The 285,340-nt window shown below is 45.9% G+C and overlaps 9 protein-coding genes, 1 long non-coding RNA gene, 1 other non-coding gene and 1 pseudogene across 22 annotated transcripts; 5 read left to right on the top strand and 7 right to left on the bottom strand.

The window, feature by feature from the left end:
- Positions 1-71,842: 71,842 nt before the first annotated feature.
- LOC144332196 (large ribosomal subunit protein P1 pseudogene) lies at positions 71,843-72,386 on the top strand (annotated as a pseudogene). Its single transcript, XR_013400059.1, has one exon. The product of XR_013400059.1 is annotated as a large ribosomal subunit protein P1 pseudogene (transcript).
- A 1,037-nt stretch (positions 72,387-73,423) lies between these two features.
- Positions 73,424-77,420, bottom strand: LOC697423 (protein FAM209B). Its single transcript, XM_001089363.5, has 2 exons — positions 76,762-77,420; positions 73,424-74,175 (listed from the first exon to the last, which is right to left on the bottom strand). The coding sequence occupies exons 1-2, from the start codon at positions 77,248-77,250 to the stop codon at positions 73,909-73,911; spliced, it is 756 nt and encodes a 251-aa protein (XP_001089363.3). The 5' UTR covers positions 77,251-77,420; the 3' UTR covers positions 73,424-73,908.
- A 3,820-nt stretch (positions 77,421-81,240) lies between these two features.
- On the top strand, positions 81,241-92,525 carry LOC144331517 (uncharacterized). The gene is made up of 4 exons (XM_077949068.1): positions 81,241-81,315; positions 84,658-84,798; positions 84,882-85,391; positions 92,181-92,525. The coding sequence occupies exons 1-3, from the start codon at positions 81,241-81,243 to the stop codon at positions 85,356-85,358; spliced, it is 693 nt and encodes a 230-aa protein (XP_077805194.1). The 3' UTR covers positions 85,359-85,391; positions 92,181-92,525.
- Positions 92,063-94,410, bottom strand: FAM209A (family with sequence similarity 209 member A). Its single transcript, XM_001090289.5, has 2 exons — positions 93,159-94,410; positions 92,063-92,410 (listed from the first exon to the last, which is right to left on the bottom strand). The coding sequence occupies exons 1-2, from the start codon at positions 93,645-93,647 to the stop codon at positions 92,147-92,149; spliced, it is 753 nt and encodes a 250-aa protein (XP_001090289.4). The 5' UTR covers positions 93,648-94,410; the 3' UTR covers positions 92,063-92,146.
- A 3,793-nt stretch (positions 94,411-98,203) lies between these two features.
- LOC144332195 (uncharacterized) lies at positions 98,204-99,937 on the top strand. Its single transcript, XR_013400058.1, has 2 exons — positions 98,204-98,340; positions 99,719-99,937. It is a non-coding gene; the product is annotated as an uncharacterized LOC144332195 (long non-coding RNA).
- Positions 99,938-100,065: 128 nt separating this feature from the next.
- RTF2 (replication termination factor 2) lies at positions 100,066-165,367 on the bottom strand. 3 transcript variants are annotated; one of them, NM_001193871.2, is given in 10 exon segments: positions 100,066-100,854; positions 101,759-101,854; positions 101,971-102,025; positions 105,720-105,833; positions 136,199-136,277; positions 143,885-144,024; positions 146,566-146,659; positions 147,965-148,059; positions 152,610-152,735; positions 165,356-165,367. In NM_001193871.2, coding segments are annotated over 9 exon segments (921 nt in total). In that variant the 5' UTR covers positions 152,679-152,735; positions 165,356-165,367; the 3' UTR covers positions 100,066-100,675.
- On the top strand, positions 118,189-125,185 carry GCNT7 (glucosaminyl (N-acetyl) transferase family member 7). Its single transcript, XM_002798089.4, has 3 exons — positions 118,189-119,987; positions 121,289-121,384; positions 124,820-125,185. Exons 1-3 carry the CDS (start codon positions 119,081-119,083, stop codon positions 125,044-125,046), a joined length of 1,230 nt encoding a protein of 409 aa, XP_002798135.3. The 5' UTR covers positions 118,189-119,080; the 3' UTR covers positions 125,047-125,185.
- LOC114670703 (small nucleolar RNA U13) lies at positions 145,588-145,688 on the bottom strand. The gene has a single exon (XR_003720398.1). It is a non-coding gene; the product is annotated as a small nucleolar RNA U13 (small nucleolar RNA).
- Positions 161,070-209,872, bottom strand: CASS4 (Cas scaffold protein family member 4). 4 transcript variants are annotated; one of them, XM_015148735.3, is made up of 6 exons: positions 209,423-209,872; positions 184,183-184,605; positions 175,713-175,814; positions 171,437-171,517; positions 168,670-169,980; positions 161,070-163,133 (listed from the first exon to the last, which is right to left on the bottom strand). In XM_015148735.3, the coding sequence occupies exons 1-6, from the start codon at positions 209,456-209,458 to the stop codon at positions 162,726-162,728; spliced, it is 2,361 nt and encodes a 786-aa protein (XP_015004221.3). In that variant the 5' UTR covers positions 209,459-209,872; the 3' UTR covers positions 161,070-162,725. The 4 variants fall into 4 exon arrangements, with proteins under 4 accessions (XP_015004221.3, XP_077808135.1, XP_077808134.1 ...); XM_077952009.1 differs by having other exon boundaries at positions 184,345-184,605; positions 209,423-209,841; XM_077952008.1 differs by lacking the exon at positions 209,423-209,872 and adding an exon at positions 198,494-198,689.
- Positions 209,873-217,670: 7,798 nt separating this feature from the next.
- Positions 217,671-229,987, bottom strand: CSTF1 (cleavage stimulation factor subunit 1). Of its 3 annotated transcripts, none has more exons than XM_015148738.3 (6): positions 229,808-229,987; positions 226,571-226,771; positions 224,512-224,789; positions 224,155-224,352; positions 222,599-222,989; positions 217,671-218,456 (listed from the first exon to the last, which is right to left on the bottom strand). In XM_015148738.3, the coding sequence occupies exons 2-6, from the start codon at positions 226,737-226,739 to the stop codon at positions 218,197-218,199; spliced, it is 1,296 nt and encodes a 431-aa protein (XP_015004224.1). In that variant the 5' UTR covers positions 226,740-226,771; positions 229,808-229,987; the 3' UTR covers positions 217,671-218,196. The 3 variants fall into 3 exon arrangements, with proteins under 3 accessions (XP_015004224.1, XP_077808137.1, XP_015004223.1); XM_077952011.1 differs by lacking the exon at positions 229,808-229,987 and adding an exon at positions 229,633-229,689 and having other exon boundaries at positions 224,512-225,355; positions 225,662-226,771; XM_015148737.3 differs by lacking the exon at positions 229,808-229,987 and adding an exon at positions 229,633-229,689.
- On the top strand, positions 229,964-253,170 carry AURKA (aurora kinase A). Of its 4 annotated transcripts, none has more exons than XM_015148739.3 (9): positions 229,964-230,178; positions 234,127-234,173; positions 235,780-236,056; positions 237,987-238,041; positions 239,472-239,663; positions 241,085-241,223; positions 249,113-249,261; positions 251,907-252,081; positions 252,226-253,170. In XM_015148739.3, exons 2-9 carry the CDS (start codon positions 234,132-234,134, stop codon positions 252,406-252,408), a joined length of 1,212 nt encoding a protein of 403 aa, XP_015004225.2. In that variant the 5' UTR covers positions 229,964-230,178; positions 234,127-234,131; the 3' UTR covers positions 252,409-253,170. The 4 variants fall into 4 exon arrangements, with proteins under 4 accessions (XP_015004225.2, XP_015004226.2, XP_015004227.2 ...); XM_015148740.3 differs by having other exon boundaries at positions 230,018-230,192; XM_015148741.3 differs by having other exon boundaries at positions 230,131-230,368.
- A 1,010-nt stretch (positions 253,171-254,180) lies between these two features.
- On the bottom strand, positions 254,181-263,629 carry FAM210B (family with sequence similarity 210 member B). Its single transcript, XM_001090987.5, has 3 exons — positions 263,424-263,629; positions 257,302-257,477; positions 254,181-256,463 (listed from the first exon to the last, which is right to left on the bottom strand). Exons 1-3 carry the CDS (start codon positions 263,607-263,609, stop codon positions 256,247-256,249), a joined length of 579 nt encoding a protein of 192 aa, XP_001090987.2. The 5' UTR covers positions 263,610-263,629; the 3' UTR covers positions 254,181-256,246.
- Positions 263,630-285,340: the final 21,711 nt, after the last annotated feature.

Genomic DNA, 285,340 nt, shown 5'->3' with positions numbered 1-285,340 from the left:
TGTGATCCCTTTTGAGAGATCTGAGATCTTTATATAAATGAGACAGAGATTAGGTCCCTTTTAGGTATAGCCCAAACAACAACAAAAAAAGTCAGTTCTTTGATGCAGAGCCCTTGGGCTAAAAAAAATAAAATTCCAGACAGGTGACTGAAGGATGGCCACAAGGGCATAGAGTCCTCAGATGACTCACCTGCCGCTCTGGCCAAAGGCTTCTTCCGGATTCTTCTGCTCAGGGCAAGGGTGTGGCAGCACCAGGCTCCCAGCCCTGAGGCGAGGTTGGAGCAGTACCCAGGATAGGGTGCAATTTATTTCCAGTGAAAGAACTGTAGCCTCATTCCGCATAGGAACTCTTGCTGTGGGTAGGAATCAGATGTACTAAAAAAACAATCACTAATCAGGTATCGATCACTATTAGGCACTCTCATTGTTTGAAAAATTATAGTAACTTTCATTCAACAAGTATTTCTCCTACTCCTTCTGTGTCCTAAGGGTGGGCATATGACAGTGTGTGTGTGATGATTACATCCTGGCCTGGGAGAAAAGCAATGAGCAAATAAGTAGTAAGGTGCGTGGTCCAACATCTGGAGACAGGCCACGGGGCAAAGTAAAGCCAGAGGGGGAGGATGCCTTAGGCGCTGGAACGATTTTGTTTTTCTTGTTTTTTCTTTTTTTTTTTTTTTTTTGAGACTGAGTCTTACTTGCTGTATCACCCAGGCTAGAGCACAGTGGTGCGATCTGGGCTCACTGCAACCTCCACCTCCTGGGTTCAAGCGATTCCCATGCCTCAGTCTCCCTAGTAGCTGAGATTATAGGCAGGTGCTACCACTCCCAGCTAATATTTGTACTTTTAGTAGAGACGGAGTTTCACCATGTTGGCCAGCTGGTCTCCAACTCCTGACCTTAGGTGATCCGCCCACCTCAGCCTCCCAAAGTGCAGGGATTACAGGTGTGAGCCACCGCACCTGGCTCTGCTAGTGCAATTTCAGTAGGCTTGTTGGGGAGGCCTCATACAGCTCATAGGTAAACAATCACAACCTGAAATTGCTTTATTTCTTTATCAATTTATTAGCTTCTTGTCTGTATCTTGCGCTGGAATAGGAGCCTGTCAACGGCGGTGACCTCATCTGTCCCCATAGGCCTGGTTGACGTTTAACGCATGGTGGGCTCTCACTGCTGGTGGGAGGACTCAGTGAAGCTGCTACCAACCCGCAAGATCCAGGTCTCAAAAAAAGTAGATTAATTCAGAGCGGACCGGCCACTGCCTTCCACACAGTGTAGATAGCCAACCTCAAACTTTAATGATCCATTGGTTTTGGTCAAGTGGTCGTTCCGTTCCACTGGATCTCCACTGGCCCTGGGCCTGGGATTTTGCATTTCCAGCAAGCTCCAGGGTGGTTTGGTAGCCTCACCCAGGGATCACACTTTGAGCACAGCCCTTGAAGACATTCATTTAAGTGCTTTACAATGTTTGCCAAGTTTCCAAAGCTTTCAGCTCTTCCTCTGGTCTCCTTTAAAAGTACAGAATTGAAAAGGGGACCTGTTGTTAGATGGTAAGGAGTTATTATTCATTTATTATTTATTTTTTTGAGATGGAGTCCCACTCACTCAGTTGCCTGGGCTGGAGTGCAGCGGCATGATCTCTGCCCACTGCAACCTGCCCCTCTCAGGTTTGAGCAATTTTCCTGTCTCAGCCTCCCCAAGTGCTGTGATTACAAATGTGAATCACAAAATTAATAAATGCCTGGCTTATGTATTTATTTTGAGATAGGGTCTCACTCTATCACTCAGGCTGGAGGGCAGTGGCACAATCATGGCTCACTGCAGCCTCAACCTCCTGGGCTCAAGCAGTCCTCCCACCTCAGCCTCCCAAGTAACTGAGACCACAGCCTCCCACCACCACACCACACTAATTTGTGTGTGTGTATGTGGAGATGGGGGTCTCACTCTGTTGCCCAGGCTGGTCTCAAATTCCCTGCCTCAAGCCATCCTCCTGTCTTGGCCTCCCAAAGTGCTAGGATTGCAGGTGCAAGCCACCGCACCCAGCCCAGAAATTTTTATTAACTTGTACTGGGTGTGATCATCACATTGGGGGTTAGAAAAACAAACAAGCAGGAATGCCTTTATCTGCTTAGATGCACATTGATGTATTTCTGGGTAAAATGATATGAGGTCCGGGTATGTTTTACAATACTGAGAAAGGAGGGATGGGTGGAGGAGAGGGATGGGTAAAATCCAAGCGGCAGAAAATGTGGCAGTTGAGACCACGATGGGTAGGCCAGGCACAGTGGCTTACGCCTGTAATGCAAGCGCTTTGGGAGGCTGAGGCAGGAGGATTGATCGAGCCCAAGAATTCCTGACCAGCCTAGGCTGTTCTCTACAAGACCCTGTCTTTACAGGAAATTTAAAAATTAACCAGCCATGATGACGTGTGCCTGTGGTCCCAGGTACACGAGAGGCTGAGGCAGGAGGATTGCTCAAGCCTAGGAGGTTGAGACTGTAGCAAGCAGCGTTTGTGCCGCTGCACTCCAGCCCGGGTGACAGAGCAAGACCTGTCTCAATTAATAAAAAAGGAAAAGGGCCAGGCATGGTGGCTCATGCCTGTAATCTCAGCACTTTGGGAGGCCCAGGTAGGTGAATCACTTGAGGTCAGGGGTTTAAGACCAGCCTGGCAAACATGGTGAAACCCTGTCTCCACTAAAACTACAAAAATTAGACAGGCATGATGAGGCATGCCTGTAATCCCAGCTAATCCAGAGGCTGAGGCAGGAGAATAACTTGAACCCAGGAGGCGGAGGTTGCAGTGAGCAGAGATCCTGACACTGCACTCCAGCCTGGACAATAGAGGGAAACTCCATCTCAGAAAAAAAAAAAAAGAAAAGAAAAGAAAGAAAGAAAGAAAAAGAAACAGGGTCAAGCACAATAGCTGCTGCTCTTATTCTAATTAACATCATTATTATTCAAAAGGCAGGACTGGGTGCGGTAGCTCCCACTTGTAATCACAGCACTTTGGGAGGCCTAGGCAAGCAAGAAGAATGCTTGAACCCAGGAGTTCAACCCGGGCAACATAGTGAGACTCCATCTTTACATACAATTTTAAAATAATAAACATTGGCCAGGTGCAGTGGCTCACGCCTGTAATCCCAGCACTTTGGGAGGCCGAGGCAGGCAGATCACTTGAGGTCAGGAATTCCAGACCAGCCTGACCAACATGGAGAAACCCTGTCTCTATTAAAAATACAAAATTAGCCAGGCGTGGTGGCACATGCTTGAAATCCCAGCTACTCGGGAGGCTGAGGCAGGAGAATCGCTTGAACCTGGGAGGCAGAGATTGAGATGAGCCGAGATTGTGCCATTGTACTCCAGCCTGGGCAACAAGAGCGAAACTCTGCCTTTAAAATAATAGTAATAATAATAATAGTAATAATTAAGGCCTGGGGTCAACTGTTGTGCCTGTGCACTATGCGTAGAAGGGTTTCATATCAGACTCAGAGGTACTCATTTTGTGGGTCATTGTCTTCTTTTTCCTTTCTTCCTTTCTTTCCTTTTTTCTTCCCCCCATTGGAGGGATGGTTTAATTTCTTTCTCCTCCCATGACTCCGCCCAATGCATAGCCATCCAAATTTGCTGCAGAAAACCCTTGCTATTTGCATTTTCTCTTAACAACAACATTTACTTACAAAGGAACAATTCCAGATCTAAGGGAACATTGTTTATGGTGGCTACCTGGAAGTGGGAAGGCAGGTGAGTGGTGGGTGGGTAAAGGCAGAGACTTGCATTTTTTTCCACTTTATAACTTTGTTAGCTTTCAGTATTAATATATTTTTAAAATCCAGGAAGGCATATGTATATTTTGGTTATAAAATACTCTTAAAATATGTATAAGTGTATTTTATAAATATGTATTGCTATGGAACACATAAATGTCCATCTTCCTGACTTTTTCCCAGAATTGAGCATTATTCCTGAGGTTAATAGGATATTTCTCTCAGGCTCTGCCCTGGCAGGTGCTCTTCCCATACCAACAAATAGGAATTGCTTCGCTTCTCCCTAGAAGGAAACGTGCATTATTGGTAAATATCCTTGGAGTCCCTTTTCTATATATTTAAGTACATATCTCCGCATACAGCTTTTTTTTTTTTTTTTTTTTTTTTTGAGGTGGAGTCTCGCTCTGTCACCCTGGCTGGAGTGCAGTGGCACCATCTCGGCTCACTGCAATCTCCACTTCCCGGGTTCAAGTGATTCTCCTGCTTCAGCCCCCTCTAGTAGCTGGGATTACAGGCACCCGCCACCACACCCGGCTAATTTTTGTATTTTTTAGTAGAGATGGGGTTTCACCATGTTGGCCAGGCTGGTCTCAAACTCCTGACCTCAGGTGATCCACCCGCCTCAGCCTCCCAAAGTGCTGGGATTACAGGCGTGAGCCACTGCGCCTGGCCTTGCATGCAGCTTTTATAATGAGGATCTTATTCTTTACTATTTTGCATAAATCTACCACCTGGCAAGATTCTTGTCCATTCTTCTGCATTATTATCTTTGCCCATATCTCATTTTATTCTCTACTAGCCTTTTCCTCCAATTTTATTAAGCTGAAACTGACAAATGAAAGTTATGTATATTTACAGTGTACAACATGTTTTGATATATGTGTAATACAATTGTGGAGGCTGGTGGCTCACATCTTCTTTTCCATTTGGGAAAAAAATATATATATATACACACACATACATATATATAAATATATATATACACATACATATATAAATATATATATACCCACACACATATATAAAAATATATTTATATTTGAGGGATTCCTTTTGTGCCCACAAAGATTTTTCTCCATTTGCACAAACTTGTATTTGGCCTCCTCAGGTGTAACACGATGTACAGCAAAGCGACCCTTGGTGTCATAGATCAGACAGAAATTCTCTCCCCTCTTGTCAATGCTGCTGATATCCATGAATCCAGCAGGGTAGGTTATATCAATACAAACCCTGCCGTCGATCTTCATGAACCGCTGCATGCAAATCTTCTTTACTTCATTTCCTGTCAGGGCATACTTAAGTCTGTTCCTTAGGAAAATGATGAGGGGGAGACACTCTCTCAACTTGTGGGGACTGGTGGATGGACGAGGAGCAAACACACCGCTCAATTTATTCAGCATCCAAGCTTTGGAGCTGCTACCTGCTTCGGATGCTTCTTGGGACCGCGAGCCATGGCTGCATTAGGCAAGGAAAGACGACCTCCGTCTTCCGGTGTGCGTAGAAATTGGGGCCCTAATTTTTATATTTTGTAGACACAGGGTCTCCCTATGTTGCCCAGGCCGGTCTTGAACTCCTGGGCTCAAGCTATCCTCCTACCTCGGCCTCCCAAGGTGCTGGGATGAGCCAGCACAGGCATGAGCCACCGTGACCAGTCTTTTCTCTTTTTTTTGTAAATACAGACAAGGTCGTGCTCTGTTTCCCAGGCTGGAGTACAGTGGCACAATCGTAGTTTGTTGCAGCCTCCAACTACTGGGCTCGAAGGATCGTCCCACCTCAGTCTCCCAAGTAGCTGGAATTACAGGCTTGAGCCACCACGCCCAGCATGCATTTTTTAACATCTGGGGAAAAGTCCACCTTATGATGGAATGTAAGTTAGTTGATAGATAGAAACGATAATTTTCTCTTGTGGTAGGAGACCAAGATTCGTAGGATTTGTTATTCTAGTAACCAAGAAAATATTCCAGGATAATTTAGAATTTTCATTTTATCAGATGGCAGCAAATCTATGAGACACTCCACTCCCCAAGTGTGGTGAGTAAGGGAAAGTCTTGTGAGCCTGCATAGCCCATCCACGAGACAGGTAACAAAAGCACTGGCACATAAACTCTGACCAGGAGAACCCAGGGCATGGGCATGATTTCTGCTTCCTGGGTCTAGCTTATTTTTATTTTTTGACATGGAACCTCTTGTCACCCAGGCTGGAGTGCAGTGGCACGATCTCGCTCACTGTAACCTCCGCCTCCCAGGTTCAAGTGATTCTCCTGCCTCAGCCTCCCGCATAGCTGGGACTACAGGTGAGCACCCCTATGCCCGGCTAATTTTTTTGTATTTTTAGTAAAGATGGGGTTTCACCATATTGGCCAGGCTGGTCTTGAGCTCCTGACCTCGTGATCTGCCTGCCTCAACCTTCCAAAGTGCTGGGATTACAGGCGTGAGCCACCGCACTGGCCGGGTCTAGCTTATTGAAAGGTGACTTGGTACCAATGTTTAAATAAAAGCAACCAAAATGATGAATGCTCTGTTACTCACAGGTTCTGGGTTACTCAGGCACAGGGACATAGCACCTACGCAGATAAGTGGTGGAAGCAGAGGCTTCCCTTTTGTCATCCAGGCCGGAGTGCAGTGACGCAATCTCGGCTCATTGCAACCTCCGCCTCCCAGGTTCATGCAATTCTCCTGCCTCAGCCTCCCGAGCAGCTGGGATTACAGGGGCCCACCACCATGCCCAGCTAATTTTTGTATTTTTAGTAGAGAGGGGGTTTCGCCATGTTGGCCAGGCTTGTCTCGAACTCCTGATATCAAGTGATCCACCCACCTCAGCCTCCCAAAGAGCTGGGATTACAGGTATGAGCCACCAGGCCCGGCCTTGTTAGCATGTCTTAACCCTTTCCTAGGCATCTAGGATAAGGGTTTTCCTGTCAATCCACAAACATCCATTGAGCACCTACCATACACTCTCACAATTACAGGCATTGGGCATAGAGCAGTGAACAAAATAGACTTAGTGCCCAGCCCTGTGGAGTTTCTGGTCTACTGGGGTATTGCACGCCTTAGTCGTGGCTACTCAGGAAGCTGATGGGGGAGGATCACTTGAGCCCAGGAGGTTGAGGCTGCAGTGAGCCATGATTGTGCCACTGCACTCCAGCCTAGGTGACAAAGTGAGGCCCTGACTCAAATATATATATACACACACAGACACACACACACACACACGATATATATAATATAGAAAATTACATCCATATATTTATATTATATATACACACACCATATATATACATACATGTGCTACAACATGTGAAAGAGTGATGGAGGAGGGAAGATATTGCAAATAAAAGAATCAGCATGTGTCTTGCTGTGCAACTTTAACTTGAGGAATTTCACCTACTCCCTAGCAGTATGATTGTGGATTAGACAGCTGCTCATGACCGCATTTTTCCCATCAATAAAGTACTAACAATCACAGCGCGTTGCTAGCCCCAAAGGTGCATCATTTCTAGCTAATGAATAGGGACCACCCAGAACGCTGGAGAAATGACTGCGACCTCCCTTCGCTGGTCCTGAGGCCCCGCATGCTCCCCAGCACCCCGGCTGGGCTCTGGCTCCCTAATTCTGCTGCGAACCCTAACCCAGAGCTTTATCTCTGGGAAGTGTGGTTAGGAGAGGTGGGAAATTAAACTCTCTGGGTGTTGTCTCAACATTATTTACTAGAAGCACGTGTCCTCTTGATAATAATACCAATTTCAATTAAGTGATCTGGTACTGGTATAGGGTAATCAGAAAACTTAATAACATAGAATAAGGCATTTAGAATTCCATCCACATATATATGGGGGTTTGGTACATGGTAAAAGGTATTATTTCCCATTGGTGGAGAAATAACAAGTGATAAAATAAATGACATTAAGGAGAAGCATTTTAGGGAAATTTTAAGCTCCTTATTCCAAAAAAAGACTACAGTTGTCCCTCAGTATCCATGGGGCATTGGTTCCAGGACCCTTCTCAGGCACCAAAATCCATGGATGCTCAAGTCCCTTACATAAAAATGGTGTAGTATTTGCATGTAACCTGCCGCACATCCTTCTGTATACAGTTAACGTTCTTAGAAACTTTGACTTAAAGGGAAAGGATGTATAAACAAAACCATTTGTTTTCCCATCAATGATATAATGAAACAATGTTGAATGAAAGAATGTTGGCCAGGCACAGTGGCTCATGCCTGCAATTCCAGCACTTTAAGAGGCTGAGGCGGGCGGATCACCGGAGGTCAGGAGTTCCAGACCAGCCTGCCCAACATGGTGAAATCCCGTCTCTACTAAAAAATATAATAATTAGCCTGGCATGGTGGCGGATGCCTGTAATCTCAACTACTCAGGAGGCTGAGGCAGGAGAATTGCTTGAACCTGGCAGGCGGAGGTTGCAGTGAGCCAAGATAGCACCACAATGCACTCGAGCCTGGGTGACAGAGCAAGACTCTGTCTCAAAAAAGAAAAAAAAAAGAGTGTTATTTGAGGACCTGCTGTGCAGTCGTTAGCTTTAATACCTAATACAATGCAAATGCTATATAAATAATTGTTACACTGGGCCAGGCGCGGTGGCTCAAGCCTGTAATCCCAGCACTTTGGGAGGCCGAGACGGGCGGATCACGAGGTCAGGAGATCGAGACCATCCTGGCTAACACGGTGAAACCCCGTCTCTACTAAAAATTACAAAAAACTAGCCGGGGCCGGGCGCGGTGGCTCAAGCCTGTAATCCCAGCACTTTGGGAGGCCGAGATGGGCGGATCAAAAGGTCAGGAGATCGAGACCATCCTGGCTAACATGGTGAAACCCCGTCTCTACTAAAAATACAGAGCGAGACTCCGTCTCAAAAAAAAAAAAAAAAAAACTAGCCGGGCGAGGTGGCGGGCGCCTGTAGTCCCAGCTACTGGGGAGGCTGAGGCAGGAGAATGGTCTAAACCCGGGAGGCGGAGCTTGCAGTGAGCTGAGATCCGGCCACTGCACCCCAGCCTGGGCGACAGAGCAAGACTCTGTCTCAAAAAAAAAAAAATAATAATTGTTACACTGTATTGTTTAGAGAATAATAACAACAAAAAATGTCCATGTTCAGTACAAACACAACCATCCTTTTTTATTTCTAGTAACTTCCACCTGCAGTTGCTTGAATCCATGGATGAGGACCCCATGGATATGGAGGGCTCGCCGTTTAGATATAGCAAAGAGCTAAAGGTATAAAAATATGTTAGGAAGAAAAAGTGTTTAAGGCCAGGTGCAGTGGCTCACACCTGTAATCTCAGTGCTTTGGGTGGCCAACGGAGGAGGATTGCTTGAGCTCAGGAGATTGAGACCAGCCTGGGCAACATGGTGAGATCCTGTCTCTACAAGAAATAAAAATAATTAGCCAGGCATGGTGGCTCACACGTGTAGTCCCAGCTACTGGGGAGGCTGAGGTGGGAGAATTGCTTGAGCCCAAAATGTCGAAGCTGCACTGAGCTATGATCACACCACTGTACTCCAGCCTGGGTTACAGGGCGAGATCCTGCCTCTTAAATTTAAAAAAAAAAAAAAAAGGTTTAGTAATATACATGATTTTAACACCAAGACTTGAAGAAAGAGGTTGACAAAATTTATTATGTAAACATTTAAAATATAAAATATTTCAGATATGAAAACATAGGAGAAATAATAGAATAACCACATGTGTACACCCTCCCATTACAGAAGTAAAACATTATAGCAAGTTACCACCCAGGCAAGCAGAATTTAGAATATTTCCTTCTGTGCATGTTTTTATTCTGCTTTTTCTCTGGTAGGAATCTATGAATCATAGGTAGGCACAAAACTTGATAGAGATTTCTTTTTAAATTTTTTTTATTTTTATATTTATTTATTTATTTTTTTTAGACAAAGTCTTGCTCTGTCACCCAGGCTGGAGTGCAGTGGTGCAATCTTGGCTTACTGCAACCTCCACCTCCTGGGTTCAAGAGATTCTCCCAGGCCGGGCGCGGTGGCTCACGCCTGTAATCCCAGCACTTTGGGAGGCCGAGGCGGGCGGATCACAAGGTCAGGAGATCGAGACCACGGTGAAACCCCGTCTCTACTAAAAATTACAAAAAATTAGCCGGGCGCGGTTGTGGGCGCCTGTAGTCCCAGCTACTCGGGAGGCTGAGGCAGGAGAATGGCGTGAACCCGGGAGGCGGAGCTTGCAGTGAGCCGAGATCGCGCCACTGCACTCCAGCCTGGGCTGGGAGACAGAGCGAGACTCCGTCTCAAAAAAAAAAAAAAAAAAAAAGAGATTCTCCTGCCTCAGCCTCCCAAGTAATAGCTGGGATTACAGGCACCCACCACCACACCTGGCTAATTTTTTGTGTGTGTGTTGGAGGAGTCTCGCTGTGTCACCCAGGCTGGAGTGGAGGATGGTCTCAATTTCCTGACCTCGTGATCCTCCTACCTTGGCCTCCCAAAGTGCTGGGATTACAGGCGTGAGCTACCATGCCTGGCCTAGATTCTAGTACCTAAATTTTTCTACCCAAGGATACATCCTGGAGATCCTTCTAGGTTGAGACACATAGCTCTACAACACGCAAATGCAAAACTGCGAGAGGAGCAGGCAATGATGGGGTACGAAGCGCCCACCTTGCTAAATTCTCTGCAGTGTCACCCTCGGTTCTCACCTGGACCTGACCCTCTGGGGGGTTCAGGCTCTTCTCCCCATGACAGATGTGGTCATTGGGGCACAAGAGAATCCACTGGTGTGTCTAGACCATGGGCTCTGAAGAACCCACAGTGAGGGGGAAAAAAGCCGAGACTGGCCAGAATCTGGCGGCTCCCGAGGTGAGCGATTGAAAACCCAGATCCCCTATGGAAATAACAAAGGGTAACATCAGCCCAGGAAATTCAGATCATGCCTCAGAAAAGGTCCTTCCCCTTTCCTGCTGGGAATTGGCCCATTTACGCCAATTGATGGTCTTCCTAAAGTCTAGAACCCTGGTTCTCACAGAGAGGTTCTCTTTGATGCAACATCAGCATCTCCTGGAAAAATAGTAGAAATGCAAATTGGGCCTTCTCTCCTGGGTTCGTCCCCAGTCAGGAAAAGCTGGGTGTGGGGTTGGGCGGGGAGGAAAAGAACAACCAATAATTTAAAAAAGAAATGCAAATTACAGGGTCCCATTCTAGAACTCCTGAATTAGGAAGTCCTGGTGGGGGATAGGCACAACGGCTCATGCCTGTAATCCCAGCACTTTAGGAGGCGGAGGCAGGTGGATCACTTGAGGTCAGGAGTTCAAGATCAGCCTGGCCAACATGGTGAAACCTCATTTCTACTAAAAATACAAAAATTAGCTGGGCATGGTGGCAGGCATCTGTAGTCCCAGCTACTCAGGAGGCCAACGAAGGAGAATTGCTTGAACTCAGAAGGCGGAGGTTGCAGTGAGCCAAGATCATGCCACTGCACCCCAGCCTGGACAATAAATTGAGACTCGGTCTCAAAAAACAAAAACAAACAAACAAAAAAGAGGCCAGGCACAGTGGTTTATGCCTGTAATCCCACCACTTTGGGAGGCCGGGGGTTGGTGGATCATCTGAGGTCAGGAGTTCGAGACCAGCCTGGTCAACATGGCGAAACCCTGTCTCTACTAAAAATACAAAAATTATCCAGGTCTGGTGGCACATGCCTGTAGTCCCAGGTACTCTGGAGGCTGAGGCAGGAGAATTGCTTGAACCTGGGAGGTGGAGGTTGCCGTGAGCTGAGATCACACCATTGCACTCCAGACTGGGAGACAGAGCGAGACTCAAGTCAAAAGGAAAGAAAGAAATAAATAAAAAGAAGAAAGAAAGAAGAGCTGGGTGCGGTGGCTCATGCCTGTAATCCTAGCACTTTGGGAGGCCAAGGCGGGAGGATCACGAGGTGAGGAGTTCGAGACCAGCCTGGCCAACATGGTGAAACCCTGTCTCTACTAAAAATACAAAACTTAGCTGGGTGTGGTGGTGCATGCCTGTAATCCCAGCTACTCAGGAGGCTAAGGCAGGAGAACTGCTTGAACCATGACCCGGGAGGTGGAAGTTGCGGTGAGCTGAGATCATGCCACTGCACTCCACTCTGGGCAGTGAGAGTGAAACTCTGTCCTAGGGAAAAAAAAAAAAGAAAGGAGAGAGAGAAAGAAGGAAGGAAGGAAGGAAGGGAGGAAGGGAGGAAGGGAGGAAGGGAGGAAGGGAGGAAGGGAGGAAGGGGAGGAAGGGGAGGAAGGGGAGGAAGAGGAGGAAGAGGAGGAAGGGGAGGAAGGCAAGGAAGGGAAGGAAAGGAAGGAAGAAAAAGAAAGAGAAAGAAAAGAAAAGAAAAGAGAGGGAGGGGAGGGAGGGAGGGAGGAAGGAAGGAAAGAAGGAAAGAAGAAAGGAAGGAAGGAAGGAAGGAAGGAAGGAAGGAAGGAAGGAAGGAAGGAAGAAAGGAAGGAAGTTGCAATGGGGTCTCCAGGAAATTCAGACGGGAGCTCCAGCTGGCAACTGCCTCGAATTTAAGATGCTCAAGGTCTTCTCTTTCTGCCAGTGTTCAGCAGTGCGCAGCAGATCATAACTGACATGAACAAGCAGTAGGTGCTCAACAAATACTGTGAATAATTCTGTAAATATTTTCTAAATGCTCACGACGGGCTAGGTCTTTGCATGGTGTCCCAGGTCCTGGGCATCTGGAGGTAGAGTCCAGTGGGGGAAACCTGTAGGGAAAGGACACCTTTCGGAAGCCAGCTCTGTTGCTGAGAACCTGACTCTAGCTGACCTCAAAGGGGAACAAGGGGTGGGGTTGGATATGTTCCTGCGGAGAAGGAGATTTAGGTGCAATTTCTGCTGCTCTTCAGTGCCTGTGCTAATGTATTTGGACTTATGTATAATAAAATAACTAGTTTTGTTTTTCTTTCTGTTTTAAGACAGGGTCTCTGTTTGTCACATAGGCTAAAGGGCCGTGCTGGGATCACAGCTCACTGCAGCCTCGATCTCCCAGACTCAAGCAATCCTCCTGCCTCAGCCTCCCCAGTAGCTGGGACCACAGGTGTGCATTACCACACCTGGCTAATTTTTTAAATTTTTTGTAGAGATGGGATCTGGCTATGTTGCTCAGGCTGGTCTTGAATTCCTGTGCTCAAGCAATCCTCCTGCCTCAGCCTCCCTAAGTGCTGGGATTCCAGGTGTGAGCCACTGCACCCCACCTAGTTTTTTTAATTATAAAAACAAGACATCTGCATGGCCCAGAATGCAAACAAAAACAGGGCAGAAGGACCGAAAATAGAAATTGATTTCTCCATTCCCCCAGCAATTCAAACTAATTTTTATTTATTTTTTATTTTTAAAATTTCTTCAATTTTTAATTTTTTTGAGATGGAGACTCACTCTGTCGCCCAGGCTGGAGTGCAGTGGCACAGTCTCCGCTCACTGCAACCTCTGCTTCCCAGGTTCAAGCAATTCTCTTTTTGTATTTTTAATAGAAACAGTGTTTCACCATGTTGGCCAGGCTGGTCTTGAAGTCTTGACCTCAGGTGATCCATCCACCTCAGCCTCCCAAACAGCTGGGATTACAGGCATGAGCCACTGCGCCCGGTCCATCCTCATTTTTATACTATTATTTTTTAAATTTTGAAGTCTTGCTGATTTGCAAAATAAATGGCTCCACATTGTGTAACATGCCTGTGGCTAGAAGGCCTTCTTTAGAAACCAAGTTCATAGAGTTTCCTCACCCAAACATGCTTCAGTAGTGACTTAAGTACAGGAATGTTAAAATGTCCTTCTTTGGAACTTCACATAAAGGTAAGCCACAGAGCTTTGTGTGAGTAAAACAAATCTAAGACAAGAAGCCCGGGTGCGTTGGCTCTCACCTGTAATCCCAGCACTTTGGGAGGCCAAGGTGGGAGGACTGCTTGATCCCAGCAGTTCGAGACAAGCCTGGGCAACATGGCGAAACCCCGTCTCTACAAAATCTACAAAAATTAGCTGGGCGTGGTGGTGTGTGCCAGCAATCCCAGCTACTCAGGAGGCTGAGGCAGGAGAATCGTTTGAACGCAGGAGGCGGAGGTTGCAGTGAGCCAAAACTGTGCTAGTGCACTCCAGCCTGGGTGAGAGAGCGAGAGTCCATCTCCAAAAAAAAAAAAGAAAGAAAGAAAAAGAAAAAAGTTCTGGAAAAAGTTTCAAAAGGGTATATCATGCATCCACGAAGACAGCTACAACCAAAACTGCCAGGCCTCTGAGCCCAAGCTAAGCCATCTTCTCCCCTGTCACCTGCACGTATACAAGACTCAGCCCACTGCACCCAGGTGATTAAAAAGTTTTATTGCTCACACAAAGCCTGTTCAATGGTCTCTTCACACAGACACGCGTGACAAACACCACGAGAAGTGTTGATGAGAATGACAGATGTGGGGATTATGATGCCACAAGCATCGGTACATTTTTCTAGGGAAAAGGGGCCGGAGCCAGAGTAACCATATGGTTTATCACAGAAGGAAAGGAGCGGTTAGTTCATGAGACACCAACCAGGTGGATCCCAGGAAACCCTGATGTCGATCATCCTACTCCAGTGATTCTCAACCACTGGTGGGGATGGGGTGGGCAATTTGCACTTCAGGGGATGTCCGGGTCTGGAGACATTTTTGGTCGTCACAACAGGGAGGGAGTGATACAGGTATTTAATGGGTAGAGGCCAAGGAAGCTTCTGTAGCACACTCTGCAATGCACAGGACAGCCTCCCAGAACCAAGAATGACTCAGTCCCCAAAGTCAGCAGCGCAGAGGCTGAGAGATCTCCTGGGAGTCAGTCCTGTCACCGGCTTCAGACCAGAGCTGAGGCTGAATTTTCAGGCTATTTTTTGGCAGGGGGATGTCGGAATGAAATTTTAAATTACTTCTGTTGCCCAGCTCTGGCAAAACAATCTTAACGTGACCAAGGAAGCACTTGAGCTGTTAACACCAGCATTTACTTACAATGGAATTGTAACCTGCTTAACGTTATTACCTTTTTGTTCAACTTTTGCTTGTTTTAATGCAGTAAGTGTGTGTTTTCTAAAATGACCTCAATATTATCTAAATACAATCTTTTTTAAAGCCAAAGAGGTAACAGATTTAAGTACTTTGCATTTCTAGGCCCTTGTCTAGGCAGTCGTATGAATATCTCTGTGCAAGCATACATAATGTTAATGTTTGCTTTGTTCTCTAATGCCAGATCCTTGATACCATCTTCAGCTCGGCCTCCTTATTTTTGACACCTGAGAGGCATTCCATTGTATGGATAGACCCTGATGTGTAAGTCAGCAACCCCTCTCTCCTCCATAGACCCTTAGGTTATTCCAGTTTTTCCTGCTTTTACAAAGCGAGATAAAAGAAGTATCCTCTACACACCTGCTGGTTGCATGTTTTTAAAGATGAGGTTCCTGGAGTTCAAACTGCTGAGTCATGGGGTCTGTACAGATTTTAAATCTTGTTAAAAACTCTTCTATAGTGATTGAAGTTTTAATCCCAGGACCATATATTCCCTTCATCTAAATACATAAATATGTGTGGGTTAATTTCCTCCTGGAACTAGGAGACCCCCGGAGTGAAGACCAAGGCATAGCATTATAATATAGTAACTGTTAAGAGGAGGCACTATTTCATCATGTGCAAAAAAATCCTATCTAATTCAAGGGAGATAATCTTGTGAGGGCCAAGCCCAAAATATGCTAATTACAAAAAAAGAAAGAAAGAAAGAAAGAAAGAAAGAAAGAAAGGAAGGAAGGAAGGAAGGAAGGAAGGAAGGAAGGAAGGAAGGAAGGAAGGAAGAAAGAAAGAAAGAAAGAAAGAAAGAAAGAAAGAAAGAAAGAAAGAAAGAAAGAAAGAAAGAAAGAAAGAAAGAAAGAAAGAAAGAAAACCTGTTTGCTGGGGGACATTTGGAACCAGGACCTAGCCAGGCATATAAACCCTACCTGAGAGCGCCCAGTGCATGGCCAGAATTTCTCCCCCGTCTTGTGTCTGCCCAGCTGTGGGAGATGGATGCTTATCAAATACAGTGACAATGATGAATGATCTCTTCCTCACCAATTTTTTTTTTTTTTTTTTTGAGACAGAGTCTCACTCTGTCACCAGACTGGAGTGCAGTGGCGCGATGGCTCACTGCAACTTCTGCCTCCCAGGTTCAAGCAATTCTCCTGCCTCAGCCTCCTGAGTAGCTGGGACTACAGGTGCCCACCACCACGCCCAGCTAATTTTTGTATTTTTAGTAGAGATGGGGTTTCACCATGTTGGCCAGGATGGTCTCGATCTCTTGACCGCGTGATCCACCTGCCTCAGCCTCCCAAAGTGCTGGGATTACAGGCATGAGCCACCGCGTCCTTGCTCTCACCAATTCTTGAGTATTTACAGGGAGCGGAGTTCCTGCAGGCTGGTGATGATGAAGGCACAGTGGGAGCAGGCCTTTTGGTTACGGGGTAAGCTCCTGCTGGCTGGAGTGGGACAGCCTCTGAGGCCTCTAGGGCTGTGTCTCAGGAAAAGCAGCCATGGATATAGTTGCTCCCTTTCTAGAACACTTACCTGGGAGCCTGCCAGGCATTTCCACGTGGGTCACAAACCTCGGTGAGGATACACTACACGCTCCCCACTGTTGCTGGTACCACTGCACGGTCACGAAGGAAGCACACCTTTTGCGGATCCTGGTGGGGCTCCTGATCTAACACAAAAGACAAGTTTTTTGTTTGCTTGTTTGTTGGTTTTGCTTTTTGGTTTTTTTTTGTTTGTTTGTTTTTGGTTGTTTTTCTGAGACAGAGTCTTGCTCTGTCACCTAGGCTGGAGTGCAATGGCACAATCTCGGCTCACTGCAACCTCTGCCTCCCAGATTCAAGTAATTCTCCTGCCTCAGCCTCCCAAGTAGCTGGGATTACAGGCACGTGCCACCGTGCCCAGCTAATTTTTGTATTTTTAGTAGAGACGGGGTTTCAACATGTTGGCCAAGCTGGGCTTGAACTCCTAACCTCAAGTGATCCGCCCACCTCAGCTTCCCAAAGTGCTGAGATTACAGGTTGTGAGCCACGGTGCCTGGTGGAAGACAGGTTTAATTTAAAAATAACATAAATGGCCGGGCGCGGTGGCTCAGGCCTGTAATCCCAGCACTTTGGGAGGCCGAGATGGGTGGATCACGAGGTCAGGAGATCGAGACCATCCTGGCTAACACGGTGAAACCCCATCTCTACTAAAAAATACAAAAAAAACTAGCCGGGCGAGCTGGCGGGCGCCTGTAGTCCCAGCTACTCAGGAGGCTGAGGCAGGAGAATGGCGTGGACCCGGGAGGCGGAGCTTGCAGTGAGCTGAGATCCGGCCACTGCACTCCAGCCTGGGCTACAGAGCAAGACTCCGTCTCAAAAAATAAAAAAATTAAAAAAATAAAAATAACATAAATGGACCAGCCACAGTGGCTTAACCCTATGATCACAGCACTTTGGGAGGCTGAGGTGGGTGGACTGCTTGAGGCCAGGAGTTGAGACCAGCCTAAGCAACATGGTAAAACCCTGTCTCTACAAAAAATACAAAAATTAGCTGGGCATGGTGATGCATGCCTATAGTTCCAATTACTTGGGAAGCTTGAGGAGTAGGATTGTTTGAGCCTAGGAAGTTGAGGCTGCAGTGAACCGATCACACCACTGCACTCCAGCCTGGGCAACAGAACAAGATTCTGTCTCAATTAAAAACATCAAAGGCCGGGCGCGGTGGCTCACGCCTGTAATCCCAGCACTTTGGGAGGCCGAGGCGGGCGGATCACAAGATCAGGAGATTGAGACCATCCTGGCTAACACAGTGAAACCCCATCTCTACTAAAGATGGAAAAATTGGTGGGTACCTGTAGTCCCAGCTACTGGGTCGGCTAAGGCAAGAGAATGGCATGAACCCAGGAGGCGGAGCTTGCAGTGAGCCGAGATCATGCCACTGCACTCTAGCCTGGGCGACAGAGCCAGACTCCGTCTCAAAACAAACAAACAAAAACCAAAACATCAAAATAGAAACAAATCACACAAATATATAGTTACAAAGTCTGGCATTGTGCTGAGTTGTTCCAGGCAGAAGGGTAGCACCTGGTCTGCTATGCAGCTTTAACTTGGAGAATTCTTCCCAATTAGCCGCGCAGCCCTAAGCATGTCACCTAAGCTCTCTGATCCATCCCCTTTCACCTATTGAGTAAAAGTAATAAGCATAGCCTCACCTTATTGGAACTGTGCCCATGTAATTCATCATCCAAGGAAGGACTCTTTTGAGAATAATAAAAGGACATGGCTGGGCATGGTGGTTCCCACCTGTAATCCCAGCACTTTGGGAGGCCAAGCGGGTTGGATCACGAGGTCAGGAGTTCAAGACCAGCCTGGCCAAGATTCTGAAACCCCATCTCTACTAAAAATACAAAAATTAGCCAGGCGTGGTGGTAGGTGCTGGTACTCCCAGCTACTTGGGAGGCTAAGGCAGGAGAATCCCTTGAGCCCAGGAGGCAGAGGTTGCAGTGAGCAGAGATCGTGCCACTGCACTCCAACCTGGGCAACAGAGCAAGACTCCGTGTGGTGGCACACGTCTGTTATCCCAGCTACTCAGGAGGATGAGGCAGGAGAATCGCTTGAACCCCAGGCATCGGAGGTTGCAGTGAAACAAGATTGCACCACTGCACTCCAGCCTAAGTGACAAAGCAAGATTCCATCTCAAAAGAAAGGACACTACTAACAATAACAGGGGGCCAGGTGCACTGGCTCACACCTGTAATCCCAGCAATTTGGGAGGCTGAGGCAGGTGGGTCACTTGAGCCCGGGAGTTCAAGACCAGCCTGGCCAACATGATAAAACCCCATCTCTACTAAAAAGAAAAAAAATAAATAAATAAAAATGGCCAGGTGCAGTGGTTCATGCCTGTAATCTCAGCACTTTGGGAGGCTGAGGCAGGCAGATCATGAGGTCAAGAGATCGAGACCATCCTGGCCAACATGGTGAAACCCCATCTCTACTAAAAATACAAAAATTAGCTGGGCATGGTGGCATGTGCCTGTAGTCCCGATTACTCAGGAGGCTGAGGCAGGAGAATCGCTTGAACTCGGGAGGCCGAGGTTGCAGTGAGCCAAGTTCGCCCCACTGCCCTCCAACCTGGCAACAGAGTGAAACTCTGTCTCAAAAATAAATAAATAAATAAATAATTAACTGGGCATGGTGGCATGCACCTGTAATTCCAGCTACTAGACAGGCTGAGGCAGGAGAATCGCTTGAACCTGGGAGGCAGAGGTTGCAGCGAGCTGAGATTGCACCACTGCACTCCAGCCTGGCGATAGAGCAAGACTCTGTCTTAAACAAAGCAAACCAAAATGAAAACAATGACAGGGAAGCATGGTCCCCCTACTCATGTGGGCACACAGTGTGCACACTCCTACACACTTGAAATGGGAAACATTATCCTGATTTTACAGATGAAGATTCAGAGACTCACCCAGAGAACTAACCTGCCCATTCACCTGGCAAGTAGGTGGAGGAGCCAGGATTTTTATCCAAGACTTTTTGACTCCAAAATCCAAGAGGGGAGTTATTGTGCCATACTGAGATTAAGTTGAAATACCTGCCTTGCAGCATTGTTGTAATTGTCAAAATGTATTCAAAGTTGCCTGGCCTGTAGGAGGTGCTCTAAAAAACAGAAATTATGGCTGGGTACGGTGGCTTACGCTTGTAATTCCAGCATTTTGGTAGGCCGAAGCGAGTGCATCACAAGGTCAGGAGATCGAGACCATCCTGGCCAACATGGTGAAACCCTGTCTCTAATAAAAATACAAAAATTTAGCTGGGCATTGTGGTATGTGCCTGTAATCCCAGCTACTTGGGAGGCTGAGGCAGGAGAATCACTTGAACCAGGGAGTCGGAGGTTGCAGTGAGCCAAGATCGCACCACTGCACTCCAGCGTGGCAACAGAGTGAGACTGAGTCCCGAAAAAAATACTATTATTGTAATTAGCAAGGACTAAAACCAACATAATCCTTGGGTTAAGCAATATCAAGACAAGCAAAAGTCATTTCACTTCTTGCTCCAAAAAAATACCTGCCCTGGAAGATAAGATTATGCATCAGATGTGACTTCAAAACCCTGGGCCCACCATTCCAAAGCTGTCTGTCAGAAACTCCCCACTCCCAACCAGTTTCCTGCCTTGCAAGACTTGCTTTAAAATCATCCAGCCAGAGCTGCGATTTTAAACCCGTAAATACCATTCCCTAATTTCCCTAATTTGAATCTGTTGACGTGGTGTTCTCCTTTACTGCAGGAAGTCCAAATAACCTAGTTTTGCTTGATCGACAAGTTTTTCGGGTGGAATTAAGCTAATGGAATTAAAGTCTATGAAGGCACTCAAAAATGTTTTTTGTTATTAGTCTACAAAATAGAAACAGCCAAATGTGGTAGAACCAATAATAGCCCCCAAAAGCTGTCCATATCCAAATCCCTGCAATCTATAGATATATTACCTAACATGGCGAAGGGATCTTACAGATAGGAGTAAATTAAGGATCTTGAGATGGGAAGATTATCCCAGACTATCTGGGCAGGCCCAGTGTAATCACAGGGGGCCTTCCAGGACGGAGAGGCAGGAGGATCTGAGTCAGAGGAGGAGAGGTGAAGATGGAAGCAGAGGCTGGAGTGATGTCTGGAAAGATGGAGGTGACCACCAGGAGCCAAGGAATGCAGGCAGCTTTTAAAAGCTGGAAATGGCAAGGAAATGGATCCTCCTCTAAAGCCACCAGAAGGAATAGAAGGAATATAGTCCTACCAATCCTTTTTTTTTTTTTTTGAGATGGAGTCTTACTCTGTCACCAGGCTGGAGTGCAGTGGTGCCATCTCGGCTCACTGCAAACTCCGTCCCCGGGGTTCAAGAGATTCCCCTGCCTCAGCCTCCCAAGTAGCTGGGACTACAGGCGCCCGCCACCACGCCCAGCTAAGTTTTTGTATTTTAGTACATACTGAGTTTCGCCATGTTGGCCAGGATGGTCTCGATCTCCCGACTTCGTGATCCGCCCGCCTCTGCCTCCCAAAGTGCTGGGATTACAGACGTGAGCCACTGCACCCAGCCCCGCCAATCCATTTTAAACCTCTGCCTTCTAGAAATGTAAGCGAGTAACTCTGTGTTGTTTGTGCTTATTTGTTGAAGCAGCAATAGAAACAAATATACCAAATATTCAAGAGAAAGAAACTATCTGAAGGTTGCCAATAGAAAGCAGTGGTGAAGCCCACAGTCTCTGAAGCTAGGTTACCTGGGTTCAGATCCCTTCCCTGCCACTCCCAGGCTGGGTAACAGTGGTTGAGTTATTAATGTATCTCTCTGAGCTTTACTGTTTCCATTTATAGAATTAGGATGATACAGTAACTGCCTTGCAATTTGTTGCGGTGAAACAATGAGATCTAATTGGATAAAGAGCTCAGTGCAGTGCCTGGCACATAGTAGGTGCTCAGTACATCTCAGCACTGAGGTTAGGCATGGAGGAGCTGGGGCACATTCCTCACTCATTTTCTTGGGAAAGAGCAGGAGTGATTGGGATAACCAGGCTAATCTCAACTATGCCGTTGCTGTATGTCACTGGGCACATAATTCATCCTTCTGACATTTTATTCCTTAACTTACACAACAAATTGTGTATCCTGCAAGGATTATTTCCATGGATACATTGTATCTGCATCTAAGTAGCTGTAAATATGCTATAAAATGTTTCTCATGAACATGAAGCAAGGGGCAGGATACATGCCAGAGAACTGGGAGCAGTTCATTCTCCCTTCCTCCTCCTTCTCCTCCTCTTCCTCCTCCTAATCCTCCCCCAACCCCCCGCCACTTCTGCATTGTTCTATGGATTGCATAAAACTTCTAGGAGAAGGAGAAAGACAGGAATGGCACTCCAGATAGCAGCAAACACAACGAGAGAGTTAATGGGGTGGTGAGGAGGAGTGGACTTTGTGAGAGGCTTGAAAATAAGCTCCAAAGACCAACCGGACGCAATGGCTCATGCCTGTAATCCCTGCACTTTGGGAGGCCAAGGCGGACAGATGACCTGAAGTCAGGAGTTTGAGACCAGCCTGGCCAACGAGATGAAACCCCATCTCTACTAAAAACACAAAAAATTAGCTGGGTGTGGTGGTGCAGGCCTATAATCCCAGTTACTCAGTAGGCTGAGGCGGGAGAATCACTTGAACCCAGGAGGCAGAGGTTGCAGTGAGCTGAGATCCTGCCACAAGAACAAAACTCCTTCTCAAAAAAATAATGATAATAAAATAAAATAAAAAATAGGCCGGGCACAGTGGCTCACACCTGTAATCCCAGCACTTGGGAGGCTGAGGTGGGTGAATCACCTGAGGTCAGGAGATCGAGACCAGCTTGACCAACATGGTGAAACCCCATCTCTACAAAAATTACAAAAAAATTAGCCAGGCGTGATGGCGCATGTCTGTAATCCCAGCTACTCCAGAGGCTGAAGCAGGAGAATCACTTGAACCTGGGAGGTGGAGGTTGCAGTGAGCTGAGATCGTGTCACTGTACTCCAGCCTAGGCAACAAGAGCAAGACTCCATCTCAAAAATAAATAAATAAATAAATAAATAAATAAATGAAATAAAAAATGAGCTCCAAAAACCTAACAGAGAAAGGGGATTCTACAAAGTAGCCTGCCTCTCTCTCTCCCCAGCACCCCCACTCCTTTTTTTGTTTTGCTTTGTTTTGTTTTGAGACAGAGCCTTGCTCTGTCGCCCAGGCTGGAGTGCAATGGTCCCGTCTCAGCACACCGCAACCTCTTCTTCCCAGGTTCAAGCGATTCTCCTGCCCAGCCTCCCAAGTAGCTGGGATTACAGGCGCACTCTACCACACTCAGCTAATTTTTTAGTAAAGACAGGGTTTCACCATGTTGGCCAGGCTGATCTTGAACTCCTGACCTCAGGTAATCCGCCTGCCTTGGCCTCCCAAAGTGCTGGGATTATAGGCGTGAGCTATCGTGCCTGGCCCGTGTCCCTCCCTCCTTCTATCTCACACACACACACACATGCACACACACACGGATCCCTGTCTCTAGATTAGATATTTATTTATTTATTTATTTATTTATTTATTTATTTATTTTGAGATGGAGTCCCACTCTGTTGCCCAGACTGGAGTGCAACTGCGTGATCTCGGCTTACTGCGACCTTCACCTCCTGGGTCCAAGCGATTCTCCTGCCTCAGCTTCCCGAGTAGGTGGGACTACAGGTGTGCATTACCATGCCCAGCTAATTTTTGTATTATTAGTAGAGACGGGGTTTCACCATCTTGGCTAGGCTGATCGTGAACTCCTGACCACGTGATCCACTTGCCTCGGTCTCCCAAGTGCTGGGATTACAGGCGTGAGCCACCGTGCCCGGTCTCTCTCTCTTTTTTTAAAATTTACTTATTCATTTTTACTTTGTGTACAGACGAGGTCTCACTATGCTACCCAGGCTGGTCCTGAACTCTGGTCTCAAGCGATCCTCCATCTTGGCTTCCCAAAGTGCTGGGATTACAGGCGTGAGCCACCACGCAGCCCGGGACTAGAGAAGATTTCTGAACCCAGAACCTGGGAAAATGGGCCTCAGCAATCCGAGAAGGCCATGACACTGTGGGTAAAACCTCGGTTTCCTGTGTTCCTTTTTCTCCTGAGAAGGGACCAGCATTTTCCGGTCTTCCTTGGGAGAGTCTGGATCCCCAAAAGTTCTCAACCTCTGATCTGGGAACTCCCTAAAGGGCAGAAACCCCATGGGCCTGACTTTCCTCTCTGGTTTTCCCTGTTTCCTCTTAGGATTGGGACTAGCCTCTCCTTCAGGCTGGGCATCAACACTGCTGCTTTCTGTTTCTTTTCTTTTTTTTTTTTTTTTTTTTGAGACGGAGTCTCGCTCTGTCGCCCCGGCTGGAGTGCAGTGGTCGGATCTCAGCTCACTGCAAGCTCCACCTCCCAGGTTTATGCCATTCTCCTGCCTCAGCCTCCCGAGTAGCTGGGACTACAGGCGCCTGCCACCTCGCCGGGCTAGTTTTTTGTATTTTTTAGTAGAGACGGGGTTTCACCGTGTTAGCCAGGATGGTCTCGATCTCCTGACCTCGTGATCTGCCCGTTTCGGCCTCCCAAAGTGCTGGGATTACAGGCTTGAGCCACCGCGCCCGGCCTTCTGTTTCTTTTCTTTTCTTTTTGTTGAGACAGAGTTTCGCTCTTGTTGCCCAGGCTAGAGTGCAATGGCATGATCTCGGCTCACCGCAACCTCTGCCCCGCCAGGTTCAAGCAATTCTCCTGCCTCAGCCTCCCGAGTAGCTGGGATTACAGGCGTGCGCCACCACACCCGGTTAATTTTGTATTTTTAGTAGGGATGGGATTTCTCCATGTTGATCAGGCTGGTCTTGAACTCCTGACCTCAGGTGATCCACGCACCTCGGCCTCCCAAAGTGTTGGGATTACAGGCGTGAGCCACCGCGCCCGGCCTCAACACTGCTTTCTAAACAGGGGATTGTGGACCTCCCTGGGCACCTACAAGGCAGACGCTGCAATGTGGGTGTGAACCCCACTGAGAGCGTGCTCTTAGCTTGCAGTGAGCTGGTGAAGGAAAAAAGGTGCAGATGGCTTTCCCAAATGTCAGGAGGGCCCATCTTCTCAACTAAAGGGTCAAGACCACCCAGAAGCTTGGGGACAATCTGGAAACTTCCCCACTGTTGGTCCTCAGGCTGGGCCTAGCCTTTAAAATGCTGGCCCTGGGCTGCGCACTGGCTCCATAATTGTCCTAGGAAGAATCCTAACCCAGTCCTCTGCCTCAGGGGACCCAGGATTGGGTGAGAAGGGGTGAAATTACCGTGTGTTTTATATATTTATTTTATTATAATTTTTTTTTTTTTTTTTGAGATGGAGTCTTGCTCTTTTCACCCAGGCTGGAGTCCAGTGGCACAATCTCGGCTCACTGCAACCTCTGCCTCCCGGGTTCAAGTGATTCTCCTGCCCCAGCCTCCCAAGTAGCTGGGCTTACAGGTGCCTGCCACCATGCCCTGTTAATTTTTTTATTTTTAGTAGAGGCAGGGTTTCACCATGTTGGCCATGCTGGTCTCGATCTGTTGACCTCATGATCCACCCACCTCTGCCTCCCAAAGTGCTGGGATTACAAGCGTGAGCCACTGTGGCCGGCCATGTGTTGTTTTAATGTTGTCCAACTTCTTAATTTTTTTTTATAGAGACAGGGTCTCTCTCTGTTGCCCAGGCTGGAGTGCAGTGGTGCGATCATGGCTTGCTGCAGCCTCAAACTCCTGGGCTCAAGTGATTCTCCTGCCTCAGCCTGCAGAGTGGCTAGGACTACAGGCAGGCACCACCACACCCAGCTGTCTAACATTTTTGAAATAATGTTTCTCATTTCTAACATTATTCTGAAAACAAGATTTTTCTGAAAACCAATAATAGGGTCCTAGTTCAAAAATAAATTTAAAAATTCAGTAGACAAGGGAGTGAACAGCTAAACAGACATGCAGATTTGGTAGATGCTAGAAGCTATTATTTTCCTATCAGTGAAGGAAGAAATAGCTACCCAATAAGGGCCGGGCACGGTGGCTCACACCTGTAATCCCAGCACTTTGGGAGGCTGAGATGGGCAGATCATGAGGTCAGGAAATCGAGACCATCCTGGCTAACATGGTGAAACCCCGTCTCTACTAAAAATACCAAAAATTAGCCAGGTGTGGTGGCGGGTGCCTGTAGTCCCAGCTACTGGGGAGGCTGAGGCAGGAGAATGGCATGAACCCAAGAGGCGGAGGTTGCAGCAAGCCGAGATCGTGCCACTGCACTCCAGCTTGGGTGACAGAGCAAGACTCCGTCTCAAAAAAAAAAAAAAAAGAAATAGCTACCCAATAAGTCACATGAAGTCCCACTTGGAAAAACAAAAGTAAATAAAGTCAAAATTTAAAACAGGAAAAAAGCTGGGATTTGAGCCTGAAGCACATTCTGTGCTGCACCAGCTCCCCAGGTGGGCGACTGGAAATGTGGACCCACCCCGTGAAGGACAATGGTGACATCAGCCCAGGAAAGAGCTGGAATTCAGTGTGGGCCTCAGAAAAGATTCTTCTTTCTCTCTGCTGGGAATTGACCCATTTGCCCTAATTCATTGTCTTCTCAAACTCTAGAACGGTGGCTCTCAAATGTAAATGTGGACCGGAAGCACCCAGAGAAATTGTTAAGCCATGGATTGCTAGCATCGACCCTTAGAGTTTCTGATTCAGTAGGTCTGGGGTGAGGCCCAGGAATTTCGGGATACTGATGCTGCTCGGGTGGAGAGTGCACTTTGAGAACCCCTAGTCTAGAATTTAGGGTTTGCAGAATTCAGCACGGCGTCTGGCAGTCAGCATCAATCCAACCATCACTGGGTCCTCAATTATGATTGTGTGTAACTCCTCCCACTGGCAGTTCTAACTGCCCACGGTTTGCCAGGGTCTTTGCCCAACACTAGGGACCCTGCTGCTCCACATAAAAAGGAAAAGGAGGAAGAAGGTCTGTCTTGGGGAAAATCAGAGTCTCATGGGGAGAGCCGTCAGCAAGGGAACCCCGACAGTACAAACCCAGCTTAAACAGTGGAGCTTGAGTGGAGCTTGGTTGAGGGCAACTGGGGTGCAGATGGCCAAAGTCAGGGGATGATGGGGAAATGAGCAGTGGGAGAGATGAAGACCATAAAAAAAGCAATAAGCAATTCCTTGGTCACTTGTATTTCCACGCACATTAGTTTTCTATTGTGCAAACAAGTTACCCAAAACTTAGTGGCTTAAAACAATACATATGTATTGCCCACAGAGTTTCCATGGATCACAAATTCAGGAGCAGCTTAGGGCTGCAGTTACCTGAAGTCTCTGCCCAGCCTGAAGGATCAACTTTTGTTTAGGCAGTTTATTCTTTTTCGAGACAAGGTCTCACTGTGCTCAGACTGGAGTGCAGTGGCACAATTGTCGCTCACTGCAGCCTCAAACTCCAGGACTCAGGCAATCCTCCTCCATAAACCTCCTGAGTAGCTAGGACTACAGGCACACACCACCACACCCAGCTAACTAAAAAAAATTCTTGTAGAGATGGGGTCTTGCCGCGTTGCTCAGGCTGGTCTCAAATTTCTAGCTTCAAGGGATTATCCCGCCTTGACCTCCCAAAGGTCTGGTTTCTGGTGTTTAGAAACAAAGATCTGGCTACTAGGTGTGCTCATTACTACTGGGGTATGGGTGTGAGTGTGTGCACATTTACGTCTATTGTTTTATATATTTACATGGAAAAACACATTCATATTAATTCTTACCATTCCAAAAGCTCCCCAGGATTCATTCTAGCATTTCCTCCTTCCATAATTGGACTTTTTTTTTTTCTCTGAAAGTAAGAAATTGGATCCCAGAAATCCTCCATATGTTGACTTATTTTCTCCATCACCCTATGTGCAGCAAATCCCCTGAACTACTGGGCCACTGGATCTCCCAGGCACCCTGACGATATGAGCACCAGCTCCCAGCCAGGTTGCTGCCCCACTTGTCCCAGGGACTTCCCCAGAGGGAACGCAAAATATATGTTCTCCATATTTAGTTCCATTTCGCTTAATGATACTTTATGTAGGATTTTTGAACCGTGTTCCTGAGCAATATTGGTCATGGTGTTTGTTTCTGTCCTCTCTGGTATTGTACTAAGGATGAATCTACCCTCACTAAATTCGATGGGGGCTGGGTGAGGTAGCTCACACCTGTAATCCCAGCACCTTGGGAGGCTAAGGTGGGTGGGTCACATGAGCCCAGAAGTTGGAGACCAGCCTGACCAACATAGTGAAGCCCCATCTCTACTAAAAATACAAAAATTAGGCAGATGTGGTGGCATATGCCTGTAATCCCAGCTACTTGGGAGGCTGAAGCAGGAGAATTGCTTGACCCCAGGAGGCAGAGGTTGTAGTGAGCTGAGATCACGCCACTGCACTCCAGCCTGGGTGACGGAGTGACGTTCAGTCTCAAAATAAAAACAAATGAGATGGGGAGTGAAATGGTTTGACTTTGTGTCCCCACCCAAATCTCATCTTAAATTGTAATCCCCACATGTGAAGGGAGAGACCTGTAATCCCAACGTGTCAGGGGAGGAGGAAATTGGATGATGGCGGTGACTTCCCCCATGCTGTTCTCAGGAGATCTGATGGTTTTCTAAGTGTTTGGCAGTTCCTCCTTCACACACGCTCTCGCCTTCTACCATATCTCTTCACCTTATCTCTATGTATTTACTTCTCAGAGACAGGGTCCCCTTCTGTCACCCACACTGGAGTGCAGTGGCATGATCACAGCTCACTGCAGCCTCAAACTCCGAGTCTCACGTGATCTCCTGCCTCAGCCTCCCAAATAGCTGGGATTAGAGGCATGTGCCAGTGTGCTTGGCTTGTTCTTTTATTTTTTAATCTCTACCATGTCTGTAGTGACTCTGTTTTCATTCATAAAATGTATACATTTTCTTTTTTTTCCATAAATAATATCATCAGAGTCTCAGTTATTTGTCTTCATTTTCAAAGAGCCAGCTTCTGGTTTTGTTGATACTCTGAGTGCATTCTAATCAATTTGTACTATTTTTTTTTTTTTTTTTTTGAGATGGAGTCTCGCTGTGTCACCCAGGCTGGAGTGCAGTGGCGCGATCTCGGCTCACTGCAAGCTCCGCCTCCCGGATTTACGCCATTCTCCTGCCTCAGCCTCCGAGTAGCTGGGACTACAGGCGCCCGCCACCACGCCCGGCTAGTTTTTTGTATTTTTAGTAGAGACGGGGTTTCACCATGTTAGCCAGGATGGTCTCGATCTCCTGACTTCGTGATCCACCCGCCTCGGCCTCCCAAAGTACTGGGATTACAGGCTTGAGCCACCGCGCCCGGCCTTGTACTATTATTTTTATCATTCTCTTTCATTTTCTTTGGATTTACTCTGGTGTTCTTTTCTAATTTGTTGAGTTGAATCTTTAACTCATTATCTTTTAGTCTTTCCTCCTGATTATATGTGTGCTTTTATTTAAGGCCATATATTTTCTCTTAGGTACAAGCTTACCTGCCTGCCACACATTTAACTAGGTAGGGTTTTCATTGTCCTTCAGTTCTAAGTATTTTCCCATTTACATTGTGATTTCCTCTTTGATCCTGACTTATTTAGAGGCTTGTCTTTAAACTTCCAGATGTATAGGATGTTTTTGGATTCTTGCTATAGCTTTACATAAAAACATAATAAAGTTTGAATCACAAGAACACATTGAACTATATGCAGCTGGCAAAACTCAGTTATACATTTTAAAACATTTTACAGCAGAGAAAATGTTGGCCAGGCGCGGCGCTCACGCTTGTAATCCAAGCACTTTGGGAGGCCAAGGCAGGCAGATCACCTGAGGTCAGAAGTTCGAGACCAGACTGGCCAACATGGTGAAACCCCATCTCTACTAAAAATACAAAAATTAGTTGGACGTGGTGGTGCATGCCTGTAATCCCAGCTACCCGGGAGGCTGAGGCGGGAGAATCACTTGAACCCAGGAGGTAGAAGTTGCAATGAGCTGAGATCACACCACTGCACTCCAGCCTATGCAACAGAATGAGATTCTGTCTCAAACAAAACAAAACGAAACAAAACAAAGAAAACGTTTCAGATGTTTGCAGCAGGTGCATTTTGTTATGGTTTGTAGTTTGTGGGGTGTCAGTAACTAAAGTGTGAATGTACAGATCCTACAAAGATCTTCAACTGGACTTGAGGGGTTGGAAATAATTCTTTTTTTTTTTTTTTTTTTTTTTTTTTTTTGAGACGGAGTCTCGCTCTGTCGCCCAGGCTGGAGTGCAGTGGCCGGATCTCAGCTCACTGCAAGCCCCGCCTCCCGGGTTCACGCCATTCTCCGGCCTCAGCCTCCCGAGTAGCTGGGACTACAGGCGCCCGCCACCTCGCCCGGCTAGTTTTTTTTTTGTATTTCTTAATAGAGACGGGGTTTCACCGTGTTAGCCAGGATGGTTTCGATCTCCTGACCTCGTGATCCGCCCGTCTCGGCCTCCCAAAGTGCTGGGATTACAGGCTTGAGCCACCGCGCCCGGCCGGTTGGAAATAATTCTAAGGCAGACATGAGTTACTGTGGGAGGTAAAAGATGACCCCTGGTTCCAAAGAACCTAGAGACAATGTGAACAGGAAAGAAAACCGCTAAGTTCATCATCCTTTATCCCCTCACTTCTCCATCCATGGAGAACTTTTCTCCCAGGTCCAGCCTGCCTTCTGCAAAAGGATTCCTCTTGTTTCACACACCCAGGCCTAGTTAGAAATGCTCCCGAGAGAGTGTCCACAGGGGTTGGGGCGCAGGGAGTGATGCCCCAGGCTGGTCTCTTCGAGTGGATGCCAAGTAGTCCCACAGTCAGATACTCAGGAGGGCCGGCCGGTGGTCGGGGTGGGGCTGTGGACCTACATCTACTGGGGATCCAGGCCTCGGTAGCCCCTCGGCGATGTTTCCCCCCAACCCACCCACCTTGTTCTTTTTGACACTCTCATGGGCCCCTGGAGCGGACTTTTTTTTTTTTTTTTTTTTTTTTTTTTGAGACGGAGTCTGGCTCTGTCACCCAGGCTGGAGTGCTGTGGCCGGATCTCAGCTCACTGCAAGCTCCGCCCCCCGGGTGTACGCCATTCTCCTGCCTCAGCCTCCTGAGTAGCTGGGACTACAGGCGCCCGCCGCCTCGCCCGGCTATTTTTTTGTATTTTTTAGTAGAGACGGGGTTTCACCGTGTTCGCCAGGATGGTCTCGATCTCCTGACCTAGTGATCCGCCCGTCTCGGCCTCCCAAAGTGCTGGGATTACAGGCTTGAGCCACCGCGCCCGGCTGGAGCGGACTTTTTGTTCTGAATTAAATGGTGGGTGTTGCCAGCATCCTTCAGGGCTGGGGTATTTCCAGCAAGGGATGCCCCGACTCCTCTTCCCATGGGTGTACTGTGGACGGAGAAGACACAGCGCAGGTGCAGTCAGGTCTCTTCCCTCACACTGGAGCCGCTGGGCCTTCCCTCCTCTGTTTCTATGGCAGGGAGGGGTGGGAGCAGCTGTGAGATGGGGGTGGCCACCCCAAATAACTGTCGTGATAACAATAATATAAATGAAACAAAATTAGGCAAGGCTATGTTCAAAGAGAGAAGGAAAAGACCCTTATTTGGGCCCTAACCGTGCCAAGGTTCTGAGGCAGGAGCTTCGGCTGCTTGAATAAACTCTGTGGGTGCCCAGTGCCCACTGTCTTGAATTCTTCATTTCCTCTGCCAAAAAGCGACACGTGAGGGTCGTTGGTTATCTCTAGAACACAGAGAGGTAAACTCTGAAGATGACCCTCCTGGAGATCTGTCCTTTCTCACACCCTTTATTAACCCTCCTGAGAAGCTCAAAGATTCTTGCAGTACGGCACGGGAGCAGCTGTAAGCGCAGGGTCCGGAGACCAGTGGAGACAGGTCAAGTCCTCACCCACCTCTCCCAGCCTTGCGCAGGTCACGTCACCTCCCTGAGCCTCGGATTCCTCATTTGCAAAATGGAAATAAACCTCCCTGCAAGGCTGCTGGGATGATGAAATAAGGTTATAAAATACATTCCTCTGTGGTCCCACTAGGAAAATGAGCTCTTTGGTCAGAAGAAGCTCTTTGGACAGATGGCCACGACCTCAGACACACAGTTCCCCAGTAGGGAGCAGCTACTGAAAATTGCTGAGTGACCCCTGGCCGGGCCCCACCTCTTTCAGGATCTCAGCTTCCTCTCCTGTGAAGCAAAAAAGTATTGGGCAAGATCTTCACTAAATGCCTGAAATTCTGTACACCTGGAACATGGCCTGGAGCACACAGCCCCGCTCACAGGCTCTCTGGATGCCTGTTCATTAGCAGGAAGAAGGAGCTGGGCTTCCAAAGGGCCCTGGCTTCTGTCCTCACTGGCCCTGTTTCTGAATCTCATTCTGGAGTGCCTGCCTGGGACCTCCAGCCCCCAAAACCGTCCAGCCTGTCCAGTGAGCCTTGGGCTCACTGCTAACCTAGGGAGCGGAAGTCCTGCATTTTGAACAGAGCCTTGAGAAGTCTTGCTTTCTTTCTTTTATTATTATTATTATTATGATTTATTGAGACGGAGTTTCGCTCTTGTTGCCCAGGCTGGAGTACAATGGCACAATTTCAGCTCACCACAACCTCTGCCTCCCGAGTTCAAGTGATTCTTCTGCCTCAGCCTCCCAAGTAGCTGGGACGAGAGGCACGCACCACTATGCCCAGCTAATTTTGTGTTTTTAGTAGAGACGGGGTTTCTCCACCTTGGTCAGGCTGGTCTCGAACTCCCGACTGGTGATCCACCTGCCTTGGCCTCCCAGAGTGCTGGGATTACAGGTGTGAGCCACCGCACCCGGCCCGAGAAGTCTGGTTTTCTACCTTGTTTTCTCTGAGCCTCAGTTTCTTCCTCCCTAAGATAAAGTGGTTAGACATTTCCTTATTTATTATAATTTTTTTTTTTTTTTAATAGAGATGGGGGTCTACCATGGTTCCCAGACTGGTCTCAAATTCCTGGCCTCAAGCAGTCCTCTTCCAAAGTGCTGCGATTACAAGTGTGAGCCACTGTACCCAGCCCCTATTTTTTTTTTTTTTGAGATGGCGTCTCAGTCTGTCCCCCGGGCTGGAGTGCAGTGGTGCGATCTCGGCTCACTGCAACCTCTGCCTCCCGGGTTCAAGCAATTATCCTGCCTCAGCCTCCTGAGTAGCTGGGACCACAGGCACATGCCGCCACGCTCAGCTAATTTTTTTTTTTCTTTTTTTTTTTTTAAGAGATGGGGTTTCACCATATTGTCCAGGCTGGTGGCAAACTCCTGAGCTCAGGCAACCTTCCTGCCTCAGCCTCCCAAAGTGCTGGAATTACAGGCTTGAGCCACTGTGCCTGGCCTTTTTTTTTTTTTTTTTTTTTTTTTGAGTCTCGCTTTGTAGCCAGCCTGGAGTGCAATGGTGCAATCTGGCCTCACTGCAACCTCCGCCTCCTGGGTTCAGGGATTCCCCTCCCTCAGCCTCCCAAGTAGCTGGAACTACAGGCACACTGGGCTGTTTTTGTTTTGTTTTGTTTTGTTTGTATTTTAGTAGAGACAGGGTTTCACCATGTTGGCCAGGATGGGCTCAGTCTCCTGAGCTTGTGATCCACCTGCCTCGGCTTCCCAAAGTGCCAGGATTATAGGCATGAGCCACCACGCCTGGCCTATTTTTTTTTTATTTTAAATTTTTAATTTATTTTTGAGACAGAGTCTTGCTCTGTTGCCCAGGCTGGAGTGCAGCAGTGAGATCTCAGCTCCCTGCAACCTTCACCTCCTGGGTTCAAGCAATCCTCCTGCCTCAGCCTGTCAAGTAGCTGAGACTAAGGGAGGTCAGACTTAATGATCCCCCAAATCTAGGATTAGGCATCCAAACTACCTGGGCATCTTATTTTCTGGTTTTATGGTAACAGTGAAGAAAGATGTTCTTATTTATTCCTCAGAAAAATAATACCCACCAACCAAACAGGAGTTTTTACCAAATGCCGTGACAGCCGCCATTTCTTTTCTTTTTTTTTTTTTTTTTTTTTGAGACGGAGTCTCCCTCTGTCACCCAGGCTGGAGTGCAGTGGCGCAATCTCGGCTCACTGCAACCTCTGCCTCCAGGGTTCAAGAAATTCTCCTGCCTCAGCCTCCCAAGTAGCTGGGACTACAGGCTCCTGCCACCACGCCCGGCTAATTTTTTGTATTTTTTAGTAGAGACGGGATTTCACTGTGTTAGCCAGGATGGTCTCGATCTCCTGATCTCGTGATTCGCCTGCCTCGGCCTCCCAAAGTGCTGGGATTACAGGCGTGAGCCACCGCCCCCAGCTGACAGCTGCCATATCTTACTGGGTCTTCACTGTGAGAGATGAGTGTGTTGCTGTCCCCATGAGTTGGAGACAGAACCTGAATCCTCTTTGGTCATATGGCTGGGAGTGCAGGAACCGGGACTTGAACTCAGGCCTGTAGACCCTGGACTTCGGTGGGAGGAGAGACCTGGGTCCAAATCCTGTCTCCACAACTACATGGAGCCCTGGGGAAAGCAAGATGGAAGATGTGCAGTCCTTAGGTTTGGCCACACGATGGCAAGCTGACCCCAGGCATGTGCTCCTAGGCCTTGCCATTAAAGAGGCACAAATGCATGTCACAAATGTGTGTTGATCCCCCAGCCCATACCTTACTTTCTCTCTCCAGTCCTGGATCTGGTTTTGCAGGGATTGCAATGATCTTAAAAGAAAAGAAAAGAAAAGAAAAGAAAAGAAAAGAAAAGAAAAGAAAAGAAGATCAGGCATTATGTTAAAGTCTCCCGGGACTTCTCATCGTATTGAGAATAAAATCAACAAGTCAGGTAAGACCTGGCCCCTGCACACCTCTCCTCCTCCACATTCTTACATCCTACAGGCAGCCTGCCTGCTGTGGGTGAGCAATGGCTTAGCTGGCTCAACTGATAAATTTGGAGGTTGGGCCCTGCGTGGTCCAGGGATTCTCCCATCCTGCCATCCTATAGTTCCGCGATTTAGAGACTGAGAGTCTTGTGTGTGCTGATAAAATTAACCACTGGCCAATAACATGAAACTCAAGGCTCTGGTTTGAGAGTGATTTCATTCGTTCATTCATTTATTCATCAAATTCTTTTTTTTTTTTTTTTTGAGACTGAGTTTTGCTCTCATCACCCAGGCTGGAGTGAAAGGGCACAATTTTGGCTCACTGCAACCTCTGCCTCCTGGGTTCGAGCGATTCTCCTGCCTCAGCCTCCCGAGTAGCTGGGACTACAGGCATGCTCCACCATGCCCAGCTAATTTTTTTTTTTTTTTTCTTTTTTGAGACGGAGTTTTGCTCTTGTTGCCCAGGCTGGAGTGCCATGGCGCAATCTCAGCTTACTGCAACCTCCGCCTCCCAGGTTCAAGTGATTCTCCTGCCTCAGCCTCCCAAGTAGCTGGGATTACAGGCATGTGCCACTCCGCCTGGCCTAATTTTTGTATTTTTAGTAGAGATGGGGTTTCACTATGTTGGCCAGGCTGGTCTTGAACTCCTGACCTTAGGTGATTCACCTGCCTCGGCCTCCCTAAATTCTGGGATTACAGTCATGAGCCACCGCGCCCAGCCATTTATTCATCAAATATTGCTCTAGCTCCTTCTCTGTGCCCAGCACTTGGGATACCATTAATAGTAGTGCAGAGAGATGTCAAGAAGAGGTCACAGCCACACTCCAGCTCCAGCCGTGTCCTCAGGCCACCCCAAATAACTGTAGTGATAACAATAATATAAATGAAAGAAAACTAGGCAAGGCTGCGTTCAAACTTCCAGGACATGGGTTATGATTTAATTTGTGAAAGGCAGAAGCCAGTTTTGTAATCTATCATTGGAATAACTGACCACTCATAGAAGAAGGAGGAAGAAGGAGGAAGATGAGGAGGGGGAGGAGGAGAAGGAGGAGGAGGAAGAGGAGGAGGCGGCCAGGTATGAGCCACCACCCAGCACTTTGAGAGGCTGAGGTGGGTGGATCGCTTGAGGTCTGGGGGTGGCACTGGAGGTGGGAGAGGCAGGGAGGGGCTGGCTGGGAAGGGTTGTGAAAACCGAGTTAAGGAGGTTAGCTTCACCTGAAGAGCAATAGGGAGCGTGAAATGGTTTTAAGCAAGGAACTGGCTTGATTTGATTTTTATTCTAGAAAGATCTCAATGGCAGCAGCATGAAAAATGGGGGACGTTGATAACTTAGAAGGCTGTCACAGTGTCCAGGCAGGAGCTGATGGTGGCCTGGCCTAGGGTGACAATGCGAGGATGAAAAAAGTGAGGTCTGAGGAGGGGAGGGTTTTGGGAGGAGGAGGAGGGAATCCAGCTTGGCAGTCGGGCACCGGCTGGAAGGTTGGCACCAGTGCCTGCTCCAAGGGAGACTGGGAACAAACCAATGTGGAAGGCCCTGGACAGTCTGGTTTAGGAAACGCTAAGTGTGGAATGCCCAAGAGCCAGAACAGGGGTATCCAGCAGGCCACAGACATGTGAGTTGGCAGTGAGACCAGAGTTGCAATACGGGAGTCTCAGCTTCTAGATTGTGTTAAAAACCTTGGCCACGGATGAGATCATCCCGTGAGAGTCTAGCTAGAGGGGGACCCAGGGCCAAGCCATGCAGAAAGCCAACATTCAGAGAATAGAAATAAGAAAATTCAGAAATGAAGATTGAGAAGAGGTGGCCAGGGAGGAGGTGGGAAAGTCATGAGCGTGTTCCAGGAGAGGAGGGAGGAGAGCATCCTGGGTCAGAGGAAGGAGGCAGGAGGGTCAGAGGGAGGAGGCAGGAAAGCCATGCACGTGTCCCAGGAAGGGAGGGAGGAGAGTGCCCTGGGTCAGAGGGAGGAGGCAGGAGGGTCAGAGGGAGGAGGTGGGAAAACCACGAGCTTGCCCCAGGAGGGAAGGGAGGGGAGCACCCTGGATCAGCTGTGTCAAGTGCAGCTGGTAAGACCCATCCCGCGAGGACATGGAAGTGCCTGTTGTACTGTGCACGGGGTATTCCTGGTGACCTTGACAAGAGTGAATCTGAGAGGAGGGGAGGGGAGGGGAGGGGAGGGGAGGGGAGGGGAAGGGAGGGGAGAGGGGAGGGGAAGGGAGGGGAGGGGGGAGGGGAGGGGAGGGGAGGGGAGGGGGGGAGGGGAGGGGAGGGGAGGGGAGGGGGGAGGGGAGGGGAGGGGAGGGGGGGAGGGGAGGGAGGGGAGGGGAGGGGAGGGAGGGGAGGGAGGGGAGGGGAGGAGGGGAGGAGGGGAGGGACCGTAGGTGCCAAAGCCAGCTAGAAGTGGGCTGGAGAATGGACGGGAATTTAGGAAAGGAGGCAGGGGTTGCAGAGAAGTTTGTCTCTGAGGGAAAGCAGGAAAAAAGGGTGGAGGGGGTGGTCGGAGGGCTTTCTGTTTTTGTTTTAATCTGGAAGCAGGTCTGTAGGCTGCTGAGTTTCGAGGGAGAGGGAGAGATGGATGAGTCAGAAGAGGGAGAGGATCATTAGAGACTTGAAGTCCTTGAGAAGGTCAAAAGGGGTGGGATGAGGGCGCCCATGGAGGACTGGCCTTGTGTAAGAGCAGGTGTGCTGTTTCTTCACAAGGGAGGAGAAACCAAGGCGAGAAGGGAACACAAAGGGAAGAGAAGGCTGGGTTGGCTATGTGCCTGCAGCCTTGGGCCCTGGAACTGGGGGGAAAGCCTCTCGGCGTGATGTGGCTTGTCTCTGAAGTCTGAAGCAACTCGCCCAAGAGGTGAGTTGATTTGGCCCGAGAATGGAGACCCAGCCCAATGCAAATGCCATAGCTCACCTGCTTCAATGCTGGCAGCCTTCGGCCTACCTCCCTGCAAAGTCTGCACACAGCGGGTTCCACCCAGCCAGAGGGAAGCCAAACAAGGCCCTGGAGAAACAGTTGTTACCAAGGGCATTCTTTAGCAATCCTTCAGGTCTTGTCCCTGCAGACGGAAGATGAGAAATTGACAAAGGGCCTTAATCCTCCCTTAATCCTGCCCACTGCCAACCGTGAGCAAACTGCCTGTCTTGCTTATTGAGTTACTTAAGAAAAGGTATCAACTGACTTTGGGTATTTAAAGAAGAAAGGGAGGGAGGAAGGGGGGCAGGGAGGACAGAAAGAGGAGCAAAGGAAGAAGATTCCTTCATGTCAAGGTGTCTTAAGGGGAGAAGCTTCTGGAGTGATCCTTGTCCCATCCATCCACACACAGCCAAGCTCTGCAGCAGAGGGAGGCACTGGCAGCTGCTCGCTGGCATGGGACCACGGGCTTACCTGGGCTCAGCTTGGAGATGCATCAGTAATCAAACCCTGGCGCAGTGCCTGCCTGAGCGCTGCTCTAAGTCGGGAGTAACTATCACAAGTTCCCTGTATTGAGCACCAAGAATCAGGTGCTTCAAATGCTTCTCAACAACTCTGCAGTTACCCCCATTCTGCGGCAAGAAAACCAAGGCTCTAACAAGGCCAATGCCTAGGCTTGCCCAGCTAGTGAGAGGCAAACCCCGAATCTGAGCCCCTCTGAAGCAGAGGGAGGCAGCTTTGCAGAGCGGTTATGTGACTCTCTGCGACGAGACTGCCTGGGTTTGAAGCTCTCACACTTGCTAGTGTGTGATATTAGAAAGGCCACTGTGTCCTCACCTGTGAAATGGGGGTATTAAAAAGACCTGCCCCATAGGGTTGTTAGGAGGTTGAAATGAGTTCACACTAATAAAGTTCACAGAAAATATCACAAGTGCTATGTTGTGTTTGGCTATTATTATTGGGAGGATATTTCTCTGCCTCCCAATCTCCATCAGCACCCCCATATCAAGCCACACCAGATAAGCATACAATCTAAATAAAAAATGTATGCTTTCTGGCCAGGCGCGGTGGCTCACACCTGTAATCCTAGCACTTTGGGAGGCCGAGGGAGGCGGATCACTTGAGGTCTGGAGTTCACAACCAACCTGGCCAACATAGTGAAACCCCCGTCTCTACTAAAAATACAAAAATTAGCCAGGCATCGTGGTGGGTGCCTGCAAGTCCAGCTACTCAGGAGGCTGAGGCAGGAGAATCTCTTGAACGCAGGAGGCAGAGGTTGCAGTGAGCCGAGATTGCACCACTGCCCTCCAGCCTGGGTGAGAGTGAGACTCCGTCTCAATAAATACATACATAAATAAATGTATGCTTTCTAAGAAGACATGGTTTTAAGACAAATGCTCAATAGTACAAGTAGGTTGCCACCCTTAATCCCTTCTTCCTTTACCCATAGAATTTCTAGAAGTCAGTCTATTTGTATTTTCTTCGCTTTATTGGCTTCCAGCCTTCTATCCAGTCAATACTGCAAGATCCATTGAAATAATTTTTTTTCTTTTCTTTGTGTTTTTTTGAGACAAGGTCTCGCCCTGTTGCCCAGGCTGAAGTGCAGTGGTATGATCATCGCTCACTGCAGCCTCAACCAGGCTTAAGCAATCCTCCTGTCTTAACCTTCCAAATAGTTGGGACTACAGGCATGCCAATATGCTTGGCTATTTTTTGTATTTTGTGTAGAGATGGTTGTGGGGGGGGGCAGTCTTACTACATTGCCCAGGCTGGTCTTGAACTTCTGAGCTCAAGATATCTACCTGCCTTGGCCTCCCAAAGTGCTGGGATTATGGGCATGAGCCAATGCATCTGGCCCAGCTGTTCTTTTAATTGTCTCTCTCTTTTTTTTTCCCCCCGTAAGGGTCTGCCCTCTTTTCTCCACTTTTCAAATACATCGTAGAGATCATTTCAGTGCAGAGCCATCAGCCTCGTCCGCTCTTTCTTTTTTTTTTTTTTTTTGAGACGGAGTCTCGCTCTGCCGCCCAGGCTGGAGTGCAGTGGCCGGATCTCAGCTCACTGCAAGCTCCGCCTCCCGGGTTCACGCCATTCTCCTGCCTCAGCCTCCGGAGTAGCTGGGACTACAGGCGCCCGCCACCGTGCCCGGCTAGTTTTTTGTATTTTTTTTAGTAGAGACGGGGTTTCACCGTGTTAGCCAGGATGGTCTCGATCTCCTGACCTCGTGATCCGCCCGTCTCGGCCTCCCAAAGTGCTGGGATTACAGGCTTGAGCCACCGCGCCCGGCCTCTTTTTTTAATTTTTTTACAGAGTCTCACTGTGTCACCCTCAGGCTAGAGTGCAATGGTATGATCTTGGCTCACTGCACCCTCCACCTCCCAGGTTCAAGTGATTCTCATGCCTCAGCCTCCCGAGTAGCTGGGATTACAGACACGCATCACAACATCTGGCTCATTTTTGTTTTTAGTAGAGATGGGGTTTCACCATGTTGGCCCAGCTGAACTCAAATCCCTGAATCTCAGGTGATCTGCCCACCTCAGCCTCCCAAAGTGCTGGGATTATAGGTGTGAGCCACCACGCCCGGCCAGCCTTGTTCTTTCTTAAAGGGGCATCCTATCGCCCCATTGACTGGATGCTTTGCAGCTGGTGGAATTTAGGTGGTTTCCCGCCTTTGCTATTACAAATAGCATTGCAATTAATATTGTTGTAAGTAGAGCATCTCACGCTTTGGGGGAACTGTCTTTAGGACGAATTCCTGTGAGTAGAACTGTCTGGTAAAGAGCTTTTGTAATGGGAATTTCACTTTGGATTGGTGTTGCATTTGTATTTTGGTTTGTATTGCTTCGTATTGCATTTTGCTTTGTAATGGGAATAGAGTGGAAGCCAGCTGTGAGCACACCCATCTCTGCTAAGTCTGTGGTTTCAGTCACTCAGCAAAACTGCTACTAACAGACATAAAATGGGCACTTGCCATGTGCAAAGCATGGTCCCAGCTTCTGGGCAGAATATCAGGACAAAGGGAATGAGATATGAACAAGCAAAGTGGCTCAAGAAAGGTACCAAGCTCACTAAAAACTTCCATTTTGTTCAGCCACGCACACAGGTCACCTTCTTATTCTTAATTTCTCAGCAGCCTTTGGAATTGTGGAGTGGCGCCTCTTTGAAACAATAACTTCACTTGGTTTCTTAGCATCTTTCGATCGTTTACCTTTGTTAGTTCTTCGTCTGCCCAGCTCTCCTAAATGTTAGTACTCCTCGGAACTCCTTTGCACAAAGTTTTTATGAGCGTCAGGTGAGATAATGAAAGAAAGTAAGATTTCATATAGGTGTGAGCAAATTTCTAGAAATGTCAGAACATTTTCCTCTTCATCTCATTGCCCATAATTGCATTCTGTTAAAGTAAATTCAGGCTGGGTGCAGTGGCTCACACCTGTAATCCTAGCACTTTGGGAGGCTGAGGTCAGGAGTTCGAGACAAGCCTGACCAATATGGTGAAACCCCGTCTCTACTAAAAATACAAAAATTAGCAGGGCGTGGTGGCATGTGCCTGTAGTCCCAGCTACTCGGGAGGCTGATGCAGGAGAATCGCTTGAACCCGGGAGGTAGAGGTTGCAGTGAGCTGAGATCATGCCATTGTACTCTAGCCTGGACAAGAGTGAAACTCCGTCTCAAAAAACAAACAAACAAACAAAAAATAATAAAAGTGTGTGGTGGTTCCTCCTTCACTATCTCTTTCTACTGCCGCCATTGTGAAGAAGGTGCTTCCCCTTCACCTTCTGCTGATTGTCAGTTTCCTGAGGCCTCACAGTCATGCTTCCCATTAAGTTTGCAGAACTGTAAGTCAGTTAAATTAATTTTCTTCATAAATTACCCAGTCTCAGGTAGTTCTTTATAGCAGTGTGAGAACAAACTACACATAAAATTTATACCAGGAGTGGGGTTTTACCATGTTGGTCAGGCTGGTCTCGAACTGCCAACCTCAAGTTATCCACCCACCTTGGCCTTTCAAAGTGCTGGGATAACAGGTGTGAGCCACTACTCCCAGCCTCCATTAGAGACTTCAATGTAAAGCTAGCTGGGGAAAATTTCTCCCTAGAAGCAGATGGTGTTCTAGACCTGGATGGCTTTTCCAAGATCAAGGCTCCTCTGCCAGTCAGAAAAGCCTTATTCCCTCCCTCCCTTCCTTCCTTCCTCTCTCTCTTTTCTTTCTTTCCCTCCCTTCCTTCCTTCCTTCCTCTTTCTTTCTTTCTTTCTTTCTTTCTTTCTTTCTTTCTTTCTTTCTTTCTTTCTTTCTCTCTTTCTTTCTCTCTCTTTCTTTCTCTCTCTCCTTCCTTCCTTCCTTCCTTCCTTCCTTCCTTCCTTCCTTCCTTCCTTCCTTCCTTGCTCCTTCCTTTCTCTCTCTCTCTCTCTCTCTTTCTTCCTTTCTTCTTTTTTTTTTTTATTTGACGGAGTTTCACTCTTGGTTGCCCAGGCTGGAGCGCAATGGCATGATCTCAGTTCACCGCAACCTCTTCCTCCCGAGTTCAAGCAATTCTCCTGTCTCACCCTCAAGTAGCTGGAATTACAGGCATGCGCCACCATGCTCGGCTAATTTTTTTTAGTAGACATGGGATTTCTCCATGTTGGTCAGGCTGGTCTCGAACTCCCCCCAACCTCAGATGATCCAACCGCCTCGGCCTCCCAAAGTGCTGGGATTACAGGCATGAGCCACCACACCCAGCATTCTTATTCTTTTCTTCCTCATGTTTTGCTGTCTTAATCTTTTCCTTTACTCTCGAGGCAAATCCATGGGACCATAATTTATGAATGGCCCTAGCTAAGGTTTATGCTTTATGGAGCAATTATGGGGTTTACGAAGACAAGTTAGTTTCCTCGATGAAAGAGTCCAGTGAGGTTTCTGGAGGCTCACCCTTGGCACTTGTGGGGTACTAGTAGTATAGAATTTGAAACTGATCTGTAAATTGGGGAAACATCTTGGATCTTGCAGTCAGCCAGACCTCCCCACTGTTCAGAGGGGTAGAAACCACTTTCTAAAAGGTAAGTGATAATACATATGTTCAACAAAAACACCTAACAGAGCATCCTGCTTTAGATCTCCTTTAGATCTCCTCTCTCAAGTTGGAGCCTTGTATTTGGTTTTTAAGAAAATGGAATGTTGTATCTATTTTTCTTTTGATTTTCCTACTACAGAAAGCTTAATTAAAAAGGTGACTGAAGGCCGGGCACAGTGGCTCATGCCTGTAATCCCAGCACGCTGGGAGGCTGAGGTGGGCAGAACATGAGGTCAGGAGTTCGAGACCAGCCTGACCAACACGGTGAAACCCCATCTCTACTAAAAATACAAAAATTAGCCCAGCATGGTGGTGTGCACCTGTAATCCCAGCTACTCAGGAGGCTGAGGCAGGATAATTGCTTGAACCCCAGAGGCAGAGGTTGCAGTGAGCCGAGATCATGCACTCCAGCCTGGGCGACAGAATGAGACTCTGTCCACCCCCCTCCCCCCAAAAAAGGTGGCTGATACTGTTGTTTCTTTAGACACTGCTACCAAATACACCAAGAAAATTTCTCAAGGCATGACCGAGTGCAGTGACTCATGCCTGTAATCCCAGCACTTTGGGAGGCCAAGTTGGATCACTTAAGACCAGGAGTTCAAGACCAGCCTGGCCAACATGGGAAAAACCTCGTCTCTACTAAAAATACAACAATTAGCCAGGTATGGTGGTGTGCATCTGTAATCCCAGCTGCTCGGGCCGCTGAGGCATGGGAATCGGAAGGCAGAACTCGCAGTGAGCCAAGATGGCGTCACTGCACTCCAGCCTGGCGACAGAGTGAGACTCTACCTTAAAAAAAAATAAAAATTAAAAAAATAAAAATAAAAATAAATTGCCAATGTAACCACAACAATAAGAAAGAAAATTTCTCAAGGAAAAGGAACAGATGATGTGTTTATGGTCCCCGGGCCTCCTGGGCGGTGGATGGCCAGCTTGGCTCTTGCAAGGTTTTCTCATCTTCATGTTCTTTTGGTAAGTCTCTATATTATACAGCTTATATTATCAGGCTAACAACAAAAACAGATACCTCTTTAAATCAGGCCATTTTATACCAAACTATAGTCCTTCATTGCCATCAGATCCGGAATACAGACCATGGCCAACTGGACTCAAATACTAATGAGCTGTCTATGTTGCCTGAACTTTTACTTGGATTAGTTCAGTTCCTACAGGCTTTTGCTAAGGAGTGCACTTCAGTCTTTTTGGTGTAACCCTCCTGACAGCCATTATAATAGTCTTCTTGGTGCGCCGTATCCTCTCAGGTCTTAAATGTTTGTTTACAATCATTCATCAAATGTTGAACGGTCTCGTTTGAACTAGATCTGCAAGAAGAATTGTTCAACTGTTGTGACTTGTGGATTGTGTACGGAGACTAAATAAGTTCCGTATTTAGTCGGATGATGGTGACAGAGAGTCGTGTCAAGGTTTTGGTCAGTCTCTTAAAATTGAGACTGACCAAAAGGGAGGAAATGTTAAATTAAACTAAATTTGGCCTGAGGAGGCTTCCATACTTTGTCCTTTATGTAATGAACTGTAACCTAACTTAATACATAAATTAACTGACAGGCTAAATTAGGAGCATATTCTTTTAACGAATAGCAGGCTGAGCTTCAGTTAGTCGCAGGCAGCCAAATGTTTAAACTGTGTTCAAATAAGGCAAATGCTGAGGTGTTTCCAGCTGGGCTCTCCTTGTATACAGAAAATTTCCTTTTCCTGTATAATCATTCCTTGGTATCCCTGGGGCAGTGGTTCCAGGACCCACTCGTGGATACAAAAATCCTTGGATTTGGCCAGGTGCGGTGGCTCATGCCTGTAATCCCAGCACTTGTGGAGGCCTAAGCAGGAGGATCACTCGAGCCTAGGAGTTCAAGACCAGCATTGGCAACATGACAAAACCCTGTCTCTACAAAAAATACAAAAATTAGCTGGGTGTGGGGTTGTGTACTCCTGTAATCCCAGCTACTGGGGAGGCTGAGGTGGGAGGATTGCTTGAGCCCTGGAGGTCAAGGCTGCAGTGAGCCATGATGGAACCAATGCACTCCAACCTGGGTGACAGAGCAAGACGCTGTCTCAAAAAAAAAAAAAAAAAAAAGGGTGGGGGCAGGCACAGTAGCTCATGCCTATAATCCCAGAATCCAAGCACTTTGGAAGGCTGAGGCGAGTTGATCACTTGAGGTCAGGAGTTCAAGATCAGCCTGGCCAGCATAGTGATATCCTGCCTCCACTAAATTACAAAAATTAGCTGGGCTTGTTGCACGCCTGTAATCCTAGCTACTTGGGAGGCTGAGGCACGAGAATTGCTTGAACCCAGGAGGCAGAGGATGCAGTGAGCTGAGGTGACACCACTGCACTCCAGCCTGGGCAACAGAGGAAGACTCCATCTAAAAAAAAAAAAAAAAATGGAAGGGGAAAATTTGCCCTACAGTGTTATTTATTCTCTAATGATCATTTAATAATAAAAATTATAATATTATTTTAAAGGAGTTGTGGCTAAAACTCCAAAATTAAAGATTAAAAAGGGTAGTTCTGTACATTTAAACAATTAGCATAATGATAATCTTCTATCTCTTTCTGGCTTCACCAATGTGTCTGAAAGTTCGTCGGGAGGTGACAGCAGCATTTGACACGTCTGAGGCGATAAATGCAGGGGTGTAACTAGGTCTGAAACTCCTGAGACTCCTAGGAGAAGCGCTCTTCGGGGTCAGGAGCGGAAAGACTCATATTTATCAAGTGAAAATGCCACCAAGAAAACTTGGCAGTAGTCCAAGGTTACAGGGCGCAAAGACAGTAATCCTTCTTTTATAAAAATAGAAAAGCCTGAGAGGCAACACTTTCCAAACAATGACTGACCCATGGGCCCCAGGGGATTCTTGGGTGACAAAGAGCTCCGTGTCATTTGCAAATCTAGGTAGGGTTTCTACCTAAGAAAAGTAAACCCAGAGAAGAATCCGGAGAGTGCCTGGAAACTAGAAAAACTGGTTCGGAAACAGCCTCTGTCTTGAACCCTCCTCCCTGGATTCATCAAGGAGACCCCCTAACCCAGCTTGATCTTTAATGGCCCTGGGCAAGCAATAAATTCTTTGCTTTCAATAAGACCAGTTGTAAACTATAATTAAAGGGAGAAATAGATTTTAAGGAGCTTTTTGCAAATAGCTGAAAAATAGCATCATGTGAACGGGACCAGGTTACAGGAAAAGAAGAGCCTGCAGGAGTCGTCTTAGGACAGGGCCGGCAGGATTGCACAGCAGGTGGCCTCATTTACAAGTTTGCAAAGTTGCAAGATCTTGGATCAGGAGAAATGACTTAGAAAATGCCCATTTTTCAGCCTGTCAGAGCTTAGACGCCAGGGCAGGGCTGGTAGAGAAGTCAGGATTTGCAGACACTTCCTATTCTATACAAAAGGTGTCTTCTCTTGGCAAATTCTGTTTCAAATGTCGTTACTAAGACACCTTTGGAAGCATCGGTGGAAGGGAAGCAAAATGCAGCCGTTAAAATGGTGCTAACAGCCTGGCCAACATGGTGAAACTCTGTCTCTACTAAAAATACAAAAATTAGCCGGCGTCGTGGCGCACCCCTGTAATCCCAGTTACTCGGGAGGCTGAGGCAGGAGAATCGCTTCAACCTGGATGGCGGAGGTTGCAGTGAGCTGAGATCACACCATTGCCCTCCAGCCTGGGCGACAGAGTGAGACTCCATCTCAAAAAAAAAAAAAAAAAAAAAAATTGATGGTAAGCGGTGGGGCTTGGTGATGCGCCTACAGTCCCAGCTACTTGGGAGGCTGAATGGGGAGGATCTCTTGGTCCCAGGAGTTTGTTTCCAGCCTGGGCAACATAGCAAGACTTCATCTCAAAAAAAGATGGTGTTAAGAAAGATGTTCCTACTATATGACAGGGTTGGCAAACGTCTTCTGTAAAGAACCAGATAGCAAATTTTAGGCTTTGTACTCCATATGGTCTTAAAAGCTGCCACAAATAATATGTAAACAGTATGGCTGCTGTCACTACAACAAAGTCTAGCACTGTGGTAGAGAACAGATGGCCCACGGAGCCTAAAATATTTACTATTTCTGGCCAATTACAGAAAAAGTGTGGTGAGAAGCTCTCTGAGTACACTGGGTGGATCACAAACCAATGAAGCAGCCACCTTGAAGAAGCCCGACCCTTTTGTCATCATCAACGTGAGGGAATAAGCTCTCCACGAAGACGGAAACCGCAGAACGGTGAGCCACCCAGCCTTCACCAGCTGGACCAGGCATCCCCCGCAGGTGCTCTTTCTGGGAGAAAAGCCTAGATTTGGATCCAGGAGACCATGGTTCCTGATCCAGTGATTTGCTTTCTCTGGGGCTTGGACCTGGAAGATACGGGAAATGTCAGCCCATTTCCCTCAGTTGTGTCTAACTGCAAGTTGGTCTCCCTTAGAGCTGGAGGAGTTGGCTTGCTTTTGTGATCCTCCCTGATCCAGCCCCACCCTCCTCCTGAGCCTTACTTCTGCTGCTCCAGCTTTCACTTTGCATTCTCATAATCAGAGTATTTAGTGTGGTTTGTTTGTTCGTTTGTTTGTTTGAGATGGAGTCTCACTCTGTCACCCAGGCTGGACTGCACTGGCGCAATCTCAGCTCACTGCAACCTCCGCCTCCTGGGTTCAAGTGATTCTCCTGCCTCAGCCTGCCGAGTAGCTGGGATTGTAGGCGTGCACCACCACACCTGGCTAACTTTTTGTGTTTTTAGTAGACACAAGGTTTCACCATGTTAGCCAGGCTGGTCTCAAACTCCTGACCTCAGGTGATCCACCTGCCTCAGCTTCTCAAAGTGCTGGGATTGCAGGCGTGAGCACCGCGCCCGGCCTCCTGGTTTTAAGGAGCAAGACCAAGAGGCCTTTGTGTTGAGTGCTTGGGCTCAACTGTGTTTGGCCCTTCATTCCTGAGTCACATTTCCAGGGGAGCATCTGACTGGCTGCCCTGAACACTCAGCCACCTCTGATGGGACTGAGCATAGCGTTCTTTTTTATGAGACAGGGTTTTGCTCTTGTTGCCCAGACTGGAGTGCAATGGCGCGATCTCGGCTCACTGCAACCTCCGCCTCCCGGGTTCAAGCGATTCTCCTGCCTCAGCCTCCTGAGCAGCTGGGATTACAGGTGCCCGCCACCACGCCCAGCTAATTTTTGTATTTTTAGTAGAGATGGCGTTTCACCATGTTGGCCAGGCTGGTCATGAACTCCTGACCTCAAGTGATCTGCCCGCCTCGGCCTCCCAAAGTGCTGGGATTACAGGGGTGAGCCATCGCACCCAGCCTACTCATTGTTTTTCAAAACTGAGATTATATTAAGCATTCCTTCTTACATCTTACTTTCCTTAGTTAACACTACCTTGTGGAAAGCTGTTATGGTCAGCTGATAGATAACCCTAGGTTATTTTTCCTATCCTGCAAAATATTCTAAGATACAACATTCAATCATTTCTCTATTTATAGGATTGTGTGCTTAGAAAACTGAAAACATACTAGTTAATTTTTTTAAACCCTGGAATAAATAAGGAAGTTTGATTAGGTGGCTAGTCTCAAGATAAATATACATCAAACAAGGCTGGGTGTGGTGGCTCACTTCTGTAATCCCAGCACTTTGGGAAGCGGAGGTGGATGGATGGCCTGAGGTCAGGAATTCCAGACCAGCCTGGCCAACATGGCAAAATCACATCTCTACGAAAAACACAAAAATTAAACAGGCTTCTAGTGAGGCTGAAGCAGGAGAATCACTTGAACCCAGGAGGCAGAGGTTGCAGTGAGCCCAGAATAAGCCACTGCCCTCCCCTGGGCAATAGAGCAAGACTCCATCTTAAAAAAAAAAAAAAAACCAAAAAACACACACAATAGTTTTCCCATACTGTAGCGACAAACACCTAGAAATTTAAATTTAAAAAGTTGTTCATTCAGCATGCAGACAGAAACTATGAAACACTTAGAAATAAATTTGGCTGGGCGCGGTGGCTCACGCCTGTAATCCTAGCACTTTGGGAGTTGGAGTGGGTGAATCACCCGAGGTCAGGAGTTTGAGACCAGCCTGGCCAACATGGCAAAACCCCGTCTCTGCTAACAATACAAAAAATAGCTGGGCATGGTGGCGGCCGCCCATAATCCCAGCTACATGGAGGCTGAGGCAGGAGAATCACTTGAACCTGGGGGGTGGAGCTTGCAGTGAGCTGAGACTGTGCCACTGCACTCCGGCCTGGGCAACAGAGTGAGACTCTGTCTCAAAAAAAAAAAAAAAGTAATAAATTTAAGAAGAAAGTCATGGGCTTTATGAGGAAAATAATAAAATCTTACTGAACGACATGACATAAACTAGAAACAAAAAAAGAGACATAAGAGTTCTTGAGTAAGAAAAAGTCAGAGGCCAGGCACAGTGGCTCATGCCTGGAATCCCAGCACTTTGGCAGGCTGAGATAGGCGGATCACTTGGGGTCAAGAGTTTGAGACCAGCTTGACCATTCTGGTGAAACCCTGTCTCTACTGGAAATACAAAATTAGTCGGGTGTGGTAGCACATGCCTGTAATCCCAGCTACTTGGGAGGCTGAGGCAGGAGAATCACTTGAATCCAGGAGGCGGAGGTTGCAGTACACCAAGATCACGCCATTGCACTCCACATTGGGCAACAAGAGTGATACTCCGTCTTAAAAAAAAAAAGGAAGGAAGGAAAAAGTCAAAACCCCATCTCTACTAAAAATACAAAAATTAGCCAGGCATGGTGGCAGGCGCCTGTAGTCCCAGCTACATGGGAGGCAGAGGCAGGAGAATTGCTTGAACCTGGGAGGCGGAGGTTGCAGTAAGCTGAGATCGTGCCACTGCACTCCAGCGTGGGCAACACAGCAAGACTCTGTCTCAAAAAAAAAAGTCAAAGTCCCCAAATTATGATATAAATTGTTAAATTGAATACAATTCCAATTAAAATTTCAATAAGATTGTTTTTCTTGGAGAGGTTGTGTTAGGCATTGAATAGTTTCCCCCAAAAACCTATGCTGAAGTCCTAACCACCAGTACCTATGAGTGTGACCTTATGTCTTTGAAGATGTAATTAAGATATCATTTAAGTTGAGGTTATACTGGATGAGAGTGGACCCATAATCCAATATGACTGGTCTCCTTAGAAGAAAAGGACTATAGCACTATTCACAATAGCAAAGACAAGGAATCAATCTCAATGCCTATCAATGAGAGACTGGATAAAGAAAATGTGCTACATATAGACCATGGAATACTATGCAGCCATAAAAAGGAATGAGATCATGTGCTTTGCAGGGACAGGGATGGAGCTAGAAGTCATTAGCCTTAGCAAACTAATGCAGGAACAGAAAACCAAATACTGCATATTCTCACAAATGGGAGCTAAATGACGAGAACACATGGACACATAGATGGGAACAACACACACTGGGGCCTGTCAAAGGGTGAAGGGTGGGAGGAAGGAGAGTATCAGAAAAAATAACTAGGCTGGCTACGGTGGCTCACGCCTGTAATCCCAGTACTTTGGGAGGCCGAGATGGGCGGATCACCTGAGGTCAGGAGTTTGAGACCAGCCTGATTAATATGATTAAACCCCATCTCTACTAGAAATACAAAAATTAGCCGGGTGTGGTGGCACACACCTGTAACCCCAGCTACTTGGGAGGCTGAGACAGGAGAATTGCTTGAACCCGGGAGGCGGAGGTTACAGTGAGCTGAGATCACGCCATTGCACTCCAGCCTGGGCAACAAGAGTGAAACTCCATCTCAAAAAAAAAAAAAAAACAAACAACTAATGGATACTAGCTTAATACCTGGGTGATGGGTGATGAAATAATCTGTAAAACAAACCCCCATGACACAAGCTTACCTGTATAACAAAGCTGCACATGTACCCGTGAACTTAAAATAAATATTAAAAAACAAAAGCAAAAACAAAATAATAACAACAAAAACCGAACAAACCGGAAAAGAGAAGGAGGGCCCGGCCCAGTGGCTCATGCCTGTAATCTCAGGGCTGTGGGAGGCTGAGATGAGTAGATCACTTGAGCTCAGGCGTTCGAGACCAGCCTGGACAACATGGTAAACTGCTGTCTCTACTAAAAATACAAAAAATTAGCCGGGCGTGGTGGCGTGAGCCTGAAGTCCCAGCTACTCGGGAGGCTGACATAGGAGGATCACTGGAGCCTGGGGAGGAGGAGGTTGCAGTGAGCCGAGACTGCACCACTGCACTCCAGCCTGGGCCACAGAGTGGGACCCTGTCTCAAAAATAAAAAAAGAAAAGGAGAAGAGGCACAGTGAGGAGAGAGCCATCTGACCCCAGGGCAGGTGCTGCAGTGATAAGCCTACACCCAAAAAGTGCCAAGAGCTGCCAGCAACACCAGCAGCGAAGAGAAAGGCATAGAAACATCCTCCCCCAAGAGCATGTGGAGGGAGAACATGGCCCTGCTGATGGTTTGATTTCAGACCTCTGGCCTCCAGAACTGTGAGAGGATGCATGACTGTTGTTGTTGGTTGTTTTTTTTTTTTTTGAGATGGAGTCTCACTGTCACTGCAACCTCCACCTCCCAGGTTCAAGCAGTTCTCCTGCCTCAGCATCCCGAGTAGCTGGAATTGCAGCCATGCGCCAGCACCATGCCCAGCTAATTTTTTTTTTGTATTTTTAGCAGAGACGGGGTTTCACCGTTTTGGTTAGGCTGATCTTGAACTTCTGACCTCAGGTGATCTGCCTACCCACCTAGGCCTTCCAAAGTGCTGGGATTACAGGTGTGAGCCACCACCATGCCTGGCCACGTGTCTGTTGTTTTAAGCCACCCAGTTTGTGGTACTTTAGGGTTACAGAAGCCGTAGGAATCTAGTAGAGAATAGAATCAAATAACTGTTGAATGAAGTTAAATACCTGATTTCGTTGGGCGGATACAAATTTTCCTCGCCAGAAAAGAGAATACGGTTGGCAAATCTTCCCCAAACCACAAAAAATTAAAATTAAAATTAAAAAAGCTGATCGGAGGGGATTATCAGCATTCTGATAATCCTGGGCTCAGAGTGGGATCCTCCCTTCTTCCACAGGATAACTGTAAAAACTGCTGCAAAAGGCCAGGCGCGGTGGCTCAAGCCTGTAATCCCAGCACTTTGGGAGGCCGAGACGGGCGGATCACGAGGTCAGGAGATCAAGACCATCCTGGCTAACACGGTGAAACCCCGTCTCTACTAAAAAATACAAAAAACTAGCCGGGCGAGGTGGCGGGCGCCTGTAGTCCCAGCTGCTCTGGAGGCTGAGGCAGGAGAATGGCGTAAACCCGGGAGGCGGAGCTTGCAGTGAGCTGAGATCCGGCCACTGCACTCCAGCCGGGGCGACAGAGCGAGACTCTGTCTCAAAAAAAAAAAAAACCATAAAAAACAAACAAACAAAAAAACTGCTGCAAGATTTGCATCTTGGTGGGACCAGCAAGTTTCAGGAATTCATTCCCAGCAACAGTGGCTCCCCCTGACTTCCTCGGCCACCCCAACACACCCATTCCCACCTTGTGTTCCAACACCTCCCTTTTACGTGAACGATTCAGAGAAAGATAAAGTTGATTATATGATTATCAAAGCAGAGGGAGCTGTGACCAAGAAGAATGCAGCGTCTCACGGCCACACCAAAGGATTTTTCCTACCTGGAAATTACCAGTTCTTTCTTCTCCCTGAGATTACTCTGCCCTTGTTTCCCAGAGGCCTAAATCAAGGGAGCAGGTGTGTCTCCAATCACTCATTCACCAGCTGTGAGCCGGGCAGACAACCAGTGGTAAGTCAGACAAAACTCAGTGCCTGCATGGAGCGTCCAGTGTACTGAAGAGCCCAGTGGGCTGAAGAGGGACACGGATTTTCTGTAAATAAACAGTATAATATCCTAATGTGATCAATGTGGAGAAAGTCAGGTGGTGTGATTAAGAATGAGTGGGGGCAGCCGGACGCGGTGGCTCACGCCTGTAATCTCAGCACTTTTGGGAAGCGGAGGTGGGTGAATCACCTGAGGTCAGGATTTCGAGACCAGCCTGGCCAACATGGTGAAACGCCATTCTACTAAAAATACAAAAATTACCCGGGCATGGTGGCGGGCGCCTGTAATCCCAGCTGCTCGGGAGGCTGAGGCAGGAGAATTGCTTGAACTTGGGAGGCGGAGGTTGCAGTGAGGCAAGATCGTGCCACTGTACACCAGCCTAGGCGACAGAGCAAGACTCCATCTTTAAAAAAAAAAAAAAAAAAAGAAGGAGTAGGGGCTAGGCATGGTGGCTCACACCTTAGCGTGTTGGGAGGCTAAGGCAGGAGGATTGCTTGAGCCCAGGAGTTTGAGAGCAGCCTGGGCAACATAGTAAGACCTTGCCTCTACAAAAAATAGAAAAAATTAGCTGGGGATGATGGTTCAGGCCTGTGGTCCAAGCTGCCCGGGAGGCTGAGATGGGAGGAGCACTTGAGCCCAGGAGGTTGAGGCTGCAGTGAGCTGTGACCACACCACTGCAAAAAAAAAAAAAAAAAAAAAAAGGAAAGAAAAAGCCTGCACTCCAGCCTGGGCAACTGAACGAGACCCTGTCTCCAAAGAAACATGTTCATCACCTTAAAAAGAACCTCAGGGCCATTAGCCCTTCCTCTCCTGAGCTCTTGGCAATCACCATTCTACTTGGCTGCTCCATGGATTTGCCTCTTCTGGACATTTCACACACATGGAATCATCTAGTATGTGGCTTTTGTGTCTGTTGTAGGTACCAGTACTTCTTTTTTTTTTTTTTTTTTTGAGACGGAGTTTCATTGTTGCCCAGGCTGGAGTGCAGTGGCACCATCCCAGCTCACTGCAACCTCCACCGCTCTTTTTCAAGTGATTCTCCTGCCTCAGCCTCCCAAGTAGCTGGGACTGCAGGTGCCTGCCACCACGCCCGTCTAATTTTTGTATTTTTAGTAGAGATGGGTTTCACCATGTTGGCCAGGATGGTCTCGATCTCTTGATCTTGTGATCCACCCCCCCTTAGCCTCCTAAAGTGCTGGGATTACAGGTGTGAGCCACTGCGCCTGGCCCTCCCACTCATTCTTTTCTTTTCTTTTTTCTTTTTTTTTTTGAGACAGGGTCTTGCTCTGTCACCCAGGCTGGAGTACAGTGGTACGATCACAACTCACTGCAACCTCAATCTCCTGGGCTTAAGTGATCCTCCCGCCTTAGCCTCCTGAGTAGCTGGGACTCCAAGAGGGCACCACCACACTCGGCTAATTTATTTTTATTTTTATTTTTTTGTAGAGACAGGCTTTCACCATGTTGCCAGGCTGGTCTTGAGCTCCTGAGCTCAAGCAATCCTCTTGCCTCGGTTTCTCAAAGTGCTGGGATTACAGGCATAAGCCACTGCACCCGGCCTACACAGTGCTTGAATAATTATTCTGGCAGTGTCTCACACATCCCAAGAAATATGGAGTTCTAGGGATAGTTCATGTTTGACACATGAATGACTTTGGTTGCTGAATGAAGACTAATGTAGGGTTTCTAAATACTGGCAAGCTTTGCACTCTGAGGAAATTTTTGTCTTTCTTTTTTTGAGATGGAATCTTGTTCTGTCACCAGGCTGGAGAGCAGTGGCAACATCTTGGCTCACTGCAACCTCCGCCTCCCAGGCTCAAACCATCTTTCCACATCAGCCTCCTGAGTAGCTGGGACCACAGGTGCACACCAAAACACCTGGCTAATTTTTGTAGTTTTTTAGAGACAGGGTCTCACTTATGTTGCCCAGGCGAGTCTCAAACTCCTGGACTAAAGCGATCTGCCCACCTAGCATCCCAAACAGCTGGAATTACAGGCGTGAGCCACCATGCCTGGCCTGAATATTTATCTTATGAGACATGATCTTGCACCATCAAAAATGTTAAAGGATGTTCAGTCTATTCTGTTGAAAAGGCAGGATAATACACAGTACAGTTCATAGTGCAGTTATTGTTGTATTGGCTTTTTCTTTTTCCTTTTTTTTTTTAGAGACAGAGTGCTCTGTCACCTAGGCTGGAGTGCAATGGCGCGATCTCGGCTCACTGCAACCTCCGCCTCCAGGGTTCCAGCGATTCTCCTGCCTCAGCCTCCCAAATAGCTGGGATTACAGGCACCCGCCACCACGCCCAGCTAATTTTTGTATTTTTAGTGGAGACAGGGTTTCACTATGTGTTGGCCAGGCTGGTGTTGAATTCCTGACCTCAAGTGATCCTCCCACCTTGACCTCCCAAAGTGCTAGGATTACAGGCATGAGCCACCGCACTCGGCTGTATTGGCTTTTAAAAATATTTTTTCTTTGAGGTTGGTTGAAGTCGAAGGCCTGAAACCCGTGAATACGGAGGGCCAACTGAATATGTTGTTTAAGCCACCTGGTCACCTAAAATGATATTTTGTTACAGCAACCCAAACAGACTAAGACAACCTTCGTTAGATGATGATTTGAGAATATTTTCTTCCATTCCCTTAGTTGTTTTTTCACTTTCTTTCCATTTCCTTTGAAGCATAAACATTTTTCATTTTGATGAAGTCCAATGTATCTATTTTTTCCTTTTTGATTTCTTGTGCTTTTTGTTGCATTGCTTTGTAATAAGAAAAAAAAAAAGGAACATTTTATGGAAAAAAAAAAAAAAAAACAGGCCCAGACGTACTGCAGCCTTTTCATGCAGCGACATTCCTGTCCACGGGGAGCTAACACTCAGTCGGCATTCCCACGGGGTTGACTCCTCTGTTTGTCTTCCTCTCTGGCCTTTTTCCAGGTTGCGGGAGAAGGCTTTCCTGTTCTGGTGAGCCAGATGGCACAGCAAACAGCTTTGAATTTAAGTGGGATGAGTCATCACTTAAAAGTACTTAGAAATTCTAAAATTAGTCCAGTGTAAGCCGTTTCTGCTTTCTGTTTTCAGTTTCTCTGACTGGCTGTGCCAACAGTGTTTGCTGACTGTAGAATAAACCCCAACACTGGCAGATGGTGGTTGCGCTGCGTGAAGTGGAGATCAGCAAACCCTGCCCGATCTAGAAAGACGTGTACCATATGTGTTCGTAATAACAAAACAGGGAAACCTAGACATCCACCAGCAGGGAACTGGTTAAGTTAGGATACATGTAAACCAGAATAATAACAGCCAAATATATTGAGGGTAGAGAGTTGAATATGTTAAGCAGAAAAAACTTTTCTTCTACCCTCTTTAGTTCAGCACCTGGGATCTGCAAATTAAAGTAACAAAAGACAGATTAACAGGAGAAAAAACATATAATTTTTGTTAATATTTACATGCACGAGAGTTTGTAGAAAAGAAGTAAAACTCGGCCGGGCGCGGTGGCTCAAGCCTGTAATCCCAGCACTTTGGGAGGCCGAGATGGGCGGATCACGAGGTCAGGAGATCGAGATCATCCTGGCTAACACAGTGAAACCCTGCCTCTACTAAAAAATACAAAAAAAAAAAAAAAAAAGAAAAAAGTAAAACTCAAAGAAATGGTTAGATTCAGGCTTATATAACTTTTTTTTTTCTTGACACAGAGTCTTGCTCTGTTGCCCAGGCTACAGTACAGTGGTATGAGCTCGGCTCACTGCAACCTCTGCCTCCCGTGCTCAAGCCATTCTCCTACCTCAGCCTCCTGAGTAGCTGGGACTACAGGTGCCGCCAACATGCCCAGCTAATTTTTGTATTTTTAGTAGAGACAGCGTTTCACCATGTTGGCCAGGCTGGTCTCAAACTCCTGACCTCAGATGATCCACCCACCTCGGGCTCCCAAAGTGCTGGGATTACAGGTGTGAGCCACTGCGCCTGATCTTATATAACAAAGGAAATAAGGTTTGGGTTTCAAGCAATGATACATTGTAGGAAAATAACCAGGAAATGAGAGAACTAATGGAAGATAAGGGCTAATTTAGTAAGGTTGGCATATGCAAATTCATATCTTAGTTTAAAAAATGTATTGAGTGGCTAGGTGCAGTGGCTCATGCCTGTAATCCTAGCAGTTTGGGAGGCCAAGGCAGGAGGATTGCTTGAGTTCAGGAGTTTGAGACCAGCCTATGCAACAAAGTGAGACCCCTGTCTCTCCAAAAAATTTAAAAATTAACCGGGTGTGGTAGTATGCACCTGTAGCCCCAGCTACTCAGGGGACTGAAGTTGGAGGATCGCTTGAGCCTAGGAAATCGAGGCTGCAATGAGCCAAGACCGCATCATTGTACTCCAGTCTGGATAAGAGATTGAGACCGTGTCACCAAAAAAAAAAAGAAAAATTTGGTTAATGTTTTGAGGTCACATCGCCAAATTATTAGTTATATTTGTTATATTAGTTATGTAATATAAAAAACTAATATATAATATTAGTTATGTAATATAAAAAACTAATATATAATATTAGTTATATAATAAATGAGTTATTATAGTAATTCATTTTCATATTTTTGTATTATAGTAACTCATTTATTAAGCATTTACTGTGAGGCAGGTATTGCCTAGGCTTGGCAGTGGAGACCCAATGGTGGTGGATTCTGCCCTCCTGAAGCATCTCCTTTAATGCTGTGAGTCAGATAGAAACCCCGTTGCAATGGTAACAAATGTGTCATTAAGGGCAGCGTGTACCCTTGGTGGGAAGGAGCGGAGCTCTGGACCTTTGCACGTGCTGTGCATGCTTTGTTCCAAAGTGCCCTCTTAAAGGTCTTCCCTGACCGTGAAGCTCAGGAGCCCCCTCGTCCTGGTGCATCCTTCTTTCTAGGCCGATCCTCTGCTGATATGCTATTGTATAGTCATGTGTCATTGCTGTTGTCTGCTCCCCACTGTCTAACAGCCTCTAAGAGGCTGACAACTCATAGGATTCTATTACCTATGCATGCTCAGTGCTGAGAGCCTGCTTGGCTCATGGGAGTCAGTTAATATTTAGGGAATGGATGGATGTCTGGCAAGGTAGGTGGGCTGAGACCAGACTGGATGGGCAGGGTGGGGAACCCAAAGCTATCCCCACTGTCCAAGTCACACAGTTTCTTTTCTCTTTTTTTCTTTTCTTTTTTTTTGAGATAAAGTCTCACTCTGTGGCCCAGGCCAGAGGGCAGTGGCGTGATCTAAGCTCACTGCAGCCTCCAGCTCCCTGATGCAAGTGATTCTCCTGCCTCAGCCTCCCGAGTGGTTAGGACTGCAGGCGCCTGCCACCACACCTGGCTAATTTTTGTATTTTTAGTAGAGATGGGGTTTCACCATGTTGGCCAGGCTGGTCTTGAACTTCTGACCTCAGGTTATCTGCCCACCTCCGCCTCCCAAAGCGCTGGGATTACAGGTGTGAGCCACCACGCCCAGCCTACAGAACCACTAAGTAGCTCAAACACGATCGAAGGCTGAGGACCCCCTGAAGGGCACCCTGCACAGGCTAGTTTTCTGCCAATGGCCTCCACAGACCTTCCGGTCCATTTCAGAGCAGTGCACAGCCCTTCCTGACTGCACGCATGTCCTTTCTGGGAAGGAAGGCTTGTTGCCCACCACCCCCAGATTGTCTGAGCCCGCTGGGTCCAGAGTCCAAGGGTTACAGGAAAGGGGTCCCGATCGAGACCCCAAGAGAGGGTACTTGGATCTCGTGCAAGAAAGAATTCAGGGTGAGTCAGCAGTGCAAAGTGAAAGCAAGTTTGTTAAGAAAGTAAAGGAATAAAAGAAAGGCTACTCCGTAGACAGAGCAGTCCCGAGGGCTGCTGGTTGCACATTTTTATGGTTATTTCTTGATGATATGCTAAACAAGGGGTGGCTTATTCATGCCTCCCCCTTTTAGACCATATCGGGTAACTTCCTGATGTTGCCATGGCGTTTGTAAACTGTCATGGCACTGGTGGGAGTGTAGCAGTGAGAACTACCAGAGGTCACTCTTTTTGCTATTTTGGCTTTGGTGGGTTTTGGCCGGCTCCTTTACTGCAACCTGTTTTATCAGCAAGTCTTTATGACATGCATTTTGTGCTGACCTCCTATCTCATCCTGTGACCTAGAATGCCTTCACCATCTGGGAATGCAGCCCAGTAGGTGTCAGCCTCATTTTACCTGCTCCTGTTTAAGATGGAGTAGCTCTGCTTCACACCCTCTGACACAAGCTCCTCTCACGATCAAATCCTGGAATCAGGTCTGGCCCATGGTAGCCATCAGTAAGTACCTGGTGAATGGGGGGTGATCTGTGGTGAGGGGAGTGAGCTGAAGACAGCCACCTTCTGGGCTTCTGAGGGATTTGATTTACTCTCCCACGGCTCTCCTTTCACACGAGGACAAATCCAAAGTCCTTTCAGTAGCCTACAGGGCCTCTATGGTCCACACCCTGCTCCATTGCTGCTCGTGTCTTCTCTCCCTGCACTGGTGCCTCCATCATGCCAGGCTGCTCTGGCTGCAGGCTCTGCCATACACCCTTCCCTCCCAGTTTGTCCTTACAGTTTCCTCTCTCAGTCAGCTGCTTCTCAGTGAGTCCTTCCCTGATCACATTGTTTAAGGTTGTAAACTAACTGCCCTGCTCACCACATACACACACACGCACACACACGCACATATACGCACGCTTGCACACATATGCGCACACATGCGCACATACACATACACGCCCTATTCCCCTTCTATACACACACACACACGCATGCACGCTTGCATGCATATGCGCATACATGCACGCACACACCCCCTATTCCTCTTCTATACACACACACACACACGCACGCTTGCATGCATATGCGCACACATGCACGCACACACCCCCTATTCCCCTTCTACACACACACACACAGACATGCACGCTTGCATGCATATGCGCATACATGCACGCACACACCCCCTATTCCCCTTCTATACACACACACACACACACATGCACGCTTGCATGCATATGCGCACACATGCACGCACACACCCCCTATTCCCCTTCTATACACACACACGCACACTTGCACGCATATGCGCACACATGCGTGCACACACGCCCTATTCCCCTTCTCTACACACACACGCGCACACACGCACACACATGCATGCACACACGCCCTATTCCCCTTCTCCACAAACACACGCGCACACACGCACACACATGCATGCACACACGCCCTATTCCCCTTCTCCACACACACTCGCGCACACACGCACACACATGCATGCACACACGCCCTATTCCCCTTCTCCACACACACTCGCGCACACACGCACACACATGCATGCACACACGCCCTATTCCCCTTCTCCACACACACTCGCGCACACACGCACACACATGCATGCACACACCCCCATTCCCCTTCTCCACACACACACGCGCACACACGCACACACATGCATGCACACACGCCCTATTCCCCTTCTCTACACACACTCGCGCACATACATACACACATGCATGCACACATGCCCTATTCCCCTTCTCCACACACACACGCGCACACACGCACACACATGCATGCACACACGCCCTATTCCCCTTCTCCACACACACTCGCGCACACACGCACACACATACATGCACACACGCCCTATTCCCCTTCTCCACACACACACGCGCACACACGCACACACACGCACACACATGCATGCACACATGCCCTATTCCCCTTCTCCACACACACACGCGCACACACGCACACACATGCATGCACACACGCCCTATTCCCCTTCTCTACACACACACGCACACACACGCACACACATACATGCACACACGCCCTATTCCCCTTCTCCACACACACACGCGCACACACGCGCACACACGCACACACATGCATGCACACATGCCCTATTCCCCTTCTCCACACACACTCGCGCACACACACACACACATACATGCACACACGCCCTATTCCCCTTCTGTGCTCTTTCTCCATAGCACCTCCGCCCCCCGATAGACTACGTATTTGGCTTTTGTATTTCCTGTCTCTCTCTCCCAGGAGAATGAATGCTCTATGCAGGCTGATGGTTGTGTGTGTTTTTAAATCTCTCCATCCCAGTGTCTATAACAGCACATAGAACAAATATCCACTTATTGTATGAATAAATAATCAAATGAAAAATGTTACTTGCTAATGAAAATAATGTTACTATTACTACTAGTATTACAAATGCTAGTTGTGGCCAGAGCGGTGGCTCATGCCTGTAATCCCAGCACTTTGGGAGGCCGAGACAGGAGGATCACTTGAGGCCAGGAGTTTGAGACCAGCCTGGGCAACATAGTGAAACCCTGTCTCTACAAAAAATTAATAAAATTAGCTGGGCGTGGTGGAATGTGCCTGTAATCCAGCAACTCGGGAGACTGAGGCAGGAGAATCACTTGGACTCAGAGGTAGGTAGAGACTGCAGCGAGCCAAGATCACGCCACTGCACTCCAGCCTGCGCAAGACAGCGAGACTCTGTCTCAAGAAAACAAAAAACAAACTCCAAAACAGCTAGTTGTTGTGTTATTAGTCATTTAGAAACATTCTATTACTTCAACTTACACAACTGTTATCACAGGTCCGTCAAGCAAAATCTGGAAAAAGGTGTGCTCACTGTTCTCTGTGATGGGCTGTATCTGCCATCTAGTGGCTCTCTCTAGTAACTGCAAGCCGTGTAAGCACCGGTTCTAACATTGATGCTGCGAGGTGAGCTGTCTGCCAACTCTCCAGCCATCTAGCCACACGTCAGTCTCAACACTTGTACTAGCATCTCTTGTGAGAATGCAAATTGGCACAATCCTTTTAGAGGGAAATTTGGCAATACCTAACAAAACTGCATGTGCACTTACCTTTCTAACCTACAATCACTCTTCTAGGTATCTACCCTGAAATTACAGCTTCAGCAATACCAAAATACATAGGCACAAGGTTAGGCGCTGCACCATTGTTTGTAATTTCAAATGTTTGGACGCTCCCTGCGTGTTCATATCTGAGAGCACAGCTGTGTAAAGTGTGGCACGTTCACACAACGAAGTTCTGTAAAGCTGGAAGAAAAGAAGAGAAAGACCTCTGCGAGCTGACATGGAGTAACCTCTGGATATACTGCTAAGTGAAAAGAAGCAAAGTCCAAAAGAATAGCCATAGTGTCTACTCTTTTTTTTTTTTTTCTTAAGATGGAGTCTCACTCTGTTGCCCAGGCTGGAGTGCAATGGTAAGATCTTGGCTCACTGGAACCTCTGCCTCCCAGGTTCAAGCAATCCTTGTGCCTCAGCATCTCAAGTAGCTGGGATTACAGGCGTGTGCCACCATGCTCAGCGAATTTTTGTATTTTTAGTAGAAACAGAGTTTCACCGTGTTGGCCAGTCTGGTCTTGAACTCCTGACCTCAGGTGATCCACCCACCTCCGCCTCCCAAAGTGCTGGGATTACAGGCGTGAGCCACAGCAGCAGGCCCATAGTATCTACTCTTCATGCAAGAAAGAAGGAAACAGAAGAAAATATATTTGTATCTGCTTGTTTGTGAAACACAAAAAGTACAGGAAGAAGAAAGCAGAAACCAAAGAGACTGGTTACTTACACTGGGTGTATGGGAGAGAGGTGGGAAGGAGGAAATGGTACGGGGAGCAGGAATGAGGAAAGAGACACTTCTCTGAATATATCTCTCCCTGACTCTTAGGCTAATCACGATACTTCATGTAACTTCACATATCCAAAAGGAACCCAAAATGAAATACAAACACTAACAAATGAACCTAACAAATAACAAATGAAATGAGACCCCATCTCTACAAAAAAAAAAAAAAAAAAAAAAAAAGCCAGGCGTAGTGTTGCACGCCTGTAGTTCCAGCTACTCAGGAGGCTGAGGTGAGAGGATAGCTTGAGCCCGGGAGGTCAAGGCTGCAGTGAACTATAATCATACTGCTTCACCCCAGCATGGGCAACAGAGCAAGACACTGTCTCTAAAAAACACACAAAACTACAAACAATAACAAATAAGTAACACAACCACCAGAAGGGGCCAGAGAAGGAAAAACTCACTAACTAACTTTGTTTTTTTTTTGTTTTGAAACTGAATCTCGCTGTGTCATCCAGGCTGGAGTGTAGTGGCACGATCTCGGCCCACTGCAACCTCCACTTTTCAGGTTCAAGTGATTCTCCTGTCTCAGCCTCCTGAGTATCTGGGATTACAGGTGCGTGCCACCACGTCCAGCTAATTTTTGTATTTTTAGTAGAGATGGGGTTTCACCGTGTTGGTCAGGCTGGTCTCAAACGCTGACCTCAAGTGATCCGCCCCCCTCGGCCTCCCAACGTGCTAGGATTACAGGCGTGAGCCACCATACCCAGCCACACTGAGTAACTTTGGAAGACAACATCGTGACTGGATACTGTGAGGCTCAAGATGAAATGAGCTGTCCCCAAATATGCAATCTAGTTAATATATGTGTTCTTAATGGACTATGGGTCTGCAGTTCTTTATGTGTGTACTAGAATGGAACACTGTATTAGGATTGCTATAAAGAAATACCTGAGACTGGGTAATTTGTAAAGAAAAGAGGTTTAATTGGCTCACAGTTCTGCAGGCTGTACAGGAAGCATGGTGCTGGCATCTGCTGGGCTTCTAGGAAGGCCTCAGGAAACTTACAATCACAGTGGAAGGAAAAGGAGGGGCAGCTACATCACATGGCCAGAGGAGGAGAAAGGGGGTGAGGGGAGGTGCCACACACTTTTAAACAACCAGATCTCACAAGAACTAACCAACAAGAACAGCACCAAGGGGATGGTGCTAAACCATTCATGAGAAATCCACCCTCATGATCCAATCACCTCCCACCATGCCCTACCTCCAACACGGGGGATTACACTTCAACATGAGATTTCAGCGGGGACACAGATCCAAACTATATCAAACATATAAGTAAATATAGATCATTAAAGCCAGGTTTCCTGCTGTTGGAGAAAGAAGTTGTAAGGAAGGGGAAGGAGGATGGCTGGAATGAACCTGAAGTGTCTTTCTAGAATTGGAGAGGTCAGCATAGGATCACGGTATTTCACATTCATATACCCAGACAGGTGCAGAACCACAGTTGTGTTCGGGGAGAGGCTTCATGCACCCATTTATATTTCCTACAAGATGGCCCAAGAGCAATAGCAGCCCAACATCAACAAGCACTCCTAGTAACCAGGTCCTGGCTTCTAAACACCATTCTCCAAGAGAAGGAACCTGGCCCCTTGGGGAAGTGGCTGATTCCAGGATGAAGGCAGGCAATGAACCAGATGAGCATGGAGCATCTTGGGTTGCCAGAAAGTAAGGAATTGCTCAGAAGAGGAAGGGGCTTGCTCACAGAACACAAGTGCCAACCCAAAGGAGCTCCTAATGCCAAAGGTGGTAAGGTTGAAGTCAGAAAATAACAAAAATATCAGATTTTAATAGAATAAAATAAACACCCATAAGTCCATACTGAAATCCATCCATCAATCAACAGCAAAGGACCAGCTCTTCCTTACAGCAGAATTCCAATCAATAAAAAATGTAGAAGGAGAGGAAAATTGAAATCACCATTAGGCAAGCACCAAACCCTGCGGAAATAATTGTCGCAGCCACGGCCCACCGATGCATGCTCAGCTTAGTGGGTGGAAGGCTAAGGAGGCAGGATTGGTGCAACCTCAAAGTAGTTCCCCTAATGTATTTATTAACAACAAGGGGAAAAATACCCTTCCGGAGCAGACATCCATCATAGCCCGGTGAACACCAGGATCGTCCAATGAGCACAGCTAATGTCCACAGTGAGGGGCACGAACACAACACGAACCCCTGGTCCGAGGCACTGAGAAGGCCACCATAGCGCTTCTCCAGTATCACTTCCACACATGCACGACCACATTCCCATCATGAAAAAACACCCTTCAAACCCACGTTGAGGGACATTCTACCGAATAGCCGATCGCTGTTCTTCATTGTACAATTGGCTGTTGAACCACACATGTTTGAACTGCGGGCCCACCTCTGCTCAGATTTTCTTCTTTCTCCACCACACCTGAGACAGCAAGACCAACCCCTCCTCTTCCTCTCCCTCCTCAGCCAACTCAATGTGAAGATGACAAGGACGAAGACCTTTATGATGATCCACTTCCACTTTGTGAATAGTAAATGTATTTTATCTTCTTTGATTTATGAATAATTGTTTTCTCTAGCTTACTTTATTGTAAGAATACTGTATATAATCCATATAATATACAAAATATGTATTAATCAACTGTTTATGTTATCAGTAAGGCAGTCAGTAGTAGGCTATTAGTAGTCATGTTTTTGGGGAGTCCAATGTTAAACATGGGCCAAGCATAGTGGCTCACGCTTATAACCCCAACACTTTGGGATGCTGAGGTGGGAAGATCACTTGAGCCTAGGTGTTCAAAACTAGCTTAGGCAACATAGTGAGACCCTGTTTCTACAAAAAATTTTGAAAAAGTAGCTGGGCGTGGTGGTGCATGCCTGTAGTCCCAGCTACTCAGGAAACTGAGGTGGGAGGATCATTTGAGCCCAGGAGGTTGAGGCTGCCGTGAGCCGAGATCACACCACAGCACTCCAGTTTGGGTAACAGAGCAAGAGCAAGACCCTGTCTCAGAAACAACAGAAACCAAATGTTAAAACATGGTGGCCCGACGTGGTGGCTCACACCTGTAATCCTAGCACTTTGGGAAGCCAAGGAGGGTAGAATTCCGGAGCTCAGGAGTTTGAGGCCAACCTGTGCAACATGGTGAAACCCCATCTCTACCAAAAAATACAAAAATTAGCTGGGCGCGGTGGTGCATGCCTGTAATCCCAGCTACTTGGGAGACTGAGGTAAGAAAATTGCTTGAACCTGGGAGGCAGAGATTGCAGTGAGATGAGATTGCGCCACTGAACTCTAGCCTGAGTGACAGAGCAAGACTGTCTCCAAAACAAAAACAAAAGTTAAACATGGATTTTTGACGGCATGGGGGCTAGGGGTGCCCTTAACTTCTGTGTGTTGTTGTTGTTGTTTTTTTTTTTTTTTTTTTTGAGACGGAGTCTCGCTCTGTCGCCCAGACTGGAGTGCAGTGGCGCGATCTCGGCTCACTGCAAGCTCCGCCTCCCGGGTTCACGCCATTCTCCTGCCTCAGCCTCCCGAGTAGCTGGGACTACAGGCGCCCGCCACCTCGCCCGGCTAATTTTTTGTATTTTTAGTAGAGACGGGGTTTCACCGTGGTCTCGATCTCCTGACCTTGTGATCCGCCCGCCTCGGCCTCCCAAAGTGCTGGGATTACAGGCGTGAGCCACCGCGCCCGGCCAACTTCTGTGTTGTTCAAGGGTCCGCTGTACCAAAAAACTGATCACGATCAAGGTCATACAAGACGAGGGAAGACTGAGGACTGCTCCAGGCTGGAGGAGTCTAAGGAGGGATAAGTCAATACATTCTGGGTGCTGGTTCTGGAACAGAAAGAACATATTCATGGAGTGAATTCTATTCATGAAGGAAATTCAAATAAAATTGTTAACAGTGCTGTCCGAATATCACATGTCTTGGTTTTCACGACTGTACTGCGGTTGTGTAGCCTGTTAAGTTCAGAGACAGCTGGGTGAGAGGGGCACAGGAACTCTGCACTATTGCAACCTTTCCATACGTCTGACAGTTTTTAAAACTCGGCCGGGCTTCGTGGCTCACGCCTGCAATCCCAGCCCTTTGAGAGGCCAAGGCAGATGGATCACCTGAGGTTAGGAGTTCGAGACCAGCCTGACCAATATGGTGAAACCCTGTTTCTACTAAAAATACAAAAACTAGCTGGGCATGATGGCATGTGCCTGTAATCCCAGCTACTTGTGAGGCTGAGACAGGAGAATCCTTGAAGCTGGGAGGCACAGGTTGCAGTGAGCTGAGATTGAGCCACTGCACTCCAGCCTAGGAGACAGAGAGAGACTCTGACTCAAAAGCAAACAAACAAACAAAAAACAACAACAAAAAATAAAACTTTATATTGAGTACCTGTTATACGCCAAGCCCTGTCCCAGATGCTGAGAATATGGCAATAAACACAATAGACACCCTCCCTGTAACAGACAAGAGAGTCTTGGTACAGTGGCCCATGCCTGTAATCCCAGCACTTTAGGAGGCCGAAGTGGGCGGATCACTTGAGGTCAGGAGTTCAAGACCAGCCTGGTCAACACAAACCGCAAAACCTTGTCTCTACTACAAATACAAAAATTAGCTGGGCGTGGTGGTGCACACTTGTAATCCCAGCTACTCAGAAGGCTGAGACAGGAGAATCGCTTGAACCCAGGAGGCGGAGATTGCAGTGAGCCGAGATGGCGCCACTGCACTCCAGCCTGGGTGACAGAGTGAGATTCCGTCTAAAAAAAAAAAAAAGACAAGAGAAACAAAACCATTGCTCATGCTCTCACACTTACCACATTCTACCTCTGGTTACTATAATGTATATGTGTGTGTCAGTGGGGGTGTTTCCTACACATCAAGCAATTCCCCAGTGGACACCAGCTGGGGGTCTTCCAATTCAATTGTGACACTACTTACCTGGAGATAGCATCAGATCCCACAGGATGAAGACTCAGTCCCCAAGACTGCCTCCCACTTCAGGTGACACCCACAAGTCCCAGGCTGACCTGAATCTCTAACCAACCGGGTAGAGATTGAGAGTTTTCATGACCCGCTCCTCTGGCTTGATTCATTTGCTACTGTGGCTCACAGAACTCAGGGAGACACTTTTGTCATGTTTTTCTGTTTGTTTGTTTGTTTGTTTGTTTGTTTGAGATGGCGTCTTGCTCTGTTGCCCAGGCTGGAATGCAGTGGTGCAATCTCAGCTCACTGCAACCTTCACCTCTTGGGTTCAACCAATTCTCTTGCCTCAGCCTCTTGAGTAGCTGGGACTACAGGTGCCTGCCACCACACCTGGCTCTTTTTTTTTTTGAGACGGAGTCTTGCTCTGTCACCCAGGCTGGAGTGCAGTGGTGCAACCTCGGCTCACTGCAACCTCTGCCTCCCGGGTTCAAGTGATTCTCCTGCCTCAGTCTCCTGAGTAACTGGGACTACAGGCACCTGCCACCAAGCCCGGCTGATTTTTTGTATTTTTAGTAGAGACAGAGTTTCACCATGTTGGCTAGGATGGTCTTAATCTCCTGACCTCATGATCCGCCCGCCTTGGCCTCCCAAAGTGCTGAGATTTTTTGTATTTTTAGTAGAGATGGGGTTTCACCATGTTGGCCAGGATGTTCTCAATCTCTTGACCTCGTGATCTGCCCGCCTCAGCCTCCCGAAGTGCTGGGATTACAGGCATGGGCCACCGCACCCGGCCGTCATGGTTTTTTATTGTAAAGGATACTGCAAGGGATACAGATGATCTGCCAGCCAGAAGAGGTACACAGGGCAAGGCGAGGGGGAAGAGGTGCAGAGCCTCCATGTCCTCCCCAGGCGTGCCACCCTCCAGGAACCTCCAGATGCTCAGCTATCCAGAGGTTCCTCACACTCTGTCCCTTGGGTTTTTATGGAGGCTTTATTACATAGGCATTATTGATTACATCACTGGTCAACGGAGATCAACTCAACCTTGAGCATCTCTCTCCTCCCCAGAGGTTGAAGGGTGGGACTGAAAGGTCCAACCCTCCAATCACAGATTTTTAAACCTGTGATTAAAAAGTCACAGGTTATTCCATCCTGAGGCTGTCCAAGTGCCCTTAGCCACCAGACATCACTTTGGAAATTCTAAGGGGTTTAGGAGTTGGATGCCAGGACATGGGGAGGGATGAAGACCAAGTATTTATTTCTGATTATAAATTACAATATCACAGTCCCTGTCTATGGGGAGAAGGCAGAAACAAGAAACAGGTTAACAGAAAGCATAATGTCCCATAGTAATAGGTGCTACAAAAAGAAAAAGAAAAAAAGAAAGTCGGAGGATGTGATAGGAGAGATGGGAAGCAGCCCCATGATTCAATCACCTCCCACAAGGTCTGTCCCCCAACACATGGGGATTACAATTTGGATTACAATTCAAGATGAGATTTGGGTGGGGACACAGAGCCAGACTCTATCAGCCTCTAATTCAAACTTTCAAAAAAAATTGCTGCGGGCTGAAACGCACTTACTCCATCATCCAGAAATTGTACTTCTGGGCATTTATCTCAGAGTCATGAAGACTCGTGTCCACACGAGAGCCTGTGCGTGATTCTCTATAGCAGCTGTTTATAATACCAAAGCTTTTGGAAACAACCCACATGTCCCTCCATAAGGGGGTGGTTCAACAAGGTGGGGCACGTGGTACTCAGTGAGAGAAAGGCTTGAACTCATAGTGTGGGTAACAACCAGGCTGGACCTCAAGGAAGTTAGGCTAAATGAAAAGAGCCCCTCTCAAAAGATCGCAGACTGTATGATTCCACTTATAGAACACTCTCAAAACGAAATTCTAGAGATGGAGATTAGTGGCTGCCAGGGGTTAGGGATGCTGGGGGAAGGCAGCTTGGTGCACAGAAATCCCTGTGGTGACAGGACACTTCTGCATCTTTTCTTCCTTCTTTGTTTTTACGTAGCCCTAACATAAAGATCGTTTTTTAAAAAAAAATTTTGAGGCAGGGTCTCACTTTGTTGCCAAGGCTGGAGTGCAGTGGTGCAATCTCAGCTCACTGCAGCCTCGACCTCCCAGGCTCAAGCAATCCTCCTGCACAGCCTCCTGAGTAGCTAGGACTACAGGTGCACGCCACCACACCCAGCTAATTTTTGTATTTTTTGTAGAGACAGGGTCTCACTATGTTGCCCAGGCTGGTCTCAAACTCCTGGGCTCGAGTGATCTTCCCACCTAGGCCTCCCAAAGTGCTGGGAGGCGTGCACCACCTACAGTTGCAAGGGAATGCATTCTGCAGACAGTCTGAGCTGTCAGCCTGCTCTGATAAACACTTTAGGATTTAGGCAGCTGCAGTGATCAGCGGTTATCATTTACATATCAACTTCTCTTTTTACTTTTCATTTCTTTTATTTTATTTATTTATTTATTTATTTTTGAGATGGAGTCTCACGCTGTTGCTCAGGTTGGAGGACAGTGACATTATCTCGACTAGCTGCAACCTCCACCTCTCTGGTCAAGTGATTCTCCTGGCTCAGCCTCCTGAGAAGCTGGGACTACAGATGCACACCACCATGCTCAGCTAATTTTTGGATTTTTAGTAGAGACAGGGTTTCATCATGTTGGCCAGGCTGATCTTGAACTCCTGACCTCAGGTGATCCACCCACCTCTGCCTTCCAAAGTGTTGGGATTACAGGCATGAGCCACCGCACCTGGTCTTATTTATTTATTTATTTGAGACAGGGTCTCACTCTGTCACCCAGCCTGGACTGCAGTGGTGATATCACAGCTCACTGCAGCCTCGACTTCCTGGGCTCAAGTGATCCTCCTACCTCAGCCTCCCTAGTAGCTGAGACCACAGGCACGCACCCCCATGCTCAATCACTTTTTTTTTTGTTTGCTTGTTTTTTGTTTTGTTTTTTCTTTTTTTTTTTTTTTTTCTAAACTTTTTCTCCCAAGGCTCCATTATCCAGACTATTCTGTATATTTTTTGTAGAGTTACGGTATCACCATGTTGCCCAGGCGTGTCTTGAACTCCTAGACTCAAGGGATACTACTGCCTCGGTCTCCCAAAGTGCTGGGATTACAGGCTTGAGACACCCTGCCAGGCCTCAATTTCTCTTTTTAAACCACAGGCTGTGGTAATAAAATTTGAGTTTATGCTGTAACAGCAGAGTTGAGTAACTTTAAGTTAAGGCTCCAAAAATGACATCTAATGCATTTTAACATGAAAATATTGCATGAAATTGACTGGATCGAGAAAACACTATTTTCTAGACAAAACTATGGTCTGCAAAGTGTGTCGTAAGCTAGGTCAAAGATATGGGGGATACCATTTTTGAGGAATTGTGAAATCCAAATGTACAGCAGATTTTGTTCTAATTTACGTCCTTGGTGCACTTGCTCTAAGGAGTTTTGGCAATTTCCCCTTTTGGAGGATCCCCATCTTTAGCTGGTAGTGCCCTGGATGGAGCTATACACAAAAATACAGTTTATAGGCTGGGTGTGGGAGCTCACACCTGTAATCCCAGCACTTTGGGAGACTGAGCAGGAGGATCACTTGAGCTTGGGAGTTCAAGACCAGCCTGGGCAAGAGACTCTATAAAAAATATCTTAAAAATATTAGCCTGGTGTGGTGGTACATGCCTGTGGTCCCAGCAACTAGAAAGGATGAGGTGGGGCTGGGCGCGATGGCTCACCCCTGTAATCCCAGCACTTTAGGAGGCTGAGGCGGGTGGATCACCTGAGGTCAGGAGTTAGAGACCAGGCTGGGCAACATGGTAAAACCCCAACTCTCCTGAAAGTACAAAAATTAGCCAGGCGTGGTGGCGGGTGCTTGTAATCCCAGCTACTTAGGAGGCTGAGGCAGGAGAATCGCTTGAACTCAGGAGGCAGAGGTTGCAGTGAGCCGAGATCACACCACTGCACTCCAGCCCGGGCAACAAGAGCGAGACTTTGTCTCAAAAGAAAAAAGGAAAGGCTGAGGTGGGAGGATCGCTTGAGCCTGGGAGGATGAGGCTGCAGTGAGCCATTATCATGCCACTGCACTCCAAACTGAGTGGCAGAGGGAGACCCTGTCTCAAAAAATAAAAATACAAAAAAAAAAATTTATAAAATTACATTTTTGTCCTCCAGACAAATATGTTTGTGAAGATGAATCTATCTACTAATGAATACATTTCCTGGTTTTTGTTTTGTTTCGTTTTGAGATGGAGTCTCGCTCTCTTGCCCAGGCTGGAGTGCAATGGTGCAATCTTGGCTCACTGCAACCTCCACCTCCCGGGTTCAAGCGATTCTCTTGCCTCAACCTCCCAAGTAGCTGGGATTACAGGTACCCGCCACCAAGCCTGCCTAACTAATTGTGTAATTTTAGTAGAGACGGGGTTTCACCATGTTGGCTGGGCTGGTCTCGAACTCCTGACCTCAAGTGATCCACCCACCTCAGCCTCCCAAAGTGCTGGGATTCCAAATGTGAGCCGCCGCACCCAGCTTCTGCTTGTTAACATATGAGATTAGCGTAAACTAGGGGTTGGCCAACTTGTTCTGTAAAGGGCCAGTTAGTAAATATTTGTGGGCCATGTTGGTTTCTGTTGCAGTAATTCAAGCCTGCCATTGTAAGCACAAAAGCTAGAGCCATAGACAATGTGGAAATTTTGTGGCACGAAAGCAGCCATAGATAATATGTAAATGAATGAGTGTGGTTGTGTTCCAATAAAACTTCATAGGTGCTAAAATTTGGATTTTATGTAATTTTCATGTCATCATATATATATATATTTGTTGCCATATATACATATTTATAGCTACAGGGTCTCACTATGTTGCTCAGGCTGAACTCAGACTCCTGGGCTCAAGCAATCCTCCCGCCTCATCCTCCAGAGTAGCTGGTACTACAGGTGCACACCTCCACGCTCTGCCTGATATTTTTAACCGTGAAAAAATATAAAAATCATTATTAGTTCACAAGGCCGTGCAAATATAGGCAGGTGGCCGAATTTGGCCTGTGAGCTGTAGCTTGCTGACCGCAGATCTAAGTATCTACTGGTTAAATGAAGACAATCTAAAACCTGCCCCATCTTGAGATTACTGGTTACAACCAATTTTTTTTTTCTTATTTGGATTTCTTCAGAGTGGGCTGTGACAATAACTCACATACTCCAGTTTGCTTGAAAACACTCATAAATAATCTGGAAGGCAAAAGAAGTAATCTTGGCTCCTTCTATTTCTGCTATATCGAAAGCTGAGAGTTAAGACAAAAAGCAGTCTTTCCTCAGCTGTCGCGAAGGTGCTCGGTCCTTCCGAGAAAGCTAAGGCCGCGTTGGAGTGAGGGCCTCACTTCATCCGGCGACTAGCACCGCGTCCGGCAGCGCCAGCCCCACACTTGCCCGCGCTATGGCCTCCGTCTCCGAGCTCGCCTGCATCTACTCGGCCCTCATTCTGCATGACGATGAGGTGACCGTCACGGAGGATAAGATCAATGCCCTCATTAAAGCAGCCGGTGTAAATGTTGAACCTTTTTGGCCTGGCTTGTTTGCAAAGGCCCTGGCCAATGCCAACATTGGGAGCCTCATCTGCAATGTAGGGGCTGGTGGACCTGCTCCAGCAGCTGGTGCTGCACCAGCAGGAGGTCCTGCCCCCTCCACTGCTGCTGCTCCAGCTGAGGAGAAGAAAGTGGAAGCAAAGAAAGAAGAATTCGAGGAATCTGATGATGACATGGGCTTTGGTCTTTTTGACTAAATCTCTTTTATAACGTGTTCAATAAAAAGCTGAACTTTAAAAAAAAAAAAAAAAAAAAAAAAAGACAAAAAGCAAAATGTTCAAGGACCTTTTACAAGAGGTCCACCTCCTACACATGGAGAAAATCACCCGTGTAGGGAGGATCCTGAAAGCCTTGTGCAAATAATGGGAGTGGACTTTGTGGTTGGCAAGGAAGGTGGCAGAGATTCAGGACTTCTCTGTCAGGCACCAGAAGTTTGGACTCAAGTGAAACAAAGGAATTTCCATGGTGTCCCACAGCTAACTGTTCTCTCCAGACATGCACAGGTGTTTCTACGAAACCATCAGGTTGGCCATTTATTTATTTATTTATTTATTTATTTATTTATTTATTATTTTTGAGATGGAGTCTTACTCTGTTGCCAGGCTGGAGTGCAGTGGCGTAATCTCAGCTTACTGCAACCTCCGCCTCCGGGGTTCAAGCCATTCTCCTGCCTCAGCCTCCCAAGTAGCTGAGACTACAGGCACTCGCCACCACACCCAACTAATTTTTGTATTTTAAGTAAAGACGGGGTTTCACCACATTGGCCAGGATGGTCTCGATCTCTTGACCTTGTAATCTGCCCGCCTCAGCCTCCCAAAGTGCTGGGATTACAGGCGTGAGCCACCATGCCTGGCCATAGGTTGGCCTTTCAAATGAGGAAAGATGGGCTCAGGGGTCAGTAGGGGCCTTACAACCCTAAGTATGTGCAGAGTCAGCCACACTAACATGCAAAATATCCACATTTTAAATAAGTATGATAAAGTACCTATCAACTGATTGGGGAGCCCCTGGTTAGCACATCTGTATCTAAAACCCCAATGATATAGAAAGCATGACTTGTTTTTCCCTTCTTTTTCTAATTTAAAAATAATAGAGAAGGAATCTCACTATGTTGCCCAGGGTGGTTTCAAACTCCTGGACTCAAGCAATCCTCCGGCCTTGGCTTCCCAAAATGCTAAGATTACAGGTGTTAGCCACCGTACCCGGCCTCTCCCTTTTCCTTAATCCAACTATTGACAAATGTAACTGCTAGTTTGGAAGAAGGAAAAGTCAATACATGGAACCTTTGAAATGGAATGAGTGAAAGGACTCTTGTGAGAATCAGATGACTCTAGAATACACCCCTCCTAATTGAATCATTTTACCATTTAAAAACTATCATTAAAGCCGTCTTTTGTAATATATCAAAGATAAAAAGCAGTTCCGTATCTTGCACAAATAGATACTATAGAGAACAAGAGTTTGTATGGAAACGACATCAGCATCTTATCCCAGATTTCCCTAGCTCCGTCATCCACCTGCGGCCATTGCACGGAAGCACGAGCTCATCACATACTATTATGTAGCTTTTGGTGCTCTTCTCACCACCCACAGCTCTAGAGGACGTGAGAGGGGCAAAAACAAAACCATCACTGCTATGGCTGCTGGTCTCACATTCACTTTTTCTTCTAGTGAAAAAAGAAGCAAGATCTCAAACGTGGAAGTTCTTTTCTTCAGAATACTTTTATTGATTTGCATACAGTTTGTCAACACTCAACTTTTTTCTCTCCTACTTTGACGCACAAATCCATTCAGCTAGAGCTTTCTTCTCCCCATATGTCATAGATCGTGACACGGTATGGATCTGCAGGCATCTCTGACCTTTGAAGCTTGAGGTTACTGACATTGCCTGTTGCCATGGCACCTTTAAGACTCCGCACTTTGGACACAAATCTCACAAGCTCCACCTCGAGTTCGTGTAAGGTATTGAATGTACAGTCTTTGAAAAAAGAAGCATTTTGATTTTTCTTTAGTGGAGTGCGAAATGGGAAGCATCGAAGGCCAGGAGGACTCTGCTCCTGTCGAGAAAGATATTCAAGGTCAATAATATCATGTACTTTGCTGGTTTTGACACAGTTCCAAGAGAGTTGGGCTCATTTAAGAAAAGATGGTTCTAGCATTGCTCGAGTGCAGGCATTGGCAGACTATGGCCAAATTTGGCCCTCTGCCTGCTTTTGTAAATAAAGTTTTATTGGCATACGTTCATGCTCACTCATCTGTATATTGTTTAAGGCTGCTTCATGTTACAACAGCAGACTTGAGTAGTTGCAAGGAAGACCATACTGCCCATAAAGCTGTAAATATGCACTCTCTGGCCCTTTACAGAAAAAGTTTGCCAATCCCTCCTCTAACCAGTTTGGGCACAGGATCATGAAATGCTGGGTCTTTCTAGGGAAGAACATGCTTTCTTTCCCTTTCTCTTTCTACTTGAAAGAGTTGTTTATGGTCACTTTGAGGCCCAGCTGTTACTACTTTACACCTTTATCTCTTGTTTTTGTTTGTTTTTTTGAGACACAGTTTCACTCTGTCACCCAGGCTGGCATGATCTTGGCTCACCGCAACCTCCACTTCCTGGGTTCAAGCAATTCTTTTTTTTTTTTTTTTTTTTTTGTGAGACGGAGTCTTCCTCTGTCACCCAGGCTGGAGTGCAGTGGCATGATCTCAGTTCACTGCAACCTCTGCCTCCCAGGTTCCAGCGATTCTCCTGCCTCAGCCTCCCAAGTAGCTGGGATTACGGGCACCTGCCATTATGCCCAGCTAATTTTTGTATTTTTGTAGAGACGGGGTTTCATCATGTTGGCCAGGCTGGTCTTGAACTCCTGACCTCAAGTGATCCACCTGCCTCGGCCTCCCAAAGTACTGGGATTACAGGCATGAGCCACTACCCCTGGCCCAGGTTCAAGCAACTCTTATACCTCAGCCTCCCAAGTAGCTGGAACTACAGGTGCCCACTATCATACCGGCTAATTTCTTTTCTTTTTTGACACAGAGTCTCACTTACCCACGCTGGCGTGCAGTGGCACGATCTCAGCTCACTGCAACCTCTGCCTCCCAGATTCAAGTGATTCTCCTGCCTCAGTCTCCCGAGTAGCTGGGATTACAGGTGTGTGCCACCACGCCTGGCTAATTTCTGTATTTTTTTTTTTTTTTTGGAGACGGAGTTTTGCTCTTGTTGCCCAGGCTGGAGTGCAATAGCGCGATTTCGGCTCACCACAACCTCTGCCTCCCGGGTTCAGGCAATTCTCCTGCCTCAGCCTCCCAAATAGCTGGGATTACAGGCATGCGCCAACACACCCGACTAATTTTGTATTTTTAGTAGAGACGGGGTTTCTCCATGTTGGTCAGGCTGGTCTTAAACTCCTGACCTCAGGTGATCCACCTCGGCCTCCCAAAGTGCTGGGATTACAGGTGTGAGCCACCGTGCCCAGCCTTTTTTTTTTTTTTTTTGAGACGGAGTCTCACTCTGTCACCTGGGCTGGAGTGCAGTGGCTCCATCTCGGCTCGCTGCCACCTCTGCCTCCAGGGTTCAAGTGATTTTCCTGCCTCAGCCTCCCGAGTAGCTGGGATTACAGGCGCCCGCCACTACACCCAGCTAAGTTTTTGTATTTTTAGTAGAGACAGAGTTTCACCATGTTGCCCAGCTGGTCTTGAACTCCTGACCTCGTGATTCACCCGCCTCAGCCTCCCAAAGTGCTAGGATTACAGGTGTGAGCCACCGCACCTGGACTAATTTCTGTATTTTCAGTAAAGACGAGGTTTCAACATGTTGGCCAGGCTGGTCTCAAACTCCTGACCTCAAGTGATCCATCTGCCCCAGACCTTCCAAAGTTCTGGGATTATAGGCATGAGCCACTGTGCCTGGCCTACACCTTTATCTCCTTACAGAAGTCTCATATTTTGTTGGGATGATACCATTTCCATTTAGCTCAGGAATTTGCAGTAAGTCAAACACTAGGAAAAATGTAAAAAGCAAGGGGGAACAGTGAATCTGGCCCTGTGAATAATTTTGACCTTCTAAAACACACCATAAGTTCTTTTTTTTTTTTTGAGACAGTGTCTCACTTAGTTGCCTAGGCTGAAGTGCAGTAGTATGATCTCGGCTCACCACAACCTCTGCCTCTAGGGTTCAAGCCATTCTCCTGCCTTAGCCTCCCGAGTAGCAGGGATTACAGGCGCACGCCACCACGCCTGGCTAATTTTTGTACTTTTAGTACAGACGAGGTTTCACCATGTTGGCCAGGCTGGTCTCAAACTCCCGACCTCAGGCAATCCACCTGCCCTGGCCTCCCGAAGTGATGGGATTACAGGCATGAACCACCACGCCCAGCTGAGTTCTTTAATCTAGCCTACATTTGAAAAAATCCATCTAACAAGGAGAACTCTGAGCCAATAAGCTAGAGGTCATCTTCCACTGTTTGTCCCAGTATCTGTGGATCTGGGGACTATTGTCTTCATAAGGATACATCAGGATTGCCAACTTTGCCCAGGACCATGAGGTCGGTTCATTATACCCAGCGGTGCCACCTAGACTCACTAGAACATCCGTTTCCCTGAGACTCCTGCGATTGAATCAATATGGTGTAGAAACACGGAGCCATCCTTACCTTATTCTTCTCACTGTCTCTTTGATACTTCAGTATCACAAACAGCACAACAACAAACAAAAACCAGAGCCATTTGCTCCCAAGCCAGCCTTGGGCATACTCCGGTAGATTCTGCCGAATCCGAAAGTGCCCTCCGCACGGCACCTTCCCCTGGGGTTCGCTAGTTTTCTCTCTCCGAGAAGAGAACATAGAGGCATAGCTGCAGGTGAGGCACAGAAGCAGGACCAGGAACCATTTCAGCGTCCACATGGTGAGCAGAGATGGGGAAGGGAGATGCTCATGATGGGTTTGCTTGCCCTCGCAACTGGGAGACTGGGCACCTGGTGCCAGGCCCTTGGTGATGTCACAGAGGCCCTGAGCTGAGGCCACCCTGGCCATTGTGATGATTTCAGGACAGAGGTTAATGGGGCTCACAGGGGTCACCCAGGAGGAGGACTCAAAGGGAGATGGGGCATTTCCAGCAGGCAGTGAGAGAGAGAGGATGGGCATGACGGGGTGCCAATTCCCTGCCAGGGGGCTCTTTCCAACCCTGGAGCTTTGCTGGGAGAGCCCATCATGTTTTTGTTTTTCATTTGTTTGATGCAGACATTGTGATGAGCAGAGGGAGATGCCATGTGTCCTGTAGAGCTGAATTAAATGGGAGAGAAAGGTATTAAACCACAGGCCACCTACAAACTCAAAACACCTATGTGTTTTGTTTGGCCTACATTGTTTCTAAAAATTATTTGTCAGTACTTAAATGTTGCGGTGGGGGGCACTTCACTTTAAAAGTTCAGGTTTCTGGCTTCCTTTGAAAATATGAGAGTGTGGCCGGGCGCGGTGGCTCACGCCTGTAATCCCAGCACTTTGGGAGGCTGAGGCGGGCAGATTACGAGGTCAAGAGATCGATACTATCCTGTCCAACGTGGTGAAACCCTGTCTTTACTAAAAATACAAAAATTAGCTGGAAAATGGTGGCACACGCCTGTAGTCTCAGCTACTTGGGAGGCTGAAACAGGAGAATTGCTTGAATCCAGGAGGCAGAGGTTGCAATGAGCCGAGAGCGCGCCACTGCACTCCAGCCTGGCAATAGAGCAAGACTCTGTCTCAAAAAAAAAAAAAAAAAAAAAAAAAAAAAAAGAACGAAAGAAAACAAAAAACGTAAAGAAAAGAAAATATGAGAGTTCTGGAAGCACTGGGCCCACACTGTCATAGAACCAGTCTCCTGCTGGAGCCAAGTGAAATCATCCATTCTGTGGCCATATTGCCTCCACGGTCCCCACCACTCCCTATTACCTCACACCATCATTGACAGCAGCAGTATGTGCCTGCCTTGGGTTAAGAGTACACTTTGGAGCCGGGCCTGTTGGCTCACACCTGTAATCCCAGCCTTTTGGGAGGCCAAGGCAGGCGGATCACCCGAGGTCAGAAGTTCAAGACCAGCCTGGCCAACATGGTGAAACCCCATCTCTGCTAAAAATACACAGATTAGCGGGGCATAGTGGCATGTGCCTGTAATCCCAGCTACTTGGGAGGCTGAGATAGGAGAATCACTTGAACCTGGGAGGCAGAGGTTATAGTGAGCTGAGATCATACCACTGCACTCCAGCCTGGGCAACAGAGTAGGTCTCAGTCTCCAAAAAAAAAAAAAAGAAAAAAAGACTATACATTGGGCCAGGCGCATTGGCTCACACCTGTAATCCCAGCACTTTGGGAGGCCGAGGTGGAAGGATCACCTGAGGTCAGGAGTTTAAGACCAGCCTGACCAACATGGAGAAACCCTGTCTCTACTAAAAATACAAAATTAGTCGGGCGTGTTGGCGCATGCCTGTAATCCCAGCTACTCGGGAGGCTGAGGCAGGAGAATTGCTTGAACCTGGGAGGCAGAGGCTGCGGTGAGCTGAGATCGCGCCATTGCACTCCAGCCTGGGGAACAAGAGCGAAACTCCCATCTCAAAAAAAAAAAAAAAGAAAAGAAAAAAATTGTGATAAGAACAGGAAGCTTTAGAGACTAGCACCAGGGGACTGCTCCAAACTAGGTTATGCAGGAAGAGTGTCCAGAAAAAGATGGCTGAGTAGAGGAGAGTTGGTGGGTAAAATGGGAAGGGGCTGAATCCCCCAAGTGAGAAGGAACAGCTGGCTTGACAACTGAGGCCAAGGCTGGGAATAAACCTAGGACTCCACAGTATACCAGAACCCATGAGTTCTTTAAAACGACATGAAACAAGAAATCCTGGGTGCTGGAACGCACGGCTTGTACTTGTTCCCCTGGGTCATCTGTAGAGCTGTCTTCCTGAGGAAGGCTCTGATTCGCAGATTTACTCCCGAGGAGCAGAACTTTATGCTGCATAGGAAATAATCAAGGGTCTGCTGGGCACCCTCGCTGTGGCTTAAATTGTGCTGAGCTCTGTGGAGCGATAAAGAAGTTCTACAAGCTGTGGCCAGAGGCAGTGGCTCATGCCTGTAATCCCAGCAGTTTGGGAGGCCAAGGTGGGCAGATCATCTGAGGTCAGGAGTTCAAGACCAGCCTGGCCAACATGGCGAAACACTGTCTCCACTAAAAATACTAAAAAAAAAAAAAAATTAGCCAAGTGTGGTGTTGCATGCCTGTAATCTCAGCTACTCAGGAGGCTGAGGCAGGAGAATTGCTTGAGTCCAGGAGTTGCGGCTACAGTGAGCTCAGATGATGCCATTGCACTACAACCTGGGCAACAGAGCAAGACTCCGTCTCTAAAAAAAATAAATAAATTCTGCTGAGTAGTCTAGGGGAAAAGAAAAGAACACATGTGGTATAGACCCTAGTTGCTCAATGAATCCTTCTGTAAAATGATGTCTGATCCGGCCCTTATCAACCCAGCAAACCCAACTTCCTCCATTCCCACCTGCCCTGCCAGCGTCCTCTCTGCTCCTCCATATGACAAACTTGAGCAAACTCTTCCCTCTGTCCTGACATCTGCCTGGACCACTTTTCCACAATCCTTTTCCTGCCTACGACTTTGTCCTCCACTCCTGCTCCTTGCCAAAATGGCATGCAGTATATACTCAGTATGTTGTTGAATGGATGGATGAATGGGTGGGAGGGTGGATGGGTGGGTGGGTAGATGGATGGGTGGGCTAGTGGGTGGGTGGATGGATGAATAGGTGGATGGATGGGTGGATGGTTGGATGGATGGGTGCGTGGGTGGGTGGGTGGCTGAGTGGATTTTTGTTGTTGTTGTTTGAGACAAAGTCTTGCTGTATCACCCAGGCTGGAGTGCAGGGGCACTATGTCAGCTCACTGCAAGCTCCGCCTCCCAGGTTCAAGCGATTCTCACTCCTCAGCCTCCTGAGTAGCTGGGACTACAGGTGCATGCCATCACACCTGCTTAATTTTTGTATTTGTATTTATTATTTATTTATTTATTTATTCTTTTTTGAGATGGAGTCTCACTCTGTTGCCCAGGCTGGAGTGCAGTGGAGCAATCTTGGCTGACTGCAACCTCCATCTCCTGGGTTCAAGAGATTCTCCTGCCTCAGCCTCCTGAGTAGCTGGGATTACAGGCGTGTGCCACCACACCCAACTAATTTTTGTATTTTTGGTAAAGATGAGGTTTCACCATGTTGGCCAGGCTGGTCTCAAACTCCTGACCTCAGGTGATCTGCCTGCCTTGGCCTCCCAAAATGTTAGGATTACAGGAGTGAGTCACCGTGCCAGGCCTGTATTTTTATTTTTTAATTATTATTATTATTGTTAGTTTTGAGATGGAGTCTTGCTCTGTCACCCACTGGGGTGCAATGGCGCAATCTCAGCTCACTGCAGCCTCCGCCTCCAGGGTTCAAGCAATTCTCCTGCCTCAGCCTCCCAAGTAGCTGGGATTACAGGCACCCACCACCATGCTTTGCTAATTTTTGTATTTTTAGTAGAGAAAGGGTTTCACCATGTTGGCCAGGGTGGTCTTGAACTCCTGACCTCAGGTGATCCGCCTACCTTGGCCTCCCGAAGTGCTGGGATTACAGGTGTGAGCCACCACATCCAGCCTAAGAAGATTTTTTTTCTTTTTTTTTGAAACAGGGTCTCACTCTGTCACTCAGGCTATAGTGAAGTGGCACGATATCGGCTCACTGCAACCTCCACCTCGTGGGTTCAAGCGATTCTCCTGCCTCAGCCTCCCAAGTAGCTGGGATTACAGGTACGCACACTGCGCCCGGCTAATTTTGTATTTTTAGTAGAGACGGAGTTTCACCATGTTGGCCAGGTTGGTCTCAAACTCCTGACCTCAGGTGATTCGCCCACCTCGGCCTCCCAAAGTGCTGGGATGACAGGTGTGAGCCACTATGCCAGGCCTTCTTTTGGGTTTTAATGGCGGCTTCATTAAACAGGCATGATTCACAATCATGAAGAAATGTGATTGGGCCAAAAATTGATAAGATCTCATATTAACAGACTGGGGAACCCAGCAGGGCCTGTCCAGATTCCTCGTGGTCTCTCTATGCAGCTTTCCTTCCTCTGGGGTATGCGGCATGACCCTCTGGAATGACGTCTTTGTCTCCCAATCAGATCAGAGTCTGCCTTGGGCAGGGAAAGGAGGACAGAAAGTCAGAGGGAGAGATTCTGTTTCCCTAGGACTACTCGTAAGGACTAAAGCACTCCAACTTTTTTTTTTTTTTTTTTTTTTTTTTTTTTTTTTTTGGACACAGAGTCTGGCTCTGTCACCCAGGCTGGAATGCAGTGGTGCAATCATAGCTCACTGCAACCTCCACTTCCTGGGCTCAAGGAATCCTCCCACCTCAACCTCCTGAGTAGCTGGGACTACAGGTGCATGCAGCCATGCCCGGCTAATATATATATATTTTTTTTTTTGGTAGAGAGGGTTTGCGTGTTGTGCAGGGTGGTCTTGAACATCTGGGCTCAAGCGATCTGCCTTCCCCAATCTCCCATAGTGCTAAGATTACAGGTGAGAATCACTTTGCCCAGCCCCCAAACATTATTTTTATTTTGAAGACAGGGTCTCACGCCACCACCCAGGCTGTAGTGCCGTGGTGCAATCATGGCTCACTACAGCCTCGACCTCCCAGACCCAAAAGATGCTCCTACCTTAGTCTCCCAAGTAGCTGGGACCACAGGTGCACACCACCGCACTCGGGTAATCATTACTTTTATTTATTTATTTTTTTGAGACAGAGTCTAGCTCTGTTGCCCAGGCTGGAGTGCAGTGGTGCAATCTCGGCTCACTGCCACCTCCATCTTCTGGGTTCAAGTGATTCTCCTGTCTCAGCCTCCTGAGTAGCTGGGATTACAGGTGCCTTCCACCATGCCCAGCTAATTTTTGTATTTTTGATAGAGACAGGGGTTTCACCATGTTGGCCAGGCTGGTCTTGAACTCCTGACCTCAAGTGGACACACCTTGGCCTCCCAAAGTGCTGGGATTACACACATGAGCCACCATGCCCGGCCACCACATTCTTATTAAAGAGTTGATTGGGGCCGGGCACGGTGGCTCACGCCTGTAATCCCAGCACTTTGGGAGGCCGAGGCGGGCAGATCACCTGAAGTTGGGAGTTTGAGACCAGCCTGACCAACATGAAGAAACCGTGTCTCTACTAAAGATACAAAATTAGCCGGGCGTGATGGCGCATGCTTGTAATCCCAGCTACTCGGGAGGCTAAGGCAGGAGAATCGCTTGAACTCGGGAGGCGGAGGTTGCGGTGAGCCGAGATTGCACCACTGCACTCCAACCTGGACAACAAGAGCAAAACTCCATCTCAAAAATAAAAAAAAAAAAACAGAGTTGATTGGGAATCCATGTCATGGATACACTACAATTTGTTAATTTTCCAGTCTTCTCATAGGTTGCATGACCTGGAAGAAGTTCCTTAACTCCATGTCTTAGTCCATGTTGTGCTGCCATTACCCAAAACTGGGTAATTTACAAAATACAGAAATGTATTTGCTCTTGAGGCAGAAGGGCAAAAGGGGTGAACTCTGTGTCTTCCTATGGCAGAAGAGGAGAGTGCATCCAATCCCTTAAGCATTTTACAAGGGCTCTAATCCCATCTGTGACATCTTCACCTTTATGACTTAATCACCTCCTAAAAGGCCTCACTTCTTAATATTATTCTACTGGTAATTAAGTGTATTAGGCCGTTCTTGCTTTGTTATGAAGAGAAGTACAACCAGGCACAGTGGCTCACGCCTGTAATCCCAGCACTTTGGGAGGCACGTGCCTATAGTACTTGGGAGGCTGAGGCAGAAGGATCGCCTGTGCCCAGGAGATAGGGGCTACAGTGAGCTAAGATTGCGCCACTGCACTCCAGCCTGGGTGACAGACGGAGACCCTGTCTCAAAAAAAAAAAAAAAAAAAAAAAGGTTAAACTTACAAGGTTTGACAATATTGAGCATTGTGGGGATGTGGAGCAACTTGTATACATGCCAGGCATGAGACTAAAACATCACAAGTATGTCAGAAAACTGTGTGGCAGTTTTCCACCAATGCCAGCACACATACATTCTATTACCCAGCTAATCCTCTACTGTTCCCAACAGAAATGCATAAATACAGCCACCAAAGACATGCAGCCACCACGCCCAGCACTGCCTTTTTTTTTTTTTTAAGATGGGGGTCTCACTATATTGCCCAGGCTGGCCTTGAACTCCTGGGCTCAAGCAATCCTCCCTAAGTGCTGGGATTACAGGTGTCAGCCATGGTGCCCCACCAGGATATAAGGCATTTGTCAGATATATGTATTGTAAATATCGTACCCCAGTTTTTTTTTTTTTTTTTTTTTTTTTTTTCTGAGATGGAATCTCACTCTGTTGCCCAGGCTGGAGTGCAGTGGCACGATCTTAGCTCACTGCAACCTCCGCCTCCCGGTTTCAAGCGATTCTCCTGCCTCAGCCTCCTGAGTAGCTGGCATTACAGGTGCGTGCCACCAAACCCGGCTAATTTTTGGATTTTCAGTAGAGATGGGGTTTCGCCGTGTTGGCCAGGCTGGTCTCAAATTCCTGGCCTCAAGTGATCCACAAGCCTCAGCCTCCCAAAATGCTGGGATTATAGGTGTGAGCCACCGCACCTGGCCTTTTCTCTTTTTTTTTAAGACAGAATCTTGGAGGGTCACAGTGGCTCACCCTGTATTCCCAGCACTTTGGGAGGCCAAGGCGGGTGGATCATCTGAGGTCAGGAGTTCGAGACCAGCCTGGCCAACACAGTGAAACCCCGTCTGTACTAAAAATACAAAAACTAGCCAGGCATGGTGGCACACACCCGTAGTCCTAGCTACTCGGGAGGCTGAGGCAGGAGGCAGGAGAATTGCTTGAACTCAGGAGGCGGAGGTTGCAGTGAGCCGAGATTGCCCCACTGCACTCCAGTCTGGGTGACAGTGAGACTCCATCTCCAAAAAAAAAAAAAAAAAAAAAAAAAGAATAAGAATCTTGCTCTGTTGCTTAGGCCGAAGTCTGAAGTGCAGTGGCGATATCATAGCTCTCCGCAGCCTTGACCTCCCGGGCTCCAGCGGTCCTCCTGCCTCAGCCTCTGATGCAGCTGGGACTACAGGCGTGCACCATCATGCCTGGCTAATGTGTGTGTGTAGAACTGTGTTCTCACTATGTTGCCCAGTTCGTCTTTAACTCCTGAGCTCAAGTGATCCTCTTGCCTCAGCCTCCAAAGCTTTTTTTTAGTCTTAATGATGTATCTCGGAGGGCAGAGACTCGGTATATCTCATTCACTGCTGAACGCCCAGCGCCCCTTACCCTGCCTGGAACGCAACAAGCCCTCGACAAATTTTTATTGAATGAATGATTGTTGAAGTCCTGCCTCTGGCCTTATTTTCTTCCTTTGGGCATGTTACTCCCTGTCTTGCCCATTTCACAAGATTTTGTGAAGCTGCGGAAACCACAGGATCCGTTCCCCCCACCTTGGCGTTGCGTTTGGCGGCTCTTAGGCCGCATCAGCTTTTACATTCAGAAAAGGCAGAGCTCTGTTCTTCCCCGGCAACTTAACAGCTAAGCTCCACGTGGGCGCCCCGCCCATCTCAGGGCCCGCCCACACCAAGCGACGCCCACACCTGTCAGCTGACGGCAGGGTCAGAACCAGTCTCTAAGGGGCGTAGCCAGAACCCAGAACGAGAAAAAGGGTGGAGTTGCGGAAGCCACTGACCAATGAGAGCGCAGAGTTCTGGGCCGGAAAAGGCGGGGCCGCGCGCTGGAGAGGGCGGTGTCCACATTTCCATTGGGCTACCTGTCGTCGTCAGGGGAACGCGGTGTCCCCGGAGTTGGGGGCGGGCGTTACTGGAATGCGGGGGCTTCTGGGGCCGGCTCGGCTGGGACTGGACGCTTGCCGTCAGCTGACCCGCCGCCATCATGTTCGCCGTTTGCAAGTGTCCCGGAGTGGGATCGCGGACCGTGCGTAGCGGGTCGCCGCCTCTGCCGCAGTCCTCGGACGCCGCCGCCCTGGCCTGGGAGCCTGACCCGCCGCAGGAGCCGGCAGTACAGCGGTCCACGGGAGGCGGGCGCGGCCCCCGGACCCCCTCACGGCGACCGGTCGCGGGCCTCCCGGGGCAAAAGCCCGTGGGCCGCCGCGATGGCCCTCAAGATGGTGAAGGGCATCATCGACTGCATGTTCGACAGTAACCTGCAGGACTAGGTCCGCGGCATCTGCAACGACAAGGAGGACGAGGTGAGCCCGGCGCGCCACAGGGGCGGCTCGGCCTGGTTACCGCCCCGGCCCCGGGCCCAGCCACCAAGCATCTGTCTTCGTTGAAGGATGCCTGTGCAGCCCTTGGGCAGTGGAAGCCTTAGAAAGTCTACCCGAGTGACTGCCTGCATCCCTGCGTGGACAGCAAGGCCGGCCTGAAGGAGAGCAGCCCACTGATACCACAGCCGTCCCAATACCAGAGGCTGTGTCGGGCATGAGGTGCCAAGAGGGCAGGGAAGTTAAGGAATTTGCTTGCAGGCACCAAGTCAACCTCAGCCCATGTCCCTCTCCCTAGGAACCTGAGTTCTTGCCTTATTGTTACACTTTTCCAGAAGTGGTGTGGCTTCTCCTGCCTCTCGCTTAATGAGGTCATTTTTGTTCATCTCCATCCCCTTTCCCTTGGTTTTCATCATCTCAGAAGCTCTCCCTAACTGCTTTGGTTACAACGTGTAACTAACTTGTGTACTCTTCAGATTCCTTTTGAGTTGAGGGCATAGCTAATTAGCCTGGATTTTATTTTACTGAGCGTGGTTCAGCAGATTGGAAATGTGGTTTGCTTCCTGAGAGGACTTTGTCTGCACGGGCAGGATCTCCCAGCGCCTGTCCCTGCCCCCTTCAGCACATGTCACTGAGCAGCCTATTCTAGGATCCTGAGGAGGAGCCACGGGGTCTGTCCAGTGGAGGACCTCACACTCTAGTCTGGGGCGTGGTTTTCGGGGGGCGGGGCTATGTGCTTGTCTTCACTGGGAAGCCCCTGAGCCTGGGTTTCTTCCTTTGGAACTGGTGTGAGTTGATAGTGCCTTCCCACAGGCATGGGCCCATTCAAGTGGGTATTGATGGTGGAAACATTTTTAGAATAGTGCGGGGCCGTCCTTGAAAGTCCCAGGCTTCCTCGTGGGCCCTGCCATTGGCCAGACAGCGATTCCATGCAGGACACGTGGTGTCTGGGAGCCCTGGCTTTCTCATCGGAAGACCATCTTTATGGCCTGGAGGGTCATTACTCAGGTGTTCACTTCTGATTCCAGATGTTGTCTGCAGCTGCTGGCGTTTCCTGGAGAGCAGCAAATGACTGTTGAATGATAGTTCTAGTGGTCCCCCCAGCGCCCCCCGAAACTCGCTTTTATTTATTTATTTTTTTTTTTGAGACAGAGTCTCGCTCTGTCGCCCAGGCTGGAGTGCAGTGGCCTGATCTCAGCTCACTGCAAGCTCCGCCTCCCGGGTTCACGCCATTCTCCTGCCTCAGCCTCCCGAGTAGCTGGGACCACAGGCGCCCGCCAGCTCGCCCGGCTAGTTTTTTGTATTTTTTAGTAGAGACGGGGTTTCACTGTGTTAGCCAGGATGGTCTCGATCTCCTGACCTTGTGATCCACCCGTCTCGGCCTCCCAAAGTGCTGGGATTACAGGCTTGAGCCACCGCGCCCGGCCCGAAACTCGCTTTTAAAAGCAGCTACCCTGTAGACTGCATGCTGTAGGTTCTTCCCACCCACTGCACCTGAAGCGAAGACTCTTGACAGTGTGCTTTTTCTGCAGCAGTCTAGTTTCCAAAACAAGTTTCCATCTCATAATAGATTTCCACCTAAAACTTGAGTGTGGCATCATGGAAACAGGGCTTAGCAATGACTTTGAAAGCCGCGTGGAAAGTTAGTGTGATCGAGTGGAAATCCATGAAGTTTGGGCGATCTGAGTCCAAGCGCTCCGACTGACTTAATGGGGCAGTCCACGGAGAGCCCCTGTTCTGTCTCCTGTGTAACATGGGGACATAGGGCTGAGTTGCCTCCCTCCTTGCTGACGCATGCTGAGGATGTTGCAGCCAAACCTGGTTTTCTGGAAGAGCTAGAGCGCTCAAAGAGGTTGTTTAATTCACTGTTTTCCAGTCCTCAGGCTGTGACTTCTTAGTGGGTTGTAAATTCAATTTACTAGGTTATACTAAGTAAGAAAAAAGAAAACAAACTCGAAAATACCAGAGTGCAGGCACATGCAGTAGCTGTCCTGTCTTGAAACTTTGATTTCTGCATGTGATTCTTGTGTGCATGTGTGAGCATATTGGGTTGCCATGCACAACCCATTAAAATGAGTCCAAAAAGTATGGGAAGTAGTGGTTTGATTTGCACGTGTCTTGGTCTACTTGAGTGTGCCTGAATCATTAAGAAACAGCAAGGATGATGTTGGCAGGCAGGTGGAAATCCACCTGGGGGTGTCCGCAGTTACTAAATCTCGATAGAACTGGGACAAAAGTCAAATGATTTTTAATATTTCATTCTCAGAAGTGCTTTTCATAGTTTTGGGAAAGTTTTCTCTTTTTTTTCTTTTTATCATTTTTTAAAATCTCCATCTTATAGATGGGGATGAGAAAAATTTCTTAATCTTTTTTTTTATTATTATAAAATCTAGGCTGGGGCTGGGCGCAGTGGCTCACACCTGTAATCCCAGTACTTTGGGAGGCCAAGGTGGGTGGATTGCTTGAGCCCAGGAGTTCGACACTGGCCTGGGCAACATAGCAAGACCCCCGTCTCTACAAAGAAACACAAAAAATTAGCCCAGTGCAGTAGCACGTGCTGCTAGTCCCAGCTGCTCAGGATGCTTTGGAGGGAGATTGCTTGAGCTCTGGGAGGTCGAGGCTGCAGTGAACCCTAATCATGCCTCTGCACTCCAGCCTGGCAAGAGAGCCGTACCCTGTCTCAAAAAAAAAAAAAAAAAAAAAAAAAAAGGCATAACATCTACCCATACATTTAAAGCTTTCTTTTTAATGAGCTCAGTGTTATTAAGTAAAAAGTGAACATGTCTTCGCATCTAAATATCCCCACTCCTTCAAAGCAACCATTTCTACCAGTTTGGTGTCTACTGTTTTTTGAGACAGAGTCTTGCTTTGTTGCCCAGACTGGAGTGCAGTGGTGTGATCTCAGCTCACTGCAACCTCTGCCTCCTGGGTTCAAGCAGTCCTCCCACCTCAGCCTCCCAAGTAGCTGAGATTACAAGCCTGTGCCACCATGCCCGGTTAATTTTCATATTTTTAGTAGAGATGGGGTTTCACCATGTTGGCCAGGCTGATCTTGAACTCCTGATGTCGAGTGATCTGCCCACCTTGGCCTTCCAAAGTGCTGGGATTACAGGTGTGAGCCACCGTGCCTGGACTTTTTTTTTTTTTTTAATTTTTTGAGCCCAGGTCTCACTCTGTTGATCAGGCTGGAGTACAGTGGCACGATCTTGGCTCAGTGCAGACTCCAACTGCTAGGCTGAAATAATCCTCCCTTCTCAGCCTCCTGAGTAGCTGGGACTACAGGCATGTACCACCATGCCTGGCTAATTTTTGTTTTGAGACTGAGTCTCACTGTCACTTAGGCTGGAGTGCAGTGGTGCAGTCTCAACTCACTGCAACCTCTGCCTCCCGGGCTGAAGTGATTCTCCTGCCTGAGCCTTCCCAGTAGCTGGGACTACAGGCGTGCGCCACTATGCCCAGCTAATTTTTTGCATTTTTAGTAGAGTTGGGGCTTCACCATGTTGGCCAGGCTTTCTTGAACTCCTGACCTCAAGTGATCCACCTGCCTCAGTCTCCCAAAGTGCTGGGATTACAGGCGTGAACCACTATGCCTAATTTTTGTATTTTTGTAGAGATGGGCTCTCACTATGTTGCACAGGCCAATCTTCAACTTCCGGGCTCAAACAGCTCACCCTCCTCGACCTCTCGAAGTGCTGGGATTACAGGCGTGAGCTACTGCACCCAGCCTGGTGTCTGTATTGTTGAGATTTTGCCCATGCATGGAGATGGCGGGTATTTCTGAGTGTGCACGATCTTGCTCAGCATTCCAGTCATCACTGACGACTTTCTCTGCAATTGGAGGAAGACCTAGCTTGTTATTTCCAAATCCCCCCAGCATGGACATCCCGTAGGTTTTTTCAGTCATTCCCCCCTTGATGGGCATTTCAGACAGTGTCGCTGTTCACGTCGTGGAGCGTTGTCTGTGCAGATCTGTATGGGACAGATCCTCAGGCAGCGTGGGGAGTCAGAGTTCTCTATGTCGCTGCCCGTCCCCCTCTTCCTGGCTTCTGTGCTTCCTGGGCTTGGTGTCACCTCCCCACTGGTGCCTCTTGGTAACACCAGCAATGGGTCTCCCAGACCTCCAGTCACGGAGGGCAATTGACTTGGGCCTGGCTCCCGGGCTCTGAAGCTTGTCACCTTGTTCACCAGAGGCCACACTGCCAAGGCCACTCCCATCCAGTGACAGAATACCCAGGGAGACGCAGGTAGGTCTTGAGGGGCTGTGGTCTTCCTGAGCTTCCCTTAGGCCACAGGGCCAGCAGCACAGGACGCTCTCAGGAGCATTCTCTCACTGGAGCAGTCCCTGAAAACTAGAGGCACATGCAGACCGCGCTTGTGGTCACTGCTGCTGGGGGCCTCGGATTGATCTTTCCCTTTGCACGTTTGCTGGCCCAGCTCCTGGTAGGCTGGGAGCAACCAGCTGGCACCCAGGGCTGTAGATGCATAGCTACTCCCACGGGCGTGGCCTTAGGGCAGACCTGTGTGGGGCTGCGTGGAGGCTGGGCCCTCCTCTCCTCTGCCCTGGCCACTCCTTGCTCCCTGGCCCCCTCCTTCCCGATCACAAACCTCCAGGGTCCTCTTTGGCGCCTTTCTCCTTGCTCAGCTTGCCTTCCCAGGCTGATAAGTGCGCCTTCCTGAGGACATATTCCCCTTGCCCCCCGCAGGAAGATGCTGCCCACCCTTCAGGGCCCGGGGTTGGGACCCTTGAGGGGTGCCTATGCCTTCGAGGCAGGGCCTCCTTCCCCTGAGGCCCCAGGCATCTGGGCTGCTCTCTGCCCCGCCTCCGTCTCCTGCGAAGCCATGGCCTCCTGCCTCATGGTCTTGGTCTCCCCTGGGCCCTGGGTGACTTGGATGCTTGTGAGGGTGACAGCACTGGTCAGCTGGGTACCGGCCCCAGAGATGCCCATGCACTAATTCCTGGGACCTGTGGGCCTGCTTTCATGTGGCAAGAGACATTTTGTAGATGAATTAGATTAAGGATTTTAAGATAAGCCTCCTGGCTCCAGGAGGGCAGGTCACCATTCTCCAAGAAAGGGAACCTGGGCCCCTTGGGGAAGTGGCTGATTCCAGCATGAAGGCAAGCAATGAACCAGATGAGCATGGAGCGTCTTGGGTTGCCAGAAAGTAAGGAATTGCTCAGAAGAGGAAGGGGCTTGCTCACAGAACACAAGTGCCAACCCAAAGGAGCTCCTAATGCCAAAGGTGGGAAAGGTGGAGCCAGAAAATAATGAAAATATCAGATTATTTAGAATAAAATAGACACCTGTAAGTCTATACTGAAATCCATTCATCAATCAACGGCGAAGGAACAGCTCTTACAGCAGAATTCCAATCAATAAAGAATGTAGGAGGGAGGAAAATTGAAATCAAGCACCTAAGGATGTACAGAGATGCCATCAGCCACAGTAACATGTAAAATGCCCACGTTTTGAATCAGTAGGATAAAGAACATGTCATCTAATCTGGGAGCCCCTGGTTAGCACATTTGTATCCAAAACTCCAATGGCATAGAATGAATGAATTCTTTCTCCCTTTTCTTTTTTGTTAACTTAAAATAATAGAGACGAGGTCTCACTGTGTTGCCCAGGCTGGTTTCAAACTCTTGGGCTCAATCAATCCTCCCGGCCGAGTGCGGTGGCTCAAGCCTGTAATCCCAGCACTTTGGGAGGCCGAAACAGGCGGATCACAAGGTCAGGAGATCGAGACCATCCTGGCTAACACGGTGAAACCCCATCTCTACTAAAAAATACAAAAAAATAGTCGGGGGAGGTGGCGGGCACCTGTAGTCCCAGCTACTCGGGAGGCTGAGGCAGAATGGCGTAAACCCGGGAGGCGGAGCTTGCAGTGAGCCGAGATCCGACCACTGCACTCCAGCCTGGGTGACAGAGCGAGACTCCGTCTCAAAAAAACAAAAAAAAATCAGTCCTCCCGCCTCAGCTTCCCAATGTACTAAGATTACAGGTGTGAACCACTGTGCCCGGCCTCTCCTTTTTTTTTTTTTTTTCCTTTTGAGACAGAGTCTCGCTCTGTCGCCCAGGCTGGAGTACAATGGTGCGATCTCAGCTCACTGCAACCTCTGCCTCCCGGGTTCGAGCGATTCTTCTGCGTCATCCCTATTTTTTTTTTTTTTTAAATCCAACTATTGACAAATGTAACTGCTAGTTTGGTAGAAGGAAAAATCAATATATGGAACCTTTGAAATGCAATGAGTGAAAGGACTCTTGTGAGAGAATCAGATGACTCTAGAATACACCCCTCCTAATTGAATCATTTTACCATTTAAAAACTATCATTAAAGCCATCTTTTGTAATATATCAAAGATAAAAAGCAGTTCCGTATCTTGCACAAATAGATACTATAGAGAACAAGAGTTTGTATGGAAACGACGTCAGCATCTTATCCCAGATTTCCCTAGCTCCGTCATCCACCTGCGGCCATTGCACGGAAGCACGAGCTCATCACATACTATTTTGTAGCTTTCGGTGCTCTTCTCACCACCCACAGCTCTAGAGGACGTGAGGGGGCAAAAACAAAACCATCACTGCTATGGCTGCTGGTCTCACATTCACTTTTTCTTCTAGTGAAAAAAGAAGCAAGATCTCAAACGTGGAAGTTCTTTTCTTCAGAATACTTTTATTAGTTTGCATACAGTTTGTCAACACTCAACTTTTTTCTCTCCTACTTTGACACACAAATCCATTCAGCTAGAGCTTTCTTCTCCCCATATGTCATAGATCGTGACACGGTGTGGATCTGTGGGCGTCCCTGACCTTCGAAGCTTGAGGTTACTGACATTGCCTGTTGCCATGGCACCTTTAAGACTCCGCACTGTGGACACAAATCTCACAAGCTCCACCTCGAGTTCGTGTAAGGTATTGAATGTACAGTCTTTGTTGAGGGAAGCATTTTGTTTTTTCTTTAATAGAGAATGAAATTGGCCGCCTCGAAGGCCAGGACTCTGCTTCTGTCAAGAAAGATACTCAAGGTCAGTAATATTGTGAACTTGGCTGGTTTTGACACAGTTCATGTTACAACAGCAGACCTGAGTAGTTGCTAGGAAGTCCATACTGCCCACAAAATTGAAAATATTCACACCCTCCCCGGCCCTTTACAGGAAGGGTTTGCCGATCCCTGCTCTAATCAGTTTGGACACAGTATTATGAAGTGCTGGGTCTTTCTACGGGAGAACACACTTTGTCTCCCCTTCCCTTTCTACCTGAAAGAGTTGTGTGTGGTCACTCTGAGGACCAGCTCAAACTACCTTACACCTTTCTCTCTTCAGCACAAGTCTCGTATTTTGTTGGGATAATGATACCATTTCCATTTAGCTCAGGATTTCGTAGTAGTCAAACACTAGCAAAAATTTAAAAAGCAAGGGACAGTGAATCTGGCCCTGCAAATAATTTTGACCTTCTGAAACACACCGTAAGTTCTTGAATCTATCCTACATTTGAAAAAATCCATCTAACCAGAAAATCTGTGAGCCAGTAAGCAGAGGTCATCTTCCACTGTTTGTCCCAGTATCTGTGGATCTGGGGACTATTGTCTTCACGAAGGATACATCAGGAAGTGAATTTGCCAGCTTTGCCCAGGACCATGAGTTAGGTTCATTATATGTAACAGTCCCGCCTAGACTCACTAGAACATCCGTTTCCCTGAGACTCCTGAGATTGAATCAATATGGTGTAAAAAAAAAATGGAGCCATGCTTACCTTATTCTTCTCATTGTCTCTTTGAAACTTAAGTATCACAAACAGCACAACAACAAACAAAAGCCAGAGCCATTTGCTCCCAAGCCAGCCTTGGGCGTGCTCTGGTTGATTCTGCTGAATCCGAAAGTGCCCTCCGTACGGCACCTTCCCCTGGGGTTCGCTAGTTTTCTCTCTCCGAGAAGAGAACATAGAGGCATAGCTGCAGGTGAGGCACAGAAGCAGGACCAGGAACCATTTCAGCGTCCACATGGTGAGCAGAGATGGGGAAGGGAGATGCTCATGATGGGTTTGCTTGCCCTCGCAACTGGGAGACTGGGCACCTGGTGCCAGGCCCTTGGTGATGTCACAGAGGCCCTGAGCTGAGGCCACCCTGGCCATTGTGATGATTTCAGGACAGAGGTTAATGGGGCTCACAGGGGTCACCCAGGAGGAGGACTCAAAGGGAGATGGGGCATTTCCAGCAGGCAGTGAGAGAGAGAGGATGGGCATGACGGGGTGCCAATTCCCTGCCAGGGGGCTCTTTCCAACCCTGGAGCTTTGCTGGGAGAGCCCATCATGTTTTTGTTTTTCATTTGTTTGATGCAGACATTGTGATGAGCAGAGGGAGATGCCATGTGCCCTGTGGAGCTGAATTAAATGGGAGAGAAAGGTATTAAACCACAGGCCACCTACAAACTCAGAGCCACCTATGTGGTTTTTTGGTTTTGGTTTTTTTGAGACGGAGTTTTGCTCTTGTTGCCCAGACGGGAGTGCAATGGCGTGATCTCAGCTCACCACAACCTCCGCCTCCCGGGTTCAAGCCATTCTCCTGCCTCAGTCTCACATGTAGCTGGGATTACAGGCATGTGCCACCACGCTTGGCTAATTTTGTTAGTAGAGATGGGGTTTCTCCATGTTGGTCAGGCTGGTCTCGAACTTTCGACCTCAGGTGATCCACCTGCCTCAGCCTCCTAAAGTGCTGGGATTACAGGTGTGAGCCACTGCGCCCGGCCCACCTATGTGTTTTGTTTGGCCTACATTGTTTTTAAAAATTGTCAGTACTTAAATATTGGGGGGCATTTCACTTTAAAACTCCAAATTCTGGCTTCTTTTGAAAATATGGGAGGTCCAGAAACACTGGGTCCACACCCTCATAGAACCAGTGTCTCTGCTGCAGCCAAGTGAAGCCATCCTGTCTGTGGCCATATTCCCTCCACAGTCCCCACCACTCACTATTACCTCACACCATCATTGATCGTAGCAGTGTGTGCCCACCCTGGGTTAAGAGTATACTTTGGGCCGGGTGTGGTGGCTCATACCTGTAATCCCAGCACTCTGGGAGGCCAAGGCAGGTGGATCACCTGAGGTCAGGAGTTCGGGAATAGCCTGGCCAACATGGTGAAACCCCATGTCTACTAAAAATACAAAAATTAGCCCAGCATGGTGGCATATGCCTGTAGGCCCAGCTACTTGGGAAGCTGAGGCAGGAGAATCGCTCTTACCTGGGAGGCAGAGATTGCAGTGAACTGAGATCGCACCACTGCACTCTAGCCCGGGCAACAGAGTGAGACTCCATCTCAGGAGGAAAAAAACAAGGGTATACTTTGATTAAAATTGTGATAAGAACAGGAAGGTTTAGAGACTAGCACGAGGGGACTGCTCTAAACTAGGTTATTCAGGAAGAATTTCCAGAAAAAGATGGTTGAGTAGAGTGGGGGAGATGATTAGGAGTTGGTGGGTAAAATGGGAAGGGGCTGAATCCCCCAAGTGAGAAGGAACAGCTGGCTTGACAACTGAGGCCAAGGCTGGGAATAAACCTAGGACTCCACAGTATACCAGAACCCATGAGTTCTTTAAAACGACATGAAACAAGAAATCCTGGGTGCTGGAACGCACGGCTTGTACTTGTTCCCCTGGGTCATCTGTAGAGCTGTCTTCCTGAGGAAGGCTCTGATTCGCAGATTTACTCCCGAGGAGCAGAACTTTATGCTGCATAGGAAATAATCAAAGGTCTGCTGGGCACCTTCGCTGTGGCTTAAAGTACTGAGCTCTGTGGAGCGACAAAGTAGTTCTGCAAGGCTATGGCCGGGGCGGTGGCTCACGCCCGGAATCCCAGCACTTTGGGAGGCCAAGGCATGCAGATCACCTGAGGTCAAGGAGTTTGAGGCCAGCCTGACCAACATGGTGAAACCCTGTCTCCACTACAAATAAAAACAAATTAGCCAGGTGTTTTGGTGCACATCTGTAATCTGAGCTACTCGGGAGGCTGAGGCAGGAGAATCGCTTGAATCCAGGAGGCAGTGGTTGCAGTGAGCTGAGATGATGCCACTGCCCTCCAGCCTGGGCAACAGAGTGCGACTCTCTCTCAAGAAAAACCAAAAAATAGTTCTGCAAGACTATTCTAGAAAACCAAAAGGGGAAAATGGTGTTGGGCTGTGCTGCACAGTTTCTTCCCCCCTGAGCGTGGTACAGTGTCGGCTGGGGCTTGGGGGTTCCTGCCAGAGACTGTCTGGGCAGGACGGAGAGATGCAAATCTCCGGGTTGATCAGAAGATGGGCACTTCTCTGCTTACAAGTGCCCACTCAGCTCGGCAGCTACTGCCTGGAATTACGCCCACTGTAGAGGCAGCTGCCCTGATGACCAGGGCCTTGGGCCACCCTGTGGCCTCAGTTTGGAGGTCTGTCCTTGGCATCACGCTGCTCCGTCCCCAGTCTTCCCCATTCCAGCAGCTTTGAGGGATGGCTAATTATTTTCAGGGGCCCCCTGTGTCATTTTTTTAGAGATAGGATCTTGCTGTGTCACCCAGACTGGAGTGCAGTGGAATGATCTTGGCTCACTGCAGCCTCAATAATTTTTAGTTTTTGTTTTTTGGTAGAGACAGGGTCTGGATAATTTTTATTTAGTTTTTGATAGAGACAAGGGTCTCTCTGTGTTGCCCAGGCTAGTCTCAAACTCCTGGGCTCAAGCAGTCCTCCTGCCTCAGCCTCCCAAAGTGCTGGGACTGCAGGCAGGAGCCACAGCACTCAGCCAGCCTGTGTCTCAAGTCGGCTGGGAAGTTTGGTGGCTGTGGAGCAATGGAGCAGTAAGGGGCAAACAGACGTGGTTTACAGGAATGGCCCCAAACAACAGAAATGCTCAGTTTTGCCACGTGATTTTGTTATTTGGAAATGTTCACATCTTTAATGGGGAATCACTTTTTCCTATATGTATTCAAAAGTCTAGAGCACTCTCCAATAGAGCAGAACCAGTGGGAAAGCAGATCAGATCTTTGAGCCAAACTTCTGTCTGGACTGTGGGGTGGGGTGGCATTCCTTTCATTCATTTTGGCATGGCTTTCATTTCATTTGTTGGAACTGAAGTGCTGTGGTGTGGCGGGAAGTCAGGGGCCCCGAACGGAGGGACCGGCTGAAGCCACGGCAGAAGAACATAAATTGTGAAGATTTCATGGACATTTATCACTTCCCCAGTCAATACTCTTATAATTTCCTATGCCTGTCTTTAATCTCTTAATCCCATCATCTTTGTAAGCTGAGGATGTATGTCGCCTCAGGACCCTGTGATGATTGCATTATCTGTACAAATCATAAAATGTGTGTTTGAACAATATGAAATCTGGGCATCCTAAAATAACAGGATAAGAGTGATTTTCAGGGAACAAGGGAGATAACCATAAGGACTGACTGCCTGCAAGGCCGAGCAGAACAGAGTCATATTTCTCTTCTTGCAAAAGCGAATAGGAGAAATATCGCTGAATTTTTTTTTTTTTTTGAGGCAGAGTCTCGCTCTGTCGCCCCGGCTGGAGTGCAGTGGCCGGATCTCAGCTCACTGTAAGCTCCGCCTCCCAGGTCTATGCCATTCTCCTGCCTCAGCCTCCGGAGTAGCTGGGACTACGGGCGCCCGCCACCTTGCCTGGCTAGTTTTTTGTATTTCTTAGTAGAGACGGGGTTTCACAGTGTTAGCCAGGATGGTCTCGATCTCCTGACCTTGTGATCCACCCGTCTCGGCCTCCCAAAGTGCTGGGATTACAGGCTTGAGCCACCGCGCCTGGCCTGAATTCTTTTTCTTAGCAAGGAACAGCCCTGGGAAAAGAATGCATTCCCGGGGGGGAGGTCTCTAAAATGGCCACTCTGGGAGTGTGTGTCTCATGCCGTCATAGATAAGGGATGAAATATGCCCTGGTCTCCTGTAGTGCCCCCCCGGCTTGCTAGGATTGGGAAATTCCAGCCTGGTGAAATTCTAGTCAGACCGAAATTCTAGTCAGACCAGTTGTCTGCTCTCGAACCCTGTTTCCTGTTAAGATGTTTATCAATGACAATGTGTGCACAGTGGGACATGAAACCTCATCAGCAATTCTTTTTTTTTTGTTTTTTTTTTTTTGAGACGGAGTCTCGCTCTGTCGCCCGGGCTGGAGTGCAGTGGCCGGATCTCAGCTCACTGCAAGCTCCGCCTCCCGGGTTTACGCCATTCTCCTGCCTCAGCCTCCCGAATAGCTGGGACTACAGGCGCCCGCCACCTCGTCCGGCTAGTTTTTTGTATTTTTTTTTTAGTAGAGACGGGGTTTCACCGTGTTAGCCAGGATGGTCTCGATCTCCTGACCTCGTGATCCGCCCGCCTCGGCCTCCCAGAGTGCTGGGATTACAGGCTTGAGCCACCGCGCCCGGCCAGCAATTCTAATTTCACCCTGGACTTGTGATCTCGCTCTGCCCCCATGTGCCTTGTGATATTTTGTTGCCTTTGAAGCATATGATCTCTGTGACCCACACCCTATTCGTACACTCCCTCCCCTTTCAAAATCGCTAATAAAAACTTGCAGGTTTTGCAGCTCGGGGGCATCACGAAACCTGCTGAGGTGATGTCACCCCTGGAAACCCAGCTGTAAAATTTCTCTCTTTTGTCCTCTTTATTTCTCAGACCGGCCGACACGTAGGGAAAATAGAAAAGAACCTATGTTGAAATATTGGGGGCTGGTTCCCCTGGTACTGTGGGAAATTGAATAGATGCTATTTTGGAGAATTTCAACATCTTTTCAATTTTCTCCTCCCAGCTCCCTCCTTGGTGGAAAGCAGCTTGGGTCCTGCGGGTGGACAGGGGAGGAGGGAGAGCTAGGAGATGCTCCACTTTCCTCTTGGGCACAGCACCTGAACCCGTGGTCTCGGCGCCCTGGGTGGGAGCCTGCCGGAGCTGCCACTGATTCCTTCATTTGGTAAGGACTGAATGGGGAGAAGGTGCGGTGTGGCCAGGCAGAACTGCGATTCACCTTGCGGCTTTGGGCCTCAGGCACCTCACCTATAAAGTGGGGGATGGCCATCTTCCCATCACACTGGGTGGCTGGGGAGTCCCAAGGGGAGAAGCCTGTCAAGGGCTTGGCTGTTCAGTGAGCCCTAAAAGCAATGCGAACGATCAGCCCTCCCCAGCCGCTGGTGTACTGAGGCCTCATGCCCAGCAGGAGCACAGATCATGGATACCTTCTTCCCTCATGCTGGCCAGCAGCCTTGAAGAGTGGTGCCTTAGCAAAGTATTAAAGGCTGGCTAGAAATCTCCAAGGAAGCACTGATCCCTCCTGTGTGGATAGTCCTGAGGGCAGCTGGAGGGAAGCCCACAGCCTGTTTATTTCAGAGAGGCCCAAAGCAGAGGACTTTGAGATGCTGAAGTTTTTGTGTTGAGGATGCTGTGACTCAGTTACCAGAAAAAACTGGACACAGTAAATAAACTCAATGCAAAATAAAACTGATTCAGGCTAACATTAAGAAAACTGAACCTGGTAAAAATAATGGTCATTAAAAGAAAAAAATGCCTCATGATGGTAGAAGCTATAATTAGTAAAATGTGACTAAAAGGATTAAGTTTTCTCAGTAAAATTAAAATAGGGAAGAAGAGATAGTGATAGAAAATAGTGTTATCCAATTGAAGAAGGAACTGATTGTTGTGAAAATAAATTAACACAACAGGCGGGGTAGCTCACACCTGTAATCCTAGCACTTTGGAAGGCCGAGGTGGGCAAAGTGCTTGAGCCCAGGAGTTTAAGACCAGCCTGGGCAACATGGCAAAACCCCATCTCTACAAAAAATAGAAAAATTAGCCGGGTGTGGTAGTGTGCACCTATAATCCCAGCTACTCGGGAAGCTGAGGTGGGTGGATCACCTGAGTCCAGGAGGTCAAGGCTATGGTGAGCCATGATCATGCCACTGCACTGCAGCCTGGATGACAGAGTGAGACCCTGTTTCAAAATTAAAAAAAAAAAAAAAAAAGAAAAAGGGAAATAAAAACAATATGAAAATGGTTGAATTCGGCTGTATAGAAAATTGGGGAAATTAAATGGCTAATTCAGGTTTGTTCTGGAAAAGTCCATGACAAAAATTCATCACTTAATGTAATTTTTATTAAAATGCTCTATACTCACAATGTCAAAATATCCTTGGGGCCAAACTTTCCCATCACTGTGAAGCCGGGAACCACACAGGGTTTGAGAAAAAGCAGGGCCACACATGGTTCTCCCTTGCTGACCTCTCCCTGGAGTTCTCCCGACGTGTCTGTCTCCCACAGAAGCTGCCTGCTCACCTCCCACCATTCACCTCCCACAGGTCCTTCTCCTGCTTCTGAAGGAAACCCAGGGCCCCGGGGTCTGGTTTAGAGAACCAGTCACTATCTCAGTCATACCACCGTGTGCAGAAAGCCACGCAGAGGCCTGGGGCTCTTGGTTCTTCATTAGGAGTCTCATGAGACGTTCCACTAACTACTGACGTCAACACACATTATAGGCAGATAAAATGCACCTCTTTTTGGGTACAATTCTCCCTTTACCATCTGCTCGAGGAGAGAAGGGTGGGTTCCTCTGACTTCATGGAATGACTTCTATAATCACCAATGCAGTGGCTGCAACGTTCTTACCCAAGCATGAGCAGAAGGTAGAAAAGATAAAAACACAGAGGAGAGAAGAGGCAGACCAGCTTTATTTTTGAACCCAATCACTGGGTGCCCAACTAAGACTCTGCTATCTTCAAAATGATGAGATGGGGCAGACTCCCCTAATAGTGTTTAGCTAGACCAACAAGGATCCTGGCTCCTCCCAGGGCTGTAGCAGAGGGACGAGGCTCTTCAAAGCTTCTAGTGGGCACAGTGTATTTGAAATCCATCCTTTCTAAAGCCCAGTTTCACTTGGCCTACTTATTGCTGGTAGCAAAATCATTAGAATTGTAGTTAATACTTGCCAACTCTGCACCAGTGAGGACTCTGGAGTCTCTTGTTACTGCAAGCATAAAAAGTGCAGCCCACAGGGCTTCCTGGCCGTGGAAAGGACCAAATGCACCTGCAGGTGGAAGCAAGCGTGACCTCGGGCCACTGTGCAGCCCCTCCCATGTCCCCCCTGGAACCCACACGCCTCACAGCAAGAGTGACCACACCATCTCGAAGGCTGGCCAGGACAGCTTTATGACACAGAGCTAGAGAGAACACACGGCAGTGCACTCAGAGGTGCACAGCGACCTGCCTACGTGGAAACTAAACAACCTTCGGGGGCAGGAGCGGTGGCATTGTGGGCTTCAGAAGCAGTAGGACGTGTGGGTGACCCAGTGGGCGGACTCCTCCTTGGAGCGCTTGGCGGAGCTGTGAGTGGTAAAGAGGGACTTGTAGGCCTCGGATTCTTCACTGTCAGCGATGGACCTCTTTGTGGCTCCACACAGAGGCTTCCCAGCTTTTCCAGAAAAGCTCTCATTTGTTGCTAGAAAAATGAAGAGTCAGAGTCAAAACTGTCAGGGTTGCGATAAAGATGACTCTAAACTTCGCATCCTCAGAAGGGAAGCGTGTCAGTCACTCTGTCCCAGACGTTCTCTTGCTGGCTGTGTGAGTGCTGATGGACATCATCGAAATTGCCAACTCCAGCAAAGCAGACACAGCACGACACATCTATCATTTACTGTCCCACCAACTACTTGCTCTGTCGCAGACACTGGTCCCAGCCCCACGAATGACTTAGGTTGTCCCAATGAGGCAGGGCCTGCGTTCCAGGGGAGGAAACGGGCACAGGAACCTGAGTGGCCATCCCATGTAGAGCTGGGATAGGAGCCTGTCAGCCTCCCTGGATGCTACTTAGAGCACAAGATCACACATTCTTAACAATCAATCTGTATTTTTCTTTTTGTGAAATAAATGCTATTTTCTTTGAGTTAAAGAGAGTGAGTTTTAGGAGAAACTTTGATCCTTGGTCAAGAGGCAGCAGAGAGGGGACTCTGAGAGCCACACGTGGAGCCCACAAAAGCCCCAGGGGTAAAGAAACTGGGAGCATTCCCCGCAGGCCCTGAGCCACAGTCCCTCTGACAGTCTCTGTAACATCTGAGCCAGTTCTCAGCACAGCCTTTTTTGCTTGGCACCAGGCGCTTGCTTACTCAAAGGAATCTAAACAACTAGCATTTGTGCCCAGACCCCATCAATCCTGCCAGGGCTCCTGATGAGGGTGTGTTCAATATTTCTTAGTTACCCCCCTAAAGAGAGTTCAGTGCGCTCTCTGGAGACATGACACACGACAGGCTTGGATTTCCCATCCGCCCACTCCCGTGAAACTGGACTCAGCCACCTGGGTTTCCAGCCTTCTCGAAACAGCTCCCTGTAGCTACCACAGGACCCACCTGCACTTTTGGGAGCCAAGTTGTTTTTCTTCTCTCTAGAATCAAGGCTGGTTTCTTCAGGCTTCCCTGTCTTAACTTTTGATGGCCCTGGGGCTTCTGTAAAAGAAACAAAGTAGGCAAAGCGAAAACAATGCAAAACAAAGCATGAACATATTAGCAGATGGCCTTAGAGTCGAATTTTGCTAAAACAAGGATCGCCTGAAGGATCTTACCTTCACTGACAACTGGTTTTGAAACAGACTCTGCTGCCTTGGGTTTCTTTGTTTTCTATAAAAAGAAAGAATGTTGGAGGACGTGCTCAGATTCACTCCACTTCATCGTCAGTATGGCTGCCCATTGTTCCGGGGGCCCTGTCTGACCGGCCGATGCCAGTCACATGAGACAAGACAGTCACCTAAAGAAGGCTTTTGAGGTTCTGTAACTCCTGAGCGTTCATCCTCTGCATGTGACTCCAGTCGTGTACTTCTGCCTCACACAAAAATGTATCTGCACAGAGCTGCTCACTTTTATATTTACATCTCCCAAATCACATTTGCAAAAATTTCAAATGAGGCTGACAGATTTCAGTAATAAGGGCCAAGGTTGATGGTGACAATTGTATACAAAAGCACACTTAAATGAATAACATAGAGTATATATGGGTATGTGAAGTCCAGCCAGCATAAACACGAACTAAATCTTGCACATTCCACTAACTTTTTTTCAGAGTTGTCAAACTGCTTTGGTATTTGTTATTCAAGTATAAGGCCTTGAAGTTTACATTAAAGACAGTTGAGCTAATTCTTCTAAACTCAAAACTACTCCTTTTAGATTTCCAGACACTAGAATGCTGTTACTCATAATAGTTATTTTGATCAGCAATAATAAAATAAACCATTCTACAGTTACACAGCTGTGTTGGAACTGTAGAAATGACATGTAGAACTATGGTCATTCAATTTACTTTAAAATGCAATTTCCTAAGCATCCAAAAGGTGGCACTAAAGATAAGCAGCCTGATTACTTCAGCCAACCCCCCAGCACCGAGCATTACAGACAGACCTCTCAGGCCTTGAATCTGTAACACATACATGCAATGTGATTTATAACAGAACATAAAGACATTCTGCGCATCTCACACCTGCAATGCGAGCACTCACATCTGTGAAAACTGATACTCGGGCCTTCAAACAAGTAAGAGACCACTGTTTATTTCTAAGCCCTCCATTCATGGCTGAGGTTATTTGAAAAGCACAGGCAAGAAGGAGTTAGAGAGGAAATGTTATATCTTGCTTCCAGCTGCAAGTGTATTTGGGAAATATTGTGGTATCCTGGCAGCAGTAGCTGTGAGGTATTCCCAGAAGCTCTGGAGAATATTTTGCAGAGAAGGGCATGCTAGTCCCACTGTTCTTTCAATTAACTTGGCAGGAAACCTGTGACAGAAAACTCACGAAAGCAAAATGGTCAAAGGGAACATGAATATTTCTAGTAGCTTCCTTTAAAATGCATTCTTTCCCCGTTGTGTGTGTGTGTGTGTGTGTGTGTGTGTTTGAGACAGAATCTCACTCTGTTGCCCAGGCTGGAGTGCAGTGTTGCGATCTTAGCTCACTGCAACCTCCGCCTCCCAGGTTCAAACAATTCTCCTGCCGCAGCCTCCAGAGTAGATGGGATTACCGGCGTGCCCCACCACACCCAGCTATTTTTTTGTATTTTTAGCAGAGATGAGGTTTCACCATGTTGGCCAGGCTGGTCTCGAACTCCTGACCTCAAGTGATCTGCTTGCCTCGGCCTCCCAAAGTGCTGGGATGACTGGTGTGAGCCACGGCACCCAGCCGCCCTTCTGTGTTTTTCAAAACTGAGCTTGATCAATGGTAGCAGTGAAGAACAGGGAGATGGCTTTTGGCAACTGTGCTTAGTTAAAAACTCCTCAAACTTAGTTTCCCCCTTTTTTTCCCTCTTACAATAATGAAATCATAGTAATTTAGAAAACCAACTTAGAATTAACACATTTTATATAAGATATACATGTATTTACTTTTCAACCTTAACACAGCATTTAAACGGCCAAGTGGCTTTTTTTTTTTTTTTTGAGAGTCTGTCAGGCTGGAGTACAGAAGTGCGATCTCAGCTCTCTGCAACCTCCGCCTTCAGGGTTCAAGTGATTCCTCTGCCTCAGTCTCCCCAGTAACTGGGATTACAGGCACATGCCACTGCACCTGCCTACCAAGTGGCTCTTTAAATAGTTCTTATGAATGCTGTATTAACATCTTATAATATTGCTCCATGCAGTATTTCTACTGGCATCTGAATTCAAAGTTTGGGCACAATTCCTTGAACTACAGAGCCATTTTCAGACATTATTTTCTATGTAAAGTAAAATGATGAAAGGAGAAAATACAAACGCTTTTGGCTCTTTCTGATCATTCTGGATCCATGCGTAATGATAATACTGCTACCATGTGCTCAAGCCTCGGCTTCTTTAAGCCTTACAACCATGAATTACACATTATTCCAGGGTGATACGGTCCTGTCTTATCTGTTATTATTATTATTTTTTTTTGAGATGGAGTCTTGCTCTGTCACCCAGGCTGGAGTGCACTTGCGTGTTCTCGGCTCACTGCAAGCTCCGCCTCCCGGGTTCACACCATTCTCCTGCCTCAGCCTCCCGAGTAGCTGAGACTACATGTGCATGCCACCACACCCGGCTAATTTTTTGTATTTTTTAGTAGAGATGGGGCTTCACCGTATTAGCCAAGATAGTCTAGGTCTCCTGACCTCATGATCCACCCACCTCGGCCTTCCAAAGTGCTGGGATTATAGGCGGGAGCCACTGCACCTGGCCTGTTATGATTTTTTAAAAACCCCAAACCTCTGAAAAATCTTCAGGTACTCCATCATTCTCGCCTCAGACTGGCACTGGTAAAACGCACGCCCACGTGAGGGCAGGCGATTTGTTTCATAATTTTATGTCCTCAGCCTACTGGCGCTCATTTTCTAGTACTTCAAGCATTCTTTTGCCTTAGTTCTGATCACATAAAGTTTTCTCCCTAGCTTATCCTGAACCTAACTTTTTTTTTTTTTTAAAGAATAAGAAACTTGCCACTCACCAAAGGTGTGTATTCCACAGCTATCATCTGTAAACATGAACACGCACTGCTAGACGGGGAATTGCCAGCGCACGGAAGAGCTCCTGGCAGATGCGCTGTCTGGGGCCTGCTCGCTCTGCCACGTTACTCAGCAATGGCTTCCCTGTTTCTGGGTGCCAGGCTCCCTCCCGGACGCTGAAGCTCCACGCTCCATAAAAGACCCTCCCTCTCCCCGTGAGAGGGCTCAGGAAGGTGAAGGATTTGGCCCCCATTTTTGGGAAGGCTACTCATTAGCTCCTTGCTATTCAAAGTGCGACCCTGAGGAGTTGCATCCACATGCCCTGGGAGTGGGTGAGATGCACAGGCGCCCAGGCCCACCCAGGCCTACTGGAGCCCAGACTGCCAGGGCACTCCCAAGCACATTCCAATCTGGGCAGCAGGGGAGCCTTACATTTGCTGGAATGATGGTAACTTTTCATTTTTCCTTTGTTTTGCAAGCTATGAGACCCGAGTATAAATCAACAGCAACGGTAAGTGACAGCAGCAGCAATGGTGTAGCTGCCTTTCCCCAAGGGCTTGCTGGGGCCGTGTCACTGTCAGTGCTTTACGGCCATGGTCTCTGGAGCTTGCTGACAGCTCCATGCCCTCACATGCTATCACTACCCCACCTCACTGATGAGGAAACTGGGTGGGGAAGAGCAGAGCCGTTGTGCCCACCACAGCCAGGCAGTGCCTGAGCCACAGCTGGAATCTGCTTCTACAGTCCAGGCCCTTCTAGGTTGTAAAAATTGCCTTGATCATGCAAACCCCTAAGTAGCTGCCAGCTCAGTTCAGTGGTTTGCAGTTGGCTCTGGAGCAGAGATGGGCGCTGGGCAGAACCTGAAGACTCCCATTACCTTTTCCAGCTTCGCTCTCAGCCTTCTCTCCTCCATCCTGGCCTTCAGCACATCCACATCCTCCTTGGTGCCATTGAGCACGATGACATCATCCTCCTGGAAGGCAGCCCCACACTGGAGAGGGCAAACAAGAGAGGGCAGATTCCATCACCACTCAGTGGGGAGGTCACGCTTCAGTCCCCCACTCTCAGCCCCAAGCAGTGGCCCCCAGACTCCTATTACTGGCTTTCTGGTCAAAGCCTTGGTTTGGAAAGTTCCTGCACACAGCAAAGGGTCAGCACAGCAGGTTAAGAGTGCTTTCACTTGCAAGGCTGGTGTCTGGGAACTTGGATTTTGGGAGGGTTCCCACCGTTTTTTAACTGACAAGAGTAGCTTGGCTCACGTGCCCAGACCGTTTCTGTGAACAATGTGGTCTCTGCTGACACCTGCCCTCCTTATGGGAGTGTGGAATTCTGGAACATGCTAGGCCAAGGGTATAAAGCCGGCTCTCAGCCAGAACACTGGGTACTGAGTCTCTCATTTGCTTCCCTGGGCGAAAACATCACACGTGTTGCAGTTTCGTTGCGGGGGGAAAGTATTCACTTCGTGCAACCCCTTGAGGGAGGGAGTGCGCATAAGGAAGCCCCACGTGGATCCTTCCAGACTCTGCTACCTGCGCCTTTCCCTTAACACCCAGCTCCGTATCCATACCACACTGCTGCAGTGAATCTTAGGTGAGTACAACCATATGCTAAGTCTCGAGTCTTTCTAGAAAACCCCCAGGCATGACGGCAGCCTTGGGGGTCCTCAACACACTCCGGCAGAACAAGACTGCGAGCAGGGCCCAGGCCACCCTGACAGCATCGTGGTGGTAGAAACGCACACCGCACACACTCAAAGGCATGCCCACACTCACACAACTGTCAGTGAGCGAGCCACCTCGGCAGAGGCTCCCTGTGACCATGCCGTCACTGGTGGGATCCCAGCACTCTTTCTGTTTGCTCCATGGCACTAATCATGACCTGGAGTCTCGTCTTCATCACTTTGTCTATGTGGTCGTCTTCCCTGCTGTGGCCCCAGCAGCTACCCAGTGCCTGGCACAGCAGAGGTACTCAGGGCTGGGGACAGGAAAAACGGGAAAAAACGAGAACCAGGAGTGGAGGTTCCCAGTCGTGCATTTTGAATCGAGATTTCTGCCACCATCTGTCTAGGCCAACTTGCTCAGGCCACACCACCTCTCTGGGCCTGTTTCCTCAGCTGCAAAAATGAGGGGGTCTAAGACTAGGTGTGGTGGCTTATGCCTGTAATCCCAGCACTTAGGGAGGCCGAGGTGGGTGGATCATCGTCTGAGACCAGCCTAATCAACAGGGTGAAACCCTGTCTCTACTAAAAATACAAAAACTGTGTGTGGTGGTGCTGGGTGTGGTGTGCATGCCTCTAGTGCCAGCTACTTGGGAGGCTGAAGTGAGAGATTTGCTTGAACCTGGGAGGCAGGGGTTGTGGTGAGCAGAGATTGTGCCACTGCACTCCAGCCTGGGCGACAGAGCAAGATTCCGTCTCAAAAAAAAAAAAAAAAAAAAGGGGGGGGTCTAACCCAAGTGCAGTGGTGATCCTGCTCCCTAGTGGACATTTGGCGATGTCTGGAGACATTTTTAGCTGTCACATCTGGGGTGCAGGTGCTACTGGCATCTTGTGGGTAGAGGCCAGGGATGCAGTAAGCATCATACCGTGCACAGGACGGCCCCCAACAGAGAGTTACCCAGCCAAGATGGCCCTGTGCTGAGGCTGAGAAGCCCTGGACTAGGGTTATAAACACCTAAATGTAAAAAAGGAAAGAAGAAGAATTTATAGGAACACGTGTTTTATAACTAGGGTAGGAAATCCCAACCTTTTTTGCACCAGGGGCCAGTCTCATGGAAGGCAATCTTTCCACAGATGGTGGGTAGTGGCAGGGAAGGTTTTGGGATGAAACTGTTCCACCTCAGATCATCAGGCATTAGATTCTCATAAGCAGCACGCAACCTAGATCCCTCAAGTGCGCAGTTCACAACAGGGTTTGTGCTTCTGTGAGAATCTAATGCCGCTGGTGGAGCCCCGGCACTAATGTTCCCTCGCCCGCAGCTCACCTCCTGCTGCGCGGCCCGGCTCCTAAGAGGCCACGGACCGTCGCTGGTATGGGGGCTGGGGAACTCTGATCTAAAGCTAGTACAGTTAATAAGTTTTACTATGTAAAAAAATTACAAACTTTTACATGACAATGTCACAATAACAACAAAAACATAAGCCAAAGGCTAAGCGAAATATTCGTAGCATATGTAACATTCAAAGGATTAATTTACGGAACATACTCATAGTCACGTAACTTTTTTTTTTTTTTGAGACAGGGTCTCACTCAGTCACCCAGGCTGGAGTGCAGTGGTGCCATCATGGCTCACTGCGGCCTCCACCTCCCAGGCTCAAGCCATCCTCCCACCTCATCCTCCTGAGTAGCTGGGGTTATAGGTGTGTGCCACCATGCCTGGTTAATTTTTGTACTTTTTGTACAGACAGGGTTTTGCCATGTTGTCCAGGCTGGTCTCGAACTTCTGGGCTCAGGTAATCTACCTGCCTCAACCTTCCAAAGTGCTGGGATTACAGGCGTGAGCCACCACACCTAGCCTCGGTTTAAAGATTTCATTGATTTTACCCTGAAGCTGGTAGGCCCTGTGTTATTTAAGACACAGTCCTCTGCCCTCTATGAGTTGGGTGGCCAGTTTTTAAAGATAAAAAATGGAGAAGCAGTGAGCTTACCATTACCATCTTGTCTATGAAACTTCTGTTCTCCCCTACCTGAGGAAGTCTCTTCAAACTTTTATTTACTCTGTAGCTAACTCTTAGAAGAGCATTCTGGGTTTCTGTTTTACATCTTCTGATCTCCCAAACCTTTTCTTAGGCGTGGGGGAAGCAGAAATCATGTTCTGTCTCTTAGCTCACAGTACAATGCTCAGGACATAGAACGCTAAGAGCCGGCTCTAAAAGGAACAGCTTCAGCACCACGTGCATCTGTTACCTAACTCACCTTTTCAAAAAACAGGCTTTCTGAAATCTCATTTACATAACATCATGAAGTGTACAGTTCAGTGGCTTTTACTATAGAGTTGTGCAACCATCACCATAATCTAATTTTAGAGTATTTTTATCCCTTCCAAAAGAAATCCCATACCCACTGGGGCCCACTCCATTCCCCTTTCCTCAGTCTTAGGCAACCATTAATCTACTTTCCATCCTACAAATCTGCTTCTTCTGGACATTTCTATAAATGAAATCATACAATATCCGTGTTTTTTTGTGTGTGTGACTGGACTTTAACATAATGTTTTAAAGATTTATCCATGTTATAGTATGGATCAGAACTACATTTCTTCTTATTGCCAAATAAAGTTTCATCTACGAATCAGCTGACAAGAGTTGTTTCCACTTTCAGACTAAGAAATTCGCATGCAAGTCTTTTGTGGACAGTTGTTTTCAGTTCTGTTGGGTAGATACCTAGGGTTGGGATGACTGGTCATAAGTTAACTTTATGTTTAACCTTTGGAGGAAATGCCTTTCCTCAAATGATGAATTTCCAAAGCGGCTGTGCCATTTTACATTACCACCAGCTGCATCTGAGGGTTCTCATTTCTCCACATCCTTACCAACACCTGTCATTGTTTTTCTTTTCTTTTCTTTTTTTTAAATTTGAGATGGAATCTCACTCTGCCGCCAGGCTAGAGTCCAGTGGTATGGTCTTGGCTCAATGCAACCTGGTCTTGGCTCAATGCAACCTCCACCTCCTGGGTTCAAGCAATTCTCCTGCTTCAGCCTCCCGAGTAGCTGGGATTACAGGCACCCACCACCATGCCCGGCTAATTTTTGTATTTTTAGTAGAGATGGCGCTTCACCATGTTGGCCAGGCTGGTCTCGAACTCCTGACCTCAGGTGATCCACCTACCTCCCAAAGTGCTGGGATTATAGGTGTGAGCCACTGCAACTGGCCGTTTTTCTTTTTAGTTATAACCATCCTAATGGGTGTGAAGTGTTGTCTCATTGTGGTTTAATGTGCATTTCCCAAATGACCAGTGATGTTGAGCATCTTTTCGTGTGCTAACTGGCCATATGTATACCTTCTCTGGAGCAATGTCTGCTTAAATCCCCGGTCCATTTCTTACTCGTATTATTTGGCTCTTCGATGTTGCATTCTAAGAGGTCTTTATACGGCATATTCTGGATATAAGTTCTGTCTTAGTCCAAGACTGTTATGACAAAATATCTTACACTGGATAATTATAAAGTTTTTTGTTTTGATGAAATTGGACTTACCGATTTTCTCTCTTATTGCTACGTTTTTGGTGTCATATTTAATAAGTCATAGTCTAACCCAAGATTGTGATTTACTCCTGTGTTTCTCCTAAGTTACAGATTTAGGTCTGTGATCACTTTGAGTTTATTTTCACATTTAGTGTAAGGTAAGGGTCCAAATTCATTCTTCTGCATGTGGATATCCAGTTACCCCAGCACTATTTGTTGAAAAAACTATTCTTTCCACCATTGAATTGTCTTGGCCCTTTTGTCAAAAATCAACGACCATACATGTGAGGGTTTATTTCCGGACTCCCCATTTTATTCCATTGATGTATATGCCCATCCTCATGCCAGCACCACACTATCTTGATTCGTGTAGGTAACGTGACTTCAAAGAGTCACATATTGAGTGGATCAACCAAAATTTATTTTTCTAGTATCTATGAAAAACTCTTATTAAATGTTGTAGTCACAGATATTTGAAAGTATGCCAGATAAGGTCTGTTATTAACTAAAATATTTAGTTACTCAATAAGACACTGCCTTTGAAAAACATCAAGGTAGGCAACCAAATAATCAACAAAATTCTTTAAATAACTGGAACAGTAATTTTCACAGACCTACTGTGCCCAGAGCAATAACAGATATACTATGCCCGGAATCTCTTTTGTAGAAAACATTATCAGCACAAGAAAAGCCATAAAAGTATTTTTTCCTGAAGTTGCCAAGGATTTTCCAGCATCTCCCAAATGCACAGAAGATACCAACACCATTTGCTGGCCCTCCTCAGCCCGCGCCTTAGCTGGGTTATTTAATGCAGTTCTTGTCTCCAAAAGTGATTTTCAGGTTAGGATCAGCTTTTTTTCTAGGGTGGGTCTGGTCAATTTTCATGACTGAAGACACCTTTTTGACCCACAAATCCCTGAGGGTATGCCACAGAGAAGTTACATGAATGACTGAAGCAGGTGCCCAATCTAGCATTTAACTGGTACAGCCCTTGAAGAAGAGGAGCTTGTTTTTAGCCATCATTGTAGAGAGCTGGGCCTACAGGAGTAACAGCCTGCTCTGCTACAGGAGGTCCCCTGGGAAGTCTCACGCTATGGGAGGTCTGAGTAGAGCTTTCCCGTGGCTCTGGAAGATGGTCTCTTCCTTGGAATGAAAAAGAATCTGCAGGAACAGAACCAGGTGGTAGTTAAGGCCCAGTGGGGCCTGGAGCCACAGCTATGGCATAAAGGGCCAAGGGGTGAGGAGGAGCCCAGCGTCTGCTCCCTGTGGGTGCTGCCCCCACCTCTCTTTTTCTCTCCTCCCGGGTTTGTGCTGCTGCTGCTTTCTATCACTCCTTGCTGCCCCTCCTTCCGACAGTGTCGGGGTGAGCGGTCTCCTTCCTCTAGACCAGGCTGTTCAGAGGCCATGGACCTTATTCTGCACACAGGTGTGCTGTGTTGTGCCCAGACTTATTGTACTTTTAAAGTTGAATCGGCCACTGACAATAAGAAGTTAGGAACCCCTCACATTAGAAATTGAGTAATCTTGCTCTTTCTCTCAAAAATTCAAAAGATCCATTAATCCCAAACCCACACCCTCAAGGGCCTCAGTGGCTTGGACCTTGGTAGGAACTGCCCCTGGAGACTGGGCAGAGTCCTCCCAACCGCTAGGGGCCCCATCACTTGTTCTGGGTAGGTGCTTGACCCGAGAAACCTGAGTGCAACGGTTCATCCCTGAAGGATGAGGGAAAACAAGGGCAGGGGGCTGCCGCAAAGTCACAGCTGGTCCACAGGGACCCGCTCCCCACCTCTTTGGTAAATAACATGTATTATACCAACAGAAAAAACACCCATATCTTCCTGCTAATGCATTTTTCTTGAGTATTGTTATGGTACAGTAGAAATTATATATCCATTTAAAATTTTATCTTCATTCTTTTTATCGCTTGTAACTCAGATGTCCAAAGAATGGGGGAAATGGTTAAAAAAATCATGAAATACATTCCCAAAAAGGAAGATTATATCGTTAGAGTTTGGGGCAACGTGGAAAATGCTTATCATAAGTTAAAGGAAAAAGTAAACTAGTAATTGTATATTTATATTCATATGCCCTCTCTGGATGCTTTTTAAAAGTATTTTTAAAAAGGCCAGTAGGGAAAATGCCAAGAGGGGAACAGTGGTCAAATTAGGAGCAATATGCTAATGCATCTAGATATTTATATCACTTTAACAAATGGAACAGTGGCTTCCCAATCTTTGTCCTTACCAATAATATTAGCAATGAACAGCTGACTGCATGCATCTCTGACCTAGGAATTCCACTTCCGAGACGTGGTCATTCTCTATCACGGGATCCTGTTTTTGTTTCCTGTGCAGTACCCTATGGCTTAGAGTAAATGAGTGTATGTCTGCATGTTTGTACTGACTTTTAAAACAGTGTGTTTCCTCCACTACACTGTTAGCCCCAAGCAGGAGGCATTTTGTCTTCATGTTCCATGGTGGGAGCCTAAGGTTCTGCCCACAATGGATACAGTGAACAACTGCTGAATGAACGAATAAGAACAGAGCCTAAGGAAGTATTTCAAAGTAGGATAAACGGAGATGAGATTTTAAAGCCAAGCAATTCTCCCAAAACCTTGCATGAAAATATACATCCCCATCAATGAGCGTCCCCATCACACCGTATGTTTTGAAGAAAAACTTATGCTAATCTGAATGGCAAGGGAAACAGCTCCTTTTTGGCTCGGATTAAGAAACATAAAAAAACCCCACTGCATTCACAATACCTGTTTCGTAAATTATCCCTATGTCCTTTAGTTTATTAGGGATTTCATTTTTTAATTGTTTTACTTTAGTCAATCTGTATAAGAGGTTTATACATCAAACTGATTTACCCTTTGTCCATTTATTACCAATAGAAATGGGTGGCACAGCTCCTCTAGTACATTTGCTTCTTGTGCTGGCATTTCCCGCAGCAATGTGGAAGTGTAACATTTAATGTGGGCAACACTCCCCAGCATTTCCTTAGCTGCTTCTTCCACTGCTGTTTGGCTTAGAACGGCTTCCTCCTTCCAGATGTAGAATGTGAGACGAGGTGAAACCCAGCACCAACCCTCGACCCCCAGGAATGGGCCAGTATGAACAGATCAGGCGTCTAGTCCAGGTGCGCCCACAGGACAAATATTATTGTTATTATTATTATTATGAGATGTCACCTCACTCTGTTGCCCAGACTACAGTGCAGCGGCACGATCCTAGCTCACTGTAACCTCAAATTCCTGGGCTCAAGCAATCCTCCCACCTTAGCCTCCTAAGTAGCTGGGACTACAGGTGCGCACCACCTTATCTGACTGATTTTAAAGAATTTTTTGTAGAGACAGGGTCTTGCTATGTTTCCAGGCTGGTCTCAAACTCCCGGCCTCAAGCAATCTTTCCACCTCAGCCTCTCAAAGTGCTGGGATTATAGATACGAGCCACTGCACCCAGCAAGGACATGTTTCAAAACAAGCATTCACAAGATGCAGGAAGAGATGGCACAGCAAGACCTCACAAGCTGGCAATGTGACTTTTCCACACATAAAAGGACCTGACCTTTTCTGATTCTTGCTAGATAAAATCAGAACCTTAACTCACAGACTCTGAACATCACACAAATAAAACGTATGGGGTCTCCCCACTGGAAGGCCACATGAATGCCGCAACCCCTGAAGATTATGGGGACCACATTCTGTCTGTTCAATGTTTCTAATACTCTGTGCTATGGCAACAACATCTGTTCTGCAAAACAGCAGCACGTATCTCAGAGGCAGCCCACGAGCAGGCGAGGAGAATCTGTATTCATCTGACCACACATCGCGCTTAGGCGTCAAGGCACACAGAAGATAAGAAATCTCTACGGTATGTGATCTATGTCTCTTGGTGCCGATATTCTTAACAGAGCTGTCTGTGGCAAGCCTGCAGAGAGTACCAGCAAGCAGAGAACCTTTAAAACCAGAAAAGGAAAGGATGTTAAGAAGAAAAGTACCCAGAGGTGGAGAAAGAAGGGAAGAGGAAAGCCTAGTGAAGGCGTGTCAGACCCCACCTTCACCACGTGCTATGGCGCAGACTCACCCTTGGGGACGCTACAGAGCACAGAGAAGGCTCAGGCCCTGCGTTGTGAAATGTCTGGATCTTTCTGAATGCTATTTATGGAGAAACAGGATTTTTAAGTGACTTTTATTTATTCCCTTCATGAGAGAGGGTCTGGTAACTAAATCATGCCTCCTGTATTTAAAATCATCTCAAGACTCTGACCCATGAATACCACGATTTCATCCTTGCAGTTTTCTGAATGTGAGTGGCTGTGCGCCCTTCATCTGGGTCAGGCGTCTTCTGTTGTCTCATTTTGTTTTTCAAGAGGGATCCGGTCCCAAGGAAATACTCAGAGAAGCAAAAGCAGCAACGACTTTTCAATCTGCAGGTCAGAACTAACAGGAATTAAACTCTCCAGGGACAGACGGCAACAAAATCTGCCAGGCAACTCTACTCAAGTGACTGAAGCAGGTGCTGCTGCTGGGGAGGAACGGATGGGAGAGAAAGGCCAGGCTGCGCCCTGACACCACCAGGACTCCCACTCCAGGAACCAGGGGGCTTCTCCTGGTAAGCGTCTCAGTAGCTATGCAAGACCCACCAATGGCAAAGGTTAAGCAGATAGGTGTGTGTGTGCGTGTGTGTGTGCATGTGCGTGTGTGTGTGTGTGTGTGTGTGGCAGGGTCTCACTTCTTTGTCACCCAGGCTGGAGTGCAGTAGTGCAATCTCAGCTCACTGCAACCTCTGCCTCCTGGTTTCCAGTGATTTTCCTGCCTCAGGCTCCAGAGTAGCTGGGATTACAGGCACACGTCACCATGCCCAGCTGATTTTTGTATTTTTGGTAGAGACGGGGTTTCACCATGTTGGGCCAGGCTGGTCTCAAACTCCTGACCTCAAGCGATCCGCCCGCCTCAGCCTCCCAAAGTGCTAGGATTACAGGTGTGCATCACCACGCCTGGCCACAGGTGCACTTTTTGAAGTAAATAATGTTTTTCTTGGCTCTGTTTTTAAAATATTAGAATATGAGTAATATTTGAAATGTAGGTGTTGCAGGTGTCTTTTTCTCTCAAAAATAGCCCCCACTTTTTGTTTAAGCCAAAGAAAATAAAAGTAGAATATTTTCCCAGTATGGCATCAACTAGATTTTTAAATATAAAATGCTACCATTTGTTAACTCCTTACATGAGAGGCAGATTCAAGATCATGTTCAAATCCTCAGCTCTCATTTTGTAAAATAAAATGTTCTATTTCTTGTGGTTGTTTTGAGTGGATATCTTAAAGTTTTCTTCTTTCCATCAAAATGGCTAAAATAATTTATACATGTTTTAGGAATAAGCTTTTTGTAAAAGGCATCCATTTTACCAGACAGCTAGCTAGCTTTTGAATGCAAAATTCATCCAACTCATATTATCATCTCAAATAACTCAGGAAAACACTGTACTAACATTGAGGCTGCTCTGGACAGCATTCTAAGCTCCGAGAGAGAGAGACACCACATTTTCGTTGTGCGGCTACAGGGTTAAGACAAGGGAAGAGAGCACCTGCAGTTACGGTTTCGGGGCCGCATTACTCCAAGGGTGAGCACCAGTGAACATGGAGCAGCTCCTAGGGCCAGGCTCAGTGTGAAACTCACATCCTTCACTCCTGCACCTCCTCCCAGTGTCCCTGTGAGGCAGACACTACCATACACCACGTCCACAGTCAAGAACATGGACACTCAGGGAGCTTCCGTTACTTGCCTGACAGATTCTTAAGCACTAGGGCTGTGAGCCTAACACTGGGGCCCTGATTCAAAACCCATTTCCTGAAGCTAAATATGAGGTTCCTAATAAGGTAAATGCAATATTGAGCTTCCCTCAACCCCCACCCTTTTTTAAAAGTAAAGCTCTCAGAAACTTTCTTTGGGTGCTAAAAATCAACTGCTTCTGCTGGTTAAATTAATGTTAATACTTTAAAACAATAATATTCTAGAATATATGGCAAAAGATTTTGAGTTCACCTTTAAAGGTTCCCATCCATTATCTATTTACTCAGAGGAGTTTCCTTTAAAATATATACATATAAAAAATTCAGCAAGAGTATATATGGGATGCTGCCAACTCACCCTAAAAAGTCTCTGCCACAAATGAAATCCCATCCTAACAAATTCTCAGAGACTATATCCTTCAACGAACTGTTGTGGAGGCAATGTGATATCAAACCCATATTGCTGACTTTTGGCTGTGACGGCTTGCTGGGAGTCGGGAGAGGAAGACTGTGGAAGAATTACAAGAAAAGAAGAACACAGGCACTGGCTCTAATGAGAAGAGCAATGTGTTCTGAAACAACTCCCTGGAAGTGCTTTAACCTTGGCCTCAAGACAAAACCTTGGCCTCTGAGGTTGGAAGCGGTTTTGTTCCACTGTACACTATATACACAGAAGGCATGCATTATTATGTTTTTGGTACCATTGTTATGTTTTTGTCTCAAAGGCCAAGGTTTTGTCTTGAGGCCAAACCTCCGCCTCAAGAGCGAAACTCCTCTAAAAAAAACAAAACAAAACAACAACAACAAAAACCCAAAATAGGCCGGGTGCTGTGGTTCACGCCTATAATCCCAGCACTTTGGGAGGTCGAGGGTGGATCACTTGAGGTCAGGAGTTCGAGACCAGCCTGGCCAACATGGTGAAACCCCACCTCTACTAAAAATATAGAAATTAGCTAGCATGGTGGCACATGCCTATAATCCCAGCTACTCAGGAGGTTGAGGCAGGAGAATCACTTGAACTGGGGAGGCAGAGGTTGCAGTGAGCCGAGACCACACCACTGCACTCCAGCCTGGGCGACAGAGACTCTGTCTCAAAAAACAAACAAACAAAAAACAAAATAAAAGGACAACAGACAGAAAACAAAAACAAAACCAAACCCTTCTTCCTATACTAAAGTCATAATACAGAGGAAGATATGACAAACTACGGCACATGGTTTATCTTTAATCAAAATTCTTACAGAAGTAGTAAAAAGCTTTACTTTCAAGAACATTTTTATTTCCTATTCAGTTTCTATAATCAGGTTTAATTTATTTTAGAAATCTCATATAAAATGTATAAATTATGATGGTTTCATGTTTATAAAGATAAGTATTACATAATTTATAAGAATGTCTTTAAATTAGGCTATAAGGTTTCATGTTTGGGACAGAAACCATTTACTGAACCAGTGGAACACACTGCAGTCTGACATACCTCGGCAGTGGTGCTTTTTATTTTGGAAGCATGATGGGTAGAAATAAACTGTACAATGAAAATAAATACAACAGCTTTAAAAATCCACGGTCAATGTTAGTAGTTTTTGTTGGCTCAGAGTTTAAGAACACAAGGATAACTAAAAATGCTGCCTGGTTGAGGCATTATCCAAACAGCATTTGTAAAAATGATGTGGAAAGGCAAGGAACCAGTGTCCAACCTGAGCTCAAACACCAGTCACATGTATATGGGCTTTTGAAAAATAGGAAATAGGAATAACATGCAACTTTTTTTTGTTGTTGTTTTGTTTTTTTGAGAGGGAGTCTTGCTCTGTCACCCAGGCTGGAGTGCAGTGGTGCAATCTCGGCTCACTGTAAGCTCTGCCTCCCGGGTTCACGCCATTCTCCTGTCTCAGCCTCCCGAGTAGCTGGGACTACAGGCACCCGCTACCATGCCCGGCTAATTTTTTGTGTTTTTAGTGGAGATGGGGTTTCACTGTGTTAGCCAGGATGGTCTCGATCTCCTGACTTTGTGATCCGCCTGCCTTGACCTCCCAAAGTGTTGGGATTACAGGCGTGAGCCACCATGCTGGTCAACATGCAACTTTTAATGGAAACCAAATCAAGATTCATAAACAAGAAAAACAAATACTTTCTAACAATATAAAGCTTGACATGTTACCTAATCAATCTTCTTCCCTAAATTCCAAAGAATGATCCTTGCATGTAATAATTACTTAACTGAAACTTTTTGGTCACTTTTTGCTACTGCTACACCTATTCATGTACCTCTGTAGACTCAAGACAGACAACTACATGATTGTCAAATGTTATTAAAGATATCTTTTTTAAAATCTATGACATCTTTCCTAAAAATAATTCAGAAACTCTTTTCTTTCTTTTGGGAGATAGGGTCTCACTCTGTCGCCCAGGCTGGAGTGCAATGGGATAATCAGGGCACCACCACATCTGGCTAATTTTCAAATTTTTTATAGAGATGGGATCTTACTATGTTGCCCAGGCTAGTCTTGAACTCCTGGGCTCAAGTGATCCTCTGCCTTGGCCTCGCAAAGTGCTGAGATCACAGGCACGAGCCACTATGCCTGGCCCAGAAACTCACTTTGACAGGTTTAAGTGTATAATCATAAAATTCCTCTTAATTTGTCACTTGTTTTGTTGGAAATATTTAGTCTTATATGCAGAATAATGGCATAAAATGAACTTTGAATAATGCAGAACAGGACAATGTCTATGTCTAAAATAAATATTTGAGATTTTTCATCTCCCTAAATAAGGGCAATAACATGAAAATATGCTGAACATCATTAGTCATTAGGGAAATGCAAAGTAAAACTACAGGAAACTAACATTACACACTCATTAAAAGGTAAAAATTAAAACATTTGACCACAGCAAGTATGCATGAGGCTATATAATAAATGGAACTATCATACATTGCTGGTATAACCACTTTGGAAAAACAGTTTGGCAGTTTCTTAAAGAGTTAAACACACCCTGACAAACTATAGTGACAGAAGGCATACTGGCAATTGCCAGAGATGGAAAGAACGGATGAAAAGGAGCGTAAGAACACTTTGAGGGGTAAGGGAAATGCTTGTTATCTTCATTGCTGTGATGGTTTCATGGGTGTGTATATGTAGTTTAGTGTACTTCAATAAGTTGGGGGGGAGAGTTACAACACCCTAAATTGTCTCTGTTGTTCTTTTAGGAAGCTTAAAGGAAAAATACTCAAATTATGGTAATAAGAATGCCCTTGGAGCTCAAGATATGAGCCAGCTTCGAGTCACAAAGTCTGGACTTGTCGTGAGCGCAGTCATTTGCATCTTCATTTTTCTTTACTTAAGGAATCCAACTCCTGCGGAACCAGAGGAGGAACCTGTCCATTCAGAAGTAGTAGAATGTGGCTTTTACCCAGATGAACTGTGCTCCGCTTTATTTGAAGGGAAAGGGGCGGCCCCCCAAATTGCAAAATTTTGCAAAACCCCTCATAAATCTGAAATACATGCTCATTTACACACACCAGGAAACTGCTCCAGGATTTCTCGGGGGCTGCATTTCATAACCAGACCCCTGTCTACAGAAGAGGGTGATTTCTCTTTGGCATATATTATAACTATTCATAAGGAGCTGGCCATGTTTGTGCAGCTTCTCAGAGCTATTTATGTACCTCAAAATGTTTATTGTATTCATGTTGATGAAAAGGCCCCAAAGAAGTATAAGACTGCTGTGCAAACCTTGGTTAACTGTTTTGAAAATGTTTTTATTTCCTCCAAGAGAGAGAAGATGGCTTATGCTGGCCTTACAAGACTACAGGCAGATATTAATTGTATGAAAGATCTAGTGCATTCTAAATTTCAATGGAACTATGTCATCAATCTTTGTGGACAGGATTTTCCCATCAAAACCAACAGGGAAATCATACACTACATCAGAAGTAAATGGAATGATAAAAATATCACTCCTGGAGCAATCCAACCACCACACATTAACAACAGATTCAAAGACAAACCACCCCATAACTTAACCATTTATTTTGGAAGTGCTTACTATGTACTTACAAGGAAGTTCGTAGAGTTCATACTGACTGACATCCGTGCAAAAGACATGCTTCAGTGGTCCAAAGACATCCGCAGCCCAGAGCAACACTACTGGGTGACCCTGAACCAACTAAAAGGTAAGAAAGACCCACCGATATGGATGTCTGTGCAGTCAGCAGCAACAGCAGAAGATTTACTTATTTATTTTCAGACGGAGTCTCACACTGTCACCCAGGCTGGAGTACAGTGGCGCAACCTCAGCTCACTGCAAGCTCCGCCTCCCGGGTTCACGCCATTCTCCTGCCTCAGCCTCCCAAGTAGCTGGGATTACAGGCGCCCGCCACCACGCCCAGCTAATTCTTGTATTTTTGGTAGAGACGGGGTTTCTCTATGTTGGTGAGGCTGGTCTCGAACTCCTGATCTCAGGTGATCCGCCTGCCTCGGCCTCCCAAAATGCTGGGATTACAGGTGTGAGTGACCTCACCTGGCCATAAGATTTATTCTTAACTGAAGATTTTTTCAATTCAGCTATGTTTTTTTTGGCTTTGTAAATGTTTCACATTTTGCCAGACCTTCCACTTAGTGAGACAGGAAGTTCTCTGATTTTAGGGGTCTGAAGTTAGCTGAAAGATAACTTATCTTTTGTTCCCTCTCTAGAAAGAAGTACTGGCATTTTGCATTTCCTGAGACTTTGGAAAATTCTGGGCATAAATCTTTAGAAAGTTCTTCATTTATTTGATAAATACTACTGGATAACTACTAGTGCCAGGCATTGTGCTAAGGGCTCTGTAAGATGGAAAATATTAAAGCTAGTAATGATTTTGTGGCAAATTTGATACTTCAGATGGGTTGTCTGAGAGGCAGAGGGAAATCAGATACTATGCTTTAAGTGGACTTCAATATTTTCTTTGTAAAAGGTGGACTGGCTCCTACAGGGAGTGTGGCTTCAAGCCTGAACAACTAAGCTCATCAGCCTAGAGAGTGGTGCACGATGAATCCAGTAGACGTTGGTTAGGATTTTTTAACATAATCTCATATCCATTGCAAGTTCTATTTTCAAATAATCTCCAAAGGCTGTTACAGAGAAAACACAATCCAAAGAACCCCAAGAGAATCACAAACAGCACTCTGCATACAAGGGAGTAACAAGGGATGGAGAAAGGGCCGAAAAATGAAATCCAAGTACAAAGATGGCGATCCCCAACCTTGGTCCACCCGGATGCTACCGCCAGTGTAATACACGCTCCCACCCCCAAAAGCACTAGCCTTTGATCAAATGTCACAAGTGAAACATTTCAAGGAAGGTTGGACTTTCCCTTCTACTTTTCTCATTGACTACCTCATCTAGAGGAAATGGAAATGACAGCACAGAAGAACTTGTACTAAAAGAACTGGGAAGCAGATTCCACACTGTATGCTGGTTTTGTTTGCCTCTTAGATGCTCCAGGTGCTACACTAGACGCTGGCTGGGAAGGAAATGTTCGAGCCATTAAATGGAAAAGTGAGGAAGGAAATGTTCACGATGGATGTAAAGGTAAAAAGAAAAACAAAACAAAACAAAAAAGGCTTGAAATTGTACAACTATAAAACTGCTGCCTCAATTCTAGTGGGAAAGACTGAGGACCATGTTTAAAGTAATCTGGAATTAGTGATGATCCAATCAGCATAGGTTGAGTCAATTTTTAAAAAAAATTTTATATAAGATTCATACAGAAAAGTACACAAATCACAAAAAGTATAGGTTGATAAAATTTCCTAAAGTGAATATACCCTCTGCGGCAATAGCTAGGCCCTGCGTGTGTCTCCACACAGCTTCCTACCCAGCGGCAGGAACTAATGCACAGAGATACAGTAACTGATTTTAACAGTGCTTTTGGGTAGGGACCTCGGGTTTGAATATAGTAGACTAGATATTAAAAATAAACTAGGTTTACCCAGTTTTTCAGCTATTTAAAAGACTGGCCTAAAATAGATTGGAGACAAACAAAAAATGTAAATCAAATACCAGACTAGTTCAAAGACAAGTAAGTCCCACTGCCAACGTGCACAGCCACCCTCCTGACGCAGAGGTGCCAGGTTAGAGGGCTGGAACCATTTCCTAGTGAAGTGGTTTTTTCAAAAGTAGATATGATTCAATTAGGGATCCATTCACACGGTAGAAAAGCGACAGGTAAACAACAGGTTAACGAGTTCTGCCCTTTCTTTAGAAAGCAGCGATTCCCTGTCATTACACACGGGGGTTTGTCAGGACTAGTCAGTAAATGCTCAGAAAAAGCAGGGGGCTCGGATTCTTCCTGAAAACAGGAGCCCCTCAGGTGTGCACATGGCATAAGAAGTCATGACGGGTTGACACTATCAATAATACCTTAATGATTCAGAATTCTGAATGAAATCGGAATGTTTCAACAATGTCTGAAAAAAACCCTAGTTAGTATAAATCCTAACAAAGTCCTCATTCCCTAAAAGTAAACACTTCAGAAAGTTCTTACTGGCTTACTAGTTCACACTAGCTTCAGTACGAAAACGGTTCTCACAGTTAGGCAGTAGCGTGGCCATCCGTGGCCAGCATTCAGAGTCAGCACCCAAAGTAGGCCAAGCCCTGGTGTGTAGGGAAGTGGTAAATCTTCCAGGGTCCCGGCGTTGGGCCTGCCCTCAATCCTCACAGCAATTCTCAGGTAGAAACAATTATTATTCAACCTTCCTACTGATGTGGAGCCCAAGGCTCAGGTAAACGAAGTCAATCCCACAGGCAGAGGGAGGAGGGGCAGGGCTGGGGATCAGACTGGGAGCAACCACCTGCTGCTACTACAATGGGCGAGCTCCCAGCCCGACCCTGCGACTGTGCGTGCAGAGGGACGGCTATCCCATTAGAACCAGCTTCAAGGAGTTTATTTTTAATCACCCAAATAGCAGTAACACAGCTCTGAAAATGGTCCATTTATTTGTATTCCCTTCCAGTTCAACTTCATCTGTGTCTAAATGGCACAGCTATATCGTTATAATCAAGGTATAGCTGAGCTGCTTTTCACTTACGTCCTAAGTTTCTCCCACTAATAGTCTTCACATTTGTAATCCTTTTTTTTTTTTTTTTTTGGAGACAGGGTCTTGCTCTGTCACCCAGGCTGGAGTGCAGGTGGCATGATCACAGCTCACCGCAGCCTCTACTTGCTGCACTCAAGTGATATTCCCACCTCAGTCTCCCAAGTAGCTGGGACTACAGGTGTCAACCACCAAGCCCAGCTAATTTTTTATTTTTATAGAGATGGGGTCTCACTATGCTGCCCAGGCTGGCCCTGAACTCCTGGACTCAAGTGATCTTGCTGCCTTGGCCTCCCAAAGTGCTGAGATTACACACATGAACCACTGCATCTGGCCCATATTTATAATTTTAAAGCAGTTAAATGTAACTCTACTGAGATTCTATCACATTGTAGCAAATATGTCTATCAGGTAAACTTTTTAAAATCATGGTAACAGCTGCCGCTTATATAGTCTTACAAACAACACTGGACATTTTGTGCATACATCCCCCTGCCCTTTTAAAAACAGTATTTCCTTAAGATAGGTTTTGTTTTGTTTGAGATGATGGAGTCTCGCTCTGTCACCAGGCTGGAGGGCAGTGGTGTGATCTCAGCTCACTGCAACCTTTGACTGCCTGGTTCAAGCGATTCTCCTGCCTCAGCCTCCCGAGTAGCTGGGATAACAGGCACACGCCGCCACGCCCAGCTAATTTTTGTATTTTTAGTAGAGACGGGGTTTCACCATGTTGGCCAGGCTGGTCTCGATCTCCTGCCCTCATGATCCACCCACCTCGGCCTCCCAAAGTGATGGGATTACAGGCGTAAGCCACCGTGCTCAGCCAAGATAGGTTTTTTAAAAGTAGGATTACTGGGCTGGTGTGGGGAAAGAGAGCAGGAAGGAGCTGGGCAGAGAAAGAGCAAGGTTTCTGAAATAAACAGACCTTCCCTCTCACACACACACTGAGGCCTCACTTCTCTGTTTCCTCACCTGCAAAATGGGAGTGATGATGGAATCCACTTCAGAGTGTTACTGTGAGAATTAAAGGGGAGAGCAGAAAGAGCTAGACATGGTTGTCAAAAGCACATAAAAAGTGTCACTGAGTCTCCAAGGAATCCAGTCACCACTGGATTCCAACTCTAATTCCCACTTAAAAAAAAATTTTTTTTTTTTTTAAATTAGAGACGAGGTCTCACTCTATTGCCCAGGCTGGTATCAGACTTCTGGGCTCAAGTCATTCTCCTGCCTCGGCCTCCAAAGTGCTGGGATTACAGGAGTGAGCCACCATGCCTGGCCTGTAATTCCCACTTCAATGTTTGTATCAAATGTTCACTCTGAAAAACAAATAAAAAGCAGTGCCAGGCACAGTGGATCACACCTGTAATCCCAGCACTTTGGGAGGCCGAGGTGGGCGGGTCACTTGAGCCCCAGAGTTTGAGACCAGCCTGACCAACACGGCGAAACCCTGTTTCTATAAAAAATACAAAAATTTGCTGGGCATCGTGGTGCATGCCTGGGGTCCCCCAAAAATATAGAAGCAATGACTTATTTAAAATCCATACCATTCTTATGAACTACTAACAACCAATGAAAAGACTTAGAAGTTCATGGAACTCAGAATCTATCGGAATTGAGATTTTACCAGGTACATGAGTGCTAGCTCATCTCCCTTGTGCCCTTGGTGAGCTAAAATTCCACGATATTCACCCAAAGCAGTAACTAACAAAGACGTTAGAAATCACTAAAAGAATGCAAGCGTCCCTTTCCACCGTAAGTTCAAAATTCACCATAAAAGCCCCTGTCAAGGCGCTCATGGAAATGCTGTTTGATGTGAACTCTGGTGAAGCCGAGGCTCACCAGTGACACTGGACAGAGCACGCGCCACTTTCTGCGTGTGAATAAAATGGGTGAGGAAACAAAGGCAGCCAGGTTTTTGTGTTTCTTTCTGCAGGCCGCTACGTCCAAGACATCTGTGTATATGGACCAGGAGACCTGCCATGGCTCATTCAGTCGTCTTCTCTGTTTGCCTACAAATTCGAACCCTCGACAGACCCGCTTGTAGTTACCTGCTTAGAGCGGTGGCACAGACTTCAAGTGCTGAGGCAGGCAGAAGTTCCCATAGAGCCACACTGGCATTTTCACCAGCAGAGTCATTTCAACATGAGACTGAACCACTAGGGGACTGTTTGCTTTCTTACTGAGTGGTATCATTCTGTTTCCTTGACTTGAAACAAGAGAACATCGAACCAAAGAAAGTGGGAAGATGATTCCTTGATTCAAATTATTCCTAAAGTGAATTCGGAAATATGCTATTGACGAGACTTTACTATTGATTACAGCCCACTTTTATAGCTTTGGGAAAGAAATCACAAGACCAAAAAAACTCAAGCTACCACTGGTGACATACAGCAATGCACTTAGAAGGCCAACTGCTTCAGTAAAAAGCTGCTGAAAACCCCAATTCTCCAAACACCTGGAGGCTGAAGCTGAAATAGGAATGACACAGCCTGTTTTGAAGACTCAGATATTACTGTGTATGAGACACTAAGAAAGAACAAACTCCCAGTGAAAATGAAAATATGCTTATCTCAAACAGTCCTCACTGGCTGCGAGCCATGTAACTCTGTTCTGGCGGTCCTAGAAAAATAATGATGAGCGTATTTCTTTGGGTAAAACGGAACTCATCTGAGTAGAAAACACACCTTGTTAAAAAGGGTGCCCCAAGTGTCTGCAGTCTTGACGTGTCGTCTCCTAGCACCTTCTGTGATGGTGGACATTCCACAGCTGAGCTGTCCAATGCTCACCACAGCCACAGGGGCTCCTGGGCATTGCAGACATGGTTACAGCGACTACAAAAGTGAATCCTTTTTTTTTTTTTTGGATATGGAGTCTCACTCTGTCGCCCAGGCTGGAGTGCAGTGGCACGATCTCTGCTCACTGCAAGCTCCGCCTCCGGGGTTCACACCATTCCCCTGCCTCAGCCTCCCGAGTAGCTGGGACTACAGGTGCCTGCCTCCGCGCCCGGCTAATTTTTTTTGTATTTTTAGTAGAGACGGGGTTTCACCATGTTAGCCAAGATGGTCTCAATCTCCTGATCTGTTGATCCACCCACCTCGGCCTCCCACAGTGCTGGGATTACAGGCGTGAGCCACCGCGCCCGGCCCGTGAATCTTTACTTTTATTTAATTTAAAAAAAGTAAGTTACATTTATTTATTTATTTATTTTTAAGACGGAGTTTTGCTCTTGTTGCCCAGGCTGGAGTGCAATGGCACAATCTCGGCTCACCGCAACCTCCGCCTCCTGGGTTCAAGCGATTCTCCTGCCTCAGCCTCCTGAATAGCTGGAATTACAGGCATGTGCCACCACGCCCGGCTAATGTTTTGTATTTTTAGTAGAGACGGGTTTCTCCATGTTGGTCAGGCTGATCTCGAACTCTCGACCTCAGGGGATCTGCCCGCCTTGGCCTCCCAAAGTGCTGGGTTTACAGGTATGAGCCACTGCACCTGGCCTTAAGTTCCCTATAAATGGGCATGTGTGGCTAATGGTACCATGCTGAACAGCACAGATCTGAGACATGAATGGCCGCGATTATCTCTATTCACAGATCTGGGTCTCCTCCCTTAGAAAGTCCACAACTTTGATGCTACTGCTGCTGTTGTGGAGAACTTTATATATATCCTCTTTCTCTAAAACAGTTCATACAGCATCATATGAAACAAGTGTGTGACTGTTAAATAGCACAACATACAAGAGATTTAAAAAAGGGAACACAGGAACCAGAGGAGAGGAAATTTAAGAAAGATAATTCCAACGCAAAGTGGAAGCACCTCAGTAAATGGAAGCTTCCCATGCATAGAAATGAAGTCTAGTCACTGTGTGAAATAGCCCTGGGAAAACATCATAGCTAGACAGAAGGAAAAGGGATTTGGAAGGCAGATCCCACACATCAAACATCAAGGAACCACAGAAAATTAACACCTTTGTTTAAACAAACCTTTCTTCCCCTTGGATATCTAATCCAAGGAAAGCACATATAGAAACTATTAAGACCTTCAAAAAGAACACAAGAGCCCCATGACAGCACGCCACCGCCTTCCTACACATTTTTACAGGCAAACACAGCACCTCCAAAGGTGATAGCTGGCTACATGCTGATGGGCTGTTCATTCAGAAAGCTCAGATTAGCCACGATTATGTCCCCGGTAATTTATAACTCAACAGCAACTGAATGTAAACCCCATTAAAGGAACAATAAAAAAGCTTACATCTTTCAAGTTACTTAAAATACCAGCCTGCCTTTACTTCATTCCAATGTCAACCCGTGCCACACCCAGTCACATACCGTGAAGGGGCCCGTAAGAGCACCCGCCCACCAGCACTGTTGGGAGGGCATGGGTACTCCTGGGTGGGGAAGCGCTCAGAGGAATGTCTAACACTTTTAATGGATGAGAAAATCGAGGCACAGGGGGACGATGGGATGTTCCTGGGACCACACAGCTGGGAAGGTGGGGCTGGTATTTGGACCAGGCAGCTACACTCTGCAGTGTGCCTGCTGAGTCCCAGGAAGCTACACCGCCTTACCTTACACAAAGAAGCACAAACTGAAACAAACACCTGCCCCCAACAGGCTTAAATGCCATAATGAAGACGTGTCCTGAACAAATCATTTCAGTACGGCCAGGCGTGGTGGCTCACGCCTGTAATCCCAGCACTTTAGGAGGCCAAGGTGGGCAGAAGTCTGAGACCAGCCTGGTCAATATGGTGAAACCCTGTCTCTACTAAACGTACAAAAAAAAAAAAAAGAAAAAAAATTAACTAGGCATGGTGGTGGGCGCCTGTAGTCTCAGCTACTCGGGCAGCTGAGGCAGAAGATTCACTTGAACCCGGGAGGCAGAGGTTATGGTGAGCTGAGATCACGCCACTGCACCCCAGCCTGTGCAACAGAGCAAGACTCCGTCTCAAAGAAAAAAAAAAAATCATTTCAGTAACAGCGGGATAAAGTAGAATAATAAAAGTACACTAAATGCACGGTGGAATGCAGCAGCCTGAGACTGGGCTTCAGTGGAGAGTGGGGACAGCAATGGAAAACAAGGCCAAAAGTCAGAGAGGTGGGGAGGCCAAGAGGCAGGGAGGCCGAGAGGCAGGGAGGCCGAGAGTCAGGGAGGCTGAGAGACAGGGAGGCTGAGAGACAGGCAGATGCAACAGGCCAGGGAGGCCAAAGGAAAGCAGCAGCCTCCGTGAGCATGAAAACAAGAAGCCTAGGCTCACTCTCCTGATCAGACCCTCAGTGTGTTCATGGGTACAGTAAAAGAACAAAATTAACATGTGAAAGTTGAAGGCTGCGTATTCTGTGTCTTATGTGATTCCTTGACGCTAAATAGTCACAGAGACTATAAAGATGGCAGAAGGCTAAGATAATCAGAAGAAGAAGGCCAAAGCCTGAAAACCAGAATCAGCTGCACTGACCACTTCTGATGACACTCCTTTTCCCTAACTTAACTTTTTCTTTCTGCTCCACCTCCTCCATGACAAGCAGGTAGACAGTGTGAGCATGTATTTTTGGACTTCTGACTTTAAAACATTTACACATCCCATTCGCCTATCTACAAAGCCTAAATAAATGAAGCCACAGAGGTAGCAAGTCCAATGCTACGGATCACAACTTCAGTACTCTACATCTGCAGTGTTTTTTGTTTTTTTGAGACGGAGTCTTGCTCTGTTGCCCGGGTTGCAGTGCAGTGGTGCGATCTCAGCTCACTGCAACCTCCGCCTCCCGGGTTCAAGTGATTCTCCTGCCTTAGCCTCCCAAGCAGCTGGGACTACAGGTGCGCACCACCATGACCAGCTAATTTTTTTTTTTTTGAGATGGAGTTTTGCTCTTGTTGCCCAGGCTGGAGTACAACGGCGCAATCTTGGCTCACCACAACCTCCGTCTCCCAGGTTCAAGCAATTCTCCTGCCTCGGCCTCCTGAGTAGGTAGGATTATAGGCATGCGCCACCACGCCCGGCTAATTTTGTATTTTTAGTAGAGATGAGGTTTCTCCATGTTGGTCAGGCTGGTCTTGAACTCCCGACCTCAGGTGATCCACCTGCCTCAGCCTCCCAAAGTGCTGGGATTACAGGCGTGAGCCACCATGCCCGGCTAATTTTTGTATTTTTAGTAGAGACGGGGTTTCACCATGTTAGCCAGGATGGTCTCGATTTCCTGACCTTGTGATCCGCCCGCCTCAGCCTCCCAAAGTGCTAGGATTACAAGTGTGAGCCACTGCGCCCAGTCCTACATCGGCACTTTTCAAATTTTACTGTGCATACAAATCATCCAAGGATCTTGTTAGAATGTAGATTCTATTTCAACTGGTCTGGGGTAGGGCCTGAGAGTCAGTCTTTCTTTTCTTTTCTTCTCTCTCTCTGTTAACTTTTTATTTTATTTATTTATTTTTTGGAGACAGGGTCTCACTCTGTGTCACCCAGGCTGGAATGCAGTGGAACCATCACAGCTCACTGCAGCCTTGAACTCCTGGGTTTAAGCCACCCACTTGTCCTAGCCTCTCAAGGACTATAGGTGTGTGCCACCACGGCTATTTTAAAATTTGTTGTAGAAACAGGGTCTCCCTATGTTGCCCAGGCTGGTCTTGAACTCCTGGCCTCAAGTGATCCTCCCACCTCAGCTCCCAGAAAGCTGGGATTACAGGTGTCAGCCACTGTGCCTGGCCTTGAGCGGGCATTTCTTAAAAAATAAACAAAAAAAAAATCTCAGGTGATGACAATATTGCAGGTGTGTGGGTCATGCTTTGAGTAACACGCCCATCATTTATTTGGCAGCCTGTAATCACTCTGAAATCAGTGTATTTCTTCGTATTACAAGAAGTGCATAGCACAGTAGGGAATAAAATTAATTGTTTTGGCTAGTGATTTGTTTATAGTAAACACAAAAACACCTAGCAACAACGTCTCTTTGGACCCTGTTTACTGAAATCAGTGTGCATACCATGTGTTTTAGAACATGGCGCCAAAGCCATTTCCAACCCTCAAGTCTCTTCCAGTGAACTGAAAAGCCAACTGCTGGTGAAACTGCAGACCGAAAAGTGGAGAAAATGCATACCCAAAATACCACTGGGGTTCCTGACGTTCTTACAACACTGGCTTCTCTGAATTTTAGACATTACCTAAAAAGTGAAAATATTTGTTTTAGACTTTAACACTGACTCCCTTCATTCATGTTTTGTGATGCACTACAGTTCCTGAAACTGCACCATCACTTTTCTTTTTGGCAGAGTTTGGCAGGAATGGTTAGTGTTCGCCTCTTCTTACTGGGCATCCAGCTAGACTACATTTCCCAAGCTACCCTGCAGGTGTGGCCATGTGACTGAGTTCTGGTGAGTAGAAGCCAAGCGCATCCCTTCCAGGCCTGGTCCGTAACAACCTCCTAAAAGAGATGTTCTCTTCTCTTTCTGACCAAAACAAGAGGTCGGAGCTACAAGACAGCAGCAGCCTGAATCTTTACCTTTGGAAGAAGGCTGTCCACTGGATTAGCCCCTGGAACTTTGGGGTTGTTTGTTATAGCAGTTAGCCAACCCTGACCAAAATAAAAGTTAAGATTTTCCTTATTGGAAAATCTGAAATCTGAAATGCTTCCAAATCTGAAACATTCTGAGTGCTAACTTGGTGTCACAAACGGGGAATTCCACACCTGATCTCATGTGATGGGTCATAGTCAAAACTTTCATTAATGTACAAAATTATTAAATATATTGTATAAAATTACCTTCTATATGCATAAGGTGTATATGAAATTTAAATAAATTCAGTGTTTAGACTTGGGTCCCATCCCCAAGATGCCTCATTATGTGTATATAAATATTCCAAATCCAAATAAATCTGAAATTCAAAACACTTCTGGTCCCAAGCATTTCAGACAAGGAACACTCAACCTGTACTTAGTATTATTAAACTTCAGAAATTAGAAATTAGAAATTGGAGTTTGATTCTTGATAAAAGTATATGAATTCACCATTTCCTCATTTTATAATGTTATTGTTTAGAATTTTGGGTCTAAATAAAAAGCATCTAAAAATTTACTGTAATTCCTTTGTTTTAGATATTAGAATCTGAGGGTTAAAGAGGTGAAGTGATATTCCCAAAGCCAGAGCTGGTGTGTGAGTCCAGACTGTTGTACTGGTTGTGCTATGGTTTGGATGTGTCCACTAAAGTTGATGTGTTGGAAACCTGATCCCTAATCTGTGGTGTTGGGAGGCGAGGCATCATGGGAGGAGCTGGGGTCATGGGGACACTGCCTGCACGAATGGATGGATGTGGGAGTGGGGTCCTTATTAAAGGACAAGGCAGGCCCCTCTTATTCTCGTTCTCTCTCTCCCTCCTTCCCTCCTTCTCCGTGTGATGCATTCATCATGTTACAGCCCAGCAGAAAGGCTCACACCAGACGCTGTTGCCTTGATCTTGGACTTGCCAGACTTTGGAGCTGTGAGGAAATAAATTTCTGTTCTTTATAAATTACCCATTCTTGGGTATTCTGTTACGGCAGCACAGACCAGACTAAGGTTGCATGCATAAATGAATGGTTCCTACTCTAATGTGCCACTGACTGTCCCATGCTCTCTACTTTTTTTTTTTTTTTTTGAGAGAGAGCCTTGCCATTATCCAGGCTGAATGCAGAGGCATGATCTCAGTTCACTGCAACTCGCACCTTCCGGGTTCAAGCGATTCTCCTGCCTCAGTCTCCTAAGTAGCTGGGACTACAGGCATGCACCACCAAACCCAGCTAATTTTTGTATTTTTAGTAGAGATGGAGTTTCATCATGTTGGCCAGGTTGGTCTCAAACTCCTGACCTCAAGTGGTCCACCCACCTCAGCCTCCCAAAGTGTTGAGATTACAGGCGTGAGCCACCGCGCCGGGCCCCACGCGCTCTGATTTTATTACAGGCGTGAACCAACGCGCGGGGCCCGGCGCTCTCTGATTTTATTACAGGCGTGAGCCACCGTGCCGGACCCCACGCTCTCTGATTACAGGCGTGAGCCACCGCGCCGGGCCCTGCGCTCTCTGATTTTATTACAGGCGTGAACCACCGCGCGGCCCCGCGCTCTCTGATTTTATTACAGGTGTGAACCACCGCGCGGCCCCGCGCTCTCTGATTTTATTTTCTAAATTGTGTATTACGGGTTGAATTACATCCCCTCGCAAAAATCCATATGTTGAAGTCCAAGTCCTAGTACCTCAAAATGTGACCTTACTGGGCAACACAGTCACTGCAGATGTAATGAGTTAAGATGAGGTCATTAAGTCGGGCTCTAATCCAGTATTGGGACTGGTGTCCTAATCAGGGAAAATTTGGACACAAAGACGGACATGACAGAGGGAAGATGATGTGAACAGGGCGAAGGCCGGCTATAAGCCAACGAGAGGCCTGGACCAGATCCTTCCCTTAGAAGAAGCTAACCCTGATGACACCTTGATTTTGGACATTAGTCTCCAGAACTGTAAGACAATGAATTTCCGGTAATCATCCAGCTTGGCTACTTGATTACAGCAGCCCCAGCAAACTAGCAGAGTATTCAACACAGCTCTGCAAAGGCAGCTTTGATGTACAGCATACAAGTAAAAAGCATTCATTATCTCGTTCATTCATTATCTCGTTCATTCTCTGTTGGCAACGGATTTATTTTTAAGACAATTTCCTGAGGTATTCCTGAATTTCAACCAGTATCCTGTCCTAACTGCAGAAGGTTGCAACAGCCAAGGCGGCCTCCATGAGGAGCCAGGAGGAGCCTATGCTGTTCATCACCTGGTCTCTACTGTCGCTGTGCAGTCCTGACACGGCCCTGTTCCTCTTTCCTCCTGCCTCCTTCCCTTCCCTTGAAGTGCAAGGTACAGACTGTTGAAAGCTTACTAGCTTTCAGTAAAATTTCCCAAGCATCAACAATGTGATGTCAGAGTTCCCTCGTAACGCTGTGTTTCCATGGAACAGAATCAGCTTCTCTGTGAAGCTCGGCAGACAGTGTGATTTTACCGCGCACACGTCATCATGGTTATTAGTATGGATGTTTTAGGCCAACCAACGCAAAGGACAACTGTGCACCCATCTAAGAGATGGGCACTATTATGGGCGTAAGAAAAAAACTGGATTGCTTTAGATCAGTAGGTCCCCCAAGCCTGGTTACCCATTACAATGATTCTGAGAACTCTTAAGAACTAGAACTCCTTCTCCTCCTCCTGGTATTCGAAGGTTTCCCCAGTCCAGTCCAACTCACACCTCGGCCTCTCTCCCTCCTCCCGCACCCCACCCCACAGTCCTGACAGGACTAGGCCTGGATCACACCTGCCGTTCATCTCAGTATGGCTGTCCGGCTGCTTCCGCCCATGAATACTGCTGCTGCCCCTCTTCCCCCCACTAACCAATCACAGTCCCAGCAGGACTTACAACAGTGTTTTGCAAACTTCAGCCATTCCCCTGCTAACTGTACTGTCAATATCTTAGTATTTTTATTTAAATCTACCCATTGTTTCTAGTTAATTTTAACCATTAACTTTATTATTATTATTATTTTTTGAGATGGAGTCTCACTCTGTCGCCCAGGCTGGAGTACAGTGGCATGATCTTGGCTCACTGTAACCTCCGCCTCTCAGGTTCCAGCAATTCTCCTGCCTCAGCCTCCCAAGCAGCCAGGATTACAGGCGCGTGCCACCACAGCCAGCTAATTTTTGTATTTTTAGGAGAGACGGGGTTTTGCTATGTTGGCCAGGCTGGTCTTGAACTCCTGACCTCAGGTGATTCACCCACCTTGGCCTCCCAAAGTGTTGGGATTACAGGCGTGAGCCACCGTGCCCAACCTAACAGTTAACTTTATATTCCTAGGATAAATATATAAAAACAGTACTCTTTGCCATAAATATAAAGTTACCATAAAAATGCAGAGAATACCAAACAGTTTTGTGAGATCCTGCCTGCTAAAGCTCTGAGCTTAAAGTCTACTTTCTTAGGCAGTCAAAAGAGTGTTACAGACATGTGAGGATCAAAGGGAGAATTTCTCCTCAAAGCAAGCAGAAGGTCTGAAGGATAGCAAAATGGGCGTCACTGTCCTGCCAGACAACGCCTTACAGAGACACCCAGTGCCTGGCTGTGCGCCTCCCCAGGGCAGCACCGCTACCACCAGCAATCTCTCCATCCCTGGGAGTGCAACCAATAACCATGCTCTTCCTTTGAGGCCCGGAACAAATGCCCCGCCCTTTATAAAGCCACTTCTCACCAGCAGACTAAAGAAGGTTCTCTGGCCCCTTAATGCCAGTATCTTTACCATCTATTTGGTACCTGGCCTCAAAAAGCAAAGTAGAGCACGATGTTTCCTATAACTTATGATTCCTGCAGGACCGCAATCTCCCTGAGCGCAGGAACCGTGTCATCCACATCTTACTTTCCCTTGGAATCTATGTCATCATCTTAATACGGGAGACATAATAAATACTTCTGGCTGAATATCAATCGATTCCCAAATGTCTTCTTTGAATTTCTTTTCTTAAAAGAAAGCTTAGTAAGACAGACTCCTCATTCTAAGAAGCCTTTATTCACAGTCACCCCAAAGTGGACACAACCCACCGCCCGCACTGACCTCTTCCCCACTCACCTCTGCCTGCCTCTGGGCCTAGACAACGGGAGCCACCCTGTGTCCTCCTCCACGGCTAGGATTTTTAGAATAAAACGAATGCACATCCCATCTGGCGTAAAGCTGCCTTCTGGCTTCCTGCTGCTCTTAGAATAAAATCTGTAAGCCCCAATGTGGCCCCCAGGCCCTGCACGAGATAACTCCTGCCTAACTCTTCAATCTCACCTATTCCCCTCGCCGGCCCTCCATTCTCACACCTTCTGTTCCCTGAACTCGCAAAGTCCTCTATCACTTCTGAGCTTTTGCACATGCTGTTCCTGCTGCCTAAGAGGCTGCTACTCAGGCTGTGCGCAGCTGGCTCCCTTGTGCCCTGCAGGTCTCAGCTCAAACCTCCAGAGATGCCTCTGCCAACCACCACGATGCCAGCCTCTCTCCCTCCGACACATGGCCTCATGTCTTTCCTTCCTAGCATCGGTCACAATCGAGTCTGCCTTGCTCATCTAGCTGAGTGTCTCTCTCTCCAATCAGGATGTGGGATGCAGGAGGGCAAGGGCCTTCACGGATCTTCTTCAGCATGCTATCCCACAGATCAGTGCCTCGAAGAGGCGCTGGCTCCTAACCATCACTTAGTGAAAGCTGCTGGCTTTCACAACAGGGAGCAACGACACAGTGGGGAGGGGAATGAAATACAAACAGGGTTGATACAGGCAAAATACAGTCAGAAGCTGCTGGCATCCATGACATTAAATGAAGCAGCACGCTTTCGATGGGTCAACAGTACACCCAAGCCGGGCGCGGTGGCTCACGCCTGTAATCCCAGCACTTTGGGAGGCCAAGGCAGGCGGATCACAAGGTCAGGAGATCGAGACCACGGTGAAACCCCGTTTCTACTAAAAATACAAAAAATTAGCCGGGCGCGGTGGCGGGCGCCTGTAGTCCCAGCTACTCAGGAGGCTGAGGCAGGAGAATGGCGTGAACCCGGGAGGCGGAGCTTGCAGTGAGCCGAGATTGCGCCACTGCACTCCAGCCTGGGCGACAGCGCAAGACTCTGTCTCAAAAAAAAAAAAAAAAAAAAAAACCAGTACACCCAAGACACACACACATTCTGGCTTCAGCAGCAGCAGCGCCATTAAAGCAAAGCATCAGTATTTCCTCTACGTGAGCTGAGGCTAGCTCTCATGTCTAGTTACTTGCCAATCACGCGAGTATTTACTGAGGGCATGCTACATGCCCTGGAGAGAATTAGTCCTGCGGATAAAGAGATGAACAAGCCTTGTTTCCTACCCTCGAAAACTAAGTCCGGTGGGGAAACAGACACACACATATGCAACTACATGACGATGGGAGGAGTGAGATAACCAGGTGCTTGGGGAGTGGAAGGAGATTTAGCATCAGGGAGTCACAGAACAAGTAAGAACTATAGAACTGAGGCTCATGGGGAGCAGGCCTTTCAGGACAGCAGGTCCACTAGAGGAAACTGAGGCAGTGGCACGTTCAGGAAACAGCCCTCGGGTGGTCTGACCCGGACTGGCAGGCAGTGGTCAGGTGATAAGAGGTCACTGGGGTCTGTATTTCCAGCAACCAAGAGCCGTGGAAGCAGAAAAGCAACTTATGAGAGCCGATTTCAGAAAGAACAAATGGAGGGAAAGAACCCTAAACCATCTGATTCCTCAGCTATGGAGAAGGAACAAATGGTATATGTCAGGAACTCACCGTGTGGCAAACTTCCGCTTTTATCTCTTTCAAGGCTCGCTCAGAAAACACACAGCCGCAGCACCGAAGGAAGCAGAACCTGGAGAAATAACCCAGTGGGGAAATGACTATTAATCACATGATCAACTCACATTTATTCGGTTGATACAAAGGCCACGACCCACAAAGATTAAAATAGTTACATTTCACTCCATTAAAAAAAATCAGTACGTTCTCATAGAAAAGGGCCAGAAAAAAAAGAGAGAAATCAGTTATATCCAAAATAAAAAAAAGATCAAAACTGAAACCACAACCATAAAAAGTCAAAAGAACAGGAACTCAGGGAGGAAATATTTTCAATAAATATAAGATTCAGAGCTTATTTTATGAATATTCAAAAAGGTCTTAGACAGCAACAGCCAACATCATAATAGAAAAATGGCCAAAGAGGACTAACATGCAGTTCACACAAAAAATATATAAAGACCAAAGGATTCTTAACCTCAAATGTTAAAAGAAATGCCTTTTAAAACCATGACACATCAATTTTTTATCTATCGGGCAGTAATTCAAGAGATTGGGGCTGGGCACAGTGGCTCACACGTGTAAATTCCAGCGCTTTGGGAGGCCAAAAGTGGGAGGATCACGTGAGGCCAGGAGTCTGAGATGAGCCTGGGCAACATACTGAGAATCTATCTTTAAAAGAAACCTTTTTAAAAACTTAGCCAAGTGTGGTGGTGGGCTCCTGCAGTCCCAGCTACTAGGGAGGCTGAGGTGGGAGGACGGCCTGAGCTATGATAGTGCCACCGCACTCCAGCCTAGGTAACAGGGACAGATTCTGTCCCTTTAAAAAAAAAAGAAGAAGAAAAGAGACTGAAAGTATCCAGCTGGAAACTGAGGACACAGGCACATTTGCTGTCAGGTGGATACAACACAGTACAACACTTTATGAAGCCAATTTGGCAGTACCAAATAAAGTGTGACTTTTAAGAATTTCTCCTACAGAAACATGCCCACAAGTGTGCAAACATACAAATGTGTGTTTAGGAAGTTGTGTAGTATAGCAAGGTAAAAAGGAAAGAGTAAGTCACCTCCATGTTCCTCAGTAGAGAAATGGTCAAATAAATTATAAACATCCAAACAGCTATTAAAAAGAAGGTAAATCTGTACTCAAGGTCGCGAAATATGTCCAAGGTAGACAGAGTAGAAGGAAAAAAAGATGTTATTAAAAACATATGGCCGGGCGCGGTGGCTCACGCCTGTAATCCCAGCACTTTGGGAGGCCGAGGCGGGCGGATCACAAGGTCAGGAGATCGAGACCATGGTGAAACCCCGTCTCTACTAAAAATACAAAAAAAATTAGCCGGGCGCGGTTGTGGGCGCCTGTAGTCCCAGCTACTCGGGAGGCTGAGGCAGGAGAATGGCGTGAACCCGGGAGGCGGAGCTTGCAGTGAGCCGAGATCGCGCCACTGCACTCCAGCCTGGGCGACAGAGCGAGACTCCGTCTCAAAAAAAAAAAATAAAATAAATAAATGAAAACATGTAATGTGACCCCATGATAGCTTGGGAAGAATATATGTTGATTTCTATGTCTATATGCAGAGGCGTGGAGAAGTGTGGATGTGGGTGTGTGGTGGGGGCGGGTGGCATTAAACATCAAACAACGAATAATGCCACCACCATGGCTGAAGAGCAGCATAAAGCACTTTCACATTTCACTTTAGGCATTCCTTGAAAAACGCCACAGGACAATTTTTCTCTAATTTCCCGGGGATTATAGCAGACGCAGATTTGCCTAACCAAAATCCAGTTCATAACGCTGCACTAAATTCACTGAATGTTGTTTAGAATTTTTAAAATCCTATTTTATAGATACTTACAAATTATTAATTAGGAAGCTATTTTTCTTTTTACAAAGGCCCAATGTTTTTATTACAGTAACAGTTTATTTCTACTTTTCTATATATTTAAATCTTCATTATACAAACTTTATTAAATACAGCTGGTCCTCCATACCCACGCGTTCTGCATCTGTGAATTCAACCAACCCGGATCAAAAATCTTTGGGAGGAAAAATGAATGCATTTGTACTGAACGTGCACAGACCTTTTTCTTATCATTATTCCTCGAACAATGCAGTATAACAACAATTTACACAGCATTTATATTGTATTAGGTATTATAAGTAATCTAGAGTTGACTTGAAGTATACAGGAGGATGTGTGTAGGTTATATGCAAATACTGTACCATTTTATATCAAAGACCTGAGCATCCATGGATTTTGGTATCCACAGGGGATCTGCGAACCAGTCTCCCACATATATCAAGGGATGACCATATACAAACTAATCCAATCATCAATTTCAAGTGTGGAGGCTCTTATCAATAACAGATGGACAAAGTCAAAATAAGCAAAGCTCAATTCATTGGGTAAGAGAAAAAGGAGAAGAGACTGACCAGCAAACCAAAGGAGAAACAACAGAGGAAGCCACAATCAGAGCAGCAGGCTGCAGGGGACTCCTACTCGAGACCCCACTGTGGAGCTCGTTTCTGCTCAGTTCCTCTTCTGGGGTGAGCTACAGTTTTCTTAAAAACAAGTGGGAAGCCAAACACGAAAGGTTACATATTGTATGATCCTATGCATATGAAATATCCGGGAAAGGTAAATCCATTGAGACAGAAACAGACTGGAAATGGGGAGTACCTATGTAGTGGGCAGAGGGTTTTCCTTTTGGGGTGATAAAAATGTTCTGGAACCAGACAGAGGCAGTGACTGTACAACACTGTGAGTGCACTAAATGCCACTGAAACACAGACTTTAAAATGGCCAATGTTATGTGACTTTCGCCTCAAATACAAACACGTATATGTGTGTGTGTATATATATACATGCACGCGCGCACGCGTGCACACACACACACACACACAGAAGTGGGACATGGTTAGGTAAATGAGTCTGGTTCCCCAGAATATGTCCTACTTGACCCCAGTGGTGGTTTAAAGAGAGCCCTAAATGGTTTAAATTCAGATTATTTGAAGAAGAGTGTAGTATTTAAAAGCAAAAGGTCGGCCGGGCGCGGTGGCTCAAGCCTGTAATCCCAGCACTTTGGGAGGCCGAGACGGGCGGATCATGAGGTCAGGAGATCGAGACCATCCTGGCTAACACGGTGAAACCCCGTCTCTACTAAAAATACAAGAAAATTAGCCGGGCGAGGTGGCGGGCACCTGTAGTCCCAGCTACTCGGGAGGCTGAGGCAGGAGAATGGCGTGAACCCGGGGGAGCGGAGCTTGCAGTGAGCCGAGATCGCGCCACTGCACTCCAGCCTGGGGCACAGAGCAAGACTCCGCGTCAAAAAAAAAAAAAAAAAAAAAGCAAAAGGTCCTGGGTCCTAAACTGTACTTCTCTCCAAATTCATGAAGCCCCTAGTTGTTCCATTTCAGAACAGGACAGTTAGTTGCCCTGGCAGAGTCTGCCACATGCAACGTTCCTTGGCACCCTGAGAGGGTGTCCACGTACCCCTGTTAAATAAACGGACACCAATGGGCCAGAATGCTCAAGATTAAATACTGCTGGTTCAATAAAACCGTTCTTACTTATTCGAGATGCTTTGCCCCACGCCTTTCCTGAATGAAAGTAGTAAAAAATGCTACCTTTCAATATGTCATGTGTTTGATAGAAGATTCCAGAGGGCAGTCTGGACTACCAGCTACTAAGGATACAGGCATACCTTGTTTCACTGCGCTTTGCAGATACTGTGATTATTTTACAGACTGAAGGTTCACGGCAATCCTGCATCCGGCAGGTCTGTCAGCATCTTCCCAGCAGCATGTGCTTACATCATGCCTCTGGGTCACATTTTGGTAATTCTCAAATATTTCAAATGTTTTCATGATTACTACATCTGCTATGGTGATCTGTGCTCAGTGACGTTTGATGTTACTTTTGTAATTGTTTGGGGTGCCAGGAACCACACCCATAAAAGATGGTGAACTCAATTAATAAATGTGTGTGTTCTGACTGCTCCATGAACTGGCCATTCCCCCACCTCTCTCCTTCTCAGTTCTCCCTATTCCCTGCGACACAACAATATTGAAATTAGGCCAATTGAGAACTCTACCATGGCCTTTAAGTGACCAAATAAGAGGAAGAGTTACACGTATCTCACTTTAAATCAAAAGCTAGAAATGATTAAGCTTAGTGAGGAAGGCAGGTCCAAGATAGGCCAAAAGCCAGCCTCTTGAACCCAACACTTAGCTAGGCTGTGAATGCAAAGGAAAAGTTCTTGAAGGAAATCAAAAGTACCACTCCATAAACACATGAATGGTAAGAAAGTGAAACAACCATATTGCTGATAGGAAGAAAGTTTTAGTGGCCTGGACAGAAGATCAAACTAGCCACAGTGACAGATCCTCAAGCCAAAGCCTAATCCAGAGCAAGGCCCTAACTCTCTTCAATTCTAGGAAGGCTGAGAGAGGTGAGGAAGCTGCAGAGGAAAAGCTGGAAACTAGCAGAAGTTGGTTCATGAGGTTTAGGGAAAGAAGCCGTCTCCATAACATAAAAGTGCAAGGTGAAGCAGCAAGTGCTGATGGAGAAGCTGCAGCAAGTTCTCCAGAAAATCTAGCTAAGATCATTAAAAAAGATGGGTACATTAGACAACAGATTTTCAGAGTAGATAAAATAGCCTGTATTGAAAGCAGATGCTACGTAGGACTTCTACCACTAAAAAGGAGAAGTCAATGCCTGGCTCCAAAGCATAAGGACAGGCCAACTCTCGCTAAGGTCTAACGTGCCTGGTGACTTTCAGTTGAGCCAACGTTCATTTACCGTTTGAAAACCCTAGGGTTCTTAAGGATGATGCTAAGTCTACTCTGCCTGTGCTCTCGAAATGGAAGAACCAAGCCTGAATGACAGCACATCTGTCTATAACATGGCTTACGGAATATTTTAAGCCCAATGTTGAGACTTACTGCTCAAAAAAAAAAAAAAAAAAAAAAAGATCCCTTTCAAAATGTCACTGCTCATTGATAATGCACCTAAGTCACATAAAAGCTCTGATGGAGATGCACAAGGAGATTAAAGTTATTTTCATGGCTGCTAACACAACCACCATTCTGCAGCCCATGGATCAAGGTGGAATTTTGACTTTAAAGTCTTATTATTTAAAAATACATTTCATAAGGCTATAGCTGCCATAGCCTTCTTCTGCCATTCCTCTGATGGATCTAGGCAAAGTAAATTGAAAACCTTCTGGAAAGAATTCACCATTCTAGATGTCATTAAAAACATCTGTATTTGGCTGGCTGTGGTGGCTCATGCCTGTAATCCCAGCACTTTGGGAGGCTGAGGCAGGCAGATCATCTGAGGTCAGGATTTTGAGACCAGCCTGGCCAACATGGTGAAACCCCGTCTCTACCAAAAATACAAACATTAGCCGGGCGTGGTGGCGGGTGCCTGTAATCCCAGCAACTTGGGACGCTGAGGCAGGAGAACTACTTGAACCCAGGAGGTGGGGGTTGCAGTGAGCCGAGATTGTGCCACTGCACTCCAGATGGGGAAACAGAGCCGAACTCCATCTCAAAAAAGAAAAAAAAAAAAGAACAACTGTGATTCATGACAGGAGGGCAGAATATCAACATTAACAGGAGTCTGGAAGAAGCTGGTTCCACCCCATGGATGACTTGGAGGGTTTCAAGACTTTAGTAGAGGAAGAATGCAAGTGTGGTAGAATAGCAAGAGAGTGAGTTAGAAATGGAGCCTGAAGATGATGGAATTGCTGCAATCTCATGATAAAACCCAAATGGATGAGGAGTTGCTTCTTATGGATGAGCAAAGAAAGTGGTTTCTTGAGATGGAGTCTGCTGATGGTGAAGATGCTGTGAATATTGTTGACATGATAGATCTGAAATATTACATAAGCTTAATTGATAAAGTAGTTGCAGCGTTTGAGAGAACTGATTCCAAGTTTGAAAGGTCCACTATGGGTGAAATGCTATTAAACAGCATCACATGCTACATACAGAGAAATCTTTCGTGAAAGTCAGAGTCAATCGATGCAGCAAATTCTATTGCTGTCCTACTGTAAGACACTGCTACAGCCACGCTAACCTTCAGCAACCACCACCCTGATCAGTTAGCAGCCATCGACATCAAGGCAACATCGAGGCTCCACCGGCCAAGATGATGACTCACTGAAGGTTCAGATGATTGTTAGCATTCTTTAAGCAATAATTTTTAATCAAGATAGGTACTTTTTTTTTTGACATAATGCTATTGCACACTTAAAAGATTAGAGTATAAACATCTTTTTTTTTTTTTTGAGACAGTGTCTTGCTCTGTCACCCAGGCTCTGCAGTGGCATGATCATACCTCACTGTAGCCTTGAATTCCTGGGCTCAAGCAATTCTCCTGCCTCAGCCTCCCAAGTAGCGAGGTCTATGGGGCATGCTACCACGGCTGGCTAATTGAAAAGAAATTTTGTTTTGTAAAGACAGGGTCTCACCTTGTTATCCAGGCTGGTCTCAAACTCCTAGCCTCAAGCAATCCTCCTGTCTCGGCCTCCCAAAGTGCTGGGATTATAGGTGGGAGCCAGCGTGCCCTGATAAAGATAACTTTTATACGTACTAAGAAACCAAAATTTTCTGTGACTTGCTTTACAGTAATATTTGTTTTATTGTGGTGGTCTGGAATAGAACGCACAATATCTGAGGTATACCTGTACTTCTCAAATGTGGGGGAAAGCGCCTAACACTTTTGCTTAGTGAGACATCCTATGAAAAAGCATGTACTAACCCATTCAACTCTTCATATTTTTGAAAGAGGAAAACATACAGGTTGCTTACATTTGCTACACAAAATCTCAACCATGAGATTCCTGGTGCTATAGCCAGGGAATCTGTTACATATTCAAGGTAGGTTACCATTTTTTTGAGCCTTGGTTGACTGATTAACCACAGGTTCCATAACTCTGCCTGCTACTGCATAACTTTCAGCATTTGTGACCAAGTGCAGTGGCTCCCACATGTTATCTCAGCGCTTTGGGAAGATCATTCAAGGCCAGGAATTTGAATCCAGCCTGGCCAACATAGGGGGACCCTATCTCTACAAAAATAAAACTTAGTGGCTGGGCATGGTGGCTTATGCCTACAATCCCAGCACTTGGGGTACTTGGGCAGGAGGATCACTTGAGGCCAGTAACTTAAGACCAGCCTGGGCAACAAAGTGAGATCTCATCTCTACTAAAACCAAACCAAACCAAAACAAAACAAAACAAAAAAAAAAGGATACAAATAAAACTATAAAACATAATAAAAATTAAAAATTAGTAACTAGAAGGAAATGGGATTTGCTTGATGGGAAACATTTGCCCTTTGCTTTCTGTCCCACAGGAAAAGATGATCTAAGAACTAAACTCAGGTTTCATAAGCGTCACATGAGAACTTTTCAGAATCCCATTTCACTTCAGGTTTTGTTTCCCTACCTCAAGAACAGAAGGCCACAGACTAGGCTAGGTCTTGCAGGAAGTCCTGTAGCAATGGCTGATGGAAATGAATGTGCTCATGACTGAGCACCATTTCCTCTAAGACGCTACCAAACCAAGGACACCAGAAAGAAAGCCACATGATTGCTAAGCTATGGCACCACTGCTACCAAGACCAGCATTATTCCTCCAGCCTCCCACATCATCTGTCCCAGGTGCGTCACTAACCTGTGTCGGCCATTCATCTCCAGGCCCACAACGGGGCAGATGAAACGTGCCCGCTGGAGGTCATCATGTTTGTCACCTTTAGTGTTTCCTTTATCCCCTTCCCAGGCAGGATTATCAGAAAGCTTCAGCTCTGTCACATTCTGGGAAAAACCATTAATATTTTAACAATTCATCTGATAAATAGATCATCCTTTGCCTTAACCACCTAAGTCAACAAATTGTTATTCTAGCCCTTCCCATCAAAATCTCTTCCCCATAGTTACTTTCCTCTGGTCCATAAGAAACACAGATATAATTTTTTTTTTTTTTTTTTGAGACGGAGTCTCACTCTGTCCCCCAGGCTGGACTGCAGTGGCCGGATCTCAGCTCACTGCAAGCTCCGCCTCCCAGGTTCACGCCATCCTCCTGCCTCAGCCTCCTGAGTAGCTGGGACTACAGGCGCCCGCCACCTTGCCCGGCTAGTTTTTTATATTTTTTAGTAGAGACGGGGTTTCACCGTGTTAGCCAGGATGGTCTTGATCTTGTGACCTCGTGATCCGCCCGTCTCGGCCTCCCAAAGTGCTGGGATTACAGGCTTGAGCCACTGCGCCCGGCCAGAAACACAGATATAATATTAAACCATAAATAGAAAACAGAAAACAAGGCTGGGACATGGTGGCTCACGCCTGTAATCCCAGCACTTTGGGAGGCCGAGGTGGGCAGAACACCTGACGTCAGGAGTTCAAGACCAGCCTGACCAACATGAAGAAACCTTCTCTCTACTAAAAATACAAAATTAGCCAGGCATGGTGGAGCACGCCTGTAATCCCAGCTCCTCAGGAGGCTGAGGCAGAAGAATCACTTGAACCCAGGAGGCGGAGGTGCAGTGAGCTGAGATCATGCCATTGCACTCGAGCCTGGACAACAAGAGAGAAACTCCATCTCAAAAAAAAAAAAAAAGAAAAGAAAAGAAAACAGAAAACAAGATCTTTTCAATTCACTGACTAGCAAGTAAATTAGTTATTTCTACTATACAAATTTTTTTAACTTAAGGAAAAGTACCTTCTCACATAAAAAATTACTCCACTAAGAGAAAGTTTTGCATGGCTTCCACCCAGAACGGAATGCTTTCTCTCCTGAGGCTGCTTCATGTTACCGACCATCTATATTTATATAATTGTTGAAAAAAGCAAAACAAAACAAAAAAATATATATAAATCATTGAATAGACAGTAAAATCTGAGGCCATGGCCTAAAAGCTAAGGCAGAATATTAGCCAGAAAATACTGTCATACTCCAAGACACAGCCATTCAGGTTTTCAAGAATTTCCAACTTTACAAAGAATTTGATACAATAGCTCTACTTTCGCATTCAAGGCACTTCTTCATATTTAACGAGACCATTTTGACTTCAACACTCTAGAGAGCAGCTGAGTGTCTCCAAAAGCAAATCACCATTCATCCAAATTCAACCTAATTCTCCTGGCTGAGAATCAGCACGTGTCTCAGTGAGTTCTCCGCTCCAAGTATTTGTGGACTATCAATTGACAGTAGTGACAATCCTATGTGTTAGCATTGTTTTATTTGTATCCTTTTTTTTCTTTACCGTTGTAATTTCTTGGAGATTTTTTTCCATTAAAGATTCAACCACATAAAACTGAATATTACATGTATTTTAAGTATCGAACTGTAAGAATTAATTTCAATAACTGCAATTTTTTTCTCATCAGATGGGTAATGTGCTGATGTCACAAGGTTTGAGAGAGGCACATCTTACACATGCAAGTGAAAACCCAATCATAGCACTTATGAACTACTAAAGAATCATCCATCACATTTTTGATGTAAGACGATTCATACTACCACAGGTTCTTCAGGAATAAATTCTCTTCCACAAGGTAAAAGACCACTAAAATCAGAATAATTTCTACAGCACTATCATTAGCTACATTTCAGAATTACAAATCTGCCTGAAACGAACATATCCTGTAATCAATCCCAAGAATTGGAACAAAAAGCCTAATATAATAATACGAAAGAAAGAAAAAGAAGGCAAAACCTAGAGCCTTAGACTGGGAGTTAAGGGATCTGGTTCTGGTTTAAGTACTTCACTAGCCACGTGGCCTCAAGTAAGTCATTTACAGTGAGACGAAGGTTTGACTAGCCTCATGGTTCTCAAATTCTTCACTACCTTTCTTTTCTCCCACTGACCACATTTAAAAAGCTGTGTCCTCTCAAGAAACTTCCTTTATCAAAAAAACTTGTTTTTTCAACTTTTATGGAAGAACTTTAACTGTCAATCAGAACCTCTAATCACCAGATGGTAACCACATGATTTAACAGTGATCCATAAAACTCTCTAATTCTACAAAAGTACCTTCCAAACCCAAAATCCAAGTAGGTGAATCTTAATTACAAAAATAATGCCTCCCAACATTAATACAGAACATCAAAATTTTCAAAGCACAGCACACAGGTGAAATCACAACAGATTTATAATGAAGGAAGTACGCATGGTGGAACTCGTGGCTTGAGATTTACGTGACTTCCCAAGATCATATGTGTATTAGATATTCCCACCCACCCTGGGTGGGAATGGAATCCCAAATTTCTGAGTTCAGTCTTTAACGTGTATAAATTCTATAAAATAAACCTCAGCCACTTTTCAGACCCTCACAGCACTTCAGAATCACTAGTGTTACCTTAATGCTTTTAATGTGAGATGCTGCCTTCCCAAGAGCCTTTTCTGCAGATTTGTCCAAGAGAAACTCAATGACGGCATCTTTGTTATAAAGTCTGCAATAGTAAGTATTAGAATATTATGTCAACAAGCAACTTTCAAATAACCAAAGGAGGAAGAATAAACTGACCACAATCCAAAAGTCATTTACATTTGATAAGAGAAATGCCCTGAATTATTAAAAAGTAAATTTAACCGTTTCAACTATTTCCGAGCATACAAAGAAGGAAATTATTTATTTATTTATTTGAGACAGTGTTTCACTCTTGTCGCCCAGACTGGAGTGCAATGGTGCAATCTCGGCTCACTGCAACCTCCGCCTCCCTGGTTCAAGCAATTCTCCTGCCTCAGCCTCCCAAGTAGCTGGGATTACAGGCGCCCACCACCATGCCTGGCTGATTTTTGTATTTTTAGTAGACATGGGGTTTTACCATATTGGCCAGGCTGGTCTCAAACTCCTGACCTCAGGTGATTCGCTTACCTGAGCCTCCCAAAGTGCTGGGATTACAGGCATGAGCCAATGCGTCCAGCCAGAAATTAGCTTAAATCAAAGGTGGCAAACTGGCAGTTAGAAGGCTGAATGTAACCTGAACAAGGATTTTTTTAATTGGGAAATTTAATGTATAAGCACACATTTCCTATTTTTCTTTAAAAATTAAAACCAGAAGGTGTGGAATCACTAGGCCCACATCATTGAGCTGTAAAAACTGGCTGGAACTGAGTGGCAGCTCCCGCTTTGGACAGGACACAGACTCTCCAGTATTCTCCATTCCCTGCCATTCCCTCCTGTTCCTCGCATGGCTCCTTCATGTGTTTATGCTTATAACTTAGCTTCTATTGGCCCCTGAGTTTGCTTTTTTTTTTTTTTTGAGACAGGGTCTCACTCTTGCACAGGCTGGGGTACAGTGGTGGAATTATAGCTTACTGCAGCCTCAACCTCCCAGACTCACAGGCTCCTCCTGCCTCAGCCTCCTGAACAGCTGGGACTACAGGAACATGCCACCATGCCAGGCTAATTTTATTTTTTTGTAGAGGTGTGGTTTCACTATATTGCCCAGACTAGTCTCGAACTCCTGGACTTAAGTGACCCTTCCTCCTCAGCCTCCCAAAGTGGTGGGATTACAGGCGTGAGCCATTGCGCCCGGCCCGGCCTGGCCCCTGAGTTTTCAAACCATGGATTAAATAAACCAAACTGACTAGAAGAGTGCAGAACTATGTTCAGAGACAGGGAACGATAGCCTATGCCTCACAAATCTACTTGGGATAATTCACGCTTGATGAAGGGAAAACTGCATTTACACATCAAAATTCTCCTCAAAATCACTTCATAAACTCATCTTCATTAACTGTAAAAACCATACCTGCCAAGTTCACAGGCAACTATTGGTCGTCTTAATATTTCCTGACTTAGAGTACAATAGTTCCATTGGGCTACTAATTCAGCATCTTTGTCGACCTAATAAAAAACAAAAAAATTCAATTAATTTTCATCTCTGAAAGACACATGGTTCACAATTCTACATATAAAAGTATATTCGGTAATACCACACTGTAATGATTTTTCTTTTTTAAATCAAAGATAATGAAAATGACATAGGAAGTTGGGTTTTGTTTGTTTTTCAGACGGGGTCTCACTCTGTTGCCCAGGCTGGAGTGTAGTGGCACAATCTTTGCTCACTGCAGCTTCCACCTCCTGGACTCAAGCAATCCTCCCACCTCAGCCTCCGGAGTAGCTGGGACTACAGGTGCACACCACCACGCCTGGTTAATTTCCGTATTTTTTGTAGAGACGTGGTTTTGCCATGTTGCTCTCAAACTCCTGGACTCCACTGATCCGCCATCTCAGCCACCCCAAGTGCTGGAATTACAAGCATGAGCAACTGTGCCTGGCTGAAGTCAGGATTTTAAAAGTCACAAGTAATTGATACTACATCAAATAAAGGCCCATCTACATATGACATGTACAAAGAAAAAGAGTTTATATAAAATTATTAAACTATTCATGCAAGCCACATACAAATATTAACATCTGAATCTTCATAATAAATTAGGGAGGCCATACAAAAGTACAAAAGAGAAAAACAAAGTGTGTTAATTTCTAACAATGGGAAAGCCCCCTCAGTTATGGCAGATTTTAAAGACTTAAGAACTAAGACGACAAGCATTTTTTTTAAAAAGTTCAGAACAAAGACTACATAACACTTCATAAAATGTTCAATTTAACAGAAATAAGTGTTTTGGGGCTTATTTACTAAGGGATACATCAAACTTTATCTACAGTATGAAAATCCAGACATAAGACCCTCCCTGGCCCTCGAATGACATTTCCACATACATCATATTCCATGTCCTACTCCTTCCCATTCCTGTTTTCCCTTCACTGTTAGACTGCACCACTCTTCCCCAGTCTTCACTGTTAGACTGCACCACTCTTCCCCAGTCTTCAAATGCCAAACCTGAATAATTTAACAGGACGGCACATTTGGAAGAAAATAGGAAGAGAAAAGAAAAAAAGACAACAAAAACAATCCCGCTGAATTTATTTTATTAATTTATTTTTTGAGACAGGGTCTTGCTCTGTTGCCCAGGCTGGGCTGCAGTGGCACAATCACAGCTCACTGCAGCCTCAATTTTCCTGGGCTCAAGCAATCCTCCTCCTTAGCCTCCAAAGTAGCTAGGACCACAAGCAAGTGCCACTATTCCCCGCTAACTTTATTTTATTTTTCTGAAGAGATCTCCCTGTGTTGCCCAGGCTGTTCTCCAACTGCTGGGCTCAAGTGATCCTCCTGCCTCACTCTCCCCAAGTGCTGAGTTTACAGGTGTAAGCCAACACACCTGGCCCTCTGAATTTCATTTTTAAAGTAAAAACTGCTTAAGCGCTTACTGTGTGCCAGGCACCGTGCTAAGCAGTTTCCATGACTTAACTTTTTAATCCTCAGAAAAACCCTATGAGTTAGTATTTTCACTTTTGTAGATAAGGAAAGCGAGGCACCAAGAGGTTAGGTTATATTCAAAAAGCACCTCAGAGAGTTGGGGACAGGGAGAAAAGTGACAAATCACTCCTTATCCAGGCCTTTAAAACTTGGTTCCCTCCAAAAAGCAGTAAAAAATGTCTTTACCAGGGTCTCTCTTCTTTTCTAGGGTCTTTCATCTTTTAAGTTTTTACATATCTGTACTGAAAAGACAAGTGTTTTTTGGTTTTTTTTCTTTTTTGAGACGGAGTCTCGCTCTGTCGCCCAGGCTGGGGTGCAGTGGCGCTATCTCGGCTCACTGTAAGCTCCGCCTCCTGGGTTCATGCCATTCTCCTGCCTCAGCCTCCTGAGCAGCTGGGACTACAGGTGCCCGCCACCACACCCAGCTAATTTTTTGTATTTGTAGTGGGGACAGGGTTTCACCGTGTTAGCCAGGATGGTCTCGATCTCCTGACCTTGTGATCCGCCTACCTCGGCCTCCCAAAGTGCTGGGATTACAGGCGTGAGCCACCGCGCCCGGCCAGACAAGTGTTTTTTCTATACTTTCACTCACAACACTCAATACTTCCAGAACACTTCTAACAAAATGTATGGGATTTTCCCCACACCAAGCAATTCTCTGATAGCAGCCAGATGTCTCACAATTAAACTCAACTCTGATACCACCTATTTGGATATGGCCTCAAATCCCAAAGGTTAAGGGCTCAGTCCCATAATACTGTCCCCTACCCCAAATTTAGATGCTAATCACAAGTTCAAAAGTTGTCACCCGTGCTTCTGTCTATAAATCAAAGGCTACCACAATCCCCCACTCAGGTTTGATAATCTGCTAGTGTCTCACAGATGTGGGAAAACAGTTCAGTTACCATTGCTGACTTATTACAAATACATTTTAAGGACACAAATAAATCGCAAGATAAAGAAGCACATAGGGTATAGTCTGCAAGGGTCCAAAGTGCAGGGCTGTCCCCATGGAGCTGGGGTGAGTAACTCTCCTGGCATGTGGATGTGGCTGGCAACCCAGAAAATCTCCAAACCCTCAACTTCTTTATGGAGAGCCCCCCATGTAGGCATGATGGATTATTAACTCCATGCCCAATTCCTCTCCTCCCTAAAGGATGGGGGTGAGGTGGGGTTGAAAGTTCCAAGCTTCTAATCTTGGTTTGGTGTTTCTGGTGACCAGTCCCCATCCAGGAGCTCACCAAGAATTGCCTTATTAGAACAAAAGATGATTCTGTCACCCAGGAAATCACAAGGAATTTAGGTGCTCTGCGTTAGGAACCAGGGCAGATTTCACAATACTGATTTGAAATGTAAGCTCCACCAGGGCTAGACTCTGTCTTGTTCACTGCTATATCCCTGGGGCCTACAACAATGTATATATGGTAACCACTTATTAAGCATTTGTTGTGTGAATAGTGACAACAAAAATCCATCCTGCCTAGGCATTCTGGCTTTTTTGAATCGTTCTTCCTTCTTTTCTACCCTCTTCCGACACCTGTTTCTTGTGAAGCCTTTCATTAAGCTACTCTTTTTCAGCCCAGGGCACAAGAAAACAAAACTGAGCTGAACACTTTTTTGGTAAAAGCCAAAAAAGCACTCACGAATGCTAATTATCCAGCATTAGCCTGTTTAAATGTAGGTATGATCAGAGGATACACTTCATCCTCTTGGGTATTCATTCATTCTCACATTCACACATGTATTTTAGGTGTCTATTACGTGGCAGACACATGGTAGGGGTTACAGACAGGACACCCAAGGTTCCTGTCTACGTGGGAAAGAGACAATAAACAAATAACACAGTGGTAGGCACTGTAAAGAAGAGAAGAAACAATATTGGAAGTGAGGCACATTTCAGCTACAGTGGACAGATAACATCTGAGTAAAGAACTGAATGAAGTAAAGAAACTCATCATGTGACAGTCTCAGTGAAGAATATTTCAGATGGATGAATTCACACTCCAAGTTGAAGAACAAGAGGCCTGTTTAGCTAGAACAGTATGAAAGAGGTGGAGAGGGGCAGAAGATGAGGTCAGAAACACAGGCTGGGTCTGCTCACAGCGCCTGATGAGATTTTATTCTTAATGTGATGGGAAGTCACTGGAATGCTTCAAATGCAATTGTGACGTAAGGGGTTTACCTTTTAAAACAAACTCTCTGGCTCCTGAATCAGAATACATGAAGTCTCCACGTGTGCCAGGCACTCTACTAGGTGCTTTACAAATATTTTATCATTAAAAAGGAATTACTAGTGCTAACTTTGAAATTCCAAATAAGTGGATGGGAATCCTGGCTTCACTACCTACCAGCTGTGTGATCTTAGTCACTTTTTAATATCCCTGGACTCAGTGTCCCTGTCAGTAGCAAAGAAATTATTATAATTTCCTCGATTGCTTGTGAGATTAGGGATTACTCACTCATTTATTTATTCAGAATATTTACTGTGCCAGGAACTATGCTAGTTGCAGAGAAAAAAAAGGGGCAGCCTCTGCTATCAAGAACTTACCGTCTAGCGGGGAAGACTGATACAAAACAACCACGAACAGCCGTGTGCAGGGTGATAAGACAGTCTATAAAAGGATGTGGTAAGGGAACAGTTTGGGAAGGCTTCTCTGAGCAAATGAAATTAGTGTATACAAAACTCAATATACACTAGGTATTTGTATTAGTGCTACTAGCCGCAGGTAGGGTTCAAATCCTAGCTCTGCCATTTACTAGCTTTGCAACTTTCTCCTTTTGAGCCTCAACTTCCATGTCTGAAAATGAAGATGACAGTATGTAGCCACAGGGCTACTGTGATAATTACATGCGATATCCCCTGTTAAGATTACTGTCCAGTGAATGGCAATAGTCAGCACTCATTGAATGTCCACTCTTAATACTGTTGTTAATTTTGAGTCCTGTGAATGGAATAAAAGACCGCAGCTAGGTCTGGAATCCCGCTGGCTCCCTCTTCTTACTTCCTCTCGTTTCCTGGGGTCGTCAAATTCCCACCACCCCCGGTCCCCAACAGCCCGCCCACATCACTGACCTTCTCAACCTTCTTTGGCCCCTTCACCAGTTCATGCCTCTTGGGGATTGTTCCCCCGTCACAACCCATCGCAGGACGGGAGTCAGAGCCAGCAGCAAAATTCTAAAGCTGCCACTTCCGGGATTTCTGGCGCAATCCTCAGCCACTTCCGGCGCACCACCGTGACGCAAACGCTGGTCGCGACGTAGCGGGGCGGGGCAGCACGCTAGTCCCCACGTAGTGGGGCGGGGCGGGGCCGTTGCCAAGTGCCGTTGTCATGGAGAGCGTCGCTTGGAGGCTGGGCGCGGGCGGGTTTCCTTTTTCCCGTGAGACCCTGGGTTTCTGCTGCACAATCGGAATTACTCGCCCACGCTCCGGGAGGGCAGCGAGGGCGTGGGCGGCCCGTGCGCACCCACCGCGCTTTGACCTCTTTGACCCTATCCCACGACAGCTTGTGTGGCTGCGGAGCGGGCACATCCCTGGACTGAGAGCGCCTTGGGAAAAAGGGCCGCCCTCTTGTTTCTGCGATTAATGATGCCTAAGAACGGAATCTGCCGTATTAATGGACATTTTTGTGTTTAAAAGGAGAACGCATCTTTATTGAGCGCCAACTGTGACTCAAGCACTTACAGCAAATCCTGTGAAGTGATGTTACAGCAGATTCTAGGAAGTAAGACCCTCCCTAAGGCCTGGAACTTTCTGGTGTTGCCATGCATATTGTAGATGGCATGTGTGTGAAATTTTGCATACAGTTTGTGCGTGTGTGTATTTCATTCACGGTTTCCTGAAGCCCAGGCTAAAAAAAATTTATTAACAATCAAGTATCATTAATAGACGATACAATAGTTCTTATAAAACATACAGTGACGTTGTTAAGCCCATTCCAAGAGACAGGCTGTATTTTATCTATAGGAACACAAATCCCTTGCTAAAAATCCATGATTGTCTGTCGGCTCTTAGGCGATTGCCTATCTAGTTCCTTTAATTATTATAAATATTATGGGAAAGTGCCTATAATCCCAGCACTTTGGGAGGCCGAGATGGGAGGAGCACTTGAGCCCAGGAGTTCCAGGTCAGCCTGGACAACATGGTGAGACCCCATCTTGAAAGAAAAATTAGAAAAATTAGCCGGGCGTTGTGGTAAGCTTTTGTAGTCCCGGTGGCTCCGGAGGCTGAGGTGGGAGGAAGGATTGCCTGAGCCCAGGAATTCAAGGTTGCAGTGAGCTACCATCATGCCACTGCACTCCAGCCTAGGCAACAGAGCATGACTCTGTCATTATGTATGTATGTGTGTGTGTATGTATTTGTACATATATATGATGGGAAAATTTCTGCATTGCCAAGAAGGCAGATCTTTATGATTGGATGTTGCCCTATTGACCTACATGAAACTAAAATGCTGAAAATATTTTTTACTTGGGAAGAGTTGCCCAGAAAATATGTGGATGTGAAAACTTAAAGGGCTATATGTCAGCTTGGGGTACTTGTTACTGTGATTAATGGGAATTTTAAAAAAATCCCTTTAATTAGTTGGTCTCTGATTGATTTATGATTTATTTCTATGCTAACCACAATAACTGTAAGCTCTATAAGGGTAGGGATTTCGTTTTTATCTTATTTATTTTTTATTTTTTATTTTATTTTTTTATTTTTTATTTTTGAGACAGAGTTTCGATCTGTTGCCCAGACTGGAGTGCAGTGATGTGATCTCAGCTCACTGCAACCTCAACCTCCCAGGATCAAGCGATTCTCCTGCTTCAGCCTCCCCAGTTGCTGAGATTACAGGTGTCCACTACCATGCCTGGCTGATTTTTGTATTTTTAGTAGAGATGGGGCTTCACCATGATGGCCAGGCTGACCTCAGGTGGTTCACCTGCCTCGGCCTCCCAAAGTGCTAGGATTACAGACGTGAGCCACCAAGCCCAGCCAGGACTTCATTTTATTCCACATTGTATCATCAGTGCCTAGAAGTCTTTGGCACACTCAATGTATGAGTACATTTCCTCAGTAAACCAAAAGAAAGTACAGATTCATTGAGAAAGGGGTCAAAAGCCTAGTTTTGGCAGATACTACTGGTTAATACTATTAGAATTCCATTTACTAGTGAGGAAGCAGAAGCGTGGAAAGATCAAATGACTCCTTCAAGGTCACGTGGCTAGTGAGAGACCCGGGAATGAGTGCTGGGATTAGTTCTTTCTCACAGCAAAGGACAGAAGGTCAGATACAGAACAGCAGAAACACCAGCGAGTTTAGAAAGGCTCAAACCAGTGTTCTTTTCTCATTTGGGGAAGAAAAATAAAAAATAGCGGCTCTAAGACATGACCGTGCATGCACTGAGAGATTTGTAGGCATTCTTTCACTTTGGACTCACAACAACGTTAGAAGTTAGAGGGTATAATGCCTCCTATTTTACAAATGAAAACCCCAAGTTGTCTTCGTTCAGGGTCCCACAGCTGGTGAGTAGAAGGAGTAAAAGATGAGGGGCTGTCTCCCATGAGGCCCATCTGACTTAACTGCTTCTCCAAATGCTGCTGATAAAACCCAGCAGTACAGGCTGTGCTGGTGTTCTAGCTCAGGCAGCTGGAATTTTTCTCTTCCTCATTGGTTTCCTCTTTTAGAATATTGGTCTCTAGGCTGCTCTGTGCCTCAGACTATATACAGCTAGAACTTTTGTGAGGTTTATGATCATTGGTAGCAGATATGTGTTGAGAGCTGGCTGCCATGTCAGGTGCTGTGTTCAGCACTTTACTGGACTTAAACCATTTATTCTTCCAGCTCTGCTGGGAAGCAGATGTCATCATTGTCTGCTGCTTCTTCCAGTGCCTGGTTGAATGAACTAATAAAGGTTATTCCCTTACAAGCATCTTTGGAGACAACTTTGTCCTCGTCAAGCCATGGATTTTCAGGGAAGCAGAGGAATGAAATGATAAAAAAGAGAATCATTACTCTTTAGCAAAACCAGTATTTCTTAACCTTTTGGGAGTCATTGGACCTGTTTGAGAATTTGATGAAAACTTCGTACTAAGTCTCCAGAAAAGTATTGATTAGCACATATGACATTTCACATAGCGTATACATGTTTGTATTTTACTCACAGCCTTCTGAATCTCAGGCTAAGAACCAGTATTTTAAATGCTGTTATAGTAAGTCCTTATAGTAGGTCTCAAATATTTCAGACTTCTTTTTTTTTTGTTTCTTGTTGTTGTTGTTTTTGAGATGGAGTCTTGCTCTGTTGCCTATGCTAGACTGCAGTGGTGCAATCTCAGCTCACTGCAACCTCCACCTCCCATGTTCAAGCGATTCTCCTGCCTCAGCCTCCTGAGTAGCTGCAATTACAGGCATGTGCCATCATGCCTGGCGAATTTTTTGTGTTTTTAATAAAGACGGGGTTTCACCACATTGGTCAGGCTGGTCATGACCTCGTGATCTGCCTGCCTTAGGCTCGCAAAGTGCTGGGGATTACAGGCATGCACCACCACGCCCAGGCAATTTTTTGTATTTTTAGTAGAGTCGGGGTTTCACCATGTTGGCCAGGCTGGTCTTGAACTCCTGACCTCATGATCCACCCGCCTCAGCCTCCCAAAGTGCTGGGATTACAGGCATGAGCCACTGCGCCCGGGCCGTTTCAGACTTCTGAGCCATGGCAAGTTTGATTTCCTGATAGCTCTGCTCATGTGCTCTTCCATAGCCGCACTTAGCATAACTCATTTTAAGAGTTGGCATTAAACATTTTTTAAACTATATGCTATGCTTTGAATGTGTCCTCCAAATTTCATGTGTTGGAAATTTAATCCCAGTGCAACAGCGTTGGGAGCTGGGGCCTGATAAGAGGTGATTAGGACCCGAGGGCTCTGCTCTCATGACTGGATTCATGTTGTTATCTTGGGAGTGGGTTAGTGATGAGACAGTGGACTTGTTATAACATTGAGTTCGACCCTCCCTTGCTCTCTTGTCCTTCCACCTTCCACCATGGGACTATGCAGCACAAAAACCCTTGCCAGATGCAGGCCCCTTGACCTTGGAGTTCCCAGCCTCCAGAACTGCAAGAAATAAATCTGTTCTTATTCTGTTAATGCAGCACAAAATGGACTAAGACAGTAGATATGAAAAATGTTTGAAGAACTTTACAAGCATCCTTCAAGGTCATACACAGGAAGGAGTCCCAAAGACGGTTAAAACAAAGTAGAAAACTGAGGCAAATCCTGAGATAATTCAAGATAAAAATTACTTTTAATTGGCAGTTTTAGGGAAATATTCAAAATATTCTGGCAATATACAAAACTTTGAATGAACTGGCCCCTGGCCACCGCTCCCAGCTAATGTGGGCCACTGTTCCTTTCCTTACTAGGTTCCAGCCACACTGGCCACCCTCCTCTCCCACCTCTGTGCACATGTCTTGCTGATCCTTCTCCAGGGATGCGCTTTCTCTTCATGTGTTCCCAGCTGGCCCCCTCAAGGGGATCCAGCCCTCTGCTCCTGGGACCCCTCCTTGGAGCCATCTTCCCTGACCTCTCCATCCAAAATAGCACTGCTCTCTCATCACACTACCTCCATCTTGCTTTATTTTCTTCTTTGCATTTGTCACACAAATATCATGTTATAAATATAAATTTGGACATCTTATTCACTATGGAGTTTTTTGCATTGATTTTTATTTCTTAAAAATAATTGCATCAAAATATTATTTATCTTGATACGCAGTGTTTTCGGCACTGCCTTACATTTTGCATTCCAGAAGAGCTCCTCTCCACCTCCTGCCTGGTTTTTTAAATCTCCCTCGACTGGAAACAAAGCGCCATGCTCCAGAGCCTTTGTTGTGTTTCCTGCAGCATCTCTAGTCATCAGCAAAGGCCTGAACAAGTAGGAGCTGCTCAATGACTATTTGAGAAATGAATGAATGAAAGGAAAAGGGTATTAGCAAGTAGCTTTGATTCACCTCCTTATAAGTACACACACAAATGGGCAACTTTCAGAGGACTGGGGTGCATCCATAGGGAAAATATAACATTTTTTAAAAGATGTTTATAAAAAACATAGTTGCCACGAAACCACAAACACAACTCCCCACCACTTGTCAAACTGGAAGATCTCTAACATGGGCTCTTCACCACTTCCAGCCTCCTGATGAAATTTGACTTAGTTGAGGTCGAGTTGCTACCACCACACCACCCACCATTTCCTCTTCCTTCCTTGGGAGGAAACCGTACAGAATTCTGGGCATTAAGCAAAAATACTCAGCAAAAAGTTACCAAAAGCTAAAAAATTGTGTTTAATTTTATTTGAAAGTTTTTTTTCAGAAGTAATCATCTTATTAATGAGTATAAATTCGCCCTGGAATCACTGTTTCAAAAAAAGGAAGGAAACACATTTAGCTCACGGCAGCATTTTTCATTATTTTACACCCAAGCATTTTGTATTTTGTTGACAAAGGTCTTCAATGTGGATTCATCTCAGAAAAAAAAAGGACTTTTCGTTACGTATTAGAACACGATGAAAGACTCACTTATGAACGACTAAGTTAAAGAATATAAAGCATTAGAACAGTGCTTTAGTAGCAATGTAGTAATAATTTAATAAATATATGCCACTGTTATTAAGCATAAAACATAATTTTATCCACTGCAATAAAAATTTATTGTTTGCCTCCTCACAATAATCGCTCCTCTTTTTAATTTTCTGTTTTTCGAAATGAAGTTGCACTCTGTCGTCCAGATTGGAGTGTAGTGGTGTAATCATGGCTCACTGCAGCCTCGAATTCCTGAGCTCAAGAGATCCTCCCACTGTAGCCTCCCGAGTAGCTGAGACTTCAGGTGTGTACTATCAGGCTCAGCTAATTTTTTTGTATTTTTTTTTATAGAGACAGCATCTTGCTTTGTTGCCCAGGCTGCTCTCAAACTCCAGGGCTCATGCAACCCTTCTGCCTTAGCCTCCCGAAGTGCTGGGATTTCAGGCATGAGCCACCAAGCCTGGCCTAATCCTTCCTTCTTCCAGCAATATTCCTGACTTTTGTTAGGGGATCCTGTCAGGACACAGTTCTCCAAGGTCTCTTGCCTTTCTGCACATCTTCAGAGCAGAGGCACCAATGGCATTTTGTTGTGAACTGTCTTTTAAAGGATGTTGTCTAACCATCTTCCAACAGCCTTGGAAGATAGAGATAATGTCTCCTTCCAGAGCAGAGGTCAGGTTTGTTTGGTATGCAATATATTAAAAATGAAGGCGAGGCACGATGGCTCACACCTGTAATCTCAGCAGTTTTGCAGGCTGAGGCAAGAGAATCGCTTGAGCCCAGGAGTTTGAGGCTGCAGTGAGCTATGTTCGCACCACTGTATTCCAGCCTGGGTGACAGAGCAAGACTCTGTCTAAATATGTGTGTGTGTATATATATAAAATACATATTATATATTATATATCTCACATATATAACATCTATATTACATATCTAACATCTATATTGCATAGCTATAACATATATTACATATATAAATATGTATAAAGATGATGTCTCCCTCTGAGGCCAAGCCTGGTCAGATTTGCTCAGAGCCCTTTGTAAAAAATTGGGGATTCCTATGCTAAGGTTCCTTGGCTTTGACACAAACCTATGTGATCAGCATCCACCTGAGCCTGCCACTGCATCACCCCCTGGGACTTGGGGGACATGGGAAATGATGTGAAGGTGAAGCAACGTTGCTTGCGATGCCAGGAGAAAGAGTCCTTTGTCTCCATGCACAAAAGAACGAACACTGCAGGCCTGACAAATATCCTTATGAAGGCCTGCCTGCGAGGTTGACCTTCGGTTGGTGCATGGAGACTTGGATTTTGGGAGGGTTCCCACCATTGCCAGAATTTATAAGAACGGTTCATTGTGCCTAAACTGTTTGTATAAACGTGATTCACACTGAACACCTGCTTTCCTTCTGGGAGTCTGGAAATTTGGTACATGCCAGACAGAGGCTTCCCACCTGATCAGCCCCCAGTAAAACCCTGGCTGCTGAGGCTCTCATGAGCTTTCTTGGTTGACAACATTTCACACATGTTGGCACAAGTGTCGCTGGGGCGAATTAAGCGTGTCCTGTGTGACTCCGCTGGGGGAAAACTCTCGGAAGCTTGTGCCTGGTCTCCCCTAGATTTCACCCCAGGTACCTCTTCCCCTTGCTGATCTTACTTTGTATCTGTTCAATATAGTAAGTCACAGCTGTGAGTATGACTCTATTCTGAGTCCTGTGAATTTTCCTAGGGACTCACTGGACCTGGAGGTGGTCTTGGGGACCACTGACATAGTCTCTGATCCCAGAATCTCATGTCTTCTCTCTGCATCCACGAAATGGTGACAGGCTAACTTGTTAATTTCAGAGATGAAACCTCAGGCCCATCACAATGCTTGAAAGACCAATCCCGTTACCTCTCAGGACATATGGGAGAGTGTGTGTGGGGTGGGTGGGAATTCCAGATCTAAATGAACCTCGGTGTTCCATGCCCTGCTTACCATGGAGCTTTCGGGAGCAGGCACCTGATCTAAGCCAATCCAAGCCTAATGAAGGTCTTTTCTTCTCCTCTGGCCAAGAATCAAGAAGAGTGTAACCTGGAAAAACCACCTTGCAATCATGGGGGTTAACCCAGAGCAAGTGGGACCGAGAAACCGGTCCTGGATGACACTGTTGGAGCCCCTGAAACCAGCCAGCCGTGCGGCTAGTTTGCCCCTGGATGATTTTAAGATCTATGAGTTAATAAATTTCCTTTACTGCTTAAGACAGATTGGATATGATTTTCTATCCCTTGTAAGAGGAGTCCTAACTGATGCAGATCATGGCTGTTCAAAGAATAGGCCCCCTGGAGGGCCTCTGTCCAATTGTAGAGAACTAAGCCTCACAAAGAAGGAATCCTTCTTTTAAGGACCCTGAGACTAACTCAATAAAAATATTGAGAATGTTGACAGTGTTGACATATTGAAAATATTGAACAATATTGAACACTGAAAATATTGAACAAATACTGAAAATGTTGACAGTCTCCAGCAGTCAACATTTTACAAGCGCCTACCAAGGAAAGAGTAGCAGATAGCAGTAGGACTTGGTATCATTTCAGGTGACTTACAGCCTGGAGATGTTCTTCCAAGCTGTAGAGGTGTTTATGCGCCTGGGAGACCCAGACCTTCACTTAAAATGAAGTGATGATGTAACCATGGCAACGTGAGCTGAAGACTCAGCTACAAGGAAAGGAAGAGGAGGTGGTTTGAGTTGAGGGGATGTCCGTGCCACTTTCATATCTGTGCCCAATGATGAGCATCCTGTCCACACCACGCCTTCCTGGCTGCACCACCACAGGTGATAGCTTTGTTTTCCAGTACCAATCCGGTGCCTAAGAGCATGGCCTCTACCCCATCTCCCTGCAGACTTCAGGGAGAAGCACTGGAATGACAAAAGTAAACATTGGAGGCTTCACTTGGGTGACAGAGACTTTTCCAAAAAAAAAGAATGCTGCAAATGATGTTTAAAGTCATGATTGTATTTAATATTATTAGGATGATGCAAAGGCAATTGTGGTTTTTGCCATTACTTTCCATGGCAAAAGCTGCAATTACTTTTGCACCAACCAATATACTTTGTAACAGATTTGAGACAAAATATAAAATTTTTCAAACTGAGCAGAATTTATCAACCCAGAATCTGTAATGAATGAAATAAATTAATAGAGAACCCAACAGATCATGTTATGTTGTAAACATAACATCTATCTTTAGGTTAAAGTAACATAGCAAAAATATATATTTATGGGTGCAAGACACATACATAATTTGTACCACTCTCACAGAACTAATTCAATTCAAAACAACAAAGAAACTTACTCTATTTTCTAATGAACGCAATAAAAATTAACCATTTCAAAACAATTTCTCTTGTGCTTCGCCAACTTACGTTTTTCCTGGCACCTGTTATACTGTGTATGTATTTCTTCATCACTTTACTGTCTGACTCCCCTACTAGATTGTAGGTTCCAAGAGGGCAAGGCCTCTGCTACACTGTTATGTCTCCAGCACCTAGAACTTGGCATGTAGTAGGCATCCAATAAATAAATGTTAAATGAGTGAATTTAAAACACGTACACGCCGGGAATGGTGGCTCACACCTGTAATCCCAGCACTTTGGGAGGCCAAGGCGGGGGATGGCCTGAGGTCAGGAGTTCCAGACCAGCCTGGTTAACATGGTGAAAACCCATCTCTACTAAAAATACAAAAATTAGCTCTTCCTTTTTCTGCCATTGTGGTGTATGCTTGACTCTGCTTCTTGCCATGTCTTCTCATAAGACTTTCAGGATTGTGATTCCTGACCAAGAAGCGAAAACAAAATCGTCCCACTCCCCAGTAGATTTGGATGAAAACTGGTAATAAAATCAAGTACAACTCCAAAAGGAGACATTGGAGAAGAACCAAGCTGGGCCTATAAGGAATTGCACATGAGACGGCACACACATTTATGCTGTCTGAAGGTCACAGTCATGTTACCACATCAAGGTGAAAATGTCGCCACTCTCTGGAGAGTTGTACATGTTTTATTGGGAATATATTTTTTCTCTCTGAATCTGTTATGAATGCATTGGTTGGCTGGGTTCAGTAATAAATATGTGAGACTTTTCATTAAAAAAAAAAAAAATACAAAGATTAGCTGGGCATGGTGGTGCATGCCTGTAGTCCCAGCTACTCTGGAGGCTGAGGCAGGAGAAATGCTTCAACTCGGTAGGCAGACGTTGCAGTGAGCTGAGATGGCGCCACTGCCCTCCGGCCTGTGTGACAGAGTGAGACTGTGTCTCAAAAAACAAACAAAACATGCACACATTTAATTAATCAACATAAAATATTATTTCTATGAAGTCACTTCAAGCTGATACTGCATACTCCATATATGCTAAACTTCACAAGGTCTTTACCTCATATCTGTCTCTCTTTCCTGACCCCCTGTGGGGTAAGTCAATGCCCCAGGGTTGCTTAGCCACTTGGTACTACCAGCTTTGGGTCTTTGGGTACCAGGTCTGTTTCAGCTGATCGGTGTATACCCCGGCTGGCTTTTCCCATAGGACAGAGTTGCACAAGTTGTGGGTGTGAAGCTGAGAGGTGAGCAGAGGAGGAAGGGAGGTAGAGAGTCCTCATCCCAATGTCCCTCTGAACTGCCGCGTGTGTCGCTCCAGCTTCTCAGCCTCCGCCTGGAGGTGCCCCAGCGCGGCAGGGCTTGGGTAGGTGAGCACAGCATTCTTAGTGGCCAGTGCTACGTCCTTGAGCAGGCTGCAGAGGTGACTGCTGCCGCGGAGGATCTCATTGCGCACGTCCCTCTCCTGGGTCTCCGTGCACAGCGTGTCCACCAGCTTCTGGCCCACCGTGATGACCAGCTTGCTCTGAGTGATGATCTCCGCAGGCTGGCTGCTGCTGAGGCTGCCATGAAATGCGCTGATGGCTTTGAAGAGCGCCCCAAAGTAGAGCCGGCAGTGTTCAGAGAGGCGGTGTTTCCTCTCAGGAGTCTGTTGACTCGAAGGCTGGGGTGTAAGAGGGCCAGGATTCTAAAGAAGGGAAGGAAGAATATAGATAGGAGACTCAATCAATGGGCTGTGGCTGTGTGTCCTTTCCTGTTTTGGCTAGATTTGCAAGACCTTTTATTTTTTTAAAGAAAGCATGGTTTGGTTTGGGAAGCCCAATACTGCAACAGTTGTCTAACAAATTAATGTTTTCAAAGCACTGTAACATATAATATATACAATCTTATATTGTAATACATACATATAATTTTATTCAATTATCTCAATAAACCAACCATAAGAAACCCATTTTAAGAAACACATTGGCAATAACTATAATTTTTTTTTTTGAGACAGAGTCTTGCTTTGTCTTCCAGGCTGGAGTGCAGTGGTATGATCTCGGCTCACTGCAACCTCTGCCTTCTGGGTTCAAACAATTCTCCTGCCTCAGCCTCCTGAGTAGCTGGGTTTACAGGCACCTGCCACCATGCCCGGCTAATTTTTGTATTTTTAGTAGGGACGGGGTTTCACCATGTTGACCAGACTGGTTTTGAACTCCTGATCTCAAATGATCCGCCCACCTCAGCCTCCTAAAGTGCTGGGATTACAGGTGTGAACCACTGTACCCAGCTAAATTTTTAACTTTTAAAAATGCAGGAAAACTTGTTGGTGAGTTTTAAAACGTTCTCAAAGAACAGATTTAAAAACATTTAAAAATCCAAAAATCCTCTCTGATTTCAGTATCAGAGGTATACCAGAACCCCCAACATTTCCAGAAGAAACCAAATACCCTGACCTATCTGCCTTAATATTATTATTATTTTTTGCCTTGTTATTAAAATATTTATCATATTTGCTAATAAGGTTTCATCAACATTTTACATTCATGAATTTTATTTTGTGGAAAATGGAACTAATGTCTCCCAAATCCTATATACTCTCAGAGATTTTCAGTACCTAACTTAGTGGCCACAACTCCAGGTAACAATTGAAAGGTGAAGCGAGAAAAGGCTGCCTCTGGCCATACCATTAGCACATCAGAGATCTGGAGCTCTAGGTCTGAAACTCGCTTTCTTTCCATTAAATTTCACACTCTTGCATTTACCTATTATCTCAAAATTCACAGGCCGGAAGCATTTAGACAGCTATGGCATAAAACTGATTTTTTTCAGGAGGGGGTTATGTCTCCAGGGGCCAGTAGGGTTGGAGGGGAAGTTAGACAAGGAGGAGGAAAGGAGGAGGAAAGCATACTTCGAAGAAGCACATTCATTATTAGAATTGCATATTTGGAAAATGAAAACAATGATTGTCTTTGTCATAGAAAGTGAAGGCAAGATTGAGATGTCAGTTCAGATGAACTCTTGGAAGCAGGGAGTGTAAGAATGAAGCAGGTTGAGTGCAGTGACCCACGCCTGAAATCCTAGCCCTTTGGGAGGCCGAGGCAGGAGGATCGCTTAACCCTAGGAGTTCGAGACTAGCCTTGGCGACATATGAAACTCTGTCTCTACCAAAAACAAAACAAAACAAAAATTAGCTGGGTATGGCGGTGTGGGCCTGTGGTCTCAGCTACTTGGGAGGCTGAGGTGGGAGAATCGATTGAACCTGGGTGGTGGAGGCTGCAGTGAGCCATGATCTCACCACTGCACTACAGCCTCAGCAATAGAGCAAAACCCTGTCTCAAAAAAAAAAAAAAAAAGGAAGGTAGCTGGGAACGGTGGGAGGCTGAGCACTTTGGGAGGCTGAGGCAGGAGGGTATAATCCCAGCACTTTGGGAGGCTGAGGCAGGAGGGTTACTTGAGGTCAGGAGTTCGAGATGAGCCTTGCCAACATGATGACTCTCGTCTCTACTAAAAATACAAAAATCAGCCAGGCATGGTGGTGTGCACCTGTAGTCCCAGCTACTCAGGAGGCTGAGGCAGGAGAATCGCTTGAACCTGTGACGCAGAGGTTGCAGTGAGCCGAGATCACGCCACTGCACTCCCACCTGGGTAACAGAGCGAGACTCCACCTCAAAAAAAAAAAAAAAAAAAAAAAGAAGAGCTTAGAAATAATGAGAAGTAATGAGGTAGACATCAGATTATGAGCATCGTAAATGAAAATATTAACTGTAGGGAGGTGAAAAATGTACTATGATTCTTAACTTGGGGTGCTGGAAATGTGTAGAGATAGTTTTGATTAGTGCATTGACTAGGGACTTCTATAGGCAGTGAGCGGGCAGGATTCTGGGATGCTGAATAGTTCATCCCACGCAACGGAGAACTGTCCACCCAGTGGCCAACGGTGCCATGGACCTCCACTGAGAAGTGCTGTCACTCTAAAGCGGGGGCTTTCTAAGTGAAGTCCTTGGACCAGAAGCATCAACATCACCTGCAAACTTGCTAGAAAATGCGCATTACTATGCTCCACCCCAGACCTACTAGATCAAAAATTCTGAGAGTGGGGCCCAGCCATGCAAGTTTTTTTTGTTTATTTGTTTTCTTGAGAGAGAGTCTTGTTCTCGTTGCCCAGGTTGGAGTGCAGTGGCACGATCTCAGCTCACTGCAACCTCTGCTTTCCCGGTTCAAGCAATTCTCCTGCCTCAGCCTCCCGAGTAGCTGGGATTACAGGTGCCTGCCACCACACCCAGCTAATTTTTTGTGTTTTTAGATACAGGGTTTCACCATGTTGGCCAGGCTGATCTCGAACTCCTCACCTCAGGTGATCCACTCGCCTCAGCCTCCCAAAGTGGTGGGATTACAGGCACGAGCCACCGCGCCCGGCCAGCCATGTGAGTTTTAACAAACCTCATAGGTGATTGTGATACACTCAAATTTGAGAACCACTAATCTAAGGCGTACTTAATGTTGGACAAAATAGCATGACTGTTAGCAATATGGCAGGCCCAAAGACTAGTGTTCGGGGTTTGGTGACCTGAGCATCAGGAGGCCTGAATTCTTGTCCTAGGTTGCCTCTGAGAAGGTACGTGACCTTATCCTAGTCATTGGATATCCTCTTCTTCCACCCTCTACCCCATCTGCCCTATAACCTAAGTAAGTTTCCCAAGCTTCAGTTATTCAGGGACAGCCTTTACAACCTTTACAAGTTATACTCTTTCCATTTTCCTCTTAACTTCTACTGGCTTCATTCCTTTTCTTTAAATGGACCCATTGCTTTTACTTACATTAATTTAAAGGAAACCGTGAAAAATGGTAAATGGAAAACTACTGTCATTTACCACAAATAGAAGGAAACCAATAAAAATAAGCACAATGATAACATCTTTGACTTTTTTTTTTTAAAGGAAGAACATCAAGTGTAAAAGAGGTGTTGAAGATATATAAGCCCCAAATCAAGATTTGCTGTTGTAATCAGAAACATTAAATCAGAATGTCAAAGAGCAGTTGAGTCAGTCCTGTTTAGCCCGGTTAGTACCACCCACAACAACCTCGCAGAGCGCCTAGAGTCATTTCATTAATGGTTAATGCTTCACTTCCATTCCCTGGGGTTCGTTCATTAGACTCACTGATCTCCAGGACTCTCTTGCTAAAATAAAGAACAAAGAATCACAAAAACTAACTCTCGCCCATGTGGGTCATGGCTGTAATGTTGAGCTTTCCATAGCATGATGAGACGAATCTAGCAATAAAGCGTATGAATCAGAAGCTTTAGAGAGTGAGTGCTACAGCTTACCATGGTTCCTAAGTCTTTGTTTTCATCTAACCTTTGTTCCAAGATAGGTTTCTCTTTCTTTTCTAAGTTAGGCAATGTCTGAAAAATACAATTCCTTCAAAGTACCAAATTGAGTGGTGTTTTACACTACTGTGGAACTGTTTAAGTTCACTTTAGACTTGGGCATTCTTTCTCATGTTTTCTGTTGATGGTTCTGCCTACTGATTCCTTTTCTCAACCATAGGAGACTCTGGCTGCCCAAAGGCTGAATGTTGCCTATCAACATGGCCTGATATGATGACCCACACAGCTTTGTTAGCGTTTTATATATATGTGTATGTCAATTTTAAACATCTAAATTTCTAGAACGTGTTAAACCTCCTACACCACCAGGCATTTCAGCAGAACACAAAGGTTGGGGCCGAAAGCACCAAATTACCTCCTTGACACAGCCCCCAAGTGACTTCTGGGTTCACAGTCCCTGAACTGAAGCATCTTGCTCTATAATGTCTGAACTCATCCAGAAAAGTATTTCTTTCTGTCTTGTCTTTTATTTGTTCTTGAGACAGAGTCCCGCTCTGTGGTCCAGGCTGAAGTGCAGTGGTGCAATCTCAGCTCACTGCAACCTCCGCCTCCTGGGTTCAAGTGATTCTCCCGCCTCAGCCTCCTGAGTAGCTGGGATTACAGGTGCATTCCACCATGCCCAGCTAATTTTGGTACTTTTAGTAGAGATGGGGTTTTACCATGTTGGCCAGGCTCATCTCAAACTCCTGACTTCAAGTGATCTGCTCGCCTTGGCCTCCCAAAGTACTGAGTTTACAGGGGTAAGCCACCATACCCCACCTCTTTTTTTTTTCTTTTCCTTTTTTAGAGACAAGCTCTTTCTCTGTCACCAAGGTGGGGGTGCAGTGGCGCCATCGTAGCTCTCGGTTACCCCAAACTGCTGGTCTCAAGGGATACCCCTACTCAGCCCCCCAAGTGCATGAGCCACCACACCTGGATATTTAAAACTAAATTTTTTACAGCTGGGGTCTCATTCACTATGCTGCCCAGGCTGGTCTCAAACTCCTGCCTCAAGGAATGGATCTTCCTGTGTTGGCCTCCTAAAGTGTTGGAAATTACAGGCATGAGCCACCACACCCCGCCTCAGAAAAGTATTTCTAAGAGTAGCTAAAGTCTGGAGGCTGATCAGATGGTGAGCAATTTGAAAGAATGTTTCTACTTCCTCTTCCGTTGCTAAGAAACACACTGACAATGACTAAATTTATAACTTTCAAAAATGCAAGGAGACTTGGTGGTGAGGTTTTAAAAATCTACTCGAATAGTAGATTTTAAAGAAAGTTGAAAAATCCCTTTTAATTCCAGTATCATGGTAAACTTGAACCCCAAAAGTTTTCGGAAGAAATCCAAATCAACTGACCTATCTGCCTATGCTGCCCTATCTTTATCTGACTTGTTAATAAGATTTCATCAAGAATTTTACTTTCGGCTGGGCGCGGTGGCTCAAGCCTGTAATCCCAGCACTTTGGGAGGCCGAGACGGGCGGATCACGAGGTCAGAAGATCAAGACCATCCTGGCTAACACGGTGAAACCCTGTCTCTACTAAAAAATACAAAAAACTAGCCGGGTGAGGTGGCGGGCGCCTGTAGTCCCAGCTACTTGGGAGGCTGAGGCAGGAGAACGGCGTAAACCCAGGAGGCAGAGCTTGCAGTGAGCTGAGATCGCGCCACTGCACTCCAGCCTGGGCGACAGAGCGAGACTCCGTCTCAAAAAAAAAAAGAATTTTACTTTCACAAATTTTATTTTCTGAAAGATGGAACCAGTGTCTCCCCAAAGCCTATACACTATCAAAAGAATCTCAGCATCTTAGTAGCCACTGCTCGAGGTAACAATTGAAGCCCCTCTTTCGATCGCTTGGAACTCTGAACTCACCTGTCCACAGATATTTGCTCTATTTTTCTTTAACAGTTCGGAAGAGTGTTCATCTTCCCTTTGCTTAGTGGAAGGGGTACTCTTTTGGTGTGATTCAGTTTCTCTTTGGGGAGGCTGGATGCATTTGTCACACTTAAATTCTGCATTTGGGGTCAATTGCACGGTCTCTTCCTTTTCACAGTTCCGCTTAAAAAGGAGCCTTCCGTTGGCAATGACAATGGAGGCAAACCTCTTGATGTCTTCTGGAAGCATCCGTGCCACCATGACAAACCTCTCAAGGTCATCTGGGCTGTTCTGGACATTGTCAGTCACAAGAACTTCCAGAGGCCAATTGCGATTATCCAAGCTTTCCTTTGTTTCAAGCAGGATGCGGTAGGAGTTGGAGATTGTCTGCATCTGGTCCCGAATTCTGTTCTGAAGGTTACTGTCAGTGAGGTTACAGGCAGTCCCATGGACTCCTCGGGCAAAATCCAGAAATTCTCTTACAGATTCTTCTATGTGCTCAGTGGACCTGTGGATCGCATCAATGTTGGCCTCCAGATAGTCTCGGAATCTCCACTTCCTACTGACAAAGAGCATCAGGCCAGCGACAGAGCTGACCACCTTGTGCTGCAGTGACCTCACTGTCTCCTTGGCCACATCCAGGTCCAAGGAGAGCTCCTTTGCTGACTCCTCCGAGGAAGAGCTGGAGGAGGAGTCGGTGGATGTGGTGGAGCACGAAGAAACGACGCTGGCTCTGCTGTCAGAACTGGAACCTGATAATCTGTCCAGTTCAGGAGATCGGGAAGCTGTCCGTCTGGAGAACCACGAGGAATGATGGCCCGTGGGATTCTCTGACACCTCCTTGGCTTTCGCCAGCTCCTTCCCAGCCTGAGAAACACTCGATGTTGCTTTAGGGATGTCATAAATATTGGGCTTGGTGTTCTGCTGTTCCACTCGGGGAATCAGAAAGCTTGAAGGAACCTTGTAGCCGGCATCTTCATCCAAAGGAAATGTGTCTCTGGGTACAAGAAAGCCGTAAGAAGGAATTTCTGGAAGACTGAGTTTTTTCTGCATGGGCACATTGGTATTCAGTTGTGGAGTGAGGGACCTGGCTCTGCCACTTGGAGGATTGTGGAAAGTGGAGCCGGAACTGGGGAGAGCGTGGGGCCTTGATTCTTCTGCAAAGGCGGGGAGAGGCGTGTTTCTGACGCTGGCCTTTCCTGGAGACACTGGAGTGTCATAAACCCATTCCGATTTCTGCGGACTTGGTAATGTGCCGTAGCCGCCTTTTCTTAAGGTAGTCACTGATATCAGGGAAACACCCTGCCCCTGCGGAAGAACCACACATAGTTGCCCGGGTTAGTAGCTTTCAAAAGAAGGTACGAGTGCCTCGTTTAAACCTCATCGTCACTTCCCCGCTCAAGTTCCTTCAGTGGCTCCCCATTTCCACTCAAGGTCCTTCACAATTCTTTTTTTTTTTTTTTTTTTGAGAAGGAGTCTCGCTCTGTCACCCAGGCTGGAGTGCGGTGGCCGGATCTCAGCTCACTGCAAGCTCCGCCTCCCGGGTTCACGCCATTCTCCTGCCTCAGCCTCCCGAGTAGCTGGGACTACAGGCGCCCGCCACCTCGCCCGGCTAGCTTTTTGTATTTTTTAGTAGAGACGGGGTTTCACCGTGTTAGCCAGGATGGTCTCGATCTCCTGACCTCGTGATCCGCCCGTCTCGGCCTCCCAAAGTGCTGGGATTACAGGCGTGAGCCACCGCGCCCGGCCCTCACAATTCTTTTGAGCCTCATTTCTTTCCACTTCCACCACGCTGACCCCACCTTGACTGCCACCATCTGCTTACAGGTCCAGCCACCCAAGCTGTTCACTTTTCCCTGAACTCAGAACACTGACTCATGCCACTGTATTTCATTTTACCCAAACTGGTTTCTCTGCTCTAAAAGCCCTTGCAACCCTTTCTTTTCCATCCACCAAACTCCTATGCATCCCCCTGACACGGCTGAAATGCCAGCTTTCTTGTAAGATGTTCCCTAATGACCTTGGGTGTAAGCGTGTCTGTGGGACACATGTGGTAGAATCCGATTATAAACATAGATCACACAGATTTCAAATAAAGTCATTCGCCCAATACAGATAAGAGTGTACTGTATCACAGCACGCCCCTGAGGTCTGTCATAATAAGAAGCCATTACACAGTTTTGCTCTGTGCCAGGCACTGTCCCAAGTCCTTTGCAGGATTATCTCACTTAATACTCTCAGCCCATAAAAACGGAGAAGTTAAAAGACTTATCCCAAACCACATAATTAGTCCTATTCCTGAACACCAGCTCAATGAGAGGTTTTACCTCAAATGCAGTAAGGTCTCTGTTATGAGGAATTTGCATTCTAATTTTTGACCAAGCTAATAACATCTTTTTTTCTTTTCTTTTCTTTTTTTTTTAACTTTTATATTTTAGTAGAGACAGGGTTTCACCATGTTGGCCAGGCTGGTCTTGAACTCCTGACCTCGAGTGATCCACCCACCTCAGCTTCCCAAAGTGCTGGGGTTACAGGCGCCTGCTACCACGCCCAGCCAATATTTGTGTTTTTAGTAGAGATGGGGTTTCGCCATGTTGGCCAGGCTGGTCTCGAACTCCTGACCTCAGGTGATCCACTCGCCTCAGTCTCTCAAAGTGCTGGGATTACAGGCTTGAGCCACTGCACCTGGCCCCAAGCTAATAACATTTCTGAGAGGATTTTTATGTGTTCATGACACCGCACCTTAGCACCTCTTCATACTTACACTTGCTTGACCGGCTGGGGGATGGAGTCCTGCCTTCTTGGGGCTGGCTGGTATGTCGTATAGCTGCTGCTTCTCTGGCTCCTGGGGAAAGACCACAAAGGCAGACCACTTGACTGTTTCTTTCCTAATGGCTACACATCACGAACGCTGCCTATTCCAGTGTTTTTTCCCAAAGGAAGACACAAATTCCTGAAGACTTTTTGGTGCTTTTGGTCATGATGCTCTAATGGTGGAAATCTAGGTGACGGGTCCCCAACCTTCCTCGTCTGAGGCAGTGCAGGGGACATTACAGTCCTAAGTTCTCCTCATAACAGGGTATACATTCAACATTGGACTTTGTGCTTTAAAAAGAGGCTTCTCGGCTGGGCGCGGTGGCTCACGCCTGTAATCCCAACACTTGCAGAGGCTGAGGCGGGCAGATCACCTGAGGTCAGGAGTTCGAGACCAGCCTGGCCAACATGGTGAAACCCTGTCTCTACTAAAATATAAAAGTAAAAAAAAAAAAAAAAAGATGTTATTAGCTCGGTCAAAAATGAGCCCGGCCAACATGGAGAAATGCTGTCTCTGTTGAAAATACAAAATTAGCCTGGCGTGGTGGCGCGTGCCTGTAATCCCAGCTGCTCGGGAGGCTGAGGTAGGAGAATCGCTTGAACCTGGGAGGTGGAGGTTGCAGTAGGCCGAGATTGAACCATTGCACTCCAGCCTGGGCAACAGGAGCGAAAGTCCGTCTCCAAAAATAAAGAGACTTCTCAACCAAAGGTTGTGGTGGGGCTGGGTGGGGGCAACAGTGCTAATTTAGGCAGTTGCCTAAATTAAAAATGGTAATTTATCTTAAGTTCGTCTTAAAATTAAGCCAGAGGATAAATGAGATTGAGACCCAGTATGTCTTCTTTCTTTTTCTCAGTAGAAATTTTCCTGTGTTTATCACTCATATGTATTCTGCAAATATCTAATGAGTGCCCACTAATGACCAGACACTAAGCTGGATGACACTGTGCACATCACGAGAGCAATAAAAACAGGGTGTGAGAGACTCATTTGATAAATGTGCATCTTAGCAATGACCTAAGTGCCAGGCATGGTGCTTCCTAAAAATCTGATTGTCACTCCCCTGCTCAAACTCCTTCAGTGGCTTGAGATATGTATATGATATAACATATTATATATATAACATGTACAGTAATTACAAAACATATATATTAGGATACAAAAAACAGGTTACAAATTCCAAAGCAAGGCAAGAGAGCACCAAAACAGGTTTTGCAAATAAAGAGAGAAATAGTTGGACATTGGAAGGTTTCTTTAGAGGGAGTTGGGCTGTGAGTCTCCTGAGGGCTGTCCTCAGCTGGGAAATGGGGTGCGGTGTCGCGGGGGTTGCCTTTCACTCCCCAAAAGCAAACCATCAAGTGCTCCCATGGGATCATTCAATGACTCGAGTTGTCTCCCCTGAGCTTGGGGTCACAGTGGACGGGGGCTGGCTCTGGCTTGGGAAAGGTGAAGAGAGAGGGTGGCAGCCATGCCCCGGATGGCCAGTTCTCAGGGTCAGAGTGGCACCGTGCTGTGGTTGGCCTGTTCTCAGGGTCAGGACCAGGGGGAGGAGAGCAAAGCAGTTACCTTGGGCACAACATTAAGAGGTCACCAAAAAAACTCAGTCATCAAGGTAAATACTATTTAAAATGCAATATTTAAAAAAATCATAATGCAAAAAAATCATGAACAAAATGTCACACTTCTACATAAAGACAGGGTCTAGTGGGGCTGGGATTAGGGCAAGGTGAGTGAAGTGAGTCATACAAGTGTGTCTTCACTGATCACTTTTGTTTTTTTTTTGAGACGGAGTCTCACTCCGTGGCCCAGGCTGGAGTGCAGTGGCGCGATCTCAGCTCACTGCAAACTCCGCCTCCCGTGTTCATGCCATTCTCCTGCCTTCAGCCTCCCATGTAGCTGGGATTACAGGTGCCCGCCACCATGCCCAGCTAATTTTTGTATTTTTAGTAGAGAAGGGTTTCACCATGTTGGCCAGGCTGGTCTCAAACTCTTGACCTCAGATGATCCGCTCGCCTCAGCCTCCCAAAGCGCTGGGATTACAGGCGTGGGCCACCACACCCAGCCCATTGATAACTTTTGCACCCAAAGCAAGCGCCTGTGTTCCTGGAGTGTATCATGGCAAAGGGAGCTTGTGTGTTTGTCATGGACCAGGCATGGCTCACACAAGAGCTGGAACAAGAGCCAGGGAGGAATGGCTCGGGGAATCTCAGGAGGATGTGGCTGGATGTGGAGGATGTGACCTGCTTGCCCCAGAGCTAAGGGAGGAGCCAGCAGCCAGAGGAGGCGCATTTGTCCACTTGGAGGGACTTGCAGGTAAGAGATGCTCAGCAAGGAGGTGAGGGGTAGGAGGTGGGGGGCAGAGGACATGGCACTTACACGAATGCCCCAGAAGAGAAAGAATCCGCTTGCCACACTGGCCACTGCTATTAGCACCCCTGCCAACAGAACCAGGTGAGCAGGGCCTTTCTCCCTGCCTGCCTCTTGCAGCCCTGCAGGAGTCTGAGACCATCCAGTGAGTGAGAAAGGGTAGAAAACTGAGATGGTGAAACAGCAGATAACTTAGGCAGGCCCAAGCCGGGCAGCAGGAGCTTTGGCTTTAAATGAACTAGAAAGCTTGATTATTGCCTAGACAATTAAATTCCTCAACTGACCTGGCAAGGCTAAAGTGACCTTTTTTCAAATTTTTTATTTTTATTTTTTTCAGACAGAGTCTTGCTCTGTCATCCAGGTTGGAGTGCAGTGGTATGATCTCGGCTCATTGCAACCTCCACCTCCTGGGTTCAAATGATTCTCCCGCCTCAGCCTCCCTAGTAGCTGGGACTACAGGCATGAACTACCATGCCCAGCTAATTTTTGTATTTTTAGGAGAAACGGGGTTTCACCATGTTGGCGAGGTAGTCTCGAACTCCTAGCCTCAAGTGATCCTCCTGCCTTGGCCTCCCAAAGTGCTGGGATTGTAGATGTGAGCTGCTGCGCCTGGCCTCAAGTGACTTATTACCCGTGAGTGTCCAGGAAGTCACAGAGCCTGATTGGAATTCTATTTAGACGGGAACTGTTGTCCTAAATCCTGGCTTCATAGTACAATTACCTGAGAGCTTTTAAAAATCCTCATGTTGGCCGGGCGCGGTGGCTCAAGCCTGTAATCCCAGCACTTTGGGAGGCCGAGACGGGCGGATCACGAGGTCAGGAGTTCGAGACCATCCTGGCTAACACGGTGAAACCCCGTCTCTACTAAAAAATACAAAAAACTAGCCGGGCGAGGTGGTGGGCGCCTGTAGTCCCGGCTACTCGGGAGGCTGAGGCAGGAGAATGGCGGAAAAACCCGGGAGGCGGAGCTTGCAGTGAGCTGAGATCCGGCCACTGCACTCCACCCTGGGCGACATAGCGAGACTCCGTCTCAAAAAAAAAAAAAAAAAAAAAAATCCTCATGTTTGGGCCCCACCTAGACCTGATTCCACAGTCTCTGGGGTTGGGGCACAGGCACCAGGACAGCTAAAGCTCTCAGATGCTTTTGCATACAACAGAGGTTGGGAGCTACTGATCTCAATAGCAGATGGGTGGGGAGAACGCCACTGCAGAGCATTTGGGTGGGCTAAGAAAGGAGCAAAGCTATTTTTTGATCACATGAAGCATGTCTTACAAATTTGATGTTCCCCTTATATAAAAACAAGTTAAAAAAAAAAAAACAACTAAAATTTCTTCCCCCAGAGATAATCAATGTTAAGATAATCAATGATAATCCATGTTAAGACTGTGGTGCATATCCTTCAAAACATCATTTAAAAAAATGTGTGTGTGTATATGTACACACACATACATTAAATATCTATTATAAATAATGGCTGGGCACAGTGGCTTATGCCCATAATCCCAGCACTTTGGGAGGCTGAGATGGGAGGATTGCTTGAGGCCAGGAGTTTGAGACCAGCCTGGTCAACATAGCAAGACCCCATCTCAAAAAGAAAGAGAAAAAACATATATTATAAATGAAAAGTAAAAATTTCAAAATATTCAGAACTCAGGTAGTCACAATGTTTACTAGAGCAGGACTGGGCTCCATGGGTAAAAAGGAGGTTATGAAGTTGGCCTCTGAGTGGTGATGTGTATTCTGGAGGCTGAGCCCCTGGCCTCCATGGTAATGCTGAAATGCAATGTGAGTGTGAGGTCAAGAACCCCAGACTCTGGGCGCAGAGGTCTGGGTGATGCGGGGCCCCAGAACAAGGCTCACCTTCAGGACCACGGGGCCCCGGTGCTGGGTAGGCACATCGTACACCTGGGAAGGCAGAGTCGGCAGTGAGGCCCGGGCAGGTCTGGGAAGCGTGATGATGGCCTTGGAGAGAAAGGAGGAGAGCAGAGGAAAAGGAAATGTCACTCTGATGATCACAATCAGGTTCAAAGTCATCTCCCCAAAAGCAGAGACAGCTGGGTGGACACTGCTGAGGTAGTCACCTGGCACCCCCGATGGCAGGCTCTTCACTCTCAAGACAGCAGGGTACCAGTGGGAGGCTCCCTGGTGGAGGCAGCCTTCCTCGCAGGTGGCCCATGATCTCCTGCATCTGCCTCACCTGGGAAGTTCACCGGAAGCAGGTTAACATGCATATTCTTGGGCCCATGCGGGTTGGACGGAGTCTCTGGGTGTTGAGTGGGGGCCAGGAACCTGCAGTGTTAACAAGCTTGCCAGGTGATTCTGATGTTCTCTAGCAACCAGGAGGCTGTGACTCTGATACTGGGCTATTCATCTGCATTCATCAAGCTAGGCTGAGGCTGGAGACGTGCATGCAATAGGCAGAGGGGACCTTAAGAATGTAAGGTGGAGGGACCAACAAGGTCTGGGAGGAAACTGCGGCCTGAGAGCTGTCTAAGGACTCGTCACCTGGGCTGAGCAAGGGAAGCAGGAGGTGACCAGATGAGCTGCAGCTGGCAGCTTTTGCTGGCAGCAGTGGGAGGCAGAAGAGAACCTGGCAATGTGAAAGTGATGGAGAGGAGTGAGGGAGGGCAGGAGGGAGGGATGGAATGGAAAAGGTTAACAGGGAGCAGGTCAGTTAAGGAGTTTGAATTTTATCCTACAAAGGATGGGATTGACCATCCAATTTATACATGTATACCTTTTTTTTTTTTTTAGGTGGAGTTTCGCTCCTGTTGCCCAGGCTGGAGTGCAATGGCGTGATCTCAGCTCACTGCAACCTCCAACTCCCGGGTTCAAGCGATCCTCCTGCCTCAGCCTCCCAAGTAGCTGGGACTACAGGCACGCACCACCATGCCAGGCTAATTTTGTGTTTTTAGTAGAGACAAGGTTTCACCGTATTGGTCAGGCTGGTCTTGAACTCCCGACCTTAGGTGATCCGCCTGCCTTGGCCTCCCAAAGTGCTAGGATTACAGGCATGAGCCACTGCATTCAGCCCCGATTTATATTTTATTGAGAGCACTTGGCCAGTCATTGCTCAAGCCATTTTGGGAAACATGGTCTCAGCCATGAAGCCTGGGTCTGTGAATGGGAACTTCAGATTCAAGTTAGTCCTCCAGAGCTCGATGATGTCAGCTCAATGGTGGGTACCACACTGGGTGCCACAGAGCAGCTTCCGAACCCAGCCAGGGATCCGAGTCCCCTAGGGAATTTTAAAATAATACAGCTGCCAAGGCTCCCACCCAGACTTCCTGAACTAGAACGTCTCTACAAGCGGCCTAGGAATGAACGATCTTTTCTAGAGTAGAGGATGCTGTTTACCACGGGCTTAAAGTCTAAGAGGGAAATGAGGTCTGAGCACACCAAGGACACAGGCTGGGAAGCGAGACAGGGCCTGGAAGAGAGGACAGGGTGAAGCTCCGGAGTCCAGGACAGGGAGAATGTACTTCCCACCGGGGTCCCAAGGAGCTGTTGCTGAGTAGGGGGCTTTCTAAGTTGGCTCAGGGGGTGGTTAGGGTTTCAATGTGCGGAGCTGAGGGAGGGGAATGCAGGCGGAGGAGCAGTTTCTGAGGACTGGGTGTCCCGAGGATGCAGCACTGGGAATGTACGTGCTAGATTTATCTGTTTGTTTTTGGTGAGTGGATGCGTACGGCTTGGATGGTAAACATTAGCACACAGTGTAAAACCCCACCCTGCCATTCACCTGGCTAGACTCGCGGACACAGATAAAGAAGCTGCAATGCAAACAGGATGAACATTTCTTCCAAGGACACGCTGCAGCTGTCACATGTCAAAACAGCCCCCTTCGTTGAGTGACGACTGCTTTCTTACTCCCTGAGAAACTTGGTTCCCTAAAATCCTAGGCTCTGGAAGCACAGCTCTCCAAAGTGCTATCAGTAAGAATGAAACATCCCACTCTCGCCTGGGGGATCCGAGTCATTGACAGAGAAGCAGCCTTGATTCCCAGGCCCTCATGTAGCACCTCAGACAAGGGGTTTCCGGGCCCAGCACTTCCCATCTATCTCCGCTTGCTTTGTGGTTCCCAAGGGGAGAGTGGCCCTCATCCAGCCTGCACACTGCCCTATTTTGCCCAGAGCCTATCAAGACACGGCTTCGCTTAGATTTCACCTAAACCCCGCCTTTCCCCATCCCATCGTGATGCTGTTTTCCTGTTTGTGAGCTGCCTCGTGGTTCCTCTGCTCTGTGATCTTCTTTACGCTCAGTAAACCTGACTTTGTTCCTGGTGGTCTCGGGCTGATTGGTCTAGGTGGACAAGCCCATCAGTGGTTTCCCATTGCATTTTGAATGAAATCCAAGCTTTTTTTTTTTTTTTTCCCCCGGAGACGTAGTCTCACTCTGTCATCTAAGCTAGAGTGCAGTGGTGCCATTTTGGCTCACTACCACGTCCGCCTCTCGGGTTCAAGTGATTCTCCTGCCTCAGACTCCCGAGTAGCTGGGATTACAGGTGTCCGCCACCACGCCTGGCTACTTTTTTGTATTTTTAGTAGAGACAGGATTTCACCATGTTGGCCAGGCTGGTTTTGAACTCCTGACCTCAAGTGATCCACCTGCCTCGGCCTCCCAAAGTGGAAGGATTACAGGCGTGAGCCACCGCACCAGGTCAGAAATCCAAGCTTCTTACCCGGTCTGACAGGCTATGCCCCCGCCAAACCCAGGGAGCTTGTGTCCCGGACCACGGGCTGTCACCTCCCTCCCAGTTCTCAGTTATTTGAACACACCAAGCTTTCTCCACCCACAGACCCTTTCCAAATGCTGTCCCAAGGCCTATTCCTCCCCATGGCTTCAGGCCCATTTTATTTTGATGGCTGACTGTGGGGTCCCCTATGCCTATAAGGGCAAGTCCACAGAGCAAAGGGGCTTTCCTGTGCATGACATTTCAGATGGAAGGAAGCCAGCTCAAAAATGCCCGGTGCTTCTTGGAAAACGTAGGCCCAGTCCCAGTATGGTGATCAATTAAGGAACACGTTTGAGAAACACGGTTTCGAAAGGTTTAGGGAGACAGAAGGAAACTCTAGTTCAGGAACTAGTGGATCCAAGAGCAGTTTCACCAGGAAATCTGGCCCTTTTCTCTTGAAATACAAGAGTTCCTTCTAAACTTAAACTGAAATCAAATATGTTCTTGATGTAGTGTTTTTTTTTTTTTTTAATTAGGCCAGCACATTATATTAAGGAAGTTGGGATAAAAAATAAAACAAAGCTCAAAATAGTGGTTACCGTAGTGGGGAAGTGACAGAGAGAAGGCACTGGAGGCTTCTGGGGTGCTAGTTTTGTTGTTTCATGGTCTGGATATAAGTTACTGATCTGTCACTGAGCATCTCTAGGTGAAATTTCAATAAAGTGTTCATCAGAAAGAATAGTGTCAGTCACAGAGTCAGGTGAAAGAAGATCAAGGAATAAGGGCTCTGTTTTGGGGGGTGATGGAAGTTGTCCTTCATCAGCTGTGTGACTGCACGAGCAGTTTCACCTCCCTGGGAATTAATGTCCTCATTTGTAAAATGAAGAGTTGTTCTAATCTAAAGATATGCAGAGATCTCACCCAGCTATAGAGATGTCTCATTCTGACACATAGACGCCTCTCTTAGGACAACTTGGGAAAAATGACATGTTTCCACCTTCTCGGATGTTAATTTGGGGCCACTCTTAGTCTACAGACTGTCAACACAGATATAAAAAGGAGTCCGTGAAATGCCTCGCAAAAGGCTGTGTTCTAAGCCTGTGAAGTTACCTTGGGAAAACAGTTCAAAACCAGTGGCTCAGAGTTGCCCGGTCTACCACCAGTCACTTCCATTCGGAATGTATTTTCTGGGCAGTTTAGCCTCAGGGTTAATGGTTAGATGACCTGAGCAGGGAGGAGATGCCTGCTTTTTCTGTGGATCAGAAAATCCTTAACTGATTGTTAACTGGTCTTCAAGTTCTTCTAGCTCCTTCCTTCTCAGAGCAGAAGAAGAAGAGAAGTATTTAGAAAAACCAAAAGGTACAACTGAAGGTGATTTTAGAAAAGATGGGGTCCAACCTTCTCCCAATACAGAGGAGGAAGGAGAAACACAGAGGGTGTTGGGAGGTCCCCAATCACCCAGTGCAACATTGGCTGCCCCAGAAGCCAAGTGAGATGGCATTCCTGACTTGTAAGCCACAGACCACATCTCTTGCTGAGAGACTCCAAGCACAGAGAAGGCAAGAAATTAAAAATTATTATTTTTTGAGACAGAGTTTTCCTCTTGTCACCCAAGCTGGAGTGCAGTGGTCTGATCTCAGCTCACTGCAACCTTCACTTCCCGGGTTCAAGTGATTCTCCTGCCTCAGCCTCCTGAGTGGTTGGGACTACAGGTGTGCACCACCACATATGGCTAATTTTTGTATTTTTAGTAGAGATGGGGTTTCACTATGTTGGCCAGGTTGGTCTCAAACTCCTGACCTCAGGTGATCCACCTGCCTCGGCCTCCCAAAGTGCTGGGATTACAGGTGTGAGCCACTGTATCCAGCCAAGAAATTAAAACAAATTTTAAGTAAATAGGCTGGGTGCAGTGGCTCACTCCTGTAATCCCAGCACTTTGGGAGGGCGAGGTGGGCAGATCACCTGAGGTCAGGAGTTCGAGACCAGCCTGGCCAACATGGCAAAACTCTGTCACTACTAAAAATACAAAAAAAAAAAAAAAAAAAAGAAAAGAAAAATTAGCCAGGCGTGGTGGTGGGAGCCTGTGTTCCCAGCTACTTGGGAGGCTAAGGCAGGAGAATCTCTTGAACCCAGGAGGTAAAGGTTGCAGTAAGCCTAGATCACGCCACTGCACTCCAACCTGGGTGACAGAGTGAGACTCTGTCTCAAAAAAAAAAAAAAAAAAAAAAAAAAAAATTTTTTTTTTTTAAGTAAATAAATAGGAAGTGAGGGAAGGAAGGGAGCAAACTTGTAGGTAGGGCAGACATGGAGGGAACTTAAGGAAGGAAAACAAGGTAGGAAATTCCCCTGGGGGGTTTTACTGTGGCCGCTTGAGAACCCTGCTCAGTGGTTAAAGGGACCCCCCCCAATTTCCTTGTGGTTTCTGTTGTTTGCTGCAGCCTCCACAAGCAAGGGCTCAAATGGTTGATGCACTTAAGGACAAATCTCATTGCTAATGCCCTGATCATTTTTCAAAGTTAAGTTTCAATAGTAAACTCATCTTTCCTTTCACACGGATGTCAATCTAGCAGTTGATAGCGGACTCCACATTTTTGAAACCTTATGTTGTGTTTGGTCAATTTCGTTCATGCAACAGATATTTACTAAGTACCTTGTAGGAGCCTGGCACTGTATTGAGTGGCATGAGCAGGGAGGAGGTGCCAGCCTTTTCTCTGGATCCGAAAACCCTCAACTGGTTGTTAACGGGTCTTTGAGTGTCCTCTGGTCAACCGTCAGAGGACAGCGCATCTGTTTTCCTTTCTGGGAGAGGAAGGAATTGCTATTGATTTTTTTGGTTTTTCCTTTCATGGCTTTGGAAGAAATTCAAATTAACTTCAGCTAATGTCACTTGTTGTTCTTAAAAGAAACCTCAGCAAAGCCCTGCTCTGAGTCAGCTGCTCAGACAGCAGCTGAGCATGCCAGGCCTAGATTGGGGCCAGTTGTTCCAGAAAAGAGCGTTAGTGTCCACCTGGTCGACTGATTCAGAAGGCTCCACCAGCTTCCTCCTGGTGTTTGTAACAAGCGCCTGTGCTGGCAGCTGTTCTATGTAACAACTGTCTGGTTCTATGTCTTGTAGCCCAGGGAGTTAGAAAATGTAAAGTATTCAAAATCTTCTAAGGAATCAACACCTTCCTGTTTGAAGACAACCTTGGAAGCTGGTGTGGAGAAGGCCTGAATGGTGAGTAGCACATTCCTAGGGCCCCCACAGCACATGCATCAGGGAGAGTGGCCTTTCCCTGCACACAGACCTTGCCAAGACCCTGTGCCAGAGCTGTGGCCGGGTGGGAAGTGTCATAGGAGCTGACAGCAAAGCATCTGATGGCAGGAAATGCCTGCAGTGACTGAGGCCTGTGCACATCTGCTCTGCATCTCAACACCTCATGAAGGCCAGGGCTTTGGGGGGAAATAGCGCATTCTTTTTCTCCTTCCTTACTTTAATTCTTTTCCTTATTAAAAAAAGTTCTCATTCTGCATTTGTTTTATTATTTTTTAAGACAGGGTTCCGGTCAGTCACCCAGGCTGGCGTGCTGGGGCACCATAATAATAGCTCTCTGCAGCTTCAATCTCCTGGGCTCAAAAGGTCCTCCTGCCTCAGCCTCCTGAATAGCTGGGACTATAGGTGCCTGCTGCCATGCCTGCTGCCATGCCTGCCTAATTATTTTTTATTAGTAGTAGTAAAGATGAGGTCTCACTATGTTGCCCAGGCTAGTCTCAAACTCCTGGGCTCAAGCGATCCTCCTGCCTTGGCCTCCTAAACTGCTGGGATTACAGGAATGAGCCACCAAGCCTAGCCCATTCTACATTTAATGAATGCTCTTTTTCCTCTGTTTTTAAAAATTGATACTTTAGGCCAGGCATGGTGGCTCACACCTGTAATCCCAGCACTTTGGGAGGCTGAAGCAGGAGGACTGCTGCAGGCCACGAGTTCGAGGCTGAAGAGAACTGCATTCCAGCCTGGGAGACAGAGCGAGACCCAGTCTCAAAAAAACAAACCAATTGATATTTTAAAAAATTACGGATGTCATACATGTTCAATATGACATAAAAATCAACTTCCTAATTTGTTTGTTTGTCAGATATGTATCGAGCACCTACCCCAAGCCAGACCTGGTCCCAGGTGCTGGGGACACAGGAGTGAATAAAATAAAGGCCCCAGCTTACTGCCCTCTTTCACTTTCTCTTTAACCAGTTCCCCTTTTTGGGGTAACTATCCCTGGAGCGTGTTCTTCTCAGTCTCAGTGTGAGAGCACACATGCATACACACACTCATATACAGAATTCCTTTTTAGAGTTTTTTGTTTGTTTGTTTTTGAGATGGAGTTTCACTCTTGGCGCCCAGGCTGGAGAGCAATGGTGCGATCTCAGCTCACTGCAACTTCTGCTTCCCAGGTTCAAGTGATTCTCCTGCCTCAGTCTCCCGAGTAGCTGGAATTACAGGCGCCTGCCACCATGCACGGCTAATTTTTTGTATTTTTACTGGAGACGGAGTTTCACTATGTTGGCTGGGCTGGTCTCAAACTCCTGACCTTGTGATCTGCCTGCCTTGGCCTCCTAAAGTGCTGGGATTACAGGAATGAGCCATTGCACCCTGCCTCTTTTTTGAGTTTACATCTGTTTGGTTTTTGTTTAAATAGATCTTTCTTTCCTCTTATAAATATCTCATTTTTTTTTTTTCAACTGCACAGCAGCTTGCTGTGGTGATGTGTCAAGATATGTATAACCAATCCAACTGTTAATAAATATTTAGGCCTCTTTGAGTTTTCTATGCCATAATGGCTACAGCCTCCTCATCCAGACATATATTTGCCTGCTTGTATATTTCCATAGCAGTTCTAGAAATAAAATTTCTGCATTGAAGGGGATATACTTTTTTTTTTTTTTTTTTAAAGACAGGTTCTCAATGTCACCGAGGCTGGAGTAGAGTGGCACAATCATAGCTCACTGCAGCCTCGACCTCCTGGGCTCAACCGATCTTCCTGCCTCAGCCTCCCACTGAGTAGTTGGGACTACAGGTGTGTGCCACTATGCTGGCTAATTTTTAAATTTTTGGTAGAGACAGGGTCTCACTATGTTGCCCAGGCTGGTCCCGAACTCTGAGTTCAAATGATCCTCGTGTCTCGTCCTCCCAAAGTATTGGGAATATAGATAGGTTCAAGCCACCGTGCCCAGCCTGGAATATACATGCTAAACGTGATGTATAACTTCTTGCCTCTGAACCCATGGAAACCCCACCCTGCCGTTTGTCATGGGAGTCCTGGTGATCCTTCATCCTGTGAAAAGGCCGCCATGAACATCTCCAGTGCGTTCCCACACAGCTCAGCTGAGCGTTCCATTTCCCACAGACTGCGCCCAGCCTTGGAGAGCTGGGGAATCACAGGGGGTGCAAGGGTATCAACGACAAGCGGGTGGAGGCCGCTGAGTTCTCCATCCCAACCTGGCACACAAGCTCCCCGAGCGTGATCGCCAGTGATCTGGGCTCCCATTTTGCATGTTTGATCTGGAGGACACCCATGACTCTGCATGTTCGATCTGGAGGACACCCATGACTCAAGGGGTAGTTAGGCCCCTGGGTGTTTCCATACCCCTCAACCCATGTCTAGTAGTTGGAAGTATGCGTACCTGTTTTGGAAAGCTGAGAGTCTTTTCACAGATGATTCTGGCACTGGCGGGAGGGTCGGGGAATTCATAGACTTGGGCAGAAGGGGGCTGGGGCCCCTCCACCCAACTCCTCATGTGCTCATAAACGGGGCCTGGAGTGGGAGGGCAGGGTAGAGTGGGCACCTGATAGGTCTCCTCTGAGCTGGCAGGAGCTTCTTCCAGGCCTCTCAGGAATGGGGGGCATGGCCTGTCTGCAGTGACCTCCGTGAGGATTTGGAGGCGGTTGGCAGGGGCCAGACCTTGCCTTCCGTGGAGCAAACACTTCCACCAACCCTCGCTTTCTGGTACGTGTTGCTCCAGAATGGTCAGGATGTCCCCTCTGCTGAAAGCCAGCTCATCAGAGCAGTCAGGGCAGTTGTCGTAAAGCGCCCTGGCCAGGAGTGCCTGCGGGTGGAGAGGGGAGAAGAGAATCTGCTGTTAGCACCATGGCCAGCGACCGCTACACCAGTCCCACTCACTAAGAAAGCTTAATGCAAATTCATAATGCCCTTCCATTTCGTTTCTTCCACCCCAGAGGCTCTTGTCCCTGCTCTTTGCCTGATTTGTTCCTTCACATCCTTGGGGTCTAAGTGAAATGTCACATCCTCAGGGCAGACTTCCCTGCATCCTGAGACGAGGTTGCACGGTCCTAATATGCTTTCATGGCCCTGTTTGTTTATGGTTTTGAGACAGGGTCTCACTCTGTTGCCGAGGCTGGAGTGCAGTGGTGAAATCTTGGCTCACTGCAGCCTCGACTTCCCAGGCTCAGGCAGTTCTCCCACCCCAGCCTCCCGAGTAGCTGGGACTACACATGCGTGCCACCACCCTGGGCTAAATTTTGTATTTTTGTAGAGAAGGTGTTTTGTCATTGCTCAGGCTGGTTTCCAACTCCTGTGTCACAGCGCTGTTTTAATTTGTGGACGTCATGACCTTTGCATATATACACATACGTATATATACGTATATAACATATATACATATATGTATGTATATGTATATATACATACCATACATATGTGTATATATGTTTATGTATGTACATATGTGTATATGTATGTGTATATATGTATCTGTATGTATATATGTGTATATATGTATCTGTATGTATATATGTATACACACATATATACATATATACACATACTATATATGATGGGTTGATACATATATGTACACCACATATATCCTATATATATAGCAGTCCATTATATATTGTGTATACATATGGGTGTCTCGTTCTCTGTCATGTACAGGTGCCTGGCATTTAGTAAGTGCTTGGTACAGGCAGCTGTGACTGTTATTACTATTAGGTCGCTTTTTGTCTGGTTTTTGCTATTTTCCTTCTGAATTGGATTGGCAGTTCTGTGACTGCTGGGCCCACATCTCACTTGGCTATTCTGTCCCCAGTGTCAGGCCCAGGCCCAGGTACACAGAAGATGCTCAATACATGTTCATTAATAAGTGAACGACAAGAGGCTGGGCGCAGTGGTTCAAGCCTGTAATCCCAGCACTTTGGGAGGCCGAGGAGGGCAGATCACTTGAGGCCAGGAATTCAAGACCAGCCTGACCAACATGGTGAAACCCTGTCTCTACTAAAAATACAAAAATTAGCGGGGCATGATGGTATGTGCCTGTATTTCCAGCTACTTGGGAGACTGAGGCAGGAAAATCGCTTGAACCCTGGAGGCAGAGGTTGCAGTGAACCGAGATCATGCCACTGCACTCCAGCCTGGGCAACAGAGCGAGACTCCGTCTCAAAAACAAAACAAAACAAAAACTAGTGAATGACAAAAGACTCAGGAGGTTAGTGACTTGCCTGTGGTCACAAAGCCAGGATCAAACCCAGTCTCCTAATTCTCTGACCTACGCTCTTTCAGTAAGCCACACAGTTCTAAAACAAATCACCTCGTTACCACGGCAGTGATGGCTGAGCCCCCTTCTTGTTTGAACTTTCCACTGTAATTACATGAAGGCAACTTGTTTCTTGAGGTTTTAAAGTAATCACCTTTCCCCACCTTTTTATATCAATACATGTTCATTACAGAAAAAGAGAGAAATAAAAGAAGGAAATGAAAATTACCCATAATCCCAGCACTCAGAGATACCAATTTACACCATTTTTGGTATTTACCCTTCCAGTGGTTTTTTATTTTCTAAATAAATGTAATTACACCTTTTAAACTCATTAACCTTTGTTCACACGGTTCATAAATAAAGCAAAAGTGACCAACTCTCCCATTATATTTGTTGAAAATTATTGTGCTTCTTGCCTAATATTTCTATTCTGTTACATAAATGGAATTGGAAGACCAACTGCTGATAAAAACCATCTTAACCAGACAAGCAGGTCTGTGTGGATTTGGGGAAACACCACCACAAGTCTATCTAAAAATCGTAAGTAGAATCAGATCCTTCACGCACCCAGAGAGACATTGAACGTCCCCCACAAAATCTAATACAGCTGAGATCCTAGGAGATCATGAACAATTTTTGTAAAGAAAACCTTTTGTTCTTTCTACAAAAGTAACACAAGTTCATTAAAGAAAAAGTAAAAATGATAATGAGCAAACAGAAGAAAATGAAAATGCCTGCAGTGCCACCACCACAGGTAACTGCTGTTAATCCTTTGGTTTTTGTATCTTTCCAGATCTTTTCTTTTGCATAGTTGTCCACATACACACCTACAGTCATTGTTAAAGTTTTAAAACCTAATGGCATAATATGAAACACACTGTTTTATAATCTGCTTTTTTCTCCCACTTAAAAATAAATTGTGGGACTGGGTGTGGTGGCTCACGTCTGTAATCCCAGCACTTTGGGAGGCCGAGGTGGGCGGATGACAAGGTCAGGAGTTTGAGACCATCCTGGTCAATATGGTGAAACCCCGTCTCTACTAAAAATACAAAAAAAAAAAAAAAAAAAAATTAGCTGGGCGTGGTGGCGTGCACCTGTAGTCCCAGCTACTTGGGAGGCTGAGGCAGAAGAATCACTTGAACCCGGGAGGCAGAGGTTGCAGTGAACTGAAATGGTGCCACTGCACTCCAGCCTGGGCGACAGAGTGAGACTCCATCTCAAATAAATAAATAAATAAATAAATTGTGAGCATCTTTCCATGTCAATAAACATTTTTCTTCAATATCCTTTAAAACAGTGACTTAGTTTTCCATTGTACGGATGAAACATAATTTTTCTTCTTGGTTTTGGACATTTTAGCTAATTGCAGGTTTTAGCTATTACCAACAATGCTGAAATTATCACCTTCATAGCTAGTATTTGCAACTCCCCTTGTTTATTTCCATGGATAAATTCTTCAGTGGGAAGTCGGTGGGTGGAAACCATCAGGGCTCCGGAGGCTGTCACGTTCCCCTCCAGCAAAGTTTCAATCCATTCACACCTCCGCCCACTGTGAATGAGACTGCACTGTTCCTTGTACCCTAATCTACCCTGTGCATTACCTCTTGGTTGGATGATGTATTTGTTTTAAAATCTTTGTCAAGGAAACTTGAAATATTTCCTAGCATATTCTTAGCAACACCCAGACTACTCAAAACTACAGAATCAGCTGCAGCCCTCATGCCGCTGAGGGGTAACTTGCAGGCAACTCGGGGAATGTGTCACCTCCCTGCTGTACCCCCCTTTTAACTCATTTTTTAATAGAAACAAGGTCCCAAAAGGAGTTAGGGGCATGTGTATTGTGAGGGGCATTCCTGCCTGTAGAGATTTCCTCTCTTCTCCATGGTGAAGCAGATATCCTCAAGTGAGAGGGAAGATATGAAGCTGTCACTTGTCCGAGCCCAGTGAGTGTATGAGATGACATTGAAAAGCAGAGAGCTGAGCTACAGCCAGTGGACACTGACTGTATGTCCTGGTGTCAGGCATCCCACGGGGTGTCTCTCTGGGTCAGCCAATTATTCCTTCACAGATTCAGCAAACATTTATGGAATGTTTATTACATATGGCACTGTTGCTGTCCTCGAGTTTTTCAGGGACACAAATTTTGATCGTGCCACTCCCCTCTCTACCACCCTTTAGTGGCTCCCTAAAACCCTCTGGACAAAGCCCAAACTGTGCCCAAACCATCATGGCTCTGTGTGATTTTGCCTCGTCCCACGCTTACAGCCTCATAGGTATCACTTCCTCACTGGCCTCCGGGGCACCACCCTTTCTGAGGGCTTGAGTCTCTCATTTGTGCTGTTCTCTCTACCCCAAAGCAGTCAGCAGCTTTCCACCCAGTGAAATCCCACACATCCTTCCAGGCTCATCTTAAATGTCACTTTCTTAGAAAAAGGGTCCCTGACACCCTCTCAACCAAACTAGTTCTCCCCATACTTAGGCTCAACACCTTTGCACATCAGTACTTATCACATTAGGATTCAACTCATCCAGGGTCTGTCTCCCCACAAGAACGTAAGCTCCAGGAGAGTGAGGGCCACAGCCTCTTGTTCTGGACGGTATCCCATGGTCCAGCACAGAGTAGGGGATCTTAGCTCCTTGTTGAGTTAACGAATGAAAGAGAGGCGTGACATAACACCTCCATTTTCAAGTCTTTAAGAGGTAAGAAGTCACAAACACCAAGAGGAGCACTCCTATTTCTGTCTGGAGTAGGGTAAGAGGAAGCTTTCTGTGACCCCCTGACCACACTCTTCGATAACCTTCAGTAAGAACGACCACCAGCATGTCCAGAAGATAAACTTCAAGGCATAACTAGTCTGCACACGGAATCATTATCCCTTGAATGTGTTGGAAGAATGTGAGTGCTGAGGTTGGAGAATCCAGCAGTGATGAAGTATTTAAGGGACTAGAGTTTTAGAGTCTTATAAAGAGTGTTGATTAAAGGTCAAGACTTAGGCCGGGCGTGATGACGCATGCCTGGAATCCCAGCACCTTGGGAGGCCAAGGCACGTGGATGACTTGAAGCTAGGAGTTCCAGACCAGCCTGGCCAACATGGTGAAACCCTGTCTCTACCAAAAAATACAAAAATTGTCCAGCTCGGTGGTGCACGCCTGTAGTCCCAGCTACTGGGGAGGCTGAATTGGGAGGATGGCTTGAGCCCAGGAGGTGGAGGTTGCAGTGAGCCAAGATTGTGCCACCGCACTACAGCCTGGGTGAGGAAGTGAGACCCTGTCTCACAAAAATAAAAAAAAAAAGGACTTATGAAAGTTACATGCTACTTTGTAGATTTTTTTTTCCAGTTAAATAGACAAATTATTGCTGTTCAGTAAAAAAAAAAAAAAAAACGATAATCTGAAAGGTTTATTATCTGAAACGATAATCTGAAAGGTTTATTGTCTTGTAGGTTTGTTATCTTGTAGGACTTTAACCAGTTTCATATTTAGCCTTGCAATCACACTCTAATATTCCTTAATTAAATTGCCTATACCTACCTAACACCTCAATGATCTCTTTTTAAAAATAAATTCATTCAAGTTGGACAAGCATCCTCAATGATCTTTGACCTAGTTTTAACATTTCATTGATTCCCTAGTAATTGACCAAAATTGATTAAAATCTTTGACATGAGTTCATTTTATATTTGCATGAGAGTCATAATTTTGCCTTTTTGAAAATTGTACTTTAACCATCTACATTGGGAACAAAAGGGAAAATAAAAGCCTTTGCAGAGGCTATAATGAAATAATTATGGTATATTTAATCATAATTCCTATGAAATACATTTAAAGCAATCTTTAAAAACCCATCATCCGAAATGTGCTTGCATTTTTCTAGAAATAAGATAGTGCATGTCTTTAGACAGAGCAGTTGTTGCAATATGGCAGCTGCTCTGAAGGGTCCAGATTGAACGTAGCTTAGCTGGTGGATTTGTCTATTGTAAAAGTAAGGATTTTTTCCAGAGAACAATGGGGTTTTTATGGGCATCCACAGCTGTCCAAGATGAACAGCAGCAGTCTTATTCTTGATATATGATTTATTTTGTAATTTTGACCTGCTGTCTTCAGGACAGCAGACCACATCTTCAAAGGATGTAAACTCCCAGCAAAGGAAAACTCTAAGTATGTTACCATAACACGTTTCCCTTCCATATGAATGAAACACTGTATTGTGTTTCATTACAATTGACAGGGGGGTCTCTGGACAGCTCATGCAATCAATTAATTATATCTCAGAGTTTCAGTAGCAAAGACCATCAATATTAATGTTACAAAAGAAGAATGAAATGCACGTGGAAAGTCTTGGGGAGTTCCTTACCTGGAATGGAGGGAAAACGGAATTATATTGAATGAGAACCTATTTTGTGTTGGATGCACTGAAGTCATGATATTACCTATTTCTCTGAAATCTCAGAGGCAGACTTCCTTAGCCCCATTTTACAGATGAGAGAACTGAGGGCCAGAGAGATCAATGACTTGTTCAAGGTCACTTAAACTCTAACTGGTTCCTCACATCCATTCTTTCACCTTATAATCCACTCTCCAGACACTAGCCAGAATATTTTATTTTATACACATAAATTGGATCCTATTGGTCTCTTATTTTAAAAATCTCTAATTGCTTAGAACTGCATTCCGAACAAAAGGTCACCTTCCTAGTGTGGCTTCGAGGCAGGATTCGCCTCCCAGTTCGCAGCTCTACCCTCATTCGTTTCCCTCCAGTCACATTGTTTTGTTACTTTTCTCAGGTGCCCTGAGCTTGCTTCCACCTCAGACCTTTCCTTTGCTGTTCCTTCTGCCCAGAACTGCCCAGAACTCTCTTCCACCAGATCCTCCTCCTCTGGTTCTCAGCTCGAGTCACCCCTTTGCAGAGGCTGCCCCTGACCACCCCACTTTCGGCTGTGCTCCGGCTCTTGTGGTCAGGCTGGGCGTGCAGGGAGCACTGGACATTGCAATAGCAGCAGCCAGCACTCATCGTGCACCCGTGTTCCTGGCACTGCACTGAGCTCTTTGTGAATAACAGATGGAAGCAGTTGACAGGCCACTGCAAAGGCATCCAATAACCATCGCAATTGTTGCTGAGGCCACTCACAAGGTATTCTTAAATAGAGTGTTAATTGGAAATATTTGTGTAGAAATTTAAGAGGTGAAGAAGGACATATGTTCACATTTTTGTTCCTTGTGGGTACACAAGCAGTTAGATTCTGGGTACAATGGAAGAACTGTTCTTAAACGATTTCCAAAAAGGACATTTTCCACAAATGCCCATCTTCATACAACAGCTGGGAGAGGGAAAAGGAAAATGAATACGCATTTGGAAGGAAGAACGTGAGGAGGATAGAGAAACAAACGTGAAGAATAAGAGGCTGACTGCCTTCATGGTGATGATAACCTCAGTGCGGAGACCTTTCCACACCGGGCAGATGCAATGTGCTCATCTAAACCCGAGCAGCCGAGGATACAGTGGTCTTAGCTGCACTTGGAGAAATCTGGGGAGCAATTCATTCATTCATTCATTCACCGAGATTGTATTGAGCATCAACTGTATTCCAGGGGCTCTGCTGGAGGCATCGTGGTGAACAAAACTGTTTCGGATCTCATGCCATGTACATTTTAGTGGAGCAGACAAATCCTAATCAAATCATCACAGAAATAAATACAGGGTTTCCACCTCTCGTAAGTGGGATGGAAAGAAAATACAAGAAGTTATGAGAAATAAAATACAGGAAGTTATTTAAAAATATGGGAAGTTATGAGAAATAAAATACAGGAAGTTATGAAAAATTATAAGTGCAGTTGGGAAGTACTGATGGGTGAGGGCTTAGGGAAAATTTACCTGAGAAAGTGGCCATGGAAGCTTCCATGGGGGTAAGGAGGAGTTAGTCAGACAAGGAGTTAGTCAGATAAAGTGTTAGATAAAGAGCATTCAGGCAGAGGAAGAGGAATGTGTGGAGGCTGGAGTGCGTGGGTGAGGGGGCGTGTGGGAGTGTGAGTGAGTGTGTATGTGCATGTGTTGGGGAGGCATGGAAAGTTGGAGGAACTGTAAAATGACCAGGTTGCCTGGAGAGAGATCAACAAAGGCCCTGACTCCTAACTTCCATGGCGGCTGCTGTTTATACTTGGTTACTGGGTGGAAAACGGGGTGCATGGAGCAAGTGGAAGCCAGAGAGGTGATTCAAAGCCAATTGTCCGGTCCAGCTGGGAGATGCCTGTGGCTTGGATGAGGGCGGAGGCTGGATTTCCTTAGTTTTGGGGAGGAGCTGGTGAAGGACTGGATGCAACTTGAGGTGAGGCTTGGAGGAAAAGCAGGAACATAACTACAGAGAAGAGAGGGACACACTGCTGAACGGGCCAGGGAAAGTAAGAAGCAGAGAGGGAACTGGCCCGCACACTTTCATCACCCACGGTGGGATAAGAGCCATCAGCAGGTGTGGCAGCTCTAGGCAGGAGCAGCTCAGATGAGCCAGGAGAGAAGCAGCTGCTGCAGCTTCAGTTATGCTGCTTCATCGTCCCTGTTCCTAGGATGGAAATCCCCTCTCTAGGCCGGGGTGGACACACTGCCCGGGTGACTGCGCCCACGTGCACTCGCCCACAGGCACAGCTTGCTTCTCTGCTTTACCTTCAATTTTCTTTCTCTTTAGATTACTCAAAAGAGCAAAGCTGCAGAAACTCAAGAATGTCAGGGCTGGGGGGCGGGCTGGGGGGCGGGCTGGGGGGTTGGTCCGGGGGCGGGTACACTGATTGCTCTGTTGGCCTCATTTTAGTGCTTTGTGGCGCCTGAGACTAGGAGAGATTAATGACCTAAGGTCATACAGCAGCAGGCAGCAGAGCGGGGATTCAGACTCGCATCTATCTGACTGTAGCCTGCTATTGCCAATACTCTGTGCGGCCTTCCCAAGTCAAAGTCTGTTTCCTACTCTAATCTGCTAACTCTTATGTCCAAATGTGTGCAAATCCAGAAAGAGCTGGTTTAAAGACAGCTATAAGGAGGAGCAGCAAACTCAAAGGATTATAGGAGCTGCGCGAGAAATATACATGAATGAGGCAGGCCAGGCATCAGACATTTGGGTGTGGTGGAGACTGCGGCATGCTCGGGTAGCTCTTAAAAGATCACTCCTCAGGCCCAGTGAAGCATTCTGCTGCTGAGTCCAGCCCGCTGCTGGGGTTTTAGAGGCCCCACCCAGATTTCCTTTGCAAACTGAAAGTTAATAGTCAGGGGTCCTGAGTGTTTCTGCCCAATGCAGGACTCACTGAATGGGCAATCTTTACCCCAAAGCTCTGGTTGAGTTGTCAAGACTGTGTCTAAGCTGCCGCACAGTTTGAGGCTCTCCCTACTCTGTCCAGCTCCTTCTCTCTTTCCTGTCACAGGGGTCAGAGCAGCATCATGGCCCCATCCTGCTTCCTCCTTGTTTTATCTTTCACAGCCCGCCCCACACCAAACTCTTATGCTCCTAAAATTAAAACAGTAGTAACTATGGGATAGGAGAGTAGAGATCATGAGACCGTTTTCATCCAAGTAACCTAGAATATCATTCTTTCTTTGGGAAGGTAAATCATACAATGAGGTCACCAGTGCGTAGTGGGAGGTGGCAAATAAGGAAGTTCCCCAAACTAGTGGTGGAGATGGTAACTGTGAAAGAAGCCAGAGCAGTAAGTGATGTCTAGGCCCCTGCTCTGCACAAAGATGTAGATCTCCAAGGTCAAGAGGGACATTTTTCTTCTACTAAAATCCTTCTTTGAAAAATGTCCGTGTTTTGCATTTCGGCTTCCTTCTCACAGATTCCACGTCTTACTTTCAAGAATTCTTAGTACTCAGGCGAGGTGACGGAATGCTTCCTACTTCCCCTTTGAGGGCCGGGAGAGGACACTCAGTTGTAGAGAAACCACATTTTAAAAAATGCATATACTATAAATATCACAGATCTTTTGATACATGGGAAATGTGAATCCCTGAAGTTCATGAAGGATTTCCATGGATATAGGAGCTTTTATGTTGAGATCAGTGACATATTCTGTTATATATTTTTATGAGGTAGCTGAGCCCAGACTCAACATCGAGAGTGAGTGCAGAATGGAGAAAGGGATCTTTGATCATCTTTAAAGTCAATAGTCTCCCTTCGACTGTACTTGGAAGTATTTCATTTCATGTAAATTCAAATACAGGCCAGGAAAGAGTAAAGCAGAGAGAACAGTGTTATCTGTTGGCTTGTGAATGTTTACTTTCCATCATTTTAAAAGGACATTATGTTAAAAAAAAAAAAAAGTTTCCAAGAGCATAAGAAAAATCCCCTCACCACCTCCATTTTATCCCAGCCACATTCTCCAAAAAGGGAAGACAGAGAAGGAGGAAGGACAACCTAAGGAAGAATCAAAGTATCTACAGACACTTCTTCTGGGAGGGATTTCTGGTGAGTAATAACATTCTGTGAAGTCACCTCTAAAAGGATGAGATATGGGTTTTTGTTTTTGTTTTTAAGAGACAGGGTCTTGCTATGTTGCCCAGGCTAGAATGCAGTGGCTATTCTCAGGCATGATCATGGTGCACTACAGCCTTAAACTCCTGGTCTCAAGCAATCCTCCTGCCTCAGCCTCACAGGTAGCTGGGACTATAGGCACACACCACCATACCTAGCTTAAGGAGTTATAGCAAAGGTGATCTGGAAAGGGTCCTCACTTTGCAAACCCCACATAACAATCCAGACTTCTCACACGCTCTGTGTGTCAGCTAGTATTATTTTCCTATAACTGATCAAATAAAGGGGAGAAGCTGGCTGGGTGTGGTGGCTCACACCTGTAATCCCAGCACTTTGGGAGGCTGAGGTGAGCAGATCGCTTTGAACACAGGAGTTTGAGAGCAGCCTGGGCAACATGGTGAAACCCCATCTCTACAAAAAATATACTAATTAGCTGGGCATGGTGGCACACGCCTGTAATCCCAGCTACTCAGGAAGCTGAGGCTGGAGGATGGCTTGAACATGGGAGGTGGAGGTTGCAGTGAGCCGGGATTGTGCCACTGCTCTCCAGCCTGGAAGACGGAGTGAGACCTTGTCTTGGGGGGGATAAAAAAAGAAGGGGGAAAATCCTCTTTAATCTTTTAGATTCAATGTAGCCCCTCATGAAACCAGTCTGTTTGCCCTGAAAGGAGTGTCCATCGCACTCCAGTTATGCAGGAACTGTGTTAGTCTTGTCCACTGTTTAGCCAGTGCCTTGGGAATGAGGATGGCTTGCGGGTTCTCAACTCTGTGGCAGGTACTGGGATGAGGAGTTAGCACTGATGGCCGCATTTGATATCGAAAAAACCTTATGAAGCAGATACTGTAAGTAACATCTCATTTAGGAGATGAGTAAGCTACGGCACAGAGATGGTGAGAAAGTAACTTAAGGTAGCTCAGCAATCAAGGGCCAAAGCCAGGATTGGAATACAGGCAGTTTGGGGTCTGGAGTGTGCTCTTTTAGCCTACAAACCACTCTGCTTAGCACGGACTCTATCACAAGACGGTGTGGACATCTTAGCAGATACAGGATGGCAAAGTGCCTCCTGGGAGAGGGAGATGAAGCTGAGAAACAGAGACATTTGTATAATGGAGTACAATGTAGCCATTACAAGAATGAGGTAGAGCTTATATCATTGGAAATGGGACAATCTCCAAAATGCAGTATTAAATTTTTAAAAAAGAGCAAGATGAGCATAGGTCTGCATTGATGCTTTTGTAAGTATAGCATCTTTCTGGAAGGTTATGTCACTCACTGAGGGTCCCTTCTGGGTAGGAAACAGGGGTCTGGGGAGCTAGAGGTTTGGGATTAGATAAAAACACTTTGAGTCCATGTTCATTTGTGCAGTTGGAATTTTTAAAACCATGTGTAAATGTTCTTTTTCAATATAAAAATCTAATTTACAAAGGATTCTGTTCTATTGGAAGAAGAGGACTTCCGCGCTGGTGAATTAAAGCAGCTGCTTGTCATGACCGCGCAAGGCCTTTCTACTCCTACATTAGATAGAAAGGAAGTTTGACTTTGAGTCCATCTTAATCTTGGCCAAAAGCAGTTTGCCACACGCACAAAGATTTCTCACCTCCCCGAACTTCCGGGATGCTAAACATCATCAACTACTTCTCACTGGCCATCCCCCAAAGGGCCTGGACCGTGTACGGCATGGAGGATGCTGAAAGGTACTTGAGTGTTTTTTTGAGAACTGGCTGATTGTGTGAGCATTTACCTCTTCCTTGAGGGCAGGGCCACAGAGTGGAAGCCCACAGAGAGGGCAATGAATGACTGGTAAATGGGATCTAACTGCAGGTGCATTAAGAATCACAGAAGTTTAGACTCAAAGTGTTTTAAAGATTTGTCTGGCCTGGTCCAGGCACGTTGAGGAGGCACTGAGTGGATCTCTAAGCTCCTGGGGGAGGCTCGCTGCCCTTCCTGCTATCCCAGCGCTCCTCGAGCTCTCCTTTGGCCAGCTGCAGAATGATCTGGGTCCTGTGCACAAAGACCCCGGCCAGAGAGGAGGGCCTGCCACGATGGGACATGTTTCCCAAGGCCAAAGTTAGGATGTGCAGTATCAGGACACAGCAGCTGCGTGTTGCATGTGTATGATGTTGGGGAAAACATTCAGAATAACCATGTCCCTACTTTTCTCCTGGAAAACCTCCTACAACTCCTGAAGTTGTGCTGTGAGGTCTGCAGTTGAGAAGGGAGCACCAGGCAACCAGCCATCTCCTCGCTCATCTAACATTCTGTTCTCTCTCCCTTCCTCCCTTCATTTTTGCCAGCTCATTCCTGTCTTCTCTTTGTCCCTCCTGCCTCCTTCCCTCCTCTGTAATCGCCTCCCATTGACATAGTTATCCAAGAAAGAACCTGTTATCTTTTTTTTTTTTTTTTTTTGAGACAGAGTCTCACTCTGTCACCCCGACTGGAATGCAGTGGTGTGATCTCTGCTTACTGCAACCTCCGCTACCTGGGATCAAGCGATTCTCCTGCCTCAGCTTCCCGAGTAGCTGGGACTACAGTCGCCTGCCACCCTGCCTGGTAAATTTTTGTATTTTTAGTAGAGACAGGGTTTCGCCATGTTGGCCAGGCTGGTCTCGAACCCCTGACCTCAGGTGATCCACCCGCCTCGGCCTCCCAAAGTGCTGGGATTACAGGCGTGAGCCACCGTGCCTGGCCAAAGCTGTAATCTTAACTTTTATTTTCCCCCATAAATTGCAGTGGCTTTCCATATCAATATTTACATTTAAAAGTAAAATTCCATAAGTTATGAGGAACTGCCACTTAAAATAAGAAAATGGTATATTTCATAACCAGAACTTGCTCTAAGAATTTGCAAGTAGATTAAACTATCTCTTTAATTTGTCATGCCTAATGTGGTGAGAGAATTAGTTTATGAGGTTGTAAAACTTGAGACAGCTTTGCTTCAGTAATCTGCATCTCATTATCAGAAATATTTTGAATTCTTTTAACGAGGTGATAGCTAAGTGGTTTCTTGCATCATCTCACATAAAGGACAGTTGCTTCTCTTGGAGCTGTTTTAAAAAAAAAACTTAGCAAAGTAGTTAAGTGAGAGATGCTGAAGGGAAACTGCTGCCTTTTTTTGTGATTAATATTAATTTGCCCAATAGGCTAGGAAAAGAACTGAGTTTCTGCTTCAGCTCTGGTTTTGAAAAAGGTGAAAATTCTTGAATGAAAAGCTCCAGAATGTGCAGAAAATGATCTGAAAGTTATTTAACTGGAAGTGTGAACTGAAACTCCCTTTTCCCAACTACTCTTATATTTAAAGTAACATTTAAGGCCAGGTGCAGTGGCTCATGTCTGTAATCCCAACACTTTGGGAGGCCGAGGTGTGCGGATCACTTGAGGTCAGGAGTTCAAGACCAGCCTGGCCAACATGGTGAAACCCCGACTCTACTAAAAATACAAAAATTAGCCGGGCATGGTGGTGCACGCCTGTGGTCCCAGCTTCCGGGGAGGAGGAAACAGGATAGTTGCTTAAACTCAGGAGGTGGAGGTTGCAGTGAGCTGAGATGGCGCCACTGCACTCCAGCCTGGGCAACAGAGCAACACTCCATCTCAATAAATAAATAAATAAATAAATAAATAGATAGATAAATAAATAAATAAATAAAATAAAGTAATATGTAAGCTTTAAAACAAAACCTAATAGAATAGAATATAACTTTCTAAACAAAAATATAAGGTCTCCCTTTTTGGTTTCAAAACGGGATGCAACTTTCAATTGTTTCCCATGGTGTGACCGTCATTGGGAAACCATCATTACCTGCTTCCTTAATATAGTGGGGAGCACTGGAAATAACAAGCTCTGGACCCTTTTATACAGTTAACTCAGAGTGCCAAGCAATCACATAGTTGTAGGAAATGGATGTCAGAAGACAGAAACTCAGATACTCACATTCACCTTCATCTTGATCCTTTAAAGAAATGATTTTAAAAAGTACTATCCATATCCCGGAAGACACCAGCAGAAGTCGCAGATCGCTTGGAAAGGGAAATCTTTCTGTAGGAGTTTGTGCAGGAATGCTGTGAGGTCTGGGTCTAAACTTTCTCTGCAGCTGTCTTTGCCTGTGGATGTGGCCAGTGGATCTCTAAGCTCTTGGGGGAGGCTCGCTGCCCTTCCTGCTATCCCAGCCATGGGGAAGGATGGGCTGGTTACATAATATATTCTCTCCCACACTCCCATTGGTTCCCTCCCATCCAAATGGATGCACATAGCCTTCGTGGCTGGTTTATCCATAGAAACCAGGGACAAAGAAGTGAATAAACCTGGTGAACTTGCATATGAGGAGGGATATGAGAGAAAAAGAAGAACTTTAATGCAAAGAGAGTTCCTTACTTTCTTAACACCTCTAAAAATAATCCTGGAGAATGGCATATGCTGTAAATAAGCACAAACTTTAACTGGGTTCTTGAAAACTTTGAACTCTGACCCAGCCAGCTTTGAATTCTTCCTGATGATTCAGATGAAAAAGCCACACTTTAAAGGAACTTCTACAGCTGTAGGAGGCACTGCCTACTAATGGGGCTTTGAGGAGGAGGTTGTGGTCAGAAAAAAATTCCAAAGCCACCCAGTGGAAATGAGGCATTTGCTTCTCTGATAACTGAATACTGTGCTTTTCCAGTAGGTTTGGGTCTTACCCAGATCGACATGCTTTAATATACTTCCCCTACTCGTGGAAACCTTGCTAAGCTGCACTTAAGGCTTCATTTAATTGGCAATTATTTATCAAGCACCTACTGTATGTCTGACAATGTACACCAGGGGAACAGGTAACCAGTTTCCTTGATCTAAGCTCAGGATTGAAATGACACAATAAAGGTCTCTCAGGCCTTCACATAATTGATTATCATGTCTGTGGCCCAAGATGGGCCCATGTCATACCAGACTGCATTCTCCAACTCAAAGTGCTCCAGAGATCCTAGTGTGTTCATTCACAGCCTTGCCACTGCCTCCCACCGCCAAGTCTATTCCTTGCCAGCGAAGTCCCTGAGTTATTGCTTAAGATATTTGGTTTGGGGAGCTGTTGGATCAAGTTAAGGGGTTGGCAATTTCACCCTTGCACATGAAAAACCCACCGAAGGAGGAGGCAAGTAACAGAACTTCTCTGGGGTTCAGCTTCTTCACCTGAAAGTGAGATAGCTTCACAGGGCAATCGCCAAGTTCCCATCCAGCTGCAAAATCTACATTTCCCATGACTTCTTTTCTTACTCTTACCTCTTAGTTCATGAAAGCCATCCGAGGGATTACAGAGAAAATAACACTCAGGTATTTTTCCTCTCTAACTTCCTTTCCTTTTCTTCTCTCTTTCCTTTTTCTTTTTTCGTTTTTTAAGGAAAGAAGTGAGGAAAAGCGTAAAGAAAGGAGTTTTGTGTTATTTGATGGGTCATAAGCAATTATGCCAACTCCAATTAGAAGAAAACTTTGTCTAAGCATGTGTTTCTCTCTTTTCTTTTCTAGAGACAGGGTCTCACTTTGTCACCCAGGCTGGAGTGCAGCGGCACAATCACAGCTCACTGCAGCCTCGAACTCCTGGGCTCAAACAATCCTCCCACCTAAGCCTTTCAAGTAGCTAGGACTACAGGCATGAGCCACCACACCCAGCTAATTTTTAAAATTTTTTGTAGAGACACAGTCTCGCTATGTTGCCCAGGCTGGTCTTCAAGAGCTGGGCTCAAGTGATCCTCCCACTGCAGCCTCCCAAAGTGCTGGGATTACAGGCGTGAGTTACCACACCCAGCCCCCAGCCTGTGTTTCTAAAGCTTTGTGTGTCTAGCGACTGCCTGCTTCCTGTCATATCCATGTGTCACTACAATTTTTTAGGTAAAATAATAAATTGAGCCAATTAAAAAACAACTCTCCCTCAGCAATGTTACCCATGAAATTCCAGGTTTGATGAGCTAGTTTTAGTTTGTTTGAATGCACATCAAGATACACCAGTAATGTAAAAAACTGTGGTATGCACCACACTTGAAATCCTCTGGAGTGCCCACAGTCAGGGTCCCTGTAGCGTGTGGTTTTTCCATTGGCTTGACTAGGAAGAATTCAAAGCTGGCTCAAGCTGTTTAATGTATCACAGAGAAATGAGTGAAGGTTCAGGCTTGTTCACCGACTTTTCCATTTTTCTATGGTCATTTTTAGAGGTGCTTCAGGAAAGCAAGGAGCCACTCTGTTGTTTAAGTTTTTCTTCTTTTGTTCTGTTGGTGTGAATTTATTGCAACTCACTAGGTTTGTTTGTTTAGTTGTTAATAATGGACTACACGTAAACCCATCCCAACCCTTATTTGGGATACCCAAAGGGAGCTAAGGGAAAATGTCTTATGTAACTGGCCCTGACTCCCAGTGGCTGGCAATCGCCTCACTTTGGGGAACACCAATGTAAGGAAGGAGCACCTTGAGTTGCTTGTTATTAATTACTGACTCTTGTGCTTCTATTCCCCTTTCAACTGTGGTGAGACTCTCACTTTTGAACCTGGGCTGGGTATGGTGGCTCACTCCTGTAATCTCAGTGCTTTAGGAGGCTGAGGCAGGAGGACTGCTTGAGGTCAGAAGTTCGAGACAAGCCTGGGTAATATAGGGAGAGCCCCTTATCTCTACAAAAAAAAAAAAAAAAAATTAGATGGGCATGGTGGTGCGCACCTGTAGTCTCAGCTACTTGGGAGGCTGAGGCAGGAGGACTGCTTGAGTCCAGGAGTTTGAGGTTGTAGTGAACTACGATAACGCCACTGCACTCCAGTCTGGGTGACAAAGTGAGACCCCGTCTCTAAAAGCAAATTTCTGAACCCAAAGTGAACATTCCACAAAGCACTTTTCACTTACTGTTAACCGGATGGCAAACACCTCCAAGACACAGAGATGACCTGCTGCTCTCTTGCCTCCTATCCCTCCCTAGCCCCACAAAAGACAGACTGCCTGGGCTGTCCAGAACATGTAGAGCAAATGAAAGCTGCTCTTGATGATAAGGTGAAGCAATTGTTTAAAGGAAAAGAACAATACATTCACTAACTCATAAACCCGTGCAGAAACTCTCTGAGTGGCCAGGTAAGTGGCCTAGAATTGCCTGTGAATAACTTCTTCATGATCCACACTTGTCTCCTAGAGGAGCTTGCTTTTGTTTGTTTGTTTTTGAGACAGAGTTTTCGCTCTTGTTGCCCAGGTTGGAGTGCAATGGCGCGATTTCGGCTCACCACAACCTCCGCCTCCTGGGTTCAAATGATTCTCCTGCCTCAGTCTCCCAAGTAGTTGGGATTGCAGGCGTGCACCACCACGCCCAGCTAATTTTTGTATTTTTAGTAGAGATGGGGTTTCTCCGTGTTGGTCAGGCTGGTATTGAACTCCTGACCTCAGATGATTCACCTGTCTTGGCCTCCCAGAGTGCTGGGATTACAGGTGTGAGCCACCGTGCCTGGCCTCCTGGAGGAGTTTTAAGAGTGCGGAGCCTGGCCGGGCATGGTAGCTCACGCCTATAATCCCAGTACTGTGGGAAGCTGAGGTGGGCAAATCACTTGAAAACAGGAGTTCGAGACCAGCCTGAGCAACATGGTGAAAAAAACCCCACCTCTACTAAAAATACAAAAATTAGCCGGGCCCAGTGGTGCATGCCTGAAGCCCCAGCTACTTGGGAGGCTGAGGTGGGAGGATCACTTAAGCCCAGGAGGCGGAGGCTGCACTGAGCTGAGATTCTGCCACTGCACTCCAGCCTGAGCAGGAAAAAAAAAAAAGGCAGGATCTCCCACGCCGAGAGCTGGGGATGCTGTCCCGGGAACAGGAGACCACGCACTGAGCTGAGATTGTGCCACTGCACTGAAGCCTGAGTGGAGGGTGCAGGATCTCCCACGCCGACAGCTGGGGATGCTGTCCCAGGGACAGGAGGCCACGCATGTTCTTCTCAGTGTCGACTCTACTTTTCGTAGGTGTGTGTACAAGGCGGGTCTTACCCCTGAACAAACGCTTTAGGGGTGTTATGTTTGGAAATGGTTCCTAAAAAATGTATTTCCTTTTTTTGCAACTCAAGTTGGAGTGTTCTAATCTCCCCCTCCGTGGCAGCCCTCTTACCAGCCTCCCACCTTCCTCCTTTTAAGCTATTTCCCCTTCAGGCCGATGTCATTTCCTCCCTTAGTCATCGCAATTCCAAAACAGCCCTGTTTTGATTCTACGGTTGCTTCCCCGCTTCCCCATTCCATTATCGAGTCGGCCAAGCGCCTGTCTATGCACAGACCTTTTACGTTTTGGGGTGATGGTGGCATTCCCTTAGCTTTTTTCCCCCTAAGTGTGCTCTACAGGAAATAAAATGTTCAAAGACTACAGGTGATTAAACAGGGGAACCAATGATGAGTATATGATGAATTTTTTATTAGTCATAATAATTATTTACTACATATGGAGACAGGGGACCAGGCAGTTGGCCTTGGTTGCATTTAGAACAATGCCTGGCGTGCAGCAGGCATTCAATATTTGTTGAAGGAATGAAAGGTACATTGTGTTCCCGAATCAAACATGGCACACATAAATAGAAGCGATCTACTCCTCGATTTACTATTTGTTATGCTCACAACCACTCCCCACCCCACACGGCAACCAGAGGTCTCAAACACCGAAAGTTTTACTTTTTCTAAAGACAGAGTACATGATTCTCCTTCATGTCCATGGAGAAGAGCAGGGCGCCACCCCAGTGGAAAATGAAGCCACCTACACTGAAGTCTCCACATTGACCAGCTTTGGCTCTTTCCTACCTACAGCCCATTTATTGCACAGCAGCCTGAGTGATCTAGAAAACATAAATCAGACCATGTCATCTCCTGCCTTAAGTGGGTTGGTGGTTTCCTTTGCAATTAGAATGGCTTCGAAGTTCTTACACGGCCGACCGGGCCCTGTTATCTTGCTAACACCTCAGATCTCACTTCCGACCACTCTCTCTCTGTTTACTCTGCTTTGACCCCACTGGTTTTTATATGGGCACTCTGCTATGCTGAATGCATTCCCACTGCAGGGCCTTAGCATCTGCTGTTCCCTCTGCCTGGAATGCTTTTCCCATCTCTTGGGTCTTCAGAGTGGCCTTTTCCACCCATCGCCTCCATTAGATCCCCCTGTTTTATCCTCTTTCTGGCAGTTCTCACCACCTGAAACCATGGGTCTATTTACTCACTGTCATGCTGACTCCACTGGAATGTCAGTTCTGTCTTGATCACCCTGAACCCCCAGAGCCCAATACTATGCATTGGGTGAATGGCTGAGCCATGGATGGTGAGCTGTGTTTTCGAGTTGGGTGTTGTATCTGGGCTGTTTTGCCTCATGGAATAGATGAAGGGAGGAAGTTGCTGGGAAATGCTGGAGGGAGGCAACAGGTGTTTGTGACCTTGATTTCAATAGCAACAGCTTGCACCTAAGGCAACATCTGACCATGGAAAAGGAGGGGCCAACTGTCAAGAGAACAGGCTGAGTGGCGGCTTCGGCTGAGGCCAGGTCGGGGTTAGAGAGCTGAGAGTCAGGAATGACCTCTGTTGCCAAACACCTGCTGACTAGAAAGTAGTGCTGTTCCTATCCTCACAGCGGGGCTGCAGCCAGGGCTCCACCTGCACTCCCTGTAACCTCCCATTCATTCACACACATTACCACAAAGCATTTATTGAGCATCTACTTTGTGCAGGCACTGCCGTAGGCACCAGAGATGCAGCACGAAATAAGAAAGTCCAGGTCTGTCCCTCATGGAGTTTTGCTCCCAGAGAGGAAGACAGATGAACAAATAAAGTGAGATAATTTCAGATCTTAATAAACGAAGGTAAGATAGATGAGAGTGATGGCGGTGGGCTTGTGTAGTGGGGGAGGTGATTTGCACAGCATGGTCCAGAGAGGCCTCTGGGTGAGGTGATGCTGGCTAGAGAGAGGAGCATCCAGGACGGGGAACAGCAGGGGAGAAGGGGAAGGAACTGAGGCAGGAGAGCTGCTGGGAGTGGGATCTAATGGGCCCTCAAGGGACAGGTCAGCTTTCTGCACACAATCCCATTTGCCCTTCAACAGAGACTGAGTCTGAAATGTCTTGCTCACCACCTCAGAGATGCCAAAGGTACAAAGAGAACCTAAAACTGCTCTCCACTCACAAGTGTAGCCTCACCAGGCCTTCTTGCCCAGAAGCACTGAAGCAAGCCAAGTCCCACCACGTGGCAGACATTTCCAAGCTACCACATTTTGTCGTGTTTAAACCAATCTTGAGAATGTGGAAGATTTTACAAAAAATTCTACGTGTGCACCTTGATCTTTCTTGAGTGGGTCCGGAACCATGCCACTCAGAGTTGAGATGGAAGAGAGACAAAAAAGATTTGCTCTTTAATTGAGGCTGAATTTGAAACGTGAAAGATAATTAAGCACATTTAAATGTTCTTACAGTATAAATATTGGACCATCCATTCTTCAATAACATAATAAAGATGCTTGCTTGAAAAGTGCCTTCAGAAAACTGAGTGAGCACATAGCTGTCTTTATGAGAGAAAGTACAGATTGTAGAGAAAATACTGTGGAAAGTAGGTTTAAAATAGAATCAAATATCAGAAATTCTCAGAAAATGATGGAAAATAAGTGCCAATGCTTATTTCATTCAGTAATCTTCTTTCAATTCCTGGACATTTACTCCAGTGAGAAAATAATGTTATTAGGGGGAAAAAAGGGCTGTGTATGAAGATGCCAATTTCAATATTACCTGTAATAGCATGTGCGTGCGCACACACACGGAAGTAAACAGAATTTACAGCAAACAGGACTGAATCACTAAAGTGTATTGCAGACTCTATTTTAATAACTTGAAACTACCAAAAATCCAAAATAAGAACTTACATATAATAAACCCACTTATCTGCCTTGAACTAAATTTCTGGCCGGGAGCCTTGGCTCACGCCTATAACCCCAGCACTTTGGGAGGCCAAGACAGGTGGATAACTTGAGGTCAGGAGTTTGAGACCAGCCTGGCCAACATGGTGAAACTCTGTCTCTACTAAAAATACAGAAATTTGCTGAGCATGGTGGCACATGCCTGTAATCCCAGCTACTCAGGAAGCTGAGGCAAGAGAATTGCTTGAACCTGGGAGGTGGAGGTTGCAGTAAGCCAAGATCGTGCCACTGCACTCCAGCCTGGGCGACAGAGTGAAACTCCGTCTCAAAAAACTCCACAAAAACTAAATTTCTAGTATTTCTTGAATGGAGTTGACTAGCTGGCTAGAGTCCAATAAACCAATGAATGAGGTGTTAAATTTACCACCTTTAAGGCCAGTGTTTCCTGTCACTAATATGACGTGTTTTTAAAAAAATGTCCCCTTCTTCTATAAAACAATTTTTAAAAAACAGAATAAATCGGTCTGGTAATTACACAAAATCTGCTACGCACAAAGGTGAAAGCAGCTCTACTGGCAACGGAGCTACTGGCCGGCAGGTAGAATTAGGAACAGCTTGCCAGAGCAGTCCCTGTTTACCATCCAGTGTACAAAGGCGAACTTCAGTGTTTTCTGAAAGGCTATCTGCGGTGGCCCTGAATGAAAGGCAGGGCTGTTTTAAAGGCGAATGCCCCAAAGCTAAGGACTACTGATATGACATGACATGACCCCCTGAAGCATTGTGCTCCCATTTATTAAGCAATTAAGCAATAATGTAGGCATTAAGATTAATGAGATGGATCAACTGCACTAATATGAACTGAACACCAGTACCTATTGTTAGTTGCTAAAGGCAAGTTCAACAGCTCTTTACTCACAACTCTCATTTGTGTAAAACCTTAAAACATATATCTTATAGAAGCATTGATAGTTTCTGTAAGGACACCCAAGAAATGGTTAACTGAGGATGCCTCTGAACTAGGAGCCGACAACTTGGGTGTTTCCTGATACTCCGTGGGTGGGTGGGGGTGGCCTATGTAAACTGAGATGACATAGGCTGCTACACAAGGGCCTGTGGACCAAATCTAGACAGATGAACATGAGCGAAGAATGATTGTACATATCTTAAGGACTGCATAAACAAACAACAATATGCAACAGAGATCGTATTTGGCCTGCAAAGCATAAAATACTATCTGGCTCTTTATGAAGAGTTTGCCGACCCCTGATCCAAGGGAGAGAATATAATGAGCTAAGAATGGGGCTCTGAGCTTAGTCTGCCTGGGGTTGATTCCTGGCCTTGCCACCTACTAGCTGTATGGCCTTGGGCAAGTCAGCGAGGCCTTGTTTCCTTGTCCGTGACAGGGGAATAATATGCTTCATGAGGATGTTGTGAGGATGTAATAATAAGACAATGCAAGTGGAGCACTCAGCACAGGGCCTCACATGTAGACAACTGGTAAGGGTTGGCTACCATTATATATATATACACACACACACATATATATATATATTTTTTTTGAGATGGAGTTTCGCTCTTGTTGCCCAGGCTGGAGTGCAATGGCACAATCTTGGCTCACTGCAACTTCCGCCTCCTGGGTTCAAGCAATTCTCCTGCCTCAGCCTCCCAAATAGCTGGGAATACAGGCGTGCACCACTACGCCCAGCTAATTTTTTTGTATTTTTAGTAGAGATGGGGTTTCACTATTTTGGCCAGGCTAATCTCCTGACCTCAAGTGATCCACCCGCTTTAGCCTCTGAAAGTGGTGGGATTACAGGTGTGAGCCACCGATCCCAGCCTATCTGTATAATATTAATAGCAGAATTTCATGGGGATGCTGGGAATATCAATTACATGTTCTACGCATACATGCATGTTATTTACAAATTGCAGTGGGGCTCGGAGGTGTGCACCTGTAGTCCCAGCTACTTGGGAGGCTGCGGCAGAAGAATCACCTGAGTTCAGGAATTTGAGTCCAGCTTGGACAACAGAGTGATACCCCCATTGCTAAATATATTATTTTTAAATAACGAAACCCCACCCAATTGTAAAGTGCTACATAAATTATTTAGGCAGAATAAGCAGCACATAAAAAGAAGTCTAAATCATAAAAAAAAATCTAGGCTATTTAGAAAAAAGGTCAATGTTATGAAAGAGAAAAAGGTAGTAGACTGTTCTAGATTAAGAACTGAGAATTGACAAACAATACCTGGATCAGAAAGACAAACACACAAACAAATAACAACAGCCAGAAAAGCTACAAAGGATCACTTTGGAAAATATGAATTGGACTGAATCGTAGAATGGCATTATTAAATCAGTGTGAATTGGACTGAATCGTAGAATGGCATTATTAAATCAATGTGAAATGTTCTTGGGGATGATGATATGTGGATATTCTTCTACGTTCTGTTCTTAGGAGACACATAATGAAGTTTAGGGGTGGAGCATCATTGTATTGGCCATTTATTTTCAAAGAGTTTAACAACAATAAAAACAAAGTGTGTTCCAGTGTCTAAATATATACAAATAGATGTACACAAATATGACAAAGTACCATCAACCCATGATCTAGGTGAAAGGTATGCAGGGATTTACTGAATAATCCCCACGCTCCCCATATTTTTCCAATGGTTTGAAAATTTTCAAAGTAAGTAGTTGGGGACAAAATTCTAGGGTAGCTAAGGTATTTACATATAATCTATATAAGAGAGACTATCATGGGTTACTCAGCCATAAATTCCACTAGTGACTTTTACAATTTTTTTCTTTTGTTATTTAGTTTTGATTTTTTTGAGACAGAGTCTTGCTCTGTCACCTAGGCCGGAGTGCAGTGGTATAATCTCAGCTCACTGCAACCTCTGCCTCCCAGGCTCAAGCAGTTCTTGTGCCTCAGTCTCCCGAGTAGCTGGGATCACAGGCATGCACCACCATGCTCAGCTAATTGTTGTATTTTTGGTAGAGATGGGGTTTTTCGTCTTGGTCAGGCTGGTCTCAAACTCCTGGTCTCAAGTGATGCATCTGCCTTGGCCTCCCAAAGTGCTGGGATTACAGGTGTGAGCCACTGCACCCAGCCACACTAGTCACTTTTATTATAATTAAAAATAAGCATTGATTTTTTTATAAGCAAGCTCCCCATTTAGTACTTGTTTCATTTCTTTTTTACTGTTCTACTTAAAATTTAAAAAGGGCATAGCAAGATGAAAACACAATCTTGAGCTTCACTTTCTTTACATCTGGGTAAATTTTTTAAATATGGTAACCATTTTAACTTTTTTTTTTTGAGATGGGGTCTTGCTATGTTGCCCAGGCTGGACTCAAACTTCTAGGCTCAATTAATCCTTTCACCTCAGCCTCTCCAGTAGCTGGGAGTACAGGTATGTGCCACTGTGCCTGGCTTCTTTTACCTTTCTAAATAGTGAATCTTTTTTGATTCATGACAGGCATGAAGTCTGTCTGAAAGCTCCAGCTTTGCTCACATAATGCACAAGTAAACATGAAAATAACATGTAACTGCCCACTGTGGGCTCAGCACAGGAGGCTACAGGCAAGGGTCTGGGCTCTGCTATTGCGAGGTGAGCACAGAAATCAATCAGAACAGTTGGAGTGGCACTGAGTGTCTTTGGGGTCCAGAGAAAGAAGGAATTAGTGGGGGCTGAGGCAGACTCACATCTTGCTTCAGAAGTTTGCTGGACACAAAATGATGGACGGTGCTGTCAACCAAGTAAGCTGATTTCTACTACAAGGTCATTTTCACCCATCTTGGATGCAAACTGCTAAGGAGCTTTACAGCACATCTATTTCCCACACTTAAACTTATGTTAAACTTTCCAATCTCAAACTCACACGTCACTGGTATTCAACCTTTGCCTTTATTAGAAAGTCACAACTAAAGCTGGTCAATACCCTTAATCATCACAGCTTGCTCCCTGCCAGAGCCCATTCAAACAGCCCCGCATCACTCACCTTGGGCGCACCGTCCACGACGCCTGTTCCCTTCATGTCGGTGATGTGGAGCAGCTGCCCTGAGCTCTACGGCTAATATCTCCGGCTTCAGAGGCAGATTATGCAATGTCACTGCATGCTTCTGGCTGGTTCTCAGAAACTGAATTCTATGGTGCTATCTGACAACACACGGGAAACGATCAAAAAGACTCTCCCAGCAGGCGAACTTTCTGGAAAGCACGATAAGAGTAAAATGAAAGCAGTGAAGGAGGGGAGAACCAGAAATACAAGCCACACTCACGCCTCATTGCCTGACGTCTCACTTTGTCTATAAGTAGAGACCGTCACTCATTTGCTATGTGAAACCACAAAAGAAGAAGAAGAAAAGAAAAACACCACTCTTCTGCTTTATAGGGCGAAGTTCCTACTTTGAAGAGCTCAGTGTATGAACATACAGCATTCTTGTCCTTTGAACTCTGGGGAACAACTCCCACCCGACAGACCAAGCTCATTTCCCTGATGAGAGGCCACTAAGCCAAATTTCCGATAGCGGTCAGCTTTTCTTCCTTCCTGCTCCCAAAAACTTGCCTTATGACAGCCAGGATAAAAGCAGTCAAGCAGGCTGCCTTAAAGGACACAGTCTCCACTCTACCCACCCTGTCAGTTGCGCATTCTCCCTGCTCGGAACCCCGTGCTCACCTCCTGGTCTTTGCTCACGGTACCTAATGATTAACATCTTCTGGGTGCTGGCTCTGCACTGAGGGCTATGCTGAGTCCCACACCTGTATTCTCTCTCTTAAATCAAATCAACCAATCGCGTGTGCTGTACTTGAAACCCCCGCTAGCTCATGCAGTTTCTCATCACTTGCCAACTCTTTCTACTTTCCCTACATTCAGATCCAACCTCTAGAGAGGACCTACAGCATAGCAGACACTGTGCAAAGTAAGTCTGCATTTTTTTTTTTTTGAGATGGAGTCTTTCTCTGTCACTCAGGCTGGAGCGCAGTGGTGCTATCTCGGCTCACTGCAACCTCCACCTCCCGGGTTCAAGTGATTCTCCTGCCTCAGCCTCCCAAGCAGCTGGGATTACAGGCACCCACCACCACGCCTGGCTAATTTTTGTACTTTCAGTGTAGACAGGACTTCACCATCTTGGCCAAGCTGGTCTCAAACTCCTGATGTCAAGTGATCCACCCACCTCAGCCTCTCAAACTGCTGAGATTACAGGTGTGAGCCACCACGCCTGGACCTGGCCTTCATTTTTATTTAGACAAAATGGTACCCATTCTTCCAAGCCAGGCTCAAGTTCCATCCCCAGCCAGCTGTGTCTCCGCTCACTGCTCTCTTCTTGTCAGACAGCATCTTTTTATTTTTTATTTTTAAATTTTCTTCTTTTCTTTTACCACGCCTCTGAGACAAGTTCAACAGACAGCCTTAGCGTCTTGTCTTCCGGTTGTCCGGTGTGTAGTCCCCACAAGTCTGGGCACCAGGACATATTTTACCCATTGAAGTAGCTGACTGATTTCTGGCCGAGACAGTCCATATTTTTAAATGTTATCGTTGTTAGAAATTAACTTCCAGAGCCAAGTAATTGGCATACTGCAGGTGATAGCAGATAACAGGGAGGGAACAATGACCCCATGAAATGAACACTGTTTGGTTCAAGGAGGAAATCCATAGAGATATTAAGATGTAAATTATATTAATAATAATTAATATATTAATATTATATTAAGATATAATTCAGGTACCTTAAAATTCACTTTTTTTTTTTAGATGGAGTCTTGCTCTGTCACCAGGCTGGAGTGCAGTGGTGTAATCTCAGCTCACTGCAACCTCCGTCTCCAGGTTTCAAGCGATTCTCCTGCCTAAGCCTCCTGAGTAGCTGGGATTACAGGTGTGCGCCACCATGCCCAGCTAATTTTTTTGTATTTTAGTAGAGACAGGGTTTCACCACGTTGGCCAGGATGGACTCCATCTCCTGGCCTCGTGATACGCCTGCCATAGCCTCCCAAACTGCTGGGATTATAGGCGTGAGCCAGCGCACCTGGCCAATTCACCTTTTTAAAGTATACAATTAAGTGGTTTTTAATGCATTCAGAGTTGTCAACCACCACTCCAAAAAGTAATTCTCTTTCAATTCCTGGACATTTACACATTAGCAGTTACTTGTTATCCCCCTCCTCCCCCAGTTCCTGGAAACCACTGTTTCTGCTGTATTACTGACTTTCATTTATGTCTGAAATTCTCTGTAATAAAAAGGAAGGATGGATAAACTTGCCCAAGGTCACATAGTAAAGTAACAGACCCAGAATCTGAATTCAAGTCTCTTAGGAAAGACTACACAGTAACTCAAGTTCAGATGGTTTCCATCAACTTGGCAAACTCCCGGCAGTGATTCTTCCCCATACTGAAGAGCCTGCCCTTAAGCTCATAATACAGATCAGAATGCTATAATTTGCATGTTGTTTTTTCTAGGGAAAACAACCCAAACTAGAAAATAAAAGACATAAAAGTCACAGGCTTTGGCCCTGAAAGTATATCAACTAGCTTCCACATAGATACCTAGTTTGATATTTTGTGAATAAGGAACTTGACCTCTCTGTCTGTTATTTGAGGCCTCTATGGTTTTTCTGAATGAAAGGTGTGAGAAACCGCCTTAGACATTTTGTTGCAATCCATTAGTATTTCAAGGCAAATGAGTCTTTAATGTGGACAAACATTGCAAGAACTATTATTCTAGGAAATTGGGTGCTTGCATAATATCCGGTTGTCTGAAGGCTGAAACAGCTGGAGTTCAAGGGAACCACATCAGGAGGACTCTAGTGAGGTAATCTGAATGCTCTTGGCAAATGTGCTACCAAGAACAGTATTTTGGACTACATTTTCTTTTCTGAGACAACTGAGTCTGACCAATTCACTTCTATAGTGCCCTATACATGCATAGAGAGGAAAATTACTTTTGCATGTTTTTCTGTATGCTTTTTTGTTGTTTTCATGTGACTATCAAGCTCCCTGACTGCTAGCAGTGAAACACTGGGCACTCGATATTTGAATTATAAAGGACAGCTGAACACCAGACTTACAACGTTCAAAACATTAAAGGGTTGGCAGGAAGTTTCAGGCTGTAATCTCATGAAGATCATTCATAAAAATAGCTGGTCAAAGCAGAATTTCGTGAGTTGGCCGGACAAGATAGCTCAGGCTTGTAATCCCAGAACGTTGAGAGGCCAGGAGTTCAAGACCAGCCAGGCCAACATGGTAAAGCCCCATCTCTACAAAAAGTACAAAATTAGCAGAACTTGGTGGTGCATGCATATAATCCCAGCTACTTGGGAGGCTGAGGCACGAGAATCGTTTGAACGCGGGAGGTGGAGGTTGCAGTGAGCGGAGATCGTACCACTGCACTCCAGCCTGGGTGACAGAGTGAGACTGTCTTAAAGAAAAAAAAAAAAAGAATTTCATGAATTGCCAACAAATTCACCAAATATTCTGGTGCAGGGATAATACTGGGAGGGCTGGGGAATCTGCAGCCACTCTAGTTATTAGTGATTATTTAGTTTTATCACCCAAGTTTTGACCCCCAGGTTGAGAGGGAAAAGGAATTAGGGCAAGAACTGAAAACAAGGATGCAAAGGAAATGCTCTGGGGACAGAGTGGGGACAGGAAGCTGGATGGAAAGGCTGAATGCTGGTGGGACAGCAAGAAAAAGCCAGACAGAAAATGATGCCCCAGGCAAGCGGTCATCACTGGGGAGCAGACAGAGTGGCGAGGAGTTGCTTGGCCAAAAGACACCTGTGAAAGAGTCTTCACGGAGTCAAATATCCAGTCAGGGAGCAGCAAAGCCAAGGGTAAGAGTTCAGGTCAAAGCAATTCATGATGAAAGCTAGAGAAACATTCCAGTAGGATGGTTTTCCACAAGTTTTATTCTTTAATTCAAACCGGCCCAGTCCCTTGTGCAAGTTTTTATTTTTATTTTTTTGAGACGGAGTCTTGCTCTGTTGCTCAGGTGGGAGTGCAGTGGCGCGATCTTGGCTCACCGCAACCTCTGCCTCCTGGGTTCAAGCGATGCTCCTGCCTCAGCCTCCTGAGTAGCTGGGATTACAGGCGTGCACCACCACGCCCGGCTAATTTTTTTTGTATTTTTAGTAGAGTTAGGGTTTCTCCATGTTGGTCAGGCTGGTCTTGAACTCCTGGCCTCAAGTGATCCACCAGTCTCAGCCTCCTAAAGTGCTGAGATTACAGGTTTGAGCCACGGCGCCTGGCCTTGTGCAAGCTTTTAAATCCTTGGTCCCATTTTATTTTGATACAGAGGCTCACTTTGTTGCCCAGGCTGGAGTGCAGTGGCTTGATCCTGGCTTACTGCAACCTCCATCTTCCTGGCTCAAGCGATTCTCATGCCTCAGCTTCCTGAGTAGCTGGGACTACAGGTGTGCACCACTACACCCAGCTAGTATTTTTGGTAGAGATGAGGTTTTGCCTTATTGCCCAGGCTGGTCTCGAACCCCTGACCTCAAGCCATCCCACCGCCTTGGCCTCCCAAAGTGTGGAATTCCAGGCGTGAGTCACCACGCCCGGTCCCTTGGTCCCATTTTAGTTACTGTTTTAGTTCTCTGAATATAATCTGTGTCTGGTAATTCCCTAGGTCCCTGTAAGTCTGATTCTGCTATTTTTGCTGATTCTGATCAGGGTGGCTTGTTTCCTCACGTACCTGTGAGTTCGTGATCCTCAGAGGTTTATCTGGGATAATTATTTGAGGACTGGGGTGAGGATGTGTTCTTGCACAGAGAATTTGCACTGGCCTCTGCCAGATACCTGTGGCCAGCATCGGTTGGAGATTGCTTTAAGATCCCCATTCAATGTTCTCTGAGCAGTACAGGTACGTGAATTGTTCCAAACCCGCATGAGGAACAGTGCGTGGACCGAATTCTCAGGAGACCCTCCCTTGTGCCAACACCAGACACCCTCTCTCTGAAAACCCCTGAGCCAGCGCCAAGCAGGCAGATTTCTCGTCTCTTTCTCTGAGGCAAGTTTTTGTTAAGTTCATCCTTTTACTGAAAGGGGCACCTTTGGGGTTCCAGGCTTTCTGGGTCTTGACCAAAGTTCCTACTCCATGAAGACTCCGAGCTTTGACTTCTGCTCAGACATCAGTAGGTTACAGGAACTGACCTACTTGAGTGCTCCAGCACTGCGAATCCTCTGGATTTGTGCTTTGTTCTGCCTCTCAGGAATTCCTTCTTTCTTGCTAGCTCAGCTAACTCTTAGAGATTAAAAACATGTTCTATCCAGGTTTGACTTGAAAGGGCTCTCGAAATATCTGGTTTGCCACCTTTTCAGAAACAGATGCCTCCTGCTTAGGAACAACGGCTTCCTCCCTCCCTGAAGTCTGTTTGTATCATCAGGTGGAAAACAAAGAGCTTTACTGGTTGAAGCGCATGCTGGAGATTATTTTCATGAAGCCCTTTAGTCACAGAAAAGGAAGCTGTATCCCAGAAAAATGACTTGCCCTACTACTTACCAAGTCAGCAACAGAGCTGAGACTGGACTCTCTCACACTGCTCTTCCTAAAGGAAACCAAAATGTAAGCAAAGATAGCATTCTCTGAATAAGCCAAAAAACTGAATTATACTCAAGTTCTTTAAATTCATAGACAGCAGCCAGGCACGGTGGCTCACGCCTGTAATCCCAGCACTTTGGGAGGCCAAGGTGGGTGGATCACAAGGTCAGGAGTTCAAGACCAGCCCAGCCGACATGGCGAAACCCTGTCTCTACTAAAGATACAAAAAATTAGCCAGGCGTGGTGGCATGCGCCTGTAATCCCAGCTACTCAGGAGGCTAAGGCAGGAGAATCGCTTAAACCTAGGGGGTGGAGGTTGCAGTGAACCGAGATCACGCCATGCACTCCAGCCTGGGCGGCAGGGTGAGAATCTGTTTCAAAAAAGAAAAATTTATAGAGAGCAGAGGAGCAAAGATACAGAGCTAAAGGTGATCCAGCTATAAAAACCTGACTTCTGGAACAAAGCACTAAAGAAAGTGTGAACAGTACCAAAGTCATAACTGCTGTTTGAGAACAGATGTTCAAATGTGGGAAATATTCAAAGTAAGTTCCAAAAAAATAAGCTAGCTTATCATTCTATAAAAAGTTTATTTCAGAAATCACATACCTTTAAAAAAAAAAAACACAGAGGGTATAAGTTCGTATCCTGACGAGATATTATTCATTATTTGAACGGCAGTGTTGTGTGGTACAATTAACGAGATGCAGATGCTAAGTCCATACAACATTCCTGGCATTTACACCAGGCTCACGAGAGAGTGACCCTTGAAAAGCGAAAAAAACCCAAAAACAAACAAACAAAACACAAAAAACAAACCCACAGAAAACACCTAAAAAACAAAAACCAACCAACCAAACAAGACACAAAAAACAAACCCACAGAAAACACCCAAAAACCAAAAAAAACAGCTAATTCTGAAACATATAAAACTATCTTGATCTTTTAAATACAGGTCCTGAAATTACAGATCCATTGCTGAGACTATTCCAAAACCTGTAAAACATGGGCATTATTTTAATTTCTGAACAACTGAAAAGATTCAATGGCGTGCCGTGTGGTCATTTCAGTATGTGAGTCAAAGCAGAAGAATAGGGAAACGTTAAATCTCTGCTTTACAGTTTAATAGGTCGAAAGCAAAAGGAAAGTCTGAAAAAAGAACTGGGGAGGTTTGGTTGGTAATGCTTTTGGTAGAACCGGTTATCCTTGTTCCTATTTAGTAGGCGTCTTTTAGTCTTACGAGAGTAGCACCCACAGATGGCCAAGTTCAAATATCAGAATCAGGATGCAAAATACAACTGGAAATTGACACTCACTATGTACCAAAAAATATGGCTCTTTGGAAATCTGAGCTAAAACCCTGTGATGTAACATGTTAAGATGCTTAAGACAAGTTTACAGATCAAGGAGTTAAAATGATCCTCAAGGATGACTAAAGCAGAATTTTTACACAAACAACTTCAATAACTTCCTATAATGGGGCCAGGCATGGGGGCTCACGCCTGTAATCCTAGCAGTTTGGGAGGCTGAGGTGGGCGGATCACCTGAGGTTGGGAGTTCGAGACCAGCCTGACCGACATGGAGAAACCGTCTCTACTAACAAAAAAATACAAAATTAGCCAGGCATGGTGGCACATGCCTGTAATCCCAGCTACTCAGGAGACTGAGGCAGGAGAATCACTTGAACCCAGGTGGCGGCGGTTGCGGTGAGCCGAGATCGTGCCACTGCATGACAGCCTGGGCAACAAGAGCAAATCCGTCTCAGAAACAAAACAAAACAAAACAAAACTTCCTATAATACAAAGCAATTGCTTTTACTTCAATCTATTTACTATTTTTATCAAATGATCCCAGATTATATTTCTAGGTACTCCTATGCAGATCACAAGGTATTTGTTTTTTGGGATAAATATAAAGCAAAGTTTATGTTTGTACGAGGGGAGTTCAGAGTTCTCTGACTCTGCTAGTGCTGAATCCAGAGAAGTACTGTCATATTCTAAAAAGTTTCAAGAAGGCCAAGAAGGCCAGGTGCGGTGGCTCACACCTATAATCCCAGCACTTTCGGACGCTGAGGTGGATGGATCACGAGGTCAGGAGATCGAGACCATCCTGGCTAACATGGTAAAACCCCGGCTCTACTAAAAATAAAAATAAAAAAATTAGCTGGGCGTGGTGGTGGGCACCAGTAGTCCCAGCTACTCGGGAGGCTGAGGCAGGAGAATGGTGTGAAACCGGGAGGCGGAGCTTGCAGTGAGCTCAGATCACGACACGGCACTCCAACCTAGGCGACAGAGCAAAACTCCGTCTCAATTAAAAAAAAAAATTCAAGAAAAAGAAAACTTGTATCAGTTGGTTAACTGCATAAATCTTCTGAGAATGCAGTTACTATGTGCCCCCATGATGAGAAGTTAGTTCATGCTGAAGAGAAATGAAGATTTAAAACTACCTAAGAATGAAGTCAATCGATACTAATCATTCGTGAAGACAGGCAACACCTGAGAGCAATAGGAAGCTGACCTAATTTGATTAGATCGGATATATTTTCAATTGTTTCTCATCAAATCATAATCTTAACAGAAATGCAGTTACTAAAGACAAGTATTGCAGATATTTCAGGATAATGTGGCGAGTATGTTGAAAGATACTGTTCCTATAAATTGTCAGGAAAAACTGGCCATTAATTTTATTGAAGTGAAAAATATGTAACACTAAAGTTGCAGATCTGAGCTTTATTATCAGAATAACATCATTTCAGGATAGAATTGAGGGATTCTTGAAAATGCTTTTGATATGGCATAAAACTCTGGAGTCTCAGAGCTGCATGCCTACTTATCTGTTCAAATATATCTGGAATGGAAATACACAGAGGGTTTAGCAGAACAAGCAAGAAAGTTGACAAAAGAACCAAATGAAAATTCCTCATGACAAAAGCACTTTAATACCCTATCCTTCTTCAATCAAGAGATCAAAAGAAACGGCAAGTCCTGTATTTACAAAACTGATGAAAATCACACTGCAATAATCAGTGAATGTAGAACTGCACAGATCTGTGTTTCCAGCTTTTTCCACCATGATTGTACATCAAGGTAAAAAAAGATTCTTTTATACAAATCCAAGAAAGATGTGGACAGAGGTGGCAGCAAAACTGCCAAGGATGGTGCACTGACTTACGACTGCAGCTGAGACAGGACGTGGGGGGTGGGCAGAGTCCTCGAGAAAGAACCCTACGGAGAGGGCGGCTCAATCGGTGGTCGATCTCCGGTACCAAAACCGCGCTCTGAAGTCATCGCTGCACGTCATGAAGCCGGGGTTGGTGGGGGAGTGCACTATGCAGCGTACAATGTTGTTGTGCCCCAGTGAGAGCAGGTTTCTCCGCTCAGCTGTTCTAGAGTCCCAGCAGCAAAGACTGATCGTCCTCTCGTCGGGCAGCAACACATAGTCCTCAGTGTGGTTAAACACAGCCTGCGTTCGGTGCACCTGGCGTCCACTTAAACCCGCACCTGCCACAGAGACCAAGAGGGATAGCTTTCTAAGTCCACATCTTAGACTGTCAGAACATTCTAGCATTCAATGTAAAAGCATTTTAAACCTGTCGAAGTGATACACCTTGTACACTTTCAGAAACTCTAAAAAAGTACAAAAAAGAAAATCAAACCAGGCACAGTGGCTCACGTCTATAATCCCAGTACTCTGGGAGGCTGCGGAAGGAGGGCTGCTTAAGCCCAGGAGTTTAAGACCAGCCTGGGCAACAGACAACAGAGCAAGAGCAAGACTGTATCAGAGGAAAAAAAAAAAAAAAAGAGAGAGAGAGAGAGACCACCAGATTACCTGAAGCAATACTGTTACTGTCCTAATGTACTTCGAGGCTTAAAAATACATATAAAATTGATGCCGCTATATTTTTCTATTATAGTTTTAAACCAACTTTATGTTTAGTACATTTTTCCATGTTTTTTTTAACTAGATGCAAAGTGCCTCATGTTTAGAAGCCCCATTACTTATTTAACAATTCTTTTGTGTGTGTGTGTGTGTGTGTGTTTTTAGGCAGAGTCGCTCTGTCACCAGGCTGGAGTGCAGTGGTGTGATCTCGGCTCACTGCAACCTCCGCCTCCTGGGTTCAAGCGATTCTCCCGCCTCAGCCTCCCAAGTAGCTGGGACTACAGGTGCGTGCCACCACACCAAGCCAATTTTTGTATTTTTAGTAGAGACAGGGTTTCACCAAGTTGGCCAGGATGGTCTTGATCTCTTGACCTCGTGATCCACATGCCTCAGCCTCCCAAAGTGCTGGGATTACAGGTGTGAGCCACTGCACCTGGCCTATTTAACAATTCTTTTACTTCCTAACATTTAGTTTATATCAATTATAAGTAATGTTGTAATGAATATCCTTTGTACAGAAAGCTTTATTTCCTTAGGAGTAAATTCCTAGAAACAGAATTACTGAGACAAAGTATATGAATATCTGCTTTCCAAAAGGAAGCCTTTTTATGACTATAAATTACATATTTTAATGTTTAAACTACCAAATAAAGTATAAAAAGGAAAATAAAAACTGCTTAATAATTGCACCTATCCGAGGAAACAGTCAATACTTTGGTGAATACCCTTTCGAAATATCTAAGTGTTAGGTGCTCACTTGTAAATTTTCTTTTTTTTTTTTTTGAGATAGAGTCTCACTCTGTTGCCCAGGCTGGAGTACAATGGTGTGATCTCAGCTCACTGCAACCTCTGCCTCCCGAGTTCAAGAGATCTCCTGCCTCAGCCTCCTGAGTACCTGGGATTATAGGCATGCGCCACCACACAAAACTAATGTTTGTATTTTTAGTAGACACGGGGTTTCGCCATGTTGGCCAGGCTGGTCTCAAACTCCTGACCTCAGATGATTTGCCCACCTCGGGCTCCCAAAGTGCTGGGATTACAGGTGTGAGCCACAACGCCCAGTTTCATTTGTAACTTAAGTCAGAGCATTTGTCATATACTATTACTATTCAAGCATATGTAGTGCAGATCTGTAAAGACAGAATACAGCTTAGTGGATAAAAACACAAACTCTGTGGTCAGATGTAGGTTGAACACTTACTAGTGATGTGACCCTGGGCAAATTACTTAACATCCCTCAGCCTTAATTTTCTCATCTGTTCCACGGGGTAGTTACAGAACCTACCCCATAGGGCTGAGGATAAGAATAAGAGAATGCATGGGAGGCTCTGGAGTGTGAGTGCTCAGCCAATGTTAGCATGCATACTTATTTTTAAAGGTGTACGTTGTCCACAGATGCGTAACAGATTTCCTTAATGCTTCTTATTGGACATCTATGCTGTTTCTAACTTTCAGCCACTCCAAATGATGTTGGGACACACAATCTTTTATGGGCATGTGCCTGTTTGTCCAATTACCTCTTTAGGTTGAATTTCTAAGAGTAGATATAGTGGGTCAAAAAGCATGTATTTAAAATTTTGATATGATACCAAACTGTGCTGAAATATTTTACCAGCTGACTCTCTGACCAACCAAACATGATATCCTCAAATCTCTATCAATAGTAGATTAATATAAATCTTTAAGACTCCTAAAATCTGATGAACAAAACCAGGTCCCCATATTCATTTATTGGGTCTGCAGCGAGGCTGGCCACCTTTTCTTATATTTCCTGACCATTTTTCTCTTCTGCAGTCCCCTGTCCTTTGGCTCCTTTTCTCTCAAGTTTGGACTCTTCTTTTTCCTATTTGAGTTCTCTTTACAGATTAAGATATTAACTCATTGTCTAACATCTGTATATATGCTATAACTACTTGCCCCCAGTCCTGTATTTTAATTATTTATATTGTTTTTATTTTTTTGCAACCCAATTTCTAAAGTTTTCTTGATAGTTTTTCCCTTTTCATCATTTCAGAAACCCTTTGAATTCTAATTAATAATAATAATAATAATTATTATTATTTTTGAGATGGAGTCTTGCTCTGTTGCCCAGGCTGGAGTGCAGTGGTATGATCTTGGCTCACTGCAACCTCCACCTCCCAGGTTCAAGCTATTCTCCTGCCTCAGCCTCCCGAGTAGCTGGGACTACAGGCGCCCGCCAACACGCCCAGCTAGTTTTTGTATTTTTCGTAGACACGGGGTTTCACCATATTGGCCAGGCTGGTCTTGAACTCCTGACCTTGTGATCCGCCTGCCTCGGCCTCCCAAAGTGCTGGGATTACAGGCGTGAGCCACCGTGCCCAGCCCAAATTCTAACTAATTATTAAAACTAGGAACAGAAATCTTAACATGCTGACATGACAGGGGCTTGATCTGTGAAATGAGAAAAAAGGAAAAGGGGAATTTGCACATAAATTCAGCATAATCACATTTTTGAAAAACCACACTGCTATTCCCCACTAAAACAAGCCGATCAACCTCATACTACTATAAAACATCCAAAACATTCCTAGAGTAAATATTTAAGCTCTTGTCAGTAGGCTGGTGTGTATCTGTCCAGATATAGCACACTCCTTAAAATAGTTACAACTTCTATAGGGGGAGTATTTTCACATTTACTCTGATCACTTTTGTATTTTCTTTTTGCAACAAACACAACTATTATAAAGCAGTTCTTTATAATAAATACTTTTCAGAACAGCTTTATACAAGTGTTTCAATGAAGTCACCAAGAATTATGATAAAAATGGCTCTTCCTAAGATTTGCTAGTTGTATCAGAAGTCAGAGAGATGGCTGGGGAAGCCAACTTTGGTTACAATGAGACAAATCTAAGGCAGGTTATGCTGCCCCCTAGTGGGTCAGATGTCACCGACTCTTCAATGCAAACAACACAGTCCAGTCTCTTCCAATACCGTTTTCTTGTGATTTTCTTTGTTATGCTCATGCCAATTTTAGTGTATGATACAAACATATCTCACAATTGAGAAAACAATCAGAAGTTTTCTGAAGGTTTTCTACCAAACAGTCTTTGCTGCTACAAGGAACAGAAGACACAGTGTTTTAACATTCACTATCAAATAACCAGACTTGGGCCCTACTAGTGATAGGATCAATTTAAATAGATTTCATTATAAAAATACTCCACAGGCACTACTGTGAGTAGTTACCAATGAGACCAACATACATTAATGAGAATTCAATGGATGCAATTTTTTTCTGTCTGCTTAGCCTACTTTATATCTGCATTCAGAACTCACGTGGTTTCCATTGGGGGCTAGCTCTGCTCACTTAGGAATGGGATAAGATCTTTCCTCTCAGCCATTCTTTCCCAAATGCATATATTAGTAATACTGAGATCTACTATTGGAAACTTTTCTCTGGATTGCTTTCACTTTTCTGTGGAAAGAGGGCAGGCCAGTCTACAAATGGATCACCAGGTTCTCAAATGTTACTTGCATGGAATCCAGACCTAGTCCACAGTGTGAGGTGCTCAGAAGAGCAAAGAAAGCACAGTTCTATTTCCAGCTCTGTCACTTACGAACTACAGCCTTGGCTAAACGACTTAACCGGTAAGTCTTGGTTTCCTCTTATCTAAGAAAGGGATAACATCTGCCTTGCTCAATGCATAGACTTACTGTGTTGCTGTATTGTGAGGTCCTAAAAGAGAGTTCTGGAAAGTGTGAACACTACAGAAATGTTAAGTAACATCAACTTCTCACTTACCCGTGTATCTGACCAGTGTTCGTCCTGTTGATATTTCCCAAAGTTTAGCTACAGAGTCTTTTCCACTTGAGAGAATGTATTTAGAATTTTTGGAAAAAATGGCAGAACAAACTTCAGCACCGTCGTGTGCTTTCTCAAAAGTTGTGATGCATCGATTTGAAACACCATCCCACAATTTGATGCAGCCGTCCTTGCTTCCAGTTACGTACATATTGGCACTAGAATTGTAATTAACGGAACATATAGCATCGGTGTGTTGATCTTGAGGATTGCAAGACACAAAACATTGAAAGGTGTTGATATCATAAAGGCGAAGAGTAGGATGCTGAGTTCCGACAAGTATAAAGTCTCCAGAAGGATGAAAAGAGATGGAGCGTAACATTTCAGCTTCCTGTTAGGACAGAGACGTTAACACAAGTGATCAACTGGTGAACAATTAAATCCAGAGGAAATGTGGAAAATATCTGGCTGATGAAAAGAATCCATAAAACAATCATTAGATATTACACAGGTATCATAAGAAAAAAAGTGCTTTTCGGAATACATGAAAGTATTTTTTGAATAGATTCCCAAAACTAAATATTTACTGGTTACATTATTCCAAAAACTATAGAAGTGAGCTTCATTATTTACAAATGAACACCGAGTAACACTCCACTAAGGATGGAGTATTATCAGACAATGACACATTCATGCATTGGTTACTGAAGTACAACTTGTACCTAAGAGCTTCTTTCATTTGCTCTAGGGCTGCAAATATTGAGTAAAAAATTAAGTTTTTATTATTTTTTGTTATTATTTAAGTTACTATTATTTATTATTATTTTTTGCAGACACGGTCTTGCTCTGTCGCCCAGGCAGACCGCGCAGTGGCACGGTCACGGCTCACTGCATGCTCAACCTCCTGGGCTCAAATGATCATCCTTGCCTCCACCTCCTGAGTAGCTGGGACCACAGGCGTGTGCCACCATGCCCAGCTGATTAAAATAATTTTTTCGAAGAGATGAGGTCTCACTGCATTGCTCAGGCTGATCTTACACTTCTGGGCTCAAGTGATCCTCCCACTTTGGCTTCTCAAAGTGCTGGGATTACAGACATGAGCCACTGCAACCAGCCTACTCTAATTATCAAACAGACAGAAGCCACAACTAAAACATTAGTATTTCTGCAATGCATATTCAAAATAGGGTAACAAATGTCACCTTGCCAGGAAACACTTAATACTTTCAACTGAATTTTTATTCCTCTAAGTTATACATTAGTGAAGCTGGTCATGTTTTGTTTATAACAGGGATCTGCAACCTTTAAAGAGTGATACGGATTCCAAACCCTCCAAAGGGTCAGATTATAAACTCTGACCAGCCACAGGGAGCAGGTACATGAGAGCATGTGGCCTATGTGCCAACAAAATCTGATCCATCTGCCATCCGGCATGCATCCTGGTCTATACTTGTCTCACGGGACGATCACCGAGACTACTTTTACAACGAGAACAGTTGTACAAGAGCTCATTGTATTTAAGAAAAAATGTAAAGCTCCTTTCCAAAGATTCCTACCTGAATGTATTTGAAGGCTCTTTTTGCTGATGGTTTGGAATAATCAAATAATTTAAGAGTATAGTCCCTTGAACCAGAAGCCAGGATCTGTTCTGTGGGGTGGAAAGCGAGGCACGTGACTTCATCCACATGGTCATAAAGAGTTCGAATCACTGGGTGGTTTTCCATATTTTGTTGTGCGGTCTCATTCATCATGACCTAGACCAACAAGAAGAGATGCTCAAGGTACAGAATGTGTCTGAATCCAAGTACACAATCCACAACTGTAGCAAACTAAAGCTGGTTTGAACCATACTCTCATTTTTCCAAAAATGAAAAACAGAAGGCAATCAGTAAGTATGTAACTGGAATTTTTACCTCTATTGGCATGGCACTTTTGGCCAACATCCTCTCTGTGTCAAGTATCTTTATTGAAGCATCAGCAGACCCAGTAGCTATTAACTGTCCATCTCTACTATAGGTAGCTACACGGCAGGGTCCTTTATGTGATGTGACATAGCATGTTTCATACTCAGAAGCCTCTGGGGACATAGTCTGAACATCTGCATCAAATTCCAGGTCAATCCCTGTGCCAGGGGCAACAGTATCTGAACGACCAATTGCATACTGAACTGCGGTGTCATCATTTTCCATTCCTGAAAGAAATCAAAATTAAAGGCGTAACAAAACAAGTGTTTTTTTTTTAAAAGGCCAAGATAAAATTCTAGATCCAAACTGGAAAGATGCTCACCAGCGTCAACTTCCTATTTCTTGGAGTCGCGTGACACCTAATGCTTTACAAAACTGTGTATTTTGCCCATGCTATTCAAAGTTCACCACGCTGTGAGGCCACATGGCTCGCTGGAAGTTAGGCTCCAATAGACAAAGTCATTTTCCCAGGTTCTTGCCTCCAGAGTTTACTACTTTATCTACAACTACAGAAACTCAAAAAATAGTTCTGTAGTTAAATTATCCATTTTTTTCATTCCAAATTTTAATATTTTTAGGGTTGAGATGTATCAGCAGCTCTGATGCTCATTAAGTTAGCTACATTGTTAACATGAATGCTACTGAAATGTTTTTGAAAGAAAGTTGATATTTAAAAAAAAAGGTTTATCAAGAATATGCATTTAAAACGTATAAATAACTTGACAAATCAAATAATATGTTGATTAGTAGAGGAAAAATTAACACTATGGATCAACAAGAAAATAAAAATGACCTTGGGCCGGGCGCGGTGGCTCAAGCCTGTAATCCCAGCACTTTGGGAGGCCGAGACGGGAGGATCACGAGGTCAGGAAATCGAGACCATCCTGGCTAACACGATGAAACCCCGTCTCTACTAAAAAATACAAAAAAAATAGCTGGGCGAGGTGGCAGGCGCCTATAGTCCCAGCTACTCGGGAGGCTGAGGCAGGAGAATGGCGTAAACCCAGGAGGTGGAGCTTGCAGTGAGCTGATATTCGGCCACTGCACTCCAGCCTGGGCAACAGAGCGAGACTCCATCTCCAAAAAAAAAAAAAATGACCTTGAATTTTACCACCCAGAGATAATAACTGTTAACGTATTGGTATAAATTCTTAGGGATCCTTCCCCATGCACAGCTGTTTTATCTTTCAAAACAGTAATAGAGAAATGCTGTGTAACATGTTGTGACTCACTTGTTCATTTAATCAAGCAGAGCAAAAGCGTATCTTGGCTAATAAATATTCATCTATATAATTATGTTGTAGTATTCAATTTTATGGATATCGAAAAATTTACAGCTAATTCCATGTTGTTGGGCATTGCAGTTTGTCCATTTTATTTCCCCAGGAGAAATGCTCACAATTGGCACTGCCACGTCCAAGGGTATTAACCTGTTTGGTAATTCAATATTTTATTGAGTGCTTTCTATTATTAGCCAGGTAGGCTCCAGGATATACTGCTGAATAATACAAGGTCCTGATCTTTACTGAACTTGTAGTCTTTTTTGACAAGGGGGCAGTAGGTGGGAAGTGGGGAGGTAAGGATCATATGGGAAACAATCCAAATGATAAAGGAAATTTCAAAATGACTGTTATAAAACAAATGGGATCACTATGGCAGGGTAACCGGGAAAATGCAGGAAAGGGTCGGATTATTTTAGGAGGGGTTAAGAGAACTCAGAGGACATTTGATGTAAAATCTGAAGGAAGTCAGTAATATGACAGAGTGTTCCAGATAATGTGTACCAAGACCCTCAGGCCAGAACCAGCTTAAGGTCTTCATAATCTGAACTTTGCTTACCCCTTACTTACTGAGCTACTTCCTGAACTCACGCTGAACAACTTACTTACTGAAGTACCTGGCACGTACTAGGCACTAAAACGAAACAAGAATAATCTTGAAAAATTCTGCCATATGCAAACATCTAAAACCTTGCCATGGGATATATGGAATTGTGTTCACAATCTACCTAGTTTGATGAGATGCAGGAGCTGCTCCGAGGGTGCACAGACAGACTGAGGCTTGATTTCATTGATGAGGCCATTGGCGATGCTGATGTAGCCGTCATATAGCAGCTGGCTAATGATCAGCTTGTAGAGCTGCTGGCGGTCCTTCAAGCCCACTTTGGTTCTGTACATCTTGGAGAACAGGAAGACAGTTTCCCTGCCAGCTGCAAAAAGGGAAAACGGATGGTGAAGGGTAGAGGCTCTAGCAAATCACAGAAGGAACAGAGGACTCTTTGGTCAGACTTAATCTTGCAGGACTCAAATCCCATCGCTACCAGCTGCATTGTCTTTGGTCGCTGACCTCATTTCTCTTAAGCCTCAGGTTCTTCAGCTGTTAAGTTACTGGAAGTTAAACAAGGTGGTGCATATAGAGCCCTGAGCACAGTGCCTGGCATACAGAAATTATTCAGGTCATGTTAGCCAATATTTACGGTACAATCCCTCATCGACTTTTCTTCCCCCACCAAACTACCTACCTATGATTTTTGTTCTTTATTGCTATCCCAGAATCTTCCATTTCTTTTGTTAATTAAACATTGACTAGCACCTGCAACATGCAAGATAGCTGCTGTTTTGTCAAGGCCTAGACTGCTGGTTCCACTAGCTGGGCTGTATGTTTACTAATATCTTTTATGTTCATTCTCAAAACCTGTTTTAGGGCAACTGAGCTTGTGACTGTAATTCTATAATCTAATTCGACAGTAAATCAAAATATGAAGGAAAAAAAGCAACTGTACTATAAAAACTCAACAGAGTTAAATGCGTTAGAAAGGCTCGAAGGTGAGCTGCCCAATAAAATCCTGCCAATCAAGGTCAAAACAATAAAAATGAAAAACACAGTAAAAATCTGGAAGGACTGTGCATGCACTGATTTACAAGTGTCTAAGTTTTCCTTTAGTCTTAAGAGACAAAAAAAACTGTAAATGGTTTCTGGCTTATTCAAAAAAGAACTCCAACTGTTGAACATGATAATCTGCTTACTAAAAATCAATGCCTTTATGTATGTGTATGTTTGAACCAATATTAAAAGGCTACAGGTGTCTGGGGACAGCAATAAAGAATAAAAGCGACCTCAGAGCCTGATTTCTTTTTTCTTTTTTTTCTTTTTGAGATGGAGTCTCGTTCTGTCGCCCAGGCTGCAGGGCAGTGGCCCAGTCTCGGCTCACTGCAACCTCTGCCTCCCAGGTTCAAGCTATTCTCCTGCCTCAGCCTCCCAAGTAGCTGGGACTACAGGCACGTGCCACCACGCCTGGCTAATTTTCGTATTTTTAGTAGAGACGGGGTTTCACAATATTGGCCAGGCTGGTCTTGAACTCCTGACCTTGTGATCTGCCTGCCTCAGCCTCCCAAAGTGCTGGAATTATGGGCATGAGCCACTGCGCCTGGCCCAGAGTCTATTTCTTATACACTGTACGACACTGATGGTGTTAATAATAACCAACAACATTAAGCACTTCCTGCATGCCAGATACCGTCATGCTAAGTACTTTGTAAGCATCAGTTCACTGAATAAAATCATTCAATGTATTCAAGTATATGAAGTAGTACATGAACATAATAAGTCTATGCTTGAGTAGAAAATCCTGGGACACAATAAAGATGATGAAATGGGTTCAAGGAGGTCAGAACACCTACTCAAGGTAAAAAGTGGCTGAGTTACTTATCCAAGGTTAAAAGCACACCAGAATTGCCAACTCCAGAGCCCTGAGCTTAACCACTGAAGGAGTTCAGGAAATGCCAGCCCAAAGCAAGATGCTTTGGCGGGCTGATTACTTTGAACTGAGGGCACTTGGAGAACAGCAGGCGGGAAGAGGCTTTCCCTGTGCTTTCCTTACCTGCCTAAAGTCTGACCCTCCAAAAATACCTCAATTGTCCTTATTAACCAGGGAAGATTCACTTAGATCATAGGAACCAGGGAAGATTAACTCGGATCACGAGAGGAGATTAGAGGTTGACACCACCCAGAGGATCACCTATTCTGTCTGCATTAACAAACTTGATTCACCATACATTTCCTCCGTTCACCCTCCCATAACTTGTGTTACAGCTGCTGCTTACCATCCTCCCACCCGCCCCCAACCCTCTATTCATTCCTTTCAGTAGCTCAGGATGCCATGTAAGCCTTAATCATCTGACTTCAACTTCTTAGTCTCGTATTTTGTGGGACTCCTGTACATAATTAAATATCGTTTTTCTCCTATGGACAATGTTTAGTGACCCGAAAAAAATGGGAGATTCTTAAGTACCAACAAAGAATGAAAATCACAAGTGGGTAGTCTGGCAAAGAAAAGTTGATGAGAGATTCTACTGTTAATGTCGTGCTAATATGACTTGAATAATTTCCGTATGCCAGTTCAATGCTTTACATGCACATCCTGTTTATCCTGCAGTAATCTGTTAATTTGTCTTATGGTAATTTAACTCTTAGTCTTAATAAGGTACCTAGAAGGATGGAGGGAAGCCATTTTTGGCTCCCCTACACCACTATTCTATCCGGTCTCTTCACTTCTGAGCACATGTCGGGTGTACAAATATATATATACACACACACATTTGTGTGTATATATGTATACATGTATGTGTGTATATATATATATGTGTATATATATATTTTATGGTGGCCCAGTCCTAACTTCTCAACTCCCACAGAACGTTCACTCGCCAGGTAAACAGAAGCCTAATTATCCCCAATTTGCAGGTGAGCACACGGAGACACGAGGACAAGAACCCGATCCAGGACCGGTTACATCGCAGTTGGAAAGGCTAGAACACAGACGCCCCCTCACTATATGCGCCGCGACCATCTGGATGCAGAGGCGAACTAAGGACTGGGTGGGAATGGAAGCGAGGCCCTTTGAGGAAGAGGAGGGGGTGCAGGCCAAGCCGGGCAACTTAGGAAGCACAAAGTAGAGGCGCATGCCATCTTGCTAACTCTGGACTCTTCCGGTCTCGCCCCAGTTGTTTCTGTGGTTTTCGCTAAACGCCCCAGCCGACCGCACCAGCCACTCTCCCCGTGCCCCAGTACCAGCTGGTCCGGTTCTCTCGGTATCCCGCTCTCTCCTGGAAAAATGGAGGCGCGAATCCTGCCCAATCGACCGCTCCGAGCGCACATTCACTGCGCACGCTGAAAGGGCGCCAAGCCGACCGCTGCGCTATCGATCGGTCGCACTCTCGCTTGCTTTTCTCGCCATCTTACTTACTGGCACGTTCAAAAGGTTAGTTCACCCCCTCGGACTTTATCTCCAATGCGACAAGCTTGACGTCAAGGGGCTGCTGCCTCACCGATAAATGGCCGACCCCGGAGAGTACCCTGGGGCTGGCACTGCCACGGGTCTGGCTGGCCGTTGGCTCCGCCACTTCCGGGGTCTCAAGGAGCAAGTGCGCCTGCGCGCGGTGTGCGCCTTAAACGCGACTCAAGGCGTCGGGTTTGTTGTCAACCAATCACAAGGCAGCCTCGCTCGAGTGCAGGCCAATCGGCTTTCTGGCTAGAGGGTTTAACTCCTATTTAAAAAGAAGAACCTTTGAATTCTAACGGCTGAGCTCTTGGAAGACTCGGGTCTTTGGGTCGCAGGTGGGAGCCGACGGGTGGGTAGACCGTGGGGGATATCTCAGTGGCGACGAGGGCGGCGGGGACAAGGGGCGGCCGGCCGGAGTGGCGGAGCGTCAAGTCCCCTCTCGGTTCCTCCGTCCCTGGGTGTCCTTGGCGCTACCCTGTGCCCGCCCAGTGCCTTTGCATCCGCTCTTGGGCACCGAGGCGCCCTGTAAGACACTGCTTGTTACTTATTACAGCTAGAGGTAGAAGGGGTTTGTTGAGTGGTGTTGACACGCGCGGGAGGGGTGGGTGAGCGTCAGATTGGATTTTGTTCTCGGAGATCACCTGGGTAAGAAAAGCACAGAAGGTCGCTGCTGTGTTGGAGTTCACGTTCTAGTGGGTAGGGAGTCAGACGGTAAGCGTACAGAGAACTTGCAACTGGGGTGGGTGTTATAAGGGAAAAGCAGGAGTGCGGTTTAACGGGGGCCGCTTTAGACAGAATAGCCTAGGAAGGCCCTTGTCCTGGCTGGATGAGTGGGTGAATTGATGAATGAGAACCTCCTTGCAGAGGCCTTCCCGGTCCGTACTTCTCAGACCGTAGACCTTGAAGTAGTTATATCGGGATAACTTGGAGAGCCTTGTTAAAAATATAGCTCCACCGAGAGCCCGGAAAATCAGAATCTCTGAGGGATAGGACCCAGGTGTCTAGTTATTAGCAAACTCTCCAGATGATTCTTTGATTTCATTGAGAACTAGGGATGCAGACCGGTGCATGCAAATCGTCTGGGGATGTTAAAATGCAGAATCTGTTTTCCTAGACCTGGGGTTGGGCCTCAGAGTCTCCATTTCTAAGATCCCTCCGGCTGAGGTAGACGTAGCCACTGTCGTTAACTCGTAATGTCTCTTCCTCTTCCTTAACCTTCCTTGTCCCTTGAATTAAACGTTTTTCAGCAACCTACTCAATTCGTCCTTCCCTTCATCTCTGCAGACATGCACAGGTCTGAAGGAGGAAGGAACAAACCCGTATAAACCTCCTGTGCTATTAGCCTAACAGCTTTTCTATTCACAGTGGTAGGATTTCTGGTGTGAACTGAATAGATCCTGTGAAAGTCATCTGGTTGCAGATTAGAGTCACCTGAAGGGCAGTCTTATTGGCGTTGTCTCCAGAATTCTGGATTAGAATCTTATTCCATTCTGCTTGTTACTCAATTTCCCTAGAAAGAAAAGTAGAATAAATTGGAGCAAATGCCTGTAGCTTCTGTCAGAAGAATGTTAAATAAATGTTGTTAGGCCTCTGTGATCTCATTAGACTGCTACTTGTAATTGTAAGGGAAGTAAAGCATTAGAGCATGTGTGAAATTAAATGATTACACAAGTGGGCATTTCCTTGCTGCTGTTTATTAACTTTTTAACTTACCCACTGTTTTTTCATAAGGGCTCCCGCCTGTAGTCTGGGCCTAGCTTCATCATGGAGTTATTTGCTTAATTGTAAAATGGCAATTTTAATTTTTTTTTGAGACAGGGTCTCACTCCGTTGCCCAGGCTGGAGTGTGGGGACATTTGATAAGAAACTTCAGTGAAGGCTGCGCATGGTGGCTCATGCCTGTAATCCCAGCATTTTGGGAGTCCGAGACGGGTGGATCACCTGAGGTGGGGAGTTCCAGACCAGCCCAACCAACATGGAGAAACCCCGTCTCTACTAAAAATACAAAATTAGCTGGGCGTGGTGGCATATGCCCGTAATCCCAGCTACTCCGGAGGCTGAGGCAGGAGAATTGCTTGAACCCGGGAGGTGGAGGTTGTGGGTGAGCCGAGATTGTGCCACTGCACTCCAGCCTGGGCAACAAGAGCAAAACTCCATCTCAAAAAAAAGAGAAACCTCTGTGAAATGAAAGACTGAACTACACACCTGGGGGAAAAGCCTAATAAAGGGAGCAAGAAGTGCAAATGCCTATGGCAGGGGACTTGTTTGAGGAAAGAAAGAAGCCTTGTGTGGCTGGTGCACAATCGAGAAGAAGAGATGAAGTCAGAGAGGCAGTTAGGGTCCATGTTCTGTGAGACTTCAATAGGCCTGTCTATGCAGGTTAGGAGTTTGCATTGTTTTGATTGAGTTGGGGAGCCATGGGGGTCTTCTGAACCAAGGACCAACACATCTGACTTGTTAATGAGATTGTTGGCCTCAGTGTTGAGAATGGACCATAACGGGGTAAGGTTGGAAGTCGGGAGGCCATTGGGAGGCCGTTGCAAAAAATTCAAAGGAGAATTACGGTTTGACCAGGTGGTAGTAGTAGAGGTTCTGAGCAGTGATCTTGAAGGCAGAGCCTACAGAATATGCTCGTGGATTAGATGAGGGGTTTGAGAGAGAGAGAAACCTCTTAAAGGGTTATTATGCCAAGGCTTTTGGCCTGAGCAACTGGCAGGATGGATTTGCCATCAACTGGGATGAGGATATCTAGAGACTAGATTTGGGGAGGTGAGAGTGTGGAGGGATTAGGACTTCTGTTTGGGACATGTTAAAATGGAGATGCCTCTCAGATAATCAGGTGCAGATGTTGCGTAGAAAGTAGAAAATGTAGATCAGGAGTTCAGAGGAGAGGTCTGGGCTGAAGAATGAATATTTGGGAGTCCTCAGCCTGTAGATGGTATTGAAAGCAAAGAGACTGGATGTACTTGGCTAGGGAGTAATTGGAGATGGAGAAGTCGTTCTAGGCGTGAGCTCAGGGCACACCCATGAACAGGGAGGTGAGAAGTGGAGAAGGGAAGCGGTTCGGTTTTGGATATGTTAGGATTGAGGTGCCTGGCAGACATTTCTGGGAGATCCTGGACAAATCCTTGGATATCCAAGTCTGACAGTCCAAGGTGAGATTGGGGCAGAAGATGCACTTTGAGAGGTCCTCATGAAGGCATTTAGAGCTGAGGCACTCGGTGATATGGATTCCTGTGAAGGTGTAGATGGAGAAGTGGAGGGTCCAGGGACTCATTCTTTAGTCACCCCAGACCCTTGATCGGGCAACAATGAGAGTGACCCAGCAAGGAGGGAAAGATAGGATGACTAGGTGGTAGATAAACCTGGAAGTGAAGTGAAGAAAAAGGTGTAAGATGTGATCAACCTTGTCGGATTCTGCTGAGGATGCAAGTACGAGGAAGGTGGAATTGACCCTTGGGTTTGGCAACAGTAGGTGTCAGCCATGAGCCTGATGATGTGGTGGAGGCAAAAAAGCTGGGTGGGGATGGGCTCAGGGGAGGGGAGAGGAGGAGTAGAAGTGGCAAGTGTGGATGGTTCTTCTGGAGCTTTGCTGTTGGAGAGGAGGGGGTCATGGTTAGCAAAGATAATACAATAAAGAGGACTATTTTATTCTATTTTTTTTTTTTTTTGAGAAAAAGTCTCACTCTTGTCCCCCAGGCTGGAGTGCAATGGCATGATCTCAGCTCACTGCAACCTCCGCCTCCTGGGTTCAAGCGATTCTCCTGCCTCAGCCTCCCAAATAGCTGGGATTACAGGCGCCCGCCACCACACCCAGCTAATTTTTGTATTTTTAGCAGAGACGGGGTTTCACCATGTTGGCCAGGCTGGTCTCGAACTCCTGACCTCAGGTGATCCGCCCGCCTCGGCTTCCAAAAGTGCTGGGATTACAGGCGTGAGTCACCATGCCCGGCCTAAAGAGGACTTTTTTAAGGTAGCAGGTATGCCAGCAGGCTGCACAGGGATGGAAGTGATCCGTTAGAAGAGAGATGATGGAGCCGCAAGACCATCAGGAGTGAAGACTCCGTGTGAGAGAGGATGGGATGCAGTGCCCAAGGGGAGGTTGGCCTTGCGGGGAAAGCACATGTCTGGCCCTCCCTCATTAGCTTCATTTGGACAAAAAGTGTAAAATCCTGTGTGTTGTGGAGGCCTTTTGATCAGGGAACTGTAACGCTGCCTATCAAGCAGCAGCACTTTAAGCAGGTGGCTTTGTTCAAATTAAAGGTTCTTCTTTTTCTTTTCAGGCATCATGGACCGATCTAAAGAAAACTGCATTTCAGGGCCTGTTAAGGTAAATTGAATAATCTGTAATCTCATTCACATTTATAAACCCACATGGAGGTTGGTCTTGTTGGGAATTCTTTCCACCTTTACTTTGGATTATAAATTTAGATCCCTTACTGTGCCCCTGGATATAAATTAGTCACTTTTCTTGTGTTCGGTAACATTTTGCTGATTCTTAGAGTAGCTTTTTGGTTCTGCTTTGTCTTATAATTGGCTGCTTAAGTTTCTATATCCCTCTGTTGTATGCAAGATAATAGTAATAATGCATCCAGCAGGAGTCCAAAACTTTTAAAATTGGCCATAAATATAAAATAATTAGAAAAGGCTACCTTGAATTACTGTTTTTGATTCTCAGTTCCTATGATAACGGCTATTTAAAAAATTGCTCTACATTTAAAATGTTTCTTTATATTTGTCTTGGAATGCCTACTATGTTGTGGACAGTGTACTAATTTCAGGAGTAACTGACTTTGAATTTGGAAGTCTTAACACCCTGTCTTTGTAGAGCACTCATACCATTGAGCTGGGGATGGACTTTTAGGCTTTCATTTCTAGCACTTGCCCCTCACTTACAATGAGCTGTTGAAGCTGGAGGAAATCTCATCCCTCCTACCCCTTTTAGTTTGATTAGCTCAGGGTGTTAGAGTTAACTTAACTATTTAAGCTTGTAATACAGTACTTACAGGCGTATAAATAATACATTTCAAGGCTCACGCCTGTAATCCCAGCACTTTGGGATACCAAGGCAAGTGGATCACAAGGTCAGGAGTTCAAGACCAGCCTGGCCAAGATGGTGAAACCCCGTCTCTACTGAAAATACCAAAAATTAGCCAGGCGTGGTGGTATCGCCTGTAGTCCCAGCTACTTGGGAGGCTGAGGCAGAGAATTGCTTGAACCTTGGAGGCAGAGGTTGCAGTGAGCTGAGATCATGCCACTGCTCTCCAGCCTGCGTGACAGAGCAAGATTCCATCTCAAAAATAATAACACATTTTAGTAATAACTTTTTGAAGTGCCTACATTTGTTTCCTTTTTGTCACAGTTTTTTGCTCAAGTCCATTTTGTCAATACTTGGAAAATGAAACATTGGTTAATTAATAGTATAGTAATAAGCTTATTGTGGAAAATCCTGGCCATATGAAAACTTAGACTCTTCCAAAACTTCATGAAGATAACCAATGTTGAATGTTTTGACAGATTTTTTTTTTTTTGGTCTTTTTCTTAAATGTATATTATCAAAGAAATTTAAATGGAACTGAGATTTTGTCATAAAGTTTTTGTATCATAGCTTTTTGCCAAATAACAAGTTAGTGTCTATTTCCAAATTATTGAGAAATTCTAGGAAGTGTTTGTCTCCTTCAGTAATGGATATTTGTTAATAAAGCATGATTTTTAGGGGTGAGGAGTTGGAGGGGGTAGAAAGGATCATTCGGGTATTCTTAGCCACATACTAACTATCCTCTGGAAGTACTGATTAAAATACCTTTTCCCCTTCCATCTCTTATCCGTGACATTCATTATTTTGCTATACTAGAGAACAAACTTTGTGAAATTCTCAAAATATTCATCTTTTGCGTTCACGAATACCAGAAAGTTTATTTTCTCTTCCATTCTAGCCTGCAGCTCCAGTTGGAGGTCCAAAACGTGTTCTCGTGACTCAGCAATTTCCTTGTCAGAATCCATTACCTGCAAATAGTGGCCAGGCTCAGCGGGTCCTGTGTCCTTCAAATTCTTCCCAGCGTGTTCCTTTGCAAGCACAAAAGCTTGTTTCCAGTCACAAACTGGTTCAGAATCAGAAGCAGAAGCAATTGCAGGCAACCAGTGTACCTCATCCTGTCTCCAGGCCACCGAGTCATACCCCAAAGAGCAAGCAGCCCCTGCCGTCGGCACCTGGTAAACTAGCTTTTGAGACTCATTGGATGGTCATTCTTTGTCGTTGTTGCTAAAAAAGCAAGTGTATATTACTTGCAGTTACTGTTTGGAGGCTTAGCTTTTATATCTGTTGAGGATGGGGAGAAAATATGGTGTCTGGGTTGAAGTAACAGTGTCTGCGCATGGGCCAGATCTGTGCTAAAAATACAGACCTGATTCTCACTCTCTTGGAAGAGTGGGGCACCCAGGGAGGACACAGCACCAATTGGTGTCCTTTTGATTGCTTGTTAGTGGGTCTGGATGTAGGGTGCTTGTAGTAAGTGACTTGAGGGACTGAGATCTAAAGTTTGGGGGAAATCCAGAGAAGTGGATGAACTGAGGCAGGCTGCGGTGAGGTCACCATGGGCATTGCTGGCCATGGTAAGGAATGGGGCCTCATCTCTAGGGCATTTGGAAGCTACTGAAGGTTTTTTGAACTTAGAAGGGAACTTTGCTTTTTAGAAAGTTTACTGTGGAAGGCCAGGCGTGGTGGCTCACACCTGTAATCCCAGCACTTTGGGAGACTGAGGCAGGTGGATCACCTGAGGTCAGGAGTTAGAGACCAATCTGACCAACATGGAGAAACCCCGTCTGTACTAAAAAAAATTAGCTAGGTGTGGTGGCGCACGCCTGTAATCCCAGCTACTTGGGAGGCTGAGGCAGGAGAATCTCTTGAACCTGGGAGGCGGAGGTTGTGGTGAGCCGAAATCGCGCCATTGCACTCCAGCCTGGACAACGAGAGCAAAACTCCATCTCAAAAGAAAAAAAAAAAAGTTGACTGTGGAAGTACTGAATAAATTGGAGTAGAACACTGGATTTAGGAGTACCAGACAGGAAGGAGGTTGAGGTCAGAGATGGCAATAACCTGCTGTGTGTGGAGCAGAGTAGATGCTGTTATTTACCAACTGTCGAGTGCTCATTCCCTGCAGGCTCTGAGATAAGTGCGTGCTTCATCCGCGTCATCTCATTCAATCCTTGTAACCACTTCATGAAGGTAGCCAGTAATTAACTCAGTTTTACAGAGGAGGAAGCTAAGACTCAGAAGCAGTTAACTTATCCAAAGACAAGCCAGGATGGAGAGGTGCACACAAATTTGAGAGCTCATTTACGATGCAGACTCATTAGAACTGGGCAATAAATTGTACCTGAAAGATGAGTAAAGAGGAGTTAGGGATGGTGATTAAATTGATATTAACTGAGTTAGTGAACTGGGGGTTGCGGGGTGCACATGTGACAGGGGCACCTGGAGGAAGAGTTTGGACCTGCATCCAAATATCTGAGCAGACCATCATGTGCTGTTCGAGTTTGCGATGTTGGAGACAGACCGGTGGAAATGTTCCATATGTTCTTGTGGCTAATGAAATAGTTACCCCAGTCCTCTGCTGCACAACTGTTCCTTGTGCATTTTGCCAAATTGGTGGCTTTTATTTTTATATTTCCCCTTGGCAACTAATATAATGGAGGGTGGCTGGCTTATGTTTTGCTACATGTTGGTGATAATTTGTACATAGGGTATAGACTGTTGGTTGGCCCACCTAGTAGGGAGAAAAGGTGACGAGGTGGCAGCTTGTCATGTATGGGAAGATTGGTAATTCTGCCACAAAAGTTCTTCATTTGGAAACTGAGGCTTCAAAAGAACCTTCATAGTCTGCCTTTAATTTATCAGAGAGGGACCCGTCTATATATACGTCTGCTCGTCTTTAGAAATTCTGTAAAGACTTCACATGATGGAAGTCAGGGTGTAGTAGTCCTTTTTTTCTATAAGGAAAACTTAAAAAAAAAAAAACCCGGTTTATCATTCTTGACATACCATTAATATTTTGGTGACCAATTCTTTGATTCACCTCTATTCACAGCTTAGCTTATCCTATATCGTTATTCTAAAAACAGGTTTTTAACTTATTCCATATAGAAAATAATCCTGAGGAGGAACTGGCATCAAAACAGAAAAATGAAGAATCAAAAAAGTAAGCTTTTTTATTTACAAAGTTCTGTACTATTCTACTACATTATATCATTTTGTTGCAAATTTAGTTGTGGGAACTCTTGGGGGAAAAAATGAGGCCTTTATTTTCATTTAGAGGATATAAATGTTTCCAGATTTCCAATCTTAAAAAAAAAAAGGAATTTTGTATATTGAGGTATTTTGCTAGGGACTCAAGTGCTTTAAAAAATGGCTTTCAAGGCCTGGTGCAGTGGCTCATGCGTGTAATCCCAGCACTTTGGGAGGCCGAGGTGGGCGGATCATGAGGTCAGGAGATCGAGACCATCCTGGCTAACACGGTGAAACCCCGTCTCTACTAAAAATACAAAAAATTAGCTGGGCCTGGTGGCGGGCGCCTGTAGTCCCAGCTACTCGGGAGGCTGAGGCAGGAGAATGGCGTGAACCCCGGAGGCGGAGCTTGCAGTGAGCTGAGATTGCACCACTGCACTCCAGCCTGGGCAACAGAGGGAGACTCCATCTCAAAATAAAACAAACAACAACAACAAAAAATGCATTTCAAATTTAGAAAAAGTTTGTATGAATCTGTTACAGAAATGTGTGGAAGTTCCTCTCTGTCCTTAGAAGTAACCACTACATATGGTTTATGTGTCTGTGCTTTTTTTATTGTATAAAAGTGCAAGTTTTAAAAAAATAGAATATGTTGCAGAACTGTATACTCATATACGACTGAGGGTTTTGACAGTGTGATAGTTTTAGTTCTTTGTTATAAAGGTTGGCTCTAATGTCTTCCCCAGGGCTTTTCTAAAATCCTACTGTTAGTCTCTGAACTGTCTGGATTCTAGAATATACTAGGAGGAGCGAGGAATGAACCCACAGACTTTTGCTTCTAGCGGCCTAACAGAGGCTAAGAGTCTAAATCCACTGGTACTCATGCCCCAGCTAGCCTGTGGGCTCCATCCTGCTTCCATTAGTAACAGTGGCTCAGTGGCTCAGGGCTCTGTGTCCACCACCAGAGTGCTTCTCCACCCAGAGAGAATTAGCACCTCTGGGACTGGAGGGAGCGGCTGTGGTTAGTTTGAAACAGGCCCCCAGATGGTCCGGAAGCATTCCTCCCTCTCTGGTCACTTATCCTTTTTATGGTCTTCAGCGTTGTCATGGGCCTGTTCCTCTGAGCATAGTACAGGCTTGGGACATTTCCCATAGAGTGCTTCAGATCTAAAACCCGAGACTGTTCCTTGTCACTGACTCTTCACACCTAACGGCAGCTAGGGACGTCAGGGTTTCATGTTGCAGCAGCTCTTTGATAGTGGTTGTTGCCTTGGTTCTTGCTGAGGATACATATTGAGTACAAGTTGGAATATAAAATTATTTATAGAATGTGTCTACTAATTGAGAATTTGTTAGAAAAGCTTTGTTTTCCTCACATTCTAAAATGTTCAAATTCCTTCCTAGGAGGCAGTGGGCTTTGGAAGACTTTGAAATTGGTCGCCCTCTGGGTAAAGGAAAGTTTGGTAATGTTTATTTGGCAAGAGAAAAACAAAGCAAGTTTATTCTGGCTCTTAAAGTGTTATTTAAAGCTCAGCTGGAGAAAGCCGGAGTGGAGCATCAGCTCAGAAGAGAAGTGGAAATACAGTCCCACCTTCGGTGAGTTTTCAGGTTCATGTTCAAAACAATATTCACCCATGCTGCACCCCTCCCCCTCCTGTAATGTCAGCCTCCCACTGCCCAGGTCCGTGCACTCCCTCTTATGAGGCACTGTCCTCAAATGCGTGGCCCCCGTTCCTCACCTCCCGCTCCCTTATGAAAAAGATTAGATAAGCTTCTGTACCACACTGGGTTATAATCATTCTCCTGTGATTCTCCTATGCTCTTCATGTTAAAATAAAATTGTATTCCTTTTCTTTTCTTTTTTTTTTTAAAGTATAAATTTACTTTTTAGAGGGCCTGCTTTTCATAGTACCACAAAAAATGATTAAACTTGTCATCTTTCAAAGAGCACTTAAGTGCTCTGATCCTGAAAAATCACTTGAGGATTTAATGTTTTGTTAATGGAATAGTTTATATGGGCAAGTCTTTTTGGTGGATAATGAAGGGGAATGGCACCCCTTATTCTGAAGTATGCAGGGGTTGCGAGCAGCCACCTGCAGGTTGACTAGGGCTGATGGGTTTTTGTTTTTCCTTTTTTTCTTTTTCCTTTCAGTGTTTTTCAGATTTGAATCAGATGCTAATACTTCAAGTCTGGCCACATCAGGCCTGGTGTGTCTCTACCTGGCAATACCTGGCTGGGGCTGGGAGGGGCAGGCATCTTACACGGGCTGTGCTTCCCATTGCCTGCTTCCCACTGGCCACAGTCTGCACCTGCCCAATCTGCTCAGCACCCATCTACTGCCGTTACTGATCACTGCTTTTATCTGTCACAGTGTCTGGGTATCAAACTACTGTGGCAATGCCTTTTTTTTCTTTTTTTTTTTTTTGAGATGAGTCTCGCTCTGTCACCCAGGCTGGAGTGTAGTGGCGTGATCTCAGCTCACTGCAACCTCCGCCTCCCAGGTTAAAGCGATTCTCCTGCCTCAGCCTCCTGAGTAGCTAGGATTACAGGCGTGCACCAACAAGCCCAGCTAATTTTTGCATTTTTAGTAGAGACGGGGTTTCACCATATTGGCCAGGCTGGTCTCAAAGTCCTGACCTCGTGATCCTCCCACTTCGGCCTCCCAAAGTGCTGGGATTACAGGCGTGAGCCACTGTGCCTGGCCATGTGCTTTTTTTAGTATGTAGATAATTAATATTCAGCTGAATTTTCCTCCTAAGAATAAAGGTGCCTAAAGGAGGGAAATAGTCTTAACTAAACCAGAGGTCCATTAATACTTTGAAATGCTTGTAAAATGAAATGTGGGTCTGTGTATTTTTCTTGGAGTGGGTTTACAGTTTCAGATTCTCAAGTGGAGTTTGGAGTGTGGTTTCATGGTAAACACCACTGGTTTTACATGAAGAGTTTGTTTGACATTTAGTACATAGTCTTCTGTCAGCTCCAAACCAGGTGTTAGAATGTTTATCCTTTGTTGCAGGCATCCTAATATTCTCAGACTGTATGGTTATTTCCATGATGCTACCAGAGTCTACCTAATTCTGGAATATGCACCACTTGGAACAGTCTATAGAGAACTTCAGAAACTTTCAAAGTTTGATGAGCAGAGAACTGCTACGGTAAGTGTTCATTTGTTGTCCAGGCTAGTTGTGTTTCCTGTGTACCTGTCCTCCAGAGCAGTGCACCTTTCATTCTAGTGGAGTGGGTGTTGTCTTGACGGAAGGATAGCTTAATATCAAATATTTGAAGTGGAAAAATCAAAAGAGCTTATTTGTACCATATGTACCGATAAAGTCTAGAACCAGGCAGAATGTTGTGTCTGCTTTTGTGCCTAGTTTGCACAGCTGTTTTCTATGGAAATGTATATAATGTATATAGATAGTCACCCTCATTTTCTTTAATAGATTTTTAATTTTAGAATAGTTTTTACTTTTCTTTCTTTCTTTTTTTTTTTTTAAAGGGACAGGGTCTTGTTATGTTGCCCAGGCTGGACTAGAACTCCTGGACTCAAGTGATCCTCCACCTCAGCCTCCCGAGTAGCTGGGACTACAGGTGCACACCACTGTGCCTGGCTAGGATAGTTTTAGATTTACAGAAATTGTGAAGGCAGTACAGAGACTTCCCATATACCCCACACTGAATTTCCTGCTAATTTTCCCACTAACATCTTGCATTAATATGGTACATTTGTCACAATTGATGAACCAATATTGATATATAACTGTTAAGTCCACATTTTATTCAGATTTTCTTAGTTTTTATCATGATTAAATTGGGCTTATGGGTTTTTGAGGGGAGAGCAGAGGTAAAATGCATTCTTATCACATACCAGGGATGTAAACTCTTATGACTTTTAACTGTGGATGTCAGCTTGATCTTCTGCCTGAGAGAGTGTTTGTCTGGTTTCTCCACTGTAAAGTTACTATTTTCCCTCCTTTCCATACTGTATTTCTTCAAAGGAAGTTACTATGAATAGCCCACACTTAAGGAGTAGAGAGTGGATGGAGTATTTCCATAAATTATCTGGAATTCTGTGCCAGAATAAGGCTGTTCTCCCTTATTTATTTCATCATTTATTTATTTAAAGATGTAGACTCCTGGTATTTATTTTATCCCTTGAGCTATAATCCAGTACTTTATTTTGTGGTTCAGATGGCTACAACTTTGGCCACTGGGAGCTTTTTTTCTTTTTTTTTTTTTTCTTTTTGAGATGGAGTCTCGCTCTGGTGCCCAGGTTGGAGTGCAGTGGCGCGATCTCTGCTCACTGCAACCTCCGCCTCCTGGGTTCAAGGGATTCTCCTGCCTCAGCCTCCCAAGTAGCTGGGAGTACCGGCACCTACCACCACGCCCGGCTAATTTTTGTATTTTTAGTAGAGATGGGGTTTCACCAAATTGGCTAGGCTGGTCTTGAACTCCTGACCTTGTGATCTGCCTGCCTCAGCCTCCCAAAGTGCTGGGATTACAGGTATGAGCCACCACACCCGGCCTGCTCTTTTTCTTTTACCAGGTTCCTGGGAAAATCACTGCCGTTTTGTCTTGCGTGTGTGTGTGTGTGTGTGTGTGTGTGTGTGTGTGTGTGTGTGTTTTTGTACTTCCTTACTTTTTTTTTTTTTTCTTTTTTTGAGATGGAATCTCACTCTGTCGCCCAGGCTGGAGTGCAGTAGCGCAGTCCTGGCTCACTGCAGCCTCCACCTCCTGGGTTCAAGCGATTCTCCTGCCTCAGCCTCCTGAGTAGCTAGGATTAACAGGCATGCACCACCACACCCAGCTAATTTTTGTATTTTTTAGTAGAGATAGGGTTTCGCCATGTTGCCCAGGCTGGTCTCTAACCCCTGACCTCAGGTGATCTGCCTGCCTCAGCCTCCCAAAGTGCTAGGATTACAGGAGTGAGCCACCACACCTGGCCTTGTACTTCTTTACTTTCTGATACAAGATGCTGAAGCCTCATCTTGTATATTTCCTGCTCCTGTCCTAGAATCGAACCATTTCTCCAAGGAGCCCTGGTTCCTCTTCTTGGAGAATGTTATTATAAACCAAGATCTGGGCACTTGTACTCATTGCTACTGTGGCGTCACTACTTGTAGGCTTTCAGCTGACAGAGCAAGGAAATATATGTGGATAGTAATCTGTGTATAGATTTATCCATCTGTCTCTTCATTAAGCATACCATGAATTCATACCGATGTCTTCAACTTGAATCCGTTACCACGTTTCATTCTAACTTCCTCCTGTTTACCTGTAAACTCCCACTCCAAAAGTGAGAAACCTGGATTTCACTGCCCACCATCCTTTTACTTAATTATTCAATTCCAATATACATGTATAATGGTATCGGAATTGTTAACCAGCTGCATGGGAACCAACTTTATCAATTAGAGTGCTTATGTGCACTTCCTTTGGCCTTTGTCTTAAAGACTCCACTAGTTTCCAAAGCTGCTTGGATCAACACTTTACCCTCACACCCTTTAGTAAGATGGTTTCCTACATTTGTAATGCAGTGAGATTCTTTTGTCACAATCTGCATGCCCACGATGGAATCATTTACATTTTCATATCCTGAGATTGATTTTTGTGTGTTTGCTGTAAAGTTCTATGAATTTTGACAAATACACAATGCCATGTATCCACCATTACGATATACAGAATAGTTTCACTGCTCTTGAAAAATAATCCTGTGTCTCAGCTACTCATCCCTCCCAACTCTTCCATCTCTGGCAACCACTGATCTGTTTACAGTCTCTATTGCCTTCCAGAATATCATATAATTGGAATCATAACAGTATGTAGCCTTTTTAGATGGGCTTCTTCCACTTAGCAGTATGCATTGAAGATTCATCTGTATATTTTTGGAGGCATGAGAGCTTGTTCATTTCTTTTTATCACGAAATCATCTTCCATTATTTCAATATATGGAAGTACCTCAGTTTATTCATCTACTGAAGGGTATCTTGGCTGATTCTGGTTTTTGGCAGTTATGTTTTGGCTATAAACATTTGCATGCAGGTTTTTGTGAAACATAAGTCTTCAAATTAGTTGGGCACATATCCAGGAGTGCTATTGTCAGCTTATACAGTAAGACTTTATTTTGCTTTGTGAGGAAACTGTCTTCCAAAGTGATTTTTACATTCTATTTTACATTGCATTACAAATGTAGGAAACCACCTTACTAAAGGGTGTAAGGGTAAAGTGTTGATCCAAGCAGCTTTGGAAATGAGTGGATTCTATAAGACAAAGGCCAAAGGAAGTTCACATAAGCACTCTAATTGATACAGTTGGTTCCCACAGGGCAGCTGGTTAACAATTCTGATACCATTATACAATGGCAATACGGTATCAGAACCAATGAATTGAGATCCTATTGCTTCTCATAGTTGCCAACATTTGATGTCAGTGCTTTGGATTTTTGTTTGTTTTGAGACAAGGTTTCACTGTCACTCAGACTGGAGTGCAGTGGCGTGATCAGCCACCTCAACCTCCCTGGCTCAAGCAGTCCTCCCAGCTCAGCCTCCCAAGCAGCTAGGACTACAGGCATGTGCTTCCATGCCTGGCTGATTTTTGTATTTTTTTGTAGAGACAAGGTTTTGCCTTGTTGCTCAGGTTGGACTTGAAATCCTGGTCTCAAGTAATTCATGCCTCCCAAAATATTGGGATTACAGGAGTGAGCCACTATACCTGGCCTAGTGTTTTGCATTTTAGTCATTCTAATGGGCATGTGGTGGTATCTCATTGTTCTGATTTAGTTTCCTAACAACATTCAATGTTGAACATCTTTTTTTTTTTTTTTTGAGATGGAGTCTCGCTTGTCACCAGGCTGGAGTGCAGTGGCACAATTTTGGCTCACTGCAACCTCCGCCTCTTGGGTTCAAGTGATTCTCCCACCTCAACCTCCTGAATAACTGGGACTACAGTCATGCACCACCATGCCCAGCTAATTTTTGTACTTTTAGGGTTTCACCATGTTGGTCAGGATGGTCTCGATCTCTTGATCTTGTGATCCGCTTGCCTCAGCCTCCCAAAGTGCTGGGATTATAGGCGTGAGCCACCGCGTCCAGCCTTGAACATCTTTTTATGTGTTTATTTGCCATCTGTGTATCGTCTTTGAGGCACCTGTTGGAATCTTTTGCTTTTTTGAGTTTTAAGAGTTATTTGTATATTTTGGATGCAGGTCGTCTGTCATACATGTTTTGCAAGTATTTTCTCCCAATGCATGCCTTGTATTTTCCTTCTCTTATCTGTGTCTTTCACAAAGCTGTTTTTATTTGACTTTTTTGAGAAAGGGTCTTACTGTGTCACCCAGGCTGGGGTGCAGTGGTGCAATCTCTCTCACTGCAGCCTCTACCTCTTGAGCTCAAGTGATCCTCCCTAGTAGTTGAGACTACAGGTGGGTGCCACCACGCTGAGCTAATTTTTGTATTTTTTGTATAGACATAGTCTCACCATCTTGCCCAGGTTGTTGGGTTTTTTTTTTTTTTTTTTTTTTGAGACAGTCTTTCTCTGTCACCCAGACTGGAGGGCGGTGGCGTGATCTTGGTTCTTAGCTCACTGCAACCTCTACCTCCTGGGTTCAAGCAGTTCTGCCTCAGCCTCCCAAGTAGCTGGGATTACAGGCGTGCGCCACCACGCCCAGCTAATTTTTGTGTTTTTAGTAGAGACGGGGTTTCACCGTGTTGGCCAGTTTAGTCTCGAACTCCTGACCTCAGGTGATTTGCCCACCTCAGCCTCCCAGAGTGCTGGGATTGCAGGCGTGAGCCACTGTACCCGGCCTCCCAGGCTGTATTTTTAATAAAAGTCCAAATGTGTCAGTTTTTTCTTTCATGATTGTGCTTTTTGTGCCTCTCCTTTTTTAAGTGATTAAAATTACTTGTTTTAAGAAGTTGAGTCTTAATTTGGGCCGTTTCTTATTGGATTGACAGCTTGATAAAGCATGTTGGATGGTGGTTACTTTGATTTTTTTTCCGTTTCTTGGTGGAGATCTCTGGGTAGCGTGGACATTAGTTTTCTTTGTTTTTGGCATTGATGTACATGGCATTTAAAATCAAGTAATTTTACTTTCAGTATCTGATGAAATCACACTACTATGGACATATGGCCCTTTGGTCTTGTCTCTGCAACAATGACATGCTGTTTTACACTTAAAGACTTAATCTTAAATGTTTGTGCTTCTCCTAAGTAGAAACAGATCTCTAATTTACTTTTTAAATATTAGCTAAACAAATCAGCTTCTTATTTAATTGGCAATTAATATTTCTTTATGAGTTCAGCTTTTGGGCCAGCTTTCTCTTACAGCTCAATAAGGAAATCTGTGCTCATTCATGGTAGTGACTGCCTCAGGTGCTCACATTTTACCCTTGGGTTTTTTCCTTGTCATCTTGCTTACGGTGGGTTGGAGTTTGTTGTTTTGGGTCAGTTAATCTTTTTCTTCAGTTTCTGATATTGATATCCTACTTTAAAAGATTCACCTTATATCAACAGTATAAAATTACACATGATACTACTTCTCTGTTTTCTCTCCTCACACCCAAGGCTTCAATCTAGATGGAGTTTTGGTGTGAGCAGATAGCTATTTGAAAGAAAATGAAAGATTATTTCTGTCTAGATTCCTTTGCAGTTAGAATGAATACGCATGTACCTGTTTTCCTTTTCAGATGAATTCAAATAAAACTAATTGTAGTGACACGTCAGTGACCTATCCATACCTGCAGTCTAACAACATGTGAGGTGTGGAGGGAGTAGCAGTGCCAGAGAGCCATGGCGAAACTAATAGCTTCTTGTCTGGAAATGACTGGAGGAGTGAAGTCCATTGCCTCTTGAACTTTAATGTGTGCAATTAAAGCATCAGCAACTCAAAGTCGGTGTAGTCAGAAGAGCAGCTTTCTTGTATTTGACTTCAGTTTATCGTGGTCTGAATATTGATCTCTGGCTTTGGACTGAAAGAATGAAAAGTGTTTTTTCTGCCAGTGACACTTGGTGTTTACTTATCTGTTTAGTAAACCTTTTTGATGTAAAATAATGTTCAATCCTGTCTAGCAATTGCTTTAGAAAGGAAACTCAAACTTTAGGCAGAGCTAAATATATTTTTTCAATATTCAAACAGTTACCTGTATGATAAAATAAATTCTGGGCCAGGCATGGTAGCTCACACTGGTAATCTCAGCACTTGGAGAGGCCAAGATGGGAGGATTACCTGAAGTCAGGAATTAGCGACCGGCCTGGGCAACATGGGGAGACTCTGTCTCTACCAAAAAAAAAAAAAAAAGAAACATTAAAAATTAGCTGGGCATGGTGGCACACACCTGTAGTCCCAACTACTCGGTAGGAGGATTGCTTAAGCCCAGGAGTTCAAGGCTGCAGTGAGGTCTGATCATGCCGTAGCAATCCAGGGTGGGTGACAGAGTGAGACCCTGTCTCTTAAAAATAAATAAGTAAATAACATACATACATACATACATACATACTAGATTTGTTGGCTAAATCTTAGAGATAGGGACTGGAAAACTTTTCTTTTTTCTTGCTTTTTTTTTTGAGATGGAATTTCATTCTTGTTGCCCAGGCTGGAGTGCAATGACGTGATCTCAGCTCACTGCAACCTCTACCTCCCGGGTTCAACCAATTCTCCTGCCTCAGCCTCCCGAGTAGCTGGGATTATAGGCATGCACCACCACGCTCGGCTAATTTTTGTATTTTTGGTAGAGAAAGGGTTTCACCATGTTGGTCAGGCTGGTCTCGAACTCCTGACTTCAGGTGATCCACCTGCCTTGGCTTCCCAGAGTGCTGGGATTACAGGTGCCCAGCCAGGCAAACTTTTCTTACAAGATAGTAACTTGGCAGGGTGCGGTGGCTCATGTCTGTAATCCTAGCACTTTGTAAGGCTGAGATGGGAGGATCACTTGAGGTCAGGAGTTTGAGACTAGCCTGGTCAACATAGCGAGACCCCCATCTCTATTAAAAAAAAAAAAAAGATAGTAACTTAAGGAAATAAAATTAACAAAAGGACTGATTTCTTATGTACTTCTATGCTGACTTAGTGTAACCCAAAATTTAACATGCTATTTAATATGTCAGTGCAACTGCTTTTTAGTTTCTGTTTATTGTTCAGGATAATTTCTTTCTCCTGATATTCTTGAAGTAAATTTTTAGCTTTAAACAAATTCTTCTGTCACAGAATGATCTTGGTTTTAAAAAAAGGAATTGACTATACTTGAAAAGTTAATTTTATTTTTCTAAAAAAGAAAAAGGCAGTATTTACACACCTGAATCCTTAATTTGTACCAGGTCTTCGGCACTGCCTTACTTCCTTGCCGCAGGGCCGTTTGTTGCCGTATGGGGGTGTAACTGTTAGGTTGGTGCAGAAGTAACTGTTTTGCATTGAAATGGCACCAACCTAAGAGCTAGCTCTAACTAGCTGAATGTCTTTTCCGTCTTTCAACATCACACCAGCTGTATTAGCAAAGCGATAACTAAACATTGGGTAATTTCACTTCATGCTAACCACTATAAATTGGTTCAGTTGATTCTGTGTGTGTGTGTGTGTGTGTGTGTGTGTGTAGACTCATGTATAATTTCTACGATGCTTGCTTCAAAACCTGCAAAATGTGTTTTTTGTTTTGTCTTTTCCTTTTTGAGACAGGGTCTCACTCTGTCACCCAGGCTGAAGTGTGATCATGGCTCACTGCAGCTTTGACCTCCTGGACTCAAGCGATCCTCCCGCCTCAGCTTCCCAAGTAGCTGGGACTACAGGCATGCACCATCATGCTTGGCTAATTTTTAAATTTTTTTTGCAGAGATGGAGTCTTGCTATGTTTCCCAGGCTGGCTTTGAATTCCTGGGCTTGAGTGATCCTCCCACCTCAGTCCCCCAAAGTGCTGGGATTACAGGTGGGAGCCACTGTGTCTGGCCAAAACCTGCAAACCATGTTAAATCTATGTTGTGTTCCTTTCAGAAGAGATGTCTAATATTAACTTGTGTTATACAAAATCTAAAACACAGGCTTTCAATATTTTTTTAACAGTATATAACAGAATTGGCAAATGCCTTGTCTTACTGTCATTCGAAGAGAGTTATTCATAGAGACATTAAGCCAGAGAACTTACTTCTTGGATCAGCTGGAGAGCTTAAAATTGCAGATTTTGGGTGGTCAGTACATGCTCCATCTTCCAGGTATGTAACTTTAGAGGTGGAAGTTGTTTGGTTTACCAGAGCCCTGGGAGCTAATCATGAGCCAAATATAAAATATTTTAGTGTAGATTTTGTGCTATAAGAGAGGTATGTAGCTAACCCAGAAGTACCTTGGAGTAATTTAGGCTTGATAATAAACTAGGGTTTGCAAGAAAATTTTATTCTGTGGTGATTTGGGGCCATTAACAGTGTTCTAGGCCTAGGGTTAAAGATGCTTAATGTCCTTAGAGGCTAAAGAGGGGATGAATGAGTCAACAGATAGGACAAGTATATGACAGAGGTGAAGTGCCCATGTGTTGAGGGGGAGGAACTCTTCACCTCTGCTGCTTCCTGGATGAGGAGATGGGGAGATGTTCCAGAGGACAGCACCGACAAAGGTCTAGCACTCAGACTGCAGGTCATATCAGGGAACTTGAAACACCAAATTAGTTTGGTGGAGCTTTGAGGGCAGTGGTGAGAGATTCTCTTTGGTCTGCCTCTGTCAATAGTAGGGATAGTCCTTCCTTGTCCCCTCTCACAGCTGAAGCAGAGATGTCAATCTCAAAACAATTCAAATCTTAAAGAGCTTTCCACATGAACTGCAATATCTTTACTGTTTTAAATTTGAGTTTAAATAAGCTTTGAAACTTCACGTGAAGTGGGGCATTTTAAAGCATACATCTACCGATCAAGGTTTGTCAACTTTGGAGGACTCAAATTATAGCCAGATGACTTGAAAATCAAGCTAGTTAAAAAAAAATATATAGCCTAAAACAGATTATATGTGAGGGAGAAATCCTTTGCTTTTGTTACAGAGCACTTCTAACTGTTCCCAGCAACGCATTGAATCTGCTATTGCAGTCTTTTTTTTTAAAAAACTGGTTGTCATTAGTGGGAGCTGTTATCTGCTAAGACAAACCAGAATAAAGAATTATAGGCTTCATGGAATTGCAGAGTTAAACTATTTTAACCGGTTGAATTGTGATAGAAAAGATGGCTTCTTGCTTTTTGAAAAGATTGCTTACATAACCGATAGTCACTTCACTCTGAATCCCAGATGTTAATCATCATCATTTCCTGGTTATTGCCTCAGTTTGAGAACCCGCGATTCAGTCTGTTGGTGGTGATGGAGGGGTTAGATGACCAGAGTGGTAGCTTCTTAATCCTACATCACAATTCAGTAGTGACTGTGGGCTCAGTGGGTGCCAGGCCTGGCTGAACACAGCACCAGGGCTGTGACAGCGTAAGCATCTATGGTGAAGAGCAGCTGGTGACAAAGCAATACGAAACCACACGTACTGTTCTGCCTTGGTGTCTGCTGTCCCCAGCTTTTTTCCGACCTTCATTACGGAAACCTAAACCGATAGAAATGTGGAATTGGTAGCTGATGGCCTACCTGTCTATCCGGTGCCTGCGCTCAGCACTTTTTCCCATTTAGTCAGATCGGCTGCATCTACTCTTTTGGTGAACACTTGAAAATACGTTGCAAACATCATGATGCTTCAACCTGAAGCACTATAATAGCATGCATTTCCTAAATAAGGATATTCTCCTATATACTTAGAACCATGATCACTCCTAAGAAAATTAACAGCATCGTCAGTATCTAATATTTAGTCCATGTTCAAATTTCTCCTATTGTCTATGACATCTTATAGCTGGTTTGTAAAATCAGAACTCAACCAAGGCCCATGCTTTGTATTGGATTGTCTCTGTGGTCTTAAGCCAGACCAGTCTCCCACTTTAAAGAGGACTTTTCTGATTGTGTTGCCACTTAACTTGGACCTTTATTCCCCATATTTGCTGAAAACTGGAATGGAGGTCTCAGGGCCTGAAGAGATTCAAGTTAAAATTTTTTTTTTTTTTTTTTTTTTTTTGAGACGGAGTCTCGCTGTGTCACCCAGGCTGGAGTGCAGTGGCGCGATCTTGGCTCACTGCTGCAAGCTCCGCCTCCCGGGTTCACACCATTCTCCTACCTCAGCCTCCTAAGTAGCTGGGACTACAGGCGCATGCCGTCACGTCCAGCTAATTTTTTGTATTTTTAGTAGATACGGGGTTTCACCATGTTAGCCAGGATGGTCTCTATCTCCTGACCTCGTGATCCCCCCACCTCCGCCTCCCAAAGTGCTGGGATTACAGGCATGAGCCACCGCGCCCGGCCAAGTTAAATATTTTTGGCAAGAGTACTTCATAGGCCACCCTCAAAATTTCAGCATGTATCTACATCTCCACCCCAGTGCTGTTACAACGGGACAGTTTCTAGTGTCTTGTCATTGCGACCAGGCTCTTAAGATTCTTAGCATATCTGTAATATCCACATGCAGATGTAGAACTCCAAATCGTATTTGCAGAGAACTCTGCATGGCAACTTTTATATGGTAGTGATACATTCAATTTCTTGCATTCTAGATCATTCAGGGGAGGTTCTGGAGTTGGACAGATTTCGGGTTAAGCTTGGTGGCTAGCTCTGTGACCTTACACACCTCCCTTCATCTGTTTCCTATGGGAATTTATAATAGTAGCTACTTCATAGGGCATAGGATTTGGCCCAGGGGAAGTCTTCAGTGTTAGTGGAATCTTCAATGATTTTAGCAGCTGTTGTGATCATAAAACCAGAAGCACATCAACCTGAGCCTCCCTCTTTTTAGGAGGACCACTCTCTGTGGCACCCTGGACTACCTGCCCCCTGAAATGATTGAAGGTCGGATGCATGATGAGAAGGTGGATCTCTGGAGCCTTGGAGTTCTTTGCTATGAGTTTTTAGTTGGGAAGCCTCCTTTTGAGGCAAACACATACCAAGAGACCTATAAAAGAATATCCCGGGTAAGATGCAACTGAAAAGGACCCAGCGCATCTGCTGGAATTCTTTCCTTATCAGCCTGAACTTCAGGCCAAGATCTGAATATCTGTACTGTTTGATCTCTCTAACCTGTGTTTTGTGATGTTTTATCATTTGTTGTACTCCAGGTTGAATTCACATTCCCTGATTTTGTAACAGAGGGAGCCAGGGACCTCATTTCAAGACTGTTGAAGCATAATCCCAGCCAGAGGCCAATGCTCAGAGAAGTACTTGAACACCCCTGGATCACAGCAAATTCATCAAAACCATCAAATTGCCAAAACAAAGAGTCAACTAGCAAACAGTCTTAGGAATCATGCAGGGGGAGAAATCCTTGAGCCAGGGCTGCTGTATAACTTGTCAGGAACATGCTACTGAAGTTTATTTTACCATTGTCTGCTGCCCTCAATCTAGAACGCTACAAGAAATATTTGTTTTACTGAGCAGGTGTGCCTTAACCTCCCTATTCAGAAAGCTCCACATCAATAAACATGACACTCTGCAGTGAAAGTAGCCACGAGAATTGTGCTACTTACACTGATTCATAATCGGGAGGCAAGGTTCGACTGCAGCCGCCCCGTCAGCCTGTGCCAGGCATGGTGTCCCCACAGGAGGCAAATCCAGAGTCTGGCTGTGGGGAAAGTGACCACTTTGCCTGACGCGATCAGTTAAGGAGCTGTGCAATAACCTTCCAAGTCCCTGAGTGAGTGTGTAACTTATTGGGTTGGCCACGCCTGGTAAAGCTGTTGGAATGAGTATGTGATTCTTTTTAAGTATGAAAATAAAGATATTTGTACAGACGTGTATTTTTTCTCTGGTGGCATTCCCTTAGGAATGCTGTGTCTGTCCAGCACCCTGGTAGGCCTGATTGGGTTTCTAGTCCTCCTTAACCACTTATCTCCCATATGAGTGTGTGTAAAATAGGAACATGTGCTCTACCTCCATTTAGAGACTTGCTTGGGATACAGAAGAGGCCGTGTGTCTCAGAGCTGTTAAGGGCTTATTTTTTTAAAACATTGGAGTCATGGCATGTGTGTAAACTTTAAATATGCAAATAAATAAGTATCTATGTCTGCGTGGAGTACTGTGTAATTCTTTCCACCATCTGTTCATTGTTGGCCTGGAAATGAGCAGGGGCAGAGAGGAGCAGGTCTCGCCCTCTTCTAGTCCTGCCTCTTCTGGTATCTCCTGTTGGGCGTACTCCTAATACTTCGTTATATATAGTGTTTATATATTTGCCGTCTGTCCATCGACTAAAGATACAGTGAAAGTGACCGTGATGAAGGAAAAGTAGAAGTGCTGAACTTAGAGCTAGTAGAGAAATCTGCTTGCACGGCCAATGCTCAGTGCAAGAAACTGGACAGCAGGTATGTCAGGATATATCGTAACAAAGTGGCCAACATAGAGAAACTTAAAAACACGACTGAGTAAAATTGCAGTTGCCAGCCCTCTTGGGACAAAGGAGCTTCTGGTTCTCACAGTCTTGAGCTGAAATGACTTTGACATTCCCAAATAGTTCTTGTGCCACCCTCCCAAGCTATAGTTACTACCACGTGACTAACTTCCCCAGTGTTACCAGTGAGACTTGGGATGTTTCCGCAGACAATCCCACACAAGCAAAGAAAAAGCTCATTGGAGTAGCACATTAATACACTGGTCACAGTGCCACTTCATCAACAACCATGGCTTACCAGAAGGAATATTAAAAAGTTCATAAAGATGTTTCACAGAATTTAAGCTGCTCAGTTTGTCAGATAAATTAGAGAAACAATGGCTTTCATTTTTAAAATAGATCAGTTTTATTCTGCTAGTTCCATAAAAACAATGTAAACACAAGTGTTCTGTACATCTTGCTGGTGAATTCACATAATGCTTAGTTCCCTGATCCTTTGACCTCCTCGTCCTCAGTTATTTTCTGTTTGGACCACCGGCCACAGGAGTGGAGTGGGGTTGGGGCTTAGGAGAGAGCCATGTGGCTTTTTGGTATGACTTGTTTTATTGCTTGCCCTCTCAGCACACTCCTGTTACTCCTAACACAAAGTTTGAGATTTAAGCCCTTAAACCTGTAGGTTTCATCATCAGCTTTTTCATTTTTTTTTGCATAGGCATTACTAGGGACGTAAATGGGAGACTAGTATAGAAAGTGGTGAGGAGCCGAAGCCAACAAATTGCTTTAAACACAAGGTGAAAATGCTCTGTTCTGTCCACACAAAGAATCATCTAATACTGGTGTGAGGCATCTCACTTAGCTGTGGAGAAGTCCTTGGAATTAGATCTCAGAAAGACAGTTCCAGCTTTAAGACAGTAAAACCTTTTGGCAGTGGGCTAATTGCCTTAAAGGAAAGAAGAGTTTTATTTGAAAGACCTTGCAGGTGGAGAAACTGTCCTACAAAGATTCTTGGAGATGTTAGTGGAGATAACTGACATGGGTAGGTGTGGGCCAACCAGGAACTGTCAACAGCCTGATCTCAGCAAAACCAGGACAGCCAGTTAATAGTTCCTTCAGTTCTCTGATGGTCACAAATGTAATTTTATTTAGCCTTGTGGAAGTTCTGCAACAAATGTAATTTTAAAGGAACTGAGAGCCAGAAAGATAAATGCAACTCCTTCAACTACGTGACAGGGCAGACTGGTTAATCTGGGTTCCCGGAATGTGGAGCAAGTGCCCTGTATCAAGAGAACGGCCCAGGGGGAACGTGCATGATGCCGAACCCCACAGGACAGAATTACTTCAATCGCCTGATCCTGACTACTGTAAGGAGGAAGTCTCAGTGTCTCAGTTTGGATCTATGCTTGGATTTCTTTCTTTTGGAGACAGAGTCTCCCTCTGTCGCCCAGGCTGGAATGCAGTGGTGTGATCTTGGCTCACTGCAACCTCTACCTCCTGGGTTCAAGCAATTCTGCCTCAGCCTCCCCAGTAGCTGGGACTACAGGCGTGTGCCACCATGCCCGACTAACTTTTGTATTTATAGTAGAGACGGGGTTTCACCATGTTGGTCAGGCTGGTCTCGAACTCCTGGCCTCAAGTGACCCGCCTGCCTCCACCTCCCAGTGCTGGGATTACAGGCATAAACCACCGCCTCTATGCTTGAATTTCTACTCTTTGCTAATCTCTCTAACATACATGCCCTTCATTGGGTAAAGCTGGCTCAGTAGACTAATTACACCTGCCGTGTAATACAAGCCCCTCTCTGACTTGTATTATCTCATAGTTGCCTTCCATTTGTGACAAGTGCCACGAATATTCCTTTTTAGGAAGTGATACAAAATGTTTTTTTTTTTCTTGAACAGGATTTTTAACTCAATGAGACAGTGTAAACATGACAATTCTGGAATGTCTGAAGTTTGAGATAAAGATTGTCTAAGGAAAGCTAAGATTGTCTTAGCTGTTTATGTGTGGTATCCAAATTCCTCTGGAACGTGGGCATCAGGAACCAAGCGATGCCCCTGCTACTGGGCAGAGTTTTCATGGTTTACCTAAACAGAGACAAATGACGCTGACCTACTTTAATGAAATCTCAGAAAAACCATCTGGAATCAGCCCCGTCATGTCCAGATTGGAAGGTGTTTGGGGATCAATGAAACACCAGAAATACTCTTCTTCCCCCAAAAACAAATGTAATGAATGTCAAAGTATTGATGCTAATTTAGATTGTGATTACGTATTAAGTTTTGCTTCATTAACCGTAGCACTGGCCGCTGTTTTGCAGAACGCTGCATATTAAACTGTAGGCAGCTGACAACAAATATCAGCGGAAGGGGGTATTTAAAAGCCAGTTAAATCAATCATTGCTTTTTAGGAAACTGAGCCAAGATGAACCCCCTGGAGCTTTTACAGACAGACCCTCGCCAAAATCTCCCACAAGGAACGTTTGTAGGCTATTTTGTTTTGAGATGTTAACCCATCTGTGATGTCTTGCTGACATTTTAGATTATACATACAAGCCCTATAATGAATAGCATTCACAAAATGTATGAGGCAAAAAATTAAAATTGTTCAAAAGCCTGATTTTTGCTGGCAAAGTTTATCCATGAGAACATAGCAATTAGCCCCCTGCCTCTCCAAAAGAAACCCTACAACCCTAAAACCAATCCAAACTGTGTAATTTAGAAGAAATAGGTTTTCAGTGTGTACGACTGAAGAGTTCATTAAGGTTTTGCAGCTGGAGGTTTAAAAAACCCCACTTTTCGAAAATATCTGACAATCAAGGGCACAGAGACTAGCGTCATGCTGATTCTCACTGGCGCAAACAGCTTGTGGATTGCATAGGCCACCACAAAGGTACTTGTGCCTGCTGCCATTTTTGACTGTACCAGGGACTCTTCAAATCCGAGTTTCAGCAGGACTGCAGACATGTCCACACCACTAGGGGGGAAGAAGCAAAGAAAACAATTGTTACAGCAAAGGATTAAACGAAGAAATTGGTTTGATTATAAGATTTACAGTATTTTAAAAAATGTAATGAAGTAGCTGAATGAATAAAAGTCTTAGCGTCCAGGTGCAGTGGCTCAGGCCTGTAATCCTAGCACTTTGGGAGGCTGAGATGGGAGGATCACTTGAGCTCAGGAGTTCAAGACCAGTCTGGGCAACATAGCAAGACCCCTGTCTCAACAACAACAACAAAAAACATAAAATCAGCCTGGCGTGGTGGCTCATGCCTGTAATCCCAGCACTTTGGGTGGCCGGGGGGGCGTGGATCATGAGATCAAAAGATTGAGACCATCCTGGCCAATATGGTGAAACCCTGGCTCTACTAAAAAGACAAAAATCAGCTGGGCTTGGTGGTGTGCGACTGTAGTTCCAGCTACTTGGGAGGCTGAGGCAGGAGAATCACTTGACCCCAGGAGGCGGAGCTTGCAGTGAGCTAAGATAGATAGCGCCACTGCATTCCAGCCTGGCAACAGAGCGAGACTCCGTCTCAGAAAATAACAACAACAACAACAACAACAAAAAACCCATAAAATCAGCTGGGTGCAGTGGTGCATGCCTGTAGTCTCAGCTACTTGGGAGGCTGAGGTGGGAGGATCACTTGAGTCCAGGGAGGTCGAGACTGCAGTGACCTGTGATCGTGCCACTGCACTCCAGCCTGGGCAGCAGAGTGAGACCCTGTCTTTAAAAAAAAGTCTCAGCAAACACGTTCTTATTCACATAGAATCTTACATGACGGTAAAAAACAAATATTAATTAGTGTCAAAAATCTTACCTTGACACAACCATGTAAAATATGCCCAAGGAGATTAATGAGATTCCAATGTGCAGTGACACGCCGACAGTGCCATACTCTTGAAAAATCTTTTTCAGTTGCTGTGACTTGCTTTGCTTTTTCTCCTCTGTGCAACTGACGCTGCTGCCTGTTGTCTCTGTGGCCTGGCTGGGATCCTGTGTACAAATCAGAGAAGAGGTGATGCTTTAGGGCAGGCATGGGCAGTCATTACTGGGTTTTATACGCGCATGCAATGTTATACTCTTTCCTGCTGGATGAGAGATCAGTTACCCCTTTCCTTTTTTTTTTTTGAGATGGAGTCTCGCTCTGTCGTCCAGGCTGGAGTGCAGTGGTGCAACTGCGGCTCACTGCAACCTCCACCTCCCTGGTTCAAGGGATTCTTTTGCCTCAGCTTCCCAAGTAGCTGGGATTACAGGCGCACACCACCACACCCAGCTAATTTTTTGTATTTTTAGTAGAGATGGGGTTTCACGGTGTTAGCCAGGTTGGTCTTGATCTCCTGACCTCGTGATCCACCCACCTCAGCCTCCCAAAGTGCTGGGATTAGAGGCGTGGATCAGTTACCCCTTTCTTACTCAGTGAGCCGAGTTTGAGCCAACTTAGTCACCAAGTGCAATGCAAGCCTGGAACTAGGTATGGCTGGCAGAATGATGGCTCCAAAGATGTCCCAATCCCAGGATCGGTGACTATGTCACCTTACATGGCAGAAGGACTTTGCAGATGTGATTAAGGGTCTTGAGATAGGGAGATGATCCCGGATTACCTGGGCTACATTATTACCAATGTCATCACAAGGGTCCTTATAAGAGAAAAGAGGGAGGCAGGAAACTCAGTGTCGGGGAGGGGGTTGTGAGGACAGAAGCAGAGTGAGAGATCCGAATATGTGCTGCTACTGGAGCTGCTTATGGAGGCAAGGGCCATGAGCCAAGGAATGCAAGCGGCTTGAAGCTAGAAAAGGCATCACATGGATTCGAGCCTCCAGAAGGACCCAGCTCTGCTGAGACCTTGACTTTAGTGCATTAAGACTCATTGTGGACTTCTGGCCTCCAGAACTGTAAGATAATAAATGTGGATTGTTTTAAGCCACCAGGTGTGTGCTCATCTGTCACAGCAGCAATAGTAACTAAAACACCAGGGCTCACAAGCTTGGGGACAATGATCCTTTATCAAGCATTTTCTCTGAGCCAGGCGGTCCTCCGACACTTTCTCCTTCCATCCTCACGCCAACCTTCAGAGGTAGATACTACTGCTTTTCCCACTTTACAAAGGAGCAATGCAGGCTTGGTGAGGTGAGGTCACCGGCCTGAAGTCACCAAGATTAGAGCCCAGCCCTCCAAGTCCACAGCCTGCACATGTGACAACCATGTTATATGCCACCAAAAAAGGACGGCGTGCACAAAATTAATGCAGCAAAAGTGATGGCAGATGTACTCCTACGATCAAGATTTACACCTGACATCTGAAACACACAAAATGGGGGTGATTCTTGCACAGTACTCTACCAGGACTTGTACAGAAATCACGGATTGCATGGGACATCTGTTAACAGTTATTGAGCACCCACCAAGCCTGGAATGTGTGGGAGAAACAAAAATCCCAACACCACCCGGATTAGGGGAGGGAAAAAACCGCTTCTCAGTAAGAGAGCACTTTAATCAAAAGACTTCTCTAAGGACAGTCCTGAGGCTGGTCCCGGCAGGTGACGAGCACCTGGCTGTAAGTCAGCTCTTGTTATGGGCTCTGCAGCTGGCCCACTTTTACCCTGTTATTTTTAGAGGCATAAGATGTTTTAGAACATTGGAGGAAAACCCTCAGTGTCCTGATGACAGGTCCTTTCTGCTGAGCCAGGAGCTGAGCTTACACTTCAAAGGTGTCATTTCATAAAGCCCTCACTGCCTCATGACCCGGGAAACTTTGTCGCTCCTGTTTTGGCAGATGGATGACTGAGGCTCAGAAGGGAGGGATGGCTAACTGGCAGCATGGACTGGTGACTGGGCTGGTGACCACCAGGCCTCAGCCTCTGTGGTACTCAGCAGGCTCCCCTTTCCTGTCCTGCCAGAATGACCCTTCTCAAAGGAAGGCACTTTTCCAGAACGTCCAGGCTCTGGAGGGGAGGAGGGAAGATGTCATCAGCCCCTTTCATTGGCCAGCTTATGTGACCTCCCGTTTCCTCCAAGCCTTCTGACTAGCCCTGCCACCCCCGGCCAGGATGGCTGTGGAGAGCATCGGTTCTCCCTGATAAACAAGCCCTCACCCTCCTCCAGCTGCTGAGGGAGGCTGCAGAGGGGGGAGCAGCCAGGCGGTGGGGACTGATAGGAGGCCACCTACAGCCCCTCGCAGGGCCAAACACCCATGCCCTTGATACCTGGCCCCACTCTGTCCATTCAGTGGACCGAGTGCAGCTGTCTCTGAGAGGGCCCTTTTCTTTGTGGTCTTTATTTTGGCAAAAGGCCTTTTGGCCAAAAAATAAAAATAAAAAGGCAGCGAGGATTCCAACTATAGAATGAGCAGCATCTACTGCAAGACTGTGGTAGGGGCAAGACATTCGGACACAGGGACAATCTCGGGTTAGCTGGCACCACGGCTGGTTTCTGACATTCTAGAGAACACCCGGTTACTGGACAATTTTCTTCCTTTTGTTTTGGTAAAAACACCCGTCTGTAAGCACTGTGAACCACGCATTTTCTTCCTAATCTTTGGGGAGACTAAAGAAGCTAAAATAAAAGAATTTATGAGGGTGTGACTTGCAGGCAATGGAAAATTTTTAGACATTCATTTCTTCATGAAACACTGCCTTAAGTACCCGGGATGTGTTAGGCACTGTACTGAATGCACAGGACGACGTGACACATCTTCTGTCTGGACTCAACGTGCATGCGCATGTGTGTGAGTGTGTGTGTGCGAGTGTGTGTGTGTGAGTGTGTGTGTGCGAGTGTGTGTGTGAGATGCCCCTTCTGCCTCCTCAACATTTTTTAAAGTACAAAAACCTGTAATAGAGAAGGGGTAGGAAAGTTTAAAGAATGAGCCAAGGACCTTGCCAAGTCGATCACAGTGTTTGGAGTGTCACCTGTTTTCTTTCACTTGATAAATCATATTAATAATAAACACCATATTGTGTATATTTTGTACTAGGCACTGTTCTGAGTACTTTGAAACTATTGGCTGGGCGCGGTGGGTCATGCTTGTAATCCTAACACTTTGGGAAGCTGAGGTGTAGGAGGACTGCTTGAGGCCAGGAGTTCAAGACCAACCTGGCCAACGTATCTTTTATTTTATTATTTTATATTTTTGAGACAGATTCTTGCTCTGTTGCCCAGGCTGGAGTGGAGTGATACGACCTTGGCTTACTGCAACCTCAGGCTCCCAGGTTCAAGCGATTCTCCTGCCTCAGCCTCCCCAGTAGCTGGGACTACAGGCACGTGCCACCATGCCTGGCTAATATTTGTATTTTTAGTAGAGATGGGGTTTCACTATGTTAGCCAGGCTGATCTCAAGCTCCTGAACCCAGGTGATCCACCCGCCTTGGCCTCCCAAAGTGCTGGGATTACAGGAGTGAGCCACCGTGCCCGCCTTGTCTCTAATTTTAAAAAAAGGAAATATTAATGCATATAATCCTCACAACAACCTTTACTACTGTCAATTCCACTTAACAGAAGAGGATCTGAGAAGCCCAGAGAGGTTGAGTAATTTACCAAGGATCACACAGGGATTACCGTCAGAGCTGGGATCCAAACTCACTGAGTCTGGGTCCAAGGCCTTTGCTCTGAACAACCATGCTATGTTACTTCTTGTGGATTCATGAGTGTCCCCTCTGTGCCTGGCACTGTTCTAAGTGTAGGGGACAGAGCAATGGGAAAAACTGACAAAACCCCATCCTCAATGAGCTTATGGTCTTATGGGAGGGCAGGGACAATAAACAGAAAAGTAAAATACCAGGGCTGCTACTTGTGACAAGCGCCATAGAGAAACACCAGTCACGGGGGAGACAGGGAGTAGGAGGAACGTTGCAAGTTTAAATAAGGCCATCAGGGAAGGTGTCCCTGAAAAGGTGGCACTGGAACCAGAACTGATGGAGACAAAAGGACACTGGGGCTCTGGGAGAGGAAGTCGTCTGCCTGAGTTCCGCCTACCTCCCTGGAAGGGGTAAGTGGCACAGGCAGCCGGGGCTGCTAGGCGGTTTACAGGACATGGAATCACGTTAAGACAAAAAGGCGGGTCTCTTCTGTGGCTTTCCCTACCCCTCTTACACAGACCCCCTGCCAAGGCAGAGGTGGGTGGGCCTCTTTGGCTCTTAATTACACACCTGGCAAATCTGGAGCTCCCAGCTGGGCAGCACACGCCTACCTCCCAACGAGGGTGGCCAGAACAGCCCACAGGGGAGGTGCTGGGCTCTGGCCAAGCTCAGACCCTCCCTGCACGGCTCCCAGGCCCTGCTGGGGACGCATTTTCTGAGGCAGATGAGTTATCTTTTGTCCTAATCTCCTTTGAGTTCTGATCCCACTCAGATTCTGCGGATTTTACCATGCTGCTGAAGCAACGAGGACAGCTCACGGGGGCCTTGTGACCGTATATATTTACTGCAATGATAACCATTTCTAACCTTAATTTGGGACACACCAGATGCTAGGTATGAACATATCTCATTTTACATTTACATTCTATGAAGTCTGAATTATTAACATCCCATTTTACATATGAGGATACTGAGACAGAGAGAAGGGAATTTGATCAAGGTCACACAAGTGAGTAGAGAGGAATCCAGGGAGTCTGCGGCCAACTCTTCGCCACTGTATACACACAAGCCGCTCCAGTGCCAGGGCCCGAGCTGGGGACAAGGTCAATGTGGCTGACAGACAAGCAGGACAAGAGGCCATTCCAGATGAGTGCAGAGAAGACCCACAGCCATGGGGTGGAAGGAGGCCCAGTGGAGGCATCGGAGGCCTCACAGGTGGTTAGAGAGGGCTTCCTGGAGGCAGGAACAGCTGGGCTGGGCCCTGAACAATCACCAGGAGGTGGCACGGTGTGTGCAGAAGGTGCCCCTCTGGAGAGGATCCCCAAGACCTGTGTGCCACCTGTCGGACTGGAGAAGGCAAGGAAGGAAGCCGATGTGGGCAGGAGGCCTGGTGAAAGCCTGGGTCCAATCCCCATCCGCTCCTCACTGAAAAGGTAGGGAATGCTCAGGAGATGCTCGCTGGGCCGGCGGCACTACGCTGAGGCCCGCACCAGCTCATGGAGTTGTCTTCCAAACTCTTGCTGGGAAGGCGCTATTTTTGGCCCTCTAAAAGGTCAGAAAACAAGCTCAAAAGCCTTCAGGGCTCGGTCTGAGGTCACCCGGTGGTCAATGGAGGGCCCTGTCTGCACCCAGGCAAACAAAGAGGCTCCAGACTGCGAGGCCGGACGCGCTCCGGGCTAGACGCCGGCTCCGCGCGTATGGGTTTGCCATTCCTGGACCGCCAGACTTCATTATTTACTACTATTTTTACTGAAAAAGACCCACTTGGAAGAAAGTGATAGATTTCTTGAAAGGAAAGCTGCTATGACTGCTCTGAATGAAAATCAGTTTTCACTTAGCACCCATGGAAGGTGACAGAAATGAAACATAACAAACAGCACTGTGGGTTCCTTGGCCGCGGCTTCCCTGGGGACGCCTGCTCTTCCAGTTAGATCAAAAGGGAGGAGCTGCGAGCGTCGGGAGGTGTTCAAAACACAGCGAGACGCAGCCAGACCCAGCCAGAAGGCCTGGACAACAACCCCGCGGGCAACGTGAGGAAGTTCAGACCAAGTCCAGGCCCATCTGCAACTCCGTCGGCTGCGCCCCAGCCTGGCTGAGGCTCTGCAGACCCGGGGCTCGGCCGAAGACTGAGCGACCTTGCGTAGAGCGCCATACCTTCCCGAGCCTCAGTTTCTCTGGCTGTCAACTAGGAGGAATGCTTCCTTGGCTTGTAGGGATTTGGGGTTTCGGGGACCCTGGAAGGGCTCGGTCTCGGGCAGCTACAAGTGCAAAGGCGTCCTTGGCGGAGGCGGCCGGCCCCGGGCGCGGCCCTGCGGACGTCTGGGGACCTGGACATCCCCCGGGATCAGGGTCGGGGTGGGGTGCTTACCTGGCGGCCGCGGTAGTCCCCGCGCGCCGTGCGGAGCAGCCGGGCGTCTGGCCTGGGCGGGAGCAGGGCCAGGGCCAGGGGCGGCGGGGCGCAGGGGGCAGTGGAGCCCAGGAGCCAGGTGGCGCGAGGCCGGACCCGGGCGCCCACCCTGCCTGCCGGGCCCAGTAACGCCAGCAACCCGGCCATGGCGCGCAGCTAGGCGCGGCACCGGAGCTGCTGACTGGGGGCGGGTGGGCGGAGCTGACCCGGCGAGGGCCCTCCCCGGCCCCGCCCGCCAGGGGCGCCACGGCACGCGCGGTGGGCGGGGCTGGAGAGGCGTGTGCACATTCCCTTGGCTCACCCTCTAGCTCCCCTCCTCGGGAGAGGGAGTCCAGGGCTGGTGGGCGGGGCTGAAGGAGCGCGCCCCGCCTCCTCTCCGCTCACCAGGCCCGCCCCTTTGGGGGCGGGTGCAGGTCTTCGCAGGGTCTCGGGCTTTCTAACTGCGGAGTGTAGTTCGCGGGTTTCCTTATTCTGCGGGCACAAAGGTGGGCATAGGGCCGTGGCTTATGAGCTTTCCTCCCTGCAGAAATGCGTAAAACCTGAAAAAGATTATAGATATGTTTACGTGTTAGCTCCAAAGAAGAAAATAAATATGAGAATTGACATTAGTGCATGTTTAATGAAAAGTCCTGTAAATGACCCTCATAGATTGTTGGCGTGAATGTAAAGCGAAAGGTGGTGTGGCAGTTTCTTAAAAAGTTAGACATACACTAACCATATAACCCAGCAACTCCACTCCTCGGTAGCTTCTCAAGAGAAACAAGGGCTCGACACTCAAAGACTAAAATGTGAAGACACCAACGTTTGTAGAGAGCTTATAAATATTAGTCAATAATTAGGAATGTCCATAAACTGGGACACACTGTGGCACAAGCCTTCAATGGAACGCTTTGCAGCAATGAAAAGGAACGGACTACTGATACATGCATAACATAAATGAATCTCAAAGCTCTTATGCCAACTGAAAAACTCTAGGCACAAAAGTCACGCATTGGAGGATTCCACCTACACGAAGTGCCCAGAATAGGCAAAATCACAGAGACCTAAAAGATCCGTGGTGGCCTAGGGCTGGGAGTGGGAAATGAGATTGACTGCCAAGGAGCGGGAGGAACGTCTTGCGGGTGAGGGAAGGATCCTAAACCCAGATTGTGGGGATGGTGGCAGCTGTGCAACTAAAACTCGTGGGTCAGTACACTTAAAATGGATGAATTTTATGCTATGTAAATTATACTTCAATAAAGATGTTCCGGCTGGGCGGAGGGGCTCATATAATCCAAGACCGTTGGGAGGCTGAGGTGGGAGGATCACTTGAGCTCAGGAGTTCAAGACCAGCCTGAGCAACATAGCGAAACCCCGTCACTACAAAAATAAAAATAAATTAGCCAGGTGTGGTGGCACGCACCTGTAGTCCCAACTACTCGGGAGGCTGACGCAGAATTGCTTGAGCCCAGGAGGTCCAGGTTTCAGGGAGTCACGATTATGCTACTAAACTCCAGCCTGGGCGACAAAGCGAGACCCTGTCTCTCTAGAAAAAGAAAAAGAATTAGATTTTACAAAAGATGTAACATTCTGTTAGTCAACTGCAATTCAACTCAACGAAGCTCTTACACAGGCAAAGAAATGATATGAAACATATGTGCATTTAGAAATGTTTATTACATAAGATGGAGTTATAGCTGTGAAAATAACAGGGTCTGTTGGAGGGAGGTCCCAAAGTGCCCCTGGATGAGAGTGCTTCTGTTTAAGTGCCTGCAAGAAGTTGGGGAAGAGTGCTTACAGGTGCAGATTGTCTGTCAGGTTGGCCCTATCAGTCCAGCTGTGTGATTTGGAACTAGTGACTCAACCTCTCTGAGCCTTGGTCTTTTCATGTGTAAAATGAAGATGATAATAGTTTTCCCCCATGGGATTGTTGAGATAATTCTTTGACACAGTTCTTGGAAAGGGCTTTGCTCAGTGCCTGGTGCACAGAGAGGGCACACACGTTAGCTGTGATGTTGTAGAAACAGCTTGCCTGAAGCCCCTCTGTCAGCCGGTGACAGTGCCACCTCCAGATGGCATCTGATCTCAAGTTCCTCACTGTTCCCATCATTTTCTTTTTCTTTTTAGACAGAGTCTTGCTCTGTTGCCCAGGCTAAAGTGCAGTCTTGGCTCACTGCAAGCTCTGCCTCCCGGGTTCACGCCAGTCTCCTGCCTCAGCCTCCCGAGTAACTGGGACTACAGGCACTCGCCACCACACCGGGCTAATTTTTTGTATTTTTAGTAGAGACGGTGTTTTACCATGTTAGCCAGGATGGTCTCGATCTCCTGACCTCATGATCCGCCTGCCTCAGCCTCCCAAAGTGCCCACGATTTTCTTGTCACCAGGCCTTCTTCATTCATTTAAGTTACCTGCCTGGGTTTAAAGGGCAGTTGAGTTTGTGATTCATGCTCTACGCTTATTAGAGAAGAGAAAAAGATAATTTTGTTTTTCCCTTTAAATTTGACGGTAAATATAATACTGTAATTATAGACTTTAGGTTATTTTTTTCTTCTAAATGTGAAGAAACTTTTCCTCTTAACAAAATGTATTGGAGCTGCTGTCTGCCTGAACTTGTGACAGTTTTGTTTTTTTTTCTTATGATGTCAGCTCTCTTTGTCTCTTTGGAGCAGCAGCTCATGCAGGAGCTATATTTATTTTAATTTCTTCATTTTCATGAATAGATAATGTATTCTCATGGTTCAGATTTTTAAAGGTACAAAAAGTCTACACAATGACAAGTTTCCTTCCTATCCCAGTGACCGGTTCTCCTCATTTTTTTCTCTCTAGAGGCAAACACTGTTACCAGTTGCTTGTGCATATCCTTCTAGAGAATTTTACACGTGTGCAGGCAAATTCCCACAAATGGTTTTCATCGCTATTTTTACCCAAGTGGGGCATAGTATACACAATGTTCTTCACCTGGACTTTTTCGCTTCCAATATATTTTAGAGTTTTCCGAATCTGTACACAAAAATCTTCCATATTCTTAAAAAAATCTGCTTAGCATTCCAGTGTATTCCAGGGTGCTGTAATGCATTTAACCAATCCCTTGTGGGTGGACAATTAGGGTATTTAGGGTATTTTCCAGTTCTTGTGATCATAAACCATGCTGTGATGAACCAGTGGGTACTTCTATCATTTGCCTTGTCTAAGTATACCTATGTAATACATTCCTCAAAGTGAAATTGCTTAGTGAGAAGATATGTGTATTTGTAAATTTAAAGAAATGGCAAAATTTCACTCCATAAAGGTTGCAGAGTACAGCAAATGAGAGGGTTTTTTTGTTTGTTTGTTTGTTTGTTTGTTTTGAGACGGAATCTTGCTCTGTTTACCGGGGCTGGAGTGCAGTGGTGTGATCTCAGCTCACTGCAGCCTCTGCCTCCCAAGCTCAAATGATCCTCCTGCCTCAGCCTTCTGAGTAGCTGGGACCTCAGGAGTGTACCACCATGCCTGGCTAATTTTTGTAATTTTAGTAGAGATGGAGTTTCACCATGTTGGCCAAGCTGGTCTCAAACTCCTGGCCTCAGGTGATCCACCCGCCTGGGCCTAACAAAGTTCTGGACTTACAGGCATGAGCCACTGCGCCTAGCCAAGAGTGTCTATTTATCCTGACTCTAAATGGTGTCTTTAGCAGAGAAATGTAGGACCAACTTTTATGTTCTTAACTTGAGAATCTGACATTAAAGGCAGCCATGTAAGGCCAGGCGCAGTGGCTCACGCCTATAATCCCGGCTCTTTGGAAGGCCGAGGCAGGCCGATCACCTGAGGTCAGGAGTTCAAGACCAGCCTGGCCAACATGGCCAAACTTGGTCTCTACTGAAAATACAAAAAAAAAAAAAAAAAAAAAAAAAAAAAAAAAAAATTAGCCAGGTGTGGTGGTGCATGCCTGTAATCCCAGCTACTCGGAAGGCTGAGGCAGGAGGACAGCTTGAACCTGAGAGGCGGAGGTTGTGGTGAGCTGAGATTTCGCCACTGCACTCCAGCCTGGGCAACAAGAGCAAAACTCTATCTTAAGAAAAAAAAAAAAAAAAAAAGGTCTTCATCTTCGTCATCTTTGCACTGAGTTGGCTGAGGAGGAAAGGGAAGAGGAAGGGTTGTTCTTGCTGTCTCGGGGTGACAGCGCCTATAGTGACAGCTACTCTGGAGGCTGACGTGGAAGGATTGCTTGAGCCCAGGAGAAGAGGTTGCAGTGAACTATGATCACACCCCTGCACTCCAGCCTGGGTGACAGTGAGACCCTGTCTCAAAATAAAATAAAATAGTACAATAAAAAATAATAATTAAAAAAGCAGGCAAGAAGTGCCTTTTAAGGTATTACAATATGAAGCTGTTTTCTTCTTTTCGTAATCTCTCTCCCTTGAGTTGTCATGGTGATTTTTACTGCCTATTTAACAGTGTCCTTCTGTTTTTTTTTTGAGATGGAGTCTTGTTTTGTTGTCCAGGCTGGAGTGCAGTGGCACGATCATGGCTCACTGCAACCTCAGCCACCCTGGCTCAAGCAATCCTCCTGCTTCAGCCTCCTGAATAGCTGGAACTACAGGTGCATGCCACCATATCCTGCTAATTTTTTTAGTTTTTATACAGATGGGTGTTATGTTGCCCAGGCTGGTCTCAGGAACATTTTTATTCCAATTCTCCTTCTCTCTTTGTCAGGTTCTACAGTAACCGTTCCAGATGAGCTCTGCCCTCAGGTCCTCCCTCCTTCCCTGGTGCCTTCCCTCTCAGCGTGAACCCTCACTCCCTTCTCCTCTGGGGAAGCTGGAGACTGACCAAGGGGATCCACTGTTCACCCCCATACTTCCCTCCAGCCACCCCTCCCCTCCTTCCAAGACACACCCAACCACCTGTGCCCACATGTCACTTCTTGCCTCCTCTCTGTTAGTTTCCAATCTGCATTCTTTATTCCAAACCCCTACTGCCCTAGCAGTGGGTAATACAGTAAAAGGAAGGCCTTACTGTATCAAGATTTGGTGGTTAACATCCTGGCCTTGGTGTGAGGTACACTTGTCTTAGAACCCGGCTCTGCTCCGAACTTCAGCTAAATGACTCGAACTACCTAAGTCTCTGCTTCCTCACTTGTGAGAGGTACAAATGATAATACTTATCTCAAAGGGTTGCCAGAAGGTTAAATGAGATCTCATGTCTAAGTGCTTTTAGCACTGGGCCTGACACAGGGCACAGGACTCAAGCCATGGAAATATGGCTAGCGTTGTTTCGATATCTTTGTTTGGCCAGCCGTTTCTGTCGATGGAGAGTGCACTTCCCTCCCTACTATATTAGAGTGAGGCTGGCAAACCCCAGATCCCACCTGGCCTCTAGTCATGGGGATGAGCACATGACCAAGAACGCACCAGAGCACCCCATGTCCTAAAGTATCCCATGGATAAAAATGGGGTCGTGCTGTACACATGTGTCCTAACATAACGTTTTCATTGTATATTTATTTATTTACTTATTTATTTTTGAGACCGAGTCTCACTCTATCGCCCAGGCTGGAGTGCAATGGCATGATCTCGGCTCACTGCAACATCTGCCTCCCAGGTTCAAGCAATTCTCCTGCCTCAGCCTCCTAAGTAGCTGGGACTACAGGCACCCGCCACCACATCCGGCTAATTTTTGTATTTTTAGTAGAGATGAGGTTTCTCCATGTTGGCCAGGCTGGTCTCCAACTACTGACCTCAAGTGATCCGTCCATCTTCGCCTCCCAAAGTGCTGAGATTACAGGCGTGAGCCACCGTGTCCAGCCTCAGGTTTCACTTTAAAGATCACGAATGTGTTTCCTGTCAAAACAATAATTATAGGACATGATTTTAAAATCCGTAGACATTTTGTCATATGGATGCACCATGATTAATCTAATCTCTGGTGATGGATATATAGGTGACTTCCTCTGTTTTTTTCTTTTTTTTTTGCTACTGTAAGTTGAAATTAACTGTCAAATCTACCAGACTTTGTCCAGTCTCCATTTTTCATGACGTTTTATAATAACAAATCCTGTTAGTAATCCTCTTCTTGAAATATTCCTGTTCATGTATTTATTCATTCATTCACCACATACTTGCTGTGTACTGATCATGTGTGTGGTTTGTGTCCATCACGCAATACCTGCTCATTCTTCTCCCTCTGTGGTTAACTGGCAGGGTCTTTGGAGCAAATAGGTCAGAATTGCCTTCCAGAGGGCATAACTACTGGCTGAGTGGCCATATGGAAATGATGTAAACTCCTTGAACCTCAGCTTTCTTTCTCTGTAAATATACAAATAATGACAAGTGCCTCAGTGACTTCCTGCAAGGATTAAAAGCAATCCTATGTGTGCAGGACAGGCAGGATATCAGTACTTGCAAGGCTCTCCTCCCTGTCCCACTTCATCCTTCTCCACACAAATGGCCTCGTAAGCCACACAGAAGGGAGGAGGGCAGAGGAGGACACCTGGAGTCCAGGCCCATGCAGACCACTTATCAGTTGGCCACTGTGGAAGCACCAGCAATAGGTCTCTTGTAGAAGGGAAGATGTGCATTAATTCCTTTGTTCAGCAACTATTTTTTTTTTTTTTTTGAGACGGAGTCTCGCTCTGTCGCCCAGGCTGGAGTGCAGTGGCGTGATCTCGGCTCACTGCAAGCTCCGCCTCCTGGGTTTACGCCATTCTCCTGCCTCAGCCTCCTGAGTAGCTGGGACTACGGGCGCCCGCCACCGCGCCCGGCTAATTTTTTGTATTTTTAGTAGAGACGGGGTTTCACCGTGGTCTCGATCTCCTGACCTTGTGATCCGCCCGCCTCGGCCTCCCAAAGTGCTGGGATTACAGGCGTGAGCCACCGCGCCCGGCCTGTTCAGCAACTATTTTTAAAAATTTTTTTCACCTCCTTGTGGTCAGTGTGCAATTCAACAACTATTCACTGAGCATCTGCAATGTGCTAGGCACAAAAGAAGACAGAGCAGAAACACAGGCCGGGGGCCCTCGTCCTCCACACGACAAACAAAAAGAATGCTTGAGCTTCTCCATTCCCAGGACAGAGGACTCACCCTGCCCCTTAAGCTGGTGTGGAGAACATCGCCTGTGATAACTACCACTGCCCACTTTAGGACAACCCCTTTCTCCTCCCGGCCCGTCCTTGTTTGCACTTGGACTGATTTGGATGTTTTCCTTCATTGCTTTGGGAGAGTTGTGCCTAAGAACATTGGCCGCAGGGACAGACCTGAATTGGATTCTGCCTTAGCCACTAACTCACTGTGGCACCTTAGTAGATCCCTTTGCCTCTCTCAGCTTCGTAGTCCCTTCTCTGCAATAGCGATGGTCATAGCACACACCTCCCAGTGCTGTTGTGCAGCTCGCGTTGGGTGACATCTTTAGTGTGCATAGGCTAATGCTTGGCACTCGGTAGGAACTCGGAAAACGTGACTTAGTTAGACAAATTCTGATTCCTCTTGGCCAGGTTCTTGCCTGGTTGAGTTTTTTCCTTTTTGTTTCCTTGCTTTGGGGCTAAGGGCATTTTATGGCTTGGGGTTAAGAGCTGAGACTTTGGGGTCAAGGCCATCTGAGAGTGTGTAGCCTCCAATAACGATGTGACTAGGAAGTCACTCAACATCTTGGGGCCTCTGTTTTCTCCTCTGTAAACTGGGGATATTAATAGTACCCACCTCATGGGGTGGTTGTGAGAAGTAAGCGAGTTAATGCACCTAAGGTGCTTGGTACAGGGCCTGGCGCCCACACTGCCTTCTGGAAACTAACCATAGAATGTGCTATAACCATTTTTGGTTTGCTTCGTTCACTCATACTGAGAAGAGCGTGGAAGGTTTTGGGGTGGGTGCGGGGGCGCAGTGCGCAGGAACTGAGCTGTCCAATTCGATGAGCCCGCTCAGGGAGAGATGCTGCTTATAAAAACACCACTGTGGCCAGGGTGCAGTGGCTCATGCCTGTTATCCCGGCACTTTGGAGACTGAGGTGGGCGGATTGCTTGAGCTCAGGAGTTTGAAACCAGCCTGGGCAACATGACACAACCCCGTCTGTACCAAATATACAAAAAATTAGTCTGGCGTGGTGGCAGGTGCCTATAATCCCCAGCTACTAGTTACTTGGGAGGCTGAGGTGGGAGCATCACTTGAGCCTGAGAGGCAGAGGCTGCAATGAGCCGGGATGGTGCCACTGGCCACTTCACTCCAGCCAGGGTGACAGAGGATGCTCCATCTCAAAACCAACCAACCAACCAAACAAACAAACAAAACCAAAAAACCCAACCCACCACTGTGAAAATTGGTAGCTTATTGGAGGATTGAGGTGCTAATACGGTATTCTGACAATCTTCTCTGCAGTGCTTTTGAGATAAGGGATCAATTCTCAGTACTTAGAAAGGACCTGGGAGTGTGAGTTCTGAAGGTATTCGTTCTTTTGTACGATATCTGCAGAGGCTGCTAATGACAATGTCTGAAGTAGTTACTAATAACGATCTAAAGCATACTGACTCATGTCTGAGAAGCATGGCGATTAACAGGAAATAAAGTCCATATCTGTAAAGCAAACCAGTTCCTGTTTTATTAGCAATTGTAGAGCTTTTAAAAGCTCAATTGTTTTTTTATTATAATACATGAAGCTTGCTCATTGTTAAAGAGAAAATTCAAACAACATTGGGAGTCGGTTTGTTTATTTATCCCATAAACATGTTTTGAGCGCCATCTCAATGCCAGGCACGATGCTGGGGACGGCTGCGAACAAGAAGGACAAAGAGCCTGTGGATCTTATGCTCTACTAGGGAAGAGATGTTGAGGAAACATAATGAAAGACAAAAATCCCCTGCCAAGGCAGGAAGCCCTTCCGTGAAAGTAGAAGAGAAAGAACACAGTGTTATCAGTGAATAAATATTAAGCCAGAATGCAATGCACGTCACTGGCAATCTGCTCAAAGGCTACAAAGACAGCAAGAAATCTCACCCTTTCATGTAGCCAAGCAGATACGATCCATTATATCCGTGTTCCCGAGATCAACAAAGCCTCAAGTAAGGGGATTTGACAGCACATTTGCCACACATAACTTATCTTACAATCACTTGGTAATTGGGGTGGCCGATTTGTGTTTGCTAATTGTCATTATTCAAAGGAATAATACACTTCTTATACCTCTGTGACAAGGACGTAGTTATAACTTGCAGCTAGTCACCTAAATTTAATTCTAGACTGGAAGACTTGAGGATGACCTTCCTTGATGTTTACATTTCAAAGTGAAGGCTCTTAGACCCGTAAGAGAAAATTCCTGGGTTGTAAAACCGGCAGGAGACTTATCTAGCCTTTAAAGCGATTTACATCTCAAAAGTCCAGAGGAAGAATGGATCATTACATGTTTTCTCAAGGAAATGCTCTATGAGAAAGAGGGGGTCTTTTTCTCTTTTTACATCAGAGAAAATTATTTTATTTTTCTTTTGCAATTTGTATTCACCCTTACAGAGACAGGCATTAAACAAATAAATATGTGCTATAATGAGGAAGCTGAGCAAAGGCCCAGAGTGTGACAGGAGATGCTCCGAAGGGCAGTCAGGGATCTCACTGAAGAGCGAGCACCACTTGCCCAGAGCTTGGAGAGAGGGACCAGGGGAGGCGCCAGCAGTGGCCAGTCAGCTGCTTGCGATGTGTGTTTCCAGCCGTGTTGCTACATATGAATGATCATACCTGGTTGTTGCTGTGTTTGATTTTCCCCCCAAATGAGATTAAAACATGTTGATCTGTATTCGCTTATTCACCCACTGTCCTATCGGGATATCTGTCCACGCTGGTAAAGGCAGAGGGGCTTAATCTTTCTTTCTTTCTTTTTTTTTGTTTGTTTTGAGATGGAGTCTCCCTCTGTCGCCCAGGCTGCAGTGCAGGGGCGCGATCTCAGCCCACTGCAACCTCCGCCTCCTGGGTTTAAGGGATTCTGCTGCCTCAGCCTCCCAAGTAGCTGAGATTACTGGCACGCACCACCATGGCTGGCTATATATGTGTGTGTGTGTGTGTGTGTATATGTGTGTGTGTGTGTGTATATATACACATATATATACACATATATGTGTGTGTGTATATATATACACAAGAGAATTAATGGGTACATGATGGGGTTATTGGGGGGATTAAATGCATTCACACATGTAAGGAATATATGTATTGTATTTTCAGTAGAAACGGGGTTTCACCATGTTGGCCAGGCTGGTCTCAAACTCCTGACCTCAAGTGGTCCACCTGCCTCAGGGGGATTACAGGCATGAGCCACCTCACCTGGCAGCTTAATCTTTCTTTACATGGCTGCCCTGCATTGTGCTAGAAATGGTTTATCCCTTTCCTTAGTGGATGAACGTTTAGGCACTGTTGCCTGGAGGGTGACGGCATGAACACTGGAGTGAAGCTCGGACTGAAACTCAAGTTGCACCACCTGCTTGCTGTGTGACACTGGGCTGGTTACTTAACCTGTGCCTCAATTTCCTTATGTGTGTGAATGCATTTAATCCCCCCCATAACCCCATCATGTACCCAGCACCCCATATCCAAGATGGATATAGTAATACTGGGAACATGATGGGATTATTGGGAGGGTTAAATGCATTCACACTTGTGAAGTGCTTAGGATAGTGCCTGGCTCAGAGCAGACCTGTATTGGTGTTGGCTATTACTATTATAAAATATATTAAGAATTATTGATTGTTAGCATGCATGATTCTCCTATAAGGGCTTGTAGCTCTCGTATCATTAATTCTCTCACCAAGTACTTACAGAGTCTGTGATCTGCCCGTTACTATGCCAGGCACTGGGTGATGGGGTGGATAGCTTGGCCCCTGCTTTTATGGAGCTTAGAGTCGGGTGTGGATGATGCACAACAAACGAACAGTCAAGTGAGGAAAGCATCATGAATTGTGGTGACACTGGGTGATCAGAAAGGCCTCATCCAGAAGGAAGCACTTGCTGTGTGGAGCGGGAGAAGGAGCTCACAGGGTCTGCGGTGGGAAGGGGCTGCCAAGCATGTGGATGGCATGGGCGCATTTCCAAAGGAACAAGAGAACTTGGCATGTTGGGAGGTGGGGGAAGCACTCTGGGAAGGCCAGCATGGCAACGATGCAAGGAGCATGAGATAGCTTGAAAAACCTGCCAGAAGCCTGATCTGCAGTGCCTCATGGCCATGTGGATTTCAGCCTAGCTGCAGTGGGTAACTGTTGAGGGGTTTTAATCAGGGGAATGACACAATCCAGTGATGCTTGCTGGGTAGAAAATGAGTTGGAGGAAGCAACACAGGAAACGGGAGACCCATTGAGAGGGTTGTGCAGAATTCCGGGTGAGAGAGGATGTGACTCGGGCACTGGTGGTGACAATGTTGATGGCCTGGAGATGGGACGAGGAAAGGAGGACCCACGGAGGCCCTGGAGACTTCACGTCCGAGCACCCAGCTGGATGGTCAGGCATTTATGGGAATTGCTGCCATGTGGAAGTAAATCAAGACTGTCCCTTTGAACAAGTTGTATTCCAGAGTTGGTGTGAGACTTCAGTGGACGTGTCGGGAGGCAGCTAATGGGTGAGAACTCAGGGCTCCAATCTTCTCTAAAACCACATCTTAGTCAGCTCCTCAACACTGTGGGCCAATGCTCAGACCTCAAAATACAGGGACATTGTAAGGTGATGTTGATTCTCAGATAACCAGGGAGTGGGGTATATCTCTGTGTGTGTGTGTGTGTGTGCGCGCGCGCGCGTGCGTGTGTGTATGTATGTCCTGTCTCCCATTTATCCTCCAGCAATTTGGAAGCATTGCTCAGCAACCTCCCTCAGTCAGCCTCACGAGGTTGCAAAGGGCAACACCTCGGAAAGCATCAGGTTTGATCACAAGCGTGGTGACCCAGGTCAGTGTTGGGGAGAGAGATGGCTTGGAGCTCTGGATTCCAGCTCGCCCCTGCCCCCTAAAAAAAAAACTTACTGGTTTCTCGGTGTGGCAAGTGAGTGATCTGAACTCGTCAGCTCCACTCAGCTTCTCCATGTTCTCTCTGTAAGATGGGGACAAATACCCAGGGCCACCCTGCCAGCATGGCAATAAGGAATGTCATAGAAGGGTGTTGGTGGGGGTGGTGGGACAGGTGGAGAAGAAACAAAGCCACTTGATTCGTTTAATTTCTCCTTTTTAATAGATAACCAACAAAAACAGCAGGAAGCGGGGAGAGATTTGGTCTGCCAATATCTATACAAGAAGAAAACCTGGCATTTGAGTTCTGGTCCTGCTGCTTGCTTGCTAGTGGACCTTGGATTAATTACTTAATATCTCTGAGTTTATTTTCTTATCAGTGAAATGGGGATAACAATGTTTTTGACTTTATGGGAATGCTTGACATTTAAAAACGTTCCAGCTGGGTGCAGTGGCTCACACCTGTAATCCTAGCACTTTGGGAGGCAGGCGGATCACTTGAGGTCAGGAGTTTGAGACCAGCCTGGCTAACGTGGTGAAACTCCGTCTCTACTACAAATACAAAAATTAGCCAGGAGTGGTGGCGCATGCCTGTAATCCCACCTATTCGGGAGGCTGAGGCAGGAGGACTGCTTGAACCCAGGAGCCGGAAGTTGCAGTGAGCCGAGATTGCGCCACTGCACTCCAGCCTGGGTGACAGAGCAAGATTTGGTCTCAAGAAACAAAACAAACAAACAACGTTCCATACACGGAAGAGTCTTAGTGCTTGGGAGATAGTAAGTGTATAGCCCATGTATCAGCTGTCATTTACTATGATGACAGTGAAGACTACCATTTGTTATTATTGTTATTACATTACTATTATGCAGAGGAGTTTCAGGCCTAATAATAAGAGCTGCTAATCAGGCCTAGTAATAAGAGCTGCACTTTCTATGCCAGGCTCTGAGTGCTTGATGCAGATGGTCACACCCCTATGGTGTTGGAATGATCACCATTTCGATTTTGCAGATGAAGGAATTGAGGCTTGGGGAGGTTAAGGGAGGATGGGGGCAAGGGGGGATTCCTGGGATTCTACCCGACGTGGGAGGCTTCCTGAGCCACGGCTGGCCTGGGAGCTGAGTTTCTTGCAGACCCATGCCATTCAAACGGTTCCCATCCGCATTTCGAGCACGCTCCGAGGCTGAGTTGCGCGCTTGTGCAGGAAGGCAATCTGGATCTGATGGTTGCAGGGGACCGCAGAGCTCGACTTCGAAGAAGCGGGCATTAGAGAATCAGGGCTCCCCCGGCGTCCCGCTTGGAGGTGAGCGCGGGTCCTGGCGGGGCGAGAAGCGGGTCCCGACACCGGATGACTTTGCACCAGGCGGCCGCGCCCACGAGGTGGCGCCGCAGGCTCTGCCAAGGCTCCGACCGCGCACGGGGAGGCGCAGCTCAAGACTTCGAGGTTTCGCGGAGTCCCAGCTTGTACAGGCAACTCCTCGAGACAACCTCGGGTAACTGATCCTCTGGACCCTTCGCAAGCCACAGATTTGCCTCTTTTTTGGAAGCTTGTCATAAATTCATCAGGCTTGGGCGCTGCAGAGCTAAACAGGGAACTAACATTAACTACTCTTCTATTTTCTTTTTTTCTTATTTTTTTGGTTACATCAAAATGAGTCCCCGTTTATGCACTACGTACGACTTGACACAGTATCTTCAAAGAGAAATATGGCAACATAGCAGGTAGTTTTACAGATGGGGAAACTGAGAGATTATGAGTGGAGTGGAACCAACAGAGAACCCAAGGCTCTCTGGCTCGCAAGCTGCCTTTTTCTAAATCTTGAGATTATTGAATAACCTCTCCGTACTCCTGCAGATTCTTGCACCAGCTATTGGCTGGGGAGGGAAATAGGGGAAGTAGAGGGAGAGATGTTCTGAGAAGTGAAAAGTGATTTCTGGGTACGGCACAACAGTTGTGTTCATGGCTGGGAGTGGCTTTGGGATACGTTGAGGAGGGAGCTTATTCTGGGATCAGGAATGACAGGCGCTCCCTTGCCCACAGGCCCAGATGGTCGTATGAATGAGTGAAGCAGTGAGGACAAGGCTTGTGCAGGAGGAACACACCCTTCTAAGGAGGGCAGCTGCTTCTGGGCTCTAGCGCATGAATACCACTGGCCAGGTGGCCTGACCCACATCCACTGATTTCTTAAGATAACTGTGTGGTTGATTGCAAAAATGGCCACAAATTCTTTCCCTCCCATCCAGGGTGGAGTCTCTTTCTCCATTCCTTGAGTCTGGGCTGGCCTAAGACTTGTTCTGGCCAATAGAATACAGCAGAAATGATGGCATGTGCGTTTGAGCCCAGCCCTCAAAATGTCTTGCACCCTTCTGCTTTTGTCTTTAGAAACTGTGACCTTATGTGAACAAGCCCAGGCTAGTCCGCTGTAAGATGAGACCAAGTAGAGCATCTCAGCCGAGGACATCCTTGACCAGCCAGCCTCATCTGATCTGGCAGCTGACTACAAAGGCGCGGACAAGCACAGCTGAGATCAGCCAGGCTGGCCCCGACCAGCAGAACCATCTGGCTGAACCCAGCCCAAATTGCTGAACCACAAAATCAAGAGAGAGTAAATGGTTGGTCGTTACACGGAAAATGCTAACTGATCCAAGCTGAATATCTGGGTTTTAAGAAGGTAGAATCTCCTGATTTTTAAATGTTGGCAATGAGTTTAAAAAGAAAATCTGCAGGTCAAACCAAATATTTCTGAATTCTACATGGGTCCCTGGCAATCACCAGTTTGCACACAATGCTCTAAAGCAGGGGTGTCCAATCTTTTGGCTTCCCTGGGCCACATTGGAAGAAGAATTGTCTTGGGCTACACATTAAATACACTAACACTAACAACAGCTGATGAGTTAAAAATATCACACAAAAAACTCATGTTTTAAGAAAGTTTACGAATTTCTGTTGGGACACATTCAAAGCCCATGCAACCCTCGGGCCTTGGGTTGGAGAAGCTTGCTATAAAGTCTACAGAATAGGAATGAATCTTGCTTGGCTGCTTGCAACAAATTTGGCATATATAAGTCTTAGTAAATGAATAAATACTAATAGAATGTGAGTGCATGGAATGATTTCTTGTGAATTCTGCCAAAGTGCATCAGTGTATTTAGGCTTTCCTCTTGGGGTATGTAATCGTGGGTGGCATCCTTTATTCAAGATGATCTCTGGTCCTGTTTAAAAACAGAATCTTAGCCGGGTGCGGTAGCTCACGCCTGTAATCCCAGCACTTTGGGAGGCTGAGGCAGGTGGATCACTTGAGGTCAGAAGTTTGAGACCAGCCTGGCCAACATAGAGAAACCCCGTCTCTACTAAAAATACAAAAATGAGTTGGGCATGGTAGTGGGCACTTGTAATTCCAGTTACTCAGGAGGTTGAGGCAGGAGAATTGCTCGAACCCATGAGGTGGAGGTTGCAGTGAAAGGAGATTGCACCGCTGCACTCCAGCCCAGGCAACAGAGCAAGACTCTGTCTCAAAAGAAAAAAAAAAAAATAAAGAATCTTTATGCTTTAGTAACTGCAAAGTTTGCTGAGGTCACCCACTGCAGTGGGCCTGGGGACAGCAGAGCTTTAGCTTCTAAACATTGATGTGATTTAATAACTTCAGCTTGGGCCGGGCGCGGTGGCTCAAGCCTGTAATCCCAGCACTTTGGGAGGCCGAGACGGGCGGATCACGAGGTCAGGAGATCGAGACCATCCTGGCTAACACGGTGAAACCCCGTCTCTACTAAAAAATACAAAAAAAAAATAGCTGGGCGAGGTGGCGGGCGCCTGTAGTCCCAGCTACTCGGGAGGCTGAGGCAGGAGAATGGCGTGAACCCGGGAGGCGGAGCTTGCAGTGAGCTGAGATCCGGCCACAACACTCCAGCCTGGGCGACAGAGCGAGACTCCGTCTCAAAAAAAAAAAAAAAAAATAACTTCAGCTGGTGAATAATCAATGGGCATTGAAAAGAGCTGGGAAATGATTATTTTGAACCAGTGTCCCTTAGAAGTGCTAAGCAAGGTAGCAAAAGAAACTAGACTCTTCTTTCACGCCAGTTTTTTAAGATTTCTAAGTTATTTTCTCCTCACTGAAGCTGTTAAAAACAATCTTGGTCCTAAATACTTGACATAATTAAACAGATGTGATTCTCTTAGATTTGCAAAATTAGAAAAAATAAAATAAAAAGCCTAAAAAAGTAGGAGTGACCACTAATACTTTCAGGTGAATTTTTCTCTGGGTTATTCACTAGTGTGTCTTTTATAAGACAGAGAATGGATTGTAATTGTGCATACTTTACACAATGGAGCTCAGCTTGCCATCCTCTAACTTCAGACTTGGAGAATGCTTGGCTCATTTGTGCTCATAAATGCATTCAATGTCATTCCTATCTCACAAGCTGTGATCACTTGAGCTAATGGATTGAGGGAGAGAAGACCTCAGGCTTTGGAGCATGTTTTCTCCAGTTGTGAAGTGGGGATTACCTATACCAGGATTGCTTGGATGGGGGCAGGGAAAGGGCTTCTTTAAAAAGCAGATTCCTAGGTCCAGACTAAAGTCACTGATCCAGAACCCCTGGGGCTGGAGCCCTGGGAAGTATGGTTTAACCACTCATTAGGTGACTGTCTGCAGTGTACCAGACCAGTGAGGAAGTAGGCAGCGTGGTCCAAGGGTGAGCTCAGGACAGGCCTGTCCTCTGTCAAATGTCTAACTTAAAGGTGTCAGTTTGATGCTGACCTGTGGCCTAGAATGTGCAGAGCTGGCTTTTCCTTTTGCCTGTAGGATCACAGAGCATTTAGCAGGCAGTTAAAACCATGTCTTAGCATAGGCTGAAAGGACCATCTCTAGTTGACAGTGACCCATCTCTTTTCTTTCTTTCTTTTGTTTTTGAGATAGGATCTCACTCTGTTGCCCATCCTGGAGTGCAATCACAGCTCACTGCACTCGACCTCCCAGGCTCAAGCAGTCCTCCTACCTCAGCCTCTTGAGTAGCTGCGACTACATGTGTGTACCACCATGCCCAGCTAATTTTTTTTTTTTTCATAGAGATGAGGTCTTGCCATGTTGCCCAGGCTGATCTTGAACTCCTGAGCCCAAGTGATCCACCCACCTGGGCCTTTTCAAGTTCTGGAATTATAGGCATGAGCCACCATGTCTGGCCAAGAGAAACCCATCTGTTCATCTGGTTTAGGATATTGCCATTTGGAACTATCCATGCACTATGAAATACAGCCCTTTCGCAAGGTGGCTGACTCCACAGTAGTAAAACTGCCTTTGCAAAAATTGTAACAGCGAGAAAATTATGAGAGTGAAAGAGATCTGATCTAACCAAGTCTCTCTTGTCCTTCAGCTCCAAACTGCCCTCGGTCATTCCTGGGTGTGGGCCAAGCTAACTTTGGGAGAAATTTAGCTTATAGTTTAAATGATAATGGTCCTTCCCAAAACAAAACTGCCTTTATAAAACCATTAAAAGGCCACAAAGTTAGGATTTTGAAAGGGGCTTAAATTCTGCTATGATGTCAGTGTAGCTAAATGACAACCAGCCATTGTTCCAGAGTTCACAAGATTTATAACTTCCCCAATTACTCCTATAATAACGGCACTATTGTAGAACCTAAGATTGGCCTTTTAAGATGTCTTTCCAGGGCCAGGCGCAGTGGCTCACGCCTGTAATCCCAGCACTTTGGGAGGCCAAGGAGGGTGGATCACCTGAGGTCAAGAGTTCGAGACCATCCTGGCCAACATGGCGAAACCCCATCTCTACTAAAAATACAAAAATTAGCTGGGTGTGGTGGTGGGCACCTGTAATCCCAGCTACAGGGGAGGCTGAGGCAGGAGAATTGCTTGACCTGGGAGGTGGAGGATGCAGTGAGCCGAGATTGTACCACTGCATTCCAGCCTGGGCAAGAAGAGTGTGAGACTTCATCTTAAAACAAAAACAAAAACAAAAACAAAAAACGTCTTTTCAGACTTTTGCATTTCTGACAACCAGATGATTTCTGTGATTCCACAACCGTTCAACAGCACCCATTCTCTAGCCCCATGGTCACCAAACTATCTTTAAAAAAACCCTGGCCTCTAAATTTCGGGGGAGGCTGATTTGAGCAATAATTAAACCCTGGTCTCCTATTTAGCCAACTCTACATGTATTAAACTCTTTCTCTCTTGCAATTCCCATCTTGATAAATTGGCTGTATCTGAGCAGTAGGCAAGATGAACATGTCAGGTGGTTTCAGTAAACTGCCACAGTTATTGATTTCTGTGTAACAAATTACCTTACCTTACCATGACTTAAAATAATCCAAAATATTTATTATATTTATATATTTCCGTGGGTCAGGAATTCAGGAACAGCTTAACTGGGTGGTTCTGGTTCCAGATTTTTCGTGAGGTTGCAGTCAACCTGTGGACTACGGCTACAGTTGCCAGAAGCTTTGACTGGGGCTAGATGACTCACTTCCAAAATGGCTTCATTTACATGGTGGGCCAGCTTGCTTGATCCCAGGAGGTGGAAGCTGCAGTGAGCTGTGATCATGCCACTGCACTCCAGCCTGGACAACAGAACAAGACCCTGTCTCAAAAAAAACAATACTGTTTAGAAACATAAAAGCAAAGGACTTTTTTTTAACAAAAGTTGTGAAGTAGGTGGAGAAGTGGAGAGAAGGGAATGAGAGTTAGAAGGCACCTTACCAAGGCTGAGGGTCCAGAGATCTTGTGGAAAGTTGATAGAACAAGAAATAGAAGGTGGAGAGTATCATCTTGAGTTCTAAGGTAATCACAGAGGAAGATGTGGGGTGAGATGGGAACCATCTGAGGGGAAGGGGATGGGAGAAAATATGGGAAGGATGGAGGAAGAGGATGAAGGCTCTGCAAGAATGAGGCCAACTCCAAAAGGATTTGAAGAATAGCAATGATCTTATTTTATTTTATTTTATTTTTTTGAGAAGGAGTCTCCCTCTGTTGCCCAGGCTGGAGTGCAGTGGCACAATCTTTGCTCACTGCAACCTCGGCCTCCTGGGTTCAAATGATTCTCCTGCCTCAACCTACTGAGTAGCTAGGACTACAGGTGCGTGGCACCTCGCCTGGCTAATTTTTGTGTTTTTAGCAGAGACAGGGTTTCACCATGTTGGCCAGTCTGGTCTTGAACTCCTGACCTCAAGTGATCCACCTGCCTTGGCCTTCCAAAGTGCTGGGATTACAGACGTGAGCCATCACCTGTAACAGTCCGGCTTGAAGAATAGCAACTTTAAAGTAGTTTATTGTTTTTGCAATTTATTTTAATTTTTTAAACAAACACTGTCTTAGCATTTAACCAGGAATGCCCTAAGAGCTCTTCAAAAAAAAAGTTTAAAGTTATAATTCACATACCATAAAATTCACCCTTTAAAAGTATATGGTTTAGTGATTTTAGTATATAGAAACTTGTACAACCATCACTGTTATCTATTTTCAGAACATTTTTATCACTCTAAAAGAATCTTATACTCATTAATAGTAATTCCCCAGGTTGTAAAATATTTATGTACTTAACATTCATGACAACTTTTTAAGGTAGGGACAATAATGATCTATCTCTTCCTGAGGAGGTACTGGCCTCCGGGTTTGTAGGATGTGGAATTTGGGTTTGAAACCAGGTCATCTGACTCCAGAGCCCATGACTCTATAAAAAACATAGCCCACTACGTTTTTTCCCCTATGATAAGAATTCATTTAGGCAAAACAAGTAAAGGCATGCCACAGGAGGAGGAGATTCAAAATGGTCAAAGGCAACGTTAGTCAGCAAACAAGAAAATAAGCGTATACAATTTAACCACTATGGGCTGGGCACAGTGACTCATGCCTGTAATCCTAGCACTTTGGGAGGCCGAGGCAGGTGGTTTGCCTGAACTCAGGAGTTTGAGACCAGCCTGGGCAACACAGTGAAACGCTGTCTCTACTAAAATACAAAAAATTAGCCAGGTGTGGCAGCATGTGCCTGTACTCCCAGCTACTTGGGAGGCTGAGGCAGGAGAATTGCTTGAACCCGGGGGTCAGAGATTGCAGTGAACCAAGACTGCACCAAAGCACTCCAGCCTGGGTGACAGAGTGAGACTCCATCTCAAAAAAAAAAAAAAAAAAAAAAAAAAAAAACACCAAAAAACAAAAACCAAAAAAGCAAAAAACAGAAAACAAAAACTCTTCTTCCTGTACTGTGTTAGTCCACTTTGCATTGGTATAAGAGAATACCTGAAACTAGGTAATTTATAAGGATAAGAGGTTTATTTGGCTCACAGTTCTGCAGGTTTTACAAGCATGGCACCAGTAGTGCTTCTAGTTAGGGCCTCAGGAAGCTTCCACTCATGGCAGAAGGTGAGGGGGGAACAGGCGTGTCACATGGCACGGTAGGGAGCAAGAGAGAAAGGAGGAGGAGCCAGGCTCCTTTAAACAAGCAGCTCTTGCATGAACTAACAGAGTAAGAATTCACTCATCACCAAGGGTATGACACCAAGCCATTCATGAGGGGTTCCCCCCATGACCCAGACACCTCCCACCAGGCCCCACCTCCAACACTGGGGATCACATTTTCAACATGAGATTTGGAGGGGATGAATACCCAAACTACATCATCTAGTCTTCCCCATCTCTATAAACACCACCTTCAACTACCTGATTTCCCAGGTCAAAGACAGGAGTTCTTTTGATTCTTTCCTTCTCCTGTCCCTAACATCCAACACACTGCACGTCTTGTTGACACTGCCTCCAAGTATCTTTCATCTGTTCTTCCCATCAGCGCTGCTACTACCTTAATCCAAACCATCACCACCTTGCATCTGGGTTTCGCAAAAGCTTCTCACCTGGTCTTTCTGCTTCCATTCTCGTCCCTATCCACCCCAGCCCCCTGTGTGTTCTCTGACAGCAGCCAGAACAAACTTTGAAAAGGCAAAGGCCACTCATTCTGCTTAAAACTCATAAGTAAGATATGGGAGGAGGGAAATTTTAGGATCACAGGCCCTGAGATGGAATCCACAGAATCCACTCCAGTCTGCTTAGATAGGAAAGGCATTTTGTAAAGGATGTTAGGAGGTGCCCAGAACCTTTGGGAGATGACGGATCTGAAGAAACAGGTGTAGGGCTAGGCTTCCAGGAGCTCTGGAGAACTACCTTGACAGAGAAAAACTGCTCATAGCCACACACAGGCTGCCAGGAAATTCATGTTTCTGCAGTGCCTCTCGCTGCCCTGAAAGCCAGAGACACCTCTACCACCATCTGCACCAGCAAAGTGGTTGGGCCGTGTGCAGCCTATTTCCTCACACTGCTGACTTCTGAATCAGAACCTCACATATGTTAACCTGCCCCAGCAGCAACAGAAGCAGGGTAGGTGGGACTCCTGGATGCTGCCATGGGAAGGTACGGCTTTCAGTGTAATTGCCTGATGGATCCCCCTCGCCCACTGCACAGGCAGAACTGTGCAAGACAGAAGGATTGCAGTAAAGAAAGAGTTTAATTAATGCAAAGTTAGCCACGTGAAAGGACAGGGGTCTCTCTGAAAATTTAGAGACCAGGGTTTTAAAGGATAATTTGGTGGGCAGGGGACTAGGGAATGGGTGCAGCTGATCGGATGGGGATGAAATCACAAGGGTGTGGAAGGTGGTCCTTGTGCCCTGAGTCAGCCTCTAGGTAGGGACCACAGGACTAGTTGAGTCAGGAGTCACAGATCTGGGGCAAGGTCATTTGTTTGGAGAAATGCAGAAGTCTGAAAAACATCTCAAAACACACCAGTCTTAGGTTCTACAATAGTGGTATTATCTATAGGAGTGATTGGAGAAGTTACAAATCTTGTGACCTCTGGAACAATGGCTAGTTATCATTTATGCCTACATCTTTGCATAACATAATCTCATAATCCTATTCTTGTGGCCTTTAATTAGGTTTTTTTTTTTTTTTTTTACAAAGGCAGTTTCAG

Source organism: Macaca mulatta, chromosome 10 (assembly GCF_049350105.2).
Source record: "Macaca mulatta isolate MMU2019108-1 chromosome 10, T2T-MMU8v2.0, whole genome shotgun sequence".
NCBI classification, from domain to species: domain Eukaryota; kingdom Metazoa; phylum Chordata; class Mammalia; order Primates; family Cercopithecidae; genus Macaca; species Macaca mulatta.
Note: the sequence above shows the minus strand (reverse complement) of the source record. Positions and strands in the feature narration are given on the sequence as shown.

Coding starts and splice junctions, on each gene's coding strand:
- CASS4 (XM_015148735.3), bottom strand. CDS start 209,458: ATGAAGGGAACAGGCGTCGTGGACGGTGCGCCCAAG. Junction 184,606..209,422: donor TCGTGGACGGTGCGCCCAAG/GTGAGTGATGCG, acceptor CTCCACCCGCAG/GCACTCCTGGCCAGGGCGCT. Junction 169,981..171,436: donor CCCCAGCCGGTCAAGCAAGT/GTAAGTATGAAG, acceptor GTTCTTCCGCAG/GGGCAGGGTGTTTCCCTGAT.
- AURKA (XM_015148739.3), top strand. CDS start 234,132: ATGGACCGATCTAAAGAAAACTGCATTTCAGGGCCTGTTAAG. Junction 241,224..249,112: donor ATGAGCAGAGAACTGCTACG/GTAAGTGTTCAT, acceptor TTTTTTTAACAG/TATATAACAGAATTGGCAAA. Junction 252,082..252,225: donor CCTATAAAAGAATATCCCGG/GTAAGATGCAAC, acceptor GTTGTACTCCAG/GTTGAATTCACATTCCCTGA.
- FAM209A (XM_001090289.5), bottom strand. CDS start 93,647: ATGCCCATCCTCTCTCTCTCACTGCCTGCTGGAAATGCCCCATCTCCC. Junction 92,411..93,158: donor GAGACAATGAGAAGAATAAG/GTAAGCATGGCT, acceptor CTTTCTTGACAG/AAGCAGAGTCCTGGCCTTCG.
- LOC697423 (XM_001089363.5), bottom strand. CDS start 77,250: ATGCCCATCCTCTCTCTCTCACTGCCTGCTGGAAATGCCCCATCTCCC. Junction 74,176..76,761: donor GAGACAGTGAGAAGAATAAG/GTAAGGATGGCT, acceptor CTTTCTCGACAG/GAGCAGAGTCCTCCTGGCCT.
- RTF2 (XM_077948201.1), bottom strand. CDS start 152,678: ATGGGTTGTGACGGGGGAACAATCCCCAAGAGGCATGAACTGGTGAAG. Junction 146,660..147,964: donor GTTGCCTGTGAACTTGGCAG/GTATGGTTTTTA, acceptor TTACTATTGCAG/ACTTTATAACAAAGATGCCG. Junction 101,855..101,970: donor AAAACCAGTTGTCAGTGAAG/GTAAGATCCTTC, acceptor TTTCTTTTACAG/AAGCCCCAGGGCCATCAAAA.
- CSTF1 (XM_015148738.3), bottom strand. CDS start 226,739: ATGTACAGAACCAAAGTGGGCTTGAAGGACCGCCAGCAGCTCTACAAG. Junction 224,790..226,570: donor CCTGCATCTCATCAAACTAG/GTAGATTGTGAA, acceptor GATTTCTTTCAG/GAATGGAAAATGATGACACC. Junction 224,353..224,511: donor AAAGTGCCATGCCAATAGAG/GTAAAAATTCCA, acceptor TTGTTGGTCTAG/GTCATGATGAATGAGACCGC.
- GCNT7 (XM_002798089.4), top strand. CDS start 119,081: ATGAGCCAGCTTCGAGTCACAAAGTCTGGACTTGTCGTGAGCGCAGTC. Junction 119,988..121,288: donor GACCCTGAACCAACTAAAAG/GTAAGAAAGACC, acceptor TTTGCCTCTTAG/ATGCTCCAGGTGCTACACTA. Junction 121,385..124,819: donor TGTTCACGATGGATGTAAAG/GTAAAAAGAAAA, acceptor TTCTTTCTGCAG/GCCGCTACGTCCAAGACATC.
- LOC144331517 (XM_077949068.1), top strand. CDS start 81,241: ATGACCCTCTGGAATGACGTCTTTGTCTCCCAATCAGATCAGAGTCTG. Junction 81,316..84,657: donor CAGGGAAAGGAGGACAGAAA/GTCAGAGGGAGA, acceptor GGCGGCTCTTAG/GCCGCATCAGCTTTTACATT. Junction 84,799..84,881: donor ACCTGTCAGCTGACGGCAGG/GTCAGAACCAGT, acceptor GACCAATGAGAG/CGCAGAGTTCTGGGCCGGAA.
- FAM210B (XM_001090987.5), bottom strand. CDS start 263,609: ATGGCCGGGTTGCTGGCGTTACTGGGCCCGGCAGGCAGGGTGGGCGCC. Junction 257,478..263,423: donor GGGACTACCGCGGCCGCCAG/GTAAGCACCCCA, acceptor ATTTGTACACAG/GATCCCAGCCAGGCCACAGA. Junction 256,464..257,301: donor TTTTACATGGTTGTGTCAAG/GTAAGATTTTTG, acceptor CTTCCCCCCTAG/TGGTGTGGACATGTCTGCAG.